This window comes from Ylistrum balloti, unplaced genomic scaffold, assembly GCF_031769215.1.
Source record: "Ylistrum balloti isolate Yb309-2 unplaced genomic scaffold, AGI_CSIRO_Ybal_v1 Utg369846, whole genome shotgun sequence".
In the NCBI taxonomy this organism is placed as follows: Eukaryota; Metazoa; Mollusca; class Bivalvia; order Pectinida; family Pectinidae; genus Ylistrum; species Ylistrum balloti.
Genome location: NW_026782001.1, coordinates 187,017 through 475,374, shown reverse-complemented (window position 1 = coordinate 475,374; position 288,358 = coordinate 187,017). Strand labels below are relative to the sequence as shown.

At 34.2% G+C, this 288,358-nt stretch overlaps 8 protein-coding genes across 12 annotated transcripts; 6 read left to right on the top strand and 2 right to left on the bottom strand.

Annotated features, from left to right (window-relative positions):
• Positions 1–4,304: 4,304 nt before the first annotated feature.
• LOC132545399 (MOB kinase activator 3B-like) lies at positions 4,305–23,336 on the top strand. Its single transcript, XM_060209089.1, has 7 exons — positions 4,305–4,352; positions 10,438–10,594; positions 13,718–13,811; positions 16,228–16,361; positions 21,166–21,281; positions 21,937–22,023; positions 22,393–23,336. Exons 1-7 carry the CDS (start codon positions 4,305–4,307, stop codon positions 22,420–22,422), a joined length of 666 nt encoding a protein of 221 aa, XP_060065072.1. The 3' UTR covers positions 22,423–23,336.
• A 7,311-nt stretch (positions 23,337–30,647) lies between these two features.
• On the bottom strand, positions 30,648–59,243 carry LOC132545390 (dnaJ homolog subfamily C member 5-like). 2 transcript variants are annotated; one of them, XM_060209075.1, is made up of 6 exons: positions 59,174–59,243; positions 56,451–56,532; positions 55,790–55,846; positions 42,201–42,353; positions 40,582–40,722; positions 30,648–36,249 (listed from the first exon to the last, which is right to left on the bottom strand). In XM_060209075.1, exons 1-6 carry the CDS (start codon positions 59,194–59,196, stop codon positions 36,013–36,015), a joined length of 693 nt encoding a protein of 230 aa, XP_060065058.1. In that variant the 5' UTR covers positions 59,197–59,243; the 3' UTR covers positions 30,648–36,012. The 2 variants fall into 2 exon arrangements, with proteins under 2 accessions (XP_060065058.1, XP_060065059.1); XM_060209076.1 differs by having other exon boundaries at positions 40,591–40,722.
• Positions 59,244–59,592: 349 nt separating this feature from the next.
• On the top strand, positions 59,593–90,076 carry LOC132545384 (BOS complex subunit NOMO2-like). The gene is made up of 31 exons (XM_060209066.1): positions 59,593–59,748; positions 61,862–61,997; positions 62,349–62,449; positions 63,287–63,393; positions 63,756–63,831; positions 64,017–64,094; positions 64,602–64,676; positions 65,081–65,215; positions 68,147–68,236; positions 68,587–68,643; positions 69,621–69,820; positions 70,438–70,615; positions 71,088–71,229; positions 71,562–71,629; positions 73,883–73,946; positions 74,187–74,323; positions 74,800–74,948; positions 75,054–75,152; positions 76,256–76,381; positions 77,089–77,171; positions 77,650–77,809; positions 78,229–78,355; positions 79,011–79,127; positions 79,380–79,507; positions 79,933–80,074; positions 80,701–80,784; positions 81,566–81,676; positions 83,345–83,446; positions 83,737–83,856; positions 84,406–84,498; positions 88,261–90,076. The coding sequence occupies exons 1-31, from the start codon at positions 59,593–59,595 to the stop codon at positions 88,408–88,410; spliced, it is 3,591 nt and encodes a 1,196-aa protein (XP_060065049.1). The 3' UTR covers positions 88,411–90,076.
• A 5,933-nt stretch (positions 90,077–96,009) lies between these two features.
• Positions 96,010–197,287, top strand: LOC132545396 (myelin regulatory factor-like protein). 2 transcript variants are annotated; one of them, XM_060209085.1, is made up of 22 exons: positions 96,010–96,083; positions 124,608–124,680; positions 156,164–156,394; positions 164,160–164,236; positions 179,799–179,925; positions 182,834–182,964; positions 183,372–183,552; positions 184,223–184,418; positions 184,841–185,119; positions 185,987–186,187; positions 186,641–186,865; positions 187,021–187,199; positions 187,806–187,988; positions 188,489–188,593; positions 189,590–189,708; positions 190,533–190,685; positions 191,114–191,271; positions 191,688–191,838; positions 192,458–192,602; positions 193,185–193,287; positions 193,497–193,556; positions 193,818–197,287. In XM_060209085.1, exons 1-22 carry the CDS (start codon positions 96,041–96,043, stop codon positions 193,911–193,913), a joined length of 3,216 nt encoding a protein of 1,071 aa, XP_060065068.1. In that variant the 5' UTR covers positions 96,010–96,040; the 3' UTR covers positions 193,914–197,287. The 2 variants fall into 2 exon arrangements, with proteins under 2 accessions (XP_060065068.1, XP_060065067.1); XM_060209084.1 differs by having other exon boundaries at positions 179,799–180,078.
• A 7,789-nt stretch (positions 197,288–205,076) lies between these two features.
• LOC132545389 (endoplasmic reticulum-Golgi intermediate compartment protein 2-like) lies at positions 205,077–219,168 on the top strand. 2 transcript variants are annotated; one of them, XM_060209074.1, is made up of 11 exons: positions 205,077–205,143; positions 206,373–206,503; positions 206,867–206,975; positions 207,428–207,474; positions 207,970–208,189; positions 208,569–208,664; positions 211,158–211,213; positions 212,677–212,775; positions 213,870–213,967; positions 214,898–215,060; positions 215,265–219,168. In XM_060209074.1, exons 2-11 carry the CDS (start codon positions 206,389–206,391, stop codon positions 215,435–215,437), a joined length of 1,176 nt encoding a protein of 391 aa, XP_060065057.1. In that variant the 5' UTR covers positions 205,077–205,143; positions 206,373–206,388; the 3' UTR covers positions 215,438–219,168. The 2 variants fall into 2 exon arrangements, with proteins under 2 accessions (XP_060065057.1, XP_060065056.1); XM_060209073.1 differs by lacking the exon at positions 211,158–211,213 and adding an exon at positions 210,614–210,672.
• A 509-nt stretch (positions 219,169–219,677) lies between these two features.
• On the bottom strand, positions 219,678–224,685 carry LOC132545381 (12S rRNA N4-methylcytidine methyltransferase-like). Of its 2 annotated transcripts, none has more exons than XM_060209063.1 (6): positions 224,629–224,685; positions 222,919–223,210; positions 222,294–222,430; positions 221,707–221,901; positions 220,986–221,180; positions 219,678–220,526 (listed from the first exon to the last, which is right to left on the bottom strand). In XM_060209063.1, exons 2-6 carry the CDS (start codon positions 223,186–223,188, stop codon positions 220,115–220,117), a joined length of 1,209 nt encoding a protein of 402 aa, XP_060065046.1. In that variant the 5' UTR covers positions 223,189–223,210; positions 224,629–224,685; the 3' UTR covers positions 219,678–220,114. The 2 variants fall into 2 exon arrangements, with proteins under 2 accessions (XP_060065046.1, XP_060065045.1); XM_060209062.1 differs by lacking the exon at positions 224,629–224,685 and adding an exon at positions 224,090–224,174.
• A 189-nt stretch (positions 224,686–224,874) lies between these two features.
• Positions 224,875–267,535, top strand: LOC132545382 (CD151 antigen-like). The gene is made up of 7 exons (XM_060209064.1): positions 224,875–224,988; positions 251,216–251,416; positions 257,307–257,381; positions 257,632–257,736; positions 260,248–260,487; positions 261,476–261,559; positions 261,833–267,535. The coding sequence occupies exons 1-7, from the start codon at positions 224,923–224,925 to the stop codon at positions 261,995–261,997; spliced, it is 936 nt and encodes a 311-aa protein (XP_060065047.1). The 5' UTR covers positions 224,875–224,922; the 3' UTR covers positions 261,998–267,535.
• Positions 267,536–269,018: 1,483 nt separating this feature from the next.
• On the top strand, positions 269,019–284,810 carry LOC132545405 (WD repeat-containing protein 76-like). Its single transcript, XM_060209096.1, has 14 exons — positions 269,019–269,141; positions 269,645–269,812; positions 270,272–270,355; positions 271,861–271,922; positions 272,902–273,019; positions 273,693–273,847; positions 274,251–274,404; positions 274,753–274,917; positions 275,098–275,219; positions 275,735–275,836; positions 276,217–276,372; positions 276,666–276,719; positions 281,084–281,186; positions 281,963–284,810. Exons 1-14 carry the CDS (start codon positions 269,019–269,021, stop codon positions 282,116–282,118), a joined length of 1,722 nt encoding a protein of 573 aa, XP_060065079.1. The 3' UTR covers positions 282,119–284,810.
• The last annotated feature ends 3,548 nt before the right edge of the window (positions 284,811–288,358 follow it).

Here is a 288,358-nt window from a genome sequence, read left to right as displayed (position 1 = left end):
TGATTTTGCAACAACTTGCATCCCCAACTCACTTTACCGGCAAGCATAATAATAAAACTATGTAGACAAATTGGAACTTCCGGAAGTTTGATAACAATGAGATACACAGCATATAAGAGAATACACTGACCGGAGAACAAAAATAAAATACAGCCTCAGACTAAAGGTAGAGACATTAATGATAAGTAAGGGAAGATGTAAGCTACTGAGAGAAAAGTCTATTTCACTTTTGATTTTAGGATCAGGTGAGTATATACGATCGACATTATCAGTAGTTCGAAATACAACGCGTCATTGGTATATTCCAAGGTGAAACGGCGGGCGTCGTCGATCAAGCAGGAGACGCTTAAAATTCAGGAACACTTTGCCTCTTTCCCTTGTACTTTTCTAGGGATCGCCTGCAAATCCCCATTTTTGTTCTTTTCTGTCCCGGTTTCATCAAATTTGAGTTTTCAGTGACACATTAATGCTAGAACATTTCCATGTTAGTAGGTTTTCAAATACCAATACAAACTCCTGAAAAAATTATGATGCAAGTACAATATTTTCCAGCCGTGAAACCATCATTGGACACCAGTAGTGTCATTTTATGGCAATTTAAATCCTTTACACCATTTACATCTGACGAAATGTGCCTTCTTAAAGTTAATGTTACAAATCCTAACGCTATGACAGTCACTTTGTAACAAGTGCCAGGAGAAAAAATATAAAACGACTTTGCATACATGAATAACAGATCAGTTATTCATGTATGCAAAGTCACATGTAAAGTTAGGTTGAAAAGGAGCAAAAATACATTGGGCTTGATATAATATAATATATTTATCTGCTTCTGTTTTCATATCCCTATAATAAAGTTGGAGGATCATCAGGGAATATTTCCGTCCGTCCGTCCGTCCGAATGAACTTGCGAAAACAACTTCTTCTCAACTCAACAGAAGTGCAAAAAAACTTTCCACGTCTCCTGATGTTGCCCAAATGGGTATCCTAATGTTTCACACATTGTTGCAGTTTTTTTTCATAACAAATTTCGAATTTTCATGGGAAAAAGTGCGGTTTGCTCTAATCAATTTATTTTCAAGGTATTTATTTTAGTGATTATTTCCCGTCCTTGAAAATAGCGAAGAACAGAACTCTTAGAAAATAACTTTTACGTAAGACAGGATTATTTATCCAAGTGATTTAACCACAAAACAATTTGAGAAATTGTGACTGCTTAATTTTTGATAGCCTCGATTGATCATTCAGTGTCAATGAGAGGCACCTGCTGGGTAATAGTTCACATTAATATGTTTGTAATACAGTGTTGTACCTATAAAGCTACAAAGTTATAGAATATTAAAATCATAACCACCCAGTCGGTTACAATTTATAATACAAAAAAAATGTTAAACAAAGGATGTTTTCTTATTTGAGGATAAATGAAAGATATGTGCCAAACCAGGATATGTTTAAACGTGGCTGTTGGATGTACAGTATAAAATATAGGAGATGAAATACAATATGTATCTGTTATTGTTTAAGATCTATTTTACATTTTTGGGCGAGGGGCTTGATTTGTGTATAAAATGATCTCGACGGGGTACCAGAACATATGCAATGTACAAATTACAAAGAGGTAAGGTGAGATATATAACCTTCATTTACAAGCCAATGTGATTAGTCTTGTAAGACTGAGGACTGAAATAGTATGAACATGTCTAAAGGATTGTACGGAAACAACAAACAACCAACATACCGACAAAATTATAATCCAGACCCAAATTTGATAAAACTAGAGCAAAATATGAACAAATGAAAGATTTACTGACGGAGACTCCAGAAAAAGTACAAGTGAATATTGCATTTCAACAGAAATTTATGATCAGATATGTTATAACATGCCATATGATAGCATAAACGAAAGTGCTTAGAAACGTTTAAGAATTAGGGTTGGCTGGGAACTGTTTTCCCAGTCTTTTATAACGGTACAAAGTGCAGCTTTTAGTAACAACAGGTAATCTGTTGTTATGTTAATCGGTGTTGAATAATTGTCCCGTTACAAGTTTACTGCACATTTGTTTATGATACATGTAGTAATTAGATGGATGAGTTTATGAGTATGTTAATGGTGTGCTATTATAAATATATTTATATCAGACATATAAAGTGGCACCAGACATTAAAGCTGCATGTAAAACTATCTCCTATACAGACATGATGTCTTTAGTTCTAAGATGACAACCGAAATATGTACGGTATTAAATTTGTTTTATTTGAAATTGAAACAATATCACTTTTCTTTCACTCATTTAAATCGTATCAAAGGTTTATATAAAGCCCAACGTAGGTTGTGCAAGCATCTTCTTCACTCCATCCCCCACCTCTCTCTCTCTCTCTCTCTCTCTCTCGGTACATTATGTTATGCCTGCGAAACTAATTTATCTCGTGAGATATGTATTGTGATTGTGTGCTTTTGTCTTTATGTCCTAGATTTTCATCTTGCAATCACGACATTTCATCATTTGACCTCGATATACATGTTACAGATGAAGCTGACGTTTCTTAAAACATTTTGGCCCACCTGGCTCTTGTAAAGGACGCAGCGCGGTTTTCATGGTCTTAAAGTATGAAAAGGGCTTTAGGAAACTGGGTAACGTACCGGTCTGTGCTGTCATGGTGGTTTCCTTTGGTCAAAGCACTTTATACCACTTTTGCTGAAAATGACATACGATTAACCTCTCTTATGAGATTTAGAGAGGAAACCAACGACTACCATAAGGAGATTCATTCTCAATGTAACTTTGGTTGTTCAAGAGGCGATAAACACGACAAACAAACATTAATTTCCCTGTTGTCTGATTTTAGTGCCTATCACAAGCCATGATTTCTAATGCTAGAAAAACTCGATAAAATAGGAAGGTGTTAGATTCCTTCTTTATCCGTCTGGAATTATTTATAGTATTTTCCATTTATTTTCTCATAATTTATAACACACACTTAACTATAACAATATAGCTACTTGTGAACTACAACTGTTGTGTATACCTGTGTACGACTTTCCTGATCAGAAAACCAGCAATATGTGTGTGATGTGTATGCGACCTATTCCTGTATACCGTGGTAGTGATTGTATGACTGATGCAGCATAAAAAGAAGAAAAAACTGATTTACAAAAAGAAAAATAACCGATTTTGACAGGTGATGTGGATAATTCTTCCAAAGAGATGTCACAGGATATAGGTAAGTATAGATAGGCTGTTGTTGGGTTCTTCAGTGCGCTTTTCGTTTACAGCTGTTGGAATGTTGTCACGGCATTGCTAATCCGGACATGGCAATAAATAAGACGACAGGTTGTAAAAATAGTGTTTTTGTATCTCTTAATCTGTACGATAATAAACTTTTTATTGAGTTTTAACCCCGTCAGGATATCTCTTCCTGGAGTTGTACTTTGGACTCAAACACTTTTGAATGTGTAGAAAACTTGCATATATAAATATCGTAACTTAGACATTAGCATTTCCATGTCTCCGTAGATCATTTCTTTTAATCAATTTGACGGATTTTATTAATTCTAATTACTTTGGGTCTGACACTAGAATTGTAATGCTTAAATAGAGACCTTATGAAATAATGCACAGGCCTGTGTAATAACTATGGAAAATGAGAGAACAATTGGACTTTAATTGTATTAACAAGAACACGCTTACATGTATCATTTAAACAGCATCGTGACCTTAACCTAAGATATACGTATTTGTATTGATCTCAAAACAGATGTAAAACATGGCGAAACAGTATTGAAGTAGGACATTTTATCTGTCGGAAATTTATTTTGCTGCTGTGCATTTTGTCCCGTAATGGTTATTATCTGTCCGCGATTTTATTTTTGTCTTGGTCTTTGATTACCGCTAAAATATATTGATAGTAAATTAATTAGCATTTCACATGAGACATGAATAACGCTAAGTTGGGAACCTTATTTCGCAAATAAAACAGTCATTTTGTGATAAAGATTTTTTTATATAAGTTACTGTTTACACAATCCACATGTTATCTGGAAATCCTCAAAATTTGAACATATAAAATATAGGTTATACTTTAATCGTATCTCATCGGATTCTTTATGTGATATCTTAATGTATATCTCACATTTCATATAGCATATCTCATATGATATAATGTTTTCACACAACTCTGAATATCCTTTTTGCATTAATAATAAGTAATCTTCCGGTCAGCAAAAAGGGGAACTAATCGAAAGCATCAAATTGTTTTACAATCGAACGCACCTATTTAACGCATGCGCGAAGACTACAGCGGTAATGGCTGCGAGGATGGCATTCGCAAACTTTTTCGGTAGTAAACAAAAAGTAGGTTTTCTTTTTAAACATTACTATTCATTAATTATTTATCCTACCTTTAAGAAAATATGACACATTTCAAGCAATTCATTTACATCTTGTACGCTAAATTTCAATTGTAATCACTTTTTACACACTTTGTTTGAAGGATTGAGGTATTGTTTTCATTTCAACAAGTCGGTCAAAACAATACACATTGAAGTTCGTTACACACTGATTCAGTGAGAAAGTTTGCATCATACAATATGGCTACTGATGGCATGTATTTTTATATGTGAAACTGCAATATCTTACATCGCTTCCCTCTTAGTCTTCTCTTTTTACTGTCATGACTGTCTCTTCTCCTTCTTAGAGAATTTCCCCTCAATCTATTTCCTTCTTATGACAGTAACCCATCACACTGTTTTCTACACTCAATATGAATTGTCTTCATCTTAAGAGGGTGTCATTTTAGGAAGTAAATAACACAGTTACCCAGGAATCATATATGTCAATCATGATGATTGTTTGTAATAATACTAGTAATAAACAATTGTAACAAAGAGTTTCCTCAAGTATCCCTCACTAGGTATTAGACACTTTGATGGACGTGTCTGGTCAACAACATTCCTCTGATAATCAAAATGTCAAATATTCGGAGAAACTCAGGCTCAATAACAATAGAACAATATCATCAAATGTTTGAATAATTAAGACTCTTGGTGATTAGTTGCAATTATTTTGATATTATACTGATTAATCTTCATTAAGTAATTAATAGTTACAAAATTAATGGATAAAATCTCATTCTGCAGTTCATATGGATCATTTGTGTATCAGTCTATAAATTGTATTATCATGCCAAATGCAGACAGTTGTAAAATGATGATCAAAGTCTTTGGGACAATATACACATTAACAAAACTACCACTATGTCACCATCTGCAGGCAATTGTTATCCAATTCAGAAATTTGTATTCCCAAGTTTTTGCTTAACTTTTCCATTTTGACTGCTTAAAGAAAATCCCATTTTCAACCAGGAAAAAGTGTAGGTGTCAAAAACAAATTTGTTGTGTACCATTGCTTTTAATCACACAAGTACATTTATTTAAAAGGAGATTCTGCTCAAGTTGCAAATGTATTTTGTTGCTTCAATTGTTTGTAATGTATCTCTTATGACTATTCAAATTTTTGTATGCGTTAAAATATCCTTATTGTGGTCACCTGAGACAGGCGAAATTGGTGGAAAGACCCCCAAACCAGTTAAAGATTAGAATTTGTATATATAGTTTGTTTATCATATGATCCTTTTGAAAGCAATGATGCAAAAACAAATATATCAGTTGTCGAACATTTGCGCTGCATCTTTTGTTTTGTACTGGTAGTTCTTTTGCCACCTCTTGTACTGTTTACCAATTGTGATGTGTGAGCTTTGTCTGGCCCATTTCTAGTTTCTCCTATTTTCCTTTGATGTAGAAACCATTTTCTCTTGCCCAAATCGTGTCTCCATGGGAGTCGCCATTTTTGTTTGTTTACAGTGTATTATGCAGGCAGAAATCTGTTGTGACGTCATCAGGGCAGCGTGAACATTTGTAATCAGATCTAGCTAGACCTACATGGAATTTTCCTCAAATGAATAGCAAAAGTTGATTTTTTTGGGAATTCGAGTTGTACAATTTCCATATGAATATAAGTAGATGCTTTTGTACAGTTTTCTCAAAAGCCATCTTATGAAATATTATCTTGGGCGGAATATCCTTTTAACATGGACATTTGACACCTTCAGAATAAACAAACTGGAGATTATGAATGGTCAACTCAGTTCACATTGCTAATGTTAAAGAAAGTTCAGAAATCTGTCTTAAATTCTTTAATAGATGTTCATGATACCATATTTAATCATTAAATGACATTACATAGTTAATTATCTTTTCTGAAAAAAAAATGGATATGTCTTTTTGAGTAAGCATATGCAGTCTCAGGTGGTAACACGCACTTTAACAAAAGGACATTTTGATATGATAATAACTTGATCTAGTCATTTTAAAATATTCTGTTTCCATGCTAATACATATATTATCTGTAGTAGTGGTTATTACAAATATGTACCAGGTACATGCAGCACTATTTATTGTAAAATTTTACTTCATATAATTTTGGTGTGACATGGCAATGAGGAAGTTTTCTAATGCTGAGAACTTTCATTCTGTATATCCCCATCAAGGTACTTGAATGTTGTATGCCCTGTAGCTATGTATGATACACATGTAATATTGAGTTAGATCATTTCAGGTGACCTCAGTAAATAAATAAGCATTAGTTTTCATACTATATATAAGTATATGATGATATAAACTGGTATTCAGCTTGACCCAGATACCTGCAGTCTTGTATACATACATGATCCAAGTTTTATTCAGGTTGATAAACAATGTACATGTTTAGATTATTTTCATCTGTTATAAATGTGTTATCTTTTGATATTGATAAATATTTGGTTACAATTAGGACAGCAGTAATTCAAATTTGAAACTGTTAGATCAACATACCTTACTGTAAATGATTCATTGTGTTAATTCTTTAATATTTTGACATTTTAACACAACTGACAAAGGGATGTGATTTTTTTATTCCTGCCCTATATATTCAGGTCACAAACTCTTGATATATTTGGGTCACAAACTCTGAACATATGGCACCGAATCACCTAATCATCATTGTACTGCCACTTCCTCAAAAAGGCTGTAGTGAAAAGACACCTAGAATTTCTCAACATTATCATTAATAATACATATATAGTTTTTGGTAAATATCTGATGAATTTATATACAGATATTGATTTATTTATAGACATATAGATACTAGCATACGTATCATTAAGTATTTTTAAGTAGATGTATAGATATCTATATTTATATATAGATATCAAAACATATATAGTTATTTATAGATATTGCTATATAGTTTTATCTAATTAATTTATATGTAGATACTAGTACATATCTAATAAGTAATATATATGTATGTAATGATGAAGTGATTTCTTTGTTGACCTTGTATGTTATGCTATTACAACAAAGTAAACAGAACAAAATAAAAATTGTTATTCTTTTCCTGGGAATTCAGAATTATAATCATGAATAATTACGCATTAAATCATGATTTTACAGCTAGTGTATAGATAAATGTGTAAGAAATAAGTTAAAATGCAAAGATTGTGATGTGCCATTTCAGTTTGGCATCATTCTAATTGGAAATTGGTGCTAATTTACACCAAATTTTATTTGAAAAAAAATCATTCCTAGTACATTGGTTAAAAAATTTGCATTCAACATGTATTTGATTTCAAAACAAAGGGAGATTTCATGGAAATAAATTTTCTTCCCGAAAATGTATATTTTATACAATTCAAATATTTACACTTTAATTAAAAAATTTAACAATAACAATAAAAGCAAATTTTCCAGTTAACAGCAGTGTAGTAGAGGTGTTGTATAGTATCGTGTTTTTTTGGACATAGATATTCAAGTCCTGGTATTTTTTCATGTAGGACTCGATCAGATTTTGAGAACCAACTATATTTTTTTATTTGGATTAACCAAAATTTTGGAAATTGTGATCTGGGCTAGCCAGAAAAAAAAAATGTAAATTTTTGAGAATTGATAAATAGCTCTTCCCGAAATTTGATTTTCACTCTGTTACCAAGAGAGTGAAAATAGGGTAAGAATCTAATAGAGTCTTTTTATCTTTCACCATTTGAATAAATCTACCATAATATTAATTAAATCCAAGGTGTACATGGTGTGAACTATAAAGAAAATGTAATATATTTATATATCAGTGTACTAGCATTTAACAACTGCCCAAATACTCGAGGAGTATAAGCTTATATATACCCTTAAGAAAATGTACAGCAGTTTTGGACATGTTATGAGTGCCCCATATATTCATCTTAAGCTCTGGTCCTTGATCTTTGTTATGGAATTTGTCACATGGTATCAATACATTCTATTACTCATAGAGATAAATCTAGCACTTAGCCTGTGGTTTAGTAGGCCTATCCTGGAGCCATAAGTTGGTTTATAACCTGCCATCAATCTACCCTGTGCTTGATCGAAATCATGAAGTACAGGTTGATCTCCAGTTGAGTATCTATACACCATCATTTAGGTAAATTGCTTACTTTTCTGAGAGCCAAGTAAATGTATGGATGGTCCACAGATCAGATTATAATTAGGACCTATGTCTCATTTAAGATGACTACTCTGTCATATTTAAAAATTGTTGACGTCTTCTAAACAGAAGTTGTATCAAGACACAACTTATAGCATAAAACCTTCAGAAAAAGTTTCAATTGTATGTAATAGGTAGAAATTTTGATTACAGTCAATAATAGCAACACAAAATGTGGGGTTGTCCTTGTATTATCATTTTTTATCAGGTATTTTAATTCAGAAAAACATATCAATAAGACAGAGTAGCCATTTTACATTGTAAAGGGAAAAACTTGTAACAGGACTAGCTTGTCCTATACAGCTGTCAGGTCTATAATTTAATCTGTTGATACTAAATTTCCTGTTTCAGTGACAGTATGCCTGTACCTGGTATGTCTGTATGGACACTGTTTAATGTTTACCACACTAGTATGTACAAAAATTGATAATACCAAAAGCAGGAAGTCCTCATACAAATCCTGTCTGCATTTAAGCTGGCTACTTCCTGAACAACTCAAGTGTTTACTGTGTAAATTAGAACTTTGTCATATTACCATCACTCAGCCAAACTTTTAGTTATGTAAAATATTTTGATTATCAAAAAAATGAATATACTCCTGCAATATTATGATCGGAGATATAGAAAGTTACTCTTGTCTGTCATTCAGAATAATTTTGTTTTCATTCTTTACTCTTATACAGATACAGCCATAGAAATGTAATTTGGTATGTAGTTGTATAATTGTAACAGATGTGATTGTTTTCTTTCAATAACTCCGCTAGTATTGGAACCATTGGCTCCTTGCTTACTAGTAGTCTGATGCTCAATTGATCATGCTAAGGAGAAGTTCTGCTGAGCTGTATATTGCAGCTAGTATTTTACCAGTGTAATACTAATAGTATAATAGTAATACAGTGTACTAGTAATAATAAGCAAATCAAGTTGACATTTGGTGAAGGTCAATATTTTTTTCCAGAGTCATGGCCATCTTTAAAAAAGTTTATAAAAAAATAAATGTATTTTGAAAAAGCCCAGCAAGACCATCAGGAATTGAGAAAAGAAATTTGGAGGCAAATCTTGAATTTGATTTTAGAATTTTTGACTATAGATTCTGCTTGCAGGACTCCAATATGATTCTTTTTCTCTAAAAAGGTCCAAACTTCTCCTTGGTTACTGATGGGCATTCTAACACATCTAGTTTTACAATTACTTTACTTTGGAATGAAATGTTTTAAATTGCTAAAGAAAAGAGTGTTTCTGATTTTTTTTTGTTTTTTTTTTTGTTTTTTTTGTTGATGAATGTGAACAAAAATTTAAACTTTTAAAAAAGTTTTTAAAAAGCTCATATGAAATGAAGACAAATTTAAGGTACGGTACTTTTTATTATTTTGACAGATATTATTGTAAAAATGTGAAGGACAAAATTAATTATGTAACATTATTATCCATATTATGACATCATAATCAATTTCTGAATGGTGCAGCCAATGAAAAATGCTCCAGGGTGTATTACACAAGGGACATATATGAAAAAATATTATGAGGACAAATTTACTTTTCTGCCTAGAGATAAGGATTTTTTTCACAATGCTTTTTATCTAACGATGGAAGATTTGACCTTTCGTTACTTAATACCCAATGACTTATTCTCATAAAATAACACGCATCTAGGATAGAATTCATATATATTTGAATGTATTTTGGAAGTTTATTGCACTGATACATTTTACAGGTTGTGGCCTTAGGTATTATACATTTGCAGCTCTGTATAATTTTAGCTTGCTATACAGAAAATAAATGTCTGCATTGTTCTCTGGTTATTTCAGCTTGCTTCCTGATATTTTGAGAAATTGTTTTGATATTTTACTAATATTTTCAGTCTGTTTCTGATCTATTTCAGACATTTCGTCCCAGAAAACGCGGCATATTTGAGGAGGGGACACTCAAATTTCGACTGCACAAGCAGGCTAATGCATCTCTGAATTCTGGTATTGACCTTCAGGAGGTGGTAAAACTACCACCTGGAGAGGATCGCTGTGACTGGATAGCTGTTCATGGTAAACTTTTTCATTACATATTGATGATTTAGAGTGAAAAGACTCCCTGCAATCAGTTGAAATTCTAAGCCTATAGGGTCAAATATATAAGATGCCTTGTACATATTGCTGTTATACAATGTAGTTTATCTGTACATGAGGAGTGAATAAGATGATTCTGTCACAATCATTGAATTAATAGTCACTTTGAACAATAAGTGGCTGTCTTTAGAAAGCTCTTGCTTTAATTAATATTTCATAATGAGATTTGTGGATAAAAAAGTAGATGAAATTTTCTTTTCAGAGAGCACCTATCAAGTTTTATAAATCTCATATCTAATGCAATGGAATTTGAGATAAATAAGAAATAATCTTTTTAAAAATACATTTGTTTCCTGAATTTCATTATGTTGTATTCGGCGGAACTTTGTGAAAATTTAGATTTTTCCAAGCACCAGTATTGGAGTTTATCACGTTTGTCTGATGAATTACTTCAAAATTCAACAGGGTCTTTTGAGTTAAACAAATTCGAGATCATGAAGTTCAGCTGTATTGAGAAAGTTAAGTGGGGAAGGATTTATATTCTAGTTGTATTATACTTGAAGATTAACTTTGAACTTTGAAATAAAATGTTTGCTTTAGGTTTCCGCTTAACATTGAATGCAATTGAATTACCTCCCTTTAGTTGTGTTTCATCAACTGCATTTTCCTTTTGCTAATTATAATATATCTTAAAGTACAATAGAGAATGTAATGGTTATGCTGAACTGGGGGAGATTTACTCAAGCTACCTGTATAAAAATATTGGTTATCTGCCAAATATTTGAGAAATATATATAGTATTCCCGAGGAAAACATAGATATCCTTTATAAATTTAAAAAAAAAACCACAATTTGTTTGACATATCATAAGTGCTGTAAAAATAAACCTAATTAATGTCATATGAAAAGGCAGACAAGTTGTAGAAATCCAAGCCTCTGACTTAATATCTGAAACCACAATTTCCTCCAAAGTATACTGTTAAAATTTTTAAAAAATTTATCGTGGCATATATGAAAAAGTAGACAGATTTATGTCAAAATAGTGAGAAATGATGTAAAATAATTACATTAGGTCATCGTTCATGTGCAACTTTTCAATGAGTTAAGCTAACTTTGTCTGTACACTGTATAAATTATTCACTTCAAATAAAGGAAGCATCGTTAAACAAATACAGAGTAAATTGTATGTATATGAGCAGCAATCAGTCATACTTGTAACATTAACACAGTGATATCCAACATCTCTAACAAATTTTTGTTACCTTGAACACAACATTCAAGAAAAATTTATTAAATTGCAGGGTATAAAAAGGTGAACATAATCATGATAAAGTAGTATAATTTAATTTGCCATTTGTATTAAATGAAGTATACATTTTATGATATTGGTGGCCATGAAGAAATAAACACGACCATGCTATGTTTAACCCCATGCTAGAAGTGCTTATGGTCCCTGTACCACAGTACGGAAGTGGTTGCTATACCCTTCCTTATCCTCTAGATGTAATTTGAAATGTGCAGTTGATTGATACACATGAAGTTGATACACCTATACTGCTAGGTTTGGCCACTGGGGACTAAGGTTATGTATCATACCTTTGAAAGGTTCAAAATGACACCTATATATTTGTAATAGTGTTTGCTTGGCATGAGAGACAATTAAACCTACAAGTATTGAATTAGTGATCTATTTTAGAAGAATTTGGCCATCAGGACCTGGTCTGAATTCAACACTTAGATACTGGCAAGATAAAAAAAATTTTGGAAAACACATCAGATGGTCTGACCAAACCAAATAAGACATGTTATTAATTTCATGTTAACTCTTTTATTTGCTATTCAAATCATTCTGCGTCCATGGTCAGTCGTCCATCCATCTGTCTGTAAACAATTTTTGGTATCACTATCTCTTGAGAATTATTGGATGGATCTTTCTCGTTGGTCCCTAATTGTGCCCATTTTTGAATTTATGACTGATCAAAAAAACCAAAATGGCTGACAGGCAGCCTTCTTGGACTTTTTCAAGGAAGTTTGTTATGGCTATTTATTTCTTGAAAAGTAAGAGATGGATTTTTCTTAAATTTCATATGTAGGTTCCCTTTAATTCCTAGTTGTGCCCATGTGATTTTGGGTCTGATCAGAAAACTAAATGGCGGAAAGGTGGCTATCTTGGATTATCGCTATTTCATGAGAAGAACTGGATTAATCTTTCTTCAATTTCATATATAGGTTCCTATTGGACCAAAGTTGTGCCAATTTGATTTTTGAAGTGATCAGAAAAACAAAATGGCTGACTGATGGACGTCTTAGATTTTGACTTTGAAAGTTTTATCATCACTATTTCTTGAGAACTAATCTATAGATCTTTCTCAGATTTCTTGTATAGGTTCCTTTAGGTCCTTAGTTGTGCCTGTTTGAGTTTGGGACTGACCAGAAAAACAAAATGGCCAACAGGTTGCCATCTTGGATTTTGCCTAGTAAAGATTGTTATTGCTATTTCTTAAAAAGTATTGAATGAATATCTCTCAAATTTCTTAAAAGGTATTGAACGAGTATCTCTCAAATTTCATATGCATGTTCCCTTTGGTCTCTCCTTGTGATTGTTCGATTTTGAGACTGATCAAAAGAAACAAAATGGCTTCCAGGTGGCCATTTTGGATTTGGCAGGTTAAGATTATCATTGCTATTTCTGCAAAGGAATGTTCAAATGTCTTATCATTAAGAGCAAAGAAGAGAAGAGAAAAGAGGGGAAAAGATCCAACTTTCAAAGAGCATATAAAGATCAAACGATGGTGGGTGCCAGGATTCCTTTGGGATCTCTTGATCAGGACCAAATCTATACACTCCTTTGGTGTTCCTCTACCATACTTCACATTTCACACTTTTCAATTCTTTTCAAATGCAGTATGAACTGTTAAGTTAATTACAGGTTGTTATGTTGTTCTGTTCCTTTATTTTAACACTTTAGATACTTCAATATTATAGAAGTTATCTTTTGGAGAAATGTAACAACTAGACAAATGTAGTGTCATGTGATGTGTACTGATCATTATTAAATGGATTCTGTTTATTGTTTACTGTATAATTGATTTCTTTTTGCAGTGGTAGACTTCTTCAACAGAATCAACATGTTATATGGCACATTGTGTGAATACTGCACAGAACAGACCTGTCCTACAATGTCAGGGGGACCAAAGTAAGTCATGTTGGGAGGCCTAATTTGTCATATCAGGGGACCAAAGTTTGTCAATTCAGGGGATCTAAGTATATCATGTCAGAGGATCAAAGTATGTCATGTCAGGTGGTTAAAACATACAATATTAGGGGCTAAAGTATTTGTCAGGGGACCTATATATGTCATGTCAGGGGGCAAAAGTATGTCATGTCAGGGAACAAAAGATGTCATTTCAGAGAGTCAAAGTATGTCCTTGCATTAAAATTTGATCATGAAAATCGATATATACATTGGTCATTTCAAGAGAATGCAGTAAACCAAATTCAGGACCTGCAACCCTTTCATAACAGAATTATGGTGCTTTGTTGAAATGTTGTGTCCAATTAGATTGTTTCCATGGAGATCAGTTTCACTTATACTCTTGTTTTCTGTAGTATACATGTGTTGAAGAAAGGTTGATATCCTTTGAAACAGTTTGATATGGGTTCTTTTATAATTAGATAAATGGTCATCCTTTGACATTCTTTGTCATTTCAAAAAACTGATATTTCGGGGATATATATGCAGTTTTCACTGGCATATTGATTAAGAAGTTACCGGGAAATCTCCACAAACTGATCCTTCTCCAACTGTACGGAATTAAAATTGATTTATATTGAAAATTAATTAAGCAAACTGGCCTTGTGCAATCAAGACTCAAGTTTCAACCAGTGAGCATTGAAGCCAGCACATGTGATGTATACTTTGTGCCTCAGGTGCAGAAGTGTCATGGGTTGGATTTGTATGTTATACCTACTCTGGTCAGAAAGGGCATAGTGAATGTGATGTTCAATGATCACCTGACAAGATTAAACCCTATCAAATGTTTATACAGAAGTGACTAAGAGATACAAGCATAAGGCTACTTATACATGTTGAAAGATCATTTTGATATACTGATCAACAAAACAGTTCATCAAATACATCAGATCTTAACACTTCCAGAGAGAACAACCATTAGCAATGTATTGACAGACTTTTACTGTATGAAATTTCTGTTTATAGTCAGTCATATTGTAGATGTAAATTTATACATAAAACATGGATAAATTTATATTGATGTAACGGTAATATATACAGAATAGAATTTTTTTCACTTCTGCAAACCAAGCCTTCCTTAACTGACCATATTTTTATGTCCCATGCAAGAGAAATTTAATGCCAATTATCTATCGATCACTAAAATTACTCATTTGAAAATGCTAAAATTTCCATTAAAAAATTTTAAACATTGCAGATTATGAAAAGCTTTTATTGTAATTACATGCTCCAAACTAGTTATAATATAAATACCATTTGGACGTTTAACATGATGAGCATATGTAACACCCTAGGAAACATAATTGGATTGTGATTTTTTGTATAATAAATTAATCATGTACACCAGTCTAATTCTGATGAAATAATATGACAGCTAGCATGCTGCACAACATCATGGATCTTTGTATTTAATTTGGCACAGTAAATTAATCCAGCTGTTAATGATATTCTAGTTAATTATATATATAATTACATCCACTAGACAACTTGGCATGATGGATAACTCATTAGTCACGCTTATACACGCCATGTTAAAATCTGCCCAAACCTTATTCCTTAAATTTCATGATCTTTTCAAATGTTCAAAAAACATTTTGTTTAAAGTGTAGTTTAAAGTGACAGATAAGTTTCATGGACAACATGAAAATGATATCTCAATTTAGATTTTGGTTTTGTATTGTCTGAAAAGATTATGTACATGTACTATAGAGGAATGACAAGGTGTGAGGCATTATCGTTGTTGATCAACCAAGGAGAGATTTCTAGTAGTGTATCCAAGACATCCCTTCCCCTAACACCCATTGGCATGAAATTATTTATACCATTTTATAATCAGGGCCAGGTTAGGGGAACTGTATGTCGTTTCATATTCAGGGCCAGGTTAGGGGAACTGTATGTCGTTTCATATTCAGGGCCAGGTTAGGGGAACTGTATGTCGTTTCATATTCAGGGCCAGGTTAGGGGAACTGTATGTCGTTTCATATTCAGGGCCAGGTTAGGGGAACTGTATGTCGTTTCATATTCAGGGCCAGGTTAGGGGAACTGTATGTCGTTTCATATTCAGGGCCAGGTTAGGGGAACTGTATGTCGTTTCATATTCAGGGCCAGGTTAGGGGAACTGTATGTCGTTTCATATTCAGGGCCAGGTTAGGGGAACTGTATGTCGTTTCATATTCAGGGCCAGTAGGGAATTATATAGTAATTTGGAATCAATGTTGGGTTAAGGAAATGGTATTGTATATTTTAATCAGGGTCAGGTTAGGGAAATTGTATAGCATTTCAAAATCATGGTTGGGTAATTAGGAGAATTGCTTTGTGAATCCCCGCTCACTTTGGTTGTATTTAATATTCTTTATAGGTATGACTATTATTGGTGTGATGGTATAAATTATAAGAGGCCCACCTCCCTGGCTGCGCCGAAGTACATCTCCAATCTCATGGAATGGGTGGAGGAACAGATCAACAATGAAGAAATATTCCCCGTGAAAGTTGGTACGTACAAATACCACAGGGGTATCACAGGGGTTCCAGAATATCACAGGCCAGAATATCATAGGATTTCCAGAATATCACAGGGGTTCCAGATTATCACAGGATTTCCAGAATATCACAGGGTTTCAGAATATCACAGGGGTTCCAGAATATCACAGGATTTCCAGAATATCACAGGGGTTCCAGAATATCACAGGGTTCCAGAATATCACAGGGTTTCCAGAATATCACAGCATTTCCAGAATATCACAGGGTTCCAGAATATCACAGGGCTTCCAGAACATCACAGGGTTTCCAAAACATCACAGGGGTTCCAGAGTATCACAGGGTTCCAGAATATCACAGGGTTTCCAGAATATCACAGGGTTCCAGAATATCACATGGTTTCTAGAATATCACAGGGGTTCCAGAATATCACAGGGTTCCAGAATATCACAGGCCAGAAAATCACAGGGTTTCCAGAATATCACAGGATTTCCAGAATATCACAGGGTTTCAGAATACCACAGGGGTTCCAGAATATCACAGGATTTCCAGAATATCACAGGGGTTCCAGAATATCACAGGGTTCCAGAATATCACAGGGTTTCCAGAATATCACAGCATTTCCAGAATATCACAGGGTTCCAGAATATCACAGGGCTTCCAGAACATCACAGGGTTTCCAGAATATCACAGGGTTTCCAAAACATCACAGGGGTTCCAGAGTATCACAGGGTTCCAGAATATCACAGGGTTTCCAGAATATCACAGGGTTCCAGAATATCACAGGGATTCCAGAATATCACAGGGTTCCAGAATATCACAGGCCAGAAAATCACAGGGTTTCCAGAATATCACAGGATTTCCAGAATATCACAGGGTTTCAGAATACCACAGGGGTTCCAGAATATCACAGGATTTCCAGAATATCACAGGGGTTCCAGAATATCACAGGGTTCCAGAATATCACAGGGTTTCCAGAATATCACAGCATTTCCAGAATATCACAGCATTTCCAGAATATCACAGGGTTCCAGAATATCACAGGGCTTCCAGAACATCACAGGGTTTCCAGAATATCACAGGGTTTCCGAAACATCACAGGGGTTCCAGAGTATCACAGGATTCCAGAATATCACAGGGGTTCCAGAATATCACAGGGTTCCAGGATATCACAGGGTTTCCAGAACATCACAGGGTTTCCAGAATATCACAGGGTTCCAGAATATCACAGGGTTTCTAGAATATCACAGGGTTCCAGAATATCACAGGGTTTCTAGAATATCACAGGGTTTCCAGAATATCACAGGGTTTCAGAATATCACAGGGGTTCCAGAATATCACAGGATTTCCAGAATATCACAGGGGTTCCAGAATAGCACAGGGTTCCAGAATATCACAGGGTTTCCAGAATATCACAGCATTTCCAGAATATCACAGGGTTCCAGAATATCACAGGGCTTCCAGAACATCACAGGGTTTCCAGAATATCACAGGGTTCCAGAATATCACAGGATTTCCAAAACATCACAGGGTTTCCAGAATATCACAGGGTTCCAGAATATCACAGGGTTTCTGGAATATCACAGGGGTTCCAGAATATCACAGGGTTCCAGAATATCACAGGGTTCCAGAATATCACAGGGTTTCCAGAATATCACAGGATTTTTAGAATATCACAGGGATTTACAAGATATCACAGGATTTTTAGAATATCACAGGGTTTCCAAAATATCACAGGATTTTTAGAATATCACAGGATTTCCAGAATATCACAGGGTTTCCAAAATATCACAGGATTTTTAGAATATCACAGGATTTCAAGAATATCACAGGGTTTCCAAAATATCACAGGGTTTCCAGAATATCAGGGTTTCCAGAATATCACAGGGTTTCCAGAATATCACAGCATTTCCAGAATATCACAGGGTTCCAGAATATCACAGGGCTTCCAGAACATCACAGGGTTTCCAGAATATCACAGGGTTCCAGAATATCACAGGATTTCCAAAACATCACAGGGTTTCCAGAATATCACAGGGTTCCAGAATATCACAGGGTTTCTGGAATATCACAGGGGTTCCAGAATATCACAGGGTTCCAGAATATCACAGGGTTCCAGAATATCACAGGGTTTCCAGAATATCACAGGATTTTTAGAATATCACAGGGATTTACAAGATATCACAGGATTTTTAGAATATCACAGGGTTTCCAAAATATCACAGGATTTTTAGAATATCACAGGATTTCCAGAATATCACAGGGTTTCCAAAATATCACAGGATTTTTAGAATATCACAGGATTTCAAGAATATCACAGGGTTTCCAAAATATCACAGGGTTTCCAGAATATCAGGGTTTCCAGAATATCACAGGGTTTCCAGAATATCACAGGGTTTCCAGAATATCACAGGATTTTTAGAATATCACAGGATTTTTAGAATATCACAGGATTTCCAGAATATCACAGGGTTTCCAAAATATCACAGGATTTTTAGAATATCACAGGGTTTCCAAAATATCACAGGGTTTCCAAAATATCACAGGGTTTCCAGAATATCAGGGTTTCCAGAATATCACAGGGTTTCCAGAATATCACAGGGTTTCCAGAATATCACAGGATTTTTAGAATATCACAGGATTTTTAGAATATCACAGGATTTCCAGAATATCACAGGGTTTCCAGAATATCACAGGGTTCCAGAATATCACAGGGTTTACAAAATATCACAGGATTTTTAGAATATCACAGGGTTTCCAGAATATCACAGGGTTTCCAGAATATCACAGGATTTTTAGAATATCACAGGATTTCCAGAATATCACAGGATTTTTAGAATATCACAGGATTTCCAGAATATCACAGGATTTTTAGAACATCACAGGGTTCCAGAATATCATATTATTCCAGAATATCACAGGGTTTCCAGAATATCACAGGGTTTTTAGAACATCACAAGGTTCCAGAATATCACAGAGTTTTTAGAACATCACAGGCCAGAAAATCACAGGGTTTTTAGAACATCACAGGATTTTTAGAATATCACAGGGTTTCCAAAACATCACAGGGTTTCTAGAATATCACAGGGTTTTTAGAACATCACAGGGTTTCCAGAATATCACAGGGTTTACAAAATAACACAGGATTTTTAGAATATCACAGGGTTTCCAAAACATCACAAGTTTCCAGAATATCACAGGGTTTTTAGAACATCACAGGGTTTCCAGAATATTACAGGGTTTCCAGAATATCACAAGTTTCCAGAATATCACAGGGTTTTTAGAACATCACAGGGTTTCCAGAATATCACAGGGTTTACAAAATAACACAGGATTTTTAGAATATCACAGGGTTTCCAAAACATCACAAGTTTCCAGAATATCACAGGGTTTTTAGAACATCACAGGGTTTCCAGAATATCACAGGGTTTACAAAATATCATAAGATTTTTAGAATATCACGGGGTTTACAAAATAACACAGGATTTTTAGAATATCACAGGGTTTCCAAAACATCAAAGGGTTTCTAGAATATCACAGGGTTTTTAGAACATCACAAGTTTCCAGAATATCACAGGATTTTTAGAACATCACAGGGTTTCCAGAATATCACAGGGTTTACAAAATATCACAAGATTTTTAGAATATCACAGGGTTTACAAAATATCACACGATTTTTAAAATATCACAGGGTTTCCAAAACATCACAGGGTTTCCAGAATATCACAGGGTTTTTAGAACATCACAGGCCAGAAAATCACATGGTTTTTAGAACATCACAGGGTTTTTAGAACATCACAAGGTTTACAAAATATCACAGGATTTTTAGAATATCACAGGGTTTCCAAAACATCACAGGGTTTCTAGAATATCACAGGGTTTTTAGAACATCACAGGGTTTCCAGAATATTACAGGGTTTCCAGGATATCACAGGGTTTCCAGAATATTACAGGGTTTTTAGAACATCACAAGGTTCCAGAATATCATAGTATTCCAGAATATCACAGGGTTTTTAGAACATCACAAGGTTCCAGAATATCACAGGGTTTTTAGAACATCACAGGGTTTCCAGAATATCATAGTATTCCAGAATATCATACAGTTTCTAAAATTTGCAGTAAATTGAACCATACTGTATTTTCTGATGTATATTCTTCTTAAATATTGTTATGCTAATAAACTTCAAAAATGTGGTAATTATATACAGGGATATACTCCCACATATGTAAATTTATGATGTCACTATAGCAATGGTGATATTCGATAGAGCCAGTCTGAATGTCAGTATGCAAAATTGTAGGATTTTGTTTGAATTTTGTACATGATTTTCAGCTCTGATTACATTTTTTTTTCATTTTAGTTCAAAAGATGACTGCTAAGACATTTTGCTGTTGATTAAATCAAGATACCTGTACTATTTAGGCCTGGCATCAGAGTTCTATAATATATCGTCAATGAATTATGCAGTGCTTATCACTGGTAAAATAAATAAAACTGACTCTAGAATCTTCACGTAAACAGTTTTATGAGTTCTATTATCTTTTTTTTAATCAGGAAGTGAATTAAAAAATATCTTGTTTTCCATTGTTATGTTTTCCATTGTTATGTTTTCCATTGTTATGTTTTACATTGTTATGTTTTCCATTGTTATGTTTTACATTGTTATGTTTTCCATTGTTATGTTTTACATTGTTATGTTTTACATTGTTGTTTTCCATTGTTATTTTTTACATTGTTTTGTTTTCCATTGTTATGTTTTCCATTGTTATGTTTTACATTGTTATGAATTACATTGACACAATTCTCCACCTTTTTCAGGTGTGCCATTTCCAAAGAATTTCATCCCCACAGTAAAGAAGATTCTGACACGCCTGTTCCGGGTCTTTGTTCATGTGTATATCCACCATTTTGATAAATTACTGGCTCTGGAGGCGGTAAGCTATTTCCCAAATCTATCATTGACATCTACGGACTTGACCTTTAACCTTTGGGTCATGGACCTTTTTTTATGAAAAAATTTCCCCTTTATTGTAAATTTAAACAAAATGAATCTGAGTTATCGGGAAAAAAGGATTTACCAGCATTGTAATACACCAATCAGTATTTCTCTGTAATTATTGAGGTCTGGGTACCTCATTCACACATCACCAAAGGGGCGTATTTGAGAAGGAAGGTCAGGTCACAGTACAGCAAACAGTTGTATATGTTTAAATGCATTCTGCTGCTTTTTTCTGTCCTTACCAGATTAATGCTGATTTGGTTGGAATATCCTTGATAAGTAAATGAGATATATGTCTAAAAAGATTTAATTTCACTATAGTTGAGGAACCATATAAGGCTATATATCAACAATTTATGATACATGAAGATTACCAGACCTGTTTTCAGCTTTTCTTATAACAAAATTAAATGTCACTTATAGTGGACTGACACCTTAGCTGATTGTATCAACATATTATCCATGTATACCTTTCTTAGGTATTTTTATGTCAGGTATGTGTCTATTTTTCAAATTTAAGAATTGAATTAGAAAACTTACTTTTCCAATGGATACTGACTGGCATATTTATTGGTTGTCTGTTTTTATAGGAGGCTCATGTCAACACATGCTACAAACACTTCTATTACTTCATCAAGGAATTTGAATTGGTAGAGAAAAAGGAGCTAGAACCACTAGTAAGTTTTCTTTTGAAAATAATCATTGGTGCTTATATCTTTAGAAGGATACAATACTCTGTTTCGATGTTTGATTATATGTGATATGCATTCCATATTTCAACAATAATATTTGGTGGTACAGTACCACAGAATTATTATTGTTTTGCTATTATTTAGACTTTTGCTTGTGACAATTATCAAGTTATCATATTTTTGCTGAAATTTATAAAATTATAAAGGTAGAAACATACAAGTACAAATAAGAAAATTTGGCGTTGATATACAATTTATGGTATGTGTGATTCATTATTAGGTGAATGGTTAGTAACATATTTTGGAAAGAATCTATTTAAAGATTTGTTCTAAGTTTTTTTTTTTTTTTTTTAGCGTGAAATGACAGAGAGAATATGTCACTAACAGAACTTGAAGCAACATGAAAGGTTTCTGGAAGGGTAATGGTACACTATTTGTCCCTTATGTTGAATAAAGCAACGCTGAGGGTATAGACAGAGAGAATGGGTTTGTGAACCAAAACAGTTACACAAATCCAGCAGTAGCAGAGTGAAACACCTCCATTATGGACTTCATTATAGCGCAGGGAATCTTATCTAATCATCGTCATCATCATCGTCGTCATTGCTACATTGGTTTTAACGAAACTCGTTGATCAGTGGAGACAGACATTTATTGGTGCTCCTCTGATACCCAAGTAGATCAATTAATAGTCTACCTGTGTGTTAAATAGGCTTATCACTAAATCACTGACATACAGAATTCAACCTATTTGTTACACTGTCAGGATGGTTACAGTTAGGATGTTGATAATCCTGACAACGTTACACTGTCCGGACTGTTACAATTAGGATGTTGATAATCCTGACAACATTACACTGTCCGGACAGTTACAGTTAGGATGTTGATAATCCTGACAACGTTACACTGTCCGGACGGTTACAGTTAGGATGTTGATAATCCTGACAACGTTACACTGTCCGGACGGTTACAGTTAGGATGTTGATAATCCTGACAACGTTACACTGTCCGGACGGTTACAGTTAGGATGTTGATAATCCTGACAATAAGTAGATTATTGGATTGCAATTGTTTTTGTTAGATTATTAGACATTTAAATTGTTAAAAGATTTACAATGTTCACACCTTCATATGTTCATTAGTTTCCCCATTGTAATATCACATTATACTGTGTAATACTGTATTACATGATACTGTGTAACATCACATTATACTGTGTAATACTGTATTACATGATACTCTGTAACATCACATGATACATTGATACATGGTATCGTATTATATTTTGTAAAACTATGTCACATGATACTTTTGTCATGTGATATAACATTATCTAATGTAATACTTTATCATATGATACTTTGTTAAATAGTTACAATGTAATACTACATCACATGGTATGTTTAATACAGTATCACATGAAACTTTGTTGAAGTGTATTACATTGTATTATGTAATACTACATCACATGGTATGTTTAATACAGTATCACATGAAACTTTGTTAAAGTGTATTACATTGTATTATGTAATACTTCATCACATGGTATGTTTTATACAGTATCACATGAAACTTTGTTAAAGAGTATTACATTGTATTATGTATTACTACATCACATGGTATGTTTAATACAGTATCACTTGAAACTTTGTTCAAGTGTATTACATTGTATTATGTAATACTACATCACATGGTATGTTTTATACAGTATCACTTGAAACTTTGTTCAAGTGTATTACATTGTATTATGTAATACTACATCACATGGTATGTTTTATACAGTATCACTTGAAACTTTGTTATATGGTTCCAAATCTTTATTACAATATCACATTAAATTATGTCATTATCATAATCATCAGAGATGCATTCAGAAGGAAAACACATTTACAGGGAGTTCTCTGTTTTTGTTGTATATAAATAATCAACAAAAATGCTATCTTCCTCAAATATTGCAGAATATTTCCATAAATGTAGTGTTATTTTAAAGAATTTTGTACTCGAAAGCCAAACTTAAATCTGTACATTTAGATTTTAACACGCATTGTTGGTTTCATAACATAAAATGTATATATGCAATGACATGCTTCAATTTGAAAAATGTATATTTCAAGTGTATCTGCGTTTTTGTAATAGTAACATTCATGCTTGAAGTATTGAATTATTGCCTTTTTTTTAACATAAGAGTTCAATTTTCTTCGATGATTCCTGCAAGATGGTATGGTATGATTTAAAATGCAATGCACAGTGGTTGTTGAAAGGATCTTAAGTCCCTACTTATTGAAGAACATCATACATACCCTTTTAATTATATGTCTAAGTAATGTACATGTAAAAGCATTCGTAATCTATTATCTTATCAATCTGTAACTGTCAATAGTTTTCTTTCCAAAATTATAAAATTGGATATGAAGATGGAGAAATTTAGATATCATCAGAAGGTCAGTAAATTAAAAAAAAAACATTTCCAGACAGTTTTTCTGCTCACTGTTGTGTTTATACTTCATGTTCATTTATCACATTCTCTCATTGTAAAAATGTCTTGAATTTTCGGGCTTTTTGTTATTTTTTAGTAATTATTTTTGTAAGTCCAATTTATTTGAGTTAAAACATTGCTTATTGTCATATGTTATCTTGCTCCTTCTAACCCTTTTTTTATGTAAGCATCCACATGTTGGCTGTCATTCCCTTATTTGGTTAATATTGTTATAGAATTATGTTACTCATTTGTTAACAACTGTTCTTGCTGGTCCAAGATAATTAAATCTCTGTGAATTTTGGTGACATTTTGTATCTCAGACTAATGTGAATTACTGTAGACATTTTCTTCGACGATTTAAATTTTTGTAATTTTATCAACACCCTAATGCAGAAGGGATGTAATTTTGCAGAAATAATGAAATTAACAGTTGTTTACTTTCTTAATGTTGTATCAGAGGATTTATGCCTTCCTCAAAAGTAGTGCTAATTGGAGCCTTTTATAATAACAATCTCTACATTGGTCAGGTGATCTACAAAATTTCAGAGTACTGAAGTGCTTTTATTGTGCAGCACCTTATTTGTACATTTCATTATTTTTTTCTTTGATGTATAACATGTGCCAATGCAGTGTTATAGGACTTTATATGTTATGTGTATATCATTTGATATTCTCAGATTCTGTCCAATTTGAATTTCTTATACAAGTAATGACTCTCACTTGATGTGATATATTGGTACAAACAGAAAAATTCATTTTATGTAATATGTTTGTAAACACAGATGAAACAAATCTGAATTAACTGAACCCATCTGAGGATGGAGAGCTTTCCCGAAAATAGGATTTGGATTTAACAGATATTCTCGATATTTTAGTGGGAGGGGTTAGATTTTCAAGGTGGTACAACAAAGGGCAATAATCGAAAGAATCATGAAAGGATCTAGTCAACCATGTCAATTTTATTTATAACTTAGAAACAAAGTTACTTGCTTCGTAAAATGTTAAATAGGCGGTAGAGCACAGACATAGTTTGTTTATTTGTTTGTTTGTTATGAGAAATATTACTTGCCATTAGAATATGTGAATTCTTCCGTGGACTGAATCTAATCCTTTTGTAAATAAATTGCTTTGTCCATCATTTCATACTTATGTATGTACATCTAAATTGTGTTACAAATATTTATCATCACAAAAAACTTATTTCTTGTCCAAGTAATTTTTAAAAATTCCTTTACACATACTAGACTACACCAGATTCTCAACAGGTTAGTGTATAGGTCTTTTGTTTGGATCTCTACCTAGTATTATTATTTTTTACTGTATGTTTAAAGACATGTAGAAAATGCAGAAAAATATCTTCAGAACTAGGCTTGTTAGGGTTATTTCAGTAAAAAATCTACCTGAGCACAGTTCTATAAAATAAAACACTTGTATTCTTAACAAAAATTTTCGCTCGTATGATTTAGGAAATTTTATAGATGCTATTTCTGACTAAAATCTGGGATGTCAGATAGATGTTTTACTGGCATTTCCCAGACGATATATATATATATATATATACACACTTTGTATTAACACTTACTCTCAAGACATGAGAGGAATGTACTTAATATAAACTTAGATACAAGGATAAGTTTTTACACGAAAGGTGTTGAGATAGAAACTTTGGAAACAGAAAACAATTTATATTTGAAAAAAAATGGTTGTAATACTTAGTGGTTTTGATGCAAAACACTAGAAGTAGAATTTAAATTTAACTTCTTCACATTAAGATTAGGAAATATTTACAGGATTTAATTAAGCATTCACATGAGCAGTTATGCTGATCAGGTGGAATGCAGTATTTAAACTCTTTAGCCCTTAACAACTCAAATTGTCATTTGACCATAAAAAGATAACACCACATGATAAAATCAGACTGAAATTGTGTATATATTGTGTAGTATATTGTTATTTTTATTTTCTCTAACAGTTTATAATGATTTTATTTTTTTAATGATCTGTCTCATAAAGTTTAATTCCAACTAAAACATTCAGATCTGTAATCAGATTTGTATACACAGGTTAGAATGAAATGTTATATTTATATAAAGTATAAATGAGTCATACAGAATATTAACCTTGTATTAACAAATATTCCCATTACAGACAAATAAAACATAATTTAATTATCTTTAATTTCACTAATGTTAATTGAGTCCAGTTTAGAGGATTTTTTAAGATCTTGTACTGGAAACAAACTTAACTTAAAACAATGTGTCACAATTTTTATACCAAAGATGTGGTGCTCTATGTTTAACAAAAGCCTTGTATGAATTGTTACATGTAAAGTTCCATTGTTATTTTCAACACTGTATAGTAATTAGGAAAGTATGTGTAACAGGTCATTATTTATTTCAATGCCTCTGCTAAGATTTGAACCCAGGACCTCTGGCTTACTAGTCTGATGCTCAACTGATTGAGCTAAAGCGACATTCTCTCTAGCCGAGTGATATATTTCGGCTAGTATTATAACAGGGTTACATATGTAAACAGAAATTGTAGTAAGAATCCTGAAACCAATACATGTTCAAGTTGTATATATATATATATAGGTATGCAAGCCCTGAGAATGTATATATATATATATTTAACCTTCACAGGTAAATAAAAAGTGCATGGATTGTTCATGTTAGATTATATTGACATGTTCTGAATTCTATGTGAAATTCAATGATAATCAAATATTGTATTTAAATTTGATAATTTCGCCATTTTGTTCTTGAATCTTCAACTTTCGATAATGTCCTTATTTTTTTTTTATAAAAGAAGGTTCAAACCAAAATGTGGATTCTCTACACGATGAGAACAAATAGGACAAATGTAACAGTGGTAGCTGACAGGTACCTTATGTTTAAAGATATATCGGACCTATAAGCATTCAACTTCAATGTTGAGAGCAACTGTAGGCAGTACACGGGAATAAATGGGAAAATATTACTTTCTGAAAATGATACTCAACTTTCCTGCTCTTTTTTACAGTATTTGTCATGTGTAGATCTGTAGAATATTTATTGTTTTATTTGCTTTTTTATTTTAGTATCTTTCTGTTCAGTCATTTCTCAGTTTATTTGTTCTCCTCAAAACGATTTGATGTTTTCAGTCTAATTTTGATATCAGATGCTTATCTTCAGCTCTTTACAGACAAATGAAATCTATGTGATGTGTAGAATTTTGATAAAACATGTGGTTACTAAATTCTTAAGTGTGATAAAATCATGATAGGATGAAGCAGTGATAAAAACACCTGTTAAAAAGTCCAGTGACTATTCCTGCTTAAACGTGATTCCATTGGAAGCATACCGATATTCCTCCAGAAACTAAAACACAAAAGTCATGGTCAAGCAACACAAACACAGAAAAGCACAGAAATGGAGGAAAGTATAAAATATTTGTAAATTAAAAGATGAACATTCAATTTGTAGAGTGAAAAAAATGGAAAACTGTCTTTTTGTTGGATATTATGGAAATGCCTCTGCGATTATTAAAGCAAACATACCATGAAGTTCATCTTTATTGTTAAAACAGGTACCACCTGTATAGATTTTTACACATGTTCTAATAGTAACAGATAAGTACAGTCTCAAGTCCACATTAAAATGTATTGCATGTCAGTATGGTTTTATCGGAGGATAAATTATGTGATACACGTACATCAAGTTTTAATTATGATACATTGCCTAAACTTCTGGTCGACACCTTTTTGCAGTTTCAAATGTAATTAAATTTATTATTGAAAAAAAATGAAATGTATATGCATTGTATTCTATTAAATGGTATGTTTATATTATTGAAATAGTGTATATGCTGGATTTTACATCAATAAGAATAATTATTGTTTGCTTTAATCGAGGGAATTGTCAGTCTGAAGTTGGTAAATTAATCAAGATTATATGCTATATTTGGAGTGTCAGTGTATTACTATTAATGTATACAAATTGTGTCCGTTTTAGATTTTAAAATCTATAGATAGTACATTACAGGTTGTTATTTTGGAAAGTATTACCTGGGATGATAAAAGAAAATAACATCATTAAATTGAAGTCTGACTTCAAATAAAAAAACAGAAATTGAAAGGAAGAGATAAAAGTGTTTTTTTGAGATGTGCTACAAATTAAACGTTTTCTGTGAAGAGATTTAGATTTGCTGCCTATAGCTAAGCCTTTGGTTATAACCATAAATAAGCATTACTCATGGTCACCACTTCCAGGTTTTTGGGATTTAAAAGATAGGAAAGTGCACTTTCTAAAATCTGGAGTTTTGACGTTTTTTTTTGGTGGTTAGAATTACAACCCATTGCTCAACAAAGAAACCCAAAGGATTTCATGCCTTATAAACATGTATTTTCTGTACCCTTAAAACATATCACAGCAAAAACAAAGGCTTTCAGCAAGACCTCTGATTTGATTGAGAAAGAGTAGTTGAGATCTTTCATGTGGTGATTAAAAATTGATTCAACCATATTAAGGGCTGGGTTCTATTGTGACGAAGAGAGCCTTGGACTATGTCATCTTCCCAGGATGAAGGAAATAGGTGCTATCAAAAGCACAGCCTGTCAATTTTGAAGGTGCCCAACAATATTAATTAACAGTACCAAATCTTTTTTCCTGAATTCTATTTTTTAGTGCAGTACATGTATGCTACACTTGAAATGATTTTTCTAATGCTAAAATATAACACACTCTTGTAAATCTTGGTAATTGATGATTAAGGAAGATGTTCATGTCTCTTATCATCTTGGTTTAATAATGAATTTTACATAAGAAACTAAAAGGTCTCTTGTTAGACCACATAAGATCTCATTTAGGATACTAACCTCATTTGTAAGGCAAATTCTTTAAAAGACAACCTATTTACAAGCAGGAATTTTTTTATTGTATGTTAAATAAAGTCTTTGTTATGGAGAATGTGTCTCATGATATTTCTCCAGATTATAACTATTTAATAATTATGCAAGATAATTGAGTAGAAATATTTTTGATTACCCAGTTTTCACAAGTTAGTTGTTATAAGAAATAATTATGGAAGTCGCAGTATTTTTAACACAGGTTTAGGGAATTATGCATGACTACTGTCACTGTGAATCGTTAAAGTCTTTATGGAAGCATAAAGTCTGGAAAACATATTCTTATATTGTGTACCTACAAAAAGTGTTATAAATGTGCATTGTTTCAAGCAGCATTGGTAGGCAGTGATGCACATATTTAGTTTACTTTTCAATTATCAATATAGATTTCTGGGAGTGGCTGTCTGGGCTGATTCTCGAATCCCTCTGATGATATTAATTGCCATGCATTAACATATGTAAAGCTGTATCCATCTGTAAGATTCTAAATACTATGCGACATTTGACTGTAAAATGGACACAATTTTCCCCCCAATAGCTGGATCTGTCATCATTTTGTATAACACATTATAATTGTCGATCAATACAATAAAATACTTTATCGTTTCTGATAGTTTTGCTGTTCTTTTTTTATTTAACTGGACTTTTTGACTATTCACTGTTGAAGTACTGACGGTACAGGATAAAACATGGGATTTGAATTTTTACAAGTCCAACATTCTACTGAAATACTCCCAATGTATCTGATATTCTGTTACACAGGAAACACACCAACCATTATAAATGTTTTACAGCAATAACTTGTAATCCAAGTTTAACCAATAAAATATCAGATTTGACTCTGATGGAAGGTCAGGACTCCACAGTTCTAACCCAACAAATGACCAAAAATCCATGGTCACTTTCTATTGTGCTGCATCTTCTAGGAACAGAAATATCTTGTGTCATGAACAGGTGACTCTCAAAAAGGGTCAAGGATACAAATCCTAAAGCCTACATTACCAATCCACTATTTAAATCATCAATGGTGGTTTTCATTATGTTGTTTAATGCTCTGGATTTCTGGAATTTTTAACTCTGTTTATCTATTTAGATAAGTCCTGACTGGACATAATCCCACCTGTGATTTCAGATCTTCAGTAAAATTACAAACAACACCTGACCTTGTGTCAGAGGTAATGTGCTTTGGTCCCCTGGATTTTCTGTAGATCATTTGTCAGTAGATAATTAAAACAACAATGTAAATAGGATGATTGCAATTTATTATAAGGTAAACAATGAACCATCATGTATATAGTAAGTATATAGAACTACACAGTGAAAACTTAGATAATTTGACAATGGTGTCACTGTAGAACAGGGCATTCTTGTCATTATAATATTATCGTAACTTCCACACTACACAAAATCTGGAAGGACAACATCTGCTTGAGAAGAGAACTTTGTGCTAATTGTTTGGTAATCAGTTTCATGCACAGAACTTGGTTTTGAACTAAAAACAATGCCAATTAAATAGAAATTATTTTAAAGTAAGGCTAGTTTGACTGATAAAATATAATTTATATATTTAATTTCAATTTTGGACTCCCCTTGTATTAAATCAACTCTTTACTTTTTAGTGGAAGAAATATCTTTAATGAAATCAATGTGTTCATGTGTTTAAACCCTAGATTACTGGTTAACATTGTTACTGGAAGAACAGATTTTTTTATCTACTTTTACAGTCTTCTACACTAAATCTCCAGATCAAACATTAATTGATACCCAGGTAGTAACACAGATTTGGATCTTATAACCCAAGTCTGTGACACTACTTAGGTAAATGTATCAAGTTATTATCTAATACATGTATGTTTGTTGAAATTACTGTCATTATCATAATTTTCAATTAATGATCATATGTTGAAAGATGGATTTAATCATGTAAAATTTATGTAATATTTCAATCAAAACAACCATCATAAATATCAATTTATTAAAATGGTTTTACGCCTGCTATTATGACCATCAGGCCTTTCAGCACACCAGCATCTTCATAGTGAGGACACAAACTGATCTATTTTTCAATCATAAATATTTGTTCTTGCACTCAAAACATTGGATCCTATTTTCCCATGCTTTAACACAAACTATTGTATGAATCTGCAAATAAGCCCCCTCTTCCATTTTGCAGAATGATCTATTTCAAAATGGTAAGCTAAAAGTAGTTTGTTATTGAATAATAAGCCCTCTCGTTATTACTAAACTTTGATACTAAGGAAGGGGGCTTACTTGTGGATACATATGGTACTCTCCGTGATTAATCCATATTTGAGCTCTGAGTCTTGTACTCATAAAATTTTAGTGGACTCAATTATTTCTGAAAGTACTTGCAGTAATCTTGTAGTCATAAAATTTTAGTGGACTCAATTATTTCTAAAAGTACTTGCAGTAAATTTCTCAGTCTTGTAGTCATAAAATTTTAGTGGACTCAAATTATTTCTGAAATACTTGCAGAAAATTTCACATTGTGAGACCCATTATCTTCAGCAATAAAGTTGAAATAGGCTCATCAAAATAAATTCTAGATTGATTACTGTATTTGCACAGATGTTATAATTCCTTGCATTTCTAGCCAAATCTTCCAGGAACAGATCTATCCCATGTCATGAACAGGTGATTCTCAAAAAGAGTCAAGGATACGATTTATACAAATTAGGGAGTTAAGACTAAATTCTACATTGGAAAAAAAAGCATCACAGAACCAATGTTAATTTGTGTAAGGATAATTTAATGTGACAGATGTTTTAGTGTTCTGGCTAAAGATAATTGATAATACCTAAGAGATACATGTGTCATACAGCATAAAGGTATGGTTAACCACAGCTATGATAATCTAGCAAAAATTTGAGTATATTGAAGAAATATTTAATACAACTATTATACAAGAAATATTGAAATACACTTTGGGAATATCAATTAACACACTCTATCACCATCATTAGTAACTATGACAGTCTTAATTTCCTTGTACATGTATTAATAATTCTAGCAAATTGGTTGTTTTTATGAAAGCTTAAATATCATCACAGCAACAAGGGAATTAAGATGCCACACACATGTAAATCATGTGATACAGTTCAAAATAAGGCCATACAAATGTAATGCCACAGTAGTCAAACCTGTCTATAAAGGCCACTCAAAGGGAAAAATTTGGCCATTATACACAAGTGGCCTTTATATAGAGGTTCAATTAGTATGAATGGCATTACATAGGCAACCAAAGGAATAGGCTTTACAGACAGGTGGTCTTGGTAAACAGGTGGCCCTGAAGACAGGTTTGACTGTATGGTAGATTTACTATAGAGACTTTCTTACTTTTAAAAGAATTCACCTGGATAGACTAATAGCAGTACATGTATATTAAAACAATGTTGCAAGTGTTTGGGTACTGAAACAAATCACAGCCTACTATTTAATATCTTTGTGATTGGAAAAATCAAATGATCACAGACCGCTGCCAAAAATCCAACAAAGTAAAATGTTCTTTGAATTTATGATTTAGCAAATATTTACTTATCAACCTGGAAATTTGGCAACACGTACATACAACAGCAGGTTTGTACCTCTACAAATGTACAAATCTAATACTCTCGTAACACAAGTGACATACGACTAAACCGAAAACACAGACAAAGGCTCGTTATCGGATCTACTCATGAGTGGATGTTTTACAGAAACTGATTCATGAAAAATCAAGAAGAATCAGAGCTGAGACAAAATGATTGTAAGTCAATTACATTACCGGTATAATTAAGAACAAATTAATATATCTCACACTCAACACACGAAAACATTGTCAAAAATTTTAAATTCATGCAGCTGTTTTGAACTTAATATGACAAAAGAAAAAGGTCACATATAAACAGACACTCTTGAATTTTCAAGGGGGAAAATGTTTAAATCATGCAATATGACTTTGATCAATACAATTAATGAATTCTTTCTGGAGAATTATACTTAGTATGAAAACTTGATACCTAGCAGTACTATCCAACATGTCTTGGGTTTTAAACATACATGGTCCATTTACTATGATATTTACAATATAAGAGATGTTTTAAGAAAAAAAACTGATATGCAAAGTAGGTCAGGTATTTATACTCTAATTCACCTTAAAAGACAAAAAAAAAGAAATTCATTAAAGACGCCATTCCTTCATTGTATACAGTTAGAAATGGAAACAAATGAATTTGGTCACATATACTTCAACAACTGACAAACATCAAGATTTGTACATGTTTAAATGTACTCAAAAGGAATACAAAGAATAGAAAAGGCTATAATATTATAATAAACCAGGTTTGTTCTGAAACCAGCGCATCAAATATAATCACTTCACACCTGGCTGTTCCTGGTATAACAGACCCAGCAAACAAACCAATCATTCTACACACACTCCCAAGGTTTCTGGTAAAGTCAAATAAATTCACTACCGGAGCAGAACCTCTAAACTACAAATTGTCTTCAAAATTAATCACCCTTAATTAACTTGAGCGACTGTAATTTTCATTTTCTGGTTTGACAATATCAGACCACTGCACCAACTCAGCCTGGCTGTACATGGGGCCATAAACCCAGCACAGGACAAAAAAAGTCTCATGAACAAATCATATCAGGGGAAAAGACTTAAGATACATGGTTGCTTTCAGTGAGCAAGCCTTGACAGCGAGATCTATTTTTTAAACACTTTGTAATTTTCCAGGATGTTAGAACACAGGAGCTCCAATGAAGCTACTCTCTCTTACCTATTCACATGAAAGCATATAAAATATAAACAAAACATAGGAATGGTGATAAAATGGAAACAGCTAACAATGAGGGACCTTCTGAGGAGATGGTTATCTCTCTCCAAATAACTACATAATATAGTTAAAGCCAGCCCCTGTTATTGTAAAATTAAACTGTGTATATAGTCTTAATTCTAACAATGTTTGTGACCATTTCAACTTTCTGTGCAATTTCTTTACAAAATCAATAAAACAAAACATTCTACCAATTATCTGCAATGTGAGACATTTTACAGACATTTATATTCCATTTTTTGTCCTTGCAAAATAAAAATTACATTCAACATCAACCCCCTCCCCATCCTAAAATTACTTCAAGGTTAGATGCATTCAATATATTTGTATATGATCTCATTTTAGCTGGAATTCGATATAACATATAAGTAGACAGCCTCGTAGAAAGCAGCCATATATATAATCTGTTGATAAGTAGTATAGAACCACTTAGTTGAGTGTCCAAAATTAACACTGTCCCCAAACTACCGAATACCATAATACATCCACATGCCACAAAAACCTACCAAAAAATTCTGCTTTTATTTTTTACTATCACTTACAATTTTATATAGTCCTCAAGATATATTTCTTTAATTGCAAACTGCTGTGTTGGGGGTTAACTATGGATTTTAGAATACAAACCCTTCAAACATTTATTGTACATGTACTGTGCTTAATTTCTGATTGAGTTATTCTTGATTTGAAACCATCAGTTTTGAAATGGAACTCTTTTATAGTACTTGATCTTTGAAAGAAAATCTGGATCTGAAAAGTCTTTTCTAATTTTCTATAAAAGAATTATCTTTAAAAAACGTACCTGAAAACATCAAGGGAAATAACTGGGTTATGACTGAGCTTACATTTAAGGTTTGTTCTATAAAGGTGTTTTAAATACTAAGGTTTAGGGTCTCCAACATAATGTATTTCATGTTTCATTTAATATAAACTCATTCCATTCCATATTGAGTATTACATATCTCGTAAACAAAGGTACAAAGAAAATAGGATCTGGTAACAAGTTAGGATGATATATATAAATTTGATTCTGTGTATAGTTTGTCATGCATTTTGAATTACATTAACAAATACTATAAAATATTCATTATGGAAGGATTAAGCATATCATGTATTTCAATTTACTACATCAGTAAACCCTAACATTCAGAAATAGCAACTTCAAATAAATGTGTGAAATTTAAATCCATCAACCTTTATTTTAGTAGGCAAATATTACCTCAAACATGAAAAATCAGATGGACCAAGATTTTATAGTGTGTAACAAATGCTGACTTAGAGGTCTATAACATACATGATGGAGAACCTGTAATAAAAAAATTACTATGGTTGTCAATCCATTTGAAACACAGATCATATTTACTTTTAAAGTTATTTCTATATCATATATTCTTTTCCAAATACAGAAAGTTTCTCCATTCAAAATTAATTTTATCACTTCATAAAGTGATGTCCTTCAGACTCAAGACCCATCTCAGTATCATAACTCCCAAGAAAACTTCCCAGAATGGCTTTACAGTACAAGTCATATGACTTCTTATCGACCAATTTTGGAAGCAACCAGTTTTGAATACAGTGTTAAATATAGATTATGTCGTTATCACCGTAAACCTTTTATTTAGCACAATATGACTGGTACTGTTCTATACTGTATTACTTATATTATCTTAATATTGGACATGTATAACAGTCACTCTGTTGAGACGCACAGCGCCCATACTTCCACATCTCGCAATATAACAGTAACAATGACCTAGATAAAACATTAACTAGCTATGAGCCATGTCATCGTCAAACAGTGGAGGCCTCTGTCGCGAGTGCGGTTCACTTTGATTGGTCGGTTCAATCTCCTTTCCATCCACTCCATATGTTGGCTTCGACTCAGCATTGAGGCTTGTGGTCTCGTTTGCATCTGACGACGGTGGTGGACCCATCACTATGGTGGCTGATCCACTCTGAGGTTGGGCTGTCACAGGGGACTGGTCCTCGGGACTGCTGAACTCATCCTGTAAAGCAGATATTGGGTAAAGAGTTTGTCATTATAGGTTAGACAGGTAAATTACAGGTGACAATATGTATATTACTTATTTACTATTAAACAGATCATGGTGAACGGTAATCACACTTAAAAGTTAATTATCAATATAGGTAATAAAGTATTATCTCGTTTATTTACAATCCAATCGACCACAGATAAACTTTACAGACAAGTAGATAGTATACTTTTATTTATTTCAATTTGTATTATCAACACTTAATTCCCAAGTAACTAGTTTCATAATTTCATAAAAAACAGAAAAAAAGTTCTTCTTAACAGATTCATATTTGCCAACAGATACACTTAGTGTAAATAATCCAGATTTTGGTCTAAATTTTAAACACAAATTAACTTCATCTCTCCTAGCTCGTGAAAAAACAGTTCTACAAATAAAATTTAAGATTTTTAAAGTTTCGAATGTTCCTAATTTCTGTCAATAGAATTGACATAAAGTTGACAAATATATTCATTCTATAACATTTGCATGGGGTAAGAAAATTGGCTCATAACCATCTTGGACCGAATGGTTCTGAGTTAAAACTTAAGTTTACATGGCGTTAGTTAAGATTACAAACGGCACCACATATCTATGATGGTTGTGTTACTGGACTGCCATGCCTACATCTTGCTGTAGTCCAAAGTTTTAGAAGATTAGTAGAGTTAAAAAGAACATGTTAAACTGTAAATCTGCGGTCAAAATTTCTCATTGTAGAATATTATACACCACATAACATGACAACAATCCCTGGCCTGTCCAAAGATTTAAAGACACAACAAGACTCAATATTTAAGCTAACAGAATTTTGTCTTATTGATTCACACAGGCTTACATTGAGAATGACTGTGTTATTTCTACCTGAAGACTACATCAGTTTGTGTCTGTATAATGGGGAGAATACTTTTTATTTATATTTGAGAAAATAATACACATATTAGGAAGGAGATACCTTATTTTCAGCTGTAAAGCAGACCAAAAATCATTTTAGAGAATGTGTCATCCTTGTTTAAGTACAGTCAGCCCTGCAAGAGGGAGGACTTCTGTAACTTCCTCACATGTATGATTTCAGTAGCTATCTCCCTTTCCTGTGACGTTTACCATAGACACATGCGTGTCTCAGGAGACATAGCAAGGCAATGAAAATATTCTGATGGAAAACTTAAGCCACATATAAGGCTGGAGTTACAATAAATCCACTTTCTGCTCTCATATTAATAAAGAAAAAAATGTAAGAAAGAAACTTCCCTGCAATTAAAGCCAAAATGTATTGTTGTGCAGAAAGATGTTTAAAGCAGAAAATACAGGTGTAAAACATGAAACTTTGTGTTTTTAAGATATCAATAAAATAACTTCTATTAACTGCAGAAGATTGTAGAGAGATACTGGTATCTATCTACCATCCAATTAGTTTGGTTTTTTCCTTTTTCTTGTTCGCAGTATTTCAATAGTAAATTAAGTTCTAAAATGATTCCTTTAATAGTTCTTCAAGAAATAGCAATAACAAATTCTCAAAATTCTACCTGGCTGTTGATGGTTATCTTGAATATCATTTCAAACTTGAAATATATCATGCATAACAATGTTCAAAGAACATCAGGTGATAATAGTTGGAGTGAGCAGGTCACATACCATAAGTCATCTCCAATAATGCTACTGGGGAACTTGTTTAAAGAAGCAACTTACCAAACACAGACATTTCACAGATAACAAACAGTACTTATATCACATATAACAAAGATAAGGAGGTGTTACGATTACTAGCAGATATATTGGATAGCAATATATTAATCTACTGTTGATTCCTCTGTTATAAGACTAGCGGGTTGAATATAGAGGACTGATTACAGTATATAGAGAGGCTCTAGTGTACAATCACACTGGAGTAAGCAGTATAATGAAAACTAAGGGAGCTCATACAGCCTTAAATAAAGTGGAAATGTGGACTAATGATGGAATTAGTCAGACTATGAGTATCTTACTACAATTTTGTTAAAGGGATGTTCTGCACAAATGTCAATTTTCATGCTGTTTTCTTGGACTCTTTCTAATAGCTATTGTCAGCATCGAAATATCTTATAATATACACAAATACTTAGTACTGTTCAGCTAACTAAAAGGTCAAAGGCCTAAACGGTCCAGCATCGAAATATCTTATAATATACACAAATACTTAGTACTGTTCAGCTAACTAAAAGGTCAAAGGCCTAAACGGTCACCTCATTAATCTGAAAAGAACATATTGTCAAACTCATGAGAGATCTTATCAATACAGGGCTGCATACCAAACTTCATTCAAATGTGTTCAAATTGACTCAAATCATCATGTTCACATAGTCCTATGGTTAAAAAAAATGCAAAACAGCAGAATAAGTCACAACTGAATTGGTCCCATTTTCTCATGCACCTAAGATCTTATCGAAATAAAGCAGCATACCAAAGATTCATTAGAATCTGTTCACATTTACTCAAGTTATCGCGTTCACAATATCAATGGTTATGAAAGTGCTGAAATCTGTGAATTACCATCGAATCAGTTATATTGTCAAACTAATCTGTGATTTCATTGATGTAACACTGCTTGCTTAAGTTTCATTAAAATCTGTTCATATTTAATCAAGTTTTTGTGTTTCCATTGGAAATAAAAAAAGCAAAGGGCCATAACTCTGTAAATTACAAATGAATTGGACACAAGAAAAAACTAAACAGATGATGCATGACAATGAATGAAGAAAGATCACAATAGGTCACCATGACCTTTTCAGAAGGTGATCTTATAAAAAACAAACATGTTGTGGCTCAATCATGGTCAAGCTAATGTCTGTAAATCGATCGAGCTAGATATATATAGAATTTCCATAAATTTAAAATATTGCATGTTTGTTTTTTCATCTAGTGAATTAAGATGTACAGACTATAATTAGAGCTTTTTGTTAATTTTTTAAAAATTCCTATCTTGTGCAGAATATCCCTTTAACGAAGCCTTTGATTATACAGTTCAGAAGTTAAAAGCCAAGTATTGTTAATAACACCTTGTACAGATAATTAGATCACTACATTTGCACTAATCTTCCAGAAAATTTTAAACTTTTAGGTAATGAATGAAGTTGAAGACATCAAGTATGAGGGTATAGAGTCAACGCCATCATGTTTTGTTTCCTAAAGTCGTTTATATAAGTAATCAATTGAAAGCTTTGACTACAATATATTCTCATCCCCTACACCCCAAACCCTTCCCAAATGATTAAATGTAGAGCTACTTCAGGACCATCCACACTTTGACAATAATAAGACACATCTAAATGAGAACATGCACAATTCTTAACTCCTGAGATGTTTAAAAATGCAAAGCTTATTATTTTCAATTTGCATCGGTCATAATATGCAAATTAAAAAAAAATATCAATAATAAAATAGAATAGTCATGTTGTTGATGGTGTTGCTCTGAACCTGTAGACCTGGCATCCAAGAGTTAGTACCCCATAACTGTACAGCACAACCTTGTTAATCTGGACTCCTTATTTCTTCTTTTCAGTCTTCATCAATAAGAAGTTTTCTACCTCTGCTAGTACTCCTACTTAAAAATACCTCACACCGTGCTCCATGAATTCAGGAGGATCTCAATGCTGTATAAGGTACATACTTTGCCTCCCACCTGGAAATGACTTAATTTTCAAGTTTTTAACACTACAATCAGAGATTGCTTACAAATGCCAAACCAAATAGTTGCCATTATAGTAAAGTGATGAACACTTTTGAGAAGTTTTTTTTTACTTACTACCATATAAGTAACAGGAGATTTCTTCACCTTAACCAATAATAAGACTAGATTTCAACTCCTGTTGACAGTTCGAAATGAGTGTCCCCAATTAAAATTTGAAAAAGGTGTCAAATGTGACATTTGACCTTTAACCTTGAAGATAAGCATTTCAATATAAGGTGGTAGAACTTGATCTTATACTACCAGATAATATGAACAGAATCTGTTCAGAGGTTCTCAAAGAATAACAGTGATTCGGAACAGGTCGCTGTAGGAAGCGAACATGGGACACACTTAATAAACCACTCCCCTTTACGCCACCCACACATCCTTCCCTCTACCATCGCATCACATAAAATGGCAGGGGCATAAAAATCAACATTTTCAATTTTGCAAAGATAAAGGAGAAGTCCAGGTTAACAATGTAGTGTTGCCTCTTGAGATAAAGTGGTACTGTTAGCCCGAGCCAGTGCGAAGAAGCTGGTTACAGACAGACTGGAAGCGTGCTGTATAGGACCAGCTCATAACGGTAGTAAGTTGTTTACTTTATTTACATGTAGGTTAGCATACTCTCCCTCCTCATCTGGAGCTCGTGGCTTGTACTTTCCACAACAGAAGTTACAGCAACAGCAGCAACAACAGCAGCAGTAGCAGCCTGTGATCAGACCGCAGAACACAAACAACGCCTGAAACAACAAAGTACAAAAATTAGGTCTGTGAAAACAACTGTGTACAGCTCATAGGACATACACAATGCCTGTAACAACAAAGTACAAAATTCAGGGCTGTGAAAACAACTGTGTACAGCTCGTAGGACACAAACAATGCCTGAGACAACAAAATTCAGGTCTGTGAAAACAACTGTGTACAGCTCATAGGACACAAACAATGCCTGTAACAACAAAGTACAAAATTCAGGTCTGTGGAAACAACTGTGTACAGCTCATAGGTCATAAACAATGGCTGAGACAACAAAATTCAGGTCTGTGAAAACAACTGTGTTAAGCTCATAGGACACAAACAATGCCTGTAACAACAAAGTACAAAATTCAGGTCTGTGGAAACAACTGTGTACAGCTCATAGGTCATAAACAATGCCTGTAACAACAAAGTACAAAATTCAGGTCTGTGAAAACAACTGTGTACAGCTCATAGGTCATAAACAATGGCTGAGACAACAAAATTCAGGTCTGTGAAAACAACTGTGTACAGCTCATAGGTCATAAACAATGGCTGAGACAACAAAATTCAGGTCTGTGAAAACAACTGTGTACAGCTCATAGGTCATAAACAATGCCTGTAACAACAAAGTACAGAATTCAGCTCACAGAACACATCTAGTGCCCTGAACTAACAAATTCAGTAATTTCATTAATGAAATATGCTGGACACTGTCCAGGGTTACAGCATGTTTTACTACCAAACATCTCCATCTCTTGTTTGACCACGAAATGTGTGTAGTATTAATTTGCATCTTATAAAACTTATAATACCTATGTAGCTTTCCACAGTGACCTTTGACCCTATATACATTGTATAGAATTAGACAATGTTTTTCATTAAATAGATTATTAAGCACCATCATCACAGTTTATAACTTGACCTACAACCTTAGTTAACAGCAGCCATGTTTGATTCCAAAGATTTGTATATCATATTTATTGGATGTGTGATAACAATTGAAAGGTTGGTATATTCCACAGTAGGTACCTTCTAGGTATAAAAATTTAGGCCCTCAGCCTCTCTGAGGACACAACAGCAATATGATGCAAAATCATTGGTGATTATATTTTTACTCCTTAACTTTATATATAGACAAAATAATAAATAGATCAAACTGACAAGGAATATGATACTCGTGGATTTCATGGGCAAGATTAATTCACAAAATCAATGCTGACAAAAATGTACATTTCTGTAAACCACTAAATTTAAGCCCCACAAAAAATGTGATTTTATTGTCTTCACCTATGTGTCTTTTGAACAATTAATACCTCTGTGGGAAAAATAACCATTTTTGCCTAAAGCTTTTGTTACAGCATTTGAATAATTGAATAAAAATTACCTTTACAATATTTTGAACTTGACCCCAATTTTTACAGTATATGTATGACCTTGACTTGAAACATTCTTTATAGTATATGACCTTGACCTCAATCCCTACCTTACACCAGCCACTAGTGAGGGTGAGATACATGTTGACATTCTCCTCGCCTATTTGGTCAGCCAGGTATATACCCATTGATCCATACCGGTCATAGATTCCACGCTTGGTTGTGTCTGTTAGTACTGTGTGGGCCTTTGCTATGTCTTTAAACTGCAATGACAGAAAGAAAGCAAAATTTAATTAACTAAACTTACATTATATATATAATTGTTGTCAATAACTACTGGAAAAACACAAAAAAATGTGTTTACACATACCTCTCTCTCATACAAGACCAGGTTTTAGGTTCCCTTCCTTACAAGACATGATCTAAGGCTTCCTCACATACAATACAAGGTTTAATGGCCCCCTCCCATACAAGACAGGGTTTTAGGCACTCTCCCATACAAGACCAGGTTTAATAGCCCCTCCCATACAAGACAGGGTTTTAGGCACTCTCCCATACAAGACCAGGTTCAATAGCCCCTCCCATACAAGACAGGGTTTTAGGTACTCTCCCATACAAGACCAGGTTTAATAGCCCCTCCCATACAAGACAGGGTTTTAGGTACGCTCCCATACAAGACAGGGTTTAAGGCACCCTCCCATACAAGACAGGGTTTTAGGTACTCTCCTAACAAGACCAGGTTTAATAGCCCCTCCCATACAAGACAGGGCTTTAGGCACTCTCCCATACAAGACCAGGTTTAATAGCCCCTCCCATACCAGACAGGGTTTTAGGTACGCTCCCATACAAGACAGGGTTTTAGGTACGCTCCCATACAAGACAGGGTTTTAGGCACCCTCCCATACAAGACAGGGTTTTAGGCATTCTCCCATACAAGACAGGGTTTTAGGTACACTCCCATACAAGACAGGGTTTTAGGTACGCTCCCATACAAGACAGGGTTTTAGGTACTCTCCCATACAAGACAAGGTTTAATAGCCCCTCCCATACAAGACAGGGTTTTAGGTACGCTCCCATACAAGACAGGGTTTTAGGCACTCGCCCATACAAGACAAGGTTTAATAGCCCCTCCCATACAAGACAGCGTTTTAGGCATTCTCCCATACAAGACAGGGTTTTAGGCACTCTCCCATACAACACAGGGTTTTAGGCACTCTCCCATACAAGACAGGGTTTTAGGCACTCTCCCATACAAGACTGGGTTTTAGGCACTCTCCCATACAAGACAGGGTATTAGGTACGCTCCCATACCAGACAGGGTATTAGGTACGCTCCCATACAAGACAGGGTATTAGGTACGCTCCCATACAAGACAGGGTATTAGACACTCTCACAAGACTTAAAGCTGTTTTAGGTTTTATCCCTTGTAAGAGGCTTTTCAGATTCTTGTCCATATATGGGATTTTAGGTTCTTCTTAATGAAGCCATTTTATGGTTTCACCTTCAACTATTTGCACCAGAATTTATTTTTGGTTTTCCATACTGCTTTCTGTGTCTGAAATGGGATTAAGATAATCAGGGAAATCGATTACTGGACTTTGAAGTATCATACCAATCTCATGAGTAATGCTAAATAAGATATTTAATTGTATTGCAAGTCCAATCTGTGTAAAAAACAGATTAGCATAGAAATCAAAGGTAACCATCACACTGCTACAAATCATTGAAAAGTTGAAAATATTAGCTTTTGTCACATTGAGTTAATCAACACCAATATCGAAGCTGGCTTTGTAGAGATGCATTGAAATGTGATCTGCATTATTTAAGTTTCATAAATGAGAAATTTTACTATCAGACATTAGTATTTATGAATGGCAGCTGGTTTTTTTTAAGTTGAACAATATTTCAATGCAAGTTATTATTAGCAGAAATGCTACCTTGGTAAGATTACTTGTTATCCTCTTGATTACTTTGTGTATATCTGACTTTAGCAAGTCTAAGTCCATGCTATTGAACAACAGAAATATAAATCTTTTATGTTTTATCCCAATGGTGAAATTTTTGGCAGGAATTACCACAATATTGTGGACCTTTTAATTAAGGGAAATTAAGGTTAAAAGGTTAATATCTTGTATTCAGATAAATCAAACTTTTTTTCTTCACTCAAAAATAGAGAATGAAGTGACACATGATTTTTAAAAAAATGATGAAGTTGTTTGAGTGTTTAACTTCAAATCTGTTTCATGAAACCAATTTATGATTGCTTTATTGGTGGAAAAATTGTCTGTTAACTTGTCAAAACCTGTCCAAAAAAGTTGATGAAGTTGTTTGAAATAGTTTGAGAAAGTAAGAAAGTTTTTCATCGCTCCAAATTACAGCCTTCATTATTCAGGGTTCATGCAAAATTGCATTGGAAAAAGTCTTCACCATTAGAGCTTGGACCAATAAGTGCTGAACATATATTCAAGGGATGAAAAAACGTAGGGTAAACTTTGAAGATGATTCTAGGCAGGATGTCGAGTATAATGTCCAATACTTTTACGTGAGAATGAAGACTAATCCATACAGAACTAATTGCAAAATCAAGGATCTGTATCTGGTAAATGATTTAAGATTAATTGAAGGGAATTGAGAGAACTCTGTAATCTGAAATCGAAATGGACTGATTGTGGGAGCTGGCTAGTCAATATTCTCTCCACATCCCTGATTCTCCTAGGCATGGAGTTCATAAATGAGTTTATCCTCCTCATTGAGATGTTGGCCCATTTTTCCAAGAGGGCTGCACTCAGTTTGGCCAGAGTAACAGGGAAGACTGGCATTGTTGAACCTGTCTATCAAGCTGGTCCTTCAAGTGCACAGTAGGGGATAGGTCAGGGCGGTATGGTGGTCAGTCCAGTGGATGGATATTGTTGTTAGTGAGAAAGTTGTGACAGATCTTTGCTACATGGGGCCGAGCATTATTCTGCTGGAATGTGAGGTTGTTTCGCTGCAATAATGGGACAATATGGGGTCAGAGGATCTCATCTCTATACCTAGCGGCAGTTAAATTACCCGCTACCGCAACCAGTGGTGACATATTTCCATGTGAGATTCCTCCCCACACCATAACCGATCCACCCCCAAACCTGTCCGTCTCTACTACGCAGTAGTCAGCAAAACGTTCTCCATGATGTCGGTATACACAACATCAAACGTCTGCTTGAAACAGGGTGAACCAGGACTCATCAGTAAACAAGACCCACCTCAACTGCCTCGAAGGAAATATTCTTGGGACATGTGCCATCATCCAGGCCATAGGATGCTGGCAATGAGCAGTGATAAGGGGCAGACCTATAAACAGATAATGAGCCTGCAGACCAACTTCCTGCAATCGTTTCCTTACAGTTTTTGCATGGATAGGACAGTTATGAGTACCTATGGTATGAAGGGCAGATTCAGTGGCAGTAAGGTGCAAATATGGACATCAAATGTCTGGCAACCCGAGATTTTCCCATTTCGTGCTTTTCCCAGAAGAAATCATCACCCAATACAATACTGAAACATTCCATACAGGGCCACATGCACTGTATTCTTGAGAGTTGTTTGACAGATTTTCATGGTTTTTTAACAAAGCATTTGCAAGATATTGCAAATAATGTCATCCTGTGTTTCTTTATCCCTTAAGTATACATAATATGTTATAAAAGTCTCGAAGCATTTGCTTGTCCAATTTTAAATTACATGTTGCATAATCTAGAGAGTTAAATTTTCACCATAAGGTACAGATCTAGAGCTGTTTGGTTCTCTTCCATATAAGGTACAAATCTACAGCTGTTTGGTTCTCTTCCATATAAGGTACACATCTAGAGCAGTTTGGTTCTCTTCCATATAAGGTACACATCTAGAGCAGTTTGGTTCTCTTCCATATAAGGTACACATCTAGAGCAGTTTGGTTCTCTTCCATATAAGGTACAAATCTACAGCTGTTTGGTTCTCTTCCATATAAGGTACACATCTAGAGCAGTTTGGTTCTCTTCCATATAAGGTACAGATCTAGAGCAGTTTGGTTCTCTTCCATATAAGGTACAAATCTACAGCTGTTTGGTTCTCTTCCATATAAGGTACAGATCTAGAGCTGTTTGGTTCTCTTCCATATAAGGTACAGATCTAGTGCTGTTTGGTTCTCTTCCATATAAGGTACAAATCTACAGCTGTTTGGTTCTCTTCCATATAAGGTACACATCTAGAGCAGTTTGGTTCTCTTCCATATAAGGTACAGATCCAGTGCTGTTTGGTTCTCTTCCATATAAGGTACAAATCTAGAGCAGTTTGGTTCTCTTCCATATAAGGTACAGATCTAGAGCAGTTTGGTTCTTTTCCATATAAGGTACAAATCTACAGCTGTTTGGTTCTCTTCCATATAAGGTACAGATCTAGAGCTGTTTGGTTCTCTCTTGTACATGGTTGCTTAGTTCTTTTCCATTTTTGGCCTGGGGCTAGGTTTTCGTATTTCATTGGCACATTATACAATTAAGACTTCGATTATAATATATCTATAAGGTTAGATCCTTTAAATAAGGTAAAATTCCAATGTAAGACATAAGCTTAAGTTCTCTTCTCAAGGTGCAGGATTTTTTATACTCTCCCCATAAAGCATAAAATGTTAGCCTCTCCCCAATAATTAAGGAACCATTATCACAAGCTTGATTGATCAAATTTCATTAGAATTGTGTTAAAGCTGTTACTACAAATCCAGTGAATCATGAGAAGGTTGTCAGCAATGTTACTTCTCAACATCTGAGGAACTTTGTTTTTATCTACTGATAAGATTACAATGACCTGAAAATTTGATGACAATGGAGCCCTTGTTACTGAAGCTGTTAAATCAATTTTGTAGCGAAATATTTCACAGTTATATACTACCTATCTCAGAATTTTCCTATACTAGCTCAGCACTTAAGGCACACAAATCTAACAAGATCCAATTCGTAAATCTCATGGGGATACAACTGGTCCTGGTATCGACCAACCCCTTGGATTACAGAAATAAGAACAAAATTAAGGCATGGAGCCTGGTCCCAGTGGACCAATAGACATGGTCTTCATTTACCCAGATAAATATTGATACATGTAGAGCATGATTTAAGAGACTTTTCTTATTCTATCTCTTATGTAATACCACTGTATCCTGCATATGTCTGTACTGCTCCTTACTGTATCATATCATATTTCAAATAGTATACCCCTTACTGTCCAAAAAAAATCCAGTTTTCCGATTACGTTCTACATGGCTAGCCTATGGACTTAATTGTCAACTAACCATGATATAACAGTAGTGGTAGGAGGAACATTTATGAAAAAATTAAATCTGTTTAAAATATTTTCGTAGTTAAAGTAAAAACATACCTAATTTCATTTCAGCTCCATGACTGTCATACAGTGTACAAGACTGAAAACAACACCCACTTTATCTCCTTCCTTTCCTTAATAACCCCACCAATTTTCAGTACAATAACACCTGTCAAACTTGAGAAGAAATTTAAAATTTGTTTTCACAATGTCAGCCATGATTGGATTTTTGGACAGACCTAAAAAATAGCAACACTTGGTTAAGACCATCTCAGGATCATTTCAGGCAAGTTTGGAGTTGTTAAGGGAAATCATTATCATATTACCTAACGGCTGCAACATACCAATTTTTTGATGAGGCAGAAAAATAACATCAATTTGTCGTCTTCCCTTACTCAACATTCCAACCGATTTTCAGCTCAATGGCACCAGAGGAGCTTGAGAAGAAGTTTAAAATGCATATTTCACCATGTTTGCCATTTTAGATATCAAACTGAACCAGAAAATAACAAGGCTTTGTCAACCCTATGTGAGAATTGTTTCAAGCCAGTTTCCACTCAATCCTACAAATGGAACACAAGAAGAAGTTTAAAATGTAAGAAAAGTTTACACACATACACGAACATGGACAAAAGACTTTTGGGACATTAAAGATATAGATCTGTAGGCTCTACTTGATTACATAAAATGTGCAGGGAATTTTGATATTTTCCTTCCTTTCCTATCTTGCTCTTTCTTTCTATAATGTTACATTTCCATTCTTTTCGTCTCTCTTGACACTTGTCCTCACATATGACCCTGGCTGTTGTGAAATCATTTAACCCCGCAGTAACAAAACTTATGGTCTTTTCATTCATAGAAGAGAGAAAAGAAAGAGAAAAGGAAGCTATTATATACGTAATTCAAAAATATTAAAATTAAATTTTCTAAAATCTCCTCTATGTGTGTGTGAGGGTGTGTGTGTGTAATTGTGCAACTATGTATAAATAACACAAATCGCTGTCAGAGATGCTGAAAATAAACAAAATCTACAAAAGTGTATAGGATTAAAGATTTATTGTGAATAACTTCCTAAATCTTCTCATACTTTTACAAGATATGTATCAGTATCCTAACAAAAATAATTTTCTTTACGAATTTGGTCTTGTCTAAGTCTACTGACGTGCAAATAAAAATTTCATGATCAAAATGTTTAACTTAATGTTTATTTGTACATCAAACACATTTTATAAACATGTATATTGTTCCCCTATCTATTTAGCAATTAAAAAGAAAATATTGTAAAAACACAGTATATCATACTTATGATCAAAGTCTAAAGAATGATATCAAAACAATGACTGAGTATTCAGTTTAACATCTAAAGCACAGTGAAAAATATTGATTTACCACATCATCCTGAAACAAAAAACATGACTGAGACTTTATTCCAGTTTCTGGGCATGTCAATCAAATTTGTAGCAGAAACAGGTTCAAAGCTGTCGGTCCTACACAATAATATGCCATAAACAGGTTTTTTTTCCCCTCAATGTCTGATTTTCACCATAAGAGTGCATGGCGAAATATTGAACAGGCCAATATTAATTGAAAAGAGTTACAAAACACATTTGTAGTTCCTGCTTTTCAAAGTCATTGATATCATATGGGTAATATTATAAATTCTGGCTTTGACGCCAAATTTTGGATTATGTGCAAGATGAAAGGTATATTTCGACAGCAGATGAACATTTATATTTCCACCAGCGTAGACCAGCTCTGTATCTATAAAGCAATTACGGTACAATCACTAAGGCCAGGAATAGTCTTGGTAATGATACCAAATAGCTATCTCTAAGAGCTCCCAAATTGGATTTTTTGAGGAAGAATTTCATCAGAGCATCGCCATTAAATATATTTTAGGAAAACTCAACTAGTATTTTATCAAATTTTCTGTAATATTGCATGTAAAGAGGACAGAGGCTTGTCACCTCCAGTCATGTTTTAAGATCGTATTTCTTCACCAATAAATCCAAACCTGGTGATCCATCCACGTTAATTGAATTACAGTAAAAAAAGCTGACATATGCATTATCCCAGCTCTATAATAAACCATCCCTGATGTCAGAGGTCATGTGTTGGTGCCTTGATTTATGCATAACAATACAAAAAGAATTCACAGTTTAGCAAAGAATTTATTTAACTGTTTGTCGAACTGAATTGGGATCAATTTGAGAAGGCAGTACGCAAAACTGGGAACTTATTATGGGAAATTCCAGGACCATACAGTCTGCCTTATTTTCAAAAATCCAACATGACTGCCTGATCAGTATCAAAATGGAATGTGTACATACAAATAGTGAGAACTAGTGAGACATGCATACAATTTAACAAACATTCATCCAGTGTTTTTTACAAGAAAGGGCACTGACTAATTCAAAGAATCCAAAATGGCTGTTTGATAGCCATCCAAGTTTCCAAACATTTTTGAACTTGTGAAAGGTCCATCCTTTTGAGAAATAATATTAGTTATGAGTTATAAATAGTTAATCAGGCTCTTTGATAGATTTCAAATGATGAAATCAGATTTGTTAGCAAAACACAGTTTCTCTTTTATTGATAGTACATTGTTTAACGGATCAGGAATATCATCTATTGAGTCACAACTCTTCAGGTTGGATATCCTTCATTTCTGAGTCACAAAATAATGACTGTTTTATCAATGTGTTATGATTCATGCTTGCTGTGTTTACATCACATTACACCACGTACATTATTGTAAAATATATCAAATGAAGCTGGTATTTTTAACTAAACATTTAGAATATATTATCAGATGTAAATCCGGATAAATCATCAGAATTTTTAGTCTCCTTATCAGCTTAACAATGATATACCTGTAAACTTCCTTCATGTATTGTATAAATCACTGAATTTTATTCACACACCTGAAATTATTATAAATTACTGTATTTTCAGACATTTCTGTTTTCCTATTTTCAAGGATAGAACATTTTCAAAAAAGAAGAAGAAAAAAAAAAATGAAAATGTACAGTGAAAATGAAATTTATAAAGAATTTTGAAATCTATTCCATAATTACTATGAAAATGCATCATTTATGTTCCAAACAATTTTATCTAAAATGCCAATCATCTAAACTAACAATAAATCCTTTTGTCTTGACCATATAAAGTATACATTCCACAGTATGTCCATAAAAATCGAAGGAAACATGTACTTATGGGTAAGGCATAGATATAACCAGCTTTTCCATTAATCCTAATTTTATATTAAAGAAAAATGACTATTATCTATTTTTAGAAAATACCTGTAAAATATTTTTATTAAAAAAGTCCCTATTACATGCTAATTTGTTGACATTTTCTATCAGTATTCACAATGTGACTTTAACCTTTAAACATTTCGACTTGTTTTACAATGACTAAGAAACAAGTTTATTAACTTATCACTCTATTAGCCCCGTATGGATTTTGTTAGGTATTTCTTGCTCGGTTTACTGGCCAATGAACAGCCAGAAACATTTGGAGATGAGGTCTTCTTGTAGTTACTGGTGGCTACTTAATTCAATAACACATAGGAGACCTGTTGTATGTCATCCAAAGCAATTAGGATAAAGTGTCTTACCCAAGGACACAACCACATCAACACAGACTTGTCTGTTTCTCAGCTTCCTGAGAAAAACAAAATGCTATGGTTAGGGAGCATAAAAACCAAGCATCCCAGACCTTCACCAGGAGTTACATAGGCCAAATTATCACTCTTGGGGAAAAGCTTTTTGTTTGGAGCGGAAATGTTACACATTTTCTATAATGTGTGATTATGAATTCCAATATATAATTGAGGAATCAAAAGACAGTCACTTACAAGAAAGGCAGGTGCCCTTTCCATTACACTACCTGACCAACACTGACCAACATGGGATGTAACAGAATGGTATCAATATCCCAATAAGTGGTAATCTTCCTTATCTATGGATATTTGTACCTATACTTGTATACTGATAGCCATACTTCAGCAATCCATCTCCCTGCTAATGCCACATCACTCAATCTACATGGACACTTGGAGTATCCCACTGGATCCCCCTCCCTCCATTCTTGTACACACACAATCTATTCTGTCCCCCAACTCCCCATTGCCATCACATCTTCAACTTGACTTGGACACCCCTGGGTATCCCACTGGGGCCTCTGCTCACCACTACTGTATCCCTACAGATGTCATCCCTCACTTTACATGGACACTCCTGGGTATCCCATTGGAGCCTCCTCCCCCACTACTGTATCCCAACAGATGTCACCTCCTACTGGAGCCTTCTCCCCCCATTACTGTACCCCTACAAATGTCACCTCTCACTTTACATGGACACTCCTGTGTATCCCACTGGAGCCTCATCCCTCACTACTGTATCCCTACAGATGTCACAACCTCTCACTTTACATGGACACTCCTAGGTATCCCATTGGAGACTCCTCCCCCACTACTGTATCCCAACAGATGTCACCTCCTACTGGAGCCTCCTCCCCCCATTACTGTACCCCTACAGCTGTCACCTCTCACTTTACATAAGACACTCCTGGGTATATCCCACTGTAGCCTCTCCCCCCCCACTAATGTAAACCTACAGATATCACAACCTCTCGATTTACATGGACACCCCTTGGTATATCCCACTGGAGCCTCCTCCCCCACTGCTGTACCCTACAGATGTCACCTTTCACTTTACATGGACACTCCTGGGTATATCCCACTGGAGCCTCCTCCCTCCACTACTGTACCCCTACAGATGTCACAACCTCTCACTTTACATGGACACTCCTAGGTATCCCATTGGAGACTCCTCCCCCACTACTGTATCCCAACAGATGTCACCTCCTACTGGAGCCTCCTCCCCCCATTACTGTACCCCTACAGCTGTCACCTCTCACTTTACATAAGACACTCCTGGGTATATCCCACTGTAGCCTCTCCCCCCCCCCCCCCCCACTAATGTAAACCTACAGATATCACAACCTCTCGATTTACATGGACACCCCTTGGTATATCCCACTGGAGCCTCCTCCCCCACTGCTGTACCCTACAGATGTCACCTTTCACTTTACATGGACACTCCTGGGTATATCCCACTGGAGCCTCCTCCCTCCACTACTGTACCCCTACAGATGTCACCTTTCACTTTACATGGACACTCCTGGGTATATCCCACTGGAGCCTCCTCCCTCCACTACTGTACCCCTACAGATGTCACCTTTCACTTTACATGGACACTCCTGGGTATATCCCACTGGAGCCTCCTCCCTCACATTGATTGTGTTTTATTTACTGGAGATTTTCTATGTGATCTGACAGTTCTGATGTTGAGTTTAATAGCTGGCCTGGATGTCAGTGCAACGCTCCATATAGACGGCCTGTAACCACTACCATCATGGAATAAATGAATGGGTATTGATTATTTCCTGTGAGTACTCTCATCTACACACACAGTGGTTCGTATCCAGCTGACGAAGCAGGATGTAATCCCCTGATAATTACTGCTCTCTTATTGGTCATTATCCACCTTTCTATAGACCATACAAGCCCGATAAACCTGTAGAATTTCCCGGAGACATTAAACTTGACAATATTCTTGATAATGTTGACAGGGAGAGGGGGAGTGGCACTTAATATCATCAAAAACATTTTCATTTATTAATGACTTTTTCAATTTTACATCATACAGTTGTTCTTTCTAATTGGTTTTTAATGATTACTTCTGGTATGTTTATATTTTGCTAAACCTGTAATAACACAGAGCCTCACATGTCTTTGAAATTTTTGTTGAGGGATCTAGATGAACTACCGAATATACAGAATATACAGAATATACAGAATATACAGAATATACCGAATATACAGAATATACAGAATATACAGAATATACCGAATATACAGAATATACAGAATATACCGAATATACAGAATATACAGAATATACAGAATATACCGAATATACAGAATATACAGAATATACAGAATATACCGAATATACAGAATATACAGAATATACCGAATATACAGAATATACAGAATATACCGAATATACAGAATATACAGAATATACAGAATATACAGAATATACAGAATATACCGAATATACAGAATATACCGAATATACAGAATATACAGAATATACAGAATATACCGAATATACAGAATATACAGAATATACAGAATATACCGAATATACAGAATATACAGAATATACAGAATATACCGAATATACAGAATATACAGAATATACCGAATATACCGAATATACAGAATATACCGAATATACAGAATATACCGAATATACAGAATATACAGAATATACCGAATATACAGAATATACAGAATATACAGAATATACCGAATATACAGAATATACAGAATATACAGAATATACCGAATATACCGAATATACAGAATATACAGAATATACAGAATATACCGAATATACCGAATATACAGAGTATACCGAATATACAGAATATACAGAATATACAGAATATACAGAATTTTACAGAATTTTTTGTATAAGGATCTGACATATGGTAGGAAATCTCAATGAGTTCAATGTAATACATTTTTGATACATTCAGTCCAAAATGAAATTAAGCTACACCATGGAGTCATATCCATGCTTTGCATAAATCAGGTTTTGACTGATGGCAATGGTTCAAAACTAACCATAATGCAATAACAACTTTGAACATGATCATGAACTACTAGTTCAAACAAGTACTGCTGTGTGAACAACTATATCCTAATTACAATGAAGTGATCCAAAGAGCTGCCACAGCTACTATATCTTATTACAATTAAGTGATCCAAAGAGCTGCCACAGCTACTATATCTTATTACAATTAAGTGATCCAAAGAGCTGCCACAGCTACTATATCTTCAGCATTTCTAATCATTGTTAACTCATGCAATTCAGCTTGTACTTTTAAAGATGTTGTTCACCTAATGACATATTTACATTTAAATCAAAAGTTCATAATAACAATTTGTATAGAAATCAAAATACTGTTTGCATTCTTAAAGATATATGTCCCTATTCCACTGCTTTCTCTAGAACAGTAGAAATTTGTAATCAACTTTATTCAGCAACCAGCTGTTCTGGTGATACCAACATGTGCCTGACACACAAATAACCTATGACAAATTGTGTTGGTGTAGCATATGGTGAGTACACCATATTTATGATCTTAAAATAAACCAAGAGATCACCACATAATTTCTAACTCAAAGCAGGAGGTGGATTTATTACAGGAAAAGCGGGTATCTCTACAGAAACTCCAATAGATGTTGGTGGATTTGCATTACAAGTCATAGGCATTTTACTGGATACATGTATTGTAGTATACACCAACAGTAACATCTGTCACTACAGAGATGAACTCAAATGTCACTAACCTCCTGTATATATATATATATATATATATGTATGTAGGTGTTTGTGATCTTAAAAGATATATATATAAAATGATAATCGCAAAGCATTGTCATGATAAGTCATGAAAAATGTTAAATGAAAAAAAAAAAAACAATTTGACGAAGTTCATACTACACTAACTACATAACACACTAAGTGCAGTCTTCTAAATATAAATTAAACAATTCATAAGAAAGAATTGAAATCAATTAAATGTATTTCCCTAAAAAAAAGACAAATTTAGAGATTTAGATAACAATGTTACCATATCCAGTCTGACCCTTTAGATAGTGAAAAACACAAAAGTGATTTTTGTCATATTTTAGGTATATGTATATCTCTAATGTTCCTACTTAAAGTATGTGCATTTCTTCCCAATCTCTTACTGTTTGTCTAATGTCAAAATGTTGGCTATTATCCTTCCTCAATTATTTACCTGATCTATCAAATGACATTTCTAACTACACAGAAATGTAAACATATGTGTACAAGGCTAGGGCTGATCATAAACCTCTAGTTTTGTATTTTTATCTTTCAAATAACAATTAAATATGTAATGATGAACTTCATTAAAATCTAGATTTAGAAAAACAAGAGTCTGTATTTAAATGACGATGGAATATTTGTTGATAGTTTTCTTGTACAGAGATTTACTGACATAAACACTAGATAATTTCATTGTACATTACTTCATCAGTACATCTCCATCACAATCACAAATTAATTTGTCAACCAGCTAATGATGGTCACTCCAGGAGTCATAGTAAAGTGACCATTATGGACAGGATCAATTACTTTCAACTGAATTAACTTTGTACCAAAAACCATTGGTCTTTATATATATGAAAGTTGTACTTTAGGCAAATTACAACGATAATCACTTGAAACATCATAATCACTAATCACATTGTAGTTACCTTTTCTGCTGCTTCAGGGTTATCTGGATTTTTGTCAGGATGGAACCGCAGAGCCAGCTGTAATCAATTAAATGGAATTAATTATTAAGACTAAGAAAGCATCATTTCAATCATGTAACTAAACCTAAAGGGTTATTAGCTATAGGTAATACAAAATGTGATCTTTCAGCAGGCACAAAATGATTTAAAATCAGAAAAAAATATCCTATTGATTCTTAATTTGTAATACTGAGTTATAAACACCAGTATAAGAAACATGATCTTTACCAGGAATGCTAAACTTAAAAAATAGGTCATTTACATGTGATGTAGTATCAGTATTAATCAAATTAATCAACTAACAATCCATTATTTACAGTCTAAACCAAAATACACAACATAAAATATAACTGATCTATTTGTCGAATCATGGACACTGTATACTCACTGCTAATGGTTATTTTATTCATTTATTTTTCTTTTCTCACCAAATATTTCATATTCATTCTATGTTTTAACTTTTCCATTGCTCAATACATTGCATAAGCTAATGAACTTTATCAACCCTACTATTACATCGGCCTACAACACAAACATATTTACACCTCAAAGACAACAGTAATATAATCAGGTAACAATGCTTACAATAATGTTCAAACGGGATTCTACAAACAAGACTTACCCTTCTATAAGCTTTTCTAATTTCATCGTGAGTAGCGTCCTTCTTAAGACCAAGCAGTTCATACAAGGAATTCCCTGATTTCCTGTCAAATGATAGAGCACATATCACATAAATTTCTTAATTAAATTGATAAATTAGCTTTTCTTTTAAAAAAAATCATGATAAAATATAAAAATGTTGAAATGCTAACTTCATCCATATTGAAGAGGTATACATGTTACATTGAACAAAAGGAAAACCTCAGTTTTATACCCAATAAACACTTTCTACTTTGCTCTTTATCATCCCAGTTAGATATCTAATTTCACATTTGCAGAAAGTCTTTTCAGTATCATAACTCACTTCTTAGAATCTAGAAAAATTATAAACTATACATGATCTTGCAAATGAAATATTTGTATGATTTGTGAAAAAGTAAACAAAATTATAGACCATAGCCAATAAAAACATAAATTTCATGTAAAACTTGAATTAATTCAGAAAGAAGGAAAAAAGTTGTACACCCAAACTGTCAACACCTTAGGACATATACTGGTAAATGTATCCGATGAGTAACAAGAAAAAAATATGTCTTAACCCTTTCCCGATAAAATCTTTTCAATCTGATTTGTATGAATGCACATTCTTTACATCCTATGTAGTATGAAAAGAGCAAGTCAGTACTGCTTGTATGATTATCATAATGTTTTTTCAATCAATTTCCTGGAAGTATATTTATATATATATATATATAGCAGGTAAATAACCTGGTTGTACTTGTACATATGGTTGTCTTAAAAACACATATGCATTATGCCATACATGTAATATTGACAAGAGGCCTATAGGGCCACGGATAGTTTTCCTGATATATGTTCAGACTTAAATAAACTTATTAGCTTTTTTACCTAGAAACATGGCAAGGTCTCTGCAGCCAATCAGAAGATATAAAGATCACACCATTTGCACTTACCTGTTCTATATCAAATTGGGTCGTATGGCATCAGCAAATTAATTACTTTGGGCTATGGCTATATTTATAACTTAAGTTTGTGAAAAGCATCCTTGTGGAAATTAAAGTGTTGCTCAAGGATACAAAAATCAGCTACTGGCAATAAATAACCTTAAAGCACACTACTACAGAATATACATATTGTATTAAGGATGGCCAGCCATCCATTGTAACAAGGATGACCAACCATCCATTGTAACAAGGATGACAAACCATCCAATGTTTTAAGGATGACCAACCATCATTTATCGATCTCACTGCTAAATATCTAGACAACTGAGGGGGAGAGGTGTTTGGAAGTCAAAAACAGGTCCTATTCCAGGCACTGAGACACCCAATTCACCAATTTTCTTCTCAAAAAGAAGTGAAATTGTCCCATCCATCCCCAAACAAGTGATAAAAATCAGAATATCGAATATGCCTCCAATCTCGAACCATATGATGTCATGTTTCATTGTAAGTAAATTATTTCAAACATGGCTTTTCAAAGATGGACAGAGTTTTCTTTAGCACACCATAATCTGGTGAAGTAAAAATGAAGAAAAAAGATATAGAGAATCCAACAAAGCAAAGATAGGCCATCTAGTCCCCCATCAATATGAAAAAATATAGCTTGGTATTTAGTTTATACTCCAAATAATCCCTTTTATGTCCATAAATATGAATGACAATAATTCAAAATAAATCAATATCAAAGTTTGGACTAGATAACAGTCAAGAGATTCTGGACTTTGTGATTCATTATCAGAAAACACACTAAAAAGTTTAACATTCTTAGGTGGTCACTGTGGATGACTGCATAACCCATTACTTGCCAATCACCTAATCTTAAATAGACAAGCAGTAACGATATGTCCTTTAGTGGTAGCATTTCTTTGTTTGAATTTTCAGGGCCACAATAGCTCAGTCAGTAAAGTATCAAACTTAATTTTTATGTCGTCAGATGCAGATAAGATAGAAGTGTGTGCTTTGATCTCTTCCCAAACATTTTGTTTTTCACTCTAAGGAGATCTTAGTTTACGCAGACATCTTGCATTGTGGATAAAATAGTTTATTCCAATTGTTCTGTGTCTCCTACATGATGTTCAATGAGGTAACCACAAGTTATTTCAATGAGTCATGCCCTGCAGCAAAATTACTCCATTGGGTGATAATTGCAAAATGTACAAATTATTGATAATAAGGCAAGTCTACATATACAGTGCTATACATTTTTTTTATATATGTTTTCTTATACTATGTCCCCTGTTACATATGTTGGGATTTGCTTTGGATATGTACAACGTTTATTTGACTAGACTAGACATTCTCAGTTGATCAAAATGTATGTACCTCAATTAATATGGGAAAAATAAACCAAGAGCGGTATGTGAATTTCACTGCATAACGTAATCACTTTTGTGTGGATAACGAAAGTACCATAATGCTAATTTCATGCAGATCTAATTTAGGACTTGGTTCATATTTTTTTCAGTATCGATTAACTATGTCAGAATAAATAATGGAAAATTATCCATTTACAAGAATGAAAAGGTAAACAAAAAGGCGAAAAAAATCACAGATTTGGGCTACAGAAACGCGACAGCTAACTTCCAATAACTAAGAGATTTCTAAGAGGTCTCAAACCGAGACAAGACCTTAATGTTGAGCACCTGCTAGCGACAGTATTTTGACTTGAATCGCGATGAAAAAAGGTGTGTTTGAATGTTGAAATCATTTTACGTATACTTACGAATATGCTCTTGGCCTACTCATCTTGATTTTCCGTCGTATGTTACAGAAAGCCGGTCACTTGTATTCCATTTCGTAAAATTATAATTTATCGATAAGTTACTGTGCACAGTGACATCTAGTGGATCTTTATCTTGACGAAGCTTTGTTTGGAATTACGTTCAATAAAACGCTCGAATGAGCCTAAGATGTACCGCACACGTGAGCAACAGCACAATATTTTAATGTATAGAATAAAAGGTAACAAGGCAATAAAATTTTATCGGCAGAGGAAATAGTAAAAAGTTGCAGTATATCAGTCTTTTACGTATGACAAATCTGAAACAATTTAATAAAAACAAAAAACGGGTGTGGTCTCTATCCGGACTCTCAGATGGCAATTTAGACAACATTCTGTACTTCCGCTTTTAAAGACACGCGATGAATACCGGTTCAGGTCTAAATTTGCTTTCGCTTGATTTTATTTCTCTTATTTTGGCTATAATATTATGTCCAAAAGATGTACATGCCGATGGTGTTTTAGGATGTGGCGGATTTGTAAGATCTGATGTCGACATTAACTTTTCCTTGGTTGAGGTAGGTAACGCCCCCCCCCCTTGATACTACTGTCACTGCAGCCCAAGTCACAGAAGCCTTTCCACATTTTGCTATATATCAGTTCTTAATATGAACGTAATCGAATACTTAATGATACGATAGTTTCTTTCTCGTAGGTCGTCTGATGATGATCAGAGTGAAGTGTATGTTCACTCTCAGGAATCGGATATCTTCAGGTTACACAGATCTCCCAACTGACCACTATAGATATCGGACGATCTATCATTTCAAAACCATTGTGCAAATAAAATAGCAGGAATCATAACGAGTGTTAATTTGTAAATGAATTCTGCTATTTAAGTAGTGTAATAGTGATATTTCGCATTTAAAACATCATATTCCTGTGCATACTCTGCATGATGTGTGCTTAGTAATGGCATGGGCATGTGTAAATAAGGAATTTGCCATGTATGAAACTGTACACCCAAACTATTCGACAAATTTTAGACAAAACTTATCTATTTTTTTTTTCAAATATAGCAATGCTCTCCTGTATGCTTCTTTTTTTTACTTGGATGGCTGGAAAGTGGGAACCATTTAAATGTTAAACTTAATCTTTATTCTAATATCCTGGAAGTACTAATAAATTTCAGGAATTGGTATCACTTTATTGGATTGAGGTAAAAGTAGACTAAATCTTATCACTCATACGCCAAAAGGTTCTGACTCTCTATCCATGATTTGTGTTTTATATGTTTCACATTTGAAATCAACTGCATCACAGACACGAAAGAAATTATGGGCTGAAGGTCAGAACCCATTGGAGAAATAAGTTTATATAACTGTTTAATAGATATTCTGTTGCACACCTTCTCTGCACTATTCAGATCTTATCACATCTATCAGAAGAATATGATCACTATTTGAAGAAATACTTGCCATTATATTGCAGACATGGGGTATCATGGTCAAGTTGTGGGATTTGTTCCAAAAATGCATCCCATGGGTAACAAATACAAAACTCAATAATGAACAGATGACTTATATAAGAAGAGAACATATTTTCTGGATTATAAGCCGCAACTTTTTTCCTCTACGGTTGGTCATGCAGCTTATGTGGACGAAAAAAAATGGCCATAATAGGGGGAAAATGAAGAATATCATCTCAGCATCCATTCCACATTGTTATTTATTTCGGAACAGCCATTTTGTCTCGCATGCACAATTGACACCAGGACAAGATGTCAGTACCAAGTTTTTACAAGTACCTGTCCATCATGTTTTTGTGACTGAAATAGATCATATAGAACCATCATTTGCATGCATATACAGGATGGTTTTAAGATTGAAATAAAATAGGTCATTGGGTCAAATTCAAAATGCCTTTGTGTAACTTACAAGAAATAATACGGGACAATAAGAATATTGTCAGCATGCAAGGGCCTTTGCTATTACCTAACAGTACAGACACCGATGGAGATATTGTAAAGTTAATCGTACAGAACATCAGGCCCTATATCTGTGCGCAAACAATCTTTGAAGACTCCCAAGCCAAACAAGTTTGATAATTACTATTTTAGGTTTTTCAAACACATCAATGAAATAAAGGCCTATCTGTGTATAATTCATTTGCAAACTTTATTAAATGTTTCCCTGCCATTCTTGATAAATTGCCTTCCGTTGTCTGTTATATCAACAAACCTTGGTCAACATAACAGTTACCATATAGTTTTATATGTAGATCAAATTGAAAAAAAAAAAATGCTAAAAACCAGCTGTGCGGCTGATATTCTGGTCTATAGAATGACTGAAAAATGAAGAAAGCAACCTCCAAACTATTATCATACCTGTACAAGAAACTGATCAAATATGGAACAAAGCTCTGAAGAGTAATTACATGTATTACATCTAACAGATGTATGAGCTTTCATTAAGACACTGTAACATTAAAAAGTCATTGTTCATATTATTTTTTGTTTTCAGTAGTTCTAGTATAGTCATTGAGTTTGGTAAAGATACAAAGTTTTATGGAATGCCTATATCAAATTTCCAAAATTGAACTTGCAGTTGGTTTATAACCAATATAAGAATCATTCATAATTTATCTGTAAAAGTAGAATATATAGAATTATATATTACTGCAATGTTTCAGGTAAAACTGTACACACCTCATGGCAGCATAAAGTATCAAACAGACTGTGCCCCAAACACAGGATACTACCTCATACCTCTGTACGAGAAGGGAGACTTTGTCCTCAAGGTGGAGCCACCAGCAGGATGGAGTTTTGGTAATTAATATTTAACTATGATAACAAATCTATGTACTACCACATATATTATATTTAAATATACAACTAGAGTATCAAAATTCATTAATCTGGCATATGGTTGGTTCTCCTTGCATGATCTGATCTCTCAGAATTTTATCACTTCATTCCAAACAATATTGTGATATAGCTGTAAACAAGATTTAAACAGTAGTCACAAGAAAGATAATGTTAAATTTACTCTCTTCATTTAAATTCTCAGAAAGGGGGAAAAGTGATACTAGAATCAAAGTAAAATCTGTATGGACACAAATCCTAATTAACATTATTGAACACCCCAAAAAATGTATTAAATTTATTTGATCATTACAGAACCTGAAAGTGTGCCACTGAAAGTAGATGGCAGCACTGATCACTGCAGTCTGGGTGAGGACATCAACTTTCGCTTTACCGGCTTTTCTATCACTGGAAAGGTATATAGTTTATAAAAGAGAGCATTAACTTTCAACACATACCATCTTCATGTATTTCTATCTTTCAGGCTTACTAACCTTATATTTCATTATTCCTTGCTTCTGTAAATACATGCACAGTGCAACTTACCCAAACCAATCCTTCTCAAAACCAATTACCTCCTGAAATCGAACGAAATGGCTATGTATGGAAAGACATCTTCTTTATTATAGTAATGAACTGAATTTGTGTCTTGAACGATTGAAATATGCTGAAAATAACTTCTGAAAACCAGTCTTACCTGAGCAATAAGACCCTAGATCTGACCAGTAAACCATGAAATCAACACCTGTGGTGACATTTGTAATCTTTCATTTTACTGAAATGTCTTTTTTCTATAAAGTGTTTTCTGACTTTAGTTGAACATGTGCAGTAAAAAATGCTGAAAGCAAATGGAATGTTAATGTTATGTACAGAATGGAATCGGTTCAATTCTCCCTGAGTCAGGACCAGTCATCTTGCTTGACTCTTACAAACCGAGCCCTCTCTAAACCAGCCATATATTCATGTCCCATACATGGTCGGTTTGGAGAGAAGTTTCACTGTTTATGTGTACATCTTTCTGAATTAATATTTTGTCATTGTGTACCAGTAATAGATTGCCTCTTGACCAGTAAACATCTGTATAATTCTATATTACTTTTGCTTTACATATTGACTATTTGCGTTATTTATCTCGCTTTTTTTTTCGTTTTTTTTGAGTCACTAATGTTAAGACAATCCAACAAGCCAAACTTGATGACTCCATAATGATTGTGTGAAGAAAGAATTTTCAGCGGTTTGGTTTACATTGTTAGGTTGTGAGTAAGGGTCAGGACAATGGACCTACTGGGATCAATGTTATTTTGAGAAAGCAGGGGTCCACCGAAACACTTCGGACAGCTGTTACTGCAGAGGATGGAAAGTAGGTTCTTTGCACCTGATATTCAATGATATTTTTAGACAAACTTCATATTATCAATCTGTGGCTGTTGCAGTCATATTTTAGCTTTCCTGGCCTGAAGGACATAAAGATCCATGTGAGTGATACAGGCTCTTTGGGTCTCTTGTTTAACAAAAAACTCCTTGAAATTAAACACGGATGTTACTATCAAATATCAAAAATGATTTGTTCATTGAACTGTCGTTAACATTTTAATCAGTATCGTTTTAGTGACATATTATGTTTGATGTAAAAACATTTGCCTAAAAAATGATTATTTTATCAAGATGAAATCCATTAGTTAACATTAGAGAAATATATCAGATATTTGCTATTAATTACAGGTATACATTTGCTGGGGTGTTACCAGGAGAGTATGAAGTGAAAGCAACACAGTCTGAAAACTTCAGCTTCCTACAGGTTAGTGTTACATGACTGTCTATCATATTATGAAGTATCAAATGAATTTGTGAACTATAAATTATACTCTATATGAATACCTACATACATGTGTACATAATTTGTTATCAAAATCTGCTGATTGTAAGAAGAAGTCCAACTCAATTTTCACATTGAAATCAAATAACCAATATTCTGTTTGTCAGGCTGATGCTAAAGTGACTGTTACCAATGACAATGCCAACACTGGTAACAGTATTGTGATAGCTGGATATAAAGTAAAGGTAAGTCTGTATGTGGTGGAGATAGTTACTGCAGCATATTTTGTGGTCATTTATGTTCATAGATTAATTATAAGATAGTTTGTCGTGAAAATATTAGGTAAAATTTTCACTAAATCTTACTCTTACAAGAAAAATAAACTAGTTGATTACCACGATTCTCCTTCATTAAGATCGAGGATTCACGTTTTTATCTCTGGACTCAAAGTCAGGGCTTATTACAGGACATTTGATATAAATGGGCTAATTACTAGACATAGGCTGAATGACATATCAATATATTATACCGATTTACCAGTGAATGGTAAAAACCTAAAGAAGAATGGATGGAGGGGGTGGGGGGGGAGGGATCATGGTACATTATAGAGTTTTTCAATTTTACAATAAAATTTGTTGAAATTAAGAAATAAAATTAATTATAAAGTTTTTCACTGCAATTTTTAACAGTCTAGATTTTTCACGGGAAAAACTTCATTTCAAATAGAGGGATTCCTTTATCTTTACTTACAGGGAGCGGTTCAGAGTGAGGGAGAACCAATCAAGGGAGTTAACTTTGTTCTGTTTTCCTCCAGTTTTAAGAAAGAGGTAAGTCCTTTAAAAGCAACCTAATGTTGGCCTGTAATGTAAAGATAAGCATTTTGTTGTCCAATTAGTTTTTGCTGTATTGTAATAAAACAGTGAAGGCCTAATCTCAAGTTTGTATAAACATTGACCATAATAATTCAACATCATGTACCATAGTAAATATCACTGTTATTATTGTAAACTTATCTCGTAAAAGACTTAATCACAAATTATCATATATATATATATATATATACCATTCTTGACATTTATTTCATATTTTGAAAAATGTATTGATTACCCAAACCCTTGTCTTACAAAGAAATATGGCTACTAATGCAATCTATTTTTAGTAAAGTTTCAAACCATATTTTTAAGCTCATTTCCAACAAAACAATGTCTACTTATGATTTTATGTTCTGTAGGACATCAGTGGATGTGAGAAGGGGCCCCTAAAAGGATTCACCACAACTGACAACAATTCGCCTCTCTGTTACATATCATCCAAAGCCGACGGGAGTTTCACCTTTCCAGCACTACCTGTTGGGAATTTCTACATTGTATGTGCTCTACATTAGCCAGGCTGTAGTATTTCTTCATTGTTTTTACCTTACACTATAGTTATATAGTTGTACCTGGGTAGCCTGGGCACAGTTATGTACCTTACACTATAGTTATATAGTTGTACCTGGGTAGCCTGGGCACAGTTATATACCTTACACTATAGTTATATTGTTGTACCTGGGTAGCCTGGGCACAGTTATGTACCTTACACTATAGTTATATTGTTGTACCTGGGTAGCCTGGGCACAGATATATTACCATACACTATAGTTATATTGTTGTACCTGGGTAGCCTGGGCACAGTTATATTACCTTTCACTATAGTTATATATTTGTACCTGGGTAGCCTGGGCACAGTTATGTACCTTACACTATAGTTATATATTTGTACCTGGGTAGCCTGGGCACAGTTATGTACCTTACACTATAGTTGTATAGTTGTACCTGGGTAGCCTGGGCACAGTTATATTACCTTACGCTATAGTTATATAGTTGTACCTGGGTAGCCTGGGCACAGTTATATTACCTTACACTATTGTTATATAGTTGTACCTGGGTAGCCTGGGCACAGTTATATTACCTTACACTATAGTTATATAGTTGTACCTGGGTAGCCTGGGCACAATTATATTACCTTACACTATAGTTATATAGTTGTACCTGGGTAGCCTGGGCACAGTTATATTACCTTACACTATTGTTATATTGTTGTACCTGGGTAGCCTGGGCACAGTTATATTACCTTACACTATAGTTATATAGTTGTACCTGGGTAGCATGGGCAAAGTTATATTACCTTACACTATAGTTATATAGTTGTACCTGGGTAGCCTGGGCACAGTTATGTACCTTACAGTATAGTTATATAGTTGTACCTGGGTAGCCTGGGCACAGTTATATTACCTTACACTATAGTTATATAGTTGTACCTGGGTAGCCTGGGCACAATTATATTACCTTACACTATAGTTATATAGTTGTACCTGGGTAGCCTGGGCACAGTTATATTACCTTACACTATTGTTATATAGTTGTACCTGGGTAGCCTGGGCACAGTTATATTACCTTACACTATAGTTATATAGTTGTACCTGGGTAGCCTGGGCACAATTATATTACCTTACACTATAGTTATATAGTTGTACCTGGGTAGCCTGGGCACAGTTATATTACCTTACACTATTGTTATATTGTTGTACCTGGGTAGCCTGGGCACAGTTATATTACCTTACACTATAGTTATATAGTTGTACCTGGGTAGCATGGGCAAAGTTATATTACCTTACACTATAGTTATATAGTTGTACCTGGGTAGCCTGGGCACAGTTATGTACCTTACAGTATAGTTATATAGTTGTACCTGGGTAGCCTGGGCACAGTTATATTACCTTACACTATAGTTATATAGTTGTACCTGGGTAGCCTGGGCACAATTATATTACCTTACACTATAGTTATATAGTTGTACCTGGGTAGCCTGGGCACAGTTATATTACCTTACACTATTGTTATATTGTTGTACCTGGGTAGCCTGGGCACAGTTATATTACCTTACACTATAGTTATATAGTTGTACCTGGGTAGCCTGGGCAAAGTTATATTACCTTACACTATAGTTATATAGTTGTACCTGGGTAGCCTGGGCACAGTTATGTACCTTACAGTATAGTTATATAGTTGTACCTGGGTAGCCTGGGCACAGTTATATTACCTTACACTATAGTTATATAGTTGTACCTGGGTAGCCTGGGCAAAGTTATATTACCTTACACTATAGTTATATAGTTGTACCTGGGTAGCCTGGGCACAGTTATGTACCTTACAGTATAGTTATATAGTTGTACCTGGGTAGCCTGGGCACAGTTATGTACCTTACAGTATAGTTATATAGTTGTACCTGGGTAGCCTGGGCACAGTTATGTACCTTACACTATAGTTATATAGTTGTACCTGGGTAGCCTGGGCAAAGTTATATTACCTTACACTATAGTTATATAGTTGTACCTGGGTAGCCTGGGCACAGTTATGTACCTTACAGTATAGTTATATAGTTGTACCTGGGTAGCCTGGGCACAGTTATATTACCTTACACTATAGTTATATAGTTGTACCTGGGTAGCCTGGGCACAGTTATGTACCTTACAGTATAGTTATATAGTTGTACCTGGGTAGCCTGGGCACAGTTATATTACCTTACACTATAGTTATATAGTTGTACCTGGGTAGCCTGGGCACAGTTATGTACCTTACACTACAGTTATATAGTTGTACCTGGGTAGCCTGGGCACAGTTATATTACCTTACACTATAGTTATATAGTTGTACCTGGGTAGCCTGGGCACAGTTATGTACCTTACACTATAGTTATATAGTTGTACCTGGGTAGCCTGGGCAAAGTTATATTACCTTACACTATAGTTATATAGTTGTACCTGGGTAGCCTGGGCACAGTTATATTACCTTACACTATAGTTATATAGTTGTACCTGGGTAGCCTGGGCAAAGTTATATTACCTTACACTATAGTTATATAGTTGTACCTGGGTAGCCTGGGCACAGTTATATTACCTTACACTATAGTTATATAGTTGTACCTGGGTAGCCTGGGCAAAGTTATGTACCTCTTAAACATAAGGGTTTTATTAGCTTATAACACATTTAGCATTGCATAATGCATGAAAAACCTAGATATATTAGTATGTATTATCAGTAATGCTGTTCTCCTGTAAGCAGTATGTGATATACCAGGTAAATCATGAAATCTGATACAAAGTCTTAAACTACTGGAAGCAAGGCTTGAAAATGTTTTAGAAATCATTGTAAATCTGCTATAAAGATTACATTAAGTTTGTTATAGATGTGTTGATATCTTGTATATGTACTAGCTTTGCTTTCAATTCATAATGATATCTTTCTTATTTTGACAGGTTCCATTCTACAAAGGAGAACACATCAGATTTGATGTTTTACCAGGGAGACTGGACATACAGGTCCAACATGGACCAGTCACTCTCAAGGTCAGTGGCAAAATCACCCAAGTTCATGCCTACTTATACCCGATAGTATGTACATGGTGATTATACCATAAATACCGTGTTTGAAACTGTCTTTATCCAAGTTGTGTCAATAACTCATTTCAGAAAATAAGAAATAAAATTGTTATTGTGGGAGGAAGCCAGAGTCCCTAGACTACACATGTGGTCAGACGGATGACCCTGTACTGTCTAAGGTCCAATTAGGTGAAATGACAAATCTTTAGACTCTCCTTAATAAATTATATTGAGGTCTGTAAACAAAAACCCTAGACATTTTTCCATGTGATACTAACATTGATGAAAACTTACAGTAAGATTGTGTTGTGTTTTAGGATATATTCCAAGTGGAGGGCTTCTCTGTCAGTGGTCGAGTCCTTAACAAAGCAGGGGTAAGTCTCACACACATTGTTTGAGATAATTTCATATCATTCTTGTAGCTACTGTATTTAACTTTTAGGAGACTCACAATGTCATCAATATGAGACAGTTACCAAAGTTACTGGCAATTATCATTGCTCGGTAAATATTTATGTCACTTAAATAATTTGATTTCCCAGATGTTTGATAACAAAAAATCCTGCTTTATATAAAAATGTAATTGTTAATTTCTGTTAAAAAAAAAAGTGATATTTTATTATTGTGTAAATAAGTGATGTCATGTTACTAAAAATGAGTCAGTTTATGCTACTATAATTAAAGTTTGTGTTACTAAATTAAAGTTTATGTTGCTAAATCTAAGCCAGGTAATACTACTACTGATACATAATGTTCTTATTCCTCAAGTTACTAGGTAATAATCATTTCATGATGAATTTGTAAACATCATTTTAATCATAAGAAGAGGTAGTTTACATAGTTTATCACATAATCTGCCTACTTTCCTGTGAATTCTCCCATGTAATATTTTTGTTTATGCATCACTAGTGTGATATACTCAGCAGCGTAGTGGTAAAGGTTTCTTTTTTCACGATAGATATTACTGTTAGAAATGTGTGTTAATATGATATAAATTACTGTCAAATCTGTCTTAATGGCTACTGTTTACAAAGGCCACCTGTTTATAAAGGCCACTTTTTGATTCCCTATAGAAAGCAATTCATTGTAACTGGATCTTAATATAAAGGCCACCTGTGTATAAAGACCACTATTCTCCCTTTATAAACAGGTTTAACTGTAACTTTAAAGATGCTATTCATGCATTGGCATATCCATTTGGTGTACATTTTCATAACAAAACTGGATACATTGGCAGGTAATATTAATGTCAATTATTATACTATGTAATTTGACATCAGACATAAATTGACAGATACTTAAGTATGTATTCATCCTTCTTCATTGATCATAACTCGACCTTGACCTTTAGGGTGCAGGTGTGTCAGGTGCATCAGTGCTGGTGGACGGGAAAGCAGTGTCACGGACAGAAGCTGATGGAATGTACCATCTAGAGAACATGAAGACAGGGACCTACCGTCTCCAGATCCAGACCGATAACATCTACTTTGATGATGTCAGTGTCAAAATTACACCCAACACTCCGAATCTCCCAGACATTGTGGCCTCAGAGTAAGTTTGAACAACACTAAGGAAAAACAACCCGTCTTAAATACATAAATGTGATTCGACCCGAAAGGACAGGTCTCCAATGCCCAAATTAATTCCAGTCAATTTGCTTGAAACATGTCAAGATGACCATGAAGGACCATGGTTCTTTCGTCATCGGATGAGATCTTCTTTCACTGTAAACTTTAAGTAGATACACAGTTTTATTATTTTACCACCAATTTGTCAAATAGAATATTTCTCCCTCTTTTGAAAAGTAGAGTTGACAAGTAGGCACTTTAAACAACTTTGGTTTATCAACCATGAACACATCTCAGATTCTTTATAAAGAAACATAAACCAGAAAGCATTTAACATCTCCTTTATTTGATCATCTTTTTTAACTATCAATAAATACTAAACAATATAAGAGAGATGTCACTAACAAGATATTACATTAATGTTTGACACGTACAACTCGACTGAACACTTATTACACAATGAGACAAAGAATATCAAATGCATACTTTGTCAGAAACTTGCTTGTTACTTGTAAAACTGCAGAAAATTTCACAAGTATTTTCTGTTTAATACTATAATTATGTAAGAATACCATTCTGAGCCAGACTATGTTGTTACAGTTTTAAGATGTGTGGCAAGATTGTGATCAGCCAGCTCCCAGATTCTCTGAGACAGGTTGCCAGTCACCGACGAATCATTATCATCCCACAAAACAAAAACATGGATGCTTCCTCTGCTAAGGCCGATGTGGATGGAAACTTTTGTGCCAAGGTCAAACCTGGCAGCCATGTTGTACAGGTAAATATCATATCTATTCTTTAATAAGCCAAGTGGGCTTTAGTACAAATTAACTTGTATCACCAATGTAAGTGCATTTGTTGGTATTTATGTTGGACTGATAAATGAGAATAAAATAAACAACAAAACCACTAAAAATGCTAACTAGAATAAAAAACATCTACGTTAAAATTACGTCTATTTATGGAGCTTAAGTTTTTTTATTTTTCAAAAAATGACTATTTTGTAGACACAGCTCAATGAATTGTCTTACATTACCTTTAACAGTGTATGGGTAAATGAATTCAGTTAAGATTATCTATGAAATCCCTGAAAATAAATCCCCATGAAAATGAATGATTTCACAGTAATATACATATTACACAAGGAGACATAATGTGTTCTAATGAGATCATGCTGATGACAATTTTCCCATTGCCTTCATCAACACATATCTCTCAAATCTCCTAATACATATCTTTATATATTGTAGGTGCACTTGACTGAAGAAGAGAAAACAGCTGGTCTATCCATTGTCCCAAGTGAAAAGACTGTCACTATCACAGACAAACCAGTAATGGATGTCATCTTCTCACAGTTCCAAGCGAAGGTCACTGGTACCGTGATATGTTTAGGTAAGGTCAAGGTCATACACAAACTTCAGAAGTCAAAACCGTAAAGACAGACAAAATAACCATTAGTTCATGTTTAGAAATGCAATCAGATTGATGAATCATCATGCAAATAACCAGATGTCATCAATGATACTTACAGGTTTTCGTTGTTCTTACAATGGTTATATGTGTACCAATACTTGATTAAACCATAGCCATTATTCGCTAGGTAGTAGTAATATTCATAATCAAGCTGTAGCTTCTTAACTGTAAAAAGTGCTGTTAAATAAAAAAGTTACATTAATTTGTTCAGCTGTTAACATACAATGATAGAATGATGTCTTTGTTTTCAGAAAAGTGTGGCCCCGTGGAAATTTCTTTAGAAAGTGACCGACGTGGTGAAGTGAAGCAGATAACACAGGTAAAGTTCAGGCAGGTCAAAGAAAGGTTAAGTGATAACGGCCAGAGTTAGATACTAGTCAGAGTCATACAGGTTTAACACAGGTAAAGGTCACAGAGGTCAATGCTAGTAAAGGTTTCAGAGGTCAATACTAGTAAAGGATGTAAAAGTTTAACTATTGTAAAGGTCACAGAGGTCAATGCTAGTAAAGGTTTCAGAGGTCAATACTAGTAAAGCTTGTAAAAATCAAACTATGGTAAAGGTCACAGAGGTCGAACATTGGTAAAAGTTACAAGGTCATCACTGGTAAGGTAAAATCATTTAAGTCTGAAAAAGTTAAACTTTGGTTCATGGGAAACAAGGTCAATTCTGGTAAAGGTCAGACAGGTCAAACACAGGTAATCTGAAGGGAAGACATGTCAAATATGAGATAGTAGATCAGTGAAACTCAAATAAAGGTAAATGTCAAAAAAGTCAAACAGGTAAGGTCAAATACAGGTAATAGTCAGTTAAAACAGGTAAGTGTTAGGCAAGTCAAATACAAGTAATAGTTAGTTAAAACAGGTAAGTGTTACGCAGGTCAAATACAGGTAATAGTCAGTTAAAACAGGTAAGTGTTAGGCAAGTCAAATACAAGTAATAGTTAGTTAAAACAGGTAAGTGTTAGGCAGGCCAAATACAAGTAATAGTTAGTTAAAACAGGTAAGTGTTACGCAGGTTATATACAGGTAATAGTTAAAACAGGTAAATGTTAGGCAGGCCAAATACAAGTAATAGTTAGTTAAAACAGGTAAGTATTAGGCAAGTCAAATACAAGTAATAGTTAGTTAAAACAGGTAAGTGTTAGGCAGGCCAAATACAAGTAATAGTTAGTTAAAACAGGTAAGTGTTACGCAGGTTATATACAGGTAATAGTCAGTTAAAACAGGTAAGTGTTAGGCAGGCCAAATACAAGTAATAGTTAGTTAAAACAGGTAAGTGTTAGGCAGGTCAAATACAGGTAATAGTCAGTTAAAACAGGTAAATGTTATGCAGGTCAAATACAGGTAATAGTCAGTTAAAACAGGTAAGTGTTAGGCAAGTCAAATACAGGTAATAGTCATTTAAAACAGGTAAGTGTTACGCAGGTCAAATACAGGTAATAGTCAGTTAAAACAGGTAAGTGTTACACAGGTCAAATACAGGTAATAGTCAGTTAAAACAGGTAAGTGTCAGGCAAGTCAAATACAGGTAATAGTCAGTTAAAACAGGTAAGTGTTACGCAGGTCAAATACAGGTAATAGTCAGTTAAAACAGGTAAGTGTTAGGCAAGTCAAATACAGGTAATAGTCATTTAAAACAGGTAAGTGTTACGCAGGTCAAATACAGGTAATAGTCAGTTAAAACAGGTAAGTGTTACACAGGTCAAATACAGGTAATAGTCAGTTAAAACAGGTAAGTGTCAGGCAAGTCAAATACAGGTAATAGTCAGTTAAAACAGGTAAGTGTTACGCAGGTCAAATACAGGTAATAGTCAGTTAAAACAGGTAAGTGTTAGGCAGGCCAAATACAAGTAATAGTTAGTTAAAACAGGTAAGTGTTACGCAGGTTATATACAGGTAATAGTTAAAACAGGTAAATGTTAGGCAGGCCAAATACAAGTAATAGTCAGTTAAAACAGGTAAGTGTTAGGCAGGTCAGATACAGGTAATAGACAGTTAAAACAGGTAAGTGTTAGGCAGGTCAGATACAGGTAATAGGAAGTTAAAACAGGTAAGTGTTAGGCAAGTCAAATACAAGTAATAGTTAGTTGAAACAGGTAAGTGTTAGGCAGGTCAAAATACAGGTAAAAGACATTTAAAACAGGTAAATGTTAGGCAGGTCAAATACAGGTAATAGTCAGTTAAAACAGGTAAGTGTTAGGCAGGTCAAAATACAGGTAATAGTCAGTTACAACAGGTAAATGTTATGCAGGTCAACTACAGGTAATAGTCAGTTAAAACAGGTAAGTGTTAGGCAAGTCAGATACAGGTAATGGTCAGTTAAAACAGGTAAGTGTTAGGCAGGTCAAATACAGGTAATAGTTAAAAATATGAATTGTCAAACAAAGGTAAAGACAAGAAAGCTCCATGTGAATATCCAAAGTGGTTAAATCTAATTGTCTTCACGAAGGTGAAAGTCAAGGTCAGCAAGAGTAGTACGGTTCAATAGAGGAAAATTCTTTCAGTACTGTATTTTCATTTCTCCAATATTAAGAAAACTTTATATTACATTTCTGATAAATTTATTTCACAGGTAAAAGAAGCTACCAGAGGAGGAACATTCCAGTTTGATAATGTCTTACCTGGAAAATACAAAGGTAAATGAAACAAACCTTGTTATTTCTTAAAATCCATGCTCTTACAGTGGTCTGTCACTGGCAGTACATACAATGACAGGTAGATCATAAGTCAGATGTTAGACTAAAACAAGTCATAAGTACATTTTTATCACATGATCAGATGGCATTTCAGCTTGCCAAAGGCTCGCTTGAATGAAATACTCCTAAAACTTGTAAGATCTTATATATGTGTGTACCACTGAGACCGTTTTGTTGCAGTGACATTGCTACAGGACAGCTGGTGTTGGAAGGAGAAGACACTGGATGTGGAGGTGGCTAGCGCTGATCTGTCTGGGATCGAGTTCACACAGACCGGCTACATTCTCAAATGTAGTATCTCTCATGAAATCAAACTGGTGAGAATAGACTGTATATGATAGATCTCAGTCAGAATTAAATCATCCCATTATACATTACATTGTACAGGAATTTTCCATTTAACTTCTTTAATAATCAGTATTTGAGAGAGTTAATTGATGTTAAGTGTGTATAGTAAATGTCGTCTTGTCGATACACTGATTATTGTACTGCTCAAATGTATACATTCTAGATATGAAAGCAAAAGCAGAAAATAATATTTTATGCAAATAATTTGATGTACCTTTTTACTATTGGACATCCAAGAAATGGACACAAAAATAATTTTGATGCAATTTATATAAAATTCCCTGTCGCTAGTGTGCCCTGTTACTAGAAGAAGCAATCAAATGTCCATAGAATATACATTATCTTGAAATTATTATAAGCTTTTCACCGAAACGTTATTTTGCCACATTAATGTACATTTAAACTGTCTGAAAAATACAGCAATGACATTTTTACTTTTTTGAAGGATTTTGCACATGAAAAGAAGGAGGGAACTGTTGGGTCGTTCCAGCTAAACAAGGGTACAAATCGATTCTGTCTGGCTCAGCCTGGCGTGTATCGTCTCACCCCGGACTCCTGTCATCAATTTGACAAGGATGTTTTTACATACGACACGTAAGTTTTTAAGACATTTATCACCTCAGACCTTAAAAAAGAAAATTTACACACAACACATTTACACTAATAAAAAGTTACAAATTTCATTGTTTTGTTTTATAGGTCCAACCCAGAGTTACTTACCCTGGCAGCAGTGCGCCACCTGATGGAGGGTAGCGTCACCACAGAGGAGCCTGCTACAGATATCATCGTCACTGTTGTGTGAGTTCATCATATTGAGCCTGTTGAAATTTGACTCCACAACCTTGTAGGAACTGGAGAGATGTCTGGCTGCAGTCAAACTTGATCAGATGATAGTCTATATTTAGACTAATTCCATTATTTCACTTTAAACTTTAACCCAGTACCCAGTCACTAAACAATATTAGTGATACTATTTTTATTTGAAATTCACAATATATTTTTCTTTTTCAAAATTGAAATGGTATGATTGATATCATCTTGTTATTTCTTTAATCTTGAAGTAGTCTGAGAAATCTGTAATGTTCCATCCTTGTACTGTACAGTAAAATAATTTCAAAGGGGAAATATTTAATTGTTGTCCCAGTTTCAGCTACAGGTATATGACCCACTGCAATTTTGATTTGCTTATTATTTGACTTCAGTATTTTTTTGCAAATGTGTGAAAATGAAATCCCCCACATATATTACGAAACAGTATACAGTAGTTCTACTAGTAAAATGGTGTATATTATTACAAGTTAAGACGTACTGCCAAAGACATCGCCAGAATCAGTAAAATGTTGATGGAAAAACAGTGATAAACGTTCTGTTGATTACACATGTAATGTCTTTGTTCATCTCAGAAACAAGACAGTGGAATTGATGTAATGTGTTTATACTTTGAAAATGAAAGGACTTCTTATATATAAGAGAGGCTTGAATCCCCACAATAAGATTGGTATGGGTGGAACTTTCTGCTGGCATCAGTTATAAAGCTAAAATCTGTAAATCCACAACAGTGTATAGTTTAATATTGCCTTCAGCATATCGACTGTAATTTTCTTAGTTTCCCTTTGATCTCTATAGCTTAGATATGACATCTGTAGTTATATTGTTTTCCAATATGACCACCCTACAGGTCAGTTGTAACCTGTATTGTAACCTCTTATTATACTAGGATTTTGATGGTTCTGACATGTCCTCTTCTCAATTATCTTCTCTATAAATCCTGTGTGACCTCTGACCTTCTTTTGTGACCTCTTGATTTCCACTTTGCCCTTAATTGCTCATCTATGATGTTCCACATTGATACTATACATCCACAGATATCTTAAATTCCACTATTCCACCTCTCTTTGTAGCTCCACGGTGGATCAAGATGTCGTCAACATTGGACCACTGGCCACGGATGTCAAACCACCAAGTACAGACAAGGGTGCTAAACCTGTGACCGGGCCATTTGTCTACAAGTTCACACACTGGGCAAGGTATATATGATCACCAAGCAAGAGTAACACAGAGCAGAACAATATACACCACTCCCTACCAGAGATAATTCATTGTTATCACAATGAATATTGAAATATGACAGTATACTGCCCCTCCAAAATGCCACTGACAAAGTACAATTTCATGTCATAGCAAAGTCTACCTTGTTGGAAAAAGTTGGTTGGAAACTGAAGGTCTACTTGCTTTTTTTTCAAAATTCATTGAGTCAAAATCACACAAGGGGAAACAGTGTTATATGTTTTCCTAATAAAGTCTACCAACAAGATCAATAGGAAACAGTGAGAAGAAATCAATGTACAAAAATTGTAAAAATTCTTCCTATTAACAACCGAACAGGAAAACACTACAAAATGTCATTGAGATTAAGTCTTCAAAGTTTAAAAGAAATTAATTAAAATATAGTTCTTTTGTTATCATCAAGGAGTACAATCATTAATGATGAGAACAAAATTAAACTCAGGGTTTTCCATAAGAGCCGGTCGCCGGCTAATTTGACTGGCTACTTTGACCATTTGACCGCCTACACCAATCCAGTTCCGTAAGAATGTTCCATACACGACTACACATACATAGCAGACCAGCCTCCTACTTTCACTACACAGCCTACTACTAACAAAATTATGGAAAACCCTGTAAACAGGAATAGAAAAATTGCTAATGTTACCCTCTGTGTTTGTTATCTCAGGTCAGGAGAGAGGCTTGAGGCCAGTGCCAAGTCCAAGGAACTGTTGTTTAGTCCAAGCAAGGCAGAAGTTGTTGTTCATGGAGGTGAGTTATTTCCCATGTACTGACTCTTGTGCAATGCTATAAGGTTGTCACATGTTTGTGTAAGGATGGGAATAAAAATATGAAAAATAGATACCATGAAGATAAAATGTGTACAGGAAACCAAAGTGTGTTTCATAGTTTCTGTGAAAGAAAAGACGCTCAAAAGTTTTCATGTTTCTGCAAAACTTTCAACAATTAAGATAACATTCTTCTCCGTATTCATGTGACATGTGTGGAATGTAATCGCAAAATGATCAAAATGGTAAATTGTTTAAAACCAATGACAGATATCAGTCGGAAGTTTATATTGCAGTTGATTACAGTTGATTTCTTTTGTTTTAGAACTTCCAACCTGAAGTGATCGCTGTCATTGTTATGGAATGTTTGTTCATCTGGTATAAGGTTTACTTTTTCTGTTCTGATCTTATTTTTGTTTTTAATTAAGACACATGTTGATTGCTGGCATTTGTTTTGACAGATACATGTGTTGGAGAGGTGGTCAAGTTTACCGGAAAGCGAGGTGTTTTTATTAACGGTCAGATTAAACCAGCTCTGGCTGGGGTCAGTGTCACAGTCATTGCTATGGATGATTCTATGGCTCCTATTGCCATAGAAACTGCTGAGTCAGGAAAATTTAGGTGAGCATGATTAGTCTGTCAGGGATATATTTACTATCCTCTAATTGTCAGTTCTGTTTGATTTCATGGTTTATTTTATTGATTAAAGTATGCAAAAATGGGACAAATCATTTTCTTTCTCGAGCCAGAGCTAAAAAGTAGTTGAAGTCAGAATTTTCTCCTCAATGTCTCTTTTCAATTTCATTTAAATAGATTCTCTGTTTTCTTTAAATCATGTTCAGTACTGTAAATGTAAATTGTTTTGGTGTGCTAAAATTTCAAGTCATTATAAAATTAAGATTAACATATTGTTGGAAAACATGAATATGAAATTACTTTTAAGAATATGGAAACTTACACTAAAAACATTTTCTTGTCTTGTGGTGATATGGCATCAGTAAAATTAATGACATAAATTTGACCTTTGACCTTGTTTACAGTGTGGGACCCCTACACAGTGGTAAGGAATACAGCGTGTCCGCTGAGAAGACTGGTTATGTACTGGTCAAGGAGGATGGACAGACTGCCTCCTTCAAGGCCTACAAACTCGGACAGGTATCTGTGCAGGTATGTATGATTGTCATCCCCTTACATCCCGTCACAGACCTAGTATCGCATCTCATTAGTGGCTGATACTGTTCTGCATTGTTCTCCCTGAGGAACTTCATTAACAAAAGATCAATAATATTAACAGAAAGAGCTTTACTTAAGAACTCTTTTCTGTGATTTTATCACAGATAAAAGATGAATATGGTATCAACATTTGAAAAAGAATGTGAATCGTTCTAAGAAACAAATATTGATATTACAATGATCCTTTGATTAAAGTTTAGAACATAATCACAATTGTTGTCATGGAATACAAAATAAATGAAATCAATAATATGAAGCTTTACTTTTTGTTTAAAAACTTTCCAAAGAAACCAACAAAGCGTAGAAAAAGATATAGAAACTGTGGTTGTACACGTATCTTAGGGTCAATTTATCGGTCATTACTCTCGCACCTGCTCTTCATTATATATACAAAAGGTAAATGGCTGTCTTTGTTCGATGAATTCACCACAGACCAGAAATAGTATTCATTAAGCTTAGTTTTTTTTAAACCAAATTATTGTCTTTACATCTTGATGTTAAGTTTTCATTCGGATGAAACTATCAGTCTTAAATTGGATTTTTTTGTCATGTTAAAATCAGAGGATTGAAATTGTGTTGTTGTATAAAGGTTCTGGACGAAAAAGACCAGCCCCTGTCCAATGTGCTGCTATCACTGAGTGGGGAGAAGCAATATCGCAGTAACAACGTGACCAGTGACAATGGTACCATCAACTTCATTGGACTGGTAAGATAACGTTTTATTTCAAGATTATTGAGTTTTAATATCTTATGTTGCCAACCCTACATAAACTATGTAATGAATGATACAAGAGATATGATGTGTTTGATCATCCTGATTATACAAATCTACTGTTATGTGATTTCCTTAAATTGCACAGCTTTTTTTCTTGTGATACTTCTGTTCCATATACATTAGTGTCTGAACCTTAAAGTACTTGAATAGAACTAGTAAAATGATATCTCTTACTGTGTGTAGAGTCCTGGAGAGTACTTCCTGCGACCAATGATGAAAGAGTACAAGTTTGATCCTTCCTCTCAAACTATTGAGGTGATGGAAGGTACAACAAAGAAAATCACCATCAAGGGGCTCCGCGTGGCTTATAGGTAAGGTGAAAATGACATAGTCTCTAAATATTGCGGAAATATTATAGGTCAGTTGGACACTCTTTCCATCACACACAAAGTAGACAAAAAATCAGTTTTGTACTTATTTAATGTACTGGTTTTAGACAGATACCCTAGATTTTGTATGAATCTTGATTTCTTCTTACAAGAAACATTTTACTTTTCGTCAGTTGTTATGTTATTTTTACTAAGATAGAATATTGGGGAATATTTGTCATTTTGTTGCGTTTGACAAGAATTTGACAACCTGTATTGCCAGTATTGATGGTAAACTTTGTTGATTAACTTTATTTCTACAATAACTTGTTATCTTTACTTAACAGTTGCTATGATAACTGTAGTATTTACAATAGTTGTGGCAATCTTTATATGACAGTTGCTATGGTAACTTCATTTTTTTGCAGTTGCTATGGTTCAGTGACATCCTTGAATGGAGAACCAGAACAGGGAATCATTGTAGAGGCTGTAGGCACTGATACATGTGGGATGTTCCAGGAGGAGAGTAAGACTGAGCCTGATGGGTCATACCGGATACGGGGACTGCAGGTATGTCATACATAGTCATACAGGATACTAAAGGTAAGTCATACACAGAGGTCATACAGAGATCATACAGGATACAAAAGGTATGTCATACATATAGGTCATACAGAGTACCAAAGGTATGTCATACATAGAGGTCATACAGGGTACTAAAGGTATGTCATACACAGAGGTCATACAGGATACTAAAGGTATGTCATACATAGAGGTCATACAGGATACTAAAGGTATGTCATACATAGAGGTCATACAGGATTCTAAAGGTATGTCATACATAGAGGTCATACAGGATAATAAAGGTATGTCATACATAGAGGTCATACAGGATAATAAAGGTATGTCATACATAGAGGTCATACAGGATAATAAAGGTATGTCATACATAGAGGTCATACAGGATACTACTGGCTCAGTAAGAAGTTCACAAGTTCAGGGGTCATAAATAGTAATTCAAATTTTTTTGTTTTGGTTTTGTATGTCAGTATTAAAGATAAACCAATAGCTATACTTCAACATGTCAAGGATGGTTTTCACCTGTCTCAAATTACTATGTCCTGTGTTTGGTATTAGTAGATCACAAGAAGCACTTTTTCCTGAAATATTCATATATGTGTTTTTCTTCATTTCAGCCAAATTGTACCTACAGCATTCACCTGAAAAATGATGTTAACAGACACATTGAGAGAGCTGCACCAAAATCACAGGAGATCACGGTAGAAGATTCATGATAATTCGCTGGTTTTGCAGTCGCTTCTAATTCAATGTTATAAGAAAACTATTGATCATAATGTCTTTCTGTCATATATACCCATTAGTCTTAGATATATTGTGTAAACCATGAAGTTTAATTTATCTGTCAACAATTATGAAACATGATATATAAACTTATATGTACCACTCTAAATGACCCACCTCCATATTTAAGATATTTAATGTGAATTAGCACTCTTAATAGCCTACCTCCACATTTAAGATATTTAATGTGAATTAGCACTCTTAATAGCCCACCTCCATATTTAAGATATTTAATGTGAATTAGCACTCTTAATAGCCCACCTCCATATTTAAGATATTTAATGTGAATTAGCACTCTTAATAGCCCACCTCCATATTTAAGATATTTAATGTGAATTAGCACTCTTAATAGCCCACCTCCACATTTAAGATATTTAATGTGAATTAGCACTCTTAATAGCCCACCTCCATATTTAAGCACTCTTAATAGCCCACCTCCATATTTAAGATATTTAATGTGAATTAGCACTCTTAATAGCCCACCTCCATATTTAAGATATTTAATGTGAATTAGCACTCTTAATAGCCCACCTCCATATTTAAGATATTTAATGTGAATTAGCACTCTTAATAGCCCACCTCCATATTTAAGATATTTAATGTGAATTAGCACTCTTAATAGCCCACCTCCACATTCAGGTTTATAATGTGAATTATACCAGAATAATTTAAGTCAATAAGCTTTTTTCTTGTTTTCAGGTGAAGGACAGTGACTTTAATGATGTGTCCATCATTGCGTTCCGTCGTGTGAACCAGATGGACATCAGTGGCAATGTCATCACACAGGAGGAGTACCTGCCCAGTCTTAAGGTATCAACAAAGGATACTACTCTACCCGTCATTAGCATTTCAGTTCTAGTATCCTTCCTTACACCAGTTTTTTCCCACATTTCAGCGAATGATTTGTTTGTTGTTTTCCTTAAAAGTGTTTGGCACTGTTTAGAAGTAAATCTTAATGAATTAATGTTAAATTGTTTGGTTTGAAATAGGTAACTTATGGCAATACACACAGATTTGTTAAGTAACTGAAACAGATTTGTTAAGTAACTGAAACAGATTTGTTAAGTAACTGAAACAGATTTGTTAAGTAACTGAAACAGATTTGTTAAGTAACTGAAACAGATTTGTTAAGTAACTGAAACAGATTTGTTAAGTAACTGAAACAGATTTGTTAAACAGATTTGTTAAGTAACTGAAACAGATTTGTTAAGTAACTGAAACAGATTTGTTAAGTAACTGAAACAGATTTGTTAAGTAACTGAAACAGATTTGTTAAGTAACTGAAACAGATTTGTTAAGTAACTGAAACAGATTTGTTAAGTAACTGAAACAGATTTATTAAGTAACTGGAACTGAAACAGATTTATTAAGTAACTGAAACAGATTTATTAAGTAACTGAAACAGATTTGTTAAGTAACTGAAACAGATTTATTAAGTAACTGAAACAGATTTGTTAAGTAACTGAAACAGATTTATTAAGTAACTGAAACAGATTTGTGTAAGTAACTGAAACAGATTTATTAAGTAACTGAAACAGATTTGTTAAGTAACTGAAACAGATTTGTTAAGTAACTGAAACAGATTTGTTAAGTAACTGAAACAGATTTGTTAAGTAACTGAAACAGATTTGTTAAGTAGCTGAAACAGATTTATTAAGTAACTGAAACAGATTTATTAAGTAACTGAAACAGATTTGTTAAGTAACTGAAACAGATTTGTTAAGTAACTGAAACAGATTTGTTAAGTAACTGGAACAGATTTGTGTAAGTAACTGAAACAGATTTGTTAAGTAGCTGAAACAGATTTGTTAAGTAGCTGAAACAGATTTGTTAAGTAACTGAAACAGATTTGTTAAGTAGCTGAAACAGATTTGTTAAGTAACTGAAACAGATTTGTTAAGTAACTGAAACAGATTTATTAAGTAACTGAAACAGATTTGTTAAGTAACTGAAACAGATTTGTTAAGTAACTGAAACAGATTTGTTAAGTAACTGAAACAGATTTGTTAAGTAACTGAAACAGATTTATTAAGTAACTGAAACAGATTTATTAAGTAACTGAAACAGATTTGTTAAGTAACTGAAACAGATTTATTAAGTAACTGAAACAGATTTGTTAAGTAACTGAAACAGATTTGTTAAGTAACTGAAACAGATTTATTAAGTAACTGAAACAGATTTATTAAGTAACTGAAACAGATTTATTAAGTAACTGAAACAGATTTATTAAGTAACTGAAACAGATTTATTAAGTAACTGAAACAGATTTATTAAGTAACTGAAACAGATTTGTTAAGTAGCTGAAATTACTGTTAATTGGAATTAGAGTATTCAAATAAATAAATCCTGTTACACTGGTTGTGAAACTAGTTTTATTGAAAACAGAATGGAAAGTTCTATACACACACACACCTCAAATATCTTTCATGTTCTGGGGTACTAAGATGTTTGTTATGTATAGACGTTGATGTTACACAGGTAAAACTATTCCGAGATGAGACTCCTGATTCACCGATTCATACTGTCAGTCTAGGCACGGTGACATTCTTCTTTCTACCCTCCCTGTCGATTGACAATGAGGTCTGTATATACTTTCTTTGTGTTCTTGTGTATTTGAAAATTGTAGCTTTGTTCTCAATTTAATCTAAGGAGTGGAAAAACTCTACACTATAATAATACTATAATAAATAATGTTCTTGATAAAAATACACTGATACTTGCATTTTAATACTTGTTCAGTTTGTCTATATTTTCACTGTAAGTGAATCTGTTTAAAAGTACTCAGCACATGAAACCTATTGAAATATTAAATATCAGTCATAGAAAGATCTTTGTTACCAAGTAAATGAATTTTTGTTATTTTGTTTCAGCCATACACCCTTAAGTTGGAGAGTTCCCTGTCCAAAGCCTCCTTTGACTTTACTCTTCCAGTTGTCCACTTTGTGGCCAATACGTCATATCAACACCACAGTATCAAATTTAGCCCTATTGTAAGTTACAAAAATAGCAATCAAAAATAGTAATCTTTACCTGGTCATTTTTGCCGAAGTTTTCTGTTCTTTTCATCAGTACTGTTGGCAAATGTTTCCTGACAGCAAATATTTATAATTTGTATATAGTAAATATTATTCAATTCTTAACCAGTAATATGAATGTACAAAAGTCGTATATCTTACTTACATGATGATAATACTGATAAATTAATGCTTGGCAGGTATAAAAGTCACAAGAGATGTGTAGATATTTATCAGTGGCTTCCTCAGTATATAAATACCATCTTCCATTTTACAGTTTTATTGGCTTATTTTGGTATGTCTTCTAATGCTTTCAAAACCACAAAAGTGGAATTTTTAAGAAACAGAAAAGTTCAATTTGAACAACAACATCAATATGAATAAATGAATATTTCAGAATGCTGTCCTAACTAGATCTATACTGATAGGGGGATCTCCCCCCTCACAAAGGACAGATAGTAATTTATGTCAGCGGAAACGGGTAGAAAATGTTCATGTTTTTACAATTTTCTATTTTCTTTCCAGAGAAAATCATTTGATCAAGAGTTCATTCAAGGGACTTCACTCTTCCTTCCTTTCTCATTACTTCTGGCAGCTGTAGTGTATAATTATCAAAAAGTAAGTAACAAGGAAATAGCAGACTTGTGTCTATCTTAGTGTACTTATCAGGTTATCAGAAATATGTATTCATATCATATATCAAATATCATTTTAACACATTGAGAAAAAATAGGAAAATTTATTTGATTAATTTTGATAATATCGCATGGGTATATGTCGACATTGTAAATCTCTTTAATTGGGGGGTCTGATGATGCATAATCTAGATGTACATTGTAAATTCTGACACAGACGCAAGGGTCAAGAGATATATAGACAGGGTATACATAGACACAGGGGTCAAGGAGTATATAGACAGGGTATACACAGACACAGGGGTCAAGGGATATATAGACAGGGTATACACAGACACAGGGGTCAAGGGATATATAGACAGGGTATACACAGACGCAGGGGTCAAGGGATATATTGACAGGGTATACACAGACATAGGGGTCAAGGGATATATAGACAGGGTATACACAGACACAGGGGTCAAGGGATATATAGACAGGGTATACACAGACACAGGGGTCAAGGGGTATATAGACAGGGTATACACAGACACAGGGGTCAAGGGCTATATAGACAGGGTATACACAGACACAGGGGTCAAGGGCTATATAGACAGGGTATACACAGACACAGGGGTCAAGGGCTATATAGACAGGGTATACACAGACACAGGGGTCAAGGGATATATAGACAGGGTATACACAGACACAGGGGCCAAGGGGTATATTTACAGGGTATACACAGACACAGGGGTCAAGGGATATATTGATAGGATATACACAGACACAGGGGTCAAGGGGTATATAGACAGGGTATACACAGACACAGGGGCCAAGAGCTATATAGACAGGATATACACAGACACAGGGGTCAAGAGCTATATAGACAGGATATACACAGACACAGGGGTAAAGGGATATATTGATAAGATATAGACAGGGTATACACAGACACAGGGGTCAAGGGCTATATAGACAGGGTATACACAGACACAGGGGTCAAGGGATATATAGACAGGGTATACACAGACACAGGGGCCAAGGGATATATAGACAGGGTATACACAGACACAGGGGTCAAGAGCTATATAGACAGGATATACACAGACACAGGGGTAAAGGGATATATTGATAAGATATACACAGACACAGGGGTCAAGGGATATATAGACAGGGTATACACAGACACAGGGGTCAAGGGATATATAGACAGGGTATACACAGACACAGGGGTCAAGGGATATATAGACAGGGTATACACAGACACAGGGGTCAAGGGATATATAGACAGGGTATACACAGACACAGGGGTCAAGGGATATATAGACAGGGTATACACATATATAGGGTATACACAGACACAGGGGTCAAGGGATATATAGACAGGGTATACACAGACACAGGGGTCAAGGGATATATAGACAGGGTATACACAGACACAGGGGTCAAGGGCTATATAGACAGGGTATACACAGACACAGGGGTCAAGGGATATATAGACAGGGTATACACAGACACAGGGGTCAAGGGATATATTGACAAGGTATACACAGACACAGGGGTCAAGGGATATATAGACAGGGTATACACAGACACAGGGGTCAAGGGTATATAGACAGGGTATTCACAGACACAGGGGTCACAGGGGGCTATATAGACAGGGTATACACAGACACAGGGGTATAGGGATATATTGATACGCTATACACAGACACAGGGGTCATGGGATATATAGACAGGGTATACACAGACACAGGGGTCAAGGGATATATAGACAGGGTATACACAGACACAGGGGTCAAGGGATATATAGACAGGGTATACACAGACACAGGGGTCAAGGGATATATAGACAGGGTATACACAGACACAGGGGTCAAGGGGTATATAGACAGGGTATACACAGACACAGGGGTCAAGGGATATATAGACAGGATATACACAGACACAGGGGTCAAGGGATATATAGACAGGGTATACACAGACACAGGGGTCAAGGGATATATAGACAGGGTATACACAGACACAGGGGTCAAGGGATATATAGACAGGGTATACACAGACACAGGGGTCAAGGGATATATACAGGGTATACACAGACACAGGGGTCAAGGGGTATATAGACAGGGTATACACAGACACAGGGGTCAAGGAATATATAGACAGGATATACACAGACACAGGGGCCAAGGAGTATATAGACAGGATATACACAGACGCAGGGGTCAAGGAATATATTGATAGGATATACACAGACAAAGGGGCCAAGGGGTATATAGACAGGGTATTCACAGACATAGGGGTCAAGGGGTATATAGACAGGGTATACACAGACAAAGGGGTCAAGGGATATATAGACAGGATATACACAGACACAGGGGTCAAGGGGGTCAAGGGGTATATAGACAGGGTATACACAGACAGGGTATATATTGATAGGGTATACAGACACAGGGGTCAAGGGATATATAGACAGGGTATACACAGACACAGGGGTCAAGGGACACAGGGGTATACAGACACAGGGGTAAGGGTATATATATACACAGACAAAGGGGCCAAGGGGTATATAGACAGGGTATACACAGACACAGGGGTCAAGGGATATATAGACAGGGTATACACAGACACAGGGGTCAAGGGCTATATAGACAGGGTATACACAGACACAGGGGTCAAGGAATATATTGATAGGATATACACAGACAAAGGGGCCAAGGGGTATATAGACAGGGTATACACAGACACAGGGGCCAAGGGGTATATAGACAGGGTATACACAGACACAGGGGTCAAGGGGTATATAGACAGGGTATACACAGACACAGGGGTCAAGGAATATATTGATAGGATATACACAGACAAAGGGGCCAAGGGGTATATAGACAGGGTATACACAGACACAGGGGTCAAGGGCTATATAGACAGGGTATACACAGACACAGGGGTCAAGGGGTCAAGGGGTATACACAGACACAGGGGTCAAGGGGATATACACAGACACAGGGGTCAAGGGATATATACACAGACAGGGGCCAAGGGGTATATATAGACAGGGTATACACAGACACAGGGGTCAAGGGGTATATAGACAGGGTATACACAGACACAGGGGTCAAGGGATATATTGACAGGGTATACACAGACACAGGGGTCAAGGGATATATAGACAGGGTATACACAGACATAGGGGTCAAGGGGTATATAGACAGGGTATACACAGACACAGGGGTCAAGGGGTATATAGACAGGGTATACACAGACACAGGGGTCAAGGGGTATATAGACAGGGTATACACAGACACAGGGGTCAAGGGATATATAGACAGGGTATACACAGACATAGGGGTCAAGGGGTATATAGACAGGGTATACACAGACACAGGGGTCAAGGGATATATTGATAGGATATCTCTTGAATTCAGACAAAGAGTGTAGGTATATTTGACCCAGAAACCTTTACTTTGTTGATGGGGAGTACATTGTGAATTTGTATACAATGACCTTGAGATATTGTGGGGAGGCGTACTTTTATCGGAAATCTGTTGCACCTCAATTTGTTATTAGACACTTTGATTTCTGAATTGATACACTGTGTATCAAATATTTATTTCCTGAATATATTATCAGGAAACAAACACTGGGATTTCTGAGAGACATGACTAATAAACTTGTCTCACTATACATTTTATAAAGTGATACTGTACTATCCTTTCCTGTGTTACCTCTTGTGACATCACTTCACCCTTTGTGTTTGCTGTTTCAGTTATTTCCATACTTAATGCGTACATGGTCCCAGGTCCAATCTATGCTGGCAGCTGGCCAGACTGAGACTTCAGTCTCAGGGGCGGGAGACGCAGGATCTGGGTCAGACCTCCAAATGAAGAAAAAGATGAAAGCAAGAAAGACATCATGATGATATTGATTATAGATCTGAAACATTCTATCAAATAATTATCTCCTTGGATATTTCTATACAATTTTGTCTACAGTGTAGTTTATCTTGTTTTGAGAACAGAAAAAATATCTTCAACAGGCTTTAAAATTGTGAAGAACATGGATGTTGAAATCCTTTATCTTTTAAATTTGTATAAAAAATCAAAACACTTAATAAAAAAAGTACACTCTTCTTTTAAAATAAAATAGGATGTCCATGTTTCCTGTCTTAATCACATCAGTAACATAGTTATTATTTTGTAGAAATCCTGACCTACTTGCTAACTAATCACATGGCCTCAAGGCCATTTTAAACATTCAGCTGAATCACCTCTATTTTCCTTTTGAATTGATACAGTTTTCTTCAAATTGTTTTTTTCTGGAATGGTAGGCTTACACAGCAAAAGTGGAATATATCAGTATATATTAATTTATACCTTAATTGCTAGTAAATGTTGTAATTCTATAAAATATTGACAACAGGACATGAGGACAGTTTACCTGATATTTCTACAGTAAATTAAAAAAATTCTACATTATTTTTAATGAGCTTTAACAACTGTAATAACAAAATAGATCAAATGACTACACATTCTCTTTACATTATATCAATACCATCTGTTATGTCCCTCTGGTTCACTCTACGTCTCTTGAATAACTCTCCCTCCTGGAACCTTGTGTCCTCTATACCTTTCTCCATCCCTACCCTTGTCCTGCCCCACCCCTTCCACCTATGGAGATATCTACAATATCTTTCGAAATAGTAGGCTATTTAATTTTTTTTTTTTGTTGCATTCGTTACGTGTAACCTAAAACTTAAGAAATAAAATTATTACCTCCCTTAAAGTACAAGTCATTAACTGAACAAGAATGCAGTCATCACTGTCCATGTTAAGTCTTTGAAAAATCCTTAAATTTATCATCAGCATGTCCAATTGTTAGAACAGATATAAATGAGGTGTATGTAGAAGAAGAATGTGTTTTTAGTGAGAGAATGATAGTTAGTGTACAAGTGAATGATAGTTAGTGTACAAGTGCACAATTCCAGTGAGGTACAGAGTAGATTTACTGTATTACAGAATCAATCAAGTGGATTGTACACCACAACTCAGTATGGAAGGATATAAAGTAAGGACTGTGTGTCTGTGTGTAAGTAAATATAGGATCTCCTAAACAGATTTTGTTTATATTGTTACCATTTTATTGATGCATCATACAGCCTAAAAGATTTGCTGGTCACCTATCGAAGTTTAAATGCTTATAGGTCACATTTGACTTCTTTGAGAGGTAACTTGTAAAGCTTGTTTTTAATTTTTTTTTTTTTTCAATTTCCATGTTTTTACCACTAGCTTGAAGTAAAAACAATTTTTCAAAAAAGTTATTAAATGACTTTTATTTCCTCGATTATGTTCTTTTCAAGCTATTTTTCACAATTTTAATTCTTTGAAAATTACATCATTCACACTTCATGCCCCAGCTCTCTTTGTTTGTAATTTTGCAATAGTTTGCTTCATGGAAAAAATTGCTTGGTAATTTATTGATTCTGGTTAAATATCCAGGATTTGTGGCCTGGAAGATATTTAAATATATTAACCCTGTAATATATTGATATAATAATACATTAACTTAACCCTAACCTATGGTACCAATTCACTTATTTAAATATATTATTTATATTATAATAAGTGAATTGGTACCATAGGTTAGGGTTAAGTGACATTATTGTTTAGTTGACCAGATAGGGTCAGTTTGCATTGTTTCATCACAATATTGTGTGCCTTCATGGCTTTTATTGTGAATAAACTACCAGTTATTCTTAGCTTGATTAGATCAAAGGCATATCTATTCTGATAGTGGAAAAATAACACTTTTTCAATTTCTATCATCTACCAGTGGGAGGTGCCTCATAAACATGTGTATATGGCTCATTCTTTGTTGTTATATGTCTGAAATGAAGGAAAGTATAATGGCAGTAGATACAAGGAATGATTATACCATACATAAATCAAGATAATTTTGCTGTATTTTTTGTTTTAGTATTGTCACAGGTCTGGACTGCTAAGTTAAAAACATAAAGTTAAACCAAGCCAAAAAAAAAATCTGTTAGTACTGCATGCAAAAGTGGAAAATCCGCAAATATTAGACTTCACAAAAAAATCCTAATTGGCAGTGAAAATTGATATGTTTAAGTCATCATTCAATACTTTTTTACATTTCATACAACTTAAACAAATTACTTGATTTTGTAGAATTTTCTCTGTGTGATATACAACTAATTGTTTTATTGAAAATAAATCTTTTGAAGAACACTTAGATGAAAAACAATGATGGACAGTTGAGATGAAGTGATAATGGGCAGTTTGATGGACAATGCTTCGTCATCTTTCTCTGTTTACCACAAACTATTGAACAAAGTTAAATATTTTGTTTGTGTTCTTTTGTCAGGAGGAGATTCTATTAGTGTTATACTGTAGTAGAATATATATAGATATTGTAAGTGTTTAAGTATTGCACATTCCTATCATAACCAGCTTTGTTTTGGGGTTTTTTCTGTATCCAAGTTTCCAGGTATTTGATATGAATTTTTCTAATTGTTATGAATACAGTATCTGTTGTTGAAGATGATATTTGACTTAAGGTTATACTTGACATCTTTCAGTTTATCATATAACTGACAAATTTTCTCACCCGCTGTTTGGTCAAAACACCTCTCATAGATCCAACTATATTGCGATGTTACACCATAACAGAAAAAAATTGGTGCACACGGGAAGAATAATAGTTCAAGACCCTGTCAAGTGATTCATAGATAAATATAACAATCCAGTAACCTGTGATACAAAATGTTTGACCAATTAGAAGTGTGGATTGTCAGCATATGATGAAACAATTATCTTCCCTTTTTGGGTGACTACAAAGATTTATTTACCAGTTTATAAATCTTCATACTCACCTTAAAAAAGGTTTATAATGGTATGATATATTCACATTTTGCATCCTGTTAATTCAATGTTAATCTGGATTGTATTCATAGGCGTGCAGATATGACATCATTTTAGGCGTCAGGTTGACGTGTGTTATTCTGATGCTTAGCTTCAGATAAAATGGATTATAGTATAAAAAGAAACAGGTTGATGTGGTATTTAAATGGTTATGTTATATTTACTGTCAATATAAATACAATCTGGTTAATTGATGACATTCTAAAAGACAATATTCTTTTCATCTATCATTTAGATTGCATTCATATTGACAACAAATATAAATAACTACTTTTCAATATTGAAATTAATCCATACATTTCTAGGTAATATGATAATTCACAGCCTCTGAAAATACTTGATTCATAAAACTGTTTACAATATCAGTCAGATGTTTCAATGAAAATTTGTGCAGGTTATTTGTATCCAAGATAAAGTAAGAGATTGTTTATAAGAACTTTGATTTGAATTCTGTCTAATGCACGTGTCTGGGTGTCTATTTATATAGTGTATTGTGGAGATCTCCAGATACATTGCGAGAATGATGATAAATGTGTATGATGCATGAGAAGGGTTGACATTTATGATGCATGAGAAGGGTTGCATTTAGAATAAAAAATGTTGAACTGCCTCATTAATGTATTCGGGGTGTGTTCTTGTGTTCTAAGGGAATATATTAATCAGAATTTGTTCCGCAACATTTTTGCATCTGAACGCAGCCCATGTTGTATCTGAACGACCTTGTGATGAGTTTATCACAAAGTGAACAGTGTGGCCTTGTGATGTGTACCAGATGATTTTATACTTGTATGGAAGATTTGTGTCTTTGTAATAAAACCATTTGTCCTTACTACATGTTTCTGTTATGTTTTTTGTGTAGAATGATACACTTTCAAAATATGTAAAGCATCAGATTAGATAGAGGTTTTGAATTTCCGTGATATAATATTTACTATAGCTTTTGTATGCATATTTAATATTCAATTCTGTATCCCCTAAACAGAGGATTTCAAACTTATTTCTCCATATAAACAATTAATGAGATAATAATGAATACTGTCTCAGTGGTAACAAACATGAAAGAAGCAACTGCCTTATGTGTCCAGGTACCAAGAACTAGGGCCCTAATCCATTGTGGAATCAGCCTCGTTCTGGGGTAAGGTTACAATCGTTAAGATCAACCATGATCGGTACGGTAAGATCAACCATGATCGGTACCGTAAGATCAACCATGACCGGTACGGTAAGATCAACCATGACCGGTACGGTGATCGGTACGGTAAGACCAACCATGAGGTCAGCCATCAATATGTTGATGTTATATTACATATGCAGTGCTGAAAACTGTAAGTTATCTCTAGGAATTTTGAGAGCATTTCCAAACTTTTAGGAATTTTCATTTTCAAAACTCTATCTAAAAGTGAATGATCATGTGCTTCAGTTGTGCTTTAACCAAGTCCCCAGGAGACGTTGTGTTTTAATGACGATGTTTTTAACTTCCATTTTCATTGGTGTATGTTTTGTTTTTGTTTTTGTTTTGTTTGTTTGTTTGTTTGTTTTTTTTTTTTGGGGGGGGTCTAATCTGTAACATCTGTATATATGATGTGGTACTTTTCTGTATTTTATGTTTAGTCAGTGAGTGAATCACCACATCTGTTTGAGGTAATACTTATTTGATATTTGGAGTACTTTTAACCGGAAGTTTTCACGAGATCACGGCCCACACAGAAGAAGGGCACGGGACGCATTCAAACTGATTATTTCATACTTATCATGCTACAGAGGTCCGTACATTACCATCGGGGACGTAGAATCTGCAAACTAAAGCATGTTACTATATATAGAACTTGGCTCCATCTTTTAAACCCTTGTATGTTTTGCCAACACAGTGTACTTTTTAGGAAAGGAACATATAAACGCTATTGTTTTCACATTCCAAATATAATGTACCTATGTGCTGTGTGGCTGTTGAAATTAACACCGATGGCAGCATTTTACCTTTTTTTCTATGAAAGCAGTTTTATTTCTCCGATTTTCTCCGGTGAAAGATTTTTTATTCCTCCAACGTTCTTCGATGAAAACATTTTTATTTCTCCGATGAAAGCATTTTTCTTTGTGAAAATTATGAAATGCTTTGCGTGTATAGACTGGGGTCAATTATTTTTTCTATGTTTTGACAGTCGCAGAATCCCGACAAATATTTTGTTCGGTTGTGTCATATCTGAATCGAAGTGTAGCAGGGACTTATAAAAGTATATATCAAAGTCCGCGAGTACATGTATAGGGACGATATGTGTCGGTTCTCTGTTATTAAATAAGAAGTGTATTATACACCAATTCGACAACGAATATGATTGTATCAGTAACTGCTCCACTCGACAGTTATGTCTAGAACATTGTCATTTCATTAATAATTGGACATTTGGATCTAGCGTATTTCTAGCTGGGACATCACGAATGATGTGTATGTCAGTCATATTGCTTTTCTTATATTGTTAAAAAGATAATCTTGTGAACACGACTGTCACATATATGAAGTGGCCAGTCTAACGGTGTGTAGGTGTGTATGCGTCAACCTGTGGTAACGTCGCCAGCATTTACTTCATCATGTCATATCAATATGCAGATAACTTCCGTAAAAATATAAAATTTCAGTTCTCTTTATTCTTTAAGAAGAATTCTGATTACATCTTCGAAGAATAGTTCTTATACCTCGTAGATGAATTAAGGACTATTTTTGGTCAAAAGAAGCCGCTGAGAAAAAGATTCGAGACTAAAGTGAAACTAATTAGGTTTTTTTTCTTTTTGTTTTTGTTTGCTTGTGCTTTTGAGGAAAGGGGATGTTGGATGTTACAAAAATGGGTTAGTAAAGCAAGATCCCATCGTCACTGCAATTGAAAAAATACACACCTCCCTTCAGTTTATAAACTTTAATTATTGTCTTTATGTTTCTTATCGTCGAGGTTTATTATCTGAATCTTTAAAGATTATCGCTGTTTCTGTTGAGATGTTATGTATATATGAGATGTGAGCGGTCTTTTCCACCTCCTGAGACCGGGGAAGGGGCACGACCACAGGAAAATACTTATGTGGAAAGTTGTTTTTGACTTGACGTGACACAGTGGACTTTCAGTCAAGTGGTATCTAATTTTCGCAATCAAAGTTAGATTTTCTCTGGTCAGATGATATAGGACCATTTAGCTTATTGGTTTGGAGGACTGGTAAGGTATGTAGTGGCACGGCGTCCACCGTTCGTGTGCCGTCCATCAACATTTTCATTCAAAACCTAATCCTTCTATGCGCCATGGCGATTTTATCTATTTCACCAAAACTGACCAGACACATCTATAGGAGAGAGTGATCATATTTTTGCGAAAAAATGAAGTTTTGCGTGTATTATGTCCCCTGAAGGAAAAGGGTTGAACTTAAAAGCAGAAAATTAGATGTTTACTTCAAACTCTGCTCTTCCTAAATGTCGCGGCGATATTTTACCAAAATGGGTCTGAAAGATCTTAAGATGAAAGCGATCAAATTTTGTTTTCAAATGGGTGGGACTGAGCCAACAAATGTTATATTTATTATAAGGTTTTCTTTAAAACGCCTCTCTTCCCCAAATCCTACCAGGAGCTTTACTGTAATTGCAAAATTCTATATGACCAGACCTCTTTATTCCTGGGAGGAGTACATTATATATAAGTTCGAAGGGTTCTGACTATTCGGCATTTTCTTTCTTTTTAAAAACTTTTTTCACGGTTAATTGCGACCAAGACAACTGTAATATAGCGGGTAGATTGTCAGAACTCTTCGGAATATTTGTATGTATGGGTAAAATTAACATATTTACTGTAAGCCTTATTCAGTTTTCAAATAAAACAGTTAAGTTCAAATACAATTTTAATTTGTGAGCAGACAGACCAATTTTGCATACTGATGCCACGCAAAGGTGATATCAGACTGAACTTACACATTGTTGGAACCATAAGTCTGCCAAGGTGATGAATACAGGCCCTTTATTTATCCGTTTAGTCATTTATTCATTCATTATTTGTTTATTTAACGAGTTTTACGTCCACCGATATTTACAGGCATAATATGCAACGTGTAATAAAGAAAGAAAAATATGACCCTTACCAAATATGGAACTTTCATCTTTCGTCAGTTGTGTTTCAGACGTCCAAATATCAATAAATGAAACGGAAAGTGACATATGATCCGAAGGTTTCAGATCTAAGTTAACTGTATCGAGTCAGATGTATACGTCATTTCGCGTTGGTAACAAGTATACCTAAGTTTATTTAAAGCTCAGGCTTTAACTAAATTATTACGAACTATATCGATTTAAGTTCATAAGTTGGCTTTTAGTTCTAAGCACATATCCCAGCATCAGAGTAGCAGAATAAGCCATCAAAGTTTAGAGCTAGACATATGCATGACATCATTAATGTTTTTAAGCGGGCACCTGTTACACTCCGGTCTAGGGGAGATAATCGCTTAAAACCTTGTCATGTGTTGTGACGTCACAGTGTAAAGTGCAAAGTATTTTAACCGGACTGTACGTACATGTGAGGACTGTTGTGTATTCGATGGATTTACAATAAAAAAACAGAAGAATTTACAGAAGCTTATCCTATGGATGTCTTGGCCGAGGAGCAGATTTTACATGCCGAGTTAGGTAAGTTCAACTTTTTATCCAAAGTATGTCGAGCGAGTTGTCAAAGTTGTTTTCGGCAGATATATTATGTGAGCGTGACGGCTATATCCCATATAGCATGCCCCACTTGTCAACTCGTCGTGTTTATTTTGGATGAGGAGAACACGTTATGTTATTGTAAATTCTATCATCGATTCAACATAACTTGAAGAGAATTACACAATATTATCATTATTAATTGTTTACTAACACATATTTAATGTTACGCTGTTTTTCATTAGCGTTTATAAATTAATTGATTAACAGACTAACGGTGGGATATGGGTTGACCTTATTTAATTAGGCCTGTAGTATATATAATGGGGCGATATGTGATACTGACGTGGGGCCATTTAGGAGAATCATTCATTCATACACGGCCTTTTCCTTGGTCAACAAGACTTCCTTTATGAAATGATAACCCACATGTTGCAGCAGTTGGATAATTGTGACGGGTCAATTGGGTGCACTTGTATCCGTGGATTTTTTTTTTCAATTCGTTGACTGTATCCTGTTCATGATTTCAGTTAAAGTCTTGACAACACCATACGAAATACAAAAGAATCAGAGTGTGACTCATTATATATGTTAATTCAAATCTGTAATTAAAAAAAAAGATGATGTGAGTAAGTTTTAAAAAAAAAACTCAGTTAATGCTTGTCTGCCTTCAAAATTACATTGGAAACAAAATTACATTGAAACAAAATCTCATTGGAAACAAAATCACATGGAAACAAAATCACATTGAAACAAAATCACTTTGGAAACAAAATTACATTGAAACAAAATTACATTGAAACAAAATCATTGAAACAAAATCACATTGGAAACAAAATCTTATTGGAAACAAAATTACATTGGAAACAAAATCACATTGAAACAAAATCACATTGGAAACAAAATCACATTAGAAACAAAATCACATTGGAAACAAAATCACATTAGAAACAAAATTACATTAGAAACAAAATTACATTGGAAACAAAATTACATTGAAACAAAATCAAAATTACATTGGAAACAAAATTACATTGGAAACAAAATCACATTGGAAACAAAATTACATTGGAAACAAAATTACATTGGAAACAAAATCTCATTGGAAACAAAATCACATTGGAAACAAAATTACATTGGAAACAAAATCTCATTGGAAACAAAATCACATTGGAAACAAAATCACATTGGAAACAAAATTACATTGGAAACAAAATTGGAAACAAAATTTACATTGGAAACAAAATCACATTGGAAACAAAATTACACATTGGAAACAAAATTACAAAACAAAATCACATTGGAAACAAAATTACAAAATTGGAAACAAAATCAAAAACAAAATTACATTGGAAACAAAATTACAAAATTGGAAACAAAATCACATTGGAAACAAAATCACATTGGAAACAAAATTACATTGAAACAAAATCAAAATTACATTGGAAACAAAATTACATTGGAAACAAAATCACATTGGAAACAAAATTACATTGGAAACAAAATCACATTGGAAACAAAATTACATTGGAAACAAAATCTCATTGGAAACAAAATCACATTGGAAACAAAATCACATTGAAACAAAATCTCATTGGAAACAAAATTACATTGGAAACAAAATCACATTGGAAACAAAATCACATTGGAAACAAAATTACATTGGAAACAAAATCACATTGGAAACAAAATTACATTGAAACAAAATCAAAATTACATTGGAAACAAAATTACATTGGAAACAAAATCACATTGGAAACAAAATCACATTGGACATTGGAAACAAAATCAAAATTAAACAAAATTGGAAACAAAATTACATTGGAAACAAAATCACATTGGAAACAAAATTACATTGAAACAAAATTACATTGGAAACAAAATCACATTGGAAACAAAATTACATTGAAACAAAATTACATTGGAAACAAAATTATTGGAAACAAAATTGGAAACAAAATCATTGGAAACAAAATTACATTGGAAACAAAATTACATTGGAAACAAAATTACATTGAAACAAAATCACATTGGAAACAAAATTACATTGGAAACAAAATCTCATTGGAAACAAAATCTCATTGGAAACAAAATCTCATTGGAAACAAAATCACATTGGAAACAAAATCTCATTGGAAACAAAATCACATTGGAAACAAAATTACATTGGAAACAAAATCTCATTGGAAACAAAATCTCATTGGAAACAAAATTACATTGAAACAAAATTACATTGGAAACAAAATCACATTGGAAACAAAATTACATTGGAAACAAAATCTCATTGGAAACAAAATTACATTGGAAACAAAATTACATTGGAAACAAAATCACATTGGAAACAAAATTACATTGGAAACAAAATCTCATTGGAAACAAAATCTCATTGGAAATGAATTATTTGTTTATCTTTATGTTTTACATTTATTAAAACTTTGTATCCGGCAGTGGGGGGAATGTAATATCAGAAAAAATTAATCTCAATGATATACTTAAAATGACTTTTAATCTGAAAATAATATGTAAAAATGTCAAAGTTTTGTCACTTATTTCTGATGTATGAATTGATATGAACAGAAAGTGAGATAAGGAGTTCTGCTCATTTCAAATATTACGAAATAGCTGAAAAACATTATTCAAAATATGACAACTTGAAATACAAAAAAATATTATTATATGAGTTTGCTAATTATAATAGGTACAGTGTAATAATTTGTTTTGATCAGTTTTTTGTGTTCTAATTTAATTAGTACATGTATAAACTTTATAATGGTAACAAAAAATTTGCTAAATTAAATGAAAATAAAAAATATGTGACAGTTTTGTTGTTTATATTTTAAACACACAACATTAAATGAGGAAGAATTCAGACATTTCATATCCTCTTATTTAAAGCTCTATTATTGATGAATCTTTAAAATGTAGACAGAAAACGTTTTGAGATATCAACTGTCATAATTCTGTCATTTTCCACAATTTTTTTCCAATAATAACCACAATTTTAGTAAAATACTAAATATGTAACAGTGTGGAGGATAATTTTATTGTCTGTAGAAATGTCAGGTATCTAACATCCTGTTTAATTAATTTGGTAATGATAAAGCTGAAATGATATGTTTTGACAGTGATGTTCAATTTATAATGAATGATTGATAGAATTTTTCATAATCATGTTTACAAATAAAACAGGTTTTTTATTCACAATTAAATTTTCAGGTAAGGGAAGTTTGAGATGCTGATCTAACTTTTGATATACAATTTTTTCTGTTATTGACATACAAACGTTCATTTCGATGAAGTATACAAGAGTGATAGATAATTCGAAGTGTTTCAATTAATCATGTGAAGTGACAGTTTCATTTTTTCCCAGTTGAGAAATGAAGGATAACAAAGAAATCTGATTTGCTGTTTTTATGTAAGATATATTGGTGCCTTCTTTGTTAAGGTTATTAAGTGTAGGCCTTGTAAAAGGAACATACCTATAATGATACAGGCCTAAGGCAAGATTTTTTAATTATGTTCCTAATACAAGAAGTGTGGACCAAATGTTATTATTGACACAGCTCTGTTGATTTGCTTGTATACAGGTTTAGGAAAAGGTCCAGTTTATACAGTGTCTGTATTCTACAGTGTCTGTATTCTATAGTGTCTGTATTCTACATTGTCTGTATTCTATAGTGTCTGAATTCTACAGTGTCTGTATTCTACAGTGGCTGTATTCTACACTGTCTGTATTCTACAGTGTCTGTATTCTACAGTGTCTGTATTCTATAGTGTCTGTATTCTACACTGTCTGTATTCTATAGTGTCTGTATTCTACAGTGTCTGTATTCTATAGTGTCTGTATTCTACACTCTATATTCTACAGTGTCTGTATTCTACACTCTATATTCTACACTGTCTGTATTCTACAGTGTCTGTATTCTACACTGTCTGTATTCTACAGTGTCTGTATTCTACACTCTATATTCTACACTGTCTGTATTCTACAGTATCTGTATTCTACACTGTCTGTATTCTACAGTGTCTGTATTCTACACTCTATATTCTACACTGTCTGTATTCTACATTGTCTGTATTCTACACTGTATTCTACACTGTCTGTATTCTATAGTGTCTGTATTCTACAGTGTCTGTATTCTACAGTGTCTGTATTTTATAGTGTCTGTATTCTACATTGTCTGTATTCTACACTGTATTCTACACTGTCTGTATTCTATAGTGTCTGTATTCTACAGTGTCTGTATTTTATAGTGTCTGTATTCTATAGTGTCTGTATTTTATAGTGTCTGTATTCTATAGTGTCTGTATTCTACAGTGTCTGTATTCTACAGTGTCTGTATTCTATAGTGTCTGTATTCTACACTGTCTGTATTCTACACTGTATTCTATAGTGTCTGTATTCTACAGTGTCTGTATTTTATAGTGTCTGTATTCTACAGGGTCTGTATTCTACACTGTCTGTATTCTACACTGTATTCTACACTGTCTGTATTCTATAGTGTCTGTATTCTACAGTGTCTGTATTCTATAGTGTCTGTATTCTACAGGGTCTGAATTCTACAGTGTCTGTATTCTATAGTGTCTGTATTCTACACTGTCTGTATTCTACAGTGTCTGTATTCTACACTGTCTGTATTCCACAGTGTCTGTATTCTACGCTGTATTCTACAGGGTCTGTATTCTACAGTGTAGATAGATAAGTAAACTTTGAGGCCAAGTTATAATTGTGATTTTACGTCTCAGAAAACTAATCTCCAAGCCAGGTTTAAGTCTTCTAAATTAAAAATTATACAAGCTATAATTCTGACATACAGATATTGTAATGTGAGGTACTTGGGTATAATTATATACAAAGATGTTTTCAGAATATTCATTTAGGTCTGATTAATAATTATGTTTTCATGATATAAAGTGGGGCCTAATTAGAGGCCTGGATTACAGAGGTTGTCAGAATACAAAGTGATGCCTAATTACAGGTCCGGTTTACAGATTTATTTTTCAGGATATAAAGTGTGGACTAATTACAGGTCTGGTTTTCAGAGATTTTTTCATGATATAAAGTGTGGACTAATTACAGGTCTGGTTTTCAGAGATTTTTTCATGATATAAAGTGGGACCTAATTACAGGTCTGGTTTACAGAGGTTTTCACAATATAAAGTTGGACCTGATTACATATCTGGTTTACAGAGGTTTTCAGAATATAAGATTGTGTTTGAGTACATATCTGATTTACAGAAGTTTTCAGAATATAAAGTTGGACCTAATTACATATCTGGTTTACAGAGGTTTTCAGAATATAAGATTGTGTTTGATTGCATGTCTGATTTACAGAAGTTTTCACAATATAAAGTTGGACCTGATTACATATCTGGTTTACAGAGGTTTTCATGATATAAGATTGTGTTTGATTTCATGTCTGATTTCCTAATTAATGATAGGTCTGGAATATTGAGGTTTTAAGAATATGAAATTGGGCCTAGTTAACAATAGGTCTCCAGGTTTATAGGGATTTGGTCTCATTTAAAGATAAGATTTAGAGGCTGAGAGAAGAGATGATATGTCTGGTTTGTAGAGATTTTTATAATATTTAGAGGCTGAGAGAAGAGATAATAAGTCTGGTTTGTAGAGATTTTTATAATATTTAGAGGCTGAGAGAAGAGATGATAAGTCTGGTTTATAGAGATTTTTATAATATTTAGAGGCTGAGAGAAGAGATGATAAGTCTGGTTTGTAGTGATTTTTATAATATTTAGAGGCTGAGAGAAGAGATGATAAGTCTGGTTTATAGAGATTTTTATAATATTTAGAGGCGGAGAGAAGAGATAATAAGTCTGGTTTATAGAGATTTTTATAATATTTAGAGGCGGAGAGAAGAGATGATATGTCTGGTTTATAGAGATTTTTTATAATATTTAGAGGCTGAGAGAAGAGATGATATGTCTGGTTTATAGAGATTTTTATAATATTTAGAGGCTGAGAGAAGAGATGATAAGTCTGGTTTATAGAGATTTTTATAATATTTAGAGGCGGAGAGAAGAGATGATATGTCTGGTTTATAGAGATTTTTTATAATATTTAGAGGCTGAGAGAAGAGATGATATGTCTGGTTTGTAGAGATTTTTATAATATTTAGAGGCGGAGAGAAGAGATGATAAGTCTGGTTTATAGAGATTTTTATAATATTTAGAGGCGGAGAGAAGAGATGATATGTCTGGTTTGTAGAGATTTTTATAATATTTAGAGGTTGAGAGAAGAGATGATATGTCTGGTTTATAGAGATTTTTATAATATTTAGAGGCTGAGAGAAGAGATGATATGTCTGGTTTATAGAGATTTTTATAATAGTTAGAGGCTGAGAGAAGAGATGATATGTTTGGTTTATAGAGATTTTTATAATATTTAGAGGCTGAGAGAAGAGATGATATGTCTGGTTTGTAGAGATTTTTATAATAGTTAGAGGCTGAGAGAAGAGATAATATGTCTGGTTTGTAGAGATTTTTATAATATTTAGAGGCTGAGAGAAGAGATGATATGTCTGGTTTATAGAGATTTTTATAATATTTAGAGGCGGAGAGAAGAGATGATAAGTCTGGTTTATAGAGATTTTTATAATATTTAGAGGCTGAGAGAAGAGATGATAAGTCTGGTTTATAGAGATTTTTATAATATTTAGAGGCTGAGAGAAGAGATGATATGTCTGGTTTATAGAGATTTTTATAATATTTAGAGGCGGAGAGAAGAGATGATATGTCTGGTTTATAGAGATTTTTATAATAGTTAGAGGCTGAGAGAAGAGATATGCATTAAAAACCTTTATTAACTTTATTTTCAAGCATCTAACACATTCATAATAGGAATGACAAAAGATGCGTCATTTCCAACTAAAAGTTCAGGACCTTGATTGCTGTATGATTTATATGAACGAGTACTTTTACATCCTTGTAATATTTGGTTTGTATGGTAAGTTAAAGTAGCGTGGGAGTTTCATAAGATGTGTTAAATTGCATTTATGATCCATGCAAATTGTTGACATTATAACCTCCTTAGAAAAGTAATGACTTTCTTCTGCACGAAAAAAGAGGATGCAAAACATTTTTAAAAATAAAAGTGCACTATTGTGAGAAAAGAAAATCAAAATTTTTATAAGGTATCGTGATAAAAGGTGTGAAATTTGTTACAGTACTATTGCAAAAACAGAGGGTGTGAAACTTCATAACAGTGCCATTTTTTGAGAAAAGGTGGTATGAAACTTCATATGCTAAAAAAATTTTGAAAAAAAGAGATTGTGAGATATTTAAAGAGCACTATGATGAAAAAAAAGTGTGAAAATTACATGTTTTTGAGTTCTGATATAGCCAAATTTGAGTGACATGAGTAGATCTTGACAACAAGACTGAACATTTTTTTATTTTAACAATGAGACATACTTACGTAACATAATAATTGCAATCTAAGGTGTATACTACGTTGGATAATACAGGTCATTTTGGCATTTGATGAAGATTAATGGCACGAGAGTTTCAGTGTTTGAAGGTACCTGGTACCTGTTTGGAAGACTATTTATTAAAATGGCTATAATAGCAAAAATTATCATAGGTCAAAGATGACTTAGGGTCAAAAGTCACATGAGTGAGTAACTGGGTCACATTTGTTACTATATATAGCAGTAAATATAAGCAAATTGGTTCTGATTAGGTATGCAAATTTCTTTACATTATGATAATGGTGATGACACATTCTGTTAGGGAACATTGGCTCTTCTGTAAGTAACGAACACATCTATCATGTAGCTAGAGATCCACTGATGTGAAACCCTCTCAGCTTTATGAAATCAGCTTTTATAAACAAGCATGTTAAATGTATATTAGATTATAATTTTCTGTAATTAAAATAATTTGTATAAAAAAGATTCAAAAGATTAAAAAGCTAGAAAATTTGTTTTGACAAGATAAATTTCGAAGATATAGAGATGAAGGTAGCTATGTATACATTATATATACCGCAATCACATTGATATACTTACCAGGTACCTACATGACATGTTCTCACTTACGAAAACTTGTTTCTTTACCAGTAGAAAATACCAGGAAAAAGATTACAGACTAAGATAGGATGTTTTTTTATTCTCTTTCAAACAAATTTCAGTTATATATCTGATGCATATACATCATAAACAGGTACACCTACAAGCTGAGACATCTTAGGACAGGTATACAGAATGTAGAGTCCAGGTATACACTTTATAGAATACAGGTATATAGTGTGTAAGATACAGGTATACAGTGTGTAAGATACAGGTATACAGTGGGTAAGATACAGGTATACAGTGTGTAAGATAAGGTATATAATGGGTAAGATACAGGTATACAGTGTGTAAGATACAGGTATTCAGTGTATAAGATACAGGTATACAGTGTGTAAGATACAGGTATACAGTGTGTAAGATACAGGTATACAGTGTGTAAGATACAGGTATACAGTGTGTAAGATACAGGTATACAGTGTGTAAGATACAGGTATACAGTGTGTAAGATACAGGTATACAGTGGGTAAGATACAGGAATACAGTGTGTAAGATACAGGTATACAGTGTGTTAGATAAGGTATATAATGGGTAAGATACAGGTATACAGTGGGTAAGATACAGGAATACAGTGTGTAAGATACAGGAATACAGTGTGTAAGATACAGGTATACAGTGTGTTAGATAAGGTATATAATGTGTAAGATACAGGTATATCATATACAGGTGTACAAGTATAGAATGTAGGCAGATTGACAAGTTAATTAGGCCATTGTCAGACTTTCGTCGTAAATCAGTAGCTATGAATTAAACGAAATAAAAATATTATGAAACTGTTAAACAGTCCCTTTAATATAACCCTGTTATTTAGCTGACAGACATATCAATTGAGTTCTGGATTTCAATTTTTTTTTTTTTTTGTAAATTTGTAAGCTGCCTTTTGTAAATGTTTGGGTTGAGTGATTAATTGGTCTGTAGTTTGCATGCAGACCCTCATAATGTCGACAGTCAGGGGCGAGTAATTATGTGTGTACCAATTGTCCCTGAGGGCACACACTGTGTTAACGGCTTGGTCTGAGTGATCAGTACGTACCTATGGCGGACCACTTTACCTGTGATTAGAAAATAATAGCATTTAAGGCTCACCTGTCTTTAACAATAGCAATACATTGATCCCATCACTGTTTGAAGAGACACTGTTATTGTTGAGAGAGTTTATTGTTTTATGGTGAACATTACACAAATACTAAATGTCAATATCTACTGTAATTTGTGTTAGAATTTCCCAGGACGTCTATAGAATAAGTGAAATTCAATTTCCTATTCTTTTCAACTTTGTTGACAACAGCAAAATCTGATGATTGTTTTGTCACCAGTACACGTAATACTGAATTGTGCATCAAAGTGGATCCCTGATCCCGTCAAAAATGCTGCCAAATGATCGTCAGCTAAAACTTTTCTCATTGTCAAGAAAAAATTGAATGTGAAAGCAATTTGATTATTATCACATTCAAGTTATGTTGATTATATTGAAGCGAGATTTTGACAGAATAATCTGGCATGTCTCAGTAGACAATAGACAACACATGTTAAACTTCATGATCCTTCATAACCCAGGAACATGTACATTTTTTATCCAATCAAATAAAAATAATGACTAATCAACTGCCTGGTAGGTTTTGTCATTGTGATTAGGTTTTGGAAGGACAAAGAGATACTAAAGAAATGGAAAATTCACAAAAGTTTAAATGGACTTATCACACAGCTTTGCAGTAAATTGAGTATCCATGAGAGCTGGGACTGAATCTTCAGGATTCCTTTGGTACATTATACACTGTACATGGAAAAGAGCAGAAAAAAGAAGTTTTCTTTTTTGACGTGACCTATTTGGAAAAGTATATTTCTCATTATAAAAGAAAATGGATTAGTATAAGAATCCTTGAAGTATTTGTTTTTTTTAAATGTGTAACAGATTTTCTAATTTTTTTAATTGGGTTGTATTTGTATGGATATCAAACAGTTCAGACATTTATATGTTCTCATTTAACCTTGAATCTTTAAAAAAGAGGACTATCTAGGTTCCACTTGGAGCCGAGACTAGTTTCATTTTACCCCTATTTGTAAAAAAAAAGGATAATGTTTTAAGAGGTAGATTGATATCTACACGAATATCTTTAAACTATTGTATAAGCACACACTGGGGTAATTGTACTGTATAACCAGGTTGTAACTGTTCAACCTCGTTACCTGAATGATCAAATCACTTAGTAGGCACCTTATGACCTTCTAACCTTGACCCACTTGACAGAAGCTTACGTAATCACTTACAACTTTAGACGTTAATCAGGAGTCCTGTAATTGGAACACATAAATCGTTTCTGCACAATGAAAATAAGTGCAGGTGGTCTCAGATTTCTGGCATGTTTTTCATTTTATTGTCAAAAATATAACTGTAACAAGGCATGGATTAAAATAGAAATTTGTTTCTCAAGTAAATATTGTAAGCAATTTGAGAATATTGATCATCAATGAGGGTATTTCAGTCAACCAGGAAAATAATCTGTAACACATACAGTATCTAAACTAATAATTGTATCTGCCTCTAAATGCATACTTACACCTTTTTTCATGAACAGAGAATAGGTACACAAATAAATCAGTCTTTTAACCAAAAAACAGTAAGGTAATGGAGGCATTCTTTCCACTCAGATTTCACAAGAAAGCTTTTCTCTGTGTGTGATCTAATACTGTGGACCTTTTTTGTATTTTTTTAATGCACTATGAACTTTAATGGCAGTTGTTCTGATAGATAATTCCATACATTGCTCCTTTTGTATTTATAGCAATGGAGAAAAATTAATGTGAAGCTAGTGTCCTGATATTTTTTGTTCCAACTTTATGTCTTCAAAAAAATATTTGTCTTCAAAGCTCCTCCTGAGCATGTTGGTTAATTTCAATGATTTTGTTTATATCATAATAACCACCAGATGTTGTTCACCTATGTATTTTTCTGTCCATTTTGGCCTTTTTTTTTAAGGAATTTGTGTTACTTTCCTTATTGGTCATGTTGAACCTTGTTCAGACAGCTCCTATGTAAAGACTCTTGTTGATGAAACTTGACATGTACCCTATCTATTTCCTGATATTGTCCATCTGGAAATTTTTTTTCATTTTTATCAGAATGTAGTCATTATCAAATCCTGTTCCTAATTCCAGTGTTAGGGTTTACAGAGATGGTATGTACAACTGTCAATGTGGTTGTTTATGCATATATCACATTATCCTTGGCCATGGCAGTTCTAGTCAGAACTTTGTCTGTGATTAGATATTAAGCCATGCAGTTTGTCAGGAACAGTTCTTGTACCATCACATTGCGTATCTGATTTGTCCATTAGCTAGGTAACTGACATTGTCTCACTTTTTGTGAGTTTGTATACTTAACTGCTATAGAAATCCATTTTCTGCTCTACCATTGTCTTTCATGTCTGGAAGAATGACATCATTTTACATCGTGAGACCTGATATTGGTGTGACTGTTGGCAGTTAAACAGTTCAGCCATTAACAACAATGTCTTTAATAGATGTACTTATGGTCCTTGGATGTTACATACACTTTTTGTGTCACCTGCAGAGCTGGCTGACACTTAGGGATTTCGCAAGGGTACAGATTAAGTTCGATTCCTGGCTGTCTGTGACCCTTTTTGGCAGAGTTATGCCCCTTTCAACTTAGAAAATTTCCTGGAAATATTGTTTTCTTGATTTTCTTTGGTTATGCTTTGAGTTATGAAAATACAATTTTGTATATGAGTTCTTGTTCAAAAGTTACGCACCGAGTTCTCTTCTTGGCAGTCTGTAACCCTTCTTGGCAGTGATATGTCCCTTTGAACTTGGAAAATTTCTCAGGAATATTGCTTTGCGCAGATTTCCATTTATGCTTCAAGTTATAGAAATGAAATTTTGTAGTACAACTTTATGGTTGATCGTTGCACAGTTCAATTTCTGGGTGACCATGACTCTTTATGCAGGCGACACATATAGTTCCGAGGAACTCTTGTGTAAATAAAGGATTTGTTATCTGTGTAGTTGATATTAATTGTAGTGAAGTTAAAAAAGCATTAGTTATACCTTTTCATAAGATTTTTTATGCTCAACAAAGTCATGGGATTTAATTATTTAAAGAACAATGACGTACATAGCTTGTGGTTGTCTTTCTATACTCAACAGCAAAAAATAGTGATACACTTATTGCTATATATGGGCGTATTTCTGGAGAAATGCATTAGTATGAAAAATGATAAAAGATGTAAAGCAGATAATGTATCTACTTCACGTTCATTAGTCACCTGTTTAAATTAATTTCATGTGTAAAATTGAGGAACAGACTGATTATACATGTATATATATTAATTTGATTTACCAGTATTAATTCTTCCACAAAATTCTTGAGTACTAACTTATTTCTGCTGATTTAGTCGCCCATCTAGTTATTTTGATCTTGTTTCACCAACAATGTAGCGTAATATATTGGTTATCAATAAAATTACACACCCCCGACTCCACTGTCCTGGTAAAGCTCCGATACATAGAGCTTGACTGTCTACATTAACTAAGTCATTAACCCATTAGCATCTCGGGTTAGTGTGTAAAACAGCATACAACAGGTCTTGTGAACCACAAGATTTAAACACTCACAACTTAATTGGTTTTTTAGAAATAATTTATTCAAGTTATCTAAAAATTAAATGTATTTAAGTTTGGTTTATATATATAAAGTTTAAAACATAAAGTACATGAAGAATTTATCTCAATTTCTGAAAACTGAAAAAAAAATGATTATGATGATTTTGTTACATGTATATTTTGTTAAGCTGACAATACTTACTAAGATAGGATCTGTTGATTTTGTAATTAAGACGTAACAAGCTTGAACACTACATTCTCCCTCCCATCTCCTGCCTTTATTGATTCAGTCTCCACCAACACTGACAACAAAGAGCCCAAATTAAGACTATTTTGTTTTTGTGATTATAAACGTGATTAGGTTTCATTGATTATCCATATTTTTAATTGATCCAGAATCTTGAAAATTGATGTAGAAATGGCAACTTCATTATGCTCGAGTTTTATCAGGGATTGGTAATTATTGTTGAGGTTGGTTGTGCCTAGGTCAGATGTTTGGGAAGGGTCGATTTTCATTATTTTGACCCTGTTGCATTTAAGTCTTTGTTTGACGAGACTGAGAATTAATTGCTATTCTTGGAATAAATTTTCTTAGGAATATGGTAAGGGGTGATTACCTGAGGTGTATACTTACTTGTATTTTGACCTCTGATAGTAAAATATTTGTTTGGGGAGAGGAAAGTAATTAATCTGAGTCATTTATGGTCACTATCAAATATATATTTTTTAAAAAATGCTTTTGTCTGTATCCTGCTGTGTTCAGGTGAACTTTGTACAATTTATAGGCATACATATTTTTGAAGATCCATAAATTATTTAATGTATTTGAAATTTAGCTTGCTAATATGTAGGTCTATCAGTTTTTGCTCCTATAAATTACCTTGACCCACTTTCTCAGATGTTCAATGGACTTCTTCCAAATGTCTGTAAGACCTGCTAAGATAATAAGTTATTAAAGTTTATGCAAAGAAATGACCTTGACCCTCACTGTTGATATATGTAAAATGTTATACTTCCAAGAGACCATGTTCTGTTCTGCGTTATTTGCACATGCAGCTAATGGTTTGGTTTTTAATAGGGTATATAAATACATTAAAATCCAGGATGTATGAACAAACAAGGAATTTTATGTTATAGTAAGGTCATTGCCATTCTAGAAACTCCTCAGCAAGTATAAAATATTGTAAAGATTTGGTTGGTCAGTTATTCTTTTCATTATGTGATGAATATTATCATGGTCATTATGATGGTTTTGCTAGGACATATATGTTATATAGAGATGTTAGGCAGCAAGTGTATACCATCCAATGTTATATAGGTGTTTGGCAGGGTATATAGGCCTGTATTTCCTGTTTATATCACATATACCCTGAGCTGAAGAAGGTCCTGACAATTAAAGGAACATGGTATAGTGTACTTTGCTGAAGAATGTATAAGTGATGTTGCCAGTACTTATGACAGCACTAACCTGGTATAATAGTGGGACTTTTTTGGACAGCAAGGGTCATTTTAAAAGCGGAGCCTTCTTGTAATAGCTGGTGACTCTTACTGAACAACATACAAGAGCTGACTTTCAAGGGCAATTGATATAAAGTTTCTTGTTGCAACACAGGCAATGATATCACAGTGTATGATGGCCGGCATTTTCCCTCTTGACTTCTTGTGAAACATAACCTGTCCTGGCAAAGTCCTGTGTTCTACCAAATGAGAACTATTGCAGCCCTCTTCAGGGGATTGCGAAGACACTTTAAAGTCTATGAATGAAGTAATATCTGTGGTTTGTCTTTGGATGTTTTAAGACAGTAAGCGATGAATAAATAAAGTTATACTGAGAAGAGATATTACAACAGAAGGACATTTATGGTAAACTGAAGGACATTACGGTAAACAGACATTTACGGTAAACTGAAGGAAATTACGGTAAACTGAAGGACATTTACGGTAAACAGAAGGACATTTACGGTAAACTGAAGGACATTACAGTAAACAGAAGGACATTTACGGTAAACTGAAGGACATTTACGGTAAACTGAATGACATTACAGTAAAATGAAGGACATTTACGGTAAACAGAAGGACATTTACGGTAAACAGAAGGACATTTACGGTAAACTGAATGACATTACAGTAAAATGAAGGACATTTACGGTAAACAGAAGGACATTTACGGTAAACTGAAGGACATTACAGTAAACAGAAGGACATTTACGGTAAACAGAAGGACATTTACGGTAAACTGAAGGACATTTACGGTAAACTGAAGGACATTTACGGTAAACTGAAGGACATTTATGGTAAACAGAAGGACATTTACGGTAAACAGAAGGACATTTACGGTAAACTGAAGGACATTTACGGTAAACTGAATGACATTTATGGTAAACAGAAGGACATTTACGGTAAACTGAAGGACATTTATGGTAAACAGAAGGACATTTACGGTAAACAGAAGGACATTTACGGTAAACTGAAGGACATTTACGGTAAACTGAATGACATTACAGTAAAATGAAGGACATTTACGGTAAACAGAAGGACATTACGGTAAACAGAAGGACATTTACGGTAAACTGAAGGAAATAACGGTAAACTGAAGGACATTACGGTAAACAGAAGGACATTTACGGTAAACTGAAGGACATTTATGGTAAACAGAAGGACATTTACGGTAAACTGAAGGACATTTACGGTAAACAGGACATTTATGGTAAACTGAAGGACTTTACGGTAAACAGAAGGACATTTACGGTAAACTGAAGGACATTTACTGTAAACAGAAGGACATTTACGGTAAACTGAAGTACATTTACAGTAAACAGAAGGACATTTACGTAAACTGAAGGACGTTTATGGTAAACTGAAGGACATTTACGGTAAACAGAAGGACGTTTACGGTAAACTGAAGGACGTTTACGGTAAACTGAAGGACATTTACGGTAAACAGAAGGACATTTACGGTAAACTGAAGGACATTACGGTAAACTGAAGGACATTTACAGTAAACAGAAGGACATTTACGGTAAACTGAAGGACATTTACATAAACTGAAGGATATTTATGGTAAAATGAAGGACATGGATGGCTGTATAACTGATGACTATTTTTGTATGGCTGATGTTGCCAGTGATGTAGAAGATCGGAAGTTTGTTTAAAGTCAACATCAGTGTAGTTTAAAATCCAGGAAATGATTACAGTTAGTTGACTGGGTACTTGCCGATGGCAGTAAAAGATGTGTACATGACAATAGTGTCAGGGTGGGGCATGTTGGGTAATGAACTGCTCTACAGGCAGCTGTATAATAAACCTCTGTGTACTGGGAAAAGATGATTTTGTTTGACATGTTACACAAATCATTCTACATTTTACAAAGACATAGTAAATCATTCCACTCTATAACATCAAGCTAGGGGCTAGGATACCTTAATGATCCCTGTAATTCATTCATGTATTAACTACTCTCTCTAATAGCTTTCAGCATTTAGACCTTTTTTGTGTGAAATGCAGACTTATTTCACTTATCTGAAATGATGGGAAGAAAGTGGATGAGCTAGAACAAAAAGATTTTTCACTGTTGTCATCGTATACTTACTGTAAAATGTAGATATTGTGCTATGTATTTTACATTACACTGTATATCTTTTTCATCATTTACATCTTGTATCTATAAAATCATTTCCCACAGGGGACATGTTGTTATTCTATGCCTGTTTAACAGGTAATGAATTGGTAATGCATATAAAAATGTAGATTTAGTAATTCATCACGTTTGGATTTAAGAGTCCCATTGCTTTTCTACAGCATAGTTATAGACATAATTGCGAGTTAGAACAATTCGATCTAAAAAAAATTTTTTTGCTTTTAACATTGCCTTTAAGTGCATACATGCAGAACAGTCAATACATGTATACATGCTGAAATGTTTAAAGGTGGGTTTTTTTTCAATAACTATTTACATTATAAAGATTTGATACAAGTCCATCCATCCACTTTGTGGTCAGCACTTACTTCACTCCTAAAGATCATTTTGAAAATTTAGGTCAACAGATTAATTGTTTATATAATATTATTTAAAGTACAACTTTGAAGAACCCTTTTAGCACTGAATTTGTCATAGCAAAACTTAATTTAATTTAGCGGTTTTTTTTTAAATTTGAAATAAATCAACAAATTATTTTAAATGTAATTTTGAACGACTATCCAACCCAAATTTTTTCAATGAAATTTAAATATGTTTTATTTTGATGAGATATGAATCTGAAAGCAAATTGACAAATTATTTAAAGTGCAACTTTTAAAGAACTATTTGAGTTTTCAGTATATCACTGAAGTTAATTCAGTTTTGACAAGTTTAATATTTAAATCTGAGACATCAGCATGTTTGCCTGTAGTTGTAGTGTTAACTTTGTTAATTAATTCTGTGAATTTTTTATTGAAATCTTGCCTACCAGGAGTGGCCATTTTGAACACAGACATCTACACAAAATCCTTATTTAATCTAAAAAGCAATAAAAAGAGGCAAAAATATGAGCCCAAGAAAGAAACATTTAAACAGATAGCCATGAAACCGTACAAGGAGAATCAGACCAGATGTTTCAAAGGAATGAGTGTCTTCAGGGACATCCACAACTTAATCTATATCCACTATATATAAGCAATATATCACATTCCAGAAATATAACTACTGTCATCAATACAATCTATCATTGAAATTATGTCAAATATTGCAGCACAAGGCAATAGAATATTTCTCAATGAAAGCTTGATTACAACCATGATGTAGTCATTAATTGATTTTGTCTATTTCTAAATTTGTATTGTTAATCTGTTTACACTTGACAACTAAAACAGAAATTCAGGAGCTATATAGTTCCAGTATGTTTTTTCTGACTTACTTATTAAAGTAAAATGTAAGAAGTAAAATACCTTTATGATCGCTTCACAGAGATTTGATTCTTGCAAAGATTCATCTTGTGAAAAAACCCACTATACATCTTATGTAAACAATGTATATATAGTGAAGAAATAACTATGTTAAGATTCAGATTAAAATTTGGGACCAGATCATTAGGGTCAGACCAGACCAAATTGGGACAAGACCAATAACGCCAAACCAGACAGAAGCAAAGTCTTTAACCAAGCCATTGAGACCTGGTCAGACCAATATGAGACCAAAAATCAGGGACCAGGCCAATGAGACCTAACCAGAGCAGACCAGACCATTTTTTACAGTATGCCCACATCTATTGTGTTTTCTGTAGAAATGCCAAAAATACTAATTCCTTGCCCTGTAATAAGCCCACCTTGTATCTCAGTGAGTCATCAGTATTGTGTTGCCCCCTCTCACTCTGTGATCCCAGGGGTTGCTGCAGGATATAAATCACTTGGAGATACACTAATTCGTAAATGAAAGTGGGTCCTATTAATTTGATGCTACTGGCAGTAGGAGCATGAAACCATACTAGGGAGAGAGGAGGGGGGTTGTTTAGAAATGCGTAATGTTCCACGATTAACACAGCATGAAATGATGCTATATAAAAACATACATTAAACTATTCCTCTGCATGTCTGATAAGGAGTACACATTGTCGCACATCCTTCATGCCTGTTATCTGTCTATTATCTGTGTGCTTTGGCCTTTATCTGTGTCAACCGGATAATTAGGACGTGATTAGGACATCAGAGTATCACATGTGATCCCTAGGATAAGCGATAGTGATGGAGTATTTAAAGGCTAGTATACATGTATTTGTAGGCTCCCCTACTGTTATAAAGGGTTTTTATGTCACCTTAAGTAGGTGTTTTGTAAACCAAATACATGCTTGATAAAATACAAATTCATTGTAGTACATTGTCAGCTGAACGTATGGTGTACAGCAGTGTATCAGCATATATTATACTAATGCATTTTAGGTTGGTAGCCTTCTCAAATTAATTATAAAATTTAAATTAAAGGCCTTTTTTTTTTAACTTACCGGTATATGCTATGACAGGGGACCCCAGGATATACACATTTGTTGCCTAATGTAAGGAAATTCCATACAGCTTAAATTTAATCATATGAAAACATTATTGAAGTAAAGCAAACCAATTTACGGATATTTTCTGTCAGTTTTGTAGAGCAATGGAATTTTCATGTGAAGGAATTTAGTTTTGTTAAGGAATGTTTGTGGGGATCAGGGCCTCTTGCAAATGCCTTCTCCTCTGTGTCATGGAAGCGTGTATACTTACTATTCCTTAAATCTGCACAATGACAAATAAATACCATATTAATGAAAATAAAATAATTAAAAGATAAACAACAGAGGAATATTGAAGACCACCAGTATATAATGTATTTAAGATGTGACAAGCCAAGACACTAGGGACAACTCTAGTGGGCTGTGTGCTTATGGCAAGAACATCCAAATAGCATTTGTACAATAGACATGAGTGAACTTATATTGATACCAGGCATGGATGTTTGAAAAGACTCGGCAAAAGACACACAAGTGAATAGCACATTTTAATCCAATTTTAAATCGGATACAAGAGAGGCAAACATTGAATTAAATACATCGTACAGCTGTTTCATCCATGTAGGACTGGTCAGTAATGCTAAGGGTCTAAACTTCAAACCTAGGAGGTGACTGAGAAAATCCAAAGTGATCAAAACTGATGTCCGAATCTAGATGAGTAGGTACACTAACTCCATAATTTAGAAAACTTTATGAATTTCATATCTCTATATAAATTTTAGAAAAATGTCAAGTATACATGTATATTCTGAACCGTGCCACTATTCAAATGAATTAAAACGTGGCATGCAGGTTAAACAATATCATACAGCTGTTCTAGAACTCCTCAGTGATGCTACTTCATACAGCTGTTCTAGGACTCATCAGTGATGCTACATCATACAGCTGTTTCGTCCTTCTAGGACTCATCAGTGATGCTACATCATACAGCTGTTTCGTCCTTCTAGGACTCCTCAGTCATTCTACATCATACAGCTGTTTCGTCCTTCTAGGACTCATCAGTGATGCTACATCATACAGCAGTTCTAGGACTCCTCAGTGATGCTACATCATACAGCTGTTCTAGGACTCCTCAGTGATGCTACATCATACAGCTGTTCTAGGACTCCTCAGTGATGCTACATCATACAGCTGTTCTAGGACTCCTCAGTGATGCTACATCATACAGCTGTTCTAGGACTCATCAGTGATGCTACATCATACAGCTGTTCTAGGACTCCTCAGTGATGCTACATCATACAGCTGTTCTAGGACTCATCAGTGATGCTACATCATACAGCTGTTCTAGGACTCATCAGTGATGCTACATCATACAGCAGTTCTAGGACTCCTCAGTGATGCTACATCATACAGCTGTTCTAGGACTCCTCAGTGATGCTACATCATACAGCAGTTCTAGGACTCCTCAGTGATGCTACATCATACAGCTGTTCTAGGACTCCTCAGTGATGCTACATCATACAGCTGTTCTAGGACTCATCAGTGATGCTACATCATACAGCTGTTCTAGGACTCCTCAGTGATGCTACATCATACAGCTGTTCTAGGACTCCTCAGTGATGTTACATCATACAGCTGTTTCGTCCTTCTAGGACTCCTCAGTGATGCTACATCATACAGCTGTTCTAGGACTCCTCAGTGATGCTACATCATACAGCTGTTCTAGGACTCATCAGTGATGCTACATCATACAGCAGTTCTAGGACTCCTCAGTGATGCTACATCATACAGCTGTTCTAGGACTCATCAGTGATGCTACATCATACAGCTATTCTAGGACTCATCAGTGATGCTACATCATACAGCTGTTCTATGACTCCTCAGTGATGTTACATCATACAGCTATTCTAGGACTCATCAGTGATGCTACGTCATACAGCTGTTCTAGGACTCATCAGTGATGCTAAGGGCCTAACTTTTAAACCCAGGACAAATGAGACAACGCCTAATTGTAGGAAAAGCACTGAACAGAAAAAATTGTAACAACTATGCAAATAATTACCAGACATGGGCTAATTGTGCGAGTAATACAATATTTATAAATGTAGGTAGTTTGTATGGCGATTCAGGCCTGACCATCCTGTCTCCATCCATCAAAGGTTTGAAATTCTCAACAGTTCTAAATTTAGGTTTATAAATTCACAATCATTATGTATATAGGTTTGGATTTATGGTTTCATTAAGTCCAACTTTGACATTTATTATCTATAACATAACATGAATATTTTGGTAGCTGACATTGAGGCATGCTGTAGCTCGCCATAAACAAAGCGTGATGGAAAACATGGGCTGTATAATATCTGATATGTATAGTAGCAGTATCTAAAAATCTCTTATTGTAACAAATCAAAACTTATGAAATTTTTATGTTAATTTTCATAATAACAAAAGGCAAGGGCATTGTGTGATTTGTACATATATACTGTCACATTATGACTTTTTGTCACTTTTTTTTTTTACATTTTTGTTGAGAAAGTATATTTATTTAAATAATATAACACTCCCTGATTAGTAAAACATTAGCATTTCATATTAAATCTTCAGAAATGTTTCAAAATTTTATAACTTTCTTATATACTCAACAAAAAAGGAAAGGTTAACATGTTTCCTTGGCGAATACCTGTAAATGAGTGAAAACAAAATGACGTTTGTGCAATATTAGAAAATGGTAATGTTTTACATTACAAAATCCAAGGGGGTTACCAAAATCATTCAAGCGTGAAAGTCTGTAGTAGCGAAAGAGCTGCACAAGGTTTTCTGAGACTAACTTGTATCTTCGCTTGAATTTCATAAACATTCAAACTGACAACTGTTCCTTAGATCCTTAGGACTTAGAAATCACTGAATCTTGCTATCTATCAACTTTATCATTATGCCCTGGCTGTCACAAGTACACAGAGAAAGGGCTGTAGGCATGATCCAGGCTGGGAGTCTCGCCGTTGAGTTGCACGGCATTTTGGTTGCAGTGTTAAGACAATTTGCCATTTGGTAAGTTGTTTAAACCAAACTGGGTCAACATCCGATCGTCCCCGTCGTATATGATTGATACACTTCCGCAATCGATTCGTAATCGCAGTAGAGACTACAAGGACATTGTTTTGGCGTCGTGTGTCTCCCCAAACAGTCCGCAACAGGTTGAGGGCCTACCAATTGAAAGCGCGGCATCCCTACACTGGACCCAATTTGTTGCGACATCACCGTAATAATAACTGGACCCGTGTTCACCGTCGTTGGGCCTTATGACAATGGAACAATGTTCTGTTTTCAGATGAGTCCAGGTTTTGTCTGTGGGGGGACTCATACCAGGCTTGTTGTGTTAAATGGCAATTTAACCAGCATTCGATATCGGGACGAAATTTTAAGACCAGTGTTTCTGCCATTCTTAAGACGCCATGGCGTTGGCGCCATTTTTCAACAGGATAACGCACCAGCGCACACCAGTCACGTCAGCAGAACTTTCTTGCAGCAGAATAACGTACAGGTGTTAGATTGACCATCTAAATCACCTGATTTGTCACCGATTGGGCATGTCTGGGACGTTCTTGGGCAACGCGTGAGAGAACGTCAAAATCAGCCGTCAAACTTGCAGGAGATAGCCCAAGCCTTGATCGCTGAATGGAACAACATCTCTCCTCGAATTATCCGCCGTTTACGAGTTCCATGCGATGACGCTGTAATGCTGTTTACTTTGCAAATGGTGGCCATACCCGTTACTAATGGTGTTGCCTTTGAAATTGACCCCAACGTCCTTTACAGTCGAATAAAATCAACTGAACGCAAAGTTTTATAATGAACCATAACTGCAGTTTTATCAGAATTGATCAATTACTTTATTCCTACATGATTGGTAAGGATTTATGAAGGGGTTAATTAATTAATCACAGAATAAAGTAGTGTTACCTTTCTTTTTTTGTTTAGTATATATGCACCAAACACTGTGAATTTTTTAATTTTCTATTATACCTTAGAAAAAGATATATGTTCCTATCTGTCTGTAATGAGAATGAAAATTCTTCAGTCATATATCTATTGCAGTAATATGCATCCACCATACCAAACATTCCCAAACATCCCCCACACCAAACATCCCCAAACAACCACCATACCAAACATTCCCCAAACATCCACCACACCAAACATCCACCACACCAAACATTCCCCACACCAAACATCCACCACACCAAACATCCCCAAATATCCCCCACACCAAATATCCACCACACCAAACATCCACCACACCAAACATCCAACACACCAAACATCCCCCACACCAAATATCCACCACACCAAATATCCCCCATACCAAACATCCACCATACCAAATATCCCCCACACCAAATATCCACCACACCAAACATCCCCCACACCAAACATCAAACACACCAAACATCCCCCACACCAAACATCCACCACACCAAATTTTGTTGGGATCCAGTGCCAAAGTTGAACACATCAATGCTGTAAGAAAGAACAAACAGATAAATATATATGTCAGACAATCAATTTAAATGAGAAGAATATTATGTGAAATATCTTTTGTTGTATTAAACTGGCATTGACAGGATGATAATAATGGTCTTAGACTTTGGAACTCTCCTGTGTTGAAATCCTTTGTGATGGTTGCTTGGTGACTAGTCTGTGTTATGATGTCATTGGGTGTTTGGAGGTCATGTAGTATTATGTGGTACTAAAATAGCTCCATTACATCTGTCAGACCAGTGTTTGACATGTCCACCAGACTGTGGAGGATTACATTATATATTCAAACTGTGCCATGTTTTACTATAAAACAGTACTTGTCAATATCCTGTTTCTTTAATTTGCTTTCTATGTACCTTGTGTTTCAGTTGTCTTCTTGAATTTGAAAATCAAATAAAATTCGACAAATGTTGCTCAAGCTTTTCTGAAAAAGAGTGTGACAATCTGGGATGTTTGAAATCATCATGTGACCAGGAAATTTTGTTGATGCAGACCAAAGTGTTGGGATTTTTCCATGAAAAACTCCATTAAATGGAAGCAGTTGTTGTACGACTAAAAATGGCTTTTGTCAATATTTTCCTGATTAACAAAAAAGTAGAAATAAAAAAAAAATGTGGTCATGAAAGGTTCCTGCTATAATTGAATTTACTGTTAGTTAGTGGTTAGAAATAAGTCTCTTACTAAACAAGGGTAGACAACCATATCAGGCACTCTAGGGAAACAGACCTACAGTCTTACTCACATGTTTCTGATGACACATAAGATGAGCCATCAAGAAATTTTAAAACTGTTACTTAATATCATAAACAGTTCTGATGGCTTTAGCTCCTTGAATGTTTTCTGTGTACCAGAGGGGAGCACGCTGTTACAGGCTCAGCTATCTGATAATGATAAGCAAAGAAGATCCAACAGACTGTCCAATGGGCATTTAGAGGACTTCTGTAACTTATTCAGAGATGTCAAACCAAGTCAACTTGTTTATTTCATATCCATCTGACTGTATTAATGAACTAGATTGATTGAGAAATATTGTCGGTTTATTGAATATGTAATGTGTTCTTCCAAAAAATAAGAACAAAGTAGTTACTTTCAGATGCAGTAGTGTCTTTTTTCTGAATTGATGAATTGAGATTTCCAGAAACAGAACTTTTTCTTGTTTCTTGTTTTCTGTAGAATGCTTTCTACATTGCAAATGCTGACATTTTCAAAAGAAGCATTTTTTTATAAATAGATGTATATCAGATTTCAAATAAGGTATTTCAATTTTAATATATCGAGAAAGAAGTGGAACTTGTTACTTTAATGATCACATGCATGCACATTTAATCCTAATTTTAGTTTGAAGTGAGGATTGTGAAGTATGTCGTGCACCTGATGTTTCAGATACATTTCATTTTGTGTCAGATTCCTATCAATAAGAGCTGTTTATGTGGTGTTGATCAAATTCCTCTACATGCTGTGTATTATGCTTTATATCTCCAAATTTTGACACTTAGGAAGGTAAGTTATAATATCATATGTAGCCAAGCAACACAGGAACAATTTAATTTTCTTATAAACTATGTATGGCCTTATAATTAGGAATATATACACAATTATAAGGCTTAATTAACATCAACACAATATGAAGTAGGATATGAAACATACAAGGTGTTAGCTGTTTAAAACGGAAACTTGTTTAAATGTCGTGGAGAGTTTTGTCATTACTTACAAGAACAAAGACAGGCTGTTAAGAGACAGACTTACATTGTGGTTATAATATATACCCTTATATAATACAGTTATAAATAATTACACCAAGCTAGGTATCAATGTGGTCCATATCTAAACTGACCACTCAAGTAGCACTAAATATGATAGGGGTCAACATTGGTATGATACAGTGAACTGACTGACTTAAGAATGACCAAACAAACTGACCCGTGTTACAGTAAACTGACTGACTTAAGAATGACCAAACAAACTGACCAGTGTTACAGTAAACTGACTGACTTAAGAATGACCAAACAAACTGACCAGTGTTACAGTAAACTGACTGACCTAAGAATGACCAAACAAACTGACCAGTGTTACAGTAAACTGACTGACCTAAGAATGACCAAACAAAACTGATCTTGTTGGACTGGAATACATTAGCATTGCTTAATTATTTCTAATATAAACTTCTCTATAATATGCTATTGTTTTAAGCCAATAATAAGCCCAGGGAACCAACACATCACATCTGACAGGGGATGGGCTTATTACAGGACAGTTATATAGCATTGGCTGACACAAAAGGGGATGGACTTATCACAGGACAATTAGATAACATTGGCTGACACAAAAGGGGATGGGCTTATTACAGGACAGTTAGATAGCATTGGCTGACACAAAAGGGGATGGGTTATTACAGGACAATGAGAAAACATTGGCTGACACAAAAGGGGATGGGCTTATTACAGGACAGTTAGATAGCATCAGCTGACACAAAAGGGGATGGGCTTATCACAGGACAATTAGATAACATTGGCTGACACAAAATCAGGGGATGGGCTTATTACAGGACAATGAGATAGTATTGGCTGACACAAAATCAGGGGATGGGCTTATTGCAGGACAACGAGATAGCATCAGCTGACACAAAAGGGGATGGGTTATTACAGGACAATTAGATAACATTGACTGACACAAAAGGGGATGGGTTATTACAGGACAATGAGATAGTATTGGCTGACACAAAATCAGGGGATGGGCTTATTACTGGACAATCAGATAGTCTTTTCTTGCCATTTTACTGAACAACTATGTATGAGTAGTCTTTTTACTGGGCATAGGATTCTTTCTGAATAAATTTAGTAGTTTTACTTGTTTACTCAATTACAAATTAAGTTTATTTCTAGTACACGATCTTCACACTGGACTCAATTAGCAAACAAACAAAAAAAAATACAATTTTGACATTGGATTATGTCAGGAACATACATCATATTTACAATCAAACTTTACATTTTGATTTTCCAAGTATTTATCAAATCAGATTTTAAAGGAATTTAATGTTGATGCTTGAACTAAAGTTTTGACAACACATAGGGCAAAGGATTGCCTATGGATTTCAAATTTGGAGTACTGTGGGAATAATTCCTCTGAGTGTCCTCTTATTGAAATGCTGTAAATTTTTCACCAGTAAATTTGTAAAGCATGTGTGGTACTGTGCTTTGACAAGAAAATTTTACCAGAAATCCGGAAGACAATACACACTTATGAAGCTAATGTTGCAGCGTTGTGTGTTTATGAATTTAAAGAAACGAGGTCAGTACTGATATAAAGTCCTTAGCTGTAACTGCATCCTGACATACACAATAGAAATTTGATCTGTGATATTTCAAGCCTTTGTTTACAATCTGCTGCTGTTGTTTCAAACCCCTAACAAAACGTGTTCACCTTTGATAGTTTTACTGCCACAAAATCTAAAATAAATGGATTTGTATGGACTTTGCTCAAGTTCATGGTGTTTGTGTATACTTTGGTGTACTTTTTTCAGTATGGGAAGACTTGGGGAATTGACTAAAAAAAACTTACTGATTTTTTTTGTAAGCTGAATCATAAATGAATGTTTAAGGCCAATTTTGCCTAATGTTAGAAAAGTATTTAGTTTTTTTGAAGTTACTAGATAACTTTAAATGAATATTGATTTTGATTATTGTCTAAAGCCAATGATCATTGCTGTGTTATGTTACAGATCTCAAGAATAATGTGTCCTTGTTTGCACATTGTCTACGTTGAACCTGTGTATAGTGAACTCTGTAATTAGTTATACTATTGAGAACCTTATACAGAGGATAACACTATTTTTTAATTTGATCTTAGAACTATTCTTTATAATGGTAGCTCTGACTGAAAGTTGTCACAGGTTTGGCAATTTATCTGTAAAACTTTATATCATAATGCATCATCTCCAAATGTACAACACTAATTATAATTTACATTTCTAGTATAGAGCAGTACATGTTTGAAATGTGAATACAGTATTGTATGTAAACATACAGCTAAATCATTGTTTTTATTTACCTGTATTATCTGTAAGAGGTGTTGCAATACATGATAGTGGTCATCTCACCTGTGTGGATGTGTATATATACTTTAACCTCATTATCTGCTGTGATATATGGCACTTTATACCCGTACATCAGAGTGCACAGGTACACAAACTGACACCTGTATACACCAAGAGTGTCATCACTGACCTGTAAGGTTCAAAGCATGATCATTAATCAACAGTCAAATTACCTCCCGTTGTTAGGATGCCAACATACTTCTGGTATATCAATTATCTCCCTTTGTTTGACATATTTCCTTTGTAAATTAATATGCTGAGTATTGTTATAGGTGTGAATAAAAAACAGACAAAAAGATAGGTTGAATAGATAAGAATGAAGCGTATAGAAGAAATCTTTCACGCTTCAGTGGTTTTACAAATTCAGAAGATTACTTACTATAATAGATTTATGTATTATATGTAAATATTACAAGAATGAAAAATAATTAAGATATTTATACCTGCAAATGTACCATGTTACTTTTTTATGATATACAGCTTGTTACATTTGTTATCAGATCAATCTTTTGCTTACTATAGTGTCACAAGGCATCAATATTGATCATTATATGATCACAGGACATCAGGATGGGTGATAAATGATAGAATACTGCTGTATATAGTTACTGTAGTCTTGCTGGAGTTTACAGTGATCAGACATTTTTTTTGACCAAGTAATTCAAGCATTTTTACTCATGTTATATGCATTCAGAATTAGAATTCTGTATTTGAATTGGAAAAATCTAACTTGAATGACATCGGGGTATTTTGATTTATTGATTTGATGTTACATTAATACTGAGGTATTTTGTATGAAGATTAAAACTTGAATCAAAACTTCATGAATTAGTTTCTCTTGTCTTAAGTTATGTTGCATACAAGCAACGGAAATTTAATTACTAATTTATTGTTGCTTTGTATAACATATTTCATATGTGTTACAAAATACCTGACCTTGACCATGGCAAGCTTCTTAGCCTAATTCAAGTATCATATTAACACTCAAACAAGGAATCTGCTTTAATTATTGCTGTCTATTACAATTAACAATCGTTGTCCTAAAATAAAAATTAATTTGTATAGATATTAGCACAAAAAATCTCAGGTTAGATTTAAAGCTCGCACCAACGATTACTGGACACTAAAAATTAATACTCACTGTATGTTAATTTTGGTGCCACAGAAATGATCTCAATGATAAATGCTCAATGATATTGTTGTATGTTTGCAGGTCGAGATTTCAACATTGACCGTGAGGCCATAGAACAACTAGAGAGATACCTGACTAGCAGTGATGGAGGAATGTAAGTTAATATACTTACCAACCACTTTCTTACCGAGTTAGTCTCTGGGTTATTCTAGAAATCAAAATGCATAATATCAATTACCAGTATTGTAATTTGATAAAATATTCATAGGCTGTTTAAGAAATGGAAACCAAAAGATTTTTGTAAAAAGATTTGAATAATGGAATAGAAATCACAGAGATTACAGGATCTTAATAATAGAATAGAAACCACAGAGATTACAGGATGTTAATTATAGAATAGAAATCACAGAGATTACAGGATTTTAATTATAGAAAAGAAATCACAGAGATTACAGGATCTTAATAATAGAATAGAAACCACAGAGATTACAGGATGTTAATTATAGAATAGAAATCACAGAGATTACAGGATTTTGATACAGAATAGAAATCACAGAGATTACAGGATTTTAATTATAGAAAAGAAATCACAGAGATTACAGGATCTTAATTATAGAAAAGAAATCACAGATTTTATTTATAGAATAGAAACACAGATTACAGGATTTTAATTATAGAATAGAAATCACAGAGATTACAGGATTTTATTATAGAATAGAAATCACAGAGATTACAGGATTTTAATTATAGAATAGAAATCACAGAGATTACAGGATTTTAATTATAGAGTAGAAACCTCAGAGATTTTAGGATTTTATTTATAGAATAGAAACCACAGAGATTACAGGATTTTAATAATAGAATAGAAATCACAGAGATTACAGGATTTTAATAATAGAGTAGAAACCACAGAGATTACAGGATTTTAATTATAGAATAGAAACCACAGAGATTACAGGATTTTAATAATAGAATAGAAACCACAGAGATTACAGGATCTTAATTATAGAATAGAAATCACAGAGATTACAGGATTTTAATTATAGAATAGAAATCACAGAGATTACAGGATCTTAATTATAGAATAGAAATCACAGAGATTACAGGATTTTGATACAGAATAGAAATCACAGAGATTACAGGATTTTGATATAGAATAGAAATCACAGAGATTTCAGGATTTTAATTATAGAATAGAAATCACAGAGATTACAGGATTTTAATTATAGAATAGAAATCACAGAGATTTTATTACAGGAATTGTTCATAAATATTCTATTGTTAGAAAGTTGGTAAATGACAATTAGATCTTCTAAAGAATTCATTTATCCAGAATAAGGTAATAAATATAAAATAGAGTAAAATTTTAATGTTTTGGTTATAATAGATGCATGAAGGATTATGTTAAATACAGATTACAGAATTACAGATGATGATTATTCTGTCTTTTTTTTTTGGCTTTGATAGTAAGAAAAAGAGCAACAAAATAAATTACATATGAGAACTTAAGTAGCAGCACCATAAGATAGGCATATTCCACAAAACTTAAAGCCGATAGCTAGGTATACCACCTTAAGTAATGTCATTGAGGGTTTCCACCGTTTAACTAGACAATAGAACTGATGATGAAAACTACCTTCAGTGTTGATATTAAGGCCAAATGTGGACCTAAACAGTGAAAAATAAGGCTGTGGGATTACACATGAACGTTGGTTTATGCACAGTAAAATATGGAACTGTACATAAAATAAGTTCAGGAATTTATTGAGATTTTAATTCAGAAAGATGTAGAGAAAGCTGCTCTTCCCAAAATTGTGAAGATGAGAGGAATTTGATTCTTTGTCCTGAATCTCTCCCCCAACACTTATATCCTCGTACAAGAAACAGCATAAGATTTGCTGGTTTTGTTTGCTATATGGTTAAATTGATCATGTTAAGAAAAGCTTAGTCATAATATTGGAATGAGTGATTTCCAGAATTTACAAAACAAGCAGACATTTTCCAGAATAAATATAATCTAGAGCAAGCCCACATTGGGGGCTCGATCGACAGTTTACTTTCTGTATATTCACATCGCATGATTCATTTCCCTGTTGACCTTCGCTAACACAACACTGACCTCAGGCATTTCACTGAAGTGTAGGATCTAGTATTGACGAAATAATGATATTAGGTAGTGTGTTATGATTAAAAGATAATATACTTGATTGAAAGTTAATGACGTCATTCCATACAAACACCCTTAAAGATGATTGAAAGCCAAAGAAACCATACAAATTTATCACTTGAATCTCGGAAACTCTTGTGTGTTATGTTAACTTTATCAAAATGTCAGTGATAAACGTATAGCTGAAGTAATGACAATAAATTATACTTAAAGACCATTTATGATTTTTATTGAAATTCATCCAGGAAATTAAGCATTATGATATCAAAAATGAGATTGAATATTGAAGACAAAATGTAGCCTTTTTAGTGTTTTTGTCAGTTATTCTGAATATACACATACAAACTGATAAAAAAAGACAAAGATTTGATATAAACCGTACATGTTTATAAAATGAGAAAGTTTTTATACTGTATCTTTGGAATATCTCTCTTCAACAGATCTGAAGGATTCCACCTCTGTAGGGAAAATCTTTTATGCTAAAATCAGCGTAATTAGAATGCTTTTATATTGCTATGAAGTCAACTGTAGATTTGTTCATGTGATACAATCTTTTAACCTCTAAGGAAAAACTCACACAACAGGGTTGTATTTGCAATAAGTTTGGAACTAATTTTATGCTGTCCAGTTGTGGGGAAATTTCTATTTTTGACTAGGAACTTGTGGGATTTGCGATGAGTTAGTCTTAGTTAAATAGGTAGACATGTTGTGTATGAAATGTTTAAAAGACTATGACATGATAATCTTGTTCAAAAGTCGACCAGTTTGTGTATCTATCCAGTAAAAACCGACCTATAGTAAGGTATTACCAAGTTTGATTGAGGTATCAACATCTAAAGCTATTTTAAATGAATACGGATTGGAATTTAAATCTTGTATGTCCACATATATGTCAATTAGCATAAGTTCCTACAAACAGACCTATGATCAAACTAATATTGACACAAACCGTTAATACCCTTTCTCTATCGATGTCTGACTGATAATGAATTCTATCAACAGTATAGTCTTTACTTATCAGAAAAAACTAATCCCTGTCAACTTTTACAGGTAAAGTATACCTGTCCAGACATTGTACACCTCTAAATTTGTACAAATCCTGTTTATGTGTGAACTTGTACATGTGAAGCATACAATGTATACCCATAGACTTGTAGATATTGTGTATACCTGTAGACTTGTACAGGTGATAAATACCTGTAGGCTTGTACAGGTGATAAATACCTGTAGGCTTGTATAGGTGATAAATACCTGTAGACTTGTACAGGTGATAAATACCTGTAGGATTGTATAGGTGATAAATACCTGTAGACTTGTAGAGATTGGGTATACCTGTAGACTTGTACAGGTGATAAATACCTGTAGGCTTGTACAGGTGATAAATACCTGTAGACTTGTAGAGATTGGGTATACCTGTAGACTTGTACAGGTGATAAATACCTGTAGGCTTGTACAGGTGATAAATACCTGTAGGCTTGTACAGGTGATAAATACCTGTAGGCTTGTACAGGTGATAAATACCTGTAGGCTTGTATAGGTGATAAATACCTGTAGACTTGTATAGGTGATAAATACCTGTAGACTTGTACAGGTGATAAATACCTGTAGAATTGTATAGATTGGGTATACCTGTAGACTTGTACAGGTGATAAATACCTGTAGACTTGCACAGGTGATAAATACCTGTAGACTTGTACAGGTGATAAATACCTGTAGGCTTGTATAGGTGATAAATACCTGTAGACTTGTACAGGTGATAAATACCTGTAGGCTTGTATAGGTGATAAATACCTGTAGACTTGTACAGGTGATAAATACCTGTAGGCTTGTATAGGTGATAAATACCTGTAGGCTTGTACAGGTGATAAATACCTGTAGGCTTGTATAGGTGATAAATACCTGTAGACTTGTATAGGTGATAAATACCTGTAGACTTGTACAGGTGATAAATACCTGTAGAATTGTATAGATTGGGTATACCTGTAGACTTGTACAGGTGATAAATACCTGTAGACTTGCACAGGTGATAAATACCTGTAGACTTGTACAGGTGATAAATACCTGTAGGCTTGTATAGGTGATAAATACCTGTAGACTTGTACAGGTGATAAATACCTGTAGGCTTGTATAGGTGATAAATACCTGTAGACTTGTACAGGTGATAAATACCTGTAGGCTTGTATAGGTGATAAATACCTGTAGGCTTGTACAGGTGATAAATACCTGTAGGCTTGTATAGGTGATAAATACCTGTAGGCTTGTATAGGTGATAAATACCTGTAGGCTTGTATAGGTGATAAATACCTGTAGACTTGTACAGGTGATAGATACCTGTAGACTTGTAGAGATGGGGTAAATCTGTAGACTTGTATAAGGGATGTATACCTTTAAACATGTACAGGTGATATTCATTTGCAGACTTGCACAGTTGCTGTAAAGTTCTACAGATAAAGGTTATTTATTGCAGTGTATTTTTCTTCCTGTTTTGACATAGCATTAGGTACATTTTGGGTAACTTTTACATCATTCTAATTGTAATGGATCATTTTGTAATTGTAGGGACGGAGAAGGCTTAATTATGATTTGATTTAAGGTTGAAAGGCTGTAGAGTGGTTCAGTGTTGAAGCTTCAATTTGAGATAAGTGAAATATGTCGGTTGGATTTGTTGGGCATCAGAAAACGGTTCCTAGTAATAAAAATTTTGTAGAGGTCTAATAATACAAGGTATATGAATTATTCTGAAATGCAAATACGGGATTTGATTATAGGTTTGTCAGAATACATTAAGGTTTAAGATACATATATTTCTATTAGTATTCATATAAAACATGTTGCCAACCGATAAAGTATACAGCTCCTGTTTTGTTTGTTTGTTTGTTTGTTTGCTGGTCTCATAAACTACAAAAACTCCAGTGATTTTGTTTGTTAGTCTGGAATGTCAAGAAAGAACTGAAGTCTAACGCGTGATAAACTTAGGAAAACATTTAACACCTGAGGAACTGCTTCTCATCACTGTCAACAGAAAAAAACACTGAAGTATTTCCTGATGTTAATGCACTTAATTACCAACAATGTATCGGGCTAATCAAACTTGATACAGTTAACTGTGTTGTGGCTGAAGTAATTATCTGGTAGATTTTATACCAGTTGAGATATGAGAGATGTGTCCACCTAATACTCATCACCAGGGATGTGGCTGCTGCAGTAATTATGTTAATTAGCTTATCAGGGCAGAGTAACATTTTACAAGTAGGGATAGGCATAAACAAATTCAAAATAAAATTAATAAATTAATTATTCATTGTTTAAAATCTTTTGTATACATGGTTTTCTCATCATTAAAAAAGTACATAGTTAAGATATTTAGAAATTTATGTTTGAAATATAATTGTTTTGGCATGTTTTCTCATGGTAATGAAAACGGATATGTCATTACTTTGACATGTAATCAGAATAAATTTGTAGGTTATTTCATTACTTCATGGATCATTACCTGTTAAATATTAGAATTTTTCAACAAGGTATTGAATCATAATTTTTCATCGGAATGTATGTAATTGAAACTATGTTGAATCCATTTCTTTAGAAATGCTTGAATGAAGATGATATCAAAGATTTAGAAGTTTCGAATAACAATGAACACAAGTTTTTATGGAGCAGTGTTAAAACCACAGGAATACAACAGGTTTTGGGTAGATAGATAATACAATGAAAATTCTGTATCCATATTTACATTGAAAGCCACAGTTCCTGACCACTGAAGGGGAAAGTGTGTAAGTGGTAATCACGCTAGGTTCGGCCAGGGTAGACATACCCAATGAATTTGTCACACGGAAGCATGCTATTATTTTGTAGACCTAGTACAGGATATAGGTGTGCTCACTGACCGAAATATTTACTCCCTACACTGCCAGCTGACATATTTGTTAAGCATACACCTTGTGTCATTTTGAAAGCATGCTTTTATTCAAATGTTCTTGGACATAATTATGATTTTCAATATCAGGTATCTCTTCTGAAATAAACTGCTTAGATTTACTAATTGAGTCTGTCCATACCAATCTGTATGTTAGCTACAGTGTTGTTACATATTACAACAACACAGGATCATTAAAAACACATTTCTACCTCTAGTGTTCTTTGACAGATATCAAACCTGGGTCTCTAGCATGGTAATTCTTCATTCTCCTGTACGACTATCAACACTGACTGAAAGATAAATCATTAGATATGAAGACTTTTAACCATTTACATTCTGTACTGCAGTTAATACAACCTCATTTTTCTTAGTCCATACTCGGTAAAGTAGCACATTGTTTACAACTAGGTTCCAATTATTGAAGGACAGAGGTGCCACTGTGATTGGAACTGCAGTATGTGAAGAGAAGGATTCAAACCTAAGACCTCTGAACTCTCTGAAGATGATGAGGTCACCATTAGTGATTTTTTACAATAAGACAATGGGAAAACTGATGTGTTGTGTCTAATTATTGTTAAAATTAATCTTAAAAAACAGCAATAAACAAAATAATGTAATCACTTCTTAAATGAATATGTGGTTTACATGGTAAATAGAAGCTATAAGAAAACCATACAATATTAAGTCCTGAATTTAGAGGTAGCAATGAGATACCAGTATACACACAGTAATTTACAATGATATTTACTGTTAGGATGTTAGGTAATTTATACCAGGCTGATATTGAAGTCAGTATCTATAAATAAACAATCATCACTGATTATCTCTGTGCTATAACTTGAGTGGTGGTAGGATTGCTGTGAGGACCATCAACACTCCCAGGTATATTTAGTCAATAGTTACAGCCAACAGTGTGTTCTCCAATGATTTATGACTTCTCCAACAGAACCAACTCAATTCCAACCCTGACCCTTACACTCTCCTCCTTTCTCATCACTGGAACCCTCTCCTTTCCAACCCTGACCCTAACACTCTCCTTCTTTATCACCACTGGAACCCTCTCCATTCCAACCCTGACCCCTACACTCTCCCCCTTACTCATCACTGGAACCCACTCCATTCCAACCCTGACCCCTACACTCTCCTCCTTTCTCATCACTGGAACCCACTCCATTCCAACTTTGACCCCTACACTCTCCCCCTTTCTCATCACTGAAACCCACTCCATTCCAACCCTGACCCCTACACTCTTCCCATTTCTCATCATTGAAACCCACTCCATTCCAACCCTGACCCCTACACTCCCCCCTTTCTCATCAATGGAACCCATTCCATTCCTACCCTGACCATAACACTCTCCCTTTCTCACCACTGGAACCCACTCCGTTCCAACCCTGACCCCTACACTCTCCCCCTTTCTCATCACTGGAACCCACTCCATTCCAACCCTGACCCCTACACTCTCCCCCTTTATCACCACTGGAACCAACTCCATTCCAACCCTGAGGAACCCACTCCATACCAACCCTGACCCTAACACTCTCCCCCTTTCTCATCAGTGGAACCCACTCCATTCAAACCCTGACCCCTACACTCTCCCCCTTTCTCATCACTGGAACCCACTCCATACCAACCCTGACTCTAACACTCTCCCCCTTTCTAATCACTGGAACCCACTCCATTCCAACCCTGACCCCTACACTCTCCCCCTTTCTCATCACTGGAACCAACTCCATTCGAACCATGACCCCTACACTCTCCCCTTTTCTCATCACTGGAACCCACTCCATACCAACCCTGACCCTAACACTCTCCCCCTTTCTCATCACTGGAACCCACTCCATTCCAACCCTGACCCTAACACTCTCCCCCTTTCTCATCACTGGAACCCACTCCATACCAACCCTGACCCCTACATTCTTCTCCTATTTCAGGACTAAACCCACTCCATTCCAAACCTTACAATAAAACCCATATTGCTGTAGCATGCTGGAATAAAGGGCAAGTGATTTCATCATGTACCTAATCATGTCCAAACAGTGAATCCAACTGTGGTTAACTCCACGAAACGTGACATCATTAGTGACATGTCAACAGATTGCCCTTGGTGAAATCAGATCACCAACAGAAATCACTTAATCATAAAATATATTCAAACAACACATTTCTATCCTGATTAATATTGGTTCATATTCTGTGGTGTGTCATACTGTTAGTGTTACATCAACAACAAAAAGTTTGCCTTCAACATATAAAAACGTATCATAAATCTACACCATAGTATCATAATATCTAGGTTTATACTTGATTGGATTTTTGAGGTCATCAGTTAAGGCCAGAGGGTCAAAGATCACTATTTCCTATTTAGGAGGGGGTATATCCACGAGAACCCTTTATCTCTTTTTGGTTTGTTGTATTCCGTTACTGACAGGAAGATCTACTCGAGCTCTATTTGTTTCAGAGTTAAGAAATGTGACAGGATATTTGTTTGTTACATAGTACTATTTCCCAGGAGATGTTTTTATACCCGATTTGGTAATGTTATATCCGGTAATTATCAAGTGTACAGACAAGTGAGAAAGTGATGCACTAATTTATACAGGTGATAAGGTAGTCAGTGGATTGTTATTAATTATGTTGTTTTCTTTGCTCTATATTTCATTGCATAAAATACAGCATAATGTCATTAAAAATAAAGAAATATGATTGTTTTTGTTTATTCCAATTTCTTATATCCTCTGAAAGTGACATCATTTTTTGACCTGATTAATTCGTGCTGATTTGATGTTTGTGTACATGTTCAAATGTATTACTTTGACCTCAAATGGTCTGGTAAAGGTTAAACTTATTTCAGTCTTGTAAGGTGTAAACAAAGAACTGCTTATCCTTAAGTCATGATATTTGGCTTGTGTAATATTTTGAATGATAATTGATAACCAGAAAAATGCAGAGTCTGAATTTCAGGTTTTAGGTATAAAATAAATAATTTCACTCTTGTAAAACCTTAGAATAGCCTTCCAGCATTAGATCTCTTCCAATTTAGTGTTTAGGGGTGAGAAGATTGAAGTTGAGGGAAAGGGGACAAAGGTTATTGCTTTTCAAAAGCGTTAAAATAAAATGGTGAAAAATATAGCTCTTTGCTTCTGTAATAGGAGTATATAGACTGGATGAGTCTGTTTTTCTACACAATGACCTTTGTATATATTCCAAACGACCCACTTGACCACTTGACCAAATTAAGTTTTACTATATTTACTTTTTTGCCTGGATTTTTATAGATTTATGTGATAGGCCAAGGCCATTATTTACTTTGAGTTTATGATAACCATGTTTAAAAATTATCTTAACAGCCATTACATGTCCTGATCATGGTGTTTTACCTCGCTTCCTGTTTGATGTGCCCGTCAATGGTTTGTTAAGTACGTCTTTATAGCTTATTTGTCTGACAAGAAAGCAATTTTATCCAGCAAGTACTTCTTCAGTATCAAAGATATACAAGGAGCTCATAAAACTCAAATACACAACAGTTATAAAGCATCAATGTTGTGTCTGTTTTATCATGTCCTCTGTGACATAACTTTTTAACCTTTACAGGTTAGATTTGTTGGTTAATGACCCTAAAATCCAGGTAATGTACAGCTGTCTAAATAAACAATGAAAGTAGAAGCCTTTCAGAGAGAAACGGTAAAACAAGATCTCTTGTTGTTATTCATGATTAAGGAAAGCAGTATCAAAATACTAGTATATCCACCCTTGTGGAACAAGGTTACATCCAGGAAAATAATTTGGTAGCTATTTGCAGGAGTGAAAAATACAGTTATACACGCAGAATCAAATGTCACAGTATTAGCTAAATAAAAGAACTCGGGAATTTGCAAACATGAAATTACCTGGCATGGAAAAAATAACTTTACAAACAAATTTATGTATGACAAATTACAAATTTTAACCCTGTTTCATCAGAGCAGATTACCAGGTTATAAGTGTATATATACATTGCGTGACAAACATTTCTGTTGTAATTATTTCAAGTTTCAAATGATATACACAATATGCTTGCTATCAATTTACGCCAAGACTTTGAGAATATAAACTCTTGGTTCGCCCTAGTGAGAAGGTGTGTAATGTATCAAAAGTAGGTCACTCTGACCTATATTTTGACCTATGACCCACATTAAAAAAAATTAGTTCTGGATCTGTATCGTTCACTTCAACTTACTGGAACTTCTAAGTTTGATATTTGTAAGGTGGTGTGTCATGTGTTATTTATAGGTCAGTCTCACCTTTGACCTACATCAAAAAAAAAGGTTTCTACAGTCTGTATTGCCAACATATGTCACTAGAACTTCATACATAGGTGTATGGGTTCACCATGGTAATTTGACCTTTCACTTCATTAAAGAAAAGGAATGTCCAGTATTTATCTCTTGCACAATTTGTCAGCAGAACTTTATACTTTGGTTATGAGTTCACCTTGGTGAGGTGTCCTGTATCAAAAGTAGGTTGCTTGGACTTATATTTTGACCTACATCAAAAGTGTGTCGATCTTCTACACTGCTAGTCACTGGAACGTCATACTTGGAGCATGGTTCTCTTGGTGAGGTTGCATGTCCATTGGGGACTTTTATTCACCAAATGGTCTTGTGTGAGTATTTTTCACTTTGTTTTCCATTATTTCTTTTGGATTTAAAAATTAGAATGAAAATTGGAATGTAGAAGCCATCTTTGCCTTATATAAATTTTACACACCTCATATAGGTATGTTTGTGTTTTCTGTCAAGTAGTGTCATTTTACACATCCTCATGTTGTCTTTTCTGTGTAGTAGTGTCGTTTTACACAGCCTCATGTAGGTATGCTTGTCTTTTCTGTAAATTAGTGTCGTTTTACACATCCTCATGTAGGTATGCTTGTCTTGTGTGTGTAGTAGTGTCGTTTTACACATCCTCATGTAGGTATGCTTGTCTTGTGTGTGTAGTAGTGTCGTTTTACACATCCTCATGTAGGTATGCTTGTCTTGTGTGTTAAGTAGTGTCGTTTTACACATCCTCATGTAGGTATACTTGTCTTGTGTGTGTAGTAGTGTCGTTTTACACATCCTCATGTAGGTATGCTTGTCTTGTGTGTTAAGTAGTGTCATTTTACACATCCTCATGTAGGTATGCTTGTCTTTTCTGTAAAGTAGTGTCGTTTTACACATCCTCATGTAGGTATGCTTGTCTTTTCTGTGTAGTAGTATCGTTTTACACATCCTCATGTAGGTATGCTTGTCTTTTCTGTCTAGTAGTGTTGTTTTACACATCCTCATGTAGGTATGCTTGTCTTTTCTGTGTAGTAGTGTCATTTTACACATCCTCATGTAGGTATGCTAGTCTTTTCTATCCAGTAGTGTCGTTTTACACATCCTCATGTAGGTATGCTTGTCTTTTCTGTGTAGTAGTGTCGTTTTACACATCCTCATGTAGGTATGCTTGTCTTTTCTGTGTAGTAGTATCGTTTTACACATCCTCATGTAGGTATGCTTGTCTTTTCTGTCTAGTAGTGTCATTTTACACATCCTCATGTAGGTATGCTTGTCTTTTCTGTCTAGTAGTGTTGTTTTACACATCCTCATGTAGGTATGCTAGTCTTTTCTATCCAGTAGTGTCGTTTTACACATCCTCATGTAGGTATGCTTGTCTTTTCTGTGTAGTAGTGTCGTTTTACACATCCTCATGTAGGTATGCTTGTCTTTTCTGTGTAGTAGTGTCATTTGGTATTGGTGCAGGTTTATTTCACTTTCGACATTTGGTGTTTAGATAAAGTAAAACAAATTTGACAAGTTATGAACCTTTTAATTTGCACCCACAGATGCCAAAATTCATTTCCAAACAAGATATATACAAAACTGATATGATGACCAGATGATTATTTCATTTTCACAGAAAGACGTCTTGGAAACATTTTGAAAATATATCAAATTGACAAAATTTAGGTATCATTTTTCAAATATTTTTTTAAAATTCAGGTATTATTATATTTTCTTAAGAAGAGCAATGATGGTAATGGATTATAACAGACCATGAGAACAAGTGTTAGATAAATGTTTAATAAAAAAAGAAAGAGACACATGGATACAGGGTACTAGGTATTCGGGTAAGGTTTTAGTTTAATTTTCATTTATTTATTACCTATTATTAAAAACTAACTGGAAATCCTTCATGAGGACATTGAAAATAGATCAAATATACTCCAGGCTGAATTTATGTGATTTTGTGTGATTTATTTTACACATAAAATGTTTTTGTGGGAATTTTTGATTATTCAAATGAAACATTTAAGGGCTACTGGTATTGACACTAGATTTTCATGGCCATACTTGTACTTTCTGTTACAATGTCGTGTTATACGTGCTGAGGCTTTAAATCTTGTCATCAGAATTGTATGTTTGTTAACGCATAAAAATAATGTTTGTTTCTCATCTTTCTGTTTACTCTGTTTTAAAAATAAAAAATTGTTTTGTTCCACCTTGAAATAAAATATATTAAACTTGAGCTAAATCTGAGATTTGTATTAAGGTTGTGTCATTCGAAGTCTGTTGATGGTGTGTCAACATATTAGTAGAGACGGCAGGTTCAGTCTCCATCAGGCCAAAGTATTTCAATAACAAAGTAGTCATAGTATACCGCATTAGTGTCAGACCATATAAAGTTACAGCATTATCAGGTTCAAGATACGGGACATTTCTTGTCCATCATGAAGTATTATAAAATAGCCTTGCATGACTTAAGCATATTATTATTGGTCTAAGAAAATATTGCTGCTTCAGTATTAGCAGCTAACTGAAAGGTCCAAGTGAGCTTACATCATGATGAGGTGAAGGCATCTGTCCATTATCAATTGGTCCCTTTGAATAATTTGCTCTGGATTTCCAAGAGGCCCAAGTGAGCTTACATCATGATGAGGTGAAGGCATCTGTCCATTATCAATTGGTCCCTTTGAATAATTTGCTCTGGATTTCCAAGAGGCCAAGAGTCATCATATTTGACTAGTGGGTTTCTGTAATAAAAAAGCCTTAGAAAATCTACAAAAAGAAATAACCTTTACCCATATTCAAGTTCACAGGGTCAAAGTTTTTGAAACACTCCAACGATTTCTTTTGATTAGGATAAAGACATAAAGTCATGATAGTTGGGTGGTAAGTTTCAGGTATGAAGCATGACAAGGTCACAGGGGTCAGATTTTTTTTAAACCTTATAACAATTTCTTTTCATTAAACTAACAGTATAAACAAAAATATCTCTACCAAAAGGCAAATAAATTTACATCAGGTGTTCTGAACCTCAAAAATCTTCTCCAGAAGGTTGAGATTTTTCTGTCTATACTACTCAAGATTGATTAATATTTTTTTCTTATATTTTACTTCCAGACATAGTAAAGTTGTAACGTTGAACCCACACTGCAATCTTTAGTAGTGCATGAAATGTAATAGGAGTATTTCACTCAAGTGCAAGAGGATGTTTCATGATCATATTGTCAAATGATGTTTTTAGAGAAAGGGACACATATCAGCTCTCTTAATCCAGGTAGATCAAAATGATTAAGGTTTTCTTCGGGAAAAATCCAAATACACTTGTGATTAATGTGTGGGACTCAAGGAAGCATTAGCTTACATCAAATGTGGATGACAATTATGTCTGTACTTTAAAGAAAAACAAAGGCACATGTGTGTATGTTGTGGACTGCTAAGTGAATTCAAGTGCTACGTGTCCCAGTTCTATGTGGGGGTAAGAATTTAGATGTCCCGGAAGTCTGACTCAAACTATATAGTTTTATACTGGCGACACTTAACTTAAATTTTGTGTAATTTCTACATTTCTTAAGAATAATTTGCATATAGAATATGAAGTGACATTTCATATTAATAATTGTCTGGTTATTACAAGAATTTCATGCTAAAGTTTTGTAAGGTCAGAGAGTAACTAATTATCAACGGCAGTACAGTGGAAGGGAGATAACCCTTTGAACATCTGTCCATGTATAATTTTTTGCTAGATCAGTAATAAAGAATGTCAAGAAATAGAAATTATGCCATTTTGTTTCAAGTGTAAAATTGCTTTACTTAAAAGAAAAAAAAATTATAAAGGAAGAGTGATTAAAAGAAAGCAAAATAGTAATTACCACAAAACAGATAAAAATAGATGAAAATACAGATAAATTGCCATTGGCAGAACACTGACGTTGGTTGGTGAGATGATGCAAAGTATAAGGAAGATTTACTGAGACAGATGGAAGTGTATAATCAATCAATGATTGTATCTATGACTAAAATACTGACATCAATATTGAGATATAATATTATTTTGCAGGCGAGCTAAATTCTCTCAGATGGTTTGTAATTTATTTTATTTGAGATTTTTGAAATGAGTCTTAAGAAATTTTCATTTTGCCAACTGTTGTATGAGAAAAAAATTGAGTTCCATAAATCTGATATGAAATGGAAACAATTCATTAAGTTAATATTCTTTTTATCATATTGCTTCGATATTTTGTTAACATATTTCGTTAATACACATATGTATAAATTTACATCGGTTGTATATATCTCAAGAGAACCCCACCCTCCACCACCCCTATCCCCCCCCACCCCACCCCTTTCTGATGTACAGTCTATCAGCTAAAAGGGATATGCAATTTAGTTGAGAACCAATTTGGAAATATAGAAAGTTTTTATGTACTTTTGAGAAATTGGAGGAAGTAGAATGTGTGTAAATATTTGTGATTGATTAATCTCAGCCTCCAGCTACCATTCTGTACCATTCTTAGCTCCTCATATGAAGTGAAGAATTATGTTCACTGTATAAAACCAAAGTTTGAGTCAGAGGACATTATTGCAAGCACATCTTATTCTTATCCCCATGTAGATCTGAGACACGAGGCTGAGACACATTCTCAGCTTTGCCTTGAACAAGATTTTGTTACAGAATGTCAGCCTTGACTGAGATGAATTAATCTTGAACATATCGGGTAACAGATTCTATAAGTTATAACATGCTTTACATAAAGATATTGGTACACTAATGTGTGAACCCCTCACATCAAACGAATAAACAATCAAGAAGTTGCATATGAAAACTTGCTCAAAGGGAAGTAACTCTTGTACAAGATAGATTGCAAATGCAACAGCTATTAGCTCTCCAATGTTGTTGATCACTTATTGTTGTAATTGATTTCAGAAAGTTTTTTTTAGAAAGGATTTTTAGTTGAAAATAAGAAAAAATATTATCCTATAATTTTTTTTCTTAATTGTAATATTTTTTTTCAATTTTGAACTTGTCAATTGGTCCTATTTCCTAGTAATATTAACATTATATATAAACTTTTGCAATATTTCAAAAGGTTGCTGTTTAATTTAGACTTCTGTGAAAATTATTGACTTACACAGTAAGTAATGAGTCAATTTCTTAAAAGTTATTATTATTTGATGGTACTAATATGATAAAAAGATCATGACAAGTATGATTAGAAGTCAAAATGATTAAAATGGTTTAGGAGCATACATGTTAAAATATATCATATATGTAAACTTTGTTAAAATACTGAGATAATATTGATTAACTGTTACATTTGCATCATTCATGTAAAGAAATATTGAGTATTTAACACAAACAAGCTTCCAGAACCAACCATAAATGTATAAATAATTATTTGAAAATAAAGTTTTTGAAGTAATCATACCACAATGAGAAAAATAGTAGAAGGAATGGGAGGTAATTCTTCCTTACTACTACAATAACAATGGTGTATTGTGTTACTTGTGTATCAGCACCAGGAGTTTCTCTGTTTATTGTTGACAGTTTCCACATCAAAGGCAAGCACTTTTACATGTTTGTTTTTTAATTGTGCAGAAAACTATAATACATTATCTGCTATTTTTATCAACATCACTTTTCAAAGCCAAAGTGGAAAGATATGTTGTTGGAAAATTTTTTAAAAATTTCAATGTTTTTGATGTTTGCTGAGAAAAAAATATCCAAATGAATATAAATTAGAACTGCTAAAACATACATAATGTTATAAATATAAGAAAGATATTGTTCTATACTATTGATTACTAGAATTAAGGTCAGCATGAGTAGGGTGTCTTTTAATTTTGATATTTAAAGATGAAGGAATTTAGATATCAAATAACATTGTATATTGTCCAATGTAGTCTCCAGGGTTTGTGTAATAAAAAAACAGTCCATACTATTCCTGTCCTGTCTGTTATTTGATGTAATGTGATATGACAGGTTTAAGGTGTGTAAACTAAGTCTCAATAAAGAAATAGATATGGAGGCTGTAATGTGTGTCAACATTGCCACAATGGAGAATTAAAATGACAAAGTTCAGTAACACGGCTCTTGTGTGCTTTCCACTTTTTCTGCAATCACAATAACAAACGGCCGTTTTCAGATGAAACGTGTTGTCCATTGATTTCAGATCATTGTCCTATTTGTCCTCCATCTTGAGTAAATAAGTTCAGGTTTAAGGTCTTCTATGTGACCTGCATAATAAAGTTTTATTAGCTCAGCTATAAACCCAAAACTCAGATGATAAAGTTCCACCTTTTTCATTTTTTAAGGTAATAAATTTGTCCTTGGAATCTCTTTTTTTGTCCAAGAATACTACACACTTTTTATCTATTACAAAACAATTTATATAAAGAGTGTTCGTAATTATAAGGTCTTGTAATGAATAAGAATTTACTAACTTATGAAGATTTTGCTACATTTTGATAACTGTAGGTTTTACTATAGGTGTACGTAATACTAACAGCTTTTACAGAGATGAAGCTGATTTTGCTACATTTTGATAACTGTAGGTTTTACTATAGGTGTACGTAATACTAACAGCTTTTACAGAGATGAAGCTGATTTTGCTACATTTTGATAACTGTAGGTTTTGCAATAGGTGTACGTAATACTAACAGCTTTTACAGAGATGAAGCTGATTTTGCTACATTTTGATAACTGTAGGTTTTACTATAGGTGTACGTAATACTAACAGCAGCTTTTACAGAGATGAAGCTGATTTTGCTACATTTTGATAACTGTAGGTTTTGCAATAGGTGTACGTAATACTAACAGCTTTTACAGAGATGAAGCTGATTTTGCTACATTTTGATAACTGTAGGTTTTGCTATAGGTGTACGTAATACTAACAGCTTTTACAGAGATGAAGCTGATTTTGTCACATTTTGATAACTGTAGGTTTTGCTATAGGTGTATGTAATACTAACAGCTTTTACAGAGATGAAGCTGATTTTGTCACATTTTGATAACTGTAGGTTTTGCTATAGGTGTATGTAATACTAACAGCTTTTACAGAGATGAAGCTGATTTTGCTACGTTTTGTTTGACCCTATCAACTTTATTTACAACCTTGCCATTGGCTAAATGAAGCAGATTTTGCTACATTCTAATTGGTCAGATCAAGGAAACTATATGATTTGTATCAATTACTTACGTACATGAAATCATCATGTAATTGAATTGTTGAATGAAAACTGGTTTTTATCTTGACACAGATTAATAATTGATTTTACAATAAAACAAATACACATAAGTTACACAATGTTAAAATGTATGTTATTGTGAATCTTCACAAATTGTATCTTTTGTTTTTGTTTATTTGAATTTTCTATTTAATATCTTGGACAACACATAAAATTTGATGCAATTACACAGTTATTGCCAAACTTGGATAAATTGTTGAAGAGTAACATATGTTACTTGTTGCTCATGAAATAATCAAGTCACTTTGATATCAACTGAGTTGCTACCACAACATTAATGTATAAAAGGACTATTGTACATTATACCCAAGTGGAGGATTATAGTCGATATGTAAAGATATGGAGCAAACTTGAAGTTTAAAGTAAATATGTTTGAATATCATAATTTTTTTTTCATTTTTATCTTTGAATGAAGTTAATTCCCTTCAGTTACTATACCTGCCTCTGCTACATTGTTACATGTATAGGTACTTATATACTGACATAGTATAGAAACCTATGTAAATACAGCAAAGGTAAGTTTTTACAGCATAAATACATGTGTTAACTACACAGAAGGTAAGTTTTTACAGCATAAATACATGTGTTAACTACACAGAAGGTAAGGTTTTACAGCATAAATACCTGTGTTAACTACAGGGAAGGTAAGGTTTTACAGCATAAATACCTGTGTTAATTACACAGAAGGTAAGTTTTTACAGCATAAATACCTGTGTTAACTATATAGAAGGTAAGGTTTTACAGCATAAATACCTGTGTTAACTACACAGAAGGTAAGGTTTTACAGCATAAATACATGTGTTAACTACACAGAAGGTAAGGTTTTACAGCATAAATACCTGTGTTTTCTACACAGAAGGTAAGGTTTTACTGCATACCTGTGTTATCTACACAGAAGGTAAGGTTTTACAGCATAAATACCTGTGTTAACTATATAGAAGGTAAGGTTTTACAACATAAATACCTGTGTTAACTACACAGAAGGTAAGGTTTTACAGCATAAATACATGTGTTAAATACACAGAAGGTAAGGTTTTACAGCATAAATACCTGTGTTTTCTACACAGAAGGTAAGGTTTTACAGCATAAATACCTGTGTTTTCTACACAGAAGGTAAGGTTTTACAGCATGAGTACCTGAGTAAACTACGCAGAAGGTAAGGTTTTACAGCATGAGTACCTGTGTAAACTACGCAGAAGGCACATTTCATATTAAAATGTAAATATCTGATAAACATGTTTTGCCTGAATTAAATAAATGTCTTTTTTATGTGTACATATTTTGATATGTGCTTCCTCGTTTGGTGTATGCTTTGCTATCTGGTTAAATTCTCTGTATGAAGTATTTTGTTACAATTTTTCTGGTTGTTCTTCAAAGTCGGATGTTTTAGTGGTATCTGTTAAGTGTAAATGAACATTTTTTTGATACTACCAAGGTCAGTTTATATCACAAGTTTTTGTTGATTAACTTTCATAAAACAGGTTACACTCATATTTTAATTCCATGACCTTCAAACTTCACCAATGTTTCTGATGTGACATCTGCGTAAGGAAATCACACTTGAATGCAAATTAGTTATAATATATACATACTCAAATGAATAGTTTAAGCTGCTAGATACCAGTATTTGGTAAATCGTTAAGTACTTGATAAGTGGACCATGTATAACAATAAGGTATTAAAGTCCAATGTCAAGGTCACAGTTAGAGAACAATGTCAAATGTCAAGGTCAAAGAAAAAGGTAATTCAAGGTCAAATTTATGGAAGTTCACATTTGAAAGTAAGCACAATGTATTGGCTAGTGTGATTCTATTACTAGTCTACATCAGGTATCTGAAGATAGGTACACATATAAAGCATGTAATAAATCACTGTAGTCACATTTATAGTACCATATCACATTTACAGTACCAGGTCACATCTACAGTACCAGGTCACATTTACAGTACCAGATCACATTTACAGGTCACATTTACAGTACCAGATCACATTTACAGTACCTGGTCACATTTACAGTACCTGGTCATATTAACAGTTCCAGGTAACATTTACAGTACCAGGTCACATTTACAGTACCAGGTCATATGTAGGGCCAGTTTCACATTTACAGTACCAGGTCATATGTAGGGCCAGTTTCACATTTACAGTACCAGGTCACATTTACAGTACCAGATCACATTCAGGGCCAGATTTACATTTACAGTACCAGGTCACATGTAGGGCCAGTTTCACATTTACAGTACCAGGTCACATTTACAGTACCAGATCACATTCAGGGCCAGTTTCACATTTACAGTACCAGGTCATATGTACGGCTAGTTTCACATTTACAGTACCAGGTCACATTTATGGTACCAGGTCACATTTAGGGCCAGTTTCACATTTAAATGACAATTTTACTTAAAGATATATATATTTTCTTGTTGATGAAGATAATGACACAGAGCACATGATCATTAATGTTTCCCAGAAATTTTCATTTTCGCTCTTGACTGTTAAGCTTCTTCTTTTATGCTTTACAATAATAATATCATATTCATTAACTAACTGCAGTTGTTCTGGATGGTTTGTGATGTGTCTCCTATAGGCTGTTCTATGAGATGACCACCAGCTACTGCAAGGAGACACTATTTCAAAACAATCCTGACTGTTGACAAGGCAATTGACTCAGCTAGCACCAAACAAATATACATTGATTAGCAAGCCCCTTGTTTAATAGTGTCATTAATTGGACAGTATCATCTTGCCTAGTTATAACTTCCTTTTCCTAGAAATATCTGAAACAGGTGGAGGGCACTGAGTCACTGCTAAAGTCACACTGATGATTAATTTTATAGCAACAGTTGGTCACCTTTAATGAAATTGAACAAACTCCAGAAAACTATTACAGGTATATATATATATTTGCCAGTGGGCACAGATACCTGGTATATATTGAGTTGTCATACAGTGAAAGATTATTTGACCTAGAAAATTGAATTTAGTTGTGATGAGATAGTCATGGTGGCTGTTGACCTTGGGGGCTAAATGTAATGTACTGGGATCAGATTTCCTTGTAATCCAGTGAATCTACACACTTTACACATTTCTAAACATTTACACCTCTGTAAGAACACTATAGACCTGTGATCTCAGGTAAAGGAGCTGACAGTTCCCCACAGGGACATTGTCTCCGATCCACGATACAGATCTCTGGCCTCAGGTTCCTTAAAGGTGTTCAAGTCTGAGAAAGGTTGTTACAAGTCCAAGGAATCCTTAATTATGTAACGTAAATATTGTTGTATCATTATAGTGCCGTCTGGGTATAACTCATGAATATTCATGTGGCTTTAGGTCATTTAAAAATAAAATGTTGCATGTTTTGATGTGTAGTTTACAATTACATAATGCATTATAGTGCCTGCTAATTGCCATGTAGTAATATGAACCAAGTAAAGATCTCATTACAAATTCATGCTGTTTGCTTATTACCTTGCAGTAATGTAATAAAGATTAAAAAACGCAAATTGTGCTTTTATGCAGATTTACAGTATCCTAAGGTATGATATTTTTACAGCACATTTTTCCTTTGGCATGAATACCATAATACCTGCAGCCAATCTTAGTTTCTGCTATGTAAGTGAAGACATCAAACAAAATTTCACATAGAACTGTTTGTCAGATTGAACTCCGTAAACAGCAGCGAAGGTTAAATGAGACTAATTTGGGATAGCAATGCTACTTAAAGGTGCTTAAAAATCAACATGAAGTGGACAAGCCAAACAAGACAGGTACAGGGTCACAAGACAACGATAACATAAATACACTTCATGGCACATCTTTCAGGGTTACAAGTAATAAGTTTTACTGAAAATGCGGAAATAAGGAATTCATATGTTTTACAAGTCCGTAAAGGATGATTTAGGAAAGTAAAAAGTTTATATATGGTATAGGCAGAATTTAGTAAAGTTGATGGATGGTAAAGTCAGGTTTCCATGAAGTTGAAGGATGGTAAAGTCAGGTTTCCATGAAGTTGAAGGATGGTTAACTCAGGTTCCCATGAAGTTGAAGGATGGTTAACTCAGGTTCCCATGGAGTTGAAGGATGGTTAACTCAGGTTTCCATGAAGTTGAAGGATGGTAAAGTCAGGTTTCCATGAAGTTGAAGGATGGTTAACTCAGATTTCCATGAAGTTGAAAGATGGTAAAGTCAGGTTTCCATGAAGTTGAAAGATGGTTAACTCAGGTTTCCATGAAGTTGAAGAATGGTAAAGTCAGGTTTCTATGAAGTTGAAAGATGGTTAACTCAGGTTTCCATGAAGTTGAAGGATGGTAAAGTCAGGTTTCCATGAAGTTGAAGGATGGTTAACTCAGGTTCCCATGGAGTTGAAGGATGGTTAACTCAGGTTTCCATGAAGTTGAAAGATGGTAAAGTCAGGTTTCCATGAAGTTGAAGGATAGTAAAGTCAGGTTTCCATGAAGTTGAAAGATGGTAAAGTCAGGTTTTCATGAAGTTGAAGGATGGTAAAGTCAGGTTTCCATGAAGTTGAAAGATGGTAAAGTCAGGTTTCCATGAAGTTGAAGGATGGTTAACTCTTGTTTCCATGAAGTTGAAGGATGGTAAAGTCAGATTTTGATAATTCTAATGTATTGTGACACCATAGTGATCTGGACCCAATCACAGTATTGCTCAGGCAGGTTTAAGTAAATTTGTGGTATGATATAGTCAGGTTTAAGTAAATTTGAGGTATGATATAGTCAGGTTTAGGTAAATTTGAGGTATGATATAGTCAGGTTTAAGTTTAGTCAAGAGAAGGTAGAATAAGGGAAAGAGTAGGAACCTGTATAGGTAGATGTTATTAAGACCAGTTTTCTGTGAGTCCCTGTATAGGTAGATGTTATTAAGACCAGTTTTCTGTGAGTCCCTGTATAGGTAGATGTTATTAAGACCAGTTTTCTGTGAGTCCCTGTATAGGTAGATGTTATTAAGACCAGTTTTCTGTGAGTCCCTGTATAGGTAGATGTTATTAAGACCAGTTTTCTGTGAGTCCCTGTATAGGTAGATGTTATTAAGACCAGTTTTCTGTGAGTCCCTGTATAGGTAGATGTTATTAAGACCAGTTTTCTGTGAGTCCCTGTATAGGTAGATGTTATTAAGACCAGTTTTCTGTGAGTCCCTGTATAGGTAGATGTTATTAAGACCAGTTTTCTGTGAGTCCCTGTATAGGTAGATGTTATTAAGACCAGTTTTCTGTGAGTCAGGTGTCAGTAAAAATAGATGTCACTAAAAATAGATGTCAAGAATGTTTTAGTATAGACAGATGTCAATGAAGTGCTGGTGTTAAGATTTCAGTAAAGTTAGGTGTCACGCTTATGTGTGGTTTTAGTAAAGAAAAAAAGTAACTTATCTATAAACATTTGTACATATCTTTGTTTCAATATATAGGGACATAGTGTCAGCTGAGCACCACTGTATACATAGCAAAAAAGTTAAACCTTCAGCTTAGGGTTAGGTAGGATTTCACATTTAAATAAAAAAGTCTTGGTGTTTAGTTTCTGCATTAAGTATTGACATAATGTATTAGTATATTGTAGGATCCAGCACAGAGTGGTACCTAGTAAGAAGTAGGGAATAGAGAGTGAGGGTGAGGGAGGGGGGTAGCCAGCATGCCCTCTAAATGAGAGGAAATGGTCCTTTCAAACTGGAGTGGTATCCATGCTTAAGTGAGAGTCAAATTTCCAACATGAATTTTGTTCTGTTTAGCTTATTTAAAAGAATTCAATTTAATACCATATCTATTTATTAAGGGAAAATATCCATTTGTTCTGTAATGAAAAAAGAATAAGATATATGTATCTACATGTTTTGACAGAAGTTGAGGTGTTTTTTTTTAAGTCATTGTATTGTTGTCATCATATGTGATTAGGGTTTTTGTTACACCTGTAGACCAGAGTAGTATTTAATTGACATGTAATTATACCTGGTGGATAGAAGCACCGTATACCGGTCTGTACCACAACTTATCGCCCATCTCAGTTCCCCGGCCTATAGCCTGATCAGGGCCATTTGGACAGAAACGATCCATCCCCGCCATTTCTTACCAATTTAAATGGCCAAGACTTAAACACTAAGAGTATTTTGCGTGGAATGCCTATATGGGAATATTTGGTTTTGACAGTTAAGACAAATCGTATCACGGAGTGACAGAGGTTTAGTACATTGGTGCCTGTTACAGCTAGACACCGATTGTCACTGAGTACAGCTCAGCCCTGAGGTATACACAAAATTGGTCTCTACACATACAACCCTATATACAAGAGCAGAGGCCTTAATGGAAGTCAATAGACCTCAATCTCACTGCCCCTTCAATGGAATGATAATGACATGCATGATTGCTCTCCACCAGGGATATTTCGGGTCATCTCTCGGGGCTGGTTGCAGGTAATTACCTGTGAGTGGACACTCGGATTTTGGGTTTATCTACTTACTACTTGAATCTGGGTTTAGGAGATGTTTGAAAGTGTACTATCATCGGTATTTGGAGATCAGACCTGATAATCACCTGCACCAGGGTGAATAATCTACTGTAAGGCCCAGAGTTCAATTGATGTTTTCATATTCCTCAGTTTCTCTGGATCATTGATGCTGTGATGTGGAATTATTGTTTGGAATATTTACTTTACCCTTCATCCCAGAAATCAGTGAAGAAAAACGGATTTAAGTAATTTAAGTAACTTCAAGTTGATAAAAGTAAACAGGTGTTGTATCAATTGGAATTTTGCTTCGTGAAAAAAAGCAAAACACAACAATTGTGTGGCCACCAGGGATAAACAAACAGAGTGGCCCCGGAAAATACATATAAGATGTTTCTGGTGAAGATTTGGATTTAAGTATTTGTGACAGTTACTTTCTCACCACCTGAAACTATTTATGTACACTGGATTGCCAGCAGGTATCACCATCATGTACAGGTAAACAATCCTGTTATCAGTACACTAACAGATATGTCATTTTTGATGGATATGTTTTGTCCCAGCTTCTGGTATTATGTGTAAAGGTATATGTATGTGTTAGTACACACGTTATAACATGTAGGTGATGTAGACAGAATGTAGATACCTGATAATATATAATTATCCTTCCATTTATTGGTTGATGATGGTGTCCTTCAGCATTTAAATGGTAGTACAATATTAACTGTAGTGTTTACTTATTAACAACAGGTATCCTACCTGTGTACTGAAGTAGCATTACATAATGAGGGATTGTTTACATGTGATAATGCTATATAGCAATGACCCAATAAACAGGAGGTTAAATTACCTTACATCATCAACATCAAGAGCCCTTGTGAACATCTCTTTCTCCACCCTAGATCCCTGTTACATCTACCATTACACCTTGTACATCTCTCTCTCCATCCTAAACCACTGTACACAATCTACCTTTACACCCTGTACATCTCTCTCTCTCCATCCTAAACCCCTGTACACAATCTACCTTTACACCCTGTACATCTTTCTCTCCATCCTAAACCACTGTACACAATCTACCTTTACACCCTGTACATCTCTCTCTCTCCATCCTAAACCCCTGTACACAATCTACCTTTACACCCTGTATATCTCTCTCTCTCCGTCCTAAACCACTGTACACAATCTACCTTTACACCCTGTACATCTCTCTCTCTCCATCCTAAACCACTGTACACAATCTGCCTTTACACCCTGTACATCTGTCTCCATCCTAAACCACTGTACACAATCTACCTTTACACCCTGTACATCTGTCTCCATCCTAAACCACTGTACACAATCTACCTTTACACCCTGTACATCTGTCTCCATCCTAAACCACTGTATACAATCTACCATTACACCCTGTACATCTCTCTCTCCATCCTAAACCACTGTACGCAATCTACCTTTACACCCTGTACATCTCTCTCTCTCCATCCTAAACCACTGTATACAATCTACCTTTACACCCTGTACATCTCTCTCTCCATCCTAAACCCCTGTACACAATCTACCTTTACACCCTGTACATCTTTCTCTCCATCCTAAACCACTGTACACAATCTACCTTTACACCCTGTACATCTCTCTCTCTCCATCCTAAACCCCTGTACACAATCTACCTTTACACCCTGTACATCTCTCTCTTTCCGTCCTAAACCACTGTACACAATCTACCTATACACCCTGTACATCTCTCTCTCTCCATCCTAAACCACTGTACACAATCTACCTTTACACCCTGTACATCTCTCTCTCTCCATCCTAAACCACTGTACACAATCTACCTTTACACCCTGTACATCTGTCTCCATCCTAAACCACTGTACACAATCTACCTTTACACCCTGTACATCTGTCTCCATCCTAAACCACTGTATACAATCTACCATTACACCTTGTACATCTCTCTCTCCATCCTAAACCACTGTACGCAATCTACTTTTACACCCTGTACATCTCTCTCTCTCCATCCTAAACCACTGTACACAATCTACCTTTACACCCTGTACATCTCTCTCTCCATCCTAAACCACTGTACACAATCTACCGTTACACCCTGTTCATCTCTCTCTCCATCCTAAACCACTGTACACAATCTACCATTACACCCTGTACATCTCTCTCTCCATCCTAAACCACTGTACACAATCTACCTTTACACCCTGTATATCTCTCTCCATCCTAAACCACTGTACACAATCTACCTTTACACCCTGTACATTTCTCTCCATCCTAAACCCCTGTACACAATCTACCTTTACACCCTGTTCATCTCTCTCTCCATCCTAAACCCCTGTACACAATCTACCTTTACACCCTGTTCATCTCTCTCTCCATCCTAAACCTCTGTACACAATCTACCTTTACACCCTGTACATCTCTTTCTCCATCCTAAACCACTGTACACAATCTACCATTACACCCTGTTCATCTCTCTCTCCATCCTAAACCACTGTACACAATCTACCATTACACCCTGTACATCTCTCTCTCCATCCTAAACCACTGTACACAATCTACCATTACACCCTGTTCATCTCTCTCTCCATCCTAAACCACTGTACACAATCTACCATTACACCCTGTACATCTCTCTCTCCATCCTAAACCACTGTACACAATCTACCATTACACCCTGTTCATCTCTCTCTCCATCCTAAACCACTGTACACAATCTACCTTTACACCCTGTACATCTTTCTCTCCATCCTAAACCACTGTACACAATCTACCTTTACACCCTGTACATCTCTTTCTCTCCATCCTAAACCACTGTACACAATCTGCCTTTACACCCTGTACATCTCTCTCTCCATCCTAGATCCCTGTACACATCCCTCTCTCCATCCTTACCCCCCTTGTGCACAATCTACCTTTACACCCTGTACATCTCTCTCTCTCCATCCTAAACCACTGTACACAATCAACCTTTGCACCCTGTATATCTCTCTCTCCATCCTAAACCACTGTACATCTCTCTCTCCATCCTAAACCTCAGTACACAATCTACCTGTACACCCTGTACATATCTCTCTCCATCCTAGATCCCTGTACACATCCTTCTCTCCATCCTTACCCCTCTTGTGCACAATCTAACTTTACATTCTGTACATCCTTTTCTCCATCTTAACCTCTAGCAAACAACCTTTGATTTTAGTTCTTAAACTGATGATTCTGCAAAAATGAAGAAGTGGTATATTTGTGGGTAGAGGTGTACATGCAGATATTTAGTTACAGTATAAAGCAATAGTTTTAGAATCAGCACTGTTTGCTTCTTTTTGTATCAGGTGAGATTGTTTATGTCTTAAATGGAAATATTTTTAGTTGAAATCAAGATTAAGTTCAATTAACATTCTTTACAGTAAGGAAGGAAAGATCATATTATTACTAACTATTATATTAGGTTTTTTTCATGCGAGTCCAGAACACCATTACAAACATTTTGTTGAGTCCCCTTACTAAGAGATATAGTGTGGGTTTCCAGAGTTTGGGTGAGTCCCACTGGAAAAGGATGAGTCAAGGACTTGGAAATCTGAATCCCCAGGATCACTGCTTTGTATCGTCAAATGAACTCAGAGGGTGGAATGCTTGGTATAGTCATATAGCATCAATGGTCAGCAGATTCATATTAGACTTTGTGTAATCATATTACTTCATATTGTTGAAAGGTTCACCTCTATACACTCAAATAGCTTTAGTCCCTCTCATATCTGCTCAAAGTATTTGTGTGAATTCTGCTTTGTTATCCCCTGCTGAATGAAGTTGGCAGGGGATATTCAAATTGGTTCTGTTCGTCAGTCCTTCCTTCCTTCCGTCCTTTGCCTTTCGGATGCTGCTTTTCGCATGATATCTTTTGAAAGACTGGTCAGATTTTAATGAAACACTTGTTACCTTAATCCCTCGGCTGAGTTTGGTTAACGATGAATACCTTGCATATTTAATGAGGCTGCAGTGACTTGATTGGCTAATTTCTTTAACCACTCTAAGATGCTGCTTTCCACATATATTTTGAAGGACTGTTAGGATTTTGATGAAATTTGGTTAGTACACGTGTTACCTTAAACCCTTGACAAAGTTTGATAAACGGCAAATCCCGCACACATTAAATAAGGCTGCTGTGACCTGATTGACTGATTTCTTTAATCACACTATGGGAATCTTACTGCAAATTATCTTATGAAGGAATGATAAGATTTTTAGGAAACTTGCTTTGTAGACTTATTAAGTTAAATTCTTGTTCAAGTTTGATTATCTTTGAATTCTATACATATTTTTTGTGACCTGATTGGCTGATATCTTTTGACACTCTAACTGAATGCTTTCCACAGGTCATCTTTCAAATCAATTATGATGATACTTGCTTGGTAGACTTGTTACCTTAACCCTTTGTTGAAGTTTGATTATTGGCAAATTCTGCGCATATTTAATGAGACTGCCTTGACCTGATTGGCTGATATCTTTTCTAGTTTCCCATGTTGTTCAATTGAAATGTATATATTTTACAAATGAACATGAGTGGGTGATCTTGATGACAAGGTCTTTGGTTTTGTGTGGATTTAGTTTTATTACTTTGTTACATCTTACACATGTTAGTTTATTAAAAGTGTTGAAACAAAAATAAATTGAGTCTGTTTCAGAGTAAAACGAATTGGTGCATATTGTGCTGTTGACTAAGCAGATAATGAATGTTCTGTGAAAATAGTCTTTTCACATTTGGTGGTATCACATATGCAAAATTGACTGTATCTTATACAAGAATATGTTAATTAGAGGTAGGGTATCATCATGGTGTGCTCATTCTGGATAGAAAGCTTTAACACTTTAACAATAGCACTAGGAAGATGGACAAGCAGACTGTCCCAAAAAACTAAGAAGAAAACCCATATCCTAATTGATATCACAGAACTTATCAGTATGCAGATAGTGCTGCATATATTCCAATAGGTCTGATGGGTTTTCCAGACAAAAGTAAATGTTTTTATTTTGATACTTGAAACACATTCAACAACAAAGAATCTTGGATATAAACTGAGGGAGAAGATGCATGGTTACAGAGGTTTGTAAATATAAACCAAGGGAGAAGATGCATGGGTAACAGAGGTTTGTAAATATAAACCAAGGGAGAAGATGCATGGGTAACAGAGGTTTGTAAATATGTAATTTATCACAAAGAGATGAATAATCCACCACATACATAAAGACCAACTGTATGTGTAAATATACCAAAGTTCAAATTTACCATCTAAAACGGGGCTAAGTAACCTCAGGAACAGATCCTAGGTGCTTTTTTGGACTCTCCCAGCTGTTGGCAGGTTTGTTTGTCAGGAGGCTGAGAAATGGACCAATCTACGCTGTTGCAATTTTTGTCAAGTTGGTCAGATAGACATGTTTTACAATAGGTAGCCACCAGCTACGACAAGCGATCCCTACCTTAAATAACCCTGGCTGTTAATTAGGCAACGAACCCAATAAACAAGCAAACAAATCTAAAAGCATGGAGAACTTGTTTGTTAGGAGGACTATAGTTTTCCACTCAATCAATCCATCATTGTGTCCATCCCTGTGTCCATCCCTGTTTCCACACCTGTGTCCATCCCTGTGACCAACACTTTGTCCATCCCTGTGTCCAGACCTGTGTCCAACACTGTGTCCATCCCTGTGTCCATCCCTGTGTCCACCCCTGTGTCCATCCCTGTGTCCACCCCTGTGTCCACCCCTGTGTCCACCCCTGTGACCATCCCTGTGACCATCCCTGTATCAATACCTGTGTCCTTCCCTTTATCCACCCCTGTGTCCATCCCTTTATCCATCCCTGTGTCCATCCTTGTGCCCATCCCTTTATCAATCCCTGTGTCCATCCCTGTGTCCACCCCTGTGTCCATCCCTGTGACCATCCCTGTGACCATCCCTGTATCCATCCCTGTGTCCATCCCTTTATCCATCCCTGTGTCCATCCCTGTGTCCATCCCTGTGCCCATCCCTGTGTCCATCCCTGTGACCATCCCTGCGTCCATTCCTTTATCCATCCCTGTGTCCATCCCTGAGCCCATCCCTGTGCCCATCCCTGTGACCATCCCTGTATCCATCCCTGTGTCCTTCCCTTTATCCACCCCTGTGTCCATCCCAGTACCCATCCCCTGTGTCTGTGAAAGTTTGTTCGCATTGTAGCAGTTTCATTCTTTGAGGGATTCTCATAAAACTGCACATACTTATATGTAAAGCATCAAATTTTCTCAGACAACACTCAGATTTAGGGTTGTTGTGAAAAGGTCAAGGTTACTGTTACTATTGTTAGAAAATCATGATAAGTGCTATAGGATTCTCATCAAAATTCACACTCTTATAAAGTATCAAATTATCCTGCACAGCCTTGTCTTTCTGGTTGTTAAGTCATGGTCAGGGTCAGTGTTACTATTTTTAGAAAATTTAAGTTAATTACAGTGTAGTAGCTTGTTTGGGCCAGAAGGGGACTTGTTAAAAAATTATGATATTGTGGATTATCATGAGTATTAATGATTAAATATGATAAATTACAAACTATTTGTATAGATGTAAATATTTACAAATAAAATATCAATTAAGATAACGCTGAAATATAATCTGAATTAAAAGACAAGATTTGCAAAATGATGGAAGGAAAAAAAGCAAATTTCACCACTGTTGAATGAAACAGACCTGTTGCATAGACTTTGATTAACCTAAAATTGTTCATGATCTCATACCACAGGTTCACAATGTACTCAAACAGTTTTAACGTAAACAGGAGACTTAAATCAGTTTTGAAATTTTGTGACACACCTGTAATAATGTCAACTTTTGTATGACTGGTGATCTATGTAGTTGTTTCCAATGTAAGAGATTTGATGAAGAATTCATAAGCCCATCTGACATATCATAATCATTGAGGAAATTTAGATTAATTGCTTAATTAAATGCTAATTGGATCTTTCTCAAATTACATGTGGAGGCTACTGTCACTACCTAGTTGTGCCCTTTTGATTTTGGAACTGATCAGAACAGAATGGTTGACAAGCACCCAACTTGGATTCGATTGTGAAAGATTATTTCATGGAAACAGAAATAAAGATCAAACAATGAAGGGTGTTAAATCCTTAAGGAGTCTTTAGTCTCTAATGAGAACCTGGGCTGATGTGGTGTTCTGGGCTAAACACATCTACCAGTATTAAGTAGTGTGGAAGGTTTCCTTGTAGTGTGATTTGTGGTAGATCTTTGGACTGAAGTTGAGTGCCAGTGGTTTGATGTCCAGCACACTGCTCAATTTTCTTTCATACATGTATAATCAATTTAATCATTTGGTTAGATTAAACAACAAATACAAGAAAAGATTCAATATTTTATTTTTTGCTCTTTAAGAAGGCTCCATTCCAAGGTGATGCTAATACCTGAACCATTTAAGGAGATATAATATCAGGGCACAGATCATTTTACATTATAGAGATTTCCTTATATCATGGCTCTATCTGTGATTGTTCATAATTTTGTCATTTTGTTGCCAGATGTCTACCAGATGAAGTTATCCCTGCAATGGCATACAGCAACACAGGACGTCCCCAAATGTGTCAACAGCCACCAGACCTTTGCTACCCAAGTAAGACGGTCTCTTTGGCAACGCCCTGTACCACCTCCAATGCAGTCATGAATGGTCACATGCATAACATAAACTACTCATGTCCTGCTGTCACATCGATGGATGGACAAGGAGGATATGACAACCCAGCCATGCACCCGTAAGTAAAAAGTGTTCCTCCAGAGGGTTACAAAATATTTAAATATTTCTGCTACTGTGAGTCCTAATATGAGGAATATAATACCAGATTTAATGGCTGTATAATACAGATTATCATCTCTCTTATAATGATGAAAAATATAAGTTGATCCAATTCATTCTGTGTAGTGGCCAATGTAGTCTTGTCTATGATTGGATAAATGTAAAGGATGATATAGTACAGCGTTTGTTATAGCCATATAACAGTGTCTATGATTGGATGAAGATATAGAGTGTGACAATCCACCTTTTGTCCTAACCATGTAACAATGACTATGATTGGATGAATATGTAGAGTGTGAGGATCCGCCTTTTAACCATATAACAGTGCCTTTGATGGGATAAATATATAGAATGATACAATACAGCTTTTGTTGTAGTCATGTTACAATGTCTATGATTGGCTCACAGGTCAACACATAAGACACAGTTTCTGATTGGATTACAATATTTGAGCATGTGTATTATAAACATTTGATCCACAATTTGGTCTCTAAAAAAAACCGTTCCTGCAAGTAAACCAGGGAGACTATGTTTTCTCTGCATCCGTCTGTCTCTCCATCAGAAACCTTCAGTATAAGGCTTTAATTACAGTATTCAACAGCTTACTGTAATTATTTTATGATGCTGATATTGTACATATAGACTTTTGGGAGCCTATTACAGTCTAACAATGATACAGTAATAAAACTTGCTGCAACAAGTTTTCTAATTGGTTTACGATAATGCAACAACTAATGTTACAACAGCAATGAAACAGCAGTGTCACTGACAAGCAGGCATCTAATATCAGGACATGGCCCTTCACAATCAAGGGTGGCAGGGTGTTTTAACGGCTCATCATGGAAAGTGACCTTATCATTAGTTCTTTAGTTGTCACAAGTACAAGTATTTGAACATTATTTTAACTATTGATTGTAGAATTTTGAAATGCTGATCAAAATTAAGAAAAAATCAGCTGATTCATGAACTATGCAGGTCATAGTATGGCTTATATCAGATTGACTTGACCAAATCAGTTGAGTTGGTGACACTGGGTCAGTTGATTGTTCTACTGAAGGCTTTTCTGAGTATAATGTCTTTGATTGGCTCAGCTAGATCCTATGCCTAAATCCCATGCTTAGGTCTTATGCTTAGGTTACACACGTAGGTCTCATACTTAGGTCTCATACTTAGATAAGACACCATTAGCTAGAAATAACCTGTTTGGTATGACTGACTACATAAAAAGTTCAAAAATTATAGATATTTGAAAATAATTGTCTATTCTGATTGGCTAGAAACTGACAGATGTCTGCTGGAAATTATTTTCTGATCTGTGATTGGTTAGAAAAAAGTTGATAGTTTTACTCAAAAAAAAAAACCTATTAATCTGTTGGCTAATTTTGAATTAAATCAAGACTATAGTTTTCTGAAAAATAGTTGTCTGTACTTAAGTGCTAAAGGTTTACAGAAAAACCAGAACAATTAATTGTGAAATGAAAATTACCTACAATATGCTCCTGATTAAACCAAGGTAATTAAAAACAGCTTAAAGTCTAGAACTGCAAACCACTTTATTCTTGTATATGAATAGTACTGCTTCTGGAAACTAAAATGCAAACAATGCTTACTCAATTTTCACATTCTAAAATTTTAAAAATTATCAAATCCTTCACCGATATTTGTGATAAAAGCTTTATTAAAAAGGAAAGCTGTCTTTGTAGAGTTGTGTTCTAATGAAGAGTTTAATCTCTGTTATGAGGAAAGCATTTCGTTTTCAATAGGAAACCAATGATATTTGGGAACCACATCATCTGAATGTTATGGATAAAGGTCTAATGTTTGAACATAAACCAAACAAATTAGATCTTTTTATCACAAAGACATCTAAGAACCCTGACCCAATACACTTTGTTGCTGACACAATACTCTCTATCTGATGACAAAGAACTTGGCATTGATGACACAGAACATAGCCTTTGATGTTGTGTCATTTGGCCTTGGTTTACACCATCCTTGTAATTACAGGTGCTCTTACCAGACTGTTTACTTTTAACTGTCATAATCCTGTCTGTTGTAACCATGACACAATATGGTAGTTAAGAAAAATAAGTGATTTTCTCTAAACATGATATCAGGATTTTTTTTTTTCCAAAAATGAATTATCTCAGTTGAACTAATAATTACCAATAAGCATATCCATTTCTATTCTTCTTTTTAATGTTTAGAATTAGTTTACACAAAAAGGAATTTAGGACAATTGATCAGATTTACTTACACTTCTACAAAACAAAACACTACAAGAATGACTTCCAGCAAGAGTACATTCTTGATTTCATTTCTAGAGAGTTCTTGGTGTAATGACACTTTGATAAAAATAATGAATCAGTTGTTAGGCAACAAATTTCAAATCAAGAATAATGAAACAAGATTGTAAAGGATAACTGCTTATGGTGAATCAATATGTTCATCACAAATTCCCCTGTCTTGTATATCACAAGATGAAGGATTTATTTTTCACGGAGAGAGTTGAACCAATATCAAAGGTCACTGTTGCAAAATTGCAAATATGGTAAGTTCATAACAAATAGAAAATAAGAAAAACATATACATTCACATGCATAAAATACCACAATACTTATTGCCAGTGAAACTAAAACTTAAGGTCAAAGGTCACCTGGTTAATTGAAGTTTTGTGATGTATCACTTTTTATCAAGAAAAGGTATAAATGTAATAAGCCTGCAGGGGTATACTATCTATTAAGTCAAGATAGACAGGGCTGAAAGCATTCAAAAATGGGAAATAAGTACTGAATGGAATATTTCAAACATATTTACTTGAACAAAATCTCAAAGTTTAACAATTCAAGGTCAGAGGTCGTAATCAACTTTCAGTATGTTTTCTGTTTGAAATAATTAGGAAGCAACAAAGTTGTTTAGCCTTATTGTCAAAGGTCAGAAGGTCATTTAGCTAAATTCATTGACTTTCTATGGCAATTTATTTCTCAAACCATGAAATGATTGATGAGATGCGTTTAAAATTATTCAATCAGATCTTATGACTGTGTAAATTGAGAAGTTGTTGGTTAATTAATGAATCCATGATTAGAGAAGTTTAATCAGGTTGTAATGGGACAGTACATGTATGGGATAGACATGAAACAGTTTCACATAATAAAAATACTTTTATCTTTAATTTTGCAAGTGAAAGAAAGACCAAAATATTGAAAATCATAGTATGTAGTTTTGCACTGCATAAGTTAAAAAGTACCTGACAGAGGTAAGAATGTGTTTTTACATTATAAGTGAATCTAATGACACTTCAACATCAAGGAAGTGTATTAGTTATACACTACAGACAAACCTTAAAAGCATCAATGTAGATACAGGTGTTTTGTTAGATTTGCAGGAAGTGAGGTGTGCTTCCAATTCAATCATACTCCCAAACATTACAATTTAGATTGCTTGTTTTGATAAAGGCTTTTAGATTTCAGTTTTTGAAATAATGACAAAGTTGTATGCTGGTACCTAGTGGTATAATGATATATACTTTATTCAATTTAATTGTGAAAATTTACAGCTTCTAGCCATAAAATACTAATTCCTCTATCAGATATGTTCTCTTTTGAAAGATTCAATAAAATACCATTACAGTTGATAATTCTCATAGATACATCAACAGAAAAAGAAAGAAATTTGAGTGGTTTTGGTAAGGGCGGGATCTAACTGCCTGGCCACTGTATTGAGTTTGTGAGGCGTGACGTATCGGGCCAGTTTATTTGCTCGGCCCCATTACAAGCAGACACCATCTTTGAACACTCTGAGGCAGTAGGCTATACCCGTGGCGTATCGTACCAACAAACTCGAGTATCTCCTGTAAGTTTCACGTTGTTGTGATCGTAAGTGTCGCTTCACAGATTATTGGCTTATAAACTCTCACATCAGTTCTCTTGTATAACGCCTAATACAGGTCCTTAATATCTGACGTGCTCGTTAGACTTGATTGAATATGCTTCCATTTCTCGCTTCATGTGGAACAGCTGATCAATCTATTCCTCTGTATGGTGTATTTGTTTTCAGATATTGATTATTTACCTAAAACTTACATGTATTTTGTGATTTTTTTTCTATTAATTCAATTTGTGATTCACTTCCTATTTTATCCTAGGCAGTCAATTTTAGCAATGTTTTAAGTATTACGCAATTTTTAATTGACATTTGTTTTTATTCTTAATTTTAATCACTCTTGAATTTATAGATGTTTATTTTATATCCAATGTACAAAAAATAGACTTCATAATTTTTTGGAAGGGATTTTGAAATATTTCAGCTATTTGTATTAAGAGAATAAAAATGTTATGTATTAATTTATATGAGAAAATAATTCTTTTTAGAAAAAGATTGTTTTTATTTATTTTTTAGTATTAGTAATTAAAAAGCAACATTTTTTAAGCGAAAGCATTGAAAAATCATAGTGATTTTTAGAAGTTTAGTAAATTAATTTTATTACAAGTCCAGCTTTATTTTAAATATCAATTATAAAAATATTTCTGTCTTTAAATGAATTCTTTTTAATTGGTCATTGTCAGTAAAATAAATCATCAAGAAGCATTATCTTAGAATTCCAATCTTTTCCTAACAAATCATTTTTGTTTTCATCTTTTGGTTGGAAAATAATTAAAATCAGAATAGTACTGTTAAATATTATTTGTTAAATCATTAAAACTTTATAATTCCTCAATATTCCGTAACGATTCTGGTATTAGTCGGTGTTGACCGTGATGTCTGGTCAGCCATAGTTGATAGTTTGAATTCCTGTTTAATTCAATATGAATATCACCTTAAGAAGAGCATATATTCAGTTCAGTTTCGTGCTTTTTTCTGTCTTTTGATTGGTCCACCTAGATAATTTTATGTATTTGTTAAAAAAGAAATCTTTGAAGGCTTTAAATTTATTTAAAATTTTAATTTAATATTCTATGATTATTAAACTGATTAAATAAATTTATACTAAATCAGAAAAAGGAAATAATAAATAGGGAAATATTGATATTATATGTTGTCAATAGGGAAATATTGATATTATATGTTGTCAATAGGGAAATATTGATATTATATGTTGTTTACAGACAGTTGGTCGGTGTTTTCTAAATATTTTATCTCTGTACTAAGTAATAAATCAATATTGAATGTGTCATAAGTTTTAAAAACTATAAATTAGAACCAGAGTTACACAAGGAATTTCTTACATAAACAGGTGATAGTACATTGTGGTATTTTTCACAGTCGATTACAATACTTATTAATCTTTAGATGTCAGAAGACGTTGCCCTTGAGCATTGTTGATGACTTTTTAAATGATGTCAAAAACCTGCCTAATGGCAAAGGAATGATTAGAAAAATTTCAGTCTCTCTCGCTGAAAAAAATCTTGACATTTCACTTACAGCTCAAAACAATGTAAATTAAATTTAATATTGGGGAAAAGAATTGCAACATCATTCCTTTTTCAACATTAGATTTTTTATATAGTGTACAAAATATCTTTATTATTTATGGTTTATATATATATATAAAAACCTGTAGATTATAATGATATCATTTTCAGCTAATGTGTTTACTGTAGCATTTGATTAATAATGATTTAATCAACACTCAGTTCAAACACTTAGCAAATGTTATTGATTACTTAATAGGAAACAATAAAATGGTTGAAAACTGGTCATAAACGTTGACATTTATTTAATTTTCATATTTCATTTTTTTTCTTAATTTTGAATTTTAATTCAAATTTGAATGGTAGTAAATCTTACTAGTCTTTTATTATGTGATTTTTTATAAACATTGCAATTCACTTCTTAAAAAATACTTGTTTATAATAAATTAATTTGAAATCTATGAATTTAGTTTGGATGATTACCAATTGTTAAAATTCTGTCAGAATTTTGGATTGATTTTTTCAGTGAAAAATGAATCATGTTATTATCTTAACAACTCAACACACTATAATAAGTCAAATTTAAAAACCATTGAAATTTAGATATCAATATGTTATTTCAATTTTGCAATCTTAAATGGAGAAAATCTTAAATCAGTATTGATTGTTTGAGTTTATGTTTTCGTGCGAAATTTTATTTAAATTTGTTTAATAGGTTGTGCTAAAGCAAGACATTACAGAGGTGTATTGGATCACTTTGGGAATGTTTCAAACTTGACAGCAAGATAATTTATATTTCAACGTACCATATACTTGACAAGATATTATAGTTACAGTCAATATAGAAGCCTTTGTAGTAGATACAAACTGTCCTGTAGCTAATTAATTAAGACACATTTCTAATTGTGATGTATATTCAACAACAGAAACAGCCTGTGAAAAATTGATAATTTGCATAAAAATGGAAGGTGTTCTAAATAGAACAAAAAGTATAGATAAAAATAACATATGAAATCATTTCTTCACTTTGTTCAACTAAATATTTTCAGAAATTTTATTTATGAGTTAAATATACATTTGGATGCAAATTGGAAGCAGAAATGTTTCAACTGTGAAAACAAATTTCTACAAAACTGTATTGTATTAAGGTACACTGAGGTACACACCGGACTACATTGCATGTTTTGAGTGCAAAAATTTATAAATAGACAGACTTAAGGTCACTCCGAAGAACAAGTTGTGTGATTTGTAGGGTATGGTGTCAGGTAATTTGGAAAGTCACCAAAAAAATCCTTGTAAAATATCATATACTACATTATAAAGAAGAGAATCAGTGGTTTGTTGAGTGTGTGAGATAAGCAGGCTACAAAAGCAGCACTGTTTAACATGTGTACTAATGATAAATTATCTCAGCGTAATATTTTCCTGTCGCAAATAATCAATGTTTCTGTTAACTTCAATTTTCCATTTTTAATCAGAATAATTGTCTATGTATATCTGTTTTAACATTTAAAAATGATTAAGTCTGATTTCAAGGACAGTGTCTACACATTTAGATTCTTGATTTATGCTTTATTGAAGTGTTTAATATTACGACATTCAGAGGTAAAAAGAGATGGATGCAAACATTTAGAGATCATAATATTGGTGACATTTGGACATGATTGTAAAAACATACTAGCAGACATTCAGACATAATTTCAAGATATTCAAAGGTTATAATGAGCATATAGATGGAGAAAATCATAATTAATTATCAATATTTATTAGGAAGTATTCCAGTAGTAATATCAATGTTGATAAATAAAGAGACATTCAGAGATCAAAAGAGGTAATGTGTTTAGAGACATCCTGTGCTACACAGATATATTCAAGGACCATAACTTTTAGAGATATTCTGAGATCAGTAAATATACAAAATGTATGTACCAGAGAAAAAGATCAAGGGCAACATTTATGTATATTGTTGCCCAATAGAATTATCATAAAGTGTTGTCCTGTAATAAGTCCACCCCCTTGACTAAGCTCATGTGAAGCAGAAAAACCAGCGGATGAATAAATGAAAATAGAGGTGAAAAACAAAATGATATGTGGTTTGTACAATCAGAATTAACATGGATTTTCATTTATATTGTGGTCTTATTAGATCTATATTGAATCATGCTGACATGTTAAACACAGCCATATTTATCACAAGATATTTCTACTTTCACTTTTTATATTGTTTTTTCAGATTAGATCATTGTAATGCAATTTTCAGTTAGATATATATATATATATCATTAAAAAATATCTACTAATGTGTTACAGGTTACCAGATAGTCCTCCAGACTCTGAACCCTACTCACCTCCTGATGGACATCGTAATGCACATGTGACATCATCAGGTAGGTCTTACAAGGGATTATCACTATAAAACCCTCGATCGTCACTTTTTACGGACATCATAATGCACATATATGACATCGTCAGGTAGGTCTTATATTATAATAGTATTATTATATTAATCTGTAGATTTGGAGAATTCAGTCTAAAGTCACAGAAATATTGTATTTGGCAAATTAAGGTTAGAAGAAATCTAAAAATCTAGTAATAAAGTCAGTGTTTATATGTGATGGTAAGATTTATAGAGCGGAAAATGAAATGGGAGAAATTATTTAATTACATGGAAAATTAGTTCATAATTATCAGATTTATAGTGGTAGTAAAAGACCGTGTTTACAGGAGAAATTGTTCATGGCTATCAGAATTAAATTCAAATGAGAAACAATACTTTAATCATTTTGGAGAAATGGTTCATGTCTGTGAGGACTTTTAGGGAATTTTCATTGTTTATAGACCTATGAAAAAACCCAAATCCTAACCAATAGTGTGAAAAGGAGAAAATTCTCCAGTATGAAATTGTTTTTCAAATTACCTGTTGATTATCTTTTTCATTTATGGTTTTCCAATTTTAATTTCCTTTCTTAATAGATTGTAAGGAAATATTACCACAGAAAACAGAGCTGTTGCAATATTATGATTTTTGAATTCATTTTCAGTGAAGGTTCAATTTAAGAGTTGATATAACAAAGAAAATATCCTGTACATAAATATTTACTCTAGATCTTTAAAGTACATTTCATCTGTCTGCTATCTTGATTGATAGATATAAACTCTTACAGTACTTTCATCAAATAGCTGATATCATTGAAAGCTCTCAAACCAGCTTGGTTTACATCCAAAGGTTTAAGGAAAGGAATTTTTTTGTCCATTTTAAGTGTTTGGAAAAAATAGATTTTAATACAGCAAAATTTGGATCTCAGGTGATAGTATTTATTTTATTTATTTTATTGACTTTTAATAAAAAAAAATTAAAATGCATTTGTCCTATATTCTTTTGTATAAAAATTGGAGAATTTCATTAATTTACTTAAAGGCTACTTTAGAAAGATAAATGATAAAAAACAAATACAAATATATATAAATAATAATAAATGTATTTTATAAATGTGACAGAATTCTGTAGTGTTTCTGAGTTTAAAGAAGGAAAGAAACTTACTGTACTGTAGTGTCTGACATAATTAAATAGGAAATTCATCTGGAAACTCCTGAGTTTTCTTGTAATGAAAATTCCTTTAATTGCGAGGGAAATTATCAGTGATAATGTGTAAAGATATTTGATTGGATAATGTGTAAAGACATTTGATTGGATAATGTGTAAAGATACTTGATTGGACATTAAGATCACTTTCATATTATCACTTTCATGTTGTCAAATCTAGGCTTCATGGTGAGTGAAGATGTTACTTTCATCTTCTTTTCTCAAGTTTCCAGATTTCATCAGTTAAATAAAATAAACTTGTAAAAATCCTTGCATGTTTTGTTTACATACAGAGGTAAATTTGATCTTTTCAAGCATATTGTATTAATATATATACATAATTTTGAAAAATGTTTTTAATGTTGGAAAACTTCCTTGATCTTAAGTGAACGTATCCTTCTCAATAAGATATATAGTTTGTGATCGTTTAGGTGGAAAGCAATGGTGGTGTATATTTACAAAGATACTTCTCACATTCTTACTGACCATCTTCAGGCCTTAGTGACCATCTTCAGGCCAAAACTTTGCTCTATTCCATGTTTATATTATTTTGTAATATAATCAAATACAAAGATAAGTACACAAATAGTTTGAAGAGATGATGGGTATATTTTGTAATTGACAATACAAACATGATACAAGTCTCCATGGTTACCACAAAGATACTAGAGATTATACCTGGTCCTTATAATAATCATTACCTCCTTAAATGAGTACTGTCTTTTTTCCCCAATTAGACCACACACGATTTACTACTATAGAGTTCAGCCGGCCTGTGACCATGGCGAGTTAATAACTGGAGTAGGTGTCAAGGGTGCCACCCTAAACATAGCCAGGTCAAAAGAGCTCATTTTAAGGACAGTAAAAACCATTTTGGTGATGGGGGAGGGTTGGAGATAGGTCGATAAAAACATCAGATCAGTCATTAAAAATATATGTAGTGTTACAGTAGTTTCAAATAACTACAACTGGACAAAAATGTAATTTCCATTTTAATAACATGAAATATGCACATGTAATCTCTTTGAAATTTTTAAAATCAATAACTATGGTGTTTGGATATAAATGATTGAATAGAATACCAGGCTAATTGCTGTGGACTTTTCAACTTAAAACATGGGAAATAAAAATGCATGGCAGCTCTGCTAATGTTATGATATTATGAATTATTAATTCCAGTTGGAATTAGGCTTCTACGAAAGAATGCTCTGCATGAAAAGTGCAAAACATTTTTTTGTTCTATAGTTGAATAGTATTCTAAAGTCAATTGAAAACCAGCAGACGCACAAATTCATCAATGTCAGCAATGATATCGGAGAAAAAAGAAAGTTCTGTTCTCCATAATCAGATGATATATAAATCAAACTGGCCCGTTGGGGGTAGTCTTCTTAGGTTTCCTGCAGAGTACATGGTTTGGTGTTGAGTTTTCATGTTCGGATCTCAAGGTCATGCCAGGAACAAGGCGTGCATGTTACCAAAATGACGGGATCAGCCGTTCATTGCGTGCATTTGTCATTCCTGTCCTTTTCGCAGGATTTAAAGTCATGTGCAGTTAACAATGGAGGTATTGGAGATTTGAATAAATTTCAAACGAGAAAAATGATTGAGTGCATAATTGTATGTAGTTTGTTGGATGCATTCCTATATTGTACTGGAGTTTATGATTGTGTAATGGTACAAGACTCTCGGAAGAAAATGGTAATGCCTCTTCTGGTATTTCTTACTAAGAAATCAGCGAAGAACATGATTTATTGATTAACTTCTCCCAGCATGCCGCAGTTAATATCAATTTAGGCTGTAGTAGTAATATCTAATTTTATTTTATTCATTTTGATGTGTAAATGTTTTGAATAATTAAATCATAAAGGAAAAGGGAAATTATAGAGAGTGTTTTAATATGTTGGTATGATTTCCGTTTTATTTCGAAGGATTAGAAAGTAAGAAATTGAATAATTTTGTTAGAATTTAAGATATTTACTGTGTGCGTTTAAATGCGACTCTTTCATATGTGTGCATTTTGTAAGCTGTGAGAGTACTGGAGACAATGATAAAATCTAGCTAACCCGAGGGCCCAGTGTCCTGCTGTTCATGATCTCCACATGCGGTGACAGCACGACCAGATACTGGCAGGGATGTCGCCACAAATACAAACCTGATCTGTCTGTGACTATAGAGAAATCCCTGACTGTAGCTTTGGGATCAGATGTTGGTCCAATGTAGTGAGAAGATACTTGGGGACTGCATGACTCTATCACATACAAGATTTATAGGTGGTTTGCCTGTTGTATCATTTGGTCATCTGGAAAACAGAAATTCTCATGAAAGGGTTACAAGGAAATTTTATCTGTCAGATCTCCCACAGACTCCTGGATTTCTGTATAGTGTATGGATTATGGAGTTTAGGAAGCATCTGATTCTCAGGATTTTGCCACTTTTCAGGAAAAATGTTTCATTCATCTGTGTCTTGGATATTTGTGTTTATTTCAAGCTCATCTTTTGCTCAGAACAATATAGAACAATGATTTTAAGCTCGTAAGGAAGCTTGCAGTGTGCCTGATGGAATCTCTGTCATTAACTGTTGGATTATTTTATCCACAGCATAGGGAACAAAAAATGAATGAAAAGTTTCCTAACTGTTGGGAACAAGTGTGCATGTGTTGTCCAGGCTTTTATACAGGCGTTTTATACAGGTAAATGCATATCTACATTACAGGTGGACACAGGTGTGTCATACAGATTGATACAGGTAAATCATACAGGTGTGTCATACAGATTGATACAGGTAAATCATAAAGGTGTGTCATACAGATTGTTACAGGTAAATCATACAGGTGTGTCATACAGATTGTTACAGGTAAATCATACAGGTGTGTCATACAGATTGATACAGGTAAATCATACAGGTGTGTCATACAGATTGTTACAGGTAAATCATACAGGTGTGTCATACAGATTGTTACAGGTAAATCATACAGGTGTGTCATACAGATTGTTACAAGTAAATCATGCAGATGTTTGATACATGCACATGTGATGGTTTATTGTATAAGTGAGAACACAGAGGTCATTGTGACATAGATGTACACACTTATTATCAGTGAAGATCTGAGAAACATTGTTCATCTCTCCCTACCCATGGTGGTTTGTGTTTTACAGGAAGCTAGGAAACAGACTAGTCTGTGTGTGCAGTCTTTTTTCTGTCTGTGTGCTTACACTTTCACTTAATTGTCCTGGATACCATGTGATAGACCTCCCATATGTTGTTCACTGAGGTAACCACCAACTACTACAGGAGAATCCACCTAAGAATTACACTGACTGTTCACAATGTGATGAAACCAGAAAACAGTCCTCGGGTACAGATGCTGATTTGTATAACTTCAATACAACATCTCAGACATATATATGCCTGTCAAAATTGTTAATGATTTAAAGTACAAAGTAACATCCTAGAAAATTTGGCAGAAGTAGCTTACCTGAACTGACCACTAGTTTTCTATAAATCTAATCTGTCATTAGCATAATGTGTTGGAACTGACCACTGGTATAACTTTGACAAACAATGTGTATTGGAACTGACCACTGGTAATTTTGGCCAAACAGCTTTAGAGGGTATATGTATGTAGTCAGTATATGTATTAAATATCAGAACTGACCATAAGTAATTTTGGGCAGAAAATGACCTCTGGTAAGTAATAACTTGTAGAGCTTTGGTCAAACATAAGCTTACCAGTTGTAGCTTTGACCAGACAATTACCACTGGTACAACATCTGGGGTATTTGAACCAACCACTGGTAGATATTTAGTCCAACAGTTAATAAGAAACTGACCAATGAAAACTTTAGCATTAGAAACATGCAAAGGCCAGTTTGGAATAATGGGTGTGAATTGTTAATTTTTTCTCTGCTATCTTTTTTGAAAATTAGTGTCTTAGAGGTGTTTATGTCATCACGTTCATTTTAAATTAATAAAATAGTTTGAAATGATGGATAATTAGATGTACATCTTTTCCAGATTTTTGTATTAATTATTACCATATTTTAGGTGATTTGGTTATTTGGTTTTTGTGTAGAATATTTTTAGAGGACATTTAATGATCTGGTTTGCCCTTAAAAGAGTTCAGTATGACTTTCCCCTATAATAGTTATCCAGTCAACTCCTGTCAATCAAGTGGAGGAAAAATATCTTAATCTAAAAATGAATCAATCCTATCTAAAAATAATTCCATGTGCAACAAGTTGTAGAAATTGTGAGGAAGTGAGGTTGGCGGGGGATGGTACCTTAACTATTATGTCAGAGGTCAAGTATTGAAGCACTCATTGCTGTACTCTGTAGGTCAATATATAATGACATCAACTGACAGGGGTGCTCGTTATGTAAGTACAGCATGGTGTACTTCTCACAAGTAGTGTTGTTCGTAAGTAGCACATAAGGTGATGAGGTTAGAATGGCCCCACCTGTCTCCGAGCATAACATTGTCACTTCGACAGACAATTAATAACTTGGTGTGTAAACAGTGCACTTAGAGTGCTTTTTCCTTCAAATTTAAGAAATATATTGTACATTTATTATCTAACATTGAGATGAATATGAACACACATCAAACCAGACATCATAAGTATGTTAACCTGATAGCAATGATATTATGATACAAATTATTTCAAAGCTCAATGATATACTATTTTGTATCAACACAAATATAGAATTTAAAACATTTTGAAGAACAGTTTATTACCAACAAGAATGAGTCACAAATACACATTAATATGATACATATTAAAAATCACATGAACGAAATGTTATTGAAGAGATTAACATTTATTTTCAATCAGATATATTTTTTGTTCAATTAAACAAAGCTATTTGTGAATTTTACCTAATTTCCGTGGTGAAAAGAAAAAAATAATTCAAAAATTAAGAAAAATAATTCAAAGAAGCAAAGTGTGATATTGATTCCTGAATTCTTAATTGGGTTATAGCAAAGTGACGTTACAGTATAATGTTATACTTTATCAGCAATTAATCAAAGAAAATTTGACTTTTAATTCTGTTTATTGTTTATAAAAACATTTTTTATCATTATTTTTTAAACATCATGAAAAAAAAATGAAATTCAGTTATAGGAATATTTCATTTTTTTACTCATGTCTTTGATAAACGTGTTTCCAATGAATTGGAAGCTACATACAAATACTGCGACAGAAGTAAAGTATTTCCACAGTCTGAGATCATTACACTTCTTTATTTTCGATCTGAGAACAAAGGTTGCCATATCGACGGTTTTACTGGTATTTTTAGATCATCGCGATAAAAACTTTTGTCAATACTTTATAGAGTTTGTTGTGTGTTTGGCATGTTGAAAATGGTTATCAATACTCAGCGGAATTATGGTCTAAATCCGACAATTAGAGGTATTGATTAGGTGATTGACATTACAGGCTTGTGGTGGACGTTATTCTGGTATAGATTCTCGGTAAAATACCTTCTGTTTATTCTCATATTATATATGAATGTCAGTGCTAAGATAAATTTTTCTGAAAAGGGAATTAATGTATTGTTGGAATCATTTTATTTTAAATCTTTCATTTTTCATATTTCTGATTTCCAGGTTTAAAAGAAACATACACAAATAATGTCATTTTATGTTTATTTTAACTGTTATATCTATAGGAATATATCATGAATATGATAAAAAGAGTGATGTTGACTTTTAAAACATGATTTATTTAAGAAATATTTGAACATCTTTGATTATCAGAAAAAAAGGAGCCAAGTAAAGAAGAATCCTTTACTTTATTCTCTGTTGAAATTTTCTGTTATTGAACTTCAGAAATAAAGTAAGTAAAATGGTTGTTTAAAATTTCTGCAAAATTAGCAAACACCATTTCCTGAAAGAAAAATTATCACTGGTACAACAACTGGGCTACTTGTTGTTTGAAAATACTTTGTGATATTTTTGGAAAATTTCAACTTCTGCTGTTAAAAATAAGAGTTCTGTTGATTTAGAAATACACCATGTCAAAAACTAACAGGTAACATTTGATTATTCCATATCGCTTCTTAGTTCTTAGACACTTTGAAAATTATCTTTTTTTATTGAAAATGTTCATAAAAAAAGAATTTTGGGTTAATAAAAAGAATTTTAGTAATTTGAGTAAAATCAAGATAAAATTTTACTGTAGAGGAGAGCGTGGAAAAAAGTTTTTGGATTTTTTATTTTTTATTCTATTGAAACTCTTTTTTCACCTTAAAGTTGAATGTCAAAATAAGTGTCATATTTATAAAAGATAAGGTAGTGTTTCAAATTAATTACCTGTGCTCTCGATGTGTTTGTTCTACGACTGAATCTTGAACCTAGGCTAGTCAGTTTGTTCATATGATCTGACGATAATTTGTGTCGATTATTTGTGTCGTAGATTTCACACAGGATCTTTGTCTGAATGATTTTCGTGGCATCTCAGCAATGTTTTGGATATTAGAAAAAAAAATAGAAAAATACTCATAAAATTTGTCATAAAAAAAAAACGGAGGCTAAATTGTTGATGAAAAATCAGAACATAAATTATTTTGAAAAATATGATAAATTTAAACTTCTCAAAACACAAAATCCCAATTTTGGCAAAACTTACCATGGACTTATAAACTTAGAGAGATGAATGTGAAGAATTTGTTGTAACAAAAACAACCCCAGATTACACAACAGGAGCCGAATGTTTCTGCAAACATTCCTGTTTATATGTGGGAAGTTTTAAATGATATACAATGTATATATAAGTATGACAAATTGACAAGAATTGTCAATAGAAAATATGAAATAAGTTTATATTTCCGTTACAACCTTTTACATTTGTCTTGATAACGCCTGCATGTACACGTCATATACAATTGGTGATTTTTTTTCTCTTTAAAAAAAATGTGCTGATAAAACCCAGAATATGTGTCAAAATGAAAAAACATGAAAAAAACAAATAAATGAACAAAGTTCAATTGAATTTTACGGTCAATTAATTTGATGTGTGAAAAATTGAGTAAGGCTAATTTTGTGATTACACTTGACTGGTATTTCTCAATAGACATGTGTAATCGGATCAGCGACGAAGCACAAGTCAGGAGTTTATTACGGGATTTAGCTGTAGGATTTGAAAGCCAACATTGTCAGCGATTAAGAAATCAGTGGTGACTGCAGATACACAAAGATTTTGTCATTTGAATCACTTTCGTGGCATTTATTTCTCAAGTTAATGTAATATTTTGAGAAAGTGAAATTTCTTTTTTATTCATAAAAATAGTCAGTTTACACAAAATGTTTTATCAAACAAGTTAAAATGTCACCATATTTAAACATTTTGGTGATACAAGGATATTTACATCTCGTACGGACTGAAGTTTCTATTCAACAACAAAAATTAAATTAAAATAGATATCATTTGTTAATATGATTGAGCTGAGATTAATTCCCAGGAGAAATGACTAAAACATTGTATGGTTAAGTGAAGAGAGACCAATGACAATCCTGTGTAACAGTCTCTAAATCTTTCCAATATCATTAATGTTGGCATAATCAGACACAGAGTAGATTATTTTTGTAAAAAGAGACTGTATATTTCATTATTTCATCAGTTCAAACCTCATCCTTCCATTTCATACTTGAAAAATATATTTTTTTAAGTGAATTTTCTCTTATTTGATAACATTGCCCTGTGAAGCCATCGTTACATGAAATTTTTGTTCTAGTGTAATTTTTTTGAGATTTCCTTACTTCGAAATTTTCCTTCTCATATGATTGTTTTTAAGGTTTCATTTTAAAGTTATGAGAGAGCACTGGTTGGAGTTGATATTTTTTTGCCTTTGATTAATAAAAGAATAGATAGATTGTAATCACTATAGAGAATACTTACAGCAGAACAGAAGGAAGATAATTAGGAAACATTAACTCCGGGAAATCTATCAAAATCTTCGAGTCTTAATTATTTCTTTTATATTGGTATGAGGCAAATCAATCTATGTGTGGGAATTCCAGTTGCTCATCATCATACAATAAATTCAATAATTTTTTTGTGTCAGTAATTCTGATAAATTTCCACAACAATGCTAATGATGGTGTTCGGGTGACATAGATATCTGTTGAGCTTTAACGTTTTAATTACAGGTATGAACATCATTCAGAACATCTAACATCAGCATACAACACTGTGACATCTCCGTTCATGAGTGTTTAGAGAAATTTATGAGTAGACTCGTTAATTAATTAGCCAAATATGGTGTGACTAATTAGGTATGACAGCATATCACTGTAGGTAGTCGCATGTCCTGATACCTACCGCTAATTAATTGTAGTGATTAGGAAATGATATGGAAATTTTATGGATTGTTGACATGTATAATTACCGGTCACTGGCCGAATTTTTTTTACCTCTGTCTATCTGTAGATGATTTATTTCATTTTTGAACTTTGTGAATTGGTACAGAATTGAATATAGACATTAAATATACTTTATTCCACTTTTTTTCCTGATCTACTGTTAAGAATTACACAAATTTACATACAGAGTTGTTTTTGGGAGAAAATCCTTTTATCAGATTTGTATGGCAGACTAGTACAAAAAAGCTTTAGAACAGTGCAACAAAAGCGTGACACTGTTGTAACAGCAGTATGCCTTTAGTAGTCACACAAAGACCGTCAGTGAGCCATATTGGGTTTCCGGGTGGACTGTACCAGGTACGGAGTCGTAGCCCCTTACTTGTAAATACACCTGGTGCTATGTGGCAGTATTCAAGGGGAGGACCGAAAACCTGTCCTAACTCTGTCACGATTCTTACAACCATATTCAATTTGTCTCATAAATCTGCCTGGAGAAAGAGGTCTCGGTTGTTTCTACCCAACACAAGGTCTTTCTTTTCTATGCTATGAATTGTGTCTGACCATTATATACTCATTATAGCTCTCTTTCATGAGGTTGTTTTAAATTAATACTCGTAAAGAAATTTACTAATTTACGAGATATTTTTTCATGCTATGATAATTATATTGTTAAGGATGAGTCATTCACCAAGATTGTACTGACTGCGCACCATATGATGGTCTGTACTCAAATTATGTCTAGTGTCCCAATGATGGTCTGTACTCAACCAAGGTCTAGTGTCCCAATGATGGTCTGTACTCAAACTAGGTCTAGTGTCCCAATGATGGTCAATACTCAAACTAGGTCTAGTGTCCCAATGATGGTCTATACTCATACTAGGCCTAGTGTCCCAATGATGGTCTGTACTCAACCAAGAGCTAGTGTCCCAATGATGGTCTGTACTCAAACTAGGTCTAGTGTCCCAATGATGGTCTGTACTCAAACTAGGTCTAGTGTCCCAATGATGGTCTGTACTCAAACTAGGTCTAGTGTCCCAATGATGGTCTGTATTCAAACTAGGTCTAGTGTCCCAATGATGGTCTGTACTCAAACTAGGTCTAGTGTCCCAATGATGGTCTGTACTCAAACTAGGTCTAGTGTCCCAATGATTGGCTGAACTCAAACTAGGTCTTTTGTCCCAATGATGGGCTGTACTCAAACTAGGCCTAGTGTCTATATGCTGATCTGTACTGAAGCTAGGCCTAGTGTCTATATGTCAATCTGTACTGAAGCTAGGCCTAGTGTCAATATGCTGATCTGTACTGAAGCTAGGCCTAATGTCAATATGCTGATCTGTACTGAAGCTAGGCCTAGTGTCAATATACTGATCTGTACTGAAGCTAGGCCTAGTGTCAATATACTGATCTGTACTGAAGCTAGGCCTAGTGTCAATATGCTGATTTGTACTGAAGCTAGGCCTAGTGTCAATATGCTGATCTGTACTGAAGCTAGGCCTAATGTCAATATGTTGATCTGTACTGAAGCTAGGCCTAGTGTCAATATACTGATCTGTACTGAAGCTAGGCCTAGTGTCTATATGTCAATCTGTACTGAAGCTAGGCCTAGTGTCTATATATCAATCTGTACTGAAGCTAGGCCTAGTGTCTATATGTCAATGTGTACTGAAGCTAGGCCTAGTGTCTATATGTCAATCTGTACTGAAGCTAGGCCTAGTGTCAATATACTGATCTGTACTGAAGCTAGGCCTAGTGTCTATATGTCAATCTGTACTGAAGCAATACCTAGTGTCAATATGCTGATCTGTACTGAAGCTAGGCCTAGTGTCAATATACTGATCTGTACTGAAGCTAGGCCTAGTGTCTATATGTCAATCTGTACTGAAGCAATACCTAGTGTCAATATGCTGATCTGTACTGAAGCTAGGCCTAGTGTTCATATAATGGTCTGTGCTTAAGCTTGGTCTTCAAATGTTATTTTTTTCATTCCCATTCTGTGTCAGTTATTTTCTACAAAATATCTGGAATCATATTTATTAACTCATGGAAGACGTACTGAAAAGTTGTAAGTATTATAATAAAACCTTTTCTCCTGAAAGATAGTTGACTTAATCATCAACAAAAGTCACATTCTAAGGCTGAAGATTGTGTTTATCATATCTGAAGTACATGTGTTTAAATTTTTATTTTTTGTATTTTGTGACTAACACTTGTGTCGCCAACTGTTTACCTAACCCTGTTTTACAAATATAAGTTTCAGATTCCATTGCCAGACCATACTCAATTTTAAAATTCTGTGTGTGAGCAGTAACATATTCACTGTTGTAGCGATAAAACGATTCTCCAGTAGTTGAAGGTCAAGAAGTGGAACGGCTAATAAAATGAAGATATTTGTAAAATATTGGATGGATATTTTGAATCTTTGTTATAAGAATCAAGCAAATTTTAAAATATTTCACTACTCAAATAAAGTACACAGTTTATCAGGTTATGAAACTAATACTGAGATTTCAGAAAACCTTTTTGAGTAACAAGACCATCAATGGTTAATATAGCGACATGTGACCACATTCACTGTCCACAACAATGATTAAATGATAGGTTTCATTGATAGCTACAGTCAGATGAAAATTACATGATTGAGCTTCTCATAACCGGGAAAAAGGATTACTGTAAAATTGTATTAAGTACACACTGCACAGATGTTGAACACTTGAATAAGCAAATACACATTTTCATACTCTCATTGACAGAAGACTTGTTTTGGTTTATATTGTAAAGCAAGCGTCATTTTAGGATGCCTCCCCATGTATTGGAGGTAAGTGCATGAATTGCATGCATGAGTTTTTGAGAGACTGACATGTTTTCATGTAGTCCTCCTGGTGATGGTGCTGAACAGAACCTGACTGTGTAATGATACCACACTGAAGCATATGCAGAAGCCCCCCCTCCCCACATACAGCAGGGACACCCCATCTGGTCACATTATATTACCAAAAGTCTAACTCGTCTTTACTCTACCAAAATGCTAAACATTAAGCAAGGAATGAAGAGGGTCTTGGGCATGTTGTACTTTGGTCAAACTCTCATTGTTGACAAGTTCAAGATTAGGTCAACCACTTTAAGTATTTTCCTCTTTTAAAATGAATTTTTTTCCGGGTAAAAATTATCTTTCTTAATGCTTCTAATAAAAACTTTGTTAAACTGGAAAATTTTACATTAATTCTGTCCAAAATAGAATGAGTTAACATGGGGATATTGCAGTAAGATTGAGGTTGGATGGACATTTAGATTACACAGGTTCTTGTTAGGGGATAGAACGGTTCAGAAGTTTGTAGCTGTACTATATAAAAGTACATTTATTCTTTCTACATTTTCCTTCCATTTAGGCGCATATTTGTAGCAATATTAAGACATGTTATCTATTTCAATATTTACTATGTGGTCAGGTATATTTATGCAAGTATGAATTTAAAATTTCAAAATGTAATTAAGAAATTTAAACTGCAATTTATTTTTCACCTGTAAAAAAAAACACACACACATTAAAAAGTCATAATAATTAAATGAAATTGATGCTTTGGCTTCATAAAAGTAATTGATAAAAAAACTGAAAATGAAAACTGCAGTTTTTTGACGTTAGAATTTTCCTTGTTGTGTTTTGTTTAGAGTGCCTATAGCTTGTAGTCATTTAATATCAAATTAAAATTGTTAAAAATAGCGTTGAGTTTTTGTTTGAGCTGCAGTGTGAAGTGGTGCGGTGGGAGATGTCACGGTGGATCAATGGTTATTATTGGTCCTTTGTTACTGCCCCTTGTGTGAGAACAGAATTAAGATATATGAAGTTTACTTAGATTTAAGTAAATTGGATTTTAATTTGTGGAAAATCTGTTTACACAAAAGCTGAGGTGTGAACAGGACAATGCTGGCCACACAAAACGCCTGCTTTTGAAGGTGTCAAACATTTGTCTTGGTTTTAAATCGAAATGGGTTCACAATTCCAATTTTAGACATTTTTCTGTGTTTGGGATGTTGCATTCATGAGGGTTTTTTCCAACAATTCGTGTTGTTATCTGGCTAAATGTGACTCACAGCCTACATGTGAATGAATTACAGAGGTATGGATCACTTTTCTATGGAACACTTCTAATTTCCTGACACATCTATTGAACTTCCATCACTGAAAAACTATATGGGAAGAATGTTACATTAAGTAGTGGAGTTTGCTGAGAGTCATATGATGTTGTCCATTAATTACGACAAGATTTTTATCAAAACGTTTCAAACTCATTGGATATATTGAAGACGTGAATTGTGGAATTTCCAATGTATTATAGTGCATCTTCACCAAATCACTTGGATTTTCTACCCTTAAGGGAGTACATAGGTAGGTTATATGGACTTGTGGTAATATTTAACCACAACACCATCATCTGAATGTATCATTGTTGGTAAAGATGAAATCAACATTAACAGTATTTTTATTGATTTCAGAGACAGGTGATGATAAACGTTTCAGTACACATCAATAGGCTAGATATAGTTTTATACATGTGTTTGTAACTTGGTCAACAAACTGTACCATAACCAAAACATTGACTAATTATGTAGGATTTACAGTATCTCATTTGATAATATTTAAATTTATCAATTAAGAAGGTATTCAGTACCTGTGAAATTAATATCTATTTGTAATTTTAATTTGGAATATTATATGTATTAGTCAATACTTTGGTATGGAGTGATACAATTGGAAGATGATATATATATATATATATAATTGGATTTAATTATACATATTATCATTTATTTAGTCTGTAAGGTATAAAGTAATCATATCAATATGGCTCCATGTTTTAAAAAAAATAGAGACATTAACATTTTTACTGATATATCTAACTTGAACTCTCCAGTTCTTTTTACAGACAATTTAATTACCAGAATATCCAACAGATCTCTGTTGTCGAAGTTGACACAGAAAAAATGTCCTTGTGTAGAAATTCTTCTGATAGTTTAGCGATAAACAGACAACAAACAAGCATTTTCATGTTGATTTTTATCATTTCACTAGTATATATACACTAACAATTATTGGTTAAGGGTTATTCCACCGAGGTTAATCAAAAATTATTTCTAGTACGGTTACAGTAAATAGCTTTATTTAAAATGCTCTATAGGATTCTTTATACAATTAACGATATCCCACTGTCACAATCCAAAAGTCTCACATACAAATCCTGTGTTCAAGATGTTTGTGTGAAAATGATTGTTATAATTGTGATGGTCCATTCTATATACTAATATGTTTTATGAAATCAACTAATTTACATTATAACTGATATAGAAAAAATTGCTGAATAGATTACGATACCTCTGTGTCATTTTTGTTAAGTCTTAGAAATTGCTGAATGGATTACGATACCTCTGTGTCATTTTTGTTAAGTAAATATTTTTTGGCTACTTTTTAGCTAGGAGACAGAAATTCCCTTGTTTTATTCTTCATGAAGTACATGCTAAGGATTAATGAATGTCTATCATTTATGATTTTGTGACTTTGTGAAAGCAAGCTTACTGTTGTGAGTTGAAATGAAAGAACAACAAATATGAACAATTTTTTTCCGGTAATTTGACATACCTATCAACTTTGTAAATTTAAAATGTGGAGGAAAGTATGGAGCGAAAACTGATATATATTTATGTCTTTAACTGCTTTTATGTCTGCTACTCCAGCCTTTCAGCAGATTAAAAATTGAAATTGACTTTGCAAATTACATATATTTGACTTGCTCAGTGTCGAAAAGTTGCTTGTATTTAAGCTTCAGCTTTTCTTTGCATTAAAATGATTAATATCAGGCTTGGCGCAAATTTCAGGAATTAGGGTGAACAAAAAAAGCTATTCTAAGAAAAATAAGGCGGACTCCCTCAGAAGTAAGGAAAGCCCATAGTACATAGGATGTTGGAAGTGATTTATGAAAACTTAATCTATGATAATTTTTTTCATTCCAGAAAACAAGTTTGGAATTGTAAACACAGTAAACACAATGAACCAGCATATGTATGGCCCCCCACACCACAGACCCCCAGGGATAGCACCAGGAATACCTCCAGGAATGCCATCAAAGATGTCATCAGGGTATAATGAACCACCTTCCCTGAACCACCTTCTCCCAGTCTCGCACGTACCACCCCCTGTCCCTCCGTCCACTGTTACCTGTGCCACGCCCGTGCCCTTGCCTACCTCGTCACAGATGAACAACCCGCAGGTCCTCTCCCCGCCTAATATGAGGTTAGTATGCTTCACGCTTCTGCTGGAATGGCGCCTTACTGCTTCATCTGGTCCAAGACCACTGAGTCACTGGAACTCTTCAGAGGATTGTTCTAAAAGTTATAAAAACAACATCAAACAGCATCTTCCTTTGAGGACATGTCAGTGATGCTGGGGCTTAGATTATGGAAGAGGTGTATTAGGAAATTCAAAATTGCTTGAAACAGTTTGAATATAATTCAATCAATTTTATCAATTTCAAATGATTTTAAAATAATATCAAGTGGCTGTGTATATTCAGACTATGATGCTTTAGCATCCTCGTTGACATCATATTGAAACATTAAATGTAGCTTTTAATTTATATAGATGAATTTGTATCAGATTTGGCCATAAACCTTGTTTTTTAATGTGGTTTTTTTTATGATTATTGCCAAAATGTTTTTACTGAAAAAAATAATCTTGGTTACAGTATAACTGAGCCCTGATCTTAAATTCTGAGATTTTCTGTACTGCTGCAGGAATCACAGAAATAATCTCTCGCTAAATCTATAGACCTGGCTGCTCCAAACGCTTACCATACTTATCCTGCCATCAGCCCAGAAATCCAGCTTGTAATCTCCATTGACATTTTAGCTAGACTGTTGCTCAGTAATATTTTCACCAGTCTAAATTTCGATTATCTGATATGTTTCAACTATGGGTAAACCTTTCATGTTGCTCTACTTCTTCCAAATTGGGACTGGTAATTTGTTAAATAAACTATCTCCTATGTTACTGATAGTAAGTGTTTAATTCATAACTCTCTATTTTATGGAAATACAAGTATCATACTTCCAATCATATTATCAAAGAAAACTAATTCGCTATAAGTATGTCCAGTAGGAAAGTTCTTTGGAAACAATTTTCTGTATTCATTATGGTGAAGGGTTATATACATGATAAGATGAAATCATTTTTTTCACATATATATTTGCACAGACCTTTAGAAAAACATTTGTTTCATGTGAAAACTTTGAAATCTGTATAAAAAAAACTTCAAATATTTTCCCCGACCTTCTTCACCTTGTAATAATAAGTTTAGAAGAGCTTGATCAATAGACCCCCTTCTTCCAGTCCTCTCTATAACAGTTAGAAAAGATTTGATATACAGATAAGGCTGACACATCCATAATATCATTGATGTATACTTCATATCAAAGTGTCAGCAATTTACGTTGTTTGATTAATTTTTTTTTGGTTCAAGAGCTCCAAATTTTGGAATCTTTGATCAGATTTAAAAATTCTCCCAGTTCGTTACATTGACATTGTATGCAAATTACTAGCTGTCAACATTACATTTTGCCTTGTTTACTCTGCATATTTACATATCCCTGCCTTATTATCAATTAACATATGTGTACATGTACTAAGTTAATCTAGAATTAGAATCTTAAAGAAGAAAATGGAAGTTAGCATTTACATGCAACTAACATTTATTCTCAACTTGTCAAATTTCATTAACTAGAAAAACGTGAAAAATGAATTATTCACAAAAATTCCCTGATATTTTCCCAATAGCTAAAGGGGCCATTTTATGGATGAATTTCGTTCAAACTCATAAAAGATTGATTCTTTTTGTTTGTAATGGAAATTAACATATTCATGATGTCAGAAATTAGAAGCATTTCGGGAAAGCCTATAAAGATGTGAATCTGTCAGAAAGTATTCTATACAGAGTACACCCTGTCCATGATTGTAGCTTTAGGCTTCTCACCTTTAAAGCTTGATTACAGTTCTTATCACTTACCTCTATAATGGAATCAATCTAACTTCTTTTTTCAGCAAAATAAAAGTTAAAAAAAAAACACATAATATCTAATTTTTCCTGCGTCATGTAGACACTTGAAATCTTTATGTTTTAACTTTTATAGCTCAAATTATCAAGAAATGGTTTGAAAGCCTAAGGCTACATTATTATCTGAAGCTTATTTTGTTTTAAAGTTACTTTAACATGGAAACTATGTCAACTAAGTCTTATAGTACACATACTACCTTTGTTGGTGTTGATTAAGTAGACATCTGTTAATTTTCCTTAAGTATCAATCATTTGTATAGAATAACTTATATTTATACCAAACATGAGAATATTGTGGCTCTGGTTTTTACCAGAAAGTATTTAGATGACAGTTACAAATGAAAAGGATTTTGCTAAAATCCATATTAAAGGACAATATTCCTTATTTAAGAACATTTTTATGAGTTAAAAATATCATTTTGATGGTCCAATATATATATATATATATTTTTTTTTTGTATCAAGACATTTCTTATTAATCAGGATTTGGATTTGATGATCAGCAAAGGGAGGTAATCTAGCAGAGTCCATTTTACTAAGTGTATATATATTATTATACAATTAATCATAGAAAGTGGATTTTAGAAGTATCTAGTATTCAAGGTTCAGCTTCTTTAGATAAAGCATTGTTTTCTCTTTTAAAAGTGATGAAATTAAGAACTGTTTGTGAGCAATCACAAAGGAATGAATATTTCATTTCTATATTCTATATAAATAACACTGCCTTTGAATGTAAGGGGTTAATTACACTACTGGTAGGGGATAAATATATTTAAGATAAAACCTACATTGAAAATTTACTTGTTTTTCAGTAGTGTTGTGAGGGTTAAGATCTTTATGACTTACGGCCAAATGTTGACATCAAGCGGTGAAACTTTATCTATAACGGCCTATAAGTCAGGATGATAAAGCTTTCACTTTATCTGGTGACTGTTTCAGCCCAAACATGCATGGAAATGCAGCTGCTAAGAAGAGGAAATACCCAGAAACTGCTGGTCCAAGTCTGACAAGTGCACTGTTCAACACTAGTAGAAACAACGGTGCGATGAACATAAAACAGGAACCAAATGGTGATTATAAAGACAGGCTTTAAAATCACAAACATTTGTAATAATATCAAGGTTGTATGGTGTTGTATCATGAACAGTTCTTTACTGGAAAAGTTTTTGTAGGAAAAATATTCAGATGAATTTATTGGTATGAATATCATAAGAACATTGTTTAATCATTTAAATATATTGTTTTCACTAATAACTAGGTACCAGTAATGATAATACAAATATAATAAGGGAGATAACTCTGAATGTCAAGCATCATTTACAATGTTATTACCAGGTGCTAGAACACAATGTAATAATCTGTCGTAAATTTTCCTGCTTCAATTTTTTTTTTTTTTTTTAATTTGTTGATTTTACACCCAATTTCTTTCAAAGATACATATATTGCAATCTCTTTAGTAATTTGCTAATGTTTGTAGCTGTTCCATCATCTGCATTTCCACCCTACATGGTGCAGGACTTTGATGAAGATCAGTACAGTAACTGTTATGACCCTGAATCGGCCAATGGTTACCTGGACAGCCAGTATCAGGTGATCAAATGGCAACCTTACCAGCTACAGAAATGGAATGTCCTTACAGACTCCAACCTCAAAGACCTGTACGTATCTGTGTTAACCTGATAAACTACATTATGTATATGTATCTGTGTTAACCTGATAAACTACATTATGTATATGTATCTGTGTTAACCTGATAAACTACATTATGTATATGTATCTGTGTTCACCTGATAAACTACATTATGTATATGTATCTGTGAAAAAATGTGGAAACAACACCTAAGAAAATGTTATTTTAATTTAAAAAAAAAGAAAAAGGCCAAAAAAAAAAATTGAGTCATGACATGAAAATTAATGTTGGATAATAGTTTAATTCTGGACAATAGTACATGTCCAAATTACACTCGAAATTTAGGTAGAAACTTTCATCACATTGTTACAGAAGTAACCACTCAGATATATTGCTTTGAAAAGGACATACCTTAATGGAAACTTGTTTAGTTTATAAAAATAAAACTAAATGGAAAACATGTATTTTTCTAGAGCAGTAAAAGTTAATAACTGTACTTTAATGACAGTCAATGTCTCATAATAGCCCATAATTACAAAACTTTTGAAATTCTTAATCCCGCCTGAAGTATAAAGAGTGCCGGTGCATATTGATAACTCAATTTCTAATTGTGAGTCAGAATTTCTATGTATGTACCTTGGATGTATAGCAGGAAAGAATCTGTAACTTTTCAAAATTCTATATACAATTCTCCACAGGCCAACCCCACAGTACAGAGTAGACTCAGACAAAGGGTTTAACTTCTCGGTGTCGGACGACGCATTTGTCTGCCAGAAAAAGAATCACTTCCAGGTCACAGTTCACATCGGGATAAGTGCCGACCCTAAATATGTTCGCACTTCAGAAGGAGTGAAGAAAATTGATGGATTTTGGCTTCACTTTCACGGAGTGAAGGTGAGTTCTGAAGCATATGACCTCTATATGATAAAGATGGAAAGGGATTAAGATTGTCTTTTACAGTGTTTCAATTTTTTTGAAACAAAAGAGAACTGTAGAAAATCTCCAAAGTCTGAACTCGAAGTTTCTGGACAACATCTCAGGAATACCATATGGATGAATTCTTTACTATTACATTTTGATCAAGAAAATGTTTTCAATCATATATTATTTGGAGTTAAGGGAAGGAGAACAATTGTCTCAGGAAAGTAGTTGGTTATATGGCAGCAAAGTGGATCTTAGGGTTGATACTTAAAGGTGTTCAATAGTCCTCATCATGGAAGGAAGTAGAGTAGAAAAAATTAGCAAAATTGTTGCACAAGTTCTGAAAAAATCCTGAATTGATTTTCAATACTACAAAATGTTTAATATGTACACAGCTGGAGTCTCCTAACCAACTAATAAAGATTGAGCAGTCACAGTCAGATCGCACCAAAAAGATGTTCCATCCCGTCAAGGTAGACTTGCTCCCAGATCAGACAAACAAAGTCACGGTGGGTCGGCTCCATTTCAGCGAGACAACATCCAACAACATGAGGAAGAAAGGTCGGCCAAACCCCGACCAACGCTACTTTCAACTTGCTGTGTCACTCTGTGCACACAGTGGTGAAAACAGTTATATGGTGTCTTCTAGTGCATCAGAACGACTTATTGTTAGGGTGAGTTGTCTGGGTGTTACATTTAGCATGATAAGTTTGACATTATGATACTACTGTGTTATCCTGTAATTAGTCTACAACAATTGACCTCTTATCAAAGGGTCGGCTTATTACAGGATGAAGAAATACTGCTGATATGTTATTTTACTGAGTAACAAGATACTGTAAAATCAGACATTATTTGTGCAGCGAAATCTTTGTGATTTGTTTTCTTTTAAATTACTTTTGCATGAACGTTTGTTTTTATGGCTAAATGTAGCCCAGTAAATCTACTTCAACTAATTTTAACAGTTCATGGACATACAAAGTTGTTGATTTAAGAGTACCCACAAAATAATTGAAAATAAATACCCTGCAAAAATTGATGATTTCACAGTATATGGACAGGTTTATTAGAGGACGAGGAGTTTGTGCAGGATAGATATGGGATATCATTGTTTTTAGTGTTGTTAATCATGATAGTGTTATTCTACAACAGTCATATACTTTGTTATTAAGAAGAAATTTCTATGGAAATCCCTTTCACAGTGAATCTATTTTCCTAGTTATGTCTGTGTATATTATACAGCATATATTGCTTTTGTGGAGACTAATGAAGTTTGTCAAGGAAATAAATTACTTTACCCACTTATTCAAAATCTTAACAAAATTGGCAAATATATATATGGTATACTTTAAAAAAAATTTAAATTAAGATACATATCTACGATATCAATCTTTGAAGTAATTAGAAACCTTGAGGTATTTGTTTAGAAATTTTTCTAAAATTTGTTGATTTTAAAAATATTAAAGTGCTTATTAAAGTGTCAAGCCACTGTTGATGTTTGTTTTTTTAACCTTTATTTTTATCTTGATATTTGTATACAGGCCTCCAATCCTGGCCAGTTTGACAGCGATGTTGATGTGTTATGGCAGAAAGCACAAACCCCTAATGGAGTTTACCATGAGGGTAGGGTTGGAATTAACACTGACCACTTAGATGAGGCACTGACTGTTAACGGCAATATAAAACTGAACGGTCGTATTCTCCAGCCTTCAGATATCAGAGCTAAAGAAGAACTTAAGGAGGTATGGTAGTTGGACGAAATTCTTTAACTTGTTTAAAGGGCACTGCTTTGAAACATGGGAAGAAATTGAGTTCCAAGACTGATAATTTTATCAATGAATGAATCTCAATATTATGAATGTTAATTTGTTTGTGTGTGTTATAGTAGACAAAGAGTTTGATAATAAATTTCATTACAGATGATTAGTATTGAGGTTGATGTTGCTTGTGATCAGTTGAAATATTTTTTAAAATCTGTGAATACGTAATATTTCTGGAGTCAAGATATGTTAAATTGGAAGGACTAGCTGACATCACCTGACTGGATAAGGAAATTGTGCTTTTGTGAATTTCAGTTCAATAAGTGAGATGTTGCTGCTGTCATTTATTAATTTGTTAATCCGATTTTGATTAATCACTTGTAAAAATATTTTTATATACATTTCTATATTCTTTCTGCTTCGTGTCATGTTAAGGTGGACTCAAAGGACCAGTTGAAGAAGGTATCCCAAATGAAGATTTACCAGTACAAGTATAGCACAGATTTCGCAGAGAGTGCGGGACTCCCTGAGGACAAGCGCGGAGATACTGGGGTTATAGCACAGGAAGTGCGAGAAGTCCTACCTGATGCTGTTATGGAAACAGGCGATGTCCTTCTACCAGGGGGTCAGAAAATAAGAAATCTGCTCGTCGTGAATAAGGTGAGGTTTCTTTGGTGATATGACTGAGCTTACATCAATTGAAGGAAAGTGTTTCCTGAAATCAATAGGCAGTGTTTATTTAACTCAAATTCTGGTAATATTTGAATAATTATGAATGTGATATTCATTAATGTTGATTTGATATTTTTTTACAGGAAAGAATATTTATGGAAAATGTTGGAGCTGTGAAAGAACTTTGTAAATTAACTGACAATCTTGAAGTCAGAATTGACGAGCTTGAGAAAATGAACACCAAGTTGTCAAAACTAAAACGTTTTGATAGCATCAAATCAACAGTTAGTACTAAGTCCAACTGTAGTGTTAGTACAATTAGGTAAGTCTTAGTCAAATATTGACAATAAGCCTATATTTGAAAAATCTAACAATAAGCCCATGTCTGGTAATAAGGTCACTGATATATATATATTGACTAATTTCTGGGGGTATAGTTTACATGTATATCAGTTGTTCTGCAATAAGCATGTCCCTAACTTTGAGTCACTGTGTATGCTTACCACAGGATACATACAATTAATTGCTAATGTTGTATCTTAATTATACCCCACACTTGGTGGAGTGGGGTCGTTATGAATCACTGTCAGTGCATCCCTAAGTCTATCTGTGTAAAGCTGGTGGAGAAGATATCTCGTGAATCCTGATACCGATTTAGTTGATATTGATAACATCACATTATTAAGTTCTATGCCTGATTAGATCATTCAAGATGAAAGGTTACCAATGAACACTTTTGAAATAAGAATCCTCAACTGATTTTAACAGATGAGAAAAAAGAAAAAAATCAGGGAGCCAGTGGGGTTATCGATGTAGGTCCATACTCACTTTATATCAAATTCTAATCCATCCTATTTGTATGTAAGGTCCTGAATTCAATAATATCAATTCATACATTATTTTATGTAATAATTCTGTATGGTTCCAGTTCAATGCCAAAGAGAACATCACCAAACCATAAGCATCGTTCACGTTCTGTCCCCTATAAGGAGCACAAGTCAACATCTGGGACCCCAGGACCAACCACCACCTCAACTGATAGCCAAGGATGGTGTAGTAATCGATTTATTCAACTCACCATCATCACACTGATACTCATAATGGCCTTTTGGTAAGTATAGCAGGGGAGGTAACTATTATGTTATGAGGTAATCTGTAGTTATTTAAGTATGGTCTGGCATCATTACCTACCTGTCACTCATCACTTTTTATCAACTTTGAATCTCATCCATAACTGCTATATTTTATTTTATTTGATATTACAAAATGTTGTTTGGTATAGATATAATTTTCTATAATTTGAATTCCAAAAAATACAGAATCAGTGAGATGAGGATAATTGTTAAGCCAATCCTATTCCTTATATGTAGGTAAAAGGGTTTTAATATTTTTCATATGATTTATTAAGCAACAAGCTTGTATCACAAAGATAGTGCACCCTAAAATTTGATATTTGCTACAAAGCTTTTTCCTTGGTTTAAAATTTACAAATTGATTTAAAAACAAAAGTGATGACCTACAAAATGTTCTTCCAGTAAATATCAACACACCACAATGTGTAATGAGTTTTCTAGATCGATCAGTAGATACTGTTTGTTTGTGTTTTTATAGCCTTATTGCCATCACCATACTCTATATAATGGAGCGGAACAAAGAGACCGTCACCAACAATCCTAACTACATCCTGGCTGCCACTCCAAACGCTGGCCCGTCACAGTACGTATCATCCACTTATCGTTTTACTAGACACATTACCTAGTGTTTACTTACAGGGTTTGTATTTTCAGTGAGGGTCTTCTTCCCACGATTTTCACACACAACTTCTGTCATCACATCATCAGTATTGTTGTTTTGTTTGTTGTTTCTGTACCACTCAGTACTTGTACAGTTTTGTCAACTTGATGTGACACTTCCTACCAGTAATTAAACAAGAAAATGTATATCAGGCCTTAGTGCGGCAGACAAATATGTCTCTGTATGGTGCATGCTTTCTTTTTCTGTCATCTTTCCCACTTTTCATCTCACCATCATGCGATGTCCTATGTATGTTGTCCATTTGTCCGTCTGTCATTGTTATCATTATTTCTTTAGAAGTCTTCCTCAAATTTCGTATAAAGGTTAAGCAAGGTCCCTAGTTGTGCCCTTTTGATTTTGGGACTGATCATAAGAACAAAATGGCTGACAGGTGGCCATCTGACTTGGATTTTGACAGTGAATATAAATGTAGGTTTCGTCTCCAGCCTTTGGTTCCAAGTTGTTTTCTATCGATTTGGGGATTGGAAAACAAAATGGCCAACCAGCAACCTTGGATTTTTACTTTTCAACAATGTTATCACTATTTTTCAGAGGAATTTCCAAATTTCATATTATCTAGATTAAAAACAGAGAAAAGAAGAGAAAAGAAAGGAAAATATATATTTTTTAAAGAACAGATAAAGATCACATAGTGGGAGGGGCTAAGATCTCTTTTCTTTCGCTGAAATATTAACAGTTTTACCAAATTATGAAAAAAATTGCATTTTGCAAAGAAATCATTTTTAGGCTGGCAATGATTTCTTTTGATCATATTTGCTCAAAATTCCTCAAAAAATATCATAATACCATGATTTAAGATACCTTATAAATAGTCTAGATAGCATGGCCGTAGGGAATCAGGAAAACGTTACAAAACCAGGATCAATAAACATTGGTGATATGTTGTATCTTTTCCAGACCAATCAGCGGGAAAAATGCGTCCAATCATGTTCCACTCGTAGCCAATACTACACCTGTGTTACCTGTCACAACAGAGTCCGTAGTGGTAACGACCAGTACGGTTACACCTGCCATCAGTAAGTATTGCTGAAACCAGTCTTAAGATTGTGAACTGCCATTATTATCAGAACGTTACACAGCTGTGATTTGGTCACAAAGCCATTACACAACATGTGTATTTATTGTGTTTATTCATTGAAATGGCACAGGATGCACATGTTCCGATACTTCTGGTAACATGTATTACTTAACCCGTGCATATCTTTATTTCTAGACACAAGCTGACAGAACTAGAGACATCAGGTGAACCAACACTGATATAGCAGTTACTAATATCAGAATGCCTGTTCATTGACTCTAAATGTCTCTGAAATAAAACAGCTTGTTAAAATTAGACAGCAAATCATTAATTGTTATGGAGGATTTACTTTTGTTAATTTCTTGTGTTTTCTTCATCTATGAAATCATACTTCCATGAACTGTTTAAATAATCATAAGTAGATTTATTGAGCTTTAATTCATCCACAGAATCAAGTATCTGTGAAATTCTATTTAAAAAAAAATAAAATTGAGCAGTAGAAAAATATACAATTTAACAGAATTAGACAGATTACCTCAACGTTTTAGATAAAACACTTATTGAAACAATATTACTACATGTATTCTGTAATGGGCCTGGATAGGGTAAGGAATAGAGGGAAGGATGGGGAATGTCATCACTTCTTGTATAAAAGTAAGGGGGATGGGCTTATCAGAGACCTGTTAATCAAATGATTTAGGTTAATGATTCTGCCAAACATAACTATATAAACAGATGGACTTCTCACCACAAATGGCCTGATGGGTATGTTATATTGTACGTTCTGGGATTGTTGAGGTGTGTCTTTTGTGTATGTTATAGCAAGATCACCCCAGCTGATCATTCCACCCTATCCACCATGTGACCCAAACACCACCTGTAATGAGCGCCAGTGTTGTCCTCCACCTGAACAACATGACCAGGAAGGGCCACTGTATGCACCCTGGAGGAACAGCAACAGAAACACTGTTGAAAGTGAGTGATTTCTTGCACAAACATTGCAGCTGCCTTCCAATATGTTTATCTTTGAAAATTTCAAAATTCAGTCAACTCATTATCAAAAAAAGAAATTAACAGAGGAATGTGCTTAATAAAACTGCTTACAGTAAACTACTTTGCACGCTGAAAACTGATGGAAAAAATACAATATGAATTGGGGGGAAAGGTAAATTTCAGCCCAGAAATTGTAAGATTACTTTTTAAGTATTTTCTTGTGGTCATAAATGTGATCAGTTGGATTATCAAAGTGTTTTGTGTGTGATAAGATTATGAACAAGGTTGGATATTGTAGGAAAGTAGGTTGACAGAAGATAAGAGAGATGCTGTTTAAAACTGTTAAGTCAGTTGAAGCAATCACAAGTCTTCATTAAGCATTAGAATTTGTTTTTTAATTTTGCCTCCAGACGAGGATGTCCCTGTAACCGATGTCCTTCCTTCACCAGTTGATAACGATACACAAAGGAACACAGGAGGATACCACGTAATTACTGCCAGTCCGGGAACATCTCGTGCTTCACCTCAGACTGGTAATGCCTTACCTCGCGTCAACACTGTACCAGTGGTAAGTTGGCAGCTTTTTAAGTGTTTTGGATGGTGGTAAATCACTTGCCTTAGGCGAAGGGGACTAGGGTTCAATTCCCCTATCAGAACCATAAATGTATGGGGTCTCTTGTGTAACAACACAGGTTTTCCACGGATACTTATGCTTTATAGGTGTTTTCATCTGTCTTTAGGTTTAAAGGTATAAAAAAATTCAAACCATGAAAAATATGCTTGGTTGTGATGACAGATTATTAATTTTCCCTCAGCTATGTGAAGAGGTCTTTACAGGGGAAGTGATAGTAATGATTAATTAGAAGCTTACTTATCAACTTGTTTTGGGGAGTCTTTCAAGTTACACCAAATTGCTTTTTTCTTTTACCAGAATTGTCCTGCATTTATAAGAATGATTTTTCATTATATGACCTTTTTTTAAAGACGGTGAAGCCTGAAGATCAAGAACCAAATGTAATTGTCAACAGCATTGATGACTCCAACACAGACACCCAAGGATACAATTATAATAATGGGGACACAAATAGCAATGAGGTCAAAGTGTCACACCGACGCAAGCGTTTCGTCACAGCAGGTACAAACTCACGCAAAAATAAAAATGTACACGTATTATACTAATACAAAATGATATAGCTTGATTAAAAACTTTGAATTTTTCGTATACCTATCAGAACTAAGAATTGATGTAAACTCCCATTGTGTCAGGGAAATATAACTCTAGTGAGTCTCTACAGAAACTTTCATGGTCTCTATTTGCTTCTACAGATAGGCATTTGTGCCTGAAAACATTACATTTTAAAAGTAGACAAACTGGTTCATCATTTTCCTCAAAATTGTTTTGTCCTGTTATCCAAATTATTTATATGTGTAGGCTACTGCGAGGATTGAGATCCTAGTTTTTATTATCCGTACACTAACAAAGTGACCTTTAATCTTGTCAGTTATCTGCCCCTCGGGAGGTTTTCATCCTTTTAGAGTTAATTTTGGACAGGTAGCAATGTCTTCACCTGTAAATGAGCAATGAAATCTTGACAAAATTTGGACCTCAACATCATTGAAAGGAACTAATTGCAAATCTAATGACGGCATATTTTGGGGGATTTCAGTGATTTCTTTTCTTACCTGTTCTTAGTCGTGCATTGATTTTTTATTCTACCTGTTGTATTCTTACAAACTGTTTTTGATTTACACAGATCAGCTGAAGGCAAGAGTTTTCTTAAAAGAGCTCGACTTCGAGTTTGACTCAAAATTTTGCAGCAACTGCACAAGTACCAACAAGACATACCTACTGAGATTGAGCCAGTACTTTGAATTCCAGCCTGTAACCATTAAGTTCAAGTATGTTTTAGTTAATATCCTGGGTTATCATTAGTATGTTTTATGTGTCATGTTCCTTCATGGTTCTGTGAAGGTAAATGTGCTCAAGTGTATATATTCAAAAATTAACTTTTGACTCTTTTACAAGAAATTTGATTGGTTAATTGATTGATCCAATAAGAACTGAAAACAAAATAAGGAATCACCTGTCCTTCATCAATGTGGACATATTTTGACCAAATTTAGTCTGAAGCTTGAGTGATCGGATTTGCTTTTGTTTAGTCAGTTGCCAACACATTACTTCTTACTGAAAGTTAGAGGCAGGGCCATTTCCAGGGCCACAATGTCAATAATCAATAACTGGGCTGAGTTTGTTACAATAAAATGAAATAACGTTTGTTTATATAACTGAACAGCAACATATATTGATTGGTTTATTACCAGGCATGGGCTTGTTGCCAAATAACTATTTTACATTGTAAAATCAGCCAAACCTCCGTTATTGAGAAAGATTTCATTTGCCTCAAAAGGCAGATTTGTAAAATTTGTATTCATATCTCCATAGAATAAATTTTACAACAACCATACTTTGTTTTGTTGCAGCCTGGAAGCAGATATGGCTGTTTCTATGTGTTTCAATGATTCAGATATAAGCTGCCTTATCAATCCTATTCAAATGGAGATTCAACATGAATCAGAGAATGAGGTATGTATGCTTGTTAGAGCTTACATCATTTGTTTTTTCAATGCAAAGAAATTAATCTGATGAAAGATGCTCTGTAAGAAGCTACAGTGGACCAAGGCACTGAATCTACATAAATTTGGCACCAATTGCTTATGTAAGTTATGTATATAGTGTATATATATTCATGACATTTTTGCGATATGATGAGCTTTTTATCTTTTACTTTACAGTGGAAGATGCCTATTGGAGTCTACTTCTTCAGTACCTTCAAATTCAGGGTTACAGCACGGGTAAGGGTTTTATCACCTTTAACAAAATGTAAATCTTTTATTGTAAACGTTTTTACATGTATTGATACTAGAAAGTTTGCCTTAGAATACACAGAATTTGAGTAAAAATTTGTGTTTTTATTCCAACGTGGGAACTCTGAAGCACATTGATCAATGCTTGTATGATTTTGAAATCATGTGTTGAATTTTGTTTTAGATTTAGAGGAAGGACAATATATTTGTGTTTAAAAGCCTTTTGTAACATACTGATTTCATCTACAGGACCAGAATGCACCATGTTCTCTGCTTCCAGAGGATACAGCCAATCCCTTTGTAGAGTACAATCTTCATTTCAAGAGAAGTTGTGATGACCGATGAACAGAAGTGAAGTATTGATGTATTCTAGGAGTCAAGTCTGATGTAGTTTTTACATCATTGTGGTGACAGAGAGAGATAATTGTATCACACTGCACTGACCTCTTCCATTACACTTCAAGATTGACACACATCAGTGAAATTTCTTTGATGACAACACACAAAAATTGTGACTATTGCTACAGTGTTGTCAGTCTAGTCCACAACTTAGTGTAATTAGATTGCCCAAGACATGTGAGAGGTCATTAAGTGCAGCAGTAAGGCAGCCTATAGACTTTGTAAGGGGGGATAACTCATCAACTCTGTATATGTTAAATGCCTGATAGTTATTGTAGATTATGTATATCATTGCAAATCATTTACAGAATAATTCATAAGCATCTGTTCACAGATGGCATTCTAGGGGCCTTTAAAACAACAAGATAAGTACCATTTAATTACCAGATGATTCAATTGTTCTCATGGTGTTTTGTAAGTCTTACATGATATAGAGCAAACATTTGTTGGTTTTTTTCTTTCAAGTAATTATGATAAAATATGGTGAGAAATTGTAGTGTGCTTATCATAATTTCAGGTACAAATGTTGCATTTCATGAATCAACTGTAATATCATCTGTTTATTTCTATTATGTAAGGACAGTGTGATTGACAAGTACGTGCCATGTTGATGTCTTCTGTCAAATATTCAACTCAAAATTTATTTTGCTATGATTATCATATACAGATGTTTTTGTCCTTATATCTATTTTTGTATTGTGAATCTGTTTGTTTATATGTATTAAACTCATCAAGAGGCAAAATAGAAAAAAAAAACAAAAAACAAAAATATAAAAAGAATATGAGACATTTTGAGGTATTGAAGTTTGTCTGGTTGTCCAGTTGGTAAGAATGCCAGGGAATGGTGCTCTCTGGGTGACAGTAATATTTCAATAGATGTGAGAAATGAATTATGTTTTCCTTATGTAGTTGCTCCTTTTTTTTCAATTTGAGATTATTTCAAAGATAAAATAAACGTTTTTGAGATTTTAATCAAATATCTAAGTGAACTATGCCTTACATTTTATTGATGTAAGAAAATATGTTAAAATGAATTGTAGACTTGTCGTATTTCAGGAAGTAACTAGGATAACAAAGTTATTTTCTGTATTTAAATTTTCGTCAGAGAAGGACACAAAGTGAGAATTATACCTAAACATTCCAACTGTACATCAAGTACAGAAAAGTCCTATATTTTTGTGAGACTCAATTGTCATGGTTTTACAAAAGTTTTCATTAACACTTATTTTTGTGGATAAATCTCAGTCTAGAAATCCACTAGTACTATGATTCTGGTCAGTGTTGATCTGTTCATCGTTACATGGACATATAACTTGGTGGATTGGGAATAACTACATATTCAACTATTAGAAGCTCTAAGCTTGTTTCCCCGTTCCATACCTGTTGTATGTATTTGTTTAATTGTTGAATAGTGAATAAAGATATTGCTAAAACTAATACATATTCCATGAAAATAAAATCTTGACAAAAATTAATGATATTGTGGTATTACAAACTTCAGCAATAAAGGATACTTGATGCACTGATGATATCTATAAACAGGAATGGTACTTAACATGGCCAAATACTTACATCATTATCGTATTTTGTTTTGGTCAAGTTGAAAATGCCTACTTTGTTATTATTTTTATGAGATTTATATTGTTCAGTCTGTAAATATCCCAGAATACTTACATTTAATATATTCATATATATGTCAGTGCAGCAGATATGTATTCTATTGTTTAAGTTTTTCTTTGTTTCGTAAGTGTTTTATGCATATGCTCATCATTGATAACTTGCATAAGGTCAGAGTTCAGAAGTCACAGGTCAAACTTGACCTTATTCAAAAGAACTTATACAAGGGGCATAACATCAAATTCATGGGTCATGATTCGGACAAAATAATAAACAAAACTGTGATTAGTTCTGGATTTAGTATAATGGAAGTTTAACAACAATAGCTGTCTTTCAAAGTTAGTTATCTCCATTTTGCTTGCCCTACTTTGAGTGTTAAATAAACAAGCAGCTAATAACAGTTACAATCATATTCAGATTATAATTGTGACATCACAAAATCAAGTAAAGATTGTACATGCAAATAGAAGTACTGTGGAAATATTTTATAGTTCAGGACAGAATCACAACCATTCAATCATTAAATGAGTCTGTCTTTGCTGTGATTCCTAGGGAAAACTTCACAATTTCTATTTTTGCCTTGATTTTATTGGCGTTAAACTAATCCAACCTGTATGTTCGATGGTAGATCACTCTGGCCACGCTTATTGATATTATTACTGGCAATAAGCCCACTCATTGATTCAGAATTTTTGTGTCGGGCCCCTGGACTTATTTTGCAGGATGACTTTGTTACTAATCCTTAGACTAACTTTTTCAGAGCTATGCAAACAGAAAGACAGTTGAGTGTTGTAAATGGAGTTAGAGAATCTGGTATTAGAAGTAACCTGGAAAGCAGTTGTTTGTGTTGTTTGCTCAGGTGGACTAACAATTCCATAGAGTGATATTCTCTTTTAGAGAGCCTAATTTCACGAGAATTTGTTGATTAATCTTTGGTGGAAAGATACTTAATTTAATTGTGTATATCAAAACTCCATGTGTTCCTGCACAAAATAATTCATTTTTAAATATGAAAATTGAGTTTTAATAGAAAATTGAATTTTAATGAAATTCATTTCAAATTTCATAATCTTGCATTTTCAATTTTCATAATCATTTTCATTGAAATGATTTTGAACTACATGAAACACATTAGAATCAATCTATATTGTACATGGATCAATTTCAGAGTGCATCTTTTTTGCAATAAAAGCATACTTTCTGTTCATATTTTCATTCACAGATGTTAGTGCAAAATTTGCATAATGCTTTAGCCATATATTGATACTCAAAACCGACCAAAGAGATTCTCATTTGTAAGAAATTCTATTACATGGTACAACATAATAAACTTCAGAGTCAAACCTGATATTTCATTTTTTTATCTATGCTTATGGCCTACTCATCTTTTATATTGTCTATAACCTGTTTTATCATAGAACTATGCTGTATTTTTTCAGTATTGTATGTGGTTTTCACTTTTAATTTTTGTATTTCTGTTAAGCATAAGATCAAATTGTCAGGAATTTCATTGGAAATTAAATAAAGTCATATCTGTTATAGAAGTAATGTCCTAACTATAGTATTCCAGTATCTACACCTTTATCATCATCGCCATCTTCATCATCAACTCATTTTGAAATCATTTCACTCTAATTTATGAAAGGATTTTGTGTGATTAATGTATATTTTAGTGAAATAAAAGAGTGACTGAAGTTTGTGTCTGTGAAATATTGAGTTCTTTTTTCGTCTGCTTTATTTCATTATACCAACATTCCCTGGACCTGCATGTTCATCTCACTGAATAGTTTCATAGGAATGATGTAAGCTTATCCATCTTTGAACCACCCTGCTCAATCGGGAACCCTTGAGGGTTCCTGATTGCCACCCTCGATGTTATAGAAGTTATTGCAACAAAGAGCTCTTTTGAAATGAAGGTGATACATTTGACATGTTAATGGGGCAACTCAGTCAAGTGACATAGCGGCAGATACAAAGTAGGCCTATCAGTTGTTGCATGTTCGAAGATCTCATCATTATCATATCTTCTTGTATGTGTCTGATTTTGTCTGGAAGTTCATATAAGTACTGATATAGCATGATATTCCTTCATTAATAAGGTATTATATATAACAATGCCATAATGAATATTCAATCTTTTAATTTGCTGGTTTAAATTTACCTTTTTTCTGTATTAAGGTACTCTTTCTGTATGAGAATATTTGTAGTTATGGAAAGACAAGATTTTTTCGAATATCAGACACATATTTCACTGTTAGTTAATTATCTGACCATGAAATCTTGCCGTATTTTGGTGAGAGGTATCTCTTTTTAATTCCACCACACAAGATTCGAAAAAGGGAAATAACTTGTCTACATTCATGATAATTCCTATTAGAGCAAGGATTCAAGGCAGGAAGATAATTTAGTGCTTGACTTATCTGATAACTTATAAATACTCTAGATGTTGGAGAGAATTCTCAGTGTTTAAGTGTGAAATTGTAACAAAAACTTCTTCAACAATTTTGCAGATTTTTGGGTTATTGTCCTTTGCTTCTATCATAGCAAATCTTGTTTGATTTTTATTTCTGAAATGATTACATTTTAACATAACCTGATATTTTTTCAAGTTATATTACATAGGAATATGTGACCTTATCATGTACAAATTTACAAGTAGGATGAATTCAGGCTTTTTGGAAACATTTTATTCATTAAATGAATGCTATGATTGTTTTAGATACCTATGACTTTTGTCTCCAGTTTGTACATACATGTATACGATATGTATATTTTCATTACGTGTTTCTTATGAGATTAAACAAGGCTAGATAAAATTTTATGTTCTCATTTTATTGATATATTCAAAATTTGAAAAATTGTATTTTTCCCTATTTTATTAATTTTCACTACACTCAAACCTAAGAGAGCAGAGAAAACAGTTTAAGAATACATACGACCATTATATTGAGGTTGAATTCATGTAAAGGATGTAACCTTTGCTCCAGAAACCTCTGACCTTTATTAACAGATGTTTGTTATAAACAAGTGTCCTTTAAACAAGGTTTGACTGTACTTAAATACAAATTATTCCAGCTGGTTTTTCAAATGATATTGATATGTTTCACAGCTTAATGATGCAAATAAGTTTTGTGTTCAGATACATTCCTTAGTGCAGACAAAAATAGATACATTTAATTTGAAAAAAAAAAGAAAGAAAACCAAATAGTATATATATATGAGATATTACGGTGAAACTATACAAAATGATGACATTGCGTTCGTTACCAGGATGTGAGTGTGGTGATGTTGTTGTTCTATTGTCATTAAAACTCATCAACAAACATCGGACTTAGTGTGGTTTATTGTCTCCCCATATATGTCTATTATCCTACACATTATTATCTCCTCTTACACATATCTGACATTATAAGTCAGTTGTCTCCCCTGATACATAGACTTCATATATTACATATTTTATCTAATTCTGTTTAGAAATATATTTGAATTTACTATAAATGGTACCTGGGTAGACAGAGCATGTGGATTCATTATTAAAGACATATCCAGGAATCAAAGTAGGATAACAATAGACTGTCCGGGTCCTAATTCCCCAGCTTTTTTACTACAAGCTTTTCAGAATCCATCAGTGATGATTGAAATGCTGTTCATGATATAGAATCTGGAGACTTATGATATTTAACAATAATAATCCAAAGGCATTAGAAGTAATAAAAGGATATGATTTGGTTGTTACTTGGAGGCAGTTGTATCCAAAATTAAAATCATTTACTTGGATACAAAGAAATCCAAATTTTCATGAACAATGGACTGCAAAATTATTTCGAGAAGTAAAACTTGTCATTCATGTCTTATTGAAAGATTAAACTTATAAACAGCAAATCAAAAATGCATTGTGGGAACAATTGAAGGATACTGTAATTCATGGAATAATGAAAAGGCTGAAACATCAAAATTAAAAATAAATGATCAGCTATTTATAGGAATTCTTAGAATACTATAATGAAAAAAAAATAAAATAGAAAACTGTCTAAATGCTGATATTTCCGCATTAGAAACAACACAGATCATGTTGTTGGGGTGTGATGTCTATACTGAATAAATGTGGTTACAACTTCAGACTCTTCAGGCACATACAGCTATGCCCCAGCAATTTGCATCTAAAACCTAATTTCACATTTCGTATGAACTGAATTAGTGACCAAATGGAGGGCTTGATAATCATTCAGTGTGTAATGTTTGGAGTCAAATGATGTGAGGATAATCCCAAATACACACAGGAAATCTCAAAACAACCTAAAACGACAACTGAAAAATCTACAGCAATTGGAAAATATCAGAAAACCTTAAGTATTAACAATATTAAGACCAAAGACAAACTGGTATGAAAATGGAGAAAAGGCAACAAATATTTTGGTGATTGAAAAAAAAAAACTTTGTAGATAAATCTGTAACAGGCCAGATTATTGAAGATATTGAAGTAAACTTTATAGTCAAGGGGAGATAATCAAATCTGTAACTCATTTTTTTATTTATTTCTTTCTTGTTTAAATCTTTAGAGTTCCAGACAAGTAGAACCCATTCCATTTGAAAATTCTGATGTCTTCCATTATTAAATGAAATTAAATCCAGCTGATTAAGATAGTCATGAAATAATTCAAATTGGTAATTGACTTAAAATTATGAAAAATTACGGAAGGTTGATGAGAAAAAAGAAATCATCTTGTTAAAATGCTCAAACATACCTCTTTCTATTAACAGAAAACCCTAGAATCATTATCTTTGTCTTAAAGTTTTTAGGGTGAAGCCCAGTAAAGTTTTCTATAAGGAATGACCTTGGCCAAATATTCATTGTACCAATAGCCCATCAGGTTTAAATGTTCAAACAACTTCTTCTGATTAACCCGAAGTCCAAGAATCAAGATATCTGGCTGGTTACTTCGTTTGAGAAAGCTCAACAAACTTGGTAAAAAGAAATTACCTTGACGCATTTTCAAGATCACTGGGATAAAATTTATTGAAATGCTTGAATGGCTTCTTTTGACTTACAAAAATGTCAAGAATTGTGATATTTCTCTACAAGATTCTTAGGACGAAGTTTTTAAACATTGCTTCAGGATCCATGTATTCAGGTCATAGCAGCAAATTAGTTGAGAACTGCTCAAACAACTTCTCATTTACTGGAAGGCCTATAATCAATATATTTTGGTGATTGCTTCCTAGGATTAAGCCCATTAAACTTTGTGAATAGACATAACCTTGAAATATGTTCAACGTCACAACGGCCATTTTTCAAAGATGCTCACATATCATATCCAGATCAAGAAAAGTCTAGACTCATGATATCTGGTTAGCCGGTTAAAACTCAACAAAAATTAAAAAATGACCTTGACCTATATGCAAGGTTACAGTGATCAATTTATTTTGTAGTTTCAATGCTTGAGCAAATTCTTCTTCTAAAGCAAAACGCCTAGACTCATTGAAACAAATTAAACTTTGAACAAAATTAAGACAATCAACATGAATAATTCATCCATGCAGATATGTCACAAATTATACATGGGATCATATGCAGCTATTTCCACGGAATACCATGGGTTACGTCCCTTTAGCGCTTATTGAGTCGCAGACACGAGAGCCCAAGTGAAGAATGTGGCCAGTTATGGATAAATGATTATATCAAATAACACACTGTGCTAATACAGACTTAGTGGGTACTGTTTCACTCGGAGACCCGTGCAGCCATGTTTATATAGGTATCTGTTGTAGCCTACATATAGGATACATATCTACTAGTCCGTAATAGCACGGTACACATCGGACTGATTTTGTATCTAAATCTGTGATAATAGAAATATCCATGTTCAAAATCAAAGACAAGAAATAACTACCTTCAACTGTCATTATAAAAATCAGAGTGTTACAATTCAGTTCAACAATATCTGTTGAATCAAAACATCACAAACCAATTGAGAACCCTTGTAGTTTACCTGAACTGGTGTGAAGTATAGCCATATCTTTAGTGGGATAATTTCTTATCGTCCCACTCTATGTCCTATTGAGATTTGTTTGTCTCTTAAACTTGTTATTCATGCTTATAGAAACTACATTGGAAGTTTAACACAAGGAACAATTGTTAGTAATCTTTGGTACTTCAAAATTTCAGGACCTTAATATCACTGACGCGAGAAATAAGGGCGTAGCTGCTGTATTGTGCAGTTTTCTACATTATATATTTTTCATCTTTTTAAAGACAGTAAAGGCTTCCTTTTCGTGTAGTTGCACTCCCACCGTCTGCTTTCTTTGAGATCTATGGCCTTGGGTCCGGCTGAAACCGAGCCTACGACAGGTACTCCCATCATCTATTTTGGAGGTAAACCAGACTTGGTCAAGCTAAAGCCGAGCCTAGGGCACTATCCCACCATCCACCCTTTTGTGAATTTGTTATATGGGTATATAAAGTCTTTTGTGTGGGTATACACTCATTTGCATACATCCTATACAGTTTCACTTGAAATTCAATACAACTAATAAAGCCAACTTGTCAAGAGATATTCATGTCTAACATAACAAATTAGGCAGCAAAATTTTCACGAAAAAAACTGAAATATGGTGAGATTTTGAACCTATTTGGATCATATGCAACTACATTTAATTCTACGAGATACCATAAGTTACGTCCCCTTAGCGCTAGTCGAGCCGTATGCACGAGAGCCAACAGGAAGAATGGGGTCAGTCATGGACGAGTGATTTTGTCAGACTTGGACTCGGAGACCCGTGCAGTCATGGTTATAAAGGTATCTGTTGTAGCCTACATAGAGGTTACATAACATGTCGGACTTGAATTGAATTGGTGATTGAATGAATATCCATGCTCAAAATCACAAACAAAAAATAACCGCCTTCAATGATTATTATAAAAATCAGAGTGTTACAACTCAGTTCAATAATTTCTGTTGAATCAAAGCATAACATTTTATCATATGAGTGCATATGGCCAGTTATTTCGGAAGACGCGCTAGTAAAACCACAACTGAGAACCCCTGTGGTTTACCTGGACTCATTGGCTAATTTCTCATCGTCCGACTATATGACTTATATGATTTCACACATTACTACAGTCCATATACGAAGAAATCATCTGATTTGGTCAGGGACGTGTGATAAAGACACCTCTGGATTTTGGTTTAAAACACATAAAACTGCGAGAAGATCTAGAATTTGAAAACATTTTAAACAGAACAACTGATTATCAATGTAGCAAATTGAAAATGGAGGATGAACAAGTGAAAACTCGTGATCAAGGATTCGGATTGGACGGGATCAACAACGTCTACCGTTAACTATATATTGAAGTAACCCATTATATTAGTACAGACCAAATCTCGAATTCATTGAACATTTTGTTTCTTATTAAGATTTTTACTTTATCTTTATATTTTTTCATTTATGTGAACATTTGCTTGGTTGTTGCAACATCAATCCATGTTCTTAATTTTCAAGCAACAAGTCAGTGATTTTTTGCAAGCCCAATATAATGATTTACAATGTACTAAATGCGATACTAGTCCGCCAACATAATTCAATTTTCTTTTAACCAAGTCTTGAAAGCACTTATATCTATTATTGTCTCGTCCTACTTCTTTAAAATTCCAGAACACGGATCAAACAAAATCAAGAATGAATGTCTCTTTTATAACCATGGTAACATCATACACTTCTCATAAAACATGTACATTGTACACATCTTCATCATAAAGATAAATAAATGAAGAAAAAAGGGAAAAAATCGAGGCGTTAAAATAAACTCCAGTAATTGTTGATATTCACACCTATTTTGGTTACAGCTTAGCCGCTATGTGGAAATGTCGTTTATATTTTGGTTATTCATTTCGTTAATTAAATATGAAATCCTTTATTTCGAAGTTATCAAATGTACTTTGAAAAATATGACTATTCACTATATATAAACAGCAGTCTGTCGTAATGACTCATCGATACATGTGCATTGATGCCGTGTTTGGGACTGTGAATTGAAATTATGTACCATTTTCACCTAAAAACTGACACAACTAATTTTTAATTCAAGTTTATCAAAGTTATATCAATGCGTTGGAAAGTTACTTTACTTGCCATGATAGTCAGAGGCGCTCTTTTGGAGATTTATACATAACATTCCTTTTATTTTACATTGAAGTTGTCAAAATAATCGTTTTGTTAAAAAATTTGGTAAGACTATGACGGAGATTAATGTGCGAATTTCAACTAAAAAACGACACATCTAATTTTCATCTAAAAATTTAAAAAAAGTATTCGTAACGAAGAAATGTTCAAGTTATTGATCAGGGGCTTTTATTTTGGATTTTTTTGTCTACAAAACGATATATCAATATTTTTTTATTGAAATGCCACTATATAATCTATAGTAAAAAACTTCAACGGGAGCGAAAAATCCACGCATGCGCGACGCGGTATGTCTTCAATAGCTGCATAGGATCTGCATGAAGTCGATAAATGAAGGGATAAGAGAACGAGAGCCGGGAGTAACAGGGCGGCAGAGGCGTAGCAATAATGTATGCTTGTATGCTTAAACATACACTCGAATTCCATTGAGATATATTTGCCCTGCTTTTTTTAACCTTACTGCGCCCCTAGACCCCCTTAACCGGGGCTTCGCCCTTGGATCCTCTCTTGAAAGCATACACTCCTAAAAATGTTTTGCTACGCCACTGGGCGGGAAACATTAATATCTGCAAAATGATCCAGAAAGATCGAGGGGAAAAAGGGAAGTTGACACAAGCATCCTGGAATGTCAACACTGAAAACAGTTAGTAAGTGGGGTGTTCCAACCAGAGACGTGTTATATACGTCTCTGTTCCAACTAAAGAAATAAAGGTGAAAACTATTCAAGCTGTTCAAAGTTCCAATTTTCATAGCATTGCATGTGAAATAAAATTGCAAAAGATTAACTACCGTGTGTATAATGCTACAAAATAATCGACAATTCACGTGGATACTTTAGAACTGCCCGTTTCATCACTATTATCAAGTATTCCTTTATTAGGACTAGCAATAAACTAGTTCAAGAAAAAAGGAAAAGCTTTGATACGGGACAGAACATTGTAAGACAGTGCGGTTAATGGAAATTATGGATGGGAATCGGATGTTAAGAGGTGGAGATTTCAAAACGGCATTAAGAAGGCATATGGATCCAGAATAATACCCCTCTCTGTCCACCCGTCATAAATCAACTATCAGAAACGTTTTTTTGTACCAGAGTCTCAAATCATATATGTACATTGTAAGTCTGTGTTAGTATCATGAAATTCTCTAAAATGTGTTACAAATAATATTTTGATATACTGAAGATATGTCATATTGCTTGCTATATGTTAAAGTCCGTCGGCATGGGGGTTAAAAATTCCGGAAATACTTTACCATGTTCGCCTCGAAAAGTATCCTTTCAAAAGAAACTTCCTGTACACATCACAGAATAAGTTTTGGTTTGTTGAGAAGAAGGGGATGTGCTATAACTGACCGGTTACTGTTAACCACCTACGTAAGTAAGATAGATATTCAGTTCTTGATTAATTGATAATATGCATATATATAAGTAAGCGAAAATTTATACGTCTTGCTGTAAAAATTCGACTGCCGTTAGACACTGGTTCCAATTAAACGTTATATTTCAGACTGTCAGAGAGTGTGAACATAAACACAGAGATGATATAGAGAAGGAATGAGTTACTTACGACTCATGAAATCAGTCGTAATAGCAACAAATGTGCAAAGTATGTCACACATAGGAGGGCATTCAGGTGTGAAAATTACGAAACTTAATCCTCATCAGATGAATTTAACAAACAAGATACAAAATGAAAAGAAAATTGGTGCAAAATGAAAGGAAATAATTACAAATAATTAGTTTACTAAGTCACAACGAACCCCCATTACAACAATGTTCAAACATCACAGAATAAACATACGTGTGCATTATGAGAACAATAAAGTTATTTTGAAAGTGTCAAAATGTTGTGTAGAAGTTGAGAGGTCATGCCAGCTTCTTTAACCTCAGCTAGAGTGAACTTCCCTTTAGTCAAGTTGTGAAGTGTCTGGCTTGAGGCAGAATGGTTGCTAGTTTGAGCCCCAGTGATGGCAGGGTGTTTTTCATTACTTCTTCTTATTACCTTTGAACATGTACTTTTCTTCCACATTTCAGCAATTGAAAGCTGATAGATATATCATTATATATAAAAGTTGTGTGAAGCTTGATAAATCAATCACAAAAGAAAATATGTTTTAGAAAAAACAGCATGTTGCCAAATGTTTTCAGTAATGACAGGGGTGCAAGTTCTACTTGATCTTAAAAAGGTTGATATTCAAATCTGCGGTGTTGATATTTTGTCCGTAGGTACTAGGTAGACAGGGTTGATGTTTCATGCTAGAAATCTAGAACATCATTGTAAAATTGAAAAGTTTTGAGGTCTAGCATAAAGACCAGCCTCATACATCCTTTTATAGAACATATATTTAACAGACATAATGGTAAAAACTGTTCTGAGTCCTGTTAATGGCATCTCTGACTTATGATAGATTGAGAAAAATGGTAAGGTATAATTTCCATTCAGTTAATTGGAAGTTTTTCTGGTCTTAGTATGCAGTCAGGATGTGCTGAAGGCCATATGAGCCTCCTATGATATTCTTAAAGTTGTATGTAAATGTAATAATCAGATGGATGATTCTTCACTGATTTGGGAACTATACATGTATATTATGTTCCATATATAGCTCTTGGATTTCCAAAATGCGGAGACTGAATGCCCTTAATCAGAAACAAGCTTTGAAAGTTGTGAAGGAGCTTGATGCCTTTCCCAAAGTCCCAGATGACTACAAGAAAACGACACCCTCAGGAGGAGGAAGTACGGTTTTTAAGAATTTGCATGATTCTATTCTATATATGAATTTGTTTAACATGTACAGATATATTTTTTTTTAAAAAGTATCAACACAGAACAGTGTAATCTGACATACTTGTTATATTATTAACATATATATATGATTGTGTGACTTTGTTTTAAACAGTGGGGCAAGGTGGATAATACCACCCTTTGCGTTATCTTGTCAGCCTAGCTCTTTCTTTCTATATTCTTTCTTTATTTCCTTCTTGGTGTCCCTACTGACTTATCTTCATATTTATGTCCCTGACTGTTGCATAAAAACATTGTTCGAAAAAACTATGCTGACATTATTGTGAAGTTGATAATGTTTTCTGTGATTTTCAGTTTCCATTGTGGTCTTCATCCTTATCGGTGTCCTTGTGATGTCAGAAGTTGCCTACTATGCTTCCACCCAGCTCAAATTTGACTATGAAGTCGATACAGATGCTGATGCGTAATGTTGTCTTCTCTTAATTTCATTGTTAGATTTCGTTTGAACATGAAAATTGGAGCGTGAATTTAAATTCTTCCAAAATTTTGCTTACATGCCCTATATCCTAGTTCAAATATGTTCTAAAATTAATTATAACCCCCACCTCTTCTCTGCAAGGAAGTTGAAATGTAAACCTGTAAACTAAGTTCAATGAAACAACACTGGAGTTTTAAGGACCAAATTGTTGATGTACATGGATTTTTTGTGGCAAAAATTATTATAGCCTTTTAAGCAGATGAACACCTTGAATTGACTTAATGAAGTGACCAAGTCTTGGTAAGCTGAAAAACAAGTGTACCATTATGGCCCATTGGGTTTCTTGCACATGCATATATGCCAGCATTACATGCATTGTTTTGCTTTTGTAGACAATATTTCAGATGTAAATAAAGTCCTTTTATTTTATTTCACAGGAAGCTGAAGATCAACATTGATATGACAGTAGCCATGCCTTGTCAATGTATGTATAATATGATTGAAAATAAAATAAAATACAAAGAGTCATTGTCCTCCTTGTTACAATGATTTATTCTTACATCCTACGGAAGTTAAGATATTCATGATACAGAATATAATTCTCAGAAGGAAGAAATATTCAGTCTTTTTGACAACTTTACATTGAAACAAATCTCATTGAAGATTATCTCTCATTTTATTGTCTTCTTTTAAAAAGTTACACCATCACTCCTTCCCTTTAGAAAAGAAATGTAAAAAATCATCTGTAATGTTTTCTTCATTATTAACGTTTCCATCATTCAAGAAATACATATTTTTTCAAGTTTTGCCTCAAAATGTGAAAGTAATGAAACAAACAGTTCTTGTAAAATCTTCCTTTTTTCCACCCTTCCACCCCTGTCCTTTCTCTGCCCCTAAAAGAAACAAATTGAAAACAGAGATATTCTGTCCTGCACTCTCTTCATGCTGACGCATTTGAAATTAATTTTTTTCTCTTTAGTTATTGGAGCAGATGTAGTTGATATGACTGGACAAGATACCAATATGTTTGGGCACTTGAACATGGACAACACATATTTTCAACTAACCCCTAAACAACGTCAATACCAGGATGTGGTCCAGGAGATTAACGCCTATCTGAGGGAGGAGTATCACGCCATACAAGAACTTCTTTGGATGTCTGGTATCTCTGCCGTCTACAAACGAGGCATGCCACCTAGGTAGATACTTAAAACATTGACTCAGGCTCATTTGTAAATAATCTTCCCCTTCATTACACTCACAAAGTACACTGTACTGTAATAGGGGTCATACTTTGCTTGGCGGCTTGTGATTTCAACATTTTCTATGTATAAGGAACAGATTGTCTTGGCTTGTTGACAATGTTTGTTGTGGTCATTTTGTTGATGGGGTATGCTTTTTTGGCTCAGTTTGTAGAGCCATGGATTATCACACCAGTACACAGGGCTAGATTCTTGTCAAGGTTCTCAGCTGAAGCTCGTTTTTTAATTTTCTCTTACATGTACATAAAACCGTCACTCTGACACCCTTTGGCAAGTCAAGTAGGAATTGATGAAATCTTTTTTGAACAAATTTTAGGGATGACAATCCTGTGGGACAACCGGATGCCTGTCGAGTTCACGGATCCTTGGAGGTGAACAAAGTAGCAGGAAACTTCCACATTACAGCAGGAAAGTAAGTATAGCAACTTCGGACCAAATGTTTCAATTTCAATTAATGGAAATTTTAACCTCTCTCAAGCAGCATATGTGTTTTTTTTGTGACTAGTTGCAATAATTTTAAGAGGTGTTTGATCTTTTAATATTTATTCAAAATCACCATCTTATAGTTCTTAATTATTTGGTGACAATTGAAACTTCCAGAATTAGTGAAAGTAAACGTGTTGTTTATATCATCTGTCTAATCTAAAATGTGAAAAGAGTCCCAAATTTGGTTGTACACTATAGTTTTTAAAAGAGTTCTCGGCATAGATTATAATACATGTAGAACTGCCATTAATCTTTTGGGTGTTGTATGTAAAATCATCTCTTTTCCTCTTTGTGTCCAATGTTCCATTTCTATATGTAAATGAAAATGGCACAGAGAAATATCATCAATCTAGCAGTCATCTCTGTTACTGGGTAATCTTTTTTACTGAAATTTATGAAACTGACACATGTCAATTATCCATTTTCTTTATAAGTCTTCTCAGAAAACATAACTTGAACGTAAATTCTCTGATAATCTGTATATACATAAACAAGCTTTTGTGTTTATCAATGCTGTCAATAATGATGTTTCAACTTGTGTGTAGGGTATACTGAGTATGGATATAATGGTGTTGGCTTTTGCGTGTCTGTCCAGTGTTCACTGTATGTCTTATGTACAGTATTGGTGGAGGATACGAAAATACATGTTTTAATCTATATAAGAACAGATATCTATCAAATATTGAAAATACCAGGCAGATATATATTTAACATTATAATGTTGTTTCCTATTGATTAATAACCTAATTGATATCAGCTCTAAACCAATCTTATCTCATTTCATATAACATGTAAACGTTGAATTACACAGATATTGTAACTTTAATTAAAAGACATTTTAGAAATATATATATATATATTTTGTGTTTTTTGGTAGAGTTAAATTTGAAACCAATATGAAGAACCATATAAATTTTTAAAACCCAGTGTACAGTGTTATTGTTTAATTGGTAAATGTTAGCCTTGAAGTTTAAGTATTGCATGTCATGGTGTTAGTACATAAGATAGGTTTTGAGAGACCTATTTTACGGTTATCCACTGAACTGATCAGATTTGTCATCACAATGTTTTGTTAACAGAATATCAAATGTAACAGTCATTTTGAATAATGATGATGATTATGAATATAAAGATTATTTTAATTCTTAGGAGATGTAACCAGACTTGTTTGATCAATGAAAATAATTTGCTACAGAAAAAACCTCTTATTTGCATATCTAGCCTGGACAATGATTGATAACGATGTCATTGATCCAAATTGACCTCGACATGTCATGAAAATAATGTCAGAAACAGGTCAATAAATATATATACTTAAATAAAAATTGTTACTAACATTGCAAATCCAGTGTAGTTTTAAACTCAGATTCTTAAATGATACACAAAAACATCTCTGAATTATCATGTTTTTACTTCTATCTATATGAATTAAAACAGTGATATACATCGCCAGTAAGCTTACTTGGATCAGTATATTCAAGATAAATCACAGCAAATTTCAAAAGACAATAGAGTTATTCCCTAAATTATCTGAAAATATGAAACAAAATTAAATTAAAAAATAATTTAATAAAAATTAAAGGAAAATTTTCACAACATTACAACAACAGCAATAACCATGCGTGCAATAGGCTTACACTTATAAAACTCTGATAAATAATACAAACAGCAGCTTATCAATATCTTACTGGTTGATGGCCCTAACGACCTTTTATGTGTTGACGGGCCATTAAGACGATAATAATAATAAAAGCTTATCAATATTTGTCACAAAGACACTCTCTCAAAGCTTGTTTTGCATCAAATGTATCACATTCACTTATTAATTAAGCTCTGCATGGGTTGGTGACTTTTTGATGACCTTTTGACCCCCAGGTCAGTGCCGATGATACCCAGAGGACACGCCCACATCTCCATGATGATTAAGAACTCTGGTAAGGGGCAGCAAAGAGAACAGAATGAAACCCTCAGAAAGCTATTGTACATGTATACATAGCACATGCATGGCTGGGTGTGGTGATATGATTCACACAGAAACAATGTAATATTGATGCAGTTGGAATGGACAGCTTCACATCAACTACAAATCTCTTGTGTTTTTTTTCTTTCTTATTTAAAAATTTTGAAAATATTTCTTTAAAGCAAAAGTCTGAATTTAGTTCATAGATATTGTTTAGCCCTCAAGATTTTTGCAAAAAATATTTCTTTGATACATGTATCATGTCATCTGGAACATTGAAAAATAAAAAATGTGCAAAAGTACGTGATTGATTCAACATAAGGAATCATAGATGTTCATATTTAGAAATAAGGATTAAAAAAAAGCTTTTGTGAAGCTGTTCAGAACTTACTCCTCAACATTGTTCTGTCCTTTGACCTGTATAAATTACAGTACTTATTGACTTGTCTCTCTGTCCAGAACAATTCCCAGCACGGGGCGACACATTCACGTGGCTGCTTTTGTTGAAAATGCAGGTAAGTTTACTAGTGTAGAAATAAGGAAAAGCCATGGGTGTGACAGCCATACAAAATTTTCTCATGCAGTTTTACTAGTGTACTTAGTATTGGAGGAAAGACACGCCTACACATTCATGTGAGGAAGCAGATGATTTTATAAATAAGTATGTAAATAAAGACATAATGTTACAATCTACTCTGTCAGTATAGGTACCCAATATCATGGCAGCTTATGTCAAGAACGAGCTTATCACTAAGAACATCTTAAGAAAAAAGAAAAGATAATAAATGACAGATTTAATAGGAAATATTTAGAGGAAAGCAGAAAACAGGTAATTTCAAGAGTTAGAGAAAGCAGAAAACAGGTAATTTCAAGAGTTAGAGAAAAAGTGTTTTACTTTGACATGTTCTTAGGGTCTGCAATAGCTCAATCAGTAGAGCATTAGACTTACCTTAGTATAACATCTGAGATGTGTGGTTCATTCCCTACCTGGGTGGTGTCTCTCAGGAAGCTAAGATTACAGACCAACATGCGCTGTTGTGGTTGGACATGATGATTTAACTCAATTGCTGTGGATGGCATGTGGCAGGCCTCCCTTATTATGATCTGTGATATACCCACCAACTGCTACAAGGAGAATTCATCAGGGCTTTAATTGATCACAGCACAATGAACTCAGCAAACAAACAAAAAATTACTTGAATGTTTATATAATGTGGAGTAAAACTTAGGTTTCAGATGCATTTAGTAACATTTCTGTTGTTGGACTTATGGATGTAGTTAAAACTTACTGCAGTATGTTATACAGTGCGATAATGATTTGTGTTTAGAAAAATAAATCTCATAAGTCTTGTAAAAAGCAGTCCTGATTTCCTGGAGATGTTTAGATAAAATCTGTTCTGTTTGTCAATCTATGATTTTTTTTTTCCAAAATTCCTAGTGTTGTTGACCTCTAGTCATCAAATATCTGGTCATCACTCATCACAATGATGTATCTAGGGGTGCATTACAGGGTTTTCTAGGAAAAAGACCTTGTCATCAATTGTGTTATATAGTCAACATATTTGTATGTATTTAAATGATGGTCTTTGTTATCTTTGAACTTGATTTTGATTTTATTAATTCCAAAATTTTATTCTGAAATTGAAAGCAAAATGAAAGAAATGTGAAGTGATTCTTGTATTTTCCATGATTCAAGCAAGTCCTATTATCAGGATCACAGGACTTGGTACAAGTTCCCAACCCACAGTCAATATACAATGTACATATGTTATAGTCACTATAATACATAAAATTGGACTACCTGTGTGTATCAAATTCATGCCTAGTCCCTGTGGTCAGGATGGCCCGATAAATGACAATGAAATCCATGCTGAAAAACTTACTAATAGTTAATAGTTATTTTCACATTACAACAATACAAAAAATTAGAAAGTCATTGTGGGCATCTAATCAAAGTTTTGTGTTTGGTTATTTTCAGATTACAACTTTTCTCACAGAATTGACCATTTCTCATTCGGCGAGGCAGTCAATGGAGTGATCAACCCTTTGGATGGAGAGGAAAATGTCACACCTGACAGTAAGTGGTTTAACACTGAAGACAGAAATACAAGTTTATGGAACTTGTCACTTAGCAAGTCCACTCATGTAATATTTCTGTGGTAAATTAGCATGAGTTATAACATTGGGATGATCTCTTAAGTAAGTGATGTTACACGACTGCCCTAAAACTAAAAAACAAGCCAATTCAGAAATTAACCAATCCTGGAAATAAGCCATAATCACGATCATCATTATGTTTGTAAGAAATCTGCTACAACAAGCTCGCAAAAATAAATGACTGACACTTGTATTCAGTGTCACAAGGTGAAATTTGTTGAAACCTTCAAATGAGTTCTTTTGATTGACCAAGAGGTCTTGAGTCTTGTTTTCGGGTAGTAGATTCTTGGAATAAAGCCCAACAAATTGCCTTGACCCAAATTCAGGGGCACAGGGATCAAATTTGTTAAAACACTTAAGTAACTGCTTCTAACAACCAAAAGTCTTAGAAAGGTGTGGAAGGTTCCTGGCATGAAGCCTGACAATGTGCTTGCAAACAACTTCTTCCCTATAACCAAGGGTGTAATTTAAATAATATGAAATGTTATAATAGTTGTGAAAAGCATTGAATGCCAGGTAAGTGATGGAGTTTTGGAATAAAGTAGTTGATCAATTCTGTATGTAGTGATGCAGGGTGAAGAAATGCAGACTTCAGGTGTAGAATTCTAGTAAAGAGCTATCAAGATTCTGACCCAAATTCTGTAATTTTTGATAACATATTTATTATCACTACTGTCCCTTTTTTTGCACACTTTCCATTTTTGTTGATATAACCTCATTTTGGATACGCATACTCTAAATGAACTAGAGATAATGCTGTTTTAAGGATTCTCCTGGCACTCTGTCATCCAGTACAGTTAAGAAAAGAGAAATAGACATCTAAGAGCAATGCCTATTATTTGAGGAAATTGAAAGTTTGCCTTTATTTTATTAGGTAGGCAGTGATCACCTTTATAGCTTCTTTACATTTATTCATTTTAAAATCAACATTATCTTTGTTTCTAAATGAAAGTTGTTGAGAAACTTTGATTTAATCTGAGAATTGTGAATTTCTTTCCTATTTTTTTTTTCCAGACTTCCATATGTACCAGTATTTCATGCAGATTGTACCTACAGAAGTTCGAACCTATGCAGCTAATGTAGACACTTACCAGTATGCTGTCTCTCACAGGGTAAGTAATCAGTATTAGAATTGTACTTGCTGTCTTATTGCATGATTCCTTAGAGACAACTGAATTTGAGATCGTTACTCTTTCTCAACAACTACTGTATCTCTTGACTCCGCCTCACCTTTGCCCATGAGTTGAGAGGTTGGCACGGTAAAGAAAGTTTTGGGTTCTGTTCCTTGGTGAGACGTAACAGAGTTTATAAGATAGGTCATACTGCTCTTTGTTTAACACTCAATATTGTGGTAATTAAAATGTTTTGTCCTTAGTTAAATGTGACTGGATGGGGTATCTTGCTAGAGACTTTCATCAGTGTCCCGTAGTGTCGTAGCACTCGAAAGTCAGCATCATTTTAGCACTATTACAACTAGATATCATGTCTTACCAAAGACAAATGCACTGACCTTGCATATATGACATTATCAGGAGGATGTCTTTAAATTATCATAGTAATTAATATAACGTTAAGCAACAAAACACAACTGTTTGAATGGAGCAATTTCAGCAATACAAAGCTATGTGAACAATACAGGCTCCACAGCCCTCTTGTTTTTTTATTGTGTTGTTAACTTGTCATTACGAATTCATTACTCATTCATGTGGTAAGTTAAAACAATAATTACCATCACTTGATCACAAGGTCAGATGTCTACCATGGGTATTTGGTATCAAACTATTCGACTGGGTTATAGACGAAAATCACATTAGTAGAATTTTCATGTTTTCAGAAAAACATTGTATAAATATGCTTGTTAGGTTGCGATCACCTTTGCCTGGTGTCATATGTTAGTAAACAATTTACTATTTTCGACTTCTCAAGTACTCCTCATGGATGGAAGCATCTTGATGGGTGGGGCAAAAAGGGGTCAAATTGATTCGAATTTCAAAAATCTTCTCCTCAACACCCACATAATTAATTCTGTTACTTATTCTCAGAACCGAAGCATTGATCACTCTTCTGGAAGTCATGGAGTGCCAGGAATATTTGTCAAATACGATTTGAATTCTCTGAAAATTCGTGTACGAGAGGTTCATCGACCGTTTGGACAGTTTCTAATACGTTTGGTTGGAATCATTGGAGGAATATTTTCTGTATCAGGTGAGTTGATATTATGTTGACAAGATAAAAAGACAAAAGACAAAAAGATTTCAATTTCTTATTTATAGTATTAGACAGAATATTTCCAAATAGTGGTTTATTGTCAGACAAATACCTTAATTCTGTTACATTTATCTCCTTTGGTATCTTCAACTGTTTTTATTGATTGCATGTAAACTAGTATATATTTTTGTGTATTAACAGGTATAATGCACTCATTGGCTGGAGTGGTCACTGATCTAATCTGCTGCAAATTCAAACTTGGACAATATAAGATGGAAGATATAACGAGCAATTTTACCAACTCTAGTTCAATAACAGACAATTTTCCATCAGAAAATATCCCTGGAGTCAATTTACTGGCAACAGACAGCTGATGATAGTGTTCATAGACAAATATATTTAAAATTGATAAAAATTTTGATTAGAATAATGAAACTGTGTAGAAAAAAATGGACTACTTTGTTGGTATCTAAAGTACCTACATACATTCCCAGAAGTACTTGAGTATGATGTTTAATAATATATACAATCATGATACATATAAGCTTGAATTTATACAAGGATTTACTTAAATTGATGTAAATATATGTGATGAACAGGTATATATCTTTCGGTCTACCTTATTTTCTCCTGGTTTGGGTCTCAGTATGGTGATATGTAGAAAAAAATCACAATCCTCAAAGTGATATCTTCTACGTGCGATGATATATCAGAATAAGTTTGTATGCGGCTGCTGTTTAATTGTTACTCATGTCTGTCCATTGCATCCTGTCATGTTCTCAGTCAGGTTCTCAATCATGTTATATCTGAAGTCTTGAGAACCTCACAACATTTGTTACATACTGTTAGTGTCTTAACATAAAAAGGTGGTCTTCATAAAAGGTCAAGGGTCACATTTTACAACTTTTGTATCATTTAAGTGAAAATAATTCTTTTGAGAAACCTGTTTTCTGATACCACAGCTTTAATTTTGAAATAGCAGATTAATGCTACAATACATTGGGTACAATCTAACATACAAAACATAAAGTAAACTTGATGAATTATGTATTAATCATCAGCATTAATATTAAAAACAAGTTGGTATAGACATTTTGAAGTGAAACAATTTCCCCCTGTTCCTGTGGAGGTCTATCAGGAATGTGTAAGCTAAGATAAATGAGTACCATTATACTTTAACATTATTTCACATTGTTACACTTGATTACATAATCATTTTGGAATGCCCGTTGTGTATTCCAGCTCAGATCTGATGCAAAATAATATTTCTAGTTTGATCAATTCAAACATTTTGTGTGAAGTGAAACTTCATTTTACTAGAGAGTCAAGCAAAACTTAATTGATATATTTTCCAACTTTAAAATCACACTGCTACCCAGGTGTCTAACCAATCAAGTCAGTACTGTTACCGTTTCTGCTTGGCTTGGTAATCTAATTTTTATGTCTTCGTGATTTCATTAGGTATAATATACCTTGGTGTTATCTGTGTCTGTCCATCCGTCCAGTCATGTACCATCTTGAAAAACATCTTGAGAACCTCTCTAACAACAAAAGTTGTTTAAATATATCCTATAATACCATAACCTTATGTTCTAGGCCTTAGATTGTCAGCGGTCAAAGTCCAAGGGTTAACTTCTGCAAATTCATCAGACAAGGACACATATACTTTTGTCATGTAACCACCTGTTTCCTGTATATATTATATATATCCTATAGTACCATAACCTTAAGTTCTAGGCCTTAGATTGTCAGCGGTCAAGGTTAAAGGGTTCAAGGTTAAAGGGTTAACTTCTGCAAATTCATCAGACAAGGACACATGTACTTTTGTCATGTAACCACCTGTTATCCTGTGAATTCTCCCTGTTACGTATTTGTTTTACTAGTGTAATATACCGAGGAGGTTTTCATTGACTACACCAGTAAGAAATTGTTTAGGTATGTCATAATATGGTCAATGGTGTTATAAATTGAAAATGGTGCAACAAAATAGCAGCCTTCTTTTGTCTGGTCTTCCATAGAACCTGAGATTTGTGATAAAAGGTCTTACATCAATAAAAACATCTGTTTGATAAAATATAATATGAAATGACAACCCTACACATATGCATGGGAGCAGGGAATTCATATCCAAGACATCTTTTGGCTTTTTTCAAACAAAAATTGACATGACATATTGCCTGCAGTATTGTGAAATGGAATGCGTTGCATTATAGATGTATTAAGTACTTTAAATTTGATGCGGTCAGGTTTAACTTTGTTGCAACACAGGATTTTTTTCCTTTATATATCTACACAGGAAGAGAATGTTGATTCCTGGTGTATCAGTGATGATCTGATGAGATTAAATTTGTTATTTACTGATCAATAATACACAAGTATTCTCTCCAAGGCTTGTCAAGACTGTTGGTATTTGATAGATAGCTCTCTATTGATAAAGAGAAGAATTAAATTGTACCTCCGAGTAGTTTGAGAAATCTGTTGTACCTCCAAGTAATTTGGGAAATCTTTTAATGGTCAAAATATTAAATTAAATTGTATTGATAAGACATCAGAGCTTATTTAAGACCTCTCCAACATAATTTTAAAATATTGAAATTATCAGAACTGGTAATGCTTGGTCATGCTGACTTTCTAGATGGGTACCGTAGTATTTATATGTAAGGCCAACAAGAGTGATTAGTATAAGTTGAAATAACTTGTTTCGCAATTGTTGTAAAATAAATCAAGTTTAATAAAGTTATATGTAATTAATTATAGACATGTTATCATTTATGTAAACACCATGTATCATCACTGTGTGAAAGGTTCAGTTTTAAGTGGGCATGCTTGGTATGAAAAATGGTGACATACTTTTCATCAGATGTTCATGTAATGAAAGTTAATATCAATTATGCCATGTATGTTAATGTAGTGTTGGATGAGTTTGTATGGATAATCTGAGTATTAGGAGTTTATTTATTAAGAGTTGATTTATAGTAAAACTGTGTAAAGTTGTCAAATCCGTACCATAGTTCTCGGAATAGAGAGGGTTTAACAGGCTAGATCAGTATGTAAATGAAAAAAATTAATTAGGAAATAAATGGTTGATTTTTTTGCACAGTGTTTATGTTTGAATAGATTGATTTCATGAAAAACATAAATTTTTACTGTGTATTTTTATACATGTACAACGTACCGATATCGTAATGTTTCACTGATTTACAAAAAAGAATATCATACACATCTATTACCTTAAAATTGTGTCAATTCATACAAGTCTAATTTTATCTACAGTATTAACTTGAATACTTTCTGACACAAGACAATTTCTGTATGAATACAATTTAATTGTAAGTTGGATCACCAATCAAGAGTTGGTACAGGAGTATTAGCTTTATTTTACACGGAACTCTTTTGTCTCCAGTGAAGTTGCTCTTGCTACAAATCTGCTACACATTTGTAAACGAAAGCTTTTGTTCAATAACTGAATATGATCCATTTCCATTGTTTATATTAGATGAAATGTTGGAAACACAAACATTTGAGCTCTTTAATGGATCTATAATAGAAATTCAGTTTATAAGAAATGTATCAAAATAAACATTCTTACGAGACATTTGGGAATGTGACATTACTTACTTGGATTGACCAAGATTTACATGTTAAGTGTCGTCAATGAAGCAGATGATGTTCACTCTTCTGGAACACTTCATTTTATTCTCCTTGTACCATTTTCTTTGTGTAAATATTTTTTTGTTTATGTTTTGCACAAGTTTTATCAAATTTGAGTTTGGATTATGATTCTGTAACATATTGGTATTTTCTTTGCGTGTATGTTCTCCTCAGAAGAGAGAAGTTGATATTTTCTTGTGAAATTCACTAAATCCAAAGATGGCATTGTGTTTATGGGAGATTAATTTGAGGTTTGCATTACAAGGGCACTCAACCATGTTAATGAAGATTAAGGTATAATGATAATCATATCACTTGTACCGGTATTTTATCTTGCAAGCGGACTTTTAAAAAATCAGTATAATCGAGGAAATATGTACTTTTACACAACACATGTACCTGTATTTTTTATCTGAAATCCAGCAATAAAATTCTGTTTTATAGAAATTGGAAAGACTGCATTCAGCATTTTGCTTTACACATAGTAAAACAGAAGTTACTTGTCCCGGCTGTTTAAATGCGATACAAAAAAAATGGCCCTATGGTTAGCATATGCTTATGACAGTGTAATGGTGACCCCACACTGTGAACTACAACAGCTGAATTGGGAAATGGATGTTCAAATGATGTTTATTGCCCACTTATTTATTCTATTGAAGTTCAGTAAAATCATATACTTTCATCGGGCTTGAATTTCAAAATCCACAAGTACTAAGATAATGCATATTCGTAACTGTTCACCATTTTGTGGACATGAATTCATTGATTAAAAGTATCCACAAAATCCACAAAAATAACCTCCCACAAAAAGATTAATTACTGCCCAGCTTCTAAACAATGTCCAATGCAGAAGTGACTGATATTTTAATGCATATGATTTTGTTATAAAGATAGCCTGTAGCCTATAGCTGAGATATGAAATTCAGTACAGCCTACTCTCAAATACATTAACACATAATGTCATTTGAAACTGATAATGACAATTTTTTATTTCTGTTGTAAGACTACCACCATGACACATCTTCCTTGGTGATTTAAATTTGCTGTGTCATCAAGGTTTCAGGCACGGATGTTGTTATACCTTGGATGTAATTAAAATTATCACTTGCCTCCACAAGATATAAACAGATCACCATGGGCATCAGCTACAAGTTATCTCACTTTTAACTACAGAAATTTTCATTAGAAGTTATATCTTTTAAAGTTTAAAGTTTAATTGCTATCTAATTTGTAAGTTGACTTTCACCTTTTCTCTTTTGTACAAACTTAATTTCACACCAATTTATCAACAAAACATCTTATTCACAACATGTGAATGCCAAAGATGACTGAAGTAAAGTAAGTTAACAAACAAGTAAGGTGTCCAGAATCTTGCATGTAGTTCATGTTTATGTTCATCCTTACAGACTCTTGACTGCAGCACGCAGTTTGGCAGATCGTGCTCGTGGATTCCTTTCACATTCAGAAGATGACGGTATAAGGATTCGTTTACTGATAGGTGTCCATTGTTTGTATATAATCTGTTCAAGTTCAGTGGTGGATGCCTGCTTATATCGCATCTGACGGAGACTCAGATTTGGCTTAGCATCCAGATCTATATCATGAAAGTGCCTTTTCACAATACGGTCCTCTAGGGATTGAAAGGTCAAGGCCACACAACATCCACCTGGCCGGAGATAATAGTGAGCCACTTCCAGCCCATTGTTCAATTCATTTAACTCATTATTGACAAATATTCGGAGTGCCATAAATGTTTGTGTTGCTATGTGTGTCGAACGCCTTAGCTTGTCTTTCTTGCTGTATTGTAAAACACTGCAAAAGAAACACTTCATGTCATCAATAACCTATAAAGCAAACATACTTAATGTCTACATATCTTTATTGAATTAAATAACAAAATTATATTTACCTCAGTGTATTTAACCCCCCTGCCTCTAGTCAGACACTTGCCACTAGACTAGACTAAAATGAAAATTCCTATTAGCAGAGGCTAGTAAGGAAACCTAGTTCCAGTTGCTCAGAGATTGGTCAGTTAACTTGTGGTTAGTGAAATTTTTCAAATAACATGAAATTCAGAACATATATTATTATATCACAGCTGTAGATTTATTGAGGCAGTTAAAATTGATATATTTGGGAGTGCCAGTTTTCTTTTGAAAGTCCTTGTTTTTCATTAGCAACAATTTTTCATGTTTCACTAACTACTGGTTTACTCTAACCAAGCATTCAGCAACTTGGCCATGTACTCTGAACTTCTGTTTTGCCACTTACTCAGGAAAGGCACTGGCAATGATGTCTGCCAGTTGTTGTGTGCGGGAGATTTGACCAAAAGCTGAGCGTGACTCCACAATGGCATGGGCAATTTTCATGGCATTTTTCTCTCCACTGTATTTTTTGATGATGAGGCCTAGCTCCTGTTCATCAAAACTGTTTACAACATCAGCTGCTGTGGGTTCATTGTTGTCACTATGGTAGAGGACAGAAAAAATCAGGACACAGGTTACAACTGTTATATTATGCCATTATATTTCATATTAAAGGATGTGACATAATCATCTGATAATAAGCTTATGTCACTATCACAGAAGAAATCCATGAATTATCTGCAGGAAATTTTACCCCAACCTTGTGAAATCAATGATATGTGGTTATCTTCCTTTGCCAATCACTGCTTGCACCATCACAGATCCTAGATAAGTAAAGGATTCAACCTCAAAACCATCGAACTTCTACTCAGATATCTAAAGTCTGCTAATCCTGTTTATATCACAAAAGGACGTCAAGATATGCAAAAATGGGTTCAATGGAGTTATCTCCTCTTAATAACCTGTTGTTATCACTATCAGAGAGTTCTAAAATTTCAAGCTTTCCTCACTTCTTTACTTATGTGGACTGCTGTTGTATCTTTGCACATCATTTGACAAGTATTGTATACCTAAATTAAAGCAGAAAATTCTAGACAAGTGATTATATCACAGATGTGTTAATTTACCAGCTTTGATCCATTCTCATATCCAATGGGCCGTCTACACTAAGAGCAAAGCCTCGCTCTCCCTCGTCAAACTGCATGGATGATGCTCCAGCATCAAACAGCACACCATCCACTGTCCCAGGCATCACACCCAGCTCAGGAAGAATTGTATGGATCAATGAAAACTTGGAGTGACATGTCATGACCTGACCAGGGCTAGAAAAAAGAATTGTAGTAAGTGTTAAGGTAGGTGGTAGGTGGGAATAATTGTAATGTTAGGAAAAAGTGTAAAGGTAGGTAGGAATAAGTGCACAAGAGACTGGAATAATAGGTGGACAACTTATCCCAACTGAAAAAAAAACCTAATATCTTGTCATTTTGTGCTGCTTTATTTTGAACCTATTTAATATTTGATCAGTCTACACTTGACAATGGCACCTATAGTGCTTCGCCAATTTGACCACATCACTTTCAACACTGCATATATAATCACAGTATAATTACAAGAAGCTAGAACCACTGTCACTTGACCATCAAAGGCCATTGTAACCTAAAACTCAACCATTCTACCTGAAGCTCTAATTGATAAATGTGCCTGGTTGTATTACCTGTATCTGTTGGCAAGTTCCTTGGCAATCTTGATGGCTGATGGATCCCTGTCTACACAGATAACTTTAGCATCAGGGGCCCGAGCCAGTATCTCTTTTGTGTGACCTCCACCTCCAAAGGTCATGTCAATATAAATCTGTATGTTGAAGATTTTAAAATTTAATCCTTATATAAAAAGACAAAAGAAATATTTTTTATGGTAAAATAAATCTTAGAAAAGCACTTGGTCAAACAGTTTCAAATCATGTTTTCATGAAATTATGTATGTGATGTCCCTTTGATTACCAATAATTCTGAAAATTATTTATTAATAACTCTGAAAAGATATCATTGGAAAAAATGAGGAATTAACCTTTTAACCATGCCGTATTAAAAGAAGTTTATATAAATAAATAAATGAACTTTATTTTTAAAGAACTGCAAAGTACTTATTTCAGCTTATATTAATCAGTCTTATTGGCATGAAGAGAAGCACGAGTGATCTCAATGTAGGAGGAATTAGAGTACCTGGGGAAACCCCACATGGTCAGGAAGGTGACCAAATACTTTTTCATGTCAGACCCAGGATGTTTAGGTAAAAGGCAAGTGTGCCACTCAAACACCATTTTCCTAATTTGTGTATACCTGGTTATCTTTTGGTTGGAGATGTTCCATCACTTCCTCTGCCATGACTGGAATATGCCTTTGATGATCTTTAACCCTATCACAGTCTACAGGTCCAGGTGAGGTATCACTTGGAAGGTCAGTATGTAAGCCTGCAATCTGTAATAGATTTGGTTTATGCCCTATTCCTCCATGGCATCTTCTTGCCATTTGATGAAATAGTCGTCGTTGACAGTAGGATCTGAAACCCATCCTGCTCACCATATGAAGCGTAGTTCTAGTAGACAACATCAAAATGATCCAACACTGTTACCTATAACAAGAATTGAAGGTTAATAAATAGATTGTTTTGTGATCCGTAATTGCAAAATTTGGGGAATATCTGTAGGAGATAGTACATGCAAGCAAGTTTGAAAGAAAAAATATTTTTGAAAAATAATTCACACAAAATAAAACTTTAAATCAGTAAAAGTACAGCAATTATTCTGGTTGATTCAATGAAATTATGAGTTATTATGAATTAGTACTGATGCTTAATGTCAAAAAGTTTCTGCTTCAGACTGAATCCAGAACTTCTGGCTTGCTAGTCTTACCCTCCAATCCAGCTAAAGATAATTCTTTCTAACCTAGTTGCATATTGCAGAACAGTATTTATCTGGGTTACATTTATTCCTTGTAAAAACATAAGAATTTGATAAAATCAGCAGTTAGCGTATTGTTAAAAAGAAATAATAAAATGATTAAAGCATAAAAAATACCAAGATTTAAAGAAATGCATGGGTGGAAAGCTGAAGAAATCTGTGAACAAGATTGGAAAGAACAAAGTACAATATTCATTTTTGAAATATTGCTGAATCAAAATGCTGTTCATGAACACACATGTTGTAGTTTTAAAGCCTACCAAGTTAAAAAAAATTGGTTAAAAATTGTCATAGTAATAAGCCTACCAAGCGTGAAAAGAAACAGGAGATCACCAAGCAAGATTAACATGATAAGGGACAATAACTCTTCCAAATACATTTGAATCAACCTGCTGCTCAGCAAAACACAACTTTATGTCATAGTGATGAACCCAAGTTTGAAGAAGATTAATAGAAAATTGTGGGAGAAGATCTCTGGACAAATAAAAATTCAGGAGGGACAGATAGACAAACAACACCATATTCATAAAATTGCTATTATATTTTTTTACCTTTGAAACTATAATTCTGTGTAGGACTGTTGTTTTCGTGTACATATAGACATAATTCTGCATACATCAATGTCAGTTACACCAGGGACATATATACGTCCCTGGTTACACAAAGATTTACAGTTTTACATATACAATGTTGAAATGTTGCAGGAAACTATAATACAAGACAAGTGTCTAAATATAAGTTACAATTCATCACATGAAATCCTCTTTTGCCTTTCTTCATTCTCAACAAAATGAAGCTTGTAATTTAAGACACATAACATGTATTCTCTAATACTCTATATTGTATGTTATCAATTCTCCAATCTAACAGTACAGTATGCGCTTCACAAAATGCAAGCTTTCGACACAATGGAGTATGTTTGCTGACATGTTCCTTAATCCATTTATTTTTCATTTCTGTGAGATAATTACAACATTCATTTCACAACGAAGTAGTACAGAGTATAAGATATACTCTATTTATTCCGAGCTTTGCCAGTGGTTATGTACACAGCTTGTCAAACATTTGTTTACAAACATAGCGAACGTACAGCATTTTGTACTGTGTAAGGCCAGTTCAAATTTAGCAGCGGAGAATGTAATTTAATATGCATTAGTTCATATTTAACCTTCTTATGATATCACTGTGAGCCTATTTTCCGTCTTACTAATATGAAACTTACCCTCACATGGGACTTTTTTGTGTTGTTTGGTTGTGGTAGGAGTCCGAGACGTTCCGAGACAGCGACGGTGTTGACCTCTGCTGTCACAAAGGAAAACTAAAGCGGAAGTAACACAGTGATACAAGATTCTTATGTGAAATGTAGCAGTAATATACGTTCAAAATGAGGTTGGAATCCAAAGTTTGCTGTTTGCGGGTTTTGTCTGCTGTTTGTATATCATTAATTTGGGTATGTATTTATCAGCATTTATCATTTACTGAAAAAACATTTGCTTTTTCCATGTAGTAGAAAGCGAGACTTTTGTTATGGCAGTAGGTTCGGTCTGGCAAGGCTTTCAAGTTTCATGCTTGGAGAGTGTTTATCACTGGAAAATCGATGAGAATAAATTAGCTTGCGCTCTTTCCTTTATGATAATTATTTTCTTGAATATATAATGTCTTTCTTACAAAATAGGTCCGTCTCCAACTGTGTTTTGATATCATGAAAACATTTTCCTTTTTAATAAACATATCGCCGAAAGGCAATAATAAAGGTTATTGCGTGGAATGACTCAGTCACATATGTCGTGTTTAAAAACGAAAAAAAGTATTAGAGGGTTTTTCAAGTGCTTTAAAATGTTCATCCTCAGTTAAGTGGATTAAATGTTTAACTTTAGTGAAAAAAATCATGTTAATTTTCATGGTTGATTGGCAATAATATCCCACTGACATAATCTGAATGTCATGAACATTCATCATACATATAGGATTACATACAGGATATGAATCAATGATGACAAGTTGCTTTACCATTCACAAATCATGTCACATTTGTGATTTCTACCTGCCAGGCCTGATATATCCACCCACTTCATTATAGTGATACAATATACAGGGTAGTTTGACTATTTATAGATATCATACCTGTAAAATATATTACAGTAATGAATACAAAGAAGGCATATATAAGACACAAATTAGCCAAGTGCAATTGTTTGGCAATGTAATTGATTTTGTTTTTCATTGTAATTAAAAAATGTCAAAATTGAGGAAAATTGACTATTTATTGTTTTAATCTCATAATCAGTTATTTTCAATACATGTGTAAACTTTGATTAATGGACTTTAAGAATTTCACTTACTTACTATTTTTGTATTTGACGGTGGCCCATTTCCTTTTTCTGCCTTATATAAACATGTTCATTACAAGGATATTTTTCCAATGATTTTCAGGAATCATTTGAAAGGTCAGCATTCCTATATAATTAGAATAGGTTTATCTTCACTGTATTTTTGAGGGAAACTATATGTAACTTACAATTGTACCTTTGTCTTTGTTCAGACATTTATATAAGATTTAAACAATAAATTCTATATTTAGAGAATCGATACAGGTGCCATAGTATCACATATATTTCTGTTAAAAAAATTCAACCAAGTTCTTCATTATCATTAGTAGGTTTTTTATTATATGCTATTGCAGGCATTTCAGAAAGTCATCAAATAATTATTTTTTATTGATATCTGAGTAACACAAGAAATATATTAAAATCCTAAATGTGGACCCGATTATTTTTTTATGAGGAAAAATTAAGCTGATTGAAATGAACAGATGGATTTGATCTTCATTGAGGTCCATCCGCTTGGAGGGAAACACTATGTGTACATACAATGGATCCGACCAGGTCGTTTGGAGTGTTCATATATAATATGTTTACATTTAGGTAATGCCACAGTTTTATTAGACGCCTGGGAAACCCACTGTACAACTGGGCATATGTTCCCAATATAATTTTCTCTTTGTGGCTTTTCATACCCTGACTATGATTTCTGTGGTCCTTGAAACAAAATGAATAGCTCAGATTTATTGGTCCCATGCAATACGTAGGTTATGGGAATGGCTATATATGTGTTGACAATCTGGAGACAACAGATTTATATGGAACAGACACATCAACAATCTATAAATCAATGACCTGTATATTTGTACAGGAAATTGAGTACCACTGGAAACAAATATCTACAGGGCTTGACTGTAACTCTCATTAATAATACAGGTATCTCATGATTTATAATATGTTACTACTAGTAAACACCAATAAAGTTGACTAATGCCATACATTCCACACCTATTGTCATGATATAAATATAATTTTTAATGGATTTTAGATAAAAATTCAGGGACAAGCAAATGAGTATGCCCCCACCTCCTAGTCCCAGACCTCCATGAAAGCAAAATGTATGAAAATCATTACCATTTGTTTTATGTTATTTGTATTTTTTTTTTTTTTAAATTGTCTAGATTTCTAACACAAGATGTACATTGAAGAAATATTTTGTAAACGTGTATAAATTGGAAAAAAATTGTATATTGTATGATAATAAATAATATAATCAAACAAATTATATGAAAATTGAAGCAACAGCTGCAGGAAAAAGTAGAAATACATTGTTACATATTGATATGCTGACATACTTTGTCCTGAAATAGTCAGAGTAATTGAGCTCCTGTTAGGCTGATGTAGAGAAGCCCATATACTTCTAAGTACCTCAAATTGCCATCCCCTGTAAAGTGATAAGCTGCAATAGTCTGGATCTACTCACCCAGTAGTTTAAACCCTTGTATGACACTGATCTGAAAGATGGTGTGCTGATTAGTGTTTATCTATGATAGTTTGTTCAAGATCACTGCTTCTGTGTGGTGCCACTGATAATTCACATTTTAGACAGATATCTCATTCATCAAATTACAGCAGAGAAAGCTAGTTATTACACAGGAAATGACAAGAAGTACAAACGTTTCTGCTACTTTCAGAAGCTAATTTAGACTTTTACAAAAATTGCATTAAGAATTTAATCCCACATCACTAAATCGTAGTTTTGTTTCATATACGCTGGGCTAGAGAAAGAATATTTGTGCCATTGTTTGTGGAATGTAGACGGTTGGTATCTGGTTTGTTAGTCTGCCATATCTGTTGTATAGTTACATTACTGTCATGTTCCTGTATTTCCAGTCTAATTTCTCAGTATACTGTTGTAAATATATATCTATAGCAGACATATATGTAGAACATATCAGTTGATCAGACATTCCCATTGTCCATTGCAATAAGGATGGAATACCTGTTGATGCTGGCATCACATAACCAGCTCATTAATGATATACCAAGAACTTTGATTGCAGTAATAATGAATTTATTTACAGATACACTGTATACACAGTACATGTAGGTATGTTGTTTCTCAGAAATGTAGACATATTGTGATGTCATCTCCAACATAAATGTATATGTTATGATGTCATCTTGAACACCAACTTGTTTATTTCATAATGCTATCTGAAATCCAGCAGCTGGCCCACATGAGAATGTTATGTGCTTGGTAACCACCTTGGCCACCTTTTGATGCAAATTGGTTCTTTTCCAATTTTATTTTTTTACTAATTTTGAAGAGATTTTCATTCAATTTCTCTCAAACTGAGTCATAATGACAAGCAAACACGGTTCTTTCCACCTGTAGAAGTTAAATTGCCTACAATAATCTCTTCAGAGAAGTAAAGTTTTCCAGGTCGACAAGTTACCCTTTTCCTCATCATCTTGGTTTCTGTTATAGTTTTGTATGTTATTTTGTTTACAAATCTTGTCATTGTTCTAGTTCCTGCATGAAAATTATATACCATTACTGTATGGTGGTATGTTCAGACTTGAAGAAGGCTCGTGGTATACCATGGCAACCATTTCATTATCAACTTTTACTTGATGAAATCAAAATCTGTTTTACTGATTTGGAAATAGTGTTTTTATCTATGTTTTTACTTCTAGATATATAGACAGCTTATCTAGAAATATTTCTTACTGTCTTCATAATTCTAATTACTCCTGTTATATTCCCTAAATTGAAATGTTATCTGAAGTATTTAATGTTGACTTAATGGATCATCAAAATATTTCAGGGGCCATACAGTCTAGAAAGAACAACAAAATGATTTTGTCAATTTATTTTTTCTATTGGATTTATATAAATTTGATGTCTTGAAATGTTTTACTTATAATATTATCTAGAAGAGCCAACTTCATATATTTTCTTCGGGTTTAAAATTCACTTTTTTTTTTAAATTGCGGTCTTTTGATTTAAGGAGTAAATATAGCACCATGAATTACTTATACCAATTTTAAGTTGTTGGGTATATGGATTTTGGTATTAAGAGGACCTGCGAAATCAAGGAAAATAAATCCCCTGTGAAAATTAGTGAATTTACAGTATACATGACACCAAGAGCACTACAGGAGTAACATCTGGTAGTCATTGGTATTTCACATCAATGTTATGTTAACCTTGGTGTATATATTGTACCATTATCATAACATAAAACCATAGGCAACTCTCTTACACGCTGTTTAGTTTTTTAATTTATTTCTGTTAGAGTGTTAGATTGACTGTATTTGACATATGCATAGACCCTGTTGGCTGTGGACCAGTAAAAATGTACCAGTTCTTGATTCAAGTTAACTGTCAACAGAACTACCCAGATCTGCATCAAACAGGCTGCTCAATTAGTTTACTGTAGCAGAAATGTATGATGAAACATTCATCAGAGTTAAACATACCTATTTTGCTTTTTAATCAATAAAGCAGAAATAACACTCTGGCTAAAGTATCAAAGTGTATTCACCTGACTGTGATGTGTTTTGCTAAATTAATGTCTACAATAAAATAGACATAACTCTTTGTCAAACTGGAAACGTTCTAAAGTAATCTGGTCAGTTAAAATACCTTTTGTACTTGTTTATAGATTTACTAGAGATATCTGGTCAGTTAAAATACCTTTTGTACTTGTCTATAGATTTACTAGAGATATCCGGTCAGTTAGAATATACTGTACCTTTTGTACTTGTTTATAGATTTACTAGAGATATCCGGTCAGTTAGAATATACTGTACCTTTTGTACTTGTCTATAGATTTACTAGAGATATCCGGTCAGTTAGAATATACTGTACCTTTTGTACTTGTTTATAAATTTACTAGAGATATCCGGTCAGTTAGAATATACTGTACCTTTTGTACTTGTCTATAGATTTACTAGAGATATCCGGTCAGTTAGAATATACTGTACCTTTTGTACTTGTCAATAGATTTACTAGAGATATGCGGTCAGTTAGAATATACTGTACCTTTTGTACTTGTCTATAGATTTACTAGAGATATCCGGTCAGTTAGAATATACTGTACCTTTTGTACTTGTCTATAGATTTACTAGAGATATGCGGTCAGTTAGAATATACTGTACCTTTTGTACTTGTCTATAGATTTACTAGAGATATCCGGTCAGTTAGAATATACTGTACCTTTTGTACTTGTCTATAGATTTACTAGAGATATCCGGTCAGTTAGAATATACTGTACCTTTTGTACTTGTCTATAGATTTACTAGAGATATCCGGTCAGTTAGAATATGCTGTACCTTTTGTACTTGTCTATAGATTTACTAGAGTAACATAATAAACAACAGGCTGCTAATGGTTATTATATATAATATAGACAATGTTTTACATTTATTGTCATTTCAATACTGAGATCAATGACAAGTATATATCTGTGAGTGTCCTTCTAGACATTGACTTCATCAGGTTATATCTGAAGTCATAGTATATCTGTGAAAGTCCTTCCAGACATTGATTCCATCAGGTTATATCTGTGAGAGTCCTTCTAGACATTGACTCCATCAGGTTATATCTGAGATCATAGTATATTTGTGAGAGTCCTTGGTTCCATCAGCTTATATCTGATATCAGGTTATATCTGTGAGAGTCCTTCCAGACATTGATTCCATCAGGTTATATCTGATATCATAGTATATCTGTGAGAGTCCTTCTAGACATTGATTCCATCAGGTTATATCTGAGATCATACTATATCTGTGAAAGTCCTTCCAGATATTGATTCCATCAGGTTATATCTGATATCATAGTATATCTGTGAGAGTCCTTCTAGACATTGATTCCATCAGGTTATATCTGAGATCATAGTATATCTGTGAAAGTCCTTCCAGACATTGATTCCATCAGGTTATATCTGAGATCATAGTATATCTGTGAGAGTCCTTGCAGACATTGATTCCATCAGGTTATATCTGTGAGAGTCCTTGATTCCATCAGCTTATATCTGATATCATAGTATATCTGTGAGAGTCCTTCTAGACATTGACTCCATCAGGTTATATCTGAGATCATAGTATATCTGTGAGAGTCCTTCTAGACATTGATTCCATCAGGTTATATCTGTGAGAGTCCTTGATTCCATCAGGTTATATCTGATATCATAGTATATCTGTGAGAGTCCTTCTAGACATTGACTCCATCAGGTTATATCTGAGATCATAGTATATCTGTGAGAGTCCTTGATTCCATCAGGTTATATCTGAGATCATAGTATATCTGTGAAAGTCCTTCCAGACATTGATTCCATCAGGTTATATCTGATACCATAGTATATCTGTGAGAGTCCTTGATTCCATCAGGTTATATCTGATATCATAGTATATCTGTGAGAGTCCTTCTAGACATTGACTCCATCAGGTTATATCTGAGATCATAGTATATCTGTGAAAGTCCTTCCAGACATTGATTCCATCAGGTTATATCTGAGATCATAGTATATTTGTGAAAGTCCTTCTAGACATTGACTCCATCAGGTTATATCTGAGATCATAGTATATCTGTGAGAGTCCTTCTAGACATTGATTCCATTAGGTTATATCTGAGGTCATAGTATATCTGTGAGAGTCCTTGATTCCATGATCTCATATCCATTGAAGTACCATTCCTGTGCCATGTAAGCGTGTCATACAGACAGCTGATTATGTGGCTATAAACCCTGATCTGTAAAGAAAACCCATGTTTCTGAAAGCTTATTTTCAATATTTCCATTTCTTTCTGTATCTTGATCACACAGACTTTCACTAATACTGCTTGACTGCCAATCATTTGTTTGAATATTGATATGAAGGAGTACATCTGTATATTGATATGAAGGAGTACCTCTGTATATTGATATGAAGGAGTACCTCTGTATATTGATATGAAGGAGTATCTCTGTATATTGGTATGGAGGAGAATCTCTGTATATTGATCTCTGTATATTGATATGGAGGAGTACCTCTGTATATTGATATGGAGGAGTATCTCTGTATATTGATATGGAGGAGTACCTCTGTATATTGATATGGAGGAGAATCTCTGTATATTGATATGAAGGAGTACCTCTGTATATTGATATGAAGGAGTATCTCTGTATATTGATATGGAGGAGTACCTCTGTATATTGATATGAAGGAGTACCTCTGTATATTGATATGAAGGAGTACCTCTGTATATTGATATGAAGGAGTATCTCTGTATATTGATATGAAGGAGTATCTCTGTATATTGATATGAAGGAGTATCTCTGTATATTGGTATGGAGGAGAATCTCTGTATATTGATATGGAGGAGTACCTCTGTATATTGGTATGGAGGAGAATCTCTGTATATTGATATGGAGGCGTACTTGTGTATTGGTGGGGGGGGGGGGGCTGCAATAGCTTTTACTATCAAGCAAACGCAGCCTGATCAGGTGGAGATTCAAGGTGTGATTCACACTCAATCCAGGGCAAGTTTGTGTTTGAAGCTGAGAACACTGACTTTCCTGTGCTGTGTGGTTGTGTCCATGGTCATCACAATTTACTCTGAATTACTGTGGATAGCAGCTGTGCATCAAACCTCCTACATGAGTTAAGTGAGGAATTAATAGCTACTGCAAGGAGATTCTGCTTCAAAATCCTCTTAACAACTAATGCACATTGGTCTCTTCAATGATAAGGCTTGGTGTGGTTTAATCTGTTAAGGTGGTAGGAAGGTATGATATAGAGATTTTGTGGTTTTGACTATACAATGAAATAATGACTACATCAAGAAAAGCAGGTATATGCTATTTGATAGTGAATCCATGGAGAATGCAATTTAATTTTTTCAGAACAGTGAATCAAAATAATGATTTTTCATCAAATCAAAACCAGAATTTAAATAACACACTGCTTAAATGATAAGTGCCACATCATGAACCAGTTAGATGCCATCATGAACCAGTTAGATGCCATCATGAACCAGTTAGATGCCTTCATGGCTTACGGAAATCATGACATCTATTCTATATATATAGTCTTCATGTGTCTACAGTCATTTATTTTGTTTGGACTAGAAAAAGTAGTTACAAGTGTAGAATCATCTTCATTAGTCAAATTGTATGATCTTCCTACTCCTCTAACCCTTGGCTAGCGACATAGTATTGAACATAAGTTTCAGCTTTGGGAAGGGGCTTTCTGCAAAATAATACAAAAACCTCCATAAAAGACAGGCATCATGTTTGTATGACACAATTTGATAAGGATTAAAACACAGATGTGGCTAACACTACAGCAGCCCTTGGGGGTTTGTACCCCCTAAAAAATTGGTTTTATATCCTGATCATTAAGTGCAATGGCCCTAACTGTAATATCTTAGGAACTTCAGGAATCAATTTTTCATGTGAGCCAGGTTGATCATGTCTCAAAAGACAATGTCAATTAATGCAGGTTTCTCTTGTGTTAACTTTTTGTAGACAGAAAAAATGAAAAGGGAAATGTAGATTGTACTTAATTGTAGATATTAGAAATCAAACTTAACAAGATATCAAACTACATGATACTTGTGTGTATACAAGAGCAGCCCAGTGCTTGGTACAGAGTGGCATTGAGAGGAACAGGTTATGGACAAAGGAAGTGCACACTTGTCGGGTTTGTCTCCTCGCCAGATTAAATGTCGGGCATATCATGTCTAAAACATCAAAAGTCTAGAACCTTATACCAACACTTCACATAGATCGCTGCACAAGGGGTCTGATGTTTATGGAGGGCATTGAGTAATGGACTAATGTACATGTATACCTTCATGAAAATTCTCACATAAACATTTAATTGTGTGTACATTGAGTCTAGGTTCATATCTGATCATTGAAATAAATTTATGTTTTAGTTTTTGTTAATAGAAAAAGTATGTATCTGCTTAATGTTAGATAAAGAATAGACAATAGAATATGTATTGTTTAAACATGTAGGTATTTACTGGGATTTTGAACATTTTTACATCTAACCATAATCAGCCACCTTTCACCAAATTTAAGATTTCAGACTGCATGATGTAATGTGTGGTTACAATTGATAACGTTCTTTGTTTGTTACCAGTATTAACTAAACCCTGATCTCTGACTGAATACGTTATTAAACTGTTATAGATTATTGGTCACCAACTTATTCTTGCTGAGTACAAATACATGTGAATATAGCATACATCAAATACAGGAAGGCATACTTGGTGTTATTAGGTCAGTGAAGAATGTGGTATATGATGTTCTCATTTATTTCCATATTACAAATGCTAACTTTCCATCACTTGCTTGGGGTCCATTGACAATAAACTGGATTTCACATGGAATTCTTCATTCTCAGTGCTTAATCTCAACCATTTAAATTGAAGGGTGAGGCAAGTGTATATAGTTTCACCCCTCTCCATGATACCCCCCTCCATACCTCTCTCCATGTCTCTCCTCTCCATGTCACTCCTCTCCATGTCACCCATTTCTATGTCTCCCTTCTCCATGTCACCCCTCTCCATGATACCCCTCTCCATGTCACTCCTCTCCATGTCACCTGTCTCCATTTCACCCCTCTCCATGTCTGCCGTTTCCATGTCACCCCTCTCCATGTCACCCGTTTCCATGTAACCCCTCTCCATGTCACCCCTCTCCATGTCTCCCTTCTCCATGTCACCCCTCTCCATGTCACCCCTTCCTGTCCTGTTTTGTCACATTCTAAATCATTGTTATCACTATGGTGACATCATTTAATGGAATTTTTATCAAACTTGATACAAATATCAACTACAACATTACCTTGGATTTGTTCCTATTTCAAGGTTCCAAGGTCAAGGTTCCAAGGTCTATGTTGCCATTACTCTTTCTAGAAATTTCTTTAACATTGATGATTGTATGCATAGAAGTAGGGGCATTCATATTGTTTATATATTTTCTCCCTTATCAAAATGTTCTGAATATTTCTTTTAAACCTGTCAAATTTGAATATGTTTTGATTAAAAAATGATGAGTTCCAGAATGAAGCAAGTAGAATTTCAACATGAAATTTTAGCAACTTGATTATCAAACAAACCCATGTGTTGACTTATAAGAAGGAATTGATCCTGTTTTATGTTCTAACACTTAGATATGATTATGGAGAATCATTAGTGGAAACACACCATTCGTTCAGGCTGCTGAGACTTGTTTCATTGGATACCACTAATGTCTTGTGGACTCTAAATTAGCCGTCACTGAAGGCAGAACAATTTTTTGGAAGTCTATGTAGAATAATTTCTTGTAAATGGATATTCCTTCCAGATGGTTTTACAAACACATCAGCACCAGAGCTGTTATATTCTCGTAAAACAGGTCCACGCTCCAGTGCTGAGCCTTAGGGAAGGTTTCTATTACATCTATCTCCCCAACACACACAAGACTGCAGCCAGAACAGCACTATTATTAATATTACACTCTGCTATCACCAGAAACTACAACAAAGGCATCTTATGCCTGTATGTTTTATAAAATGGTTTGTCATCAGAAATATGCACACTGCTTCAAAAAAAATGTGTTCAGACCGCTCTTAATAAGATTGGGTCTTAAGATTTTCAGACACAAACGTGATTGTTGCATGAAGTAGTCCAGCTGTGAACGCTTACTAAAAGACTTGGAGAAAGGACATGCCCTGCAGCTGATTGTTTTACAATTGACATAGTAGGGTTGTTATTTACTTACAGCTAGGCAATAGTCTACCACTCGAAATACAAGTGATAGTTGACAACAGTACTGTTAATCTTGTTCATATTAATTATATGAATGGGAATTAGCAAGTCCAATAGAGATATATACTTAGTATGTATTGCTGTCACAATCACATGAGTTACAATCACTTTCTTATTTTACTTTATTGTAAGCTCTCCACAAGAAAAACTTACTGTGCATCAAATGATTTTTTTCATCATTTGCAATTTACCTTAGAAAAATGAAAACATGGATATCATTGAATGATGTTAAAGCATTATTATAGGTAAACAAACAAAAACATATATCTAAAGTAGTGTTACATTATGAGACTCATCATTAATAACACAAGATCCTGGTGCTCATAAGCACATGCCTGTGAGTATCATGATTGTGGTTTACCAATGACGCAGGAGACACAACAAATCTAGGAATTACTTATACACTATGATAATAAAGTCTTCAGTCGATGTGAACATTTCAGTAGGACCTTGAAGTATTCTTTGACAGGTTATATATTTTTGAAGATATAGTATCAAAAGCTGAATTGTGGTGCAATCTGACTGTATTTGTAGGAGTGGCGCCATCTCGGGGATGTCTCAACGTGGTGGCCCACTTGATAAGGACTCCGATAAAATCTCAACAATTAAAGGCATCTGACTCAACAGCGCTAATTTGAGAAAGGAAACGCAAAAGAAAAAATAAACGATTATGATAAGATCTTTGATGAGTTCTCGTTCTTAAATGTTATAAGAATGTTGTTTTATATGATTGTGTGGAAAAGACGAGTGATATTTATAAATGATACATTATCATATACACAAAACTTGAAATGTACGAGACATCACCATGAAACCGTTTCGTAACAAAATGAATGTTTAGACTTGTACTATTCATTACAGTTTGTTACTGATCCTGGATATAAAATAAACATCCTCCTTATTATATATCTATATAGATATGAATTTTCTATTCAAATATAAAAAATATCAAACACAAATGTTGAGCATTAGACATATCTTACATTTATTCTGTTCAACCAAGTAAGGATTGGTTGAATACCCGAATAAGAATGTTGTCAAAAGTCCGTACTTATTCTTTAGTCCTTAATACTACTTACAACCATACTCCATATCTGTAGACTTTTGAATGGCAGGGTCCTTAAAGAACGATAGATTTTATGAGCATGAAATATAGTCAGATGACAAATGGTAACTATAACTTTCTTTCATTTTTCGCAAATATTTTTGTACTTCTGGCAGTATATACAATTAGAAGGTGTAATGATTTTAGACTTAGTATTCAGGTCTAAAATTGTTCTTCAAAAATATGTACCTGGTATATTAGAGATGTAGACATGTCCATTAGCAGTAGGTGAAAAACAGCACAGATTTTGGGATGAGCTAGACCCCCTCCCCTTCAGGTCTAAAATTGTTCTTCAAAAAATGTACTTGGTAGAGATGTAGACATGTCCATTAGCAGTAGGTGAAAAACAGCACAGATTTTGGGATGAGCTAGACCCCCTTGCTGTCTTCACTTAGCTAAAGACGAAGCATGTGTGCGTCCAAATTCAAGTAGACCTGTAATTACCTGTACACAAATTACTAGATTGGTGGTGTCTTCTCTCTGAGACATTCCGTGTATATGGATGCTGATCTCGAGTATGATTGACCTTTATGTGAGACAGTTCCTGGATCAGTGTATTGATCCAGAGCAGTGTAGGGGAACAGCCTCACGTTGAAGCATGGTCAGATTTATTCCGTTTTCAGTAAAAAAAAATTACATGTTCATTGCGATGTTGAGCAACATATTTATCAAAAAAAAGATCAAATGAATGTGATGTGTTAAAAGGAAGATTTTAAATCTTACAATGCAGAAAAGCAAATTACTGTGGAAATCAATATATACATGTATATGGAAATGCTGTGTATTTGAAATTTATTACAGCGTACTTTTCTCAGGAATTATGTAATTAAAGTTCAGTTCAACATAAGAATATGTAAGAAAGCTGTAGGTGCCAATGTGACCTGTATCAAAAACATGTACAGTACACATGTACAGCAAGATAACTATACTGAAATACAACAGGCTTGCCTATCTCCTTTTACTTCCAAGTTAAACTCCAGGATTTCCTCGGGGAAGGAAGGTGGTTCAGCATCTCTACATGACTCCAATACAACTACACTTTCATTTCGTTTGAAATTCAAAGTTAGAATAAAATCAGTATCAGAAATGATTTTAGTCGCTGCAAAGAGCCAGCTGGCTTAGGGTCCATGAAGTGTGTCTGGTAACTACCCACATCTATTTTAATTTTAGTAAAAATACCAATGAATTCTATGATTAGCTCATTTCACTTTTATAGGTCAGAGATAAGTGTTTGGACCCTCTTTACTAGTCTTATATATTATCAGTTATCATCCAGTTTCATCTGTCAATTGAGATTATAATTGTTTTCAAATCTCATCTTTTTGAAATTATCATTCTGATTTCTTTTCACTATGCTTTCAATTTCTAATAGATAAGAATTTCAAGAGTTTTGTCCCTTTTTCTCTTTTAAATATCTTTTTCTTACAAACAAAACCAAGTGGCTCTCTTCATAGAAATGGCTTAAAAACATTTGATGATATATATTTAGAAGTAATATAGGCCTCTTGACAGCCTGTCTGTATTTTATTCATATTGCATGACATCAACACATTAGTTTTGTCAGGTGGAATATAAACATTAATGGACAGGAAATTCTGAATTTTGAATGCCTGTATTATACTGAATCTATAAAGTCAGAACTCTTTTCTGAATTTGTTTATACACAGTAGTTGTTATTGGGCCACAGTTATTACCAATTAAATGGAAAACTAGTGTATGAAATGACTTTTGATTGATATCAGTTGGTGCATGTAACCACAGCTATGTATGTAACAGTGTTTGGTTATCTGACCCATTTGCTACAGAAGCTTTTTGCTAAAATTGACTAATTAGAACCATTTATGTCATGTCAAACAATTGTGTGAGTACATTAATACCAGCTATTTCTGCACAGTTAATATTTATTTAGTTGTGCTATGACCATCATGTCATACTCTGTATAATTCTGTTCAATCCAAATTTCTTCCTAATATTTTATAGTATATAGTCCATAAATATGTTAGTGATAAAATGAAGATGGTTTGACATGTTGAGACATTTGTTGGTCTGTAATGCTGATGCTTCTTCAAGTATAAATCCTACATGTGATCAAGCTGACCAGGACACATTAATTCTACAGTGAAGAACATGGTACGCTAACATCAGAGGTGACAGCTTTCCATGGCAGGGGGAGGTGAAGTATTGATTTCCAGAGATCCAGTTCTGGTGGAAAAAATTATAATACTACAGTACTGCCATATCATAATCTCTTATACTTTCTCTCACAGCACCCACTGTGATAACTAAACACTGCCTGCTATGATACCAGGTTTTTACTTGGTATAAGCTTAAGTCTCTCAACACTATCGAATAATTGACCAAAACTATTTTCATTGTCCGTTATTAAGGCCTAACCCTGCCCTTGATTTAGATGTTATGTATTAGCCCCTGGGCTTGATGTCCTGTAATAAGCCCATCCACTGACCTTGAGTTAGAAGTTTGTATTGGCCCCTGGGCGAAATGTTCTGTAATAAGCCCATCCACTGACCTTGAGTTAGAAGTTTGTATTGGCCCCTGGGCGAAATGTTCTGAAATAAGCCCACCCACTGACCTTGAGTTAGAAGTTACGTATTGGCCCCATATTGAACCTGTTCAATTTATAAAAAAAAATATGCTTGTGAAATAAATTTGAATTATCAGAGACATAGCCCCAAATCATGATGCAGTATTTAAAAATATGCTAGCAAGGCTGAAAACCACCAATTAGTGAAGACAATGGCTTGTTAGGCGTGTTAAAAAGCATGTAAATTATGATATGGCTATCTTTTGAAAAGAAGTGCATGTTAATAAACTGTTATGAAATCTTAATGTTCACTTTGTTCCTCATCACAGTCGATATCACAATGAAGAAACCATGTGGGCTCGAAAAAAATCACGTCTGGCTGTGACAGAGTGAGCATTGAAATATCAGTATACAGATTGTAGACTGAGACATAAGTCTACAGATCAGTGTTTATTAAAACTGTCTTATTAGTGTTTATGAAACTTATCTATGATTCTTACAAGTATTTGTTTGACATAATACATAGGGACAATTTTGGCATGTGTAATGTGTAATGAAAGGTTGCTCTTTGACAATACTCATGTTGTCATGCTGGGCTACACATACAAGTACTTGTAATATACAGTTGTCAGATGAGATGGTTCGAATGTGAAGTGTTAGAAAGCAAATCACTTAAGTGAAATGTATGTGTATAATTGGCAGTATCAATTGCTTATGATGGTCAATTATAACTCTCTTTCTGTAGTAGTTACATTGGATGTGAATAACTGACCAGATGGAGTGATTGTTCGTACTCCACTATACCTGTAAATAAGTATCCATTCCTACGATCTCACTAAGTGTTCCCATTAAGTGTTCTCACAAAGTGTTCCCACAAAGTGTTCTCATAAAGTGTTCTCACAAAGTGTTCCCACAAAGTGTTCTCATAAAGTGTTCTCACAAAGTGTTCCCACAAAGTGTTCTCACAAAGTGTTCTCACAAAGTGTTCCCACAAATTGTTCTCACAAAGTATTCTCACAAAGTGTTCCCACAACTAATTGTTATTAAAAAAATCGTGTCTTCAAACTACTGGCATAATGGAAACACAAAAACAATATATGTTGTTGTCAAAGATTTGTAAATAACTTTTCTAGACATAATTTAGATGATGAACGTCTTCACCCATTTTTTCTAGACATTTTTAGAGCGTGAACCATCTGTAGGACCAGATAATCATATTGAATAAATATTTAATTCACAATTATATATAGACTGTTATATACCATGCGTGTGCGCTGATGATAAAAATACTAAACTCAAAATGACAAAAATAAAAAAGATCATGAAAATGTTCAGGTAAGTGATAAAGATTTTCAGGTCCTTCCGTTAAATATTAATTATATCAGTTGTTCATTATTTGTTATCTAAATGTAAATTTGATTTTTATATTTAAATAAAACAGAAAATTCAGTAAAAAGAATTAAGGGAACCTTAAGATTCAATGTATTGTCATCATTTTAAAGTATTAAGTAAGCTTTGTAATATCAAAACAATTAGTCAGCGTATTAGATAAACTTGTGGCTTAGCTGGTTTAATTGACAAAGAACATACTTCAGCATTACTGCTTTTGTCTTTTCAATCAGAAGTTGAAGAAATTCCTCACAATAAAGTGTGATTTGGCGACGGAAAATTGATCACCTCAGTGCTGTAATCACGCTTGCTGTGCGACAACCACATTTTATAGTCTACTGAATTAAATTGCCAGGAAAACCAAACATGTTTACACTTCTGTAGAGGAACATCTACGTTTCAATCAGTTTCAGTCAAATTGAATTCTGGGCAATCTAGGAGTAATTGAACCTTGATCCCTAGAGAACAGTATTTCCCCATAGCTGCTTATTGTTTCTGTGCAACCGTAATTTCAGGTTTTGCATTTTTTCTGGGTCTATAGCCATTGGCAATCCGACAGCGCATCAAGGAGGCGACAGGAATGACCAGCTTTGTCCTTCTCTTCCACATATTGATCCAATAGATTAAAGGCTTTTTTTCTCCGCAGCTTGAGACTTCTGTCGAACGTAATTTTCTTTTTCTCAAGCTTGAGACCCTGTGGAGCATAATTAACCACATTGGGATGTTATATTCTTGTCCGTTGGCTTGAGACATACAACTTGATGAACAGAATTTTTACCTTCCAGTGAATATGCTGCATAAGGAAGCTACAGGTTGTAGAACAACAACTCAAATCTCAGCTGTACTCAGGTTGTTATGTACTAAACAACATGTCTTAGTTGTAGACTGAGAATTAGGATCTAGGAACTACAGCTTGTAAAGTGATTTTGGTCTGAGATTTATCTAACATATTTATCTTATATATAATCAGTCTGGGACCTAGTGTAAAGTGTGACTCCAGGTGAGACCAGATGTGTTATGTATAATCAGTCTGGGACCTAGTGTTAAGTGTGACTCCAGGGTTAGACAAGATGTGTTATGTATAATCAGTCTGGGACCTAGTGTAAAGTGTGACTCTAGGGTTAGACCAGATGTGTTATGTATAATCAGTCTGGGACCTAGTGTAAAGTGTGACTCCAGGGTTAGACCAGATGTGTTATGTATAATCAGTCTGGGACCTAGTGTAAAGTGTGACTCTAGGGTTAGACAAGATGTGTTATGTATAATCAGTCTGGGACCTAGTGTAAAGTGTGACTCTAGGGTTAGACCAGATGTGTTATGTATAATCAGTCTGGGACCTAGTGTAAAGTGTGACTCCAGGGTTAGACCAGATGTGTTATGTATAATTAGTCTGGGACCTAGTGTAAAGTGTGACTCTAGGGTTAGACCAGATGTGTTATGTATAATCAGTCTGGGACCTAGTGTAAAGTGTGACTCCAGGGTTAGACCAGATGTGTTATGTATAATCAGTCTGGGACCTAGTGTAAAGTGTGACTCTAGGGTTAGACAAGATGTGTTATGTATAATCAGTCTGGGACCTAGTGTAAAGTGTGACTCTAGGGTTAGACAAGATGTGTTATGTATAATCAGTCTGGGACCTAGTGTAAAGTGTGACTCTAGGGTTAGACAAGATGTGTTATGTATAATCAGTCTGGGACCTAGCTTAGGGTTTCCCTCCAGCGTGGGATCAGATGTGTTATGTATAATTGGTCTGAGACCTAGTGTAAAGTGTGACTCTAGGGTTAGACAAGATGTGTTATGTATAATTGGTCTGAGACATAGCTTAGGGTTTCCCTCCAGCGTGGGATCAGATGTGTTATGTATAATCAGTCTGGGACCTAGTGTAAAGTGTGACTCTAGGGTTAGACAAGATGTGTTATGTATAATTGGTCTGAGACATAGCTTAGGGTTTCCCTCCAGCGTGGGATCAGATGTGTTATGTATAATTAGTCTGGGACCTAGTGTAAAGTGTGACTCTAGGGTTAGACCAGATGTGTTATGTATAATTGGTCTGGGACCTAGTGTAAAGTGTGACTCCAGGTGAGACCAGATGTGTTATGTATAATTGGTCTGGGACCTAGTGTAAAGTGTGACTCCAGGGTTAGACCAGATGTGTTATGTATAATCAGTCTGGGACCTAGTGTAAAGTGTGACTCCAGGTGAGACCAGATGTGTTATGTATAATTGGTCTGGGACCTAGTGTAAAGTGTGACTCCAGGGTTAGACCAGATGTGTTATGTATAATTGGTCTGAGACCTAGCTTAGAGTTTCCCTCCAGCGTGGGATCAGATGTGTTATGTATAATTGTGTAAAGTGTGACTCCAGGTGAGACCAGATGTGTTATGTATAATCAGTCTGGGACCTAGTGTAAAGTGTGACTCTAGGGTTAGACCAGATGTGTTATGTATAATTGGTCTGGGACCTAGTGTAAAGTGTGACTCTAGGGTTAGACCAGATGTGTTATGTATAATTGGTCTGGGACCTAGTGTAAAGTGTGACTCTAGGGTTAGACCAGATGTGTTATGTATAATCAGTCTGGGACCTAGTGTAAAGTGTGACTCCAGGTGAGACCAGATGTGTTATGTATAATCAGTCTGGGACCTAGTGTAAAGTGTGACTCCAGGGTTAGACCAGATGTGTTATGTATAATCAGTCTGGGACCTAGCTTAGGGTTTCCCTCCAGCGTGGGATCAGATGTGTTATGTATAATTGGTCTGGGACCTAGCTTAGGGTTTCCCTCCAGCGTGGGATCAGATGTGTTATGTATAATTGGTCTGAGACCTAACTTAGAGTTTCCCTACAGCGTGGGATCAGATGTGTTCTGTACAATTAGCCTGAGACCTAGTGTAAGGTGAGACTCCATCCTGACATTATATTTGCTAAGTTTAACAGGTCCTAGAATTAGTGTTGCCGGTAACTCATTTGTAAAACGGATGTATAGATGAGCAGGTACAATTGGTCTGAGACCAAGTGTAGAGCTTGTGACTGGGTGAGCTAGGTCTAATGAGTAGCTTGTAATTTATGGCTTGAGTTAGTTAATCATTGCCATAAAAGCCTGAACATTTTCTTTGAACTGTGAGCTTCCCATGCAAGCCTCAGCATGTTTTAACCTGTATTTAGATACAGGCATAAATGACGTCATGAAATATTCATTGATCAAGGACTCGGAGCATTAAGTGCAAACGTTACTGCAATTATGCTTTTTTTTTATGATGCTCACCACCAAAGTAAAACCTATTGTTTCAAGTATTTTCTGCAGAGATAACTTGCTGTACAGGGTATTTTGATACTGCTTTGGGCATAAAGAGTGATATATGATGACACAGTGTTACTGTGTGGAAGATTTTATGTAACAGCTTTTTACATCAGCATCATCATAAATATGTACAGGAATACAGGCATGGGTCATTATTCTATCTGAAATGGTTTTGGAGATAGTTTCGTTGACTTATCTATAACTGTTTTGGTCCTTTTCAGTAAATTAAAGTCTTCCCAACAAACGTATACAATAGTAATGATGTTCTGCTTGTATTCTCTAAGTCATTCATTTACTATTTACAACATGTATTACAGGGGCTTTGTAATGGAAAGGTATCATAGAGCAGGATACTACCTCGGAGAGATGCTAGTTATGACATCACTCTTATGACATCACAATGTAAATACCATGTTGAGAATTATTTAACCCTATTGTATACTCTGTCTCATTTAACACCCAGAACTAGGTTAGCTTTACTCCTCAATAATGTAAGTCCTTTTCATTGATGAAATAATGTCAGAGTATTCTAAATTATAGAAAACACTGTTCAGAAATCAATTTGTTTCTAGATGTAAATAGTTACATAAATATAAAAACCGAATATTAACATGGCAGCTAAAATTCCAAATCACAACCACTAATGTTTTAAGCCTTGCGGCCATCTTCAGATGATTGCACTGATGCCACAGGTACGTTACATAGTACCCTACATTATGATGTATATATGAACAGAAATGACATGTTATGCAAATGTACATTGGTATGAGTTATATACAATGTATATGTATAGTATTTACATGTATATAATGTACCAGTGCATATAAAAATCAACTTTTTAAAGAAAAAATCATGATTTTAAATCATTAAAGAAGGTAATACTGGTATTGTTGATTCATATGTTGTAGGTCAATGAAAGACAACTTTTGTTTCATTTGCTTATAAGATACTGGTCAAATGTCATGATTTTTCTGTAGGAATGAAACAAAATCCATCATCCTTGTCTTTGGAACTTCTGCAAAAAATTCATACTTATATATACAAAATAAATATTTACATTCCTGTGGTATAATATAAGTACACTTGACAGTATATATCAAGTTTGTGTTTCAAAATGTTGGTCCATTAAAGATCAAATATCTAACACATGGTGTGTAACCAGTATCCTGATACCATTAGGTTTTGATAACTTTGTAGATTGACCAAACTTTTCTAGTCTCATTTAATCAGTCTACTGTTAACTTTCTATTAGTCAAAGAAATTCAAGTTTGAATGAAGAAAGCCAGCTGGCTATAGATTGTTGTCAGTTATTTATATATAAATGGTTGAGTGTTACTCTGACTAGAAGTGTACAATGTGTAGTATCATACTGACCTGAAATCTTATCCTTGGTGTGTTTAACGTAGATATATTCTGATTCTGTACAGATATAGATTTGAAATTGATGCTTTGGAAGAAACTGTTGACAAGATACACTCCAGCTACTTGTAATTAAATAAATGTACTTGTTATTGAACTTTGAGGATAGCTAGTTTCAAATTGTGCCCCCAGCATCACTAATCAGATTTTATTGAATCTAAACATGCATGTCAGTATGAACTAGACTGGGTATATCTGTGTTTAATGCCAGATTTACATCTATGTTGTAGGTAAATCAGTTTATATAATTACACTAATTCTAGCAGCACATCTATGTTGTAGGTAAATCAGTTTATATAATTACACTAATTCTAGCAGCACATCTATGTTGTAGGTAAATCAGTTTTAGATAATTACACTAATTCTAGCAGCACATCTATGTTGTAGGTAAATCAGTTTATATAATTACACTAATTCTAGCAGCACATCTATGTTGTAGGTAAATCAGTTTTAGATAATTACACTAATTCTAGCAGCACATCTATGTTGTAGGTAAATCAGTTTATATAATTACACTAATTCTAGCAGCACATCTATGTTGTAGGTAAATCAGTTTATATAATTACACTAATTCTAGCAGCACATCTATGTTGTAGGTAAATCAGTTTATATAATTACACTAATTCTAGCAGCACATCTATGTTGTAGGTAAATCAGTTTATATAATTACACTAATTCTAGCAGCACATCTATGTTGTAGGTAAATCAGTTTTAGATAATTACACTAATTCTAGCAGCACATCTATGTTGTAGGCAAATCAGTTTTAGAAATTACGCTAGATTTTTAGCACATTATGTTGTAGAAATCAGTTTATATAAACACTAATTCTAGCAGCACATCTATGTTGTAGGTAAATCAGTTTTAGATAATTACACTAATTCTAGCAGCACATCTAAATTGTAGGTAAATCAGTTTTAGAAATTAAAGCTGCACTCTATGTTGTATAAATCAGTTTTAGATAATTACACTAATTCTAGCAGCACATCTATGTTGTAGGTAAATCAGTTTATATAATTACACTAATTCTAGCAGCACATCTATGTTGTAGGTAAATCAGTTTTAGAAAATTACGCTAATTCTAGCAGCACATCTATGTTGTAGGTAAATCAGTTTAGATAATTACACTAATTCTAGCAGCACATCTATGTTGTAGGTAAATCAGTTTTAGATAATTACACTAATTCTAGCAGCACATCTATGTTGTAGGTAAATCAGTTTTAGATAATTACGCTAATTCTAGCAGCACATACTTTCATTTACAAATTAGTTTTTTCATTTATCTTCAGAACCTTATGAGATTTTTACCATTAAAGAAAAAAACATGCGTACACCAAATTTTAACTTCTTCAAATTTGCGTTGAAATTGGAAAAAATGAGCCTTAAATTTCATGTAGAAATAAAGCTGCCTCTCTATATGAGACCTGTTAGGGTTCTGTCTCTATATATGAGACCTGTTAGGGTTCTGTCTCTATATATGAGACCTGTTAGGGTTCTGTCTCTATATATGAGATCTGTTAGGGTTCTGTCTCTATATATGAGACCTGTTAGGGTTCTGTCTCTATATATGAGACCTGTTAGGGTTCTGTCTCTCTATATGAGACCTGTTAATGTTCTGTCTCTATATATGAGACTTGTTAATATTCTGTCTCTACATATGAAGACAAAGGATAAAACATATTCTATGCAATAATTTTACATACTAGATATCACCTGCTAGGATATTCCATGCAATAATATTACATACTAGATATCACCTAGTGGAATTCAAAACTAAGCCAGGGATGGGACCTTATATTCTGATGCATCATCCATGACAAAATTTACATGGTATTGCAATATGGAATATTGATTGATTTTAGCAATTATTATCAGTTGTTTAACTGATATTTCAACTTTCAATTATTTCAGTATTAGATATTAATAGATATTCTAATAATGTCTTAAATTTCAATTTTCAAGTGGAAATCTGTTTCAAATTATAGTAGGAAATGGTCTTGTTTCTATATTATGAATCCAGTAGCTTATATTACAGTCTCTGAAAATTCAGAGAAAAAATATTGATATTTTTATTTTAGCCCTAGAATACTAATATAGCTCTCTGTAAGATTTCCTTGTAAGTGCTGTTACTGCATGGGCTACAATCAGTTCAAGGAAAACCTGCACCAGAGTGAGAGAATTTGACAAGATTAATCCATTAGTTCAGTCAATATAAGTTATAAACCAGCTCACTTGATGGAAGTGTCGATGGAGCTATACAGCAACATCAAGTCCTGTAATCCGGAGCCATTGTGTGTCCTGTAATCCGGAGCCATTGTGTGTCCTGTAATCAGGAGCCATTGTGTGTCCTGTAATCCGGAGCCATTGTGTGTCCTGTAATCCGGAGCCATTGTGTGTCCTGTAATCCAGAGCCATTGTGTGTCCTGTAATCCGGAGCCATTGTGTGTCCTGTAATCAGGAGCCATTGTGTGTCCTGTAATCCGGAGCCATTGTGTGTCCTGTAATCAGGAGTCATTGTGTGTCCTGTAATCAGGAGCCATTGTGTGTCCTGTAATCCGGAGCCATTGTGTGTCCTGTAATCAGGAGTCATTGTGTGTCCTGTAATCCGGAGCCATTGTGTGTCCTGTAATCAGGAGTCATTGTGTGTCCTGTAATCCGGAGCCATTGTGTGTCCTGTAATCAGGAGTCATTGTGTGTCCTGTAATCCGGAGCCATTGTGTGTCCTGTAATCAGGAGCCATTGTGTGTCCTGTAATCCGGAGCCATTGTGTGTCCTGTAATCAGGAGCCATTGTGTGTCCTGCAATCAGGAGCCATTGTGTGTCCTGTAATCCGGTGCTATTGTTGTAGCCTTGGTGTGATACACATGGATTACCATGTATATTAATGACAATCTAAGTACAAGTACCTGTATTGTATTGAGAACCCCACACGATGTGGTTCACCTGTTAGCACTGCTATAATAGATATGATGAACGGCCAATCAATATTCTCATTGTACATGTGATGATCACTCTCTTTTGTTAATGAATATTCATGAATATTCTTTACCTTTGTACAACCTTTTATTTCTCTTTTTATTGTGCAAAAATTGAAATCACCCTAATTTTATTGTGAGGAATGTTTATGTTTGCTATAATAGAAGCTGTGTTGATATTCAAGGTATTTTAGGTTATACGTCAGAACAACAGTGATATTCTGGAGAATATTTTCTGCTGGTCATACAGGTGAAAACTGTGATAGCTTTGTTGGTAAAGCATCAGATAATGCAACCTAGACAAGCAGCCAATCCCTATTTCCAGCAGTTTCTGTTTCCAAGGAAACATATCACTACTCTGTGCAGTTGTGGTGGTGTCCTTAGACCAGACATTTCACTCAAATAGCTCTGGTTGTGTCCTTGTCAAGACATTTAATTCCAATAGATCTGGTTGTGTCCTTGGACAAGACATTTAACTCCAATAGCTCTGGTTGTGTCCTTGGACCAGACATTTACCTCCAATAGCTCTGGTTGTGTCCTTGGACAAGACATTTACCTCCAATAGATCTGGTTGTGTCCTTGTCAAGACATTTACCTCCAATAGCTCTGGTTGTGTCCTTGGTCAAGACATTTACCTCCAATAGCTCTGGTTGTGTCCTTGGTCAAGACATTTACCTCCAATAGATCTGGTTGTGTCCTTGTCAAGACATTTACCTCCAATAGCTCTGGTTGTGTCCTTGGACAAGACATTTACCTCCAATAGGTCTGGTTGTGTCCATGGACCAGACATTTACCTCCAATAGCTCTGGTTGTGTCCTTGTCAAGACATTTACCTCCAATAGCTCTGGTTGTGTCCTTGGACCAGACATTTACCTCCAATAGCTCTGGTTGTGTCCTTGGACAAGACATTTACCTCCAATAGATCTGGTTGTGTCCTTGTCAAGACATTTACCTCCAATAGCTCTGGTTGTGTCCTTGGTCAAGACATTTACCTCCAATAGCTCTGGTTGTGTCCTTGGTCAAGACATTTACCTCCAATAGCTCTGGTTGTGTCCTTGGACAAGACATTTACCTCCAATAGATCTGGTTGTGTCCTTGGACAAGACATTTACCTCCAATAGCTCTGGTTGTGTCCTTGGTCAAGACATTTACCTCCAATAGCTCTGGTTGTGTCCTTGGACAAGACATTTACCTCCAATAGCTCTGTTTGTGTCCTTGTCAAAACATTTAATTCCAATAGGTCTGGTTGTGTCCATGGACAAGACATTTACCTCCAATAGCTCTGGTTGTGATCTTGGTCAAGACATTTACCTCCAATAGCTCTGGTTGTGTCCTTGTCAAAACATTTAATTCCAATATGTCTGGGTGTGTCCATGGACAAGACATTTACCTCCAATAGCTCTGGTTGTGTCCTTGGACAAGACATTTACCTCCAATAGCTCTAGTTGTGTCCTTGGACAAGACATTTACCTCCAATAGCTCTGGTTGTGTCCTTGGACAAGACATTTAACTCCAATAGCTCTAGTTGTGTCCTTGGACAAGACATTTACCTCCAATAGCTCTGGTTGTGTCCTTGGACAAGACATTTAACTCCAGTAACTCAGGAAAGTATGTGGTGGACTTCCAGTATGTTGCTCAATACGGCAATATTTTTGTGACCAGGAACTGACATATCCGGAGTTCATAGTCAAGGTTGTGGTGGTATATATTGTATCTATCGTGTACATAAGATACAGTTAGGCAGAAATGACTGCCTGTCTGAGCTAATTCATTTATGACCCACTGTTGAGGTGGGGCCTAACTCAATTGTCTCAGATCAGACTTGCTTTGTTTCAGCTGTATGTATTAGCATATTGGTCCACAGAGAACATTTTTATCAAAATGTGGAATCTTACTAGCTATGGGCACTGTTATAGAAGTTGTGTGTCAGCAGATTTCAGCCATCAGCTGAAGGCTACCTAGTCAGTCAGACAGTAGAACATTACATTTCCAATACTGTCAATACAAATATAAGTATATTCTTCTAGTTAATGACTGGTTTTGAAGAAATACCATATTTTCCAGGCTATAAACTGCACCTGAGTATAACCGCAGGGCTGGTTTTTAGTGATTTTTATTCAATTTGATCTACATATTATAAGACGCACTGCAATTTAAGCCACACCCATCTTACGATGGGTAACCATTATGTTGACCAAAGTTCATTGATATAACAGACAACAGAATATAGTAATATAATATAATGATATAAGTTTGCAAAGTAATTATACACAGATAGTTCTTTATTTTATAGATGTGTTTGAAAAATGTAAAATAGCAATTATGGAACTTGTTTGGCTTGGGTGCCTTCACTGGTCATCTTCGTTCAGGGCTTGACATTACGCACGGTTTACTTAACAATATCCCAATCTGTGTCTTTACTGTTGAATATTAGCGAAGGCTCTTGCATGCTGATAAGATTCTTATAGTCCCATATTATTTCTTTTAAGTTATAGGAAGCCATTCTTATTGTAAACAAGCATGGCGTTCTAGAATTTGATTTGACAAAATGGCCGTTCCAAATTACCTAATGGTCCGGAAGCGATGTCCAAATGACGCTGTTCTTTTTTTATTTTTCTATTTATTCCACTGATTTATTTTTTGGTACATAGCTGTCTGGTATATAGGCCACACGCCAGACTGCCGAGTTAAAAACATATAGTCCAGAAAATATGGTGATTACTTTTATACTGTTTACTGATAAGCTCTGAAGAAATGTCTTTATGTTGTCATGTTTAGCTGCTGAGACTGATATTTTATAAGATTTTATGTTTTGTATATTACAGCTGATAGGAGCAGCCATCCTAGGCTTTTCTCTGTGGTTTTTGTTGGACATTTGGATTAAACAGTATGTACAAGCTGCAGTCGAACTTCAGGATTATCGTATCTATGTGTACCTGTTCATCGCGGGGGGCAGCTTCATCCTCTTGTTTGGGGTGATTGGCATGATAGGTGCTGTCAAACCAAATATTGTGTGTCTTGTTGTGGTGAGTATAAAGCAGATCATCCTTGATACTCTGGAGAATTAGATCACTTTTGTTCTGTGCACCCCTGGAACATGTGGCAAAATTGAAGGCACAAATGAATTAATTTGATTGGTTGCAGGAGAAAAAACTGACCAATCATAGACTGATGCACTCCTTTTGAAGATTACAGAGGAGTGACATCCAACTTCAAATCCATTACAATGTACTGTTACATGACCTCAAGATTCGTTTGATGTACATCTAAGGATCAAACTAGTCTTGTCATCTTGTCCACATTGTGTCGCAAATGGGGTGCTGAGAGTGAAAAATATTGTAATCCTTGGAGTTTCAAGGAAGACAGCAGAAATACAAGTTTGTCTTGTTATTTCATAGTCCTGAAAAGAGCCTACCCACTGATTTGGCTTATTGCACAATAGACATGGCCATAAACATAAGCCCGGGGAGAGGAAGGGCTAATGTTTTACTTCATAATTCATGTCCTGTTAGGCTTATTGTAGGATAATGAAATACAATTTAATACCTTGGTTTATTGGGAGACAATGGTTTATAATTTGACAAAACAGCAATACACATGGATGGGCTTGTTAGGTAAATATGGTACATGACAGATGTTGACAGATTCTCAATTGAGATTGCCTAATGTCAGTTTGTAAGGTTTTTTTGCCTCCTCTGGAATTAAAAGGCAGTATACTGTGTTGTATTTGTATGTCAGACAGCTGTGGTTTTGTTGTGCTAGCACCTGATATGTACTGTATAGGAGAAAAAGATTGCAAATGGAAGTTTGGATTCAGAATAGCTGATAATCAATCATTTCGTATAACATACATCACAATTAGTGTGACTGTTACATGAACTACCTCCTCTCAGAAAGCATAAGCCACACTCAGTGCTTCAGGTAGCACTACACACAGAATAGTATCTACAATAAAAACGTAACAGTGCAAAATCAATAAACTGATTTTATTCTACCCCCTCAGGATCTCAATAGATTCTTCATCTTTTTGAATGAGGTTAGTCTAATATAATTTATAGGGTTACAAAACTGTATAAGATACTTTTTTCGAATTTGACAGTGTGACTATATGGGAAAGAGCAGCTTAGTTGGTAGCAAGAAGGCTTAATGTATTGTCCATAAGGTTGTAGGTCCTGGATGCAAATTTGTACACAGTCCATTACTTTAATTTCTCTTTTCGTCAGTCTAAAACAGAGAAGAAGTATATATGGTCTAGGTAGAATAGTAAAATATTTGTGTTGTGTATGGTTCTGTAAGTCTTTAGAAATAGATACATCTATATCAAGCTTAACACCTATACAACATACCTCTTGTCTGAATAACAAAAACATCCCTATACACCTTTACCAGGTAGGTTACATCTTTACCAGGTAGGTTACATCTTTACCAGGCAGGTTACATCTTTACCAGGTAGATTACATCTATACCAGGTAGGTTACATCTTTACCAGGTAGGTTACACCTTTACCAGGTAGGTTACATCTTTACCAGGAAGGTTACATCTTTACAAGGTAGGTTACATCTTTACCAGGTAGGTTACATCTTTACCAGGTAGATTACATCTTTACCAGATAGGTTACATCTTTATCAGGTAGGTTACATCTTTACCAGGTAGATTACATCTACACTAGGTAGGTTACATCTTTACCAGGTAGGTTACACCTTTACCAGGTAGGTTACATCTTTACTAGGAAGGTTACATCTTTACCAGGTAGATTACATCTTTACAAGGTAGGTTACATCTTTACCAGGTAGGTTACATCTTTACTAGGAAGGTTACATCTTTACCAGGTAGGTTATATCTTTACCAGGTAGGTTACATCTTTACCAGGTAGATTACATCTACACTAGGTAGGTTACATCTTTACCAGGTAGGTTACACCTTTACCAGGTAGGTTACATCTTTACTAGGAAGGTTACATCTTTACCAGGTAGATTACATCTTTACAAGGTAGGTTACATCTTTACCAGGTAGGTTACATCTTTACCAGGTAGGTTACATCTTTACTAGGAAGGTTACATCTTTACCAGGTAGATTACATCTTTACCAGGTAGGTTACATCTTTACTAGGAAGGTTACATCTTTACCAGGTAGGTTACATCTTTACCGGGTAGGTTACATCTTTACCAGGTAGATTACATCTTTACCAGGTAGGTTACATCTTTACTAGGAAGGTTACATCTTTACCAGGTAGGTTACATCTTTACCAGGTAGATTACATCTATACCAGGTAGGTTTCATCTTTACCAGGTAGGTTACATCTATACCAGGTAGGTTACATCTTTACCAGGTAGATTACATCTTTACCAGGTAGGTTACATCTTTACCAGGTAGATTACATCTTTACAAGGTAGGTTACATCTTTACTAGGAAGGTTACATCTTTACCAGGTAGGTTACATCTTTACCAGGTAGATTACATCTATACCAGGTAGGTTTCATCTTTACCAGGTAGGTTACATCTATACCAGGTAGGTTACATCTTTACCAGGTAGATTACATCTTTACCAGGTAGGTTACATCTTTACCAGGTAGATTACATCTTTACCAGGTAGGTTACATCTATACCAGGTAGGTTACATCTTTATCAGGTAGGTTACATCTTTACCAGGTAGGTTACATCTTTATCAGGTAGGTTACATCTTTACCAGGTACCAAGGTAGGTTAGAGGATAACTTGGTTAGATGTGATCGAGTAAGATTCTTATTGTCAGTCATTAGAAGAGACCAGATAGCCTGTAATACAAATTTATGATAAATTTAATGATAAATAGAATAAATTAATTAAATTTGTTTGATTAAAGGCTGTTTTATGATATATTATTGTGGGGCTCAACTATTGTAGTTTTACAAAAATATTTATTTATACTAAAGTCATTTGTGCTTATTTTCCTTCCAATTTTTACCTTAGTATCATTTTGTGGACATTTACAGAGTAAACATAAATTAATGAAAATAAATCCTCCAGGAAAATCAATAATGTAATTAACATGATCTGCTCTATTCTGTTGGATCTTTCCTGTTCTTACTGGTAAAAGATCAAATCTCTCTCACCAGGGACTGGATTCCTGTTACCCACATACTGTATCTTTAATTGATAAATAGTCAACATGTTTTCAGTTTATAAAGCAAAAAAAAAAAAGAAGCAAAACAAAATAAGTAACAAACAAAACGACACAAAAGATTGCCAAAGGTCAAGAACCGGGACAGGTCATATTTAGAAATAGTTTTGTTTTGATGATCAGTTATAAATAGTCCATTGGTTTTGTATTCAATAAATTGATTATGAAATTTCAGTATCACTTCATCAGTAGAAATCAATGTGTGGTGATGCCTATTTGTGCTGTCAATTGTTTATTAGGTCATGTGTAAAGTCTACACCATATTTTGGGAGTTATAAGCTGCACTGGTATAAATGCCGCAGAGCCGATTTTTACCTATATTTTTTTATTTGATCCACATATCAACCGCATCGAAATATAAGTCCCACCCTTTGTTAGGATGACGTAACCGTTACGTTGACCAAAGTTCATTGATATAACAGACAACAGAGAGCAATTTGTCAAGATCGCCAGCGACACATTTTATAAAGTTTGCAAATGAATTATACACAGATAATCGTTTATTTTATTGATATAGTTAAAAAAAACGTAAAATAGCAAATATCAAACTTATTTGGCCTGGGTGCCTTCACAGATTGTCTACAGAAAGATATAGGCCTGACATTACGTATGGTTTACAATCTCTCCATAGGTGTCTGTACTGGTAAATATTAACAAAATCCCTAGAATGCTTATCAAATTCTTGTAGTCCAATATTATATTTTTCCGTAAATTACACGAAGCCATTCATATCGTAAACACGCATGGTAGTTGTTCTAGAACTTTACGAATAACCTGATGACCTATCGATCCCAGGATGCAAAAGGCTATTGTTAACTCCTGCTATGGCTTAGAAGTAACCACGAAAGTTCACAAGTTATTATTATGATTCATATTAAAAGATATCATTTATCAAATCTTCGAGAATGTTATTTTCATTTTAATCTGCAAATCATTCTGTATACGATTGCAAATGATGGTTCTGGATGATTTGTTTCAGTCACAAACACATGACGGTCAGGTACTTGTAAAAATACTAAGTACCATCTCCTTCTGGTACACTGATTTGTTTTTTTTGTCCACATATAAGCCGCACCAGTATAGAAGTCTGACTCAAAAGGAAGAAAGGTGCAGCTTATAATCAACAAAATATGGTATTGCTATTGAATTTCTGCCAAAATTCTGAAAATTTCATGAAAGATGGTTTAAAGTTTCAGATGGACAAAATTGACCCCTGATTAGATGCTGTACTGTAAATTACATGCATGCTGTAAACAATTTCAATCAATACCCATGTTTCCAAAATCCAAGATGACCTGACTGGTTCTTGTTTTGAATAAAATCCGCTTTTCTCTCATAGAAGCAAACAGAAAATAGGTTTTTAAAATAAAATTGGCATGATGCTTTGACAGTATCATTTAGTATTAAACAAACTTGAATGTATGTAAACACTTACCGTACTCTTTAATTCTTTGTGTTAGGAATAGACCAGGAGAAATTTAGTTTGAATCATCTGTAGACTAAATCTCAGAATCAACCAATTTAGAGTGAGGACATAAACAAATGTTGTAATTGGACAATTCAAACGATGGAGCATGTTAATGTTTGATGATCACACAATATGATAAATAGATAAGCATTGATGAGGGACAGACATGAGATATGGACATCAAAGTCTCACTGCCTTCAGTTGATAATCCTTGTTAACTTAATACTATACAGTAAAACCAAACACCCAGGATATTGCCTGAATATATAGGACATAGAAACAATCTTTTAATACTACAGGTACAATATCAATCTTTGTCTAGCCTCCAATTCACTAGGATTATGTACCAGATCAAATTAGGAAGAAGCATGCATTTGAATTGGGTACTATTCCAGGAAGAGCTGGTGACTCTCCAAATCTCATTACAGATCCATTGTGTAGCCATGTATTTGTGGTTTTTTTAGTTTGGCAGACTTCTACAAAGTTAATAGCTATTGAGTTCATTTCCTCTCTGATCAGGAGTTAAACAGAAAAGTGTATAATGAGTAGTAATGTAAATTTGGAAATTTGTTACAGGAACAGAAACTCAACAGTTTTTTTAAACCATTATTGAATTTTCTCAGGAATGCTCTCTTGATAAGTCAATTACATTTATCAATTATTTATTTGGAATGTTTGGTCTTATTTTTACGAAAACAAAAAGAAAAGGTTTTGAAAATGATAATAAATATACTTAACTATATATCTAAATCTATAGCATGTGTCCACTTGAAACTAAATTTCCACCACTGGTATGTTGTTTGTATGCAATTGAAGATATTCATGTAAAAGTGAAGATTGGGCTTATTGCTAAGCATCTGCTTGGGCTTATCAATGAATAAATACTGTAATGTATGAAATATCAGACACACATCAATTGAGAATCAGCATAATCCATATTTTAGGAGAAATGCTGAGGTTTCTGAAAGTATTATATTCATCCCTCAGGGAATCTTTTATTCATGAAATCAAATTCTCTATAATTTATTGGTGTGCTGCTTACAGTACCAAATCTGTGTAATAAAACCAGATTCATAATACATTGTTGTTAACTGTTTTGGAGTAAATCCTCTGTCTATCCTACAAAAATTACATTACAATGACCTGGGTTTGAGCTGACAATCTAAGATTCCAGATCAGTCAAAAAATATATTGTTTACTCAACCTTTACAGTTCCTTGATTTTGTTAAACATAACCTTTGAGGAAATTGCTGCGCATTTACTGAAATGTTTTGTTTTGTCTGTTTCAGTTTCTAATCTTTTCCGTGCTGTTATTTTTGCTGCTGGTAGTCAGTGTTGTATTGGGCTACTTTTACAGAGTAGAGGTAAGTTAAAAAATTATAAGATTGTTACGTCCAACATCAATTTCTTGGGCTACCATGCAATTACATTTCTTCTAAGAGAAGACTTTATGAAATAAATAAAAAAAATACTGTTAAAGTTATTATTTGAAGTTTGTCCAATTCTATTACTTGGATTTGATACAAGTGAAAATTGCTCTTTATATATACCAATGAAAAAATATCAATATGTGCTTTGTGAACTAAATTATGGTTTGACTTTCAATGACAACAGTTGGAAGATACGATACAGAAATCTCAGTTATTGACAACTGTAGTGAAAACCCAGTATGGAAAGGACAATGTCATCACCAGCGCAATAGACTACATGCAGGTTGAGGTAGGCACACCTATTACCCATACTATGTCTTGTATGTAGCACTCCTAAAGTAATCATCCTATCCCTAGCCCCTATAATGTAGAAAACTTTCTACCCCTAGTCCTTATGAGGCAGTGTATCCTCTACTCCCTGCTACAATAAGGCAGTATGTACCCCTGCTCCCGGTCCTTATAGGGCAGTGTATCCTATACTCCCTGCTGCAATAAGGCAGTATGTACCCCTACTCCAAGTCCTTATAGGGCAGTGTATCCTCTACTCCCTGCTCCAATAAGGCAGTATGTACCCCTACTCTAGTCCTTATAGGGCAGTGTATCCTCTACTCCCTGCTCCAATAAGGCAGTATGTACCCCTACTCTAGTCCTTATAGGGCAGTGTAACCAAAACACCCTGCTCCAATAAGGCAGTATGTACCCCTACTCTAGTCCTTATAGGGCAGTGTATCCTCTACTCCCTGCTCCAATAAGGCAGTATGTACCCCTACTCTAGTCCTTATAGGGCAGTGTATCCTCTTCTCCCTTCTACACTAAGGCAGTATGTACCCCTACTCCTGATCCTTATAAGAGAATATATTCTCTTCTTCCAGCCCTTATAAGACATTAAACATCCCTACTCCCACTAGGACAGTATACCTTCTACTCCCAGTCTGTATAATAAGACAGTATTTAATCCTCTACTCCACTATACGAAATCATACTCAGTACTTCCAGCCCCTATAATACAGTAAACACCCTACTTTCAGTCCATATAATCCTGAGCATTATATTTTGTGTTGTTGATATATCTAATCTGTTTTAAAACAAACCCTGCATTGTCCATGTTTCATGCATGACTTAATCCATATTTATAACAACATATTATGATTATTGTGTCTGATTTCATTATTAACCTAATTATTTCCTTGTTATAATCTTCCATAATTTGATGCTATAAGCTCTACAGCTTTATCTATAATTTTCAGATACTATCATTGTGTTAAAACAAATTTCATGTTGATGTGAATCAAATGTTGCGAAACAAAAAGATTTTTATTTAATGAAAATGCCGGGGTTTTATTTTTGCTGTTTTCGGGAATGGAATTAATTGATGAAAAACTGATAGCTTGAAAAATGGAATTAATAGAGGAAGACCATTTCATGTCGTCTGTGAAAAATACATCCCTTCAGCTTTTAAGTTTTTGGTAAAACCACAAAAAGTGCAGCATGTTGAGAAAAAATACAGCCTTTACAGTGTTGCTTGTATATTGTGACAGCTATAAGAAAAGTATCACATATGGTGGTCAGTCATCCCTATGTAAATCAATGGTCAGAAATTCCTGGAGTGATGATGCTATAAACACCAATAATCCACCATTCCCTGTGGTCAGTGATAGATCGGTCAGTCTAGGGCTTTGTTACATTGACCATCTCCCTAGCCAGACTCATTACTGGCATAAAGGAGACTATCCCCGTAATTTGTAAACAATGCAGAAGATAGAGTTTGATATGTTGAAATAGTTCTTTTGTTTCCTTGTGGCATTAACACGTTTTCAAATCTCTTGATAAAAATTACCTGTAAGATCCATTAAACCACAGGCTGTTATCGAACACTTTACATCAGTCTGCAATAAGATGTTCTGACAGCAGCAGACCTATATTGTGTCTGCATGATGCCCACTGAAATCAAGAGGTTTTTTTTTATCTTACACAAAAACAAATTTGAGAGAAATCCACACAAAAATCAAGTTTACAAAAACAAATTTGAGAGAAATCTACACAAAAATCAAGTTTACAAAAACAAATTTGAGAAAAGGGATAATTGGTTCTTTCTTTCCGTGTGTGAAATGTTGCTTGTCCTCGCTTAGCAAACCTTGATGCATAGAAGTAAGGAAGCAGAGTGTCTAAAATAATCAGCATTCCCAAGTCTTACTTTAAGTTTAAAGTTTCAAAACAACAAGAAAGTCATTGTCTTCAAAATAAATGTCAAGGCTGGCACCAATGTCAAAATAAAATTTACGTGTCATTTTTTTAAAAAAATTCAAAACTGCTGATTGTTGATCACCCAATGAATATTCAGGGTCATTTTCAGGCAGGGTTTCCTTGTAGTTGTTTACCACACTGAACAACAAATGGGAGGTCAATCACATTCCATTAAAGAGCAAATAGAGTAAAGTGTTTTGCCCAAGGACGCAACCACGTCAACAGAAGTCCTGTCCCTTTCTCAGTTTCCTATTAAACGCTATCACATGCCTCAGAATTTCACCTGATGTTATTTAAGCCAACATTCTAAATGATTGAGATTTTGCAACCCTTCCAAAACTGATTGATATTTTGTATGATACTTAAGCAACCAAAAAATCATATCACTAATGACCAGATTCACCAGGTAAAAAGTCAAGGTCAGAGAGGTCAAGTATTTTTTAAAGAAAAGAAAACAAATCCTACTTTTAAAATTGATGAAATATTCCATAATTATTGAAACTGAATTTCATATATAAGTCCAATGATACACAATATGATATTGTTTTCTTTACAGCTGCATTGCTGTGGTGGTGTGAACTTTGAGGACTACAAAGGATCAGACTGGGCCACTGTCATCGGTAACACAGATGCTAATGTGGAGGCTAACAGTAAGAACACAGCTCCGCTGAGCTGCTGTAGCAGTTACTGGTACATAAAGGCCTCCACATCACCAGACAGCAAGTACTGCAACATGTACAAGAGCAGTGACCACTCTAATCAGCGTAACGATCCAACTGAGGAGATTAACAAAAAAGTGAGTTTGTACTAGTTGTGTTATGAACCTACAGACAAGATAGACATCAAGGAGAGTTTATATTAGTCTTGTAGCTAAGATTTACAGAAGGAAAGGTTATGCCAGTCATACAACAAGCTCAAGACAATCACATAGTAAACAAGCAGATGTGTACTATAATGTTTAGAATGTAAATCAACAGAGCTTGAAACCATGATAGGATTCACCATATAGGATAATCACCACACAAGGTCATGTTGTAGTATCACCACACAAGGTCATGTTGTAGTATCACCACACATCACCATACAAGGTCATGTTGTAGTATCACCACACAAGGTCATGTTGTAGTATCACCACACGAGGTCATGTTGTAGTATCACCACACGAGGTCATGTTGTAGTATCACCACACATCACCACACATCACCACACAAGGTGATGTTGTAGTATCACCACACAAGGTTATGTTGTAGTGCCACCAAACAAGGTCATGTTGTAGTATCACCACACATCACCACACGAGGTCATGTTGTAGTATCACCACACGAGGTCATGTTGTAGTATCACCACACGAGGTCATGTTGTAGTATCACCACACGAGGTCATGTTGTAGTATCACCACACAAGGTCATGTTGTAGTATCACCACACAAGGTCATGTTGTAGTATCACCACACATCACCACACAAGGTCATGTTGTAGTATCACCACACAAGGTCATGTTGTAGTATCACCACACAAGGTCATGTTGTAGTATCACCACACATCACCACACAAGGTCATGTTGTAGTATCACCACACAAGGTCATGTTGTAGTATCACCACACAAGGTCATGTTGTAGTATCACCACACAAGGTCATGTTGTAGTATCACCACACAAAGTCATGTTGTTGTATCACCACACAAGGTCACATTGTACTACTGCTAATTCATTAAATCCATGATTAAAAATTTACTTACCTGTGTATGGTCTTATGATTTTAATAATTGGCTATGTATATTTTCAGGGTTGTGGTAAAGCCATTGTGGATTTTCTTAAGGAACAGTTCTTCATTATATGTGCAGTGGGCATATCTATAGTATCAGTTGTGGTAAGTATTACACGAAGGAATCAACAATTAGAACACTGTAACCCCAAATTCTCCACTTCAATAATTACAGTACTCCAGTGTGTATTTTATAATAAAGATTTAAAAGAAACATAAAACCATATCATCTATACAAATGTATAATGAAATTTATGAATCAATAAAAGAAAACTTTAAAGTTGCTACAGTTGTAAACTTTGTATTGAAGGTTGTGTAACTGCAACCCCTGTCTGCTTCTTGTATCAGTATTTATCAGTCATTTTATTTTTCTTGCAGTTTTTAACCATTATTTTCCTCTCCCTTCTGATCCACTATCTGCGACGAGACCCTCCAATGTCTATGACCGATGACGTCGTTTACGAGATGGCACGATGCCAGGAGAAATCTCCGTACCCCACACGGGGTCAAGGTGGACCGTACGCAAATCTATATAACAACTAACTCAGGACATTATCATCAACATGGAAACTACAGCTTTACACCATTACAGGTCATTGGCTGTCAACTTATTTCATTATTGCACTGCGTGATCTAGAATTGTCTCCCTTCTCAAATTTTCATCATACGGAGATAAATTTATATAGCATAGCATATCAAATTCATTGAACTAAATACATGATGGATTCACAGACGCTGTTGTCTAGACCATAGAAAAGTAAGCTGTCAAACTGTCATAATATCATTTCATTAGTCATTTGGTGGATTAAGTCCAGACACGCAGTGCATGGGAACGTGGTGTAGGAAAAGAAAAGGCACTCTAAACATTATCATGATGTCGTTGTTCTTCGAGCTTTGAGAAGCTCATTCAACAGTAAAATGTATTGCTAAGGAGGCCCTAAGGACCTGAAAAAAGAAGCATGTCGCAGGCCTTAGTCATTTATCCATTGAAACTCATTAGACATTTTATATCAAAACTTGTTCATATGCCTCCACAGAAAAGTGAAGGTGCTTAACATATGGTCTAAGTATTCAGAGCTACATCAGATGTCTTATAAAACATATTAATTTAAAGATATTGCAAGAGGTGTAGAAAAGCAAGTTTTGGTGGTTTCATGAATGAAGGAAGTCTGCAGGCCCTGCAAGAACATGATTTACTGCTGTAGATTAAAACATATAAAAACAAATATGAAAAGTAATTGATTTAACACTCATTTTATCAAATGAAGTGTAGTTATAGTCTACAAACAATTTCTTTCTTAGATTCTCATTTAGCTTTTAATGCTCTGATTGATAGAAGTATTTTCACTGGAAGATTAATGCAGTGTTTATAGTATTAAACTTAAATCAGTTGTATGGTAAGGAATATCTGCTTTGGAGTTAACGTGACTGATTAAACATCAAGTTGATTAAATTGTCATACTGCCGATAAAGATGATGAGGAAGCTGAACCTGGCAACAGTGGAAACCATTTACACATCGTTTCTGAACAGTTCATCTTATTGTCATATTATTAGCAATGTTAGCATCTTTGTTCATCTGAATCAGAGGAACATGTCAGGTTAAAATTGATGTTTATATTTTTTTTAATGTTGAAAAAATTAAGACTGTTGAGAAAATGAAATGATTTTAATGAAGAAAAAAAGCTAAATGCTGGTTTTAAGATCTGAGATATTATTTTACAATGACATGGATTGTCAAGTAGACAGATTTCTTGTTGACCTACATATTCATTGTTGTACACAAGGTGTAATCCTGTTATTCTAATTCAGTGTTAATTACAGTACCTACTAATTAATAACATTTTATAATATCAGATGTTTGGATCGTAAGATAACTTTATAATAATTAATATCTGACTTTTATTTGATATTGTTGATGTTTTCTCTGTGGTACCCAGATATTCCTATACTTTCATCACTACGCCCTGATCATGTATATGATGCAATGCTTTCACCAATTATTCATTTTTAACATATTATCTGAAGTTATCTCCCCTTGACGTCATTCCTACATATATCACCGAATCTGTCAGCCCTTTCGTACGGTTTTGTGTGGACAAGTGATCTTCATTTCGACAAGACATACTGGTACAAATGTTCAATAGTAGTAAGTTGGTTGTATGTCTATTGTATATCGATTGTCGTACATCAACTTTTTGTACTAGTTAGCCCATTTTCTATCTGCATTTTAGGCCTGTTTATAAACACATGTGTAAATAAGCTATGTCTGAAATGCTGTCCAGTCTCATTGCAGTGCAGTAAGCAACATGAGTGTACCACTTGTGGAGTACATTTTGAGTGAAATGAAGGAAAATTGAAAATTGATTTGTTTGGATTTGAGAAGATTTAGAAAATATTTACAATTCAGAACATCTGAAGTAATCACTGAAATGGAAACTGCAACCTTGATGTGTTTGTATGTGGTCACTTTACACATCAGATGCAACACTTGTATCCAGATCATGTGCACACCTACTGTGAAAGAGGACATCTGATTAATAAATTAATAAATAGATACTGCTATGATGAGATTACAGAGAAGTGTTGGACAGGTGTTGACAAAATTTAGGTAATTTACTGTAAATAAGTCAAGATGTGTACAGGTACATAGCTAGGTGTACCAGTAAACGTGTACATGTACATAGGTATACGCCTGCTGTAGTTATAGGTACAGCTACATATACAGCAGATGTATACTTATATGCTTACATAGATAAGTATGGTAAGTAAGGTTTGTAAAGAATACTGGTATATACACTAAGTATACACATATTCACAACTATCAAATCGGCACTTGATTTGCTCAACCAAGATCAGACTACTGTATGTAGTATCATGTGTGAAAATTTTATAAGATGTTTATTTTGGGTGCTGTTAACAGAACTCTTCATTCCCAGATCATATGTATATTATTATTTTTTTTTATGACTAATACTTTTTTATGAATACTTGGCCTTGTTGTCTAAAGGAATTTATACACAGAACACCTTATAGATCCATAATGCGATCACTCCTCTGCCTGAATCTGGAATTTTATAGAAAACAAAATATATTTCCTTGTTATTTTAACAAAATTCTGTTGTGATCAGTTATGTGTCTGTATGAACTTCCATGTTTTCATGTAAAAAAATCATCAGATTCTGTTTTATCTTTGAAGAAAGGTCATACAAGTTTTCAGACATGTTCAATATGTTTTGACAAAGTTAGTTGATAGTTGTGCTATTGTCGTCATTGTGTACTTTCTGTGCCTGCAAGTAAATAGCATGCTAATGCAGATTGAAGAACTTTTCATTTTCTAACAGAATTGGGCTGAATTATAACCATTTTATTTGTATATCCGAGAGTTAGATAATGTTCCACACTTTTCTTGGTAGTACTGAGTGGCATTACGGTGAGAATACTGTACAGGTTGACACACCACTGAACTGCTGGACCATACAATCATTGACCCCTTACTCTAGGAATTATCTAATGGATCTTGACTTTCTAGTATTCTACTAAAATTCTGAAGGTGTTCTGAGAATCCAGAGGTGGTTATAGTTTGAAATGGGGAGGGGTCAACTCATTTAAAGAACTTTTATCAGAGCTTGAGTGATAGAAATTTATAGCTGATTTGAAATAAGAATTCAAAGTGAAATTCATGTGTGCGAAATATAAGAAATCACCAATTAAGTGAAATCCTCTAGTTGAAGAATGGGTTGTTCATGCTTTAATGACAACTGGGCTATATCAGGATAGCATATGAAATTACTTTAATACTACCATTTTTTGTGACAGGGCTGATGTAGATACAAGTGGTATGTTTGTTAGATAGTAGTGTGCCATTCCATCTTGTTCGTGGAAATTTTTTGTACATGGAATTTCTTTTTGTAGGTAAATGAATGTAGCATTTTCATCTCGCATAGTTTTGTACTGTTTACTTTCAATATTTTGGATGAAAAGCATTAAGAATGCATTGTGTTTTGTATAGTTTTTTAAGATTTTTAAGAATTGCACGTTTTCTGATAACTTACTACTCGGAAATGTATATTGCAGTTATACCCTAGTTGTATTATATATGTGAACTAAATTCCCATTTTGTTTTTAACCTACTTATTTTTGTCTGATGAGAATAACAATATTTGTAGGTTCCGAGGTTGTATATCAAAAACAATAATTTAATAATTTATGGTAGTACATGTAGTAAGCAAAAAGCATACCATTAGAGAAACTAGTTAAGTATTAAGTTAAGTTATATGAATATCAATACCTGTAAAACTGAAATTGAAAGTTTTGGGGGAATGTTGCAATAACAAGTTTACACAAAATGTCAGACAATTTCTGTAGTAATATCCAAAATTTGGCTTGGTGAAGTGTGTATTCATGTAGATGTCAAAACTTTTATAGTATATCTATATTTGTCATTTAAGAAATTGAAACGGACATTATTCTCAAAGTTTAATTTCAGAGAATGGTGATTTCTGAATGAAAAATTCACAAAATTTTCAAAAAATGAAAACAACTTTGCAGTACTTCTTACTACATATTTCACATTTAAAGTGAAAATATTCATGGTTAGTGTGTATCAGTGTTATACTCTGCTGTACCGTTATACTCTGTAATATTTTGTGTACCCACTTCATACATCATGTCAAGTAGTTACGTATTTAGGTTCTGTTTAAATGTCAAAAGGAAACTTCAATCCTTATCAGAATCTGTTCTATACAGTCACAATACAGGTTGTAATCTATGTCCTTGTAAGATTATTCTGATGTATCTATGGTACCCACTTGTAATACATTATATATATGGTATGTTACTGCAAACTTGGGGAGCGATTGAAATCTCTTAATCAATATAGTAGATATGTATTTTGGATTTTATTACATAAATTGTGTGACGGATATAGATGTCAGTACTTTACATCTTGGATGGTTGTTAGATCAGTTTAATCGATTTAGAAGGGTTGTAAACTTTATACTTTATTGTTGGTTTTATCATAAATATTGTTCATAGAAAACAGAAAATCCATTTCACAGAGATGCTTGACTTTTATTTGAAGTCTTGGCTTCTTGGTTAATTTTATAATTTAGTGTGTTAGAAGATTTTCTGTGTTTTGTCTTCATTTTTAGATAAAAATGTATGCTATACATGTTTTTAAGATATGGATATACATTTTTTAAGGCAACAGTTTTGAAGTTAATATTCATGCTATCATCATCATTTAATGTTAATTTTAATTTGTATATATACTTTCCTTCCCATAAAAGATGTGAAAATATATTTTAAGTGTTTTACTTGATTCTTAAATAAATCATGTTTAACATTGTTGATATCCTTCCTAATTTTTATGTTGATTTAATGTGAAGTGTGCATTAATGTCAGGTTGGAGATGTTGAAACATATGTCGTTATGTTTTCAGTCATTGTTTAGTCCCAATTTGTTTCAAACATTTGTAAGATTTCAGCAGATGACTTTATTTATTCAAAGATACCAATAAGTTATGATATAGAACAATATTTCATCGTTATCAGTAGGTTTGCTGCTAATTATTTTAAAATAATAAATATAAAGAGTTTTCAATAATAATTATTTTGAAAAATTAACTGACATGAGTTGTGTTCAATTGATTTACGTAAATTATATACATTTGATTACATGAAAATCAACATTTCAGATAACGTTTTGCATAACTGTCATAAAAATAATCCTGTTTTAAATAAATTTAGTTTCTATTTTTTAAATTCTGACATTTTCTTAACCCAGAATCACAGAGTATTGTTGATATTGGTTAGGTGAAAAGCTTAATCATATTCTGCAAAGCCAGCTTTATTGACTTAACATGCATGGCTTATAACCAATCGTCAACAAGCCCCTGTGTCAGAACGCTTAAAGTGTAAATTAATATGCGTTTGTCGTACATGTATCAGGTTGTCTGCTTTATGTGTGGATGTTTTCAACTTTGATAAAACAAATATAGTATTTTTACAATTTGTATGGATATTAAATTTCCATGTGTTGTCAGTATACATAATAAATGTGAAATTGATTAAAAAGTAAAGTTGTTGTTGTTGCCTTTTTTTGTATGGAAAGTCAAGAGAGGTTCCGATGTCACTATTTTGAAACTCTTCATAGTAGAAAACAAAAACGCTACTTGCGCTAATTTCCGTGCTTACAGGACGAAGAAGTGAATGTACATTTGTCTATTTACATTTTACTTTCAGTTGAAAAGGTCTTACAAACCAATTTAATTTTCAAGTTGTATATTTATTTAATTTTCTCTCTCATTGATATCTTGGATTTTTCAATAAAATGTGATTACGAAACGCTCCCACAACTGCTTACGAAACGGGTTTACGGCGGGAAAACGCCGATGCATAAACATTACAAACAAGTACGAGTGGTCGTTGTATATGCAGTGTAGGTACGATCGTCTTTCAAAGCAGGATGGCTACACGACGTTCTCAACGAACAAAGAGGCAAACGGTTTTGAACCAAATGCCGAGTCCAAAGAAAAGGGTAAGTATGAAAATTGCATACCTACTTTGATACTGTCGACATAACCGAAGAATTCAATAAATATATATAACAATGGGACTGATTGGCAAAAAAATGCAAGCGAGTATACATAGCGTGTTGGCCTTTCATGAATTCGAAGTTTACTTCAACGACACTCATTGTGTTTTATGACGAGACATTTTTTTCAAATCTAGAGTGGAAAATGCCATTTACAGAGTATTCTTCTCTGATTATAGAAGTTCATGATTATGTTATTCAGGTCGGGGGAAAACACAAATAGAGATACGATACCTATACTGGCCTATTATACGGCAATTTTGATACGGATTTGTTGCTGAAAATAGTTGAAATTGATTAAACAGTAACTTTTGCAATATGTTATCAAAAGTTGCATTTATGACAAGTTAAGTAATTCTAAACTAAGATGTTTACCTGAAGTGCTGGCCACTGATGTATCAGTCGTTGCCTTAGTAATTGTACAATCGTAACACAGGCCATATACAACAGAAGTAATGCATATATCTTTTTTTATACTTTCACACGAGCAAATATATTTAATTTCTGCAGTTGTATGTTGTTTCATGACTACATACTGGAAAAAGCTAAACTTATTGTGATTTCCAGAATTCTTAGTAACAAAGCCATACCCTGGTTGACATTATACACAAGTGTATGGTTTTCCTCGTCCTGGGAGTGTATTAATATGACATCTTTGTAATTGTGAGAGAACAGGTTTTTTACTTCTTATAATGTTATTACTGATATAGCAGGACCTTTTTGTATTATATCTGTCATATATTTTTGGTAGGACAGAGCTTTTCTTCAGCGTATGCTTACTTTTGATTAGATGCTACAAACAAATAGCTTTATGTCTTATTGTTTGCATGACCATGTCACATATGTAGGGTTGTTTATCCATTATTTATACCTTAAGAGACACGACATGGAAGTTTGTATCAGAAGATTTGTTTATTGCTTACTTTGTTTATTACACTGTTTTGGCCATTAGTAGAGTAGCAGTCATTATGAAGGGTATAGAAGAGCAGCGTCCTGCGGGACTCTGTGTCTTGAAAGGATTTGTGAACCGATCCACTTCTCCTTGGGGGACACAACAGTTTCAGCCAGCTGCTGCCCTCTCCGGACCTACTGTGCATACATGTTGTTTGTGTATGCAACAGGAGCATGCATGACAGAAATGTACAGAGGGGCATGCAGCCCCCTTTTACAATATCATTGAGAAAATCAACAGGAGATATATTTCTCTAAGTGTTTTACATTGATAAATACATGCATTGTATCCCCCACCCTCCAGGACACTTCATCAACATGACTGCTCAGATTTTCAATTCTATTAACTGAATGGCAATTGTATAGACCTCATCTTTGCAGGATCAGGCATAATTGTGAATGGTATGGCATTCTACCTATTTTTCTAACATGCATCATATGCTGTTTAGATAACCGGTTTGGATTACATTAAAAAGCAGAGACAGTTTCAAGTTTTTGAAGAAATTCAGTGATTTCTTATGTTTTGAAAAAAAGCTGAAAAGGACTGGGAAAACTAATTTTAAGTCAAAATTTGAAAATCCTGTCCCATTAACAATCTTTTAGATTTTGCCAAGATAAAGCTTGAAAATCCTTATTTCAACAGAAAATTATAGGTGATGTTGAGGATGAGGAGAAGAAGCCTTTGCAAGAGGTTGAGATGAACCGACCAAGTAAATTGGGGCAAACAGACCAAACTACCAAGCAGCAATCTGGAAAGGCTGAAACAGAGCCATCATCGCAGTCCAGTGATGAAGAAGATTTAAAGGACGAGGTACCATATTAATGGCTTCGACTGATGTCTAGTTGAAACCAAAAGATGATCGATGGTTGAAAAGTCAAATTTTCGTTAAATTTACCTTGATTGCCTCTTTCTAATTCAGTCGACCTCTTACCTATCATATACTTTCCAGATGAAACGATTTATGGGCTGTACTTTACAAGCAAAAACTATACTTCTGCATTTAAAGATTTGATTATATGAGATAGTATGTAATTGAATTGTATCAATTAAAAGAAATACATGTGAAAATGTAAAGTTTTGGCAGCAAGAAATATGGTACTGAAATTGCCAAATGTATTTACTTATATTTATATTTGATAGCTATAGTTATCCTACCATAAACAAAGTAATTTTGTATGAAAATCTGCCACACTAGCCAGGAATAAATTACAGCTGCAAGCCTGCCATTATCTGGATTCTGCAACTATATTTATCTTGTCTTTGTTTCAGTATGGAATTAGCACTTATGAAAAGAGAAGACTACAGAATATTCAAGACAATGCTGATTTTTTCAACAAATTAGGAATATTAGAGGTAACAACTTTGTGTATGTAAACAGAAATACACAAGGACAATGACATATCATACAGTTACATTGTGTGTATATTGGCAATTAATGTCATCTTTAATTAGTGTAGTTGTGCTTGATGATGTGGATAATATAATCAGTTCTTTATATTTTATGTCAAGCTACTGAAAAGTGTTTGTTATGTCACATGGTGACCTATTGCGATCACTTTTGCCTGGCGTTGTACCTCCATTAATAATTTTAACGTTTTTCGACTTCTCAAAAACCGCTGAATCAATTTCAATGAAATTTTGCAGAAATCTTCCCTGGGCCAAGATGAACAAAAAAAGTTAATTATATGGTCCCAACCACTCAGGGTCAAATTGACTCGGATTTTAAAAATCTTCTTCTCAACATCCAGATATGGTAGAATCAAATGCTCTTCATTGATGTGAATTTCACGACCCCAGGGGCTCACATTTCCCTGTAGGGAGGGGGTAAATGTTACTGTAGTTTATATTGGAAAAAATAGATTTTTGAGCATAATTTGTTTAATTTCTATAGGAAATATTTCAAACTTCACTAGAATTATGAGTGAAGGATGAATACTTGATGGTATGCACACAATGATCCTGGCTGACCCCCAGGGGTTGATGGACAGGACCAAAAGGAGTCCAACTGATTTAGTTTTTAAAAAATCTTCAGCCTAACACCCAGATGTGGTGGAATCAAATGCTTTAAAAAAATCTTCTTCCTGACACCCAGATGTGGTGGAATCAAATTCTCTCCCTGGATTGAAGCGTCTTAAGGTGCTTAACCAAAATTGTGAATCTCAAGGCCCCAGGGTCTTGCATTTCTCCACGGGGAGGGGATAAAGTTTACTATGGTTAGTACAGGAAAATTAGGTTTTTGAGCATAATTTGTTTAATTTCCACTGGAAATACATAAAAATGTGGTTAGAATTATGAGCGAGAGATAACGGCAAGATAGTATGCCTATATTGATCCCTAGGGACTGATGGGCGGGGCAAAAAGGGATCAGATTGACCTTAATTTTGAACATTTTCTACTCAACACCCAGATATGGTAGAATCAAATGCTCTTCATGGATGGAATGACTTTGCTAAAATTGGTCAAACATTTGTTCCTGGGGAGGAGGTTAACTTTACTATAATTATCATAGAAAAATAACATTTTTGAGCATGTTGTTGTTTATTATTCACTGGAAATAACATTGTAAGAATTATTTTTAGAGGAAGACAGTTTTGATGGTATACATATATTGACACTAACTTACTATCATCAATGTTACAATTTCATTTTCATGACACTTGAAAGCTGCTTACCCTAAAAAGGTTGTTCTCCTAAACCAAGTGATGTTGTAAGGATGTCATACACTATTGTACAATCAACTATGATAATAATAGAACTATGATATTTCTGCCAGAATCGACATCTATAAAGTTGAGAAAATCACTTCTATGGTGCTGCTATGTTTTGTATGTGGATCACTTTTGGTTCTCTGATTTCAGATGAAAAATGAGATAAAACAAAGCAGTGCAAAACCAAAAGCTTCCAACAGAGGCCTGAAAAGGTAAGTAGATGACACAAAACAGGTCCCTATGCTTTAATTTTTTCCCTTTCATGTATGTATAATTTAGTCCATAATATGTAAGCTAAATTTGAAAAACGTCATGGTTTCCCTGCTCTGTATACATATTAAAAAGGGAAACACTTTTTTTTTTTAAATTACTTTCAATTTGCATTACAGTGGATCCTAGTTAGTTCAGACACCTCCATTCCTCGCTCAACTCTTTGGTATTATGAATGTTCCAGACTGCTTGGTTTTGGCATGTGACTGGTCATACATAGTTATATTTCTTTCTTAAGTTACAGTGATATCTTATTGAAGGCCAGATCATTGATAGATCAGTAGTTTTTCAAATTTTTCATACTGTTCAAAAATATTAAGATTAACTCTCGATAAAAATTACACAGAATTTGGAAAAAAGTAGAACATTTTCTTGTTAAAAAATCAAAAGTTTCTTGAATTATTAATTTGTTTTTTCTTGAAAAGTGGTTGTGAGATAAATTACAATTGTGTTCAAGTCTAAATCCTTTCAATTCATAACATTTCTTCTTTCTCATTGTATTACTGTACAAGTTCTATGGCAACAGTAACTGCTGACTGTATGTATTACACAAGTGCTATCAGTATGATGATCCAACATTATGCTTTCTTACTGACAAATGTCTTTATTATCTCAAGAATATTGTTAAGAAAAGTCTTTTTGTTTCCTAAAGGCATTTCTTTATTTGGAAGTCTTGATTCCAGACAAGTGATATAAATAACTTTTCGAAAGTCTTTTCTCTAACATTTCTATAAGAATTGCAACTTTTCTGGAATTTCAGCAACTGGATTATGGCAGGCCCACTATATTCAGTCACAAATTTCTTCTCTGAGGCTAGTGAGGCCTTGATAGAATACATCTTTTGTTGAGTTGATAAAGTTCACTGAAAGCTGTTTCATTTTTGTATTGAGTGTGAAGTTGTTTCTGTACACTTTTTTCTAGGGAGAAGGAGAAAGCTCCCCCTCTTCCTCGAAGAAGCAGTCTACGTCTGAAAAGAATCGATCCTGAGGGTAACACACTACCACCCCTGCCTGTTGTCACTGAAGATGTCGTCGAAAATGTAATTGTAAATGCTGGTTTCCACATGCAACCTTTCAATTAAAAATTTTGCTTAACAAATATGAATTGGTAAAGGGCAATTTCAAGAGGTGCAGTCATATTTATCAGGCAAAATGCCCATGCTAAGTTGTTAGCCATATTCTTATTTTTTGAAATTAATTGTTTGTACCAACAAATGTCACTTTTTTTCCTATAAGAAGCTTACCTCCTGCCCGTGAATCAGAAGTAATGTGTGACCTGAAGATTTAACAGTAGGATAGATACAATATATTGGCATAAAAGTCATTGCATTTTGAAAATGTGTTTTTGTGATAAAATTTTCGAAGATAGAGGTGATGATATCCTTGCTGCAATCATGTGATGACCTAGCTTTATTTTTGGTAATGTTCTGTATCAATTTAGCAAGACTAGAAATGGGTAAACCTCTGACTCAAAATAGAAAGGTAGGATTATGAAAAGAATCTCTGACTCAAAATAGAAAGGTAGGCCTATGAATAGAATTTGAGTATTTGTTGGACACTTTCAATGAAACTGCAAAAGATGTTGGTGGGCTTATCACCAGGCTTAGGTTAATTGCAAAATAATTATGGAAAGTATTTGATAACATATTTTATCTCCGTCAGAATCTATACATGTCAATGTTATGTTAAGTTGACCATTATTTATTGTGTTAGGCAAGGAAACCAAGTGGTCCACTAGAAATGAAGGAAAGTTTGTTAAAGGAAGGTACATTGGAGGACCACACAGAACTGATGCTAAAATTAAAAGGACTAGTGGACACCGAGCAGGAATCAAACGACGACAGATCAAAGAAAACTCCTCTTGCTAGGTAAATATCAAGAGTATTTGCATTTAACTCAAGCAAACATCAGTTATTTATAAAACCAGTAATTTTTGTAGGATTTTTTTCAGACAAAACCTGTATACTAGCTCCAAAATTTTGATGATTCTTAATGTTAAGAGATGAGGGAAAACCTGTGTCCATGAATTCAATATCCCACAGGGTTAGAAAAAAATATTTTCAGCTACTCGTCTTGGGCAAGTGAAACTTGAAATTCACTTGCCTGAATACAATATTCACTCACCGGAAGAAAATAGGCAACAAGAACAACTCATGATGCCTCTAATTTTGAATTTTTCTTTGCCTTTAACAAAAGTATTAAATGATCTGAGACTTCATTTCTATAGCCATTGTGTGATTGTGTGTTGACATACTGTTTTTTAATTACCAGTTTCATGAAAGACTTTAGTAAGATGACACTGACAGCAGAAAGGGTAGCGAAGGTGGTACCTAATCGAGTATTTTCTGTGGACATCCATCCCTCTGAGGATAAAGTCCTCGTTACAGCTGGTGATAAATGGGGCGCTGTGGGACTTTGGGATGTGGTAAGTGACTGATGTATAAAGTAGACTTTTTAGTGGGAAATTACTTGTGTATAAAGTAGACATTTAAAATATTTTATGTTTATAAGTAGTTCTGTTCTAGAAGTTTAATTATCATCTTTAGTGACTAAAGCAGGACATGTTTCTAGGATACTGAAATATTTCAGTACACATACAACATTGATAAAACAAGTCTGAGCAATGAGAGTGACATGTTTTCAAAAGTGAAACAACTTACATAAAATCAGACCCCATCCATACTGGGAAGTCAGATACTCACAACAGCCCTAGTTATCAGGTTGTTTATTTCATCATTAGGTATAAATAGCTATAATAACCTTGACCTTGTAGGTGCCTGGCCGTGAACACATGACAGATGGTGTAATAGCTTACACTCCTCACTCTCGCCCTGTTAACTGTCTACGTTTCTCTCCCTGGAATTCTGCCAACCTCTACTCCTGTAGTTATGATGGGACATTGCGTATGGGAGACCTCCAGAAGGAAATATTTGACGAGGTTAGTTATTTTTCAGAAATCAGCATTGGAAAAGAAACTCAAACCTTATTTGTTCAGGAAAATTCCCTTTGATCCTGAGTTTGAATGAAATGTGACCATTGTTTCAAATTATTGTGTACCTCAGGTAACGGATAAACATAGGCCTCTTATTTCTTAGGAAACATGCTGTCTTTTATGCAGGTATATGCCTCACCAGAAGATGACTACAACTTGTTGAAGAATTTTGATTTCCTGTCAGAATCTTCACTCTTGGTCTCACAACAAGATGGCTCTGTGGCTCTAGTAGACAGACGCACCAAAGGGTAGGTCAAGGTCATTAAGAGTAGGTTAAATACACAAAGTGTATATCAATATTACTGTTAAAGTTTACTCAAATCTGTATGCGGTTAAAACTCAATGAAAAAATTTTAGATATTGTTCAGTAAAGTTTGCCTTTATCATTCTGCAACTACATGAAACCAACTGATCACCTGATAGACCTTAATTCAGAAATTACACCACAGTCTCCCTCATACATTTACAATTGAAAATAGTTTCTAGCTTGTCATATGTAGATGAGGTGTCTAAATACACTTAAATTATACATCAGACATGACTGGGAAGAAAATATTTAAGTTCAGACTGTAATTCTCTATATTAGTAGAATTTGCTATCTTTAAATTTTTGTCACCAATATTCACTTGTTTTTGTACATTTAAATTTCTGCTTAATTCTATGATTGGGACTGTGTGCATTGAAAAGTGAAGAAGTTGCTGGAGGCTTTGGGGCCTCCTGTTTGTAAATAAAGTTATACAGATATTTTGAAAATTATTTTCAGAGTTGAAGCTGAACATGAGTACAATCTACACTTTAAGTCACTGCGTACTGTCAGTGTACACCCAGTCCTCACTCATACTTTTGCCACTGCCTCTGCTGATGGGTAAGTCATGTACTATATTTGGCAGTAAGCCCATGTCTGATAATAGGCTTTCTTATATCTATTTCTGTAAAATATTATTTGTGAGAATGCCTATTCATTATTCTGTGATAAGCCCACCCTTATCTTCTGCTGTTCATCTGGATTTCCCAGGAGAAATTGATAACTTATTGTCCTGTGATAAGACCACCAACAGAGTCAGACTTAGAGTAATGACCCCTAAGGCTTAATGCATGTTAGTGTGGTGGTCCTATCAATTATTGGTTGTTAATGTCAATCATTATATCTTGTCAACAATGTCAGTCTTGACCAAAACCTATAAATTCAAATCATCTAGGTGATTCTAGATATCTTAAAATAGCATGAAATATATACTTTTATAGGACTGTGAGTTTATGGGATCACAGAAAGTTGAAATCCAGTGGCAAGAAAAATGAACCGACAGACTTCATACAGCATGGTAAAGGTGTTAATAGTGCATACTTCTCCCCCCTAACTGGCAAATATATCCTAACCACATCCATGGATGACAAAGTCAGGTGAGTCCCATTCTCACATAAAATTCACCTTTAAGTTTTGATTATGTTGAAGAGACGTGGAAATTTAAAAAAAAAAAAAAAAACAGATCTGCTGAGGTGAAGATATATATACCCATGTTTATCTTGTAGAAGTAGTGGTACAGATTATAGGTTGTGAAATTTTAAATTCATTATAAGTTTCATGTTGTCATGGTAATTGTTTGCAGAGAACTGGAAACTGGATATTTGTACCACAACAGCCTTAAAGTTCCTAGTCATTAAATTGTTTTATTTTTTTTGTTTTTTCCTGATAGTGTGTTGAATAGTTCCAATGGAGAAAATTCTCTGAAAAACTGCAGACACTTAAGGTAAGTGAAATACAAAACAACTTGAAAAATCAACCATGTTTAATTTGTTGTAGGCATAAGTCTGTAGTAGTAATCATTCAACAGGTGGGTATTTCAGCGTAACAAGTACACTGTGTAGTGGAAGGGACACAGGAGTTCTGCCCATGTCCGTTTCCATCAAGTACACCGTCTAGTGGAAGGGACACAGGAGTTCTGGCCATGTCTGTTTAGTGGAAGGGACACAGGAGTTCTGCCCATGTCCGTTTCCATCAAGTACACCGTGTAGTGGAAGGGACACAGGAGTTCTGCCCATGTCCGTTTCCATCAAGTACACCGTCTAGTGGAAGGGACACAGGAGTTCTGCCCATGTCCATTTCCATCAAGTACACCGTCTAGTGGAAGGGACACAGGAGTTCTGCCCGTGTCCGTTTCCATCAAGTACACCGTCTAGTGGAAGGGACACAAGAGTTCTGGCCATGTCTGTTTAGTGGAAGGGACGCAGGAGTTCTGCCCATGTCCGTTTCCATCAAGTACACCGTCTAGTGGAAGGGACACAGGAGTTCTGCCCGTGTCCCTTTCCATCAAGTACACTGTCTAGTGGAAGGGACACGGGAGTTCTGCCCGTGTCCGTTTCCATCAAGTACACCGTCTAGTGGAAGGGACACAGGAGTTCTGCCCTGTCCGTTTCCATCAAGTACACCGTCTAGTGGAAGGGACACTGGAGTTCTGCCCTGTCCGTTTCCATCAAGTACACCGTCTAGTGGAAGGGACACAGGAGTTCTGCCCATGTCCATTTCCATCAAGTACACCATCTAGCGGAAGGGACACAGGAGTTCTGCCCATGTCCATTTCCATCATGTCTCATTCCAGCAATGTCATCACTTAACAAGTTGTCTGGAGATCTTTATTAAACTTTGACACAACAGTTAATTACAACAATATCAATGATGAAAGATATCACTGTAGATAGTTCCATTCAGAAGGAATTTGATCAAATTGTATGTAAAGGTCAAGAATGAGTACCCCGGTATTGTAGGATTTCAAATCTAAGGTCTCAAGTACAGTTATAGAAAACTGTTAATCAGTTACCAGATAACTGACATCATTGAAGCAGCATCACATCACTGAAGCAGCATCACATCACTTAAAGTAGCATCACATCACTGAAGCAGCATCACATCACTGAAGTACCATCACATCACTGAAGTACCATCACATCACTGAAGCAGCATCACATCACTGAAGCAGCATCACATCACTGAAGCAGCATCACATCACTGAAGCATCATCACATCACTGAAGCACCATCACATCACTGAAGCAGCATCACATCACTGAAGCAGCATCACATCACTTAAGCAGCATCACATCACTTAAGTAGCATCACATCAGCATCACATCACTGAAGCATCATCACATCACTGAAGCACCATCACATCACTTAAGCAGCATCACATCACTTAAGTAGCATCACATCAGCATCACATCACTGAAGCATCATCACATCACTGAAGCACCATCACATCACTGAAGTAGCATCACATCACTGAAGCAGCATCACATCACTTAAGCAGCATCACATCACTGAAGCAGCATCACATCACTTAAGCAGCATCACATCACTGAAGTAGCATCACATCAGCATTACATCACTGAAGCATCATCACATCACTTAAGCAGCATCACATCACTTAAGAAGCATCACATCACTTAAGCAGCATCACATCACTGAAGCAGCATCACATCACTTAAGAAGCATCACATCACTTAAGCAGCATCACATCACTGAAGCAGCATCACATCACTGAAGCAGCATCACATCACTTAAGTAGCATCACATCACTTAAGTAGCATCACATCACTGAAGCAGCATCACATCACTTAAGTAGCATCACATCACTGAAGCAGCATCACATCACTAAAGCAGCATCACATCACTTAAGCAGCATCACATCACTTAAGAAGCATTACATCACTTAAGCAGCATCACATCACTGAAGCAGCATCACATCACTTAAGCAGCAGCATCACATCACTGAAGCAGCATCACATCACTTAAAGTAGCATCACATCACATCACTGAAGCAGCATCACATCACTGAAGCAGCATCACATCACTTAAGAAGCATCACATCACTGAAGCAGCATCACATCACTTAAGCAGCATCACATCACTTAAGCAGCAGCATCACATCACTGAAGCAGCATCACATCACTGAAGCAGCATCACATCACTTAAGAAGCATCACATCACTGAAGCAGCATCACATCACTTAAGCAGCATCACATCACTTAAGCAGCAGCATCACATCACTTGAAGCAGCATCACATCACTGAAGCAGCATCACATCACTTAAGCAGCATCACATCACTTAAGAAGCATCACATCACTTAAGCAGCAGCATCACATCACTGAAGCAGCATCACATCACTGAAGCAGCATCACATCACTGAAGCAGCATCACATCACTTAAGCAGCATCACATCACTGAAGCAGCATCACATCACTGAAGCAGCATCACATCACTGAAGCAGCAGCATCACATCACTGAAGCAGCATCACATCACTGAAGCAGCATCACATCACTGAAGCAGCATCACATCACAGAAGCAACATCACATCACTTAAGAAGCATCACATCACTGAAGCAGCATCACATCACTTAAGCAGCATCAAATCACTGAAGCAGCATCAAATCACTGAAGCAGCATCACATCACTGAAGCAGCATCACATCACTGAAGCAGCATCACATCACTTAAGCAGCATCACATCACTGAAGCAGCATCACATCACTTAAAGTAGCATCACATCACTGAAGCAGTATCACATCACTGAAGCAGCATCACATCACTGAAGCAGCATCACATCACTGAAGTAGCATCACATCACTTAAGCAGCATCACATCACTGAAGCAGCATCACATCACTGAAGCAGCATCACATCACTGAAGCAGCATCACATCACAGAAGCAACATCACATCACTTAAGAAGCATCACATCACTGAAGCAGCATCACATCACTTAAGCAGCATCACATCACTTAAGCAGCAGCATCACATCACTGAAGCAGCATCACATCACTGAAGCAGCATCACATCACTTAAGCAGCATCACATCACTTAAGAAGCATCACATCACTTAAGCAGCAGCATCACATCACTGAAGCAGCATCACATCACTGAAGCAGCATCACATCACTGAAGCAGCATCACATCACTTAAGCAGCATCACATCACTGAAGCAGCATCACATCACTTAAAGTAGCATCACATCACTGAAGCAGTATCACATCACTGAAGCAGCATCACATCACTGAAGTAGCATCACATCACTTAAAGTAGCATCACATCACTGAAGCAGCATCACATCACTGAAGCAGCATCACATCACTTAAGCAGCATCACATCACTGAAGCAGCATCACATCACTTAAGCATCATCACATCACAGAAGCAACATCAACTGTTAGAGGATATTCAAGCTGTATGTAAAAGATTTAAGTCATCAATGCATGTTTGAATGTGATAGCTAATGTTTTTAGAACTATATGCAGTGGAGTGAGGGCATTCATATCTCACAAACATTGTTTTCTTTCTTAATCATAATTCTATTGATGTGAGCTCTGTGCGTGCATATGTGTGCATCTGTCCGTCATCCGAGGCGATAACTTTAAAACCGGTCTACTGAACTTCACAAAACTTATATATATTAAGTTAGTGCCCTAGTTGTGCCTTTTGCTATTGACATTTCATTTTTCATATTTTTTCTGTTACCATGGATACAGTCAAAAAACATAAAATTAGTGTTAACTTTCTCTTCTCGGCTACAACTTTGAAACCATTCAATCAACTCCACAAAACTTCCAGTAAATATTTGGATTGTGCCCCAGTAAAAAAAAATTCTGTCACCATGGAAACAGATATCCCACATCACAAATTTCAGTTTTTCTGGACCAATGCTCTAAAACTGTTCAAGATGATTGCTCAAAACATTTTACTTATTACCGCGTTTTCAGACCAGTTCTCTTAAACATTCAAGGTAATTACCTGGTACACAAAAAACTTTGTACATGCATCAAGATAGTACTCTAGTAGAAGTTCTCCAATTCAATACAAAACAACAAATAGAAATTAAACTTTGTTGTAATATTAAGATATATATATGCTTGTATGTGTTCCTTTTAAACAACAGGGAGCAGGGGATAATGTCATGCTTTGCAATATGATATTTTCTCAATTTTGCAGCAAACAAAAATAATAAACTCAAGATTGATTAAAACAAATGATGAATCGGCCTTTAACTTGTACAAAATGTAGTATTGTATATTTCTGCTTTAAAATTAACCAATCAAATGCTGACACATAGATTTCTTATCTTTATAGACATGACAACCACGTTGGCCGTTGGCTCACCAACTTCAGGGCCTCCTGGCATCCACGTCGGGAAGATTTGTTTGTGGTTGGAAGTATGAAGAGACCTCGACAGGTAGGTATAAATAATGCCTGAGGTCTCGAATCACTTCTTATCTTTTATATCCCTACGCTACAACTGTTACAGAGGATAGAAATTTATTCCTGAACCGACATGCATTGGTCTTTACACCTATCTTTGTCAATACTTTTGGCTTCATTCCCTTGAGGATCTTTCTATTAAGCTTCACACACTTAAAAAGGACCATAAAATTTTGGGTAAGTTCTATTTTCAGTGTTGAATGGTAAAGGTCATTGATAAATACGTTGATAAAGGACCACTAAATCTCAAACAAGTTTGAATTTCAGAGCTCTGGGATCAAGTGCACCACCACTGGTTTTAAGGAAATTGTTGTCATTGCTAAAGTGGCCGAATTTCTTTAGGGATTAATCAATCTTTACACACTTTCAAAGCACTATGTCAAATTTCAGGGTTTTAAGATCAAGGTCGAGGTCACTATTACTATTTTCTAAAAAACGTTCATACCTTAAGACTTTTTTGATCAAATTTCACACCCATATGTAGGACCATTATGTCATGGATAAGTTTGAGTTTCAAGGCTACAGAGTCTAGGCCACCATTATTATTATTTCCAAAATCCTTGTGAGATTTTAATCAAAGAAATATTTATATTAAAGTCCATATTATAGGACGAGGTTAAGGGGATGTATGGTCAAGATAACTATTATTGATTTAAGAACATCCTTATCATCACTCTCGCAGCTTGACTCTTTAAGGGCATAAGGGCATTTGTATGTTTGTGATGCTTTATTGAAAATTTCTTGTTTCAGATTGAGGTTTACAGTGATTCTTGTGACGCCCTCGGGACCTTCCAGTGCTCAGACAACTTAGGGTCTGTTTGTTCCCTGAATGCTATTCATCCTACTAGAAACATTCTTGTGGGAGCTAATTCAAGTGGCAGGCTCCATGTTTTCATGAAATCTTAAACTTAAATTAAAATTTAACATGGACCATTAATTCTCTAATCAGCGGTGATTTACTTTTTGACATTTTCTGAAAATCACGTGTTTTTGATGAGAAAAAAGACAATTTAGTGAAAGCTAGCTGTTTTAATGTTTTAAAAAGAAATCAAAAGCTGATTTTAAAGAACTTGAATCGAGAAATGACATTGCAATAAAGCTCAACTGCATTAAGTGGTGCTTTGAACTGAGGACCAACTCAAAGACCTGTTCACATGACCTTCACCAGGATAAGGTGGTGTGATATTTACAAGGTGATACCTTATCACTCTGATGAAGGTGAAGTGAGATTTACAGAATTAACACCCTATCACCCTGATGAAGGTGAAGTGAGATTTACAGAATTAACACCCTATCACCCTGATAAAGGTGAAGTGAGATTTACAGAATTAACACCCTATCACCCGGACTAAAGTGGAGTGTGTTTAAAGGGTTAATGCTCAATTAACCAAACACAGACATTGAACTCTTATTCTAAGAAAGTTTGAAAAAGCCACTTTTACCTGACAACTGTGTTCATGGTTTAAATCACTATTAATTGATGTAGTAACCAGGCAACTGTGTTCATGGTTTAAGTCACTATTAAGTAGTTCTGTAGTAGCCTGTTAACTGTGTTCATGGTTTAAATCACTCTCAAGTGGTGCTGTAGTAACCTTGCAACTGTGTTCATGTTTTCAATCACCATTAAGTAATGTTGGGATTACCAGACAAGTGTGTTCATAGTTTGAATCACTGTTAAGTGTTGATGTATTAACTTAGCAACTATGTCCATTGTTTAAATCAATATTAAGTTTTGCATAGTAACCTAGCACTTACTATGTTCATGGTTAAAATCAGTATTAAGTACCTGTAGATACCGGACAGATATGTTCATTGTTTAAATCATATTAAGTTTTGCATAGTACCTAGCAACTGTATTCATATGGTTTAAATCCCTTTTAAGTGGTGCTGTAGTAACCTGTTAACTGTATTCATATGGTTTAAACCCCTTTTAAGTGTGCTGTAGTAACCTAGCAACTGTGTTCATATGGTTTAAACCCCTTTTAAGTGGTGCTGTAGTAACCTAGCAACTGTGTTCATATGGTTTAAATCCCTATTAAATGGTTCTGTAGTTACCAGGTATCGGTGTTCATGGTTTAACGTGGTGACAATGTACAGAGGTAGCGAGATTTATTTGATGTAGTGTTAAATACTTCATTTGTATTAGTACAGCAGGATGATGATTTGTGTATATTACAGATGTATAAGAGAAACAAGTTTTCTATTGAAAAGGACTTAGGTTTATGTAACATCGACTGTTGAGAGAAATGAATTCAAACAGTGCCATGTAGTCTGCAGCTTATTTTCTGGTACAATTACAGAGATCTACTTATTGACATGACATAACACCTTACTTTCTTGTACATGAATCAGGGAAACCTCAGATTTTATTCTCTATCAAACCACCTCTCTACAGAAAGATCATTGATGTTAACTTTAAAAAAAAATCTTACTTTTTGATTGAAATATCTATCAACATACAGAGGTGAAACATATTGATGCAGCAACTGATGCTAATGAATAGACATTTGAACTGGATCGGCCCTCACATAATTATATAGCTGATAAATTTTAGTACAATAATGAATATCTTGTGATTGTATTTTGGCCCTTCCTCTGTCCTTAAAAAATTGGTATGTATATGTGCAGGTTCAATTTTGGTACTAATGAAATATGAGAAAATCCCTGTTGTATATGCCCCCACAGCCAAGCAAAAACAGTTTCAATGTTGAGTCAGTAAATGTTTTTTTACCTACGTATAGTAAGGTTGATCTGGCCTTGAACTTAAGTCACAGAAATACAAGATACAAAAACACTCATCTTTGATCTTTGTATAAAGTTTGACAAAAAATCTGTGAAATAATAAGTTGCTATGTATTTAAATTGAATCTGTTAATATTTTCTATATATAAAGCACCACTGACTTTTGAATTGACCTTTGGCCCTTAAACACAACACTGTCCAAAGTATAGTCAACCTTTGTATACAGTTTGATTAAAATCTGTCAAAAAATGAAGTTGCTAAGTGTTTACATTGAACCAGAATGGGATGGGACTGACAAGGGCAATGCTCTATGTCCTTCCATTTAATGGTGGGGGCATAAAACATGGATGATAGACAGCCATGTGGGAATGAGAAAGCTGGAATTTGATATCCATAAAGTACCTAATTGATTTATTTTTCAGATTTCATATCTAGACTCTCCATGGCCTAGTTTTGCATGATCGATTTTGAACTTATCCGAAGCAAAAAAGGCTGTCAGACAGCCATCTTGGATTTCAATAGTTACACTTTGTAATTGTGCTTTGTAAAAAAAAATTGTGGATTGGTCTATCGAAAATTTCATAATTAGGTTCCCCTTTGCTTTATTTCTGCATAAGAGGAAAGACAGGAAAAGATTCAACTGCTAAAGTTCATACAACGGTTGGCACCTGTGAAAATCTAGAAAAAGAAAACACAAATTTTGAAAATATTTTTATCTTGATTCTACTTTCTGAATCAAAACATTTATTGATATAAATATATTTACATATAAGAAAGCATTTCTGTAAAAACAAATGGTGCAGACTTGTATTATGTATGTCTAATTTAGTGTAAAAAGAGTGATGTTATCATTCTTTATTTTTCTTTGTTATTCATTGTGTTGTTCCAAGCTAAGCATAAAAACTTGTACTGTTGAGTAACAGAAACTTATGATAATAATTGGCATGGTTAAATCAGGTAAGTTTGTCTTTTAACAAATTGTTGGCACGTTGTTGATGTTTTTTGTATCCATAATGTTAGGAAAACATGCATATTGATTGAAGGTAAAGACATTCATAATTTGAATATTATATATTTTTTAAGACATTCTTCAAAATAAAGATTTAAAAAATTAACGTTTTCTTTTATATATAAAAAACAATATGGACACCTTTTCTTTTGGAAATGATTATATAAAACATCATCTGTTGAACATAAGTTTCATGGTGCATGGTAATCTTGTCAGGAAATGTTTTCACTTGTGGTGCGAAACTTGAACACATGTTGAGTTTCATACAAACATTGATAAGATGCCAACATCAACAAACTTTCTAGACAACACTTGATATTCAAATCTGACGTCATGGTACGTGGATTACTATCTAAGACCAGAAACAGTAGCACAAGTTTATCACGGAAGTCTGTTGAAACACCTGTAAGGAAAAGACCTAACAGTGTGAAGGAATAGATATAAAATTTCTGAGAAAAAGGAGTTATAAATAGATACTTTTGGCGATAACAACACTAATTGTGAGAAGCAGGGATAGCAAATATCTGAGCTGAGCAATTGCAGGACCAGAATCACTCACGTACATGGTCTAGAGAGGACTTTTCAGCATAAGGATGGAAAAACACTTTGTACATTAGTACAAATACTTCAATATCAACACAAATAATTGTATGAATATCAATATAAAATGATGAAATTAATTCCACTGCAGTTACCTCTTACAGGACTAAAGTATACAGCCTTAAATTTTTATATTTATCTCCAAACAACAAATCAGTGAATTTCCATGAAGTCACCTTTTTGTTTTGGGATTTCAGATGAAGCACATTTTTAAATGGATGTCACTTTTGAATATTTACCTATGTTGATGAGCTGATGTCAAAATTTATACAGCATTATAATGCAATCTAGACATGTTTTAAATGAAAACATATATATTCATTAAAATTCAGTACATAGATGCTTCTTTCTGTACTCAGCACCATCTTGAAATGTCTTCTCTGAACCGGGTACAATAGAGTGAGAATCTAGTGGTTGGTACTTCATTTTTACAAACAATATTTTGTCAATTCCTGTCGGATTAAATACTAATAATTAATTTTTATTTTAAAAACCTCCAGAATTGTTTTCAAATTGCACCAGATTCAAATCTATTTTCTTCTCCTCTAAATTATTAAACTACTGAGTATTTATTTTTGTGAAAACCTCAATTTTTTTTTTTTACATCATAAGATGTTTCTTGGAAATGGAATTGTGATGTACACACTATTTCCACAACCCATCTGAAGGATTTCAATGAACATGATGCTGAGACAACACAATCTGATTACAGTAAACATGATCACAGTCACAATAGAAAAGTCGGTCAATAATTGGTCAATTAGTGTCTCAGAAATGTCTTCATCCATTAAGGTCATAACTGCCATCCGCGTCGGGCAAGGTTGGAAGTTGACTGACTTTTTTGGCGTAACCTGGAAGGATAAGATACGCATTTGAAACACAGACAATAGAATTGGTATACTTTGCTTTACACAATCATATATACTACTTGTATCTACCAACTACTAAGTATTTATACATTTCAACCAAATCAAACATTTGTATGCCACATACAGCTTAACTAAGGTTTTGCTCAAATTTGACCACACAACTTCTCAATTAGTAGCATATTTAACAATTTATTTTTGCCTTGATCCAATGTAATTATGAGTGGTAGTCATAATAGCACCTCAACACATATACTTAAAGAATTCAAAATGTCCAGAGGGCTTTATTTTGGAGTCTCTCAATATTAAACAGAGATATCAATCATAAAGAATTTACAATTATGTACAGAAGTTAATGGTTTTACTTCAGTGTAAAACAAGCAATCTTAAGAGCTGTATAATACACATTATGTACACCTAAATATGATATTTTCGAATCAAATGATTTTCGCTCAAATAGTATCAGATTAAAGACAGTGCATGGTTGGTTAAGATGTTGTGTTGGAATCCAAAAAGAAAATTAAGTTTTTCCTTATCTTCAAACAGTTCACTATTATCAATATTACAATAATAGCACATTTCAGCTTCTCTTGAGGAGGGAGGGGGTGTCCTTGTAATAAAAGTCTTGTTGCCTGAAGACGTGAATTTTGTACAAGTTGGAATCCACATCACAAACTTTATGTAAACACTACACCAGACTGAAATGCTGCCTATATGATGTGACTATGTTTTCATTGTCTTTTAATGAACTCACAATTTGTTGGACTTGGACTTGAATGGATGATCTACTCTTAGGATGTCACTGCCCTCTGTAATCCCTCTCTTGTGTCTGAAACAGAAATATTCAAACCTAATCACACACAGTACAAAGCCCTGGCAAAACAAGCCAAGTTACCAATGGTTATTCTGTAAACTCAGATAAAACCAATGTCTATAGATCGAATGGAGAATAATGATAGATGAGTCAGTTAACTAATGGGTAGTATCACACTTCAGTGTAACATATCGCCATCCTCTATGGGTGTGGTTATGTTGGAGTGTAATCTACCTCTATCAATTGATCAGTGAGACAAAGAAAAAATATGTCAGTATATTTAATTTCATAACTGTATTCAACAAGACATCATAAGCAGGAGTGTTCTCAACATCAACCAGCTTCAACAAGTTAAGTAGTAAGTATAATTTATTACTTTGCCGACCATTTTTGAGCAGTAACTGGTGAAACTGGTCAGCAAAGTAATAAATCATACCTACTACTTAACTTGTTGAAGTTGGTTGATGTTGAGAACACTCCTGCTTATGATGTCTTATTGATTCTATTGAGAGACTCCCTTGGTATCCATCTTCCGGTGACTGAACAACCACATCTCCTTACCTATCTACGGGACTAGTGTTGGCTCCTCCCCTTTTTAATATTCAACAAGAAAAGACATTCTGTACATATATTTTTTTTACCACCCTATTACAGTTTTTTGTGACTCAACTTACCGTGATGGGAATCTGCCTGAAGCAGCCTTAGTCATCCTCATATAGCCGGGGGTTGTAGCTTTAAAGACCTCCCCACGGTCATCTGTCAACACAGAAAAATCATGACTCAAGTTATAATACAACAATACATATGTACTATCATTGACATTTGTGTAATTCTACTTAGTAACATGGATCCCAATTAGTAAATTCTACCTCTAGCTAAGATTTCTTATAAAAGTGACAATACATATCAGGTAATGATAGTTTAAAATGAGTCCTAATATTCTTTTAACAGTTCAAGGCTTTCAATACAGGAATATAAAAAAGGATCAACAGTTTTATAGATTGACTGGAAACATAGCTTAGAGACTCATACAGCTTAGATGCCATAAAATTAGTCAATATTTTTAAAGTGAATGGTTCAACTTATCAATAATACTGTCCCTCTTCAAAAAATCT

Bases quoted from the DNA above. Each gene is read 5' to 3' on its own strand.
- LOC132545399 (XM_060209089.1), top strand. From the start codon at position 4,305: ATGGCTGCGAGGATGGCATTCGCAAACTTTTTCGGTAGTAAACAAAAA. The intron at 16,362-21,165 runs GTACGTACAAAT...CACCTTTTTCAG, and splicing joins AATATTCCCCGTGAAAGTTG to GTGTGCCATTTCCAAAGAAT. The intron at 22,024-22,392 runs GTAAGTTTTCTT...TTTTTTTTTTAG, and splicing joins AAAAGGAGCTAGAACCACTA to CGTGAAATGACAGAGAGAAT.
- LOC132545390 (XM_060209075.1), bottom strand. From the start codon at position 59,196: ATGAGTAGGCCAAGAGCATATTC. The intron at 40,723-42,200 runs GTAGGGATTGAG...TTGTTGTTTCAG, and splicing joins TCACTAGTGGCTGGTGTAAG to GCGTTGTTTGTGTTCTGCGG. The intron at 36,250-40,581 runs GTAAACAACTTA...TCTGCTTTACAG, and splicing joins CTAACCTACATGTAAATAAA to GATGAGTTCAGCAGTCCCGA.
- LOC132545384 (XM_060209066.1), top strand. From the start codon at position 59,593: ATGAATACCGGTTCAGGTCTAAATTTGCTTTCGCTTGATTTTATTTCT. The intron at 77,172-77,649 runs GTGAGTTATTTC...TTGTTTTGACAG, and splicing joins AGAAGTTGTTGTTCATGGAG to ATACATGTGTTGGAGAGGTG. The intron at 81,677-83,344 runs GTATCAACAAAG...GATGTTACACAG, and splicing joins AGTACCTGCCCAGTCTTAAG to GTAAAACTATTCCGAGATGA.
- LOC132545396 (XM_060209084.1), top strand. From the start codon at position 96,041: ATGGATGTCTTGGCCGAGGAGCAGATTTTACATGCCGAGTTAG. The intron at 184,419-184,840 runs GTGAGTTCTGAA...ATATGTACACAG, and splicing joins TTCACTTTCACGGAGTGAAG to CTGGAGTCTCCTAACCAACT. The intron at 185,120-185,986 runs GTGAGTTGTCTG...ATTTGTATACAG, and splicing joins CAGAACGACTTATTGTTAGG to GCCTCCAATCCTGGCCAGTT.
- LOC132545389 (XM_060209073.1), top strand. From the start codon at position 206,389: ATGCGGAGACTGAATGCCCTTAATCAGAAACAAGCTTTGAAAGTTGTG. The intron at 210,673-212,676 runs GTAAGGGGCAGC...GGTTATTTTCAG, and splicing joins CATGATGATTAAGAACTCTG to ATTACAACTTTTCTCACAGA. The intron at 215,061-215,264 runs GTGAGTTGATAT...GTGTATTAACAG, and splicing joins AGGAATATTTTCTGTATCAG to GTATAATGCACTCATTGGCT.
- LOC132545381 (XM_060209063.1), bottom strand. From the start codon at position 223,188: ATGTTGTCTACTAGAACTACGCTTCATATGGTGAGCAGGATGGGTTTC. The intron at 221,902-222,293 runs GTAATACAACCA...TCTTTTTTCTAG, and splicing joins GAACTTGCCAACAGATACAG to CCCTGGTCAGGTCATGACAT. The intron at 220,527-220,985 runs GTAAGTGGCAAA...TTTCTTTTGCAG, and splicing joins ATTGCCAGTGCCTTTCCTGA to TGTTTTACAATACAGCAAGA.
- LOC132545382 (XM_060209064.1), top strand. From the start codon at position 224,923: ATGAGGTTGGAATCCAAAGTTTGCTGTTTGCGGGTTTTGTCTGCTGTT. The intron at 224,989-251,215 runs GTATGTATTTAT...TGTATATTACAG, and splicing joins TTTGTATATCATTAATTTGG to CTGATAGGAGCAGCCATCCT. The intron at 257,382-257,631 runs GTAAGTTAAAAA...CAATGACAACAG, and splicing joins GCTACTTTTACAGAGTAGAG to TTGGAAGATACGATACAGAA.
- LOC132545405 (XM_060209096.1), top strand. From the start codon at position 269,019: ATGAAGGGTATAGAAGAGCAGCGTCCTGCGGGACTCTGTGTCTTGAAA. The intron at 269,142-269,644 runs GTGCATACATGT...TTATTTCAACAG, and splicing joins CTGCCCTCTCCGGACCTACT to AAAATTATAGGTGATGTTGA. The intron at 274,405-274,752 runs GTAAGTGACTGA...TTGACCTTGTAG, and splicing joins CTGTGGGACTTTGGGATGTG to GTGCCTGGCCGTGAACACAT.